Source organism: Procambarus clarkii, chromosome 37 (assembly GCF_040958095.1).
Source record: "Procambarus clarkii isolate CNS0578487 chromosome 37, FALCON_Pclarkii_2.0, whole genome shotgun sequence".
NCBI lineage: Eukaryota > Metazoa > Arthropoda > Malacostraca > Decapoda > Cambaridae > Procambarus > Procambarus clarkii.
The window spans coordinates 10,619,977-10,864,948 of NC_091186.1; the positions used below are offsets into that span (position 1 = coordinate 10,619,977).

The 244,972-nt window shown below is 46.0% G+C and overlaps 2 protein-coding genes and 1 long non-coding RNA gene across 13 annotated transcripts; 2 read left to right on the forward strand and 1 right to left on the reverse strand.

Annotated features, from left to right (window-relative positions):
* The first annotated feature begins 46,421 nt into the window (after positions 1-46,421).
* Crag (DENN domain-containing protein Crag) lies at positions 46,422-183,810 on the forward strand. Of its 11 annotated transcripts, none has more exons than XM_045754543.2 (34): positions 46,422-46,533; positions 49,961-50,133; positions 50,900-51,026; positions 53,964-54,080; positions 59,612-59,741; positions 66,870-67,360; positions 71,665-71,790; positions 79,584-79,728; positions 80,199-80,374; positions 96,910-97,099; positions 101,130-101,271; positions 104,853-104,998; positions 106,110-106,232; positions 109,640-109,845; positions 110,630-110,750; positions 112,437-112,618; positions 112,999-113,102; positions 115,166-115,261; positions 117,010-117,078; positions 125,202-126,062; positions 129,522-129,642; positions 130,444-130,536; positions 144,653-145,735; positions 150,022-150,150; positions 155,023-155,172; positions 162,334-162,455; positions 168,118-168,325; positions 168,897-169,018; positions 169,210-169,328; positions 173,264-173,410; positions 176,110-176,274; positions 177,621-177,715; positions 180,057-180,232; positions 182,856-183,810. In XM_045754543.2, the coding sequence occupies exons 2-34, from the start codon at positions 49,962-49,964 to the stop codon at positions 182,990-182,992; spliced, it is 6,591 nt and encodes a 2,196-aa protein (XP_045610499.2). In that variant the 5' UTR covers positions 46,422-46,533; position 49,961; the 3' UTR covers positions 182,993-183,810. The 11 variants fall into 11 exon arrangements, with proteins under 11 accessions (XP_045610499.2, XP_069193215.1, XP_069193219.1 ...); XM_045754542.2 differs by having other exon boundaries at positions 46,461-46,533; positions 169,192-169,328; XM_069337114.1 differs by lacking the exon at positions 150,022-150,150 and having other exon boundaries at positions 169,192-169,328.
* Positions 183,811-201,776: 17,966 nt separating this feature from the next.
* On the forward strand, positions 201,777-235,845 carry LOC123765792 (uncharacterized). Its single transcript, XM_045754551.2, has 9 exons — positions 201,777-202,373; positions 207,230-207,384; positions 218,548-218,970; positions 219,349-219,474; positions 220,165-220,402; positions 220,743-220,915; positions 221,356-221,505; positions 226,103-226,240; positions 229,471-235,845. Exons 1-9 carry the CDS (start codon positions 202,367-202,369, stop codon positions 229,651-229,653), a joined length of 1,593 nt encoding a protein of 530 aa, XP_045610507.1. The 5' UTR covers positions 201,777-202,366; the 3' UTR covers positions 229,654-235,845.
* Positions 207,277-218,658, reverse strand: LOC123765793 (uncharacterized). Its single transcript, XR_006773762.2, has 3 exons — positions 218,535-218,658; positions 213,757-213,857; positions 207,277-207,414 (listed from the first exon to the last, which is right to left on the reverse strand). It is a non-coding gene; the product is annotated as an uncharacterized lncRNA (long non-coding RNA).
* Positions 235,846-244,972: the final 9,127 nt, after the last annotated feature.

Consider the following 244,972-nt stretch of genomic DNA (forward strand, 5'->3'; position numbering starts at 1 on the left):
ATAGAGGTCAATGTCTAGGTGTATAATTTAGGGCATCCTGTATGTCTTCCTCCTGGGTAATTAGCCACGTCCGGGACCTCTCAGTGCATTAGTGGTGCGTAAGAGACCGGAGTTGAGGGGATAGGTTGTGTGTCCGCTCCTTCCTTCAGTACCCAGGGTGACAACTGGACTCCTTATAGATCCTCCTTTACGTCCAGTTCTCTTCGTTATTGAGTTACCTCACTCGCTGCTCAGTCACGGCGTTGCTTCTCCTCGCCTGATGTCACCAGTCTTCACCATGTTGGTCTTGAACACTTCCAGGAACCGTGTTCATTTACTCACACAGTTCCTTGTCGTGCTCTGTGAAGGTCTCTCACAGTTCCTTGTCGTGCTCTGTGAAGGCCTCTCACAGAGTTTCTTGAATTCCGCGCCACAGAATTACGAGTCCTGCGCGATATCCACCAAGCTACCAGGGCCCCATAAGAACCTACCAGGCTGTGTGTGTGTGTGTGTGTGTGTGTGTGTGTGTGTGTGTGTAATTACCTAAGTGTAGTTACAGGATGAGAGCTACGCTCGTGGTGTCCCGTCTTCCCAGCACTCTTTGTCATATAACGCTTTGAAACTACTGACGGTCTTGGCCTCCACCACCTTCTCACCTAACTTGTTCCAACCGTCTACCACTCTGTTTGTGAAAGTGAATTTTCTTATATTTCTTCGGCATCTGTGTTTAGCTAGTTTATATCTATGACCTCTTGTTCTTAAAGTTCCATGTCTCAGGAAATCTTCCCTATCGATTTTATCAATTCCTGTTACTATTTTGTACGTAGTGATCATATCGCCTCTTTTTCTTCTGTCTTCTAGTTTTGGCATATATAATGCCTCTAACCTCTCCTCGAAGCTCTTGCCCTTCAGTTCTGGGAGCTAATTAGCAGCATGTCTTTGCACCTTTTCCAGTTTGTTGATGTGCTTCTTAAGATATGGGCACCACACAACCACTGCATATTCTAACTTTGGCCTAACAAAAGTCGTGAACAACTTCTTTAGTATATCGCCATCCATGTATTTAAAAGCAATTCTGAAGTTAGAAAGCGTGGCATAGGCTCCTCACACAACGTTCTTTATGTGGTCCTCAGGTGATAGTTTTCTATCTAGAACCACCCCTAGATTTCTTTCTTTATCAGAATTCTTTAAAGATTTCTGTGTCTATAAAGGGGTCTATGTTCTCCTATTCCACATTCCATAACATGGTATTTATTAACATTAAATTCCATTTGCCAAGTGGTGCTCCATATACTTATTTTGTCCAGGTCATCTTGAAGGGCATGACAATCGTCTAAGTTTCTTATCCTTCCTATTATCTTAGCATCATCAGCAAACATGTTCATATAATTCTGTATACCAACTGGTAGATCATTTATGTAGACAATAAACATCACTGGTGCAAGAACTGAACCCTGTGGTACTCCACTTGTGACATTTCTCCAGTCCGATACATTGCCTCTGATCACTGCCCTCATTTTTCTAGTAGAAAATTTTTCATCCATGTTAGAAGCTTACCTGTCACCCCTCCAATATTTTCCAGTTTCCAGATCAACCTCTTATGTGGAACTCTGTCGAAAGCCTTTTTTAGGTCCAGATAGATGCAGTCAACCCAACCATCTCTTTCCTGTAATATCTCTGTTGCTCGATCATAGAAACTGAGTAAATTTGATACACAGGATCTTCCAGATCGAAAACCATACTGTCTGTCTGATATTATATCATTTCTCTCCAGTGTTCTACCCATTTAGTTTTAATTATTTTTTCCAATATTTTGACTATTACACTTGTCAATGATACCGGTCTATAATTAAGGGGGTCTTCCCTGCTTCCACTTTTGTAGATTGGAACTATGTTAGCCTTTTTCCACACATCAGCTACAACTCCTGTAAACAGGGATGCCTGAAAAATCAGTTGAAGAGGAATGCTGAGCTCAGGTGCACATTCTCTCAGAACCCATGGTGAAACTCCATCTGGACCAACTGCTTTGTTCTTACTTAGCTCCTTGAGCATTTGTTTCACTTCGTCTCTAGACACCTCTATGTGCTCTATGTTGTTCTCTGGAATTCTTATTGTGTCTGGTTCTCTGAGGATCTCATTTTGTACAAACACACTTTGGAACTTTTCGTTTAATGTTTCACACATTTCCTTTTCATTTACCGTGTATCTGTCCCCCATTTTCAACACCTGAATATTATCCTTTCCCTGCAGCTTGCTTTTAATGACCTTATAGAAAAGGCCTGGATCTGATTTACATTTGTCTGCTATACTGTTCTCAAAGTTCCTCTCCGCCTCTCTCCTCACTGACGTGTAGTTGTTTCTCGCATCTTTGTATCGCTGGTATGTTTGGGGGTTTGGCCTCTTCCTATAATGATTCCATGCTTGTGTCTTTTGGTCTCTGGCCCTCTCGCAATTTCTGTTGAACCATCCCTGTTTCCTAGTTCTGCATCTCTGTTTTGGTATGAATGTTTGTGTGAATTGTGGTATTAATTGTGATGGTGGTGGTGGTGGGGGTGGTGGTGGTGGGGGTGGTGGTGAATGTGGTGGGAGGTGGTGATGGAGGAGGACAACTCTCTGGGTAGCTTAGTGTGTCATGTCCCCCCCCCCCCCACCTTCCACCCGTGGTGGCGGAGAGAGAGAGAGAGGGAGGGAGGGAGAGAGAGGGAGGCAGGAAGGAGGGAGGGAGGGAGGGAGAGGGAGGCTGGAAGGAGGGAGGGAGGCAGGAAGGAGAGAGAGAGAGAGAGAGAGAGAGAGAGAGGTGGGGAGTGTGTGTGTGTAGTGAGGTAGTGTTGACCCAACTTGAGGACGGATGATCCTAAAGTCACACATTCTCATCTCCCTCCCTCCCCCCTCCCTCCCTCATGCCTCCCTCTCTCCCTCAAAACATGAAGAATGACGTCTTGGGTTGGAATGTCAAGAGGTCAACCTTGAGAGAGGCCAGAAAAGGTCTAGAATATATATATATATATATATATATATTATTAAATATATAAATTATTAAATATTGTCTCTTCAGAGGTTAACCTCTGAAGAGACAACTAACACAACACCTATACCCCCTATTAGACTATTTTACAGGAACTTCTTTTCCACAGCTCATAAAACGGAGGAAAGGGTCCTGAAAGATATTGTTAATAGAAACGTTATCCCTACAGACAAAAATCAGAGGATACAACTGACGATTTACTATAAAACCAGAAAAACGGCCAGCCTACTCATGAGAAACTCTCCAGACACAAAACAGAACGCTTTAAAAGAGACTAACGTCGTCTATGCCTTCAAATGCCCACTTGGGGACTGTAAGCTCCAAAAAACCCACTATATAGGCAAGACAACAACATCTCTTTCTAGGCGTTTAACGATGCATAAGCAACAGGGCTCCATTAAGGAACATATAATCTCTTCCCATAACCAAACCATCGCCAGAGAAATCCTAGTAAACAACACAGAAATCATCGATAGATACAGCGATAGCAGGCGGCTTGACGTTTGCGAGGCACTACACATCAAGAAGTCAACACCAGCAATCAACAGCCAATTATTGCACAACTATATTCTACCCACCTCAAGACTCCGCTCCAATATAGAAGCATCAAGAAATATGGACCAATAGGCTTTCTACAAACACTTCTATTCAATACCCATTGTTTCTGTTCTGTCTTGTGTTGATACTTTTAATACCCTATTAATATCCCCTCTTGTTCTGTCTTGTGTTAATGCCACATCACCCCTCCCACCTCACTCAAATGTAGATATAAAATCAGAGATACGTAAGTTCTAATCAGTTGTGTATTTGTGAAGTCTTTGAAAATGTAATAAGTTTTACGAAACGCGCCCGTGTCGCGTCAGACTAGAAATAAAAATGAATTTTGGAGAAGTGATTTTTGATTTACCTCCAACAGTGAAGCGTAATGTACGAAAGATTGAGAAAATTCGTGTTAGAATTATTAATCTTACTTTTTCGGTCATATTTAATAATATATGACTACAGGAAAGACTGCTACCAAAATATACTAATATATATATATATATATATATATATATATATATATATATATATATAAATACATACACACATATATGTATATATACATATACATACTCACAAATACATCTAATATATCAACATCACTGATGGTGTTATCTCTGAATTCCACGAATTGTTCACATTATATAATGAGGTAAAGTATGGGAGTAGTTCTGGTGAGAGAGTTTACACTGAGTCAAGTGTACATCAGCAGACGTTACTGACTATCAGAGGCACTTGTAGCCGAGCCTGAGGTCAGCAGAGGTCACATCTAGAGCTCTGCTGACCTTATTGGATGACCCATTGACCTGCGGGACTTCCTGCATAATAGAATGATGATAGATGGAGAGCATAATAGAATGATGATAGATGGAGTGTATAATAGAATGATGACAGATGCAGCAACTGGTGTGAATGCCACAGTGCCTCTCAGGTCTAGGAGAGTGTGTTGATGTTCCCGGACTAATGATGCCCTCAGGCTGCTCTAAGTCTGCTGCTCAATATAACCTGAACTACCCTTGGTGATTAACTGTCCGCGGACTAATTAGTAGGTCAGGTGATTGTCATCTCAAATGTGCCTGGTTAGTAGGCCTCCTTAAGGGGGGAGGGGAGGCTCTCTCTCTCTCTCTCTCTCTCTCTCTCTCTGTCTCTCTCTCTCTCTCTCTCTCTCTCTCTCTCTCTCTCTCTCTCTCTCTCTCTCTCTCTCTCTCTCTCTCTCTCTCTCTCTCTCTCTCTCTCTCTCTCTCTCTCTCCCTGCTTTGGCTTCCATAAACAAATAAAATAAATTCTCTCTAAATACTTCTACCGTCCAGATGTGACAGAGAGAGACAGACAAGCAGCAGTATGACAGACAGGTACCCGTGTAGACCGTCAGACAGACAGACCCGTCGTCTCCCACAACCTCGAGAGAGCTGGCAAGGTTTATGACCTGCCATAGCCATAATACACATAGGATAACGCTTGACTGTTTCAAGCGCAGGTCAGACACATATATGAGTTGAGTCTGGGTGGATATATAACGAGAGGCTGCCTCGTATGGAGCGAGGTGGGACGCAGGAGCTGGAACCCGACCTTACAAGTACTCTTACATTAGCACGTACCCACACAGCGAGGGATTACCACACCGGCAGAGAGTTAAATAGACAGACTGACAGATAGACTGGTAGGCTGGCTACCAGAGCAGCTGACAGGTAAACAAATCATCGTGTCATTTAACCCCTGGAGGTCATTTCACGCCCTCCTGACCTCTATTGACCTTTAGGGTAGGAGGGACGGGGCCGGGACAGGAGTGACCTGAAGTGACAAAGTGAGGCCCCTCCTCCACTCCCTAGATTACTGTCTCACCTGGTCCCCGCCTCAAGGAACAGGTGTGGAGACGGGAGGGAGGGTTGGGAGGGTTGGAGGGAGGGAGGGTTGGGAGGGTTGGGACGGAGGGATGGGAAAGGGAAAATACCTCTGGGGATGTATTCTACTTTCTTCAGAAATATATATATATATATATATATATATATATATATATATATATATATATATATATATATATATATATATATATATATATATATGTCGTACCTAGTAGCCAGAACTCACTTCTCAGCCTACTATTCAAGGCCCGATTTGCCTAATAAGCCAAGTTTTCCTGAATTAATATATTTACTATAATTTTTTTCTTATGAAATGATAAAGCTACCCTTTTCACTATGTATGAGGTCAATTTTTTTTTATTGGAGTTAAAATTGACGTAGATATATGACCGAACCTAACCAACCCTACCTAACCTAACCTAACCTATATATATAGGTAAGGTTAGATTAGGTAGCCAAAAAAAGCTAGGTTACGTTAGGTTAGGTAGGTTAGGCAGACGAAAAAACATTAATTCATGAAAACTTGGCTTATTAGGCAAATCGGGCCTTGGATAGTAGGCTGAGAAGTGAGTTCTGGCTACTAGGTACGACATATATATATATATATATATATATATATATATATATATATATATATATATATATATATATATATATATATATATATATATATATATATATATATAATTGTCTAACCTACGCTTGAAACACAACATCGATGACAGGCCCATTATGTTACTCGGAAATCTGATCCATAATTCAATTTCCAGACCAGTATTTACCCAGGTCTGTCTTGATTCTAAACCATAGCCATTTTTAGGCATTTTGGATTAGTACGTAGTAGAATACAGCATGTGTATTGGATGTATAATACAGGGACGGATGTAATGTAGTCAGGCATTAATACACTCACACGCTCCGCTGATGAATGAATGACGCATTTACCTGTTGCCACTTCCAGTTACTCACCACATTATTTGGCTTACATGGAAAATATACACCAAAATACACATAGAAATATGTATTAGTGTAAAACACTTAAATGTTGGTGAACATGATGTAAAATAGTCTCATTGTTCATAACAACATCCCTGGAGGTTTGGGGGGCAGGGGATGGCAACACTGTGTTTACATTTGGCCCCGAGGGAGTTGCCAGGTCGGGATTATCTGTGGTAAATATGAGGGTGATACCTGCGTCCCTCCCTCCCTCCTGTGGTGGAGGCCAACCACCGTCCCTCCCTCCCTCCTGTGGTGGAGGCCAACCACCGTCCCTCCCTCCCTCCTGTGATGGAGGCCAACCACCGTCCCTCCCTCCCTCCTGTGGTGGAGGCCAACCACCGTCCCTCCCTCCCTCCTGTGGTGGAGGCCAACCACCGTCCCTCCCTCCCTCCTGTGATGGAGGCCAACCACAGTCCCTCCCTCCTGTGGTGGAGGCCAACCACCGTCCCTCCCTCCCTCCTGTGGTGGAGGCCAACCACCGTCCCTCCCTCCTGTGGTGGAGGCCAACCACCGTCCCTCCCTCCTGTGGTGGAGGCCAACCACCGTCCCTCCCTCCCTCCTGTGATGGAGGCCAACCACCGTCCCTCCCTCCTGTGGTGGAGGCCAACCACCGTCCCTCCCTCCCTCCTGTGATGGAGGCCAACCACCGTCCCTCCCTCCTGTGATGGAGGCCAACCACCGTCCCTCCCTCCTGTGGTGGAGGCCAACCACCGTCCCTCCCTCCCTCCTGTGGTGGAGGCCAACCACCGTCCCTCCCTCCCTCCTGTGATGGAGGCCAACCACCGTCCCTCCCTCCCTCCTGTGATGGAGGCCAACCACAGTCCCTCCCTCCCTCCTGTGGTGGAGGCCAACCACCGTCCCTCCCTCCCTCCTGTGGTGGAGGCCAACCACCGTCCCTCCCTCCCTCCTGTGGTGGAGGCCAACCACCGTCCCTCCCTCCCTCCTGTGGTGGAGGCCAACCACCGTCCCTCCCTCCCTCCTGTGATGGAGGCCAACCACAGTCCCTCCCTCCTGTGATGGAGGCCAACCACCGTCCCTCCCTCCTGTGGTGGAGGCCAACCACCGTCCCTCCCTCCCTCCTGTGGTGGAGGCCAACCACCGTCCCTCCCTCCCTCCTGTGATGGAGGCCAACCACCGTCCCTCCCTCCCTCCTGTGATGGAGGCCAACCACAGTCCCTCCCTCCTGTGGTGGAGGCCAACCACCCTCCCTCCCTCCCTCCCTCCTGTGGTGGAGGCCAACCACCGTCCCTCCCTCCCTCCTGTGATGGAGGCCAACCACAGTCCCTCCCTCCTGTGATGGAGGCCAACCACCGTCCCTCCCTCCTGTGGTGGAGGCCAACCACCGTCCCTCCCTCCCTCCTGTGATGGAGGCCAACCACCGTCCCTCCCTCCTGTGGTGGAGGCCAACCACCGTCCCTCCCTCCCTCCTGTGATGGAGGCCAACCACCGTCCCTCCCTCCTGTGGTGGAGGCCAACCACCGTCCCTCCCTCCCTCCTGTGGTGGAGGCCAACCACCGTCCCTCCCTCCCTCCTGTGATGGAGGCCAACCACCGTCCCTCCCTCCTGTGGTGGAGGCCAACCACCGTCCCTCCCTCCCTCCTGTGGTGGAGGCCAACCACCGTCCCTCCCTCCATCCTGTGATGGAGGCCAACCACCGTCCCTCCCTCCTGTGGTGGAGGCCAACCACCGTCCCTCCCTCCCTCCTGTGGTGGAGGCCAACCACCGTCCCTCCCTCCCTCCTGTGATGGAGGCCAACCACCGTCCCTCCCTCCCTCCTGTGATGGAGGCCAACCACAGTCCCTCCCTCCTGTGATGGAGGCCAACCACCGTCCCTCCCTCCTGTGGTGGAGGCCAACCACCGTCCCTCCCTCCCTCCTGTGGTGGAGGCCAACCACCGTCCCTCCCTCCCTCCTGTGATGGAGGCCAACCACCGTCCCTCCCTCCTGTGGTGGAGGCCAACCACCGTCCCTCCCTCCCTCCTGTGGTGGAGGCCAACCACCGTCCCTCCCTCCCTCCTGTGATGGAGGCCAACCACCGTCCCTCCCTCCCTCCTGTGATGGAGGCCAACCACAGTCCCTCCCTCCTGTGATGGAGGCCAACCACCGTCCCTCCCTCCTGTGGTGGAGGCCAACCACCGTCCCTCCCTCCCTCCTGTGGTGGAGGCCAACCACCGTCCCTCCCTCCCTCCTGTGATGGAGGCCAACCACCGTCCCTCCCTCCCTCCTGTGATGGAGGCCAACCACAGTCCCTCCCTCCTGTGGTGGAGGCCAACCACCCTCCCTCCCTCCCTCCTGTGGTGGAGGCCAACCACCGTCCCTCCCTCCCTCCTGTGATGGAGGCCAACCACAGTCCCTCCCTCCTGTGATGGAGGCCAACCACCGTCCCTCCCTCCTGTGGTGGAGGCCAACCACCGTCCCTCCCTCCCTCCTGTGATGGAGGCCAACCACCGTCCCTCCCTCCTGTGGTGGAGGCCAACCACCGTCCCTCCCTCCCTCCTGTGATGGAGGCCAACCACCGTCCCTCCCTCCTGTGGTGGAGGCCAACCACCGTCCCTCCCTCCCTCCTGTGGTGGAGGCCAACCACCGTCCCTCCCTCCCTCCTGTGATGGAGGCCAACCACCGTCCCTCCCTCCTGTGGTGGAGGCCAACCACCGTCCCTCCCTCCCTCCTGTGGTGGAGGCCAACCACCGTCCCTCCCTCCCTCCTGTGATGGAGGCCAACCACCGTCCCTCCCTCCTGTGGTGGAGGCCAACCACCGTCCCTCCCTCCCTCCTGTGGTGGAGGCCAACCACCGTCCCTCCCTCCTGTGATGGAGGCCAACCACCGTCCCTCCCTCCTGTGGTGGAGGCCAACCACCGTCCCTCCCTCCCTCCTGTGGTGGAGGCCAACCACCGTCCCTCCCTCCCTCCTGTGATGGAGGCCAACCACCGTCCCTCCCTCCCTCCTGTGATGGAGGCCAACCACAGTCCCTCCCTCCTGTGGTGGAGGCCAACCACCCTCCCTCCCTCCCTCCTGTGGTGGAGGCCAACCACCGTCCCTCCCTCCCTCCCGTGATGGAGGCCAACCACCGTCCCTCCCTCCTGAGGTGGAGGCCAACCACCGTCCCTCCTCCTGTGATGGAGGCCAACCACCGTCCCTCCCTCCTGTGGTGGAGGCCAACCTGCGTCCCTCCTGTGGTGGAGGCACACCACCGTCCCTCCCTCCTGTGGTGGAGGCCAACCTGCGTCCCTCCTGTGGTGGAGGCCAACCACCCTCCCTCCCTCCTGTGGTGGAGGCCAACCTGCGTCCCTCCCTCCTGTGGTGGAGGCCAACCACCCTCCCTCCCTCCTGTGGTGGAGGCCAACCACCGTCCCTCCCTCCTGTGGTGGAGGCCAACCTGCGTCCCTCCTGTAGTGGAGGCCAACCACCGTCCCTCCCTCCTGTGGTGGAGGCCAACCACCGTCCCTCCTCCTGTGATGGAGGCCAACCACCGTCCCTCCCTCCTGTGGTGGAGGCCAACCACCGTCCCTCCCTCCCTCCTGTGGTGGAGGCCAACCACCGTCCCTCCCTCCTGTGGTGGAGGCCAACCACCGTCCCTCCCTCCCTCCTGTGGTGGAGGCCAACCACCGTCCCTCCCTCCCTCCTGTGGTGGAGGCCAACCACCGTCCCTCCCTCCCTCCTGTGGTGGAGGTCAACCACCGTCCATCCCTCCCTCCTGTGGTGGAGGCCAACCACCGTCCCTCCCTCCTGTGGTGGAGGCCAACCACCGTCCCTCCTTCCCTCCTGTGGTGGAGGCCAACCACCGTCCCTCCCTCCTGTGGTGGAGGCCAACCACCGTCCCTCCCTCCTGTGGTGGAGGCCAACCATCGTCCCTCCCTCCCTCCTGTAGTGGAGGCCAACCTGCGTCCCTTCCTCCTGTGGTGGAGGCCAACCACCGTCCCTTCCTCCTGTGGTGGAGGTCAACCACCGTCCCTTCCTCCTGTGGTGGAGGCCAACCTGCGTCCCTTCCTCCCTCCTGTGGTGGAGGTCAACCACCGTCCCTCCCTCCTGTGGTGGAGGCCAACCACCGTCCCTCCCTCCTGTGGTGGAGGCCAACCACCGTCCCTCCCTCCTGTGGTGGAGGCCAACCACCGTCCCTCCCTCCTGTGGTGGAGGCCAACCTGCGTCCCTTCCTCCTGTGGTGGAGGCCAACCTGCGTCCCTCCCTCCTGTGGTGGAGGCCAACCACCGTCCCTTCCTCTTGTGGTGGAGGCCAACCACCGTCCCTCCCTCCTGTGGTGGAGGCCAACCACCCTCCCTTCCTCCTGTGGTGGAGGCCAACCACCCTCCCTTCCTCCTGTGGTGGAGGCCAACCACCGTCCCTCCCTCCTGTGGTGGAGGCCAACCACCCTCCCTTCCTCCTGTGGTGGAGGCTAACCACCGTCCCTTCCTCCTGTGGTGGAGGCCAACCACCGTCCCTCCCTCCTGTGGTGGAGGCCAACCACCGTCCCTCCCTCCTGTGGTGGAGGCCAACCACCGTCCCTCCCTCCCTCCTGTGGTGGAGGCCAACCTGCGTCCCTCCCTCCTGTGGTGGAGGCCAACCTGCGTCCCTTCCTCCTGTGGTGGAGGCCAACCACCGTCCCTCCCTCCTGTGGTGGAGGCCAACCTGCGTCCCTCCCTCCTGTGGTGGAGGCCAACCTGCGTCCCTCCCTCCTGTGGTGGAGGCCAACCACCGTCCCTTCCTCCTGTGGTGGAAGCCAACCACCCTCCCTTCCTCCTGTGGTGGAGGCCAACCACCCTCCCTTCCTCCTGTGGTGGAGGCCAACCACCGTCCCTTCCTCCTGTGGTGGAGGCTAACCTGCGTCCCTCCCTCCTGTGGTGAAGGCCAACCTGCGTCCCTTACTCCTGTGATGGAGGCCAACCACCGTCCCTTCCTCCTGTGGTGGAGGCCAACCACCGTCCCTCCCTCCTGTGGTGGAGGCCAACCACCGTCCCTCCCTCCTGTGTTGGAGGCCGACCACCGTCCCTCCCTCCTGTGGTGGAGGCCAACCACCCTCCCTCCCTCCTGTGGTGGAGGCCAACCACCGTCCCTTCCTCCTGTGGTGGAGGCCAACCACCGTCCCTCCCTCCTGTGGTGGAGGCCAACCACCCTCCCTCCCTCCTGTGGTGGAGGCCAACCACCGTCCCTCCCTCCTGTGGTGGAGGCCAACCACCCTCCCTCCCTCCTGTGGTGGAGGCCAACCACCGTCCCTCCCTCCTGTGGTGGAGGCCAACCACCCTCCCTCCCTCCTGTGGTGGAGGCCAACCACCGTCCCTCCCTCCTGTGGTGGAGGCCAACCACCCTCCCTCCCTCCTGTGGTGGAGGCCAACCACCGTCCCTTCCTCCTGTGGTGGAGTCCAACCACCGTCCCTCCCTCCTGTGGTGGAGGCCAACCACCGTCCCTCCCTCCTGTGGTGGAGGCCAACCTGCGTCCCTCCCTCCTGTGATGGAGACCAACCTGCGTCCCTCCCTCCTGTGGTGGAGGCCAACCTGGGTCCCTTCCTCCCGTGGTGGAGGCCAACCACCGTCCCTCCCTCCTGTGGTGGAGGCCAACCACCGTCCCTCCCTCCCTCCTGTGGTGGAGGCCAACCACCGTCCCTCCCTCCTGTGGTGGAGGCCAACCTGCGTCCCTTCCTCCTGTGGTGGAGGCCAACCACCGTCCCTTCCTCCTGTGGTGGAGGCCAACCACCGTCCCTCCCTCCTGTGGTGGAGGCCAACCTGCGTCCCTCCCTCCCTCCTGTGGTGGAGGCCAACCTGCGTCCCTCCCTCCCTCCTGTGGTGGAGGCCAACCACCGTCCCTCCCTCCTGTGGTGGAGGCCAACCACCCTCCCTCCCTCCTGTGGTGGAGGCCAACCACCGTCCCTCCCTCCTGTGGTGGAGGCCAACCACCGTCCCTTCCTCCTGTTGTGGAGGCCAACCACCGTCCCTCCCTCCTGTGGTGGAGGCCAACCACCGTCCCTCCTGTGGTGGAGGCCAACCTGCGTCCCTCCCTCCCTCCTGTGGTGGAGGCCAACCATTCTCCCTCCCTCCTGTGGTGGAGGCCAACCACCCTCCTTCCCTCCTGTGGTGGAGGCCAACCACCCTCCCTCCCTCCTGTGGTGGAGGCCAACCACCCTCCCTCCCTCCTGTGGTGGAGGCCAACCACCCTCCCTCCCTCCTGTGGTGGAGGCCAACCACCATCCCTCCCTCCTGTGGTGGAGGCCAACCACCCTCCCTCCCTCCTGTGGTGGAGGCCAACCACCGTCCCTCCCTCCTGTGGTGGAGGCCAACCACCCTCCCTCCCTCCTGTGGTGGAGGCCAACCACCGTCCCTCCCTCCTGTGGTGGAGGCCAACCACCGTCCCTCCCTCCTGTGGTGGAGGCCAACCACCCTCCCTCCCTCCTGTGGTGGAGGCCAACCACCGTCCCTCCCTCCTGTGGTGGAGGCCAACCACCCTCCCTCCCTCCTGTGGTGGAGGCCAACCACCGTCCCTTCCTCCTGTGGTGGAGGCCAACCACCCTCCCTTCCCCCTGTGGTGGAGGCCAACCACCCTCTCTTCCTCCTGTGGTGGAGGCCAACCACCTTCCCTTCCTCCTGTGGTGGAGGCCAACCTGCGTCCCTCCCTCCTGTGGTGGAGGCCAACCTGCGTCCCTTCCTCCTGTGGTGGAGGCCAACCACCGTCCCTTCCTCCTGTGGTGGAGGCCAACCACCGTCCCTCCCTTCTGTGGTGGAGGCCAACCACCGTCCCTCCCTCCTGTGGTGGAGGCCAACCACCCTCCCTCCCTCCTGTGGTGGAGGCCAACCACCGTCCCTCCCTCCTGTGGTGGAGGCCAACCACCCTCCCTCCCTATTGTGGTGGAGACCAACCACCGTCCCTCCCTCCTGTGGTGGAGGCCAACCACCCTCCCTCCCTCCTGTGGTGGAGGCCAACCACCGTCCCTTCCTCCTGTGGTAAAGGCCAACCACTGTCCCTCCCTTCTGTGGTGGAGGCCAACCACCGTCCCTCCCTCCTGTGGTGGAGGCCAACCACCGTCCCTCCCTCCTGTGGTGGAGGCCAACCACCGTCCCTCCCTCCCTCCCTCCCTCCCTCCCTCCCTCCTGTGGTGGAGGCCAACCACCGTCCCTCCCTCCTGTGGTGGAGGCCAACCTGCGTCCCTTCCTCCTGTGGTGGAGGCCAACCACCGTCCCTTCCTCCTGTGGTGGAGGCCAACCACCGTCCCTCCCTTCTGTGGTGGAGGCCAACCACCGTCCCTCCACCCTGTGGTGGAGGCCAACCACCCTCCCTCCCTCCTGTGGTGGAGGCCAACCTGCGTCCCTTCCTCCTGTGGTGGAGGCCAACCACCGTCCCTCCCTCCTGTGGTGGAGGCCAACCACCGTCCCTCCCTCCTGTGGTGGAGGCCAACCACCGTCCCTCCCTCCCTCCCTCCCTCCTGTGGTGGAGGCCAACCACCGTCCCTCCCTCCTGTGGTGGAGGCCAACCTGCGTCCCTTCCTCCTGTGGTGGAGGCCAACCACCGTCCCTTCCTCCTGTGGTGGAGGCCAACCACCGTTCCTCCCTCCTGTGGTGGAGGCCAACCACAGTCCCTCCCTCCTGTGGTGGAGGCCAACCACCGTCCCTCCCTCCTGTGGTGGAGGCCAACCACCGTCCCTTCCTCCTGTGGTGGAGGCCAACCTGCGTCCCTCCCTCCCTCCTGTGGTGGAGGCCAATCTGCGTCCCTCCCTCCCTCCTGTGGTGGAGGCCAACCACCGTCTCTCCCTCCTGTGGTGGAGGCCAACCACCGTCCCTCCCTCCTGTGGTGGAGGCCAACCACCGTCCCTCCCTCCTGTGGTGGAGGCCAACCACCGTCCCTCCCTCCTGTGGTGGAGGCCAACCTGCGTCCCTCCCTCCCTCCTGTGGTGGAGGCCAACCACCCTCCCTCCCTCCTGTGGTGGAGGCCAACCACCCTCCCTCCGTCCCTCCTGTGGTGGAGGCCAACCACCCTCCCTCCCTCTTGTGGTGGAGGCCAACCACCCTCCCTCCCTCCTGTGGTGGAGGCCAACCACCGTCCCTCCCTCCTGTGGTGGAGGCCAACCTTCGTCCCTCCCTCTTGTGGTGGAGGCCAACCTGCGTCCCTCCCTCCTGTGGTGGAGGCCAACCTGCGTCCCTCCCTCCTGTAGTGGAGGCCAACCACCCTCCCTCCCTCCTGTGGTGGAGGCCAACCTGCGTCCCTCGTCCTGTGATGGAGACCAACCTGCGTCCCTCCCTCCCTCCTGTGGTGGAGGCCAACCACCCTCCCTCCCTCCTGTGGTGGAGGCCAACCACCGTCCCTCCCTCCCTTTTGTGGTGGAGGCCAACCACCGTCCCTCCCTCCTTTTTGTGGTGGAGGCCAGCCACCCTCCCTCCCTCCTGTGGTGGAGGCCAACCACCCTCCCTCCCTCCTGTGGTGGAGGCCAACCACCCTCCCTCCCTCCTGTGGTGGAGGCCAACCACCCTCCCTCCCTCCTGTGGTGGAGGCCAACCACCCTCCCTCCCTCCTGTGGTGGAGGCCAACCACCCTCCCTTCCTCCTGTGGTGGAGGCCAACCACCCTCCCTCCCTCCTGTGGTGGAGGCCAACCACCCTCCCTTCCTCCTGTGGTGGAGGCCAACCACCCTCCCTTCCTCCTGTGGTGGAGGCCAACCACCCTCCCTCCCTCCTGTGGTGGAGGCCAACCACCCTCCCTTCCTCCTGTGGTGGAGGCCAACCTGCGTCGCCACAACAGACGGAACTACGCCACAACAGACGGAACTACGCCACAACAGACGGAACTACGCCACAACAGACGGAACTACGCCACAACAGACGGAACTACGCCACAACAGACGGAACTACACCACAACAGACGGAACTACACCACAACAGACGGAACTACACCACAACAGACGGAACTACACCACAACAGACGGAACTACGCCACAACAGACGGAACTACACCACAACAGACGGAACTACACCACAACAGACGGAACTACGCCACAACAGACGGAACTACACCACAACAGACGGAACTACACCACAACAGACGGAACTACGCCACAACAGACGGAACTACGCCACAACAGACGGAACTACACCACAACAGACGGAACTACGCCACAACAGACGGAACTACGCCACAACAGACGGAACTACGCCACAACAGACGGAACTACGCCACAACAGACGGAACTACGCCACAACAGACGGAACTACGCCACAACAGACGGAACTACGCCACAACAGACGGAACTACGCCACAACAGACGGAACTACACCACAACAGACGGAACTACGCCACAACAGACGGAACTACACCACAACAGACGGAACTACGCCACAACAGACGGAACTACACCACAACAGACGGAACTACACCACAACAGACGGAACTACGCCACAACAGACGGAACTACACCACAACAGACGGAACTACGCCACAACAGATGGAACTACGCCACAACAGACGGAACTGACGGGAGGAAGAGACAGGGAGATGAACGAGCCAGAGAGATAAACCAACATCTTGACCTTCCTAGTGACCCCCAGAGAACAATGGCGGGGTGTGAGGTCAGGTCAGGTCAGGTCAACACCTGTATGACCTCCAGGTGTTAACTACCCTAACTCTCGCCTCGTTAACTCTTACACCTGTGGGACTACTGAATGGTCTTGTTAACTCTTACACCTGTGGGACTACTGAATGGTCTCGTTAACTCTTACACCTGTGGGACTACTGAATGGTCTCGTTAACCGCTTACACCTGTGGGGCTACTGAATGGTCTCGTTAACTCTTACTCCTGTGGGACTACTGAATGGTCTCGTTAACTCTTACACCTGTGGGACTACTGAATGGTCTCGTTAACCGCTTACACCTGTGGGGCTACTGAATGGTCTCGTTAACTCTTACACCTGTGGGACTACTGAATGGTCTCGTTAACCGCTTACACCTGTGGGACTACTGAATGGTCTCGTTAGCCGCTTACACCTGTGGGACTACTGAATGGTTTCGTTAGCCGCTTACACCTGTGGGACTACTGAATGGTCTCGTTAGCCGCTTACACCTGTGGGACTACTGAATGGTTTCGTTAACCTTTACACTTGTGGGACTACAGGTGTAAGTTTCAAGTGTAGATATGATAGAGCCCAATAGGCTCAGGAACCTGTACACCTGTTGATTGACAGTTGAGAGGGGGGACCAAAGAGCCAAAACTCAACCTCCGCAAGCACAAATAGGTGAGTACAAATAGGTGAGTCCACACACACACACATATACAAACATACATACACTTGGACTGTCGGAAAGCCTTTGACACAGTACCCCATAAAAGGTTGATGCATAAGCTGGAGAGACAGGCAGGAGTAACTGGTAGGGCGCTCCAGTGGATAAGGGAGTACCTCAGCAAGAGGAAGCAGAGAGTTACGGTGAGGGGTGAGACCTCCGATTGGCGTGAAGTCACCAGTGGAGTCCCACGGGGCTCTGTACTCGGACCTATCCTGTTTCTTATACGTAAATGATCTCCCAGCGGATATAGACTCATTCCTCTCAATGTTTTCTGACGATGCCAAAATTATGAGAAGGATTAAGATAGAGGAGGACAGCTTGAGGCTTCAAGAAGTCCTGGCCAAGCTGCAGGAATGGTCGAACAAGTGGTTGTTAGTGTTTAACCGAAGCAAATGTAATGAAGATAGGTGTAGGGAGCAGGAGACCAGATACAAGATATCATTTGGGAGATGAAATACTTCAAGAGTCTGAGAGCGAGAAAGACCTGGGGGTTGATATCACGCCAGACCTGTTCCCTGAAGCTCATATCAAGAGGATAACAGCAGCAGCATATGCCAGGTTGGCTAACATAAGAACGACCTATAGAAACTTGTGTAAGGAATCCTTCAGAACTTTGTATACCACATATGTCAGACCAATCCTGAAGTATGCGGCTCCAGCATGGAGTCCATATCTAGTCAAGCATAAGACTAAACTGGAAAAGGTTCAAAGGTTTGCCACCAGACTAGTACCCGAGCTGAGAGGTATGAGCTACGAGGAGAGGCTACGAGAATATTAAACCTCACGTCGCTGGAAAACAGAAGAGTTAGGGGGAACATGATCACCACATAGAAGATTCTCAAAGGAATTGATCGGGTAGATAAAGACAGACTATTTAACACAAGGGGCACACGCACTAGGAGACACAGGTGGAAACTGAGTGCCCAAATAAGCCATAGAGACGTTAGAAAGAACTTTTTTAGTGTCAGAGTGGTTGACAGATGGAATGCATTAGGAAGTGATGTGGTGGAGGCTGACTCCATACACAGTTTATAATGTAGATATGATAGAGCCCAGTAGGCTCAGGAACCTGTACACCAGTTGATTGACGGTTGAGAGGTGGGACCAAAGAGCCAAAGCTCAACCCCCGCAAGCACAACTAGGTGAGTACAACTAGGTGAATACACACACACACACGTCATCCCTCACTAATCACCTGTAAAGATCTCTCCACACCTGGATTGACCTCAGAGAGAGAGGGGGGGGGGGAAGGTAATTAAGAAAACATATTATAAATCGTAAAATACATGTAGGAATTGTCATCCTCACGCTATATAAGTGTTCATGACAGACAGACAGACAGACAGACAGACAGACAGACAGACAGACAGACAGACAGACAGACAGACAGACAGACAGACAGACAGACAAGACAGACAAGACGACAGCCGTCCAAATCCCGCTAGGAGAATTGAGGAGCTGAGTGTCATCAATCCGGCACTAGATGGCGTGCGAGAGGCGGCAGGTGCGTTACAAGTCGGGTTAAGGGAGTGGCCAATCCTACCAATAATAATATTAATTACACACCCAATAACAATGTTATCAGGTAGTTGACGCCTTACTACACAGACGCGAGGATACGACTACAGTACAGCAGGTAGCCCGCAAATGTCCATGCAGGAGTAACTTAGCTAAAATAGTGTTGGTCTCTGTACGGGCAGAGGGGGAGACAGGCGTATTAAATATAATAATTAACACGCTTTCTCATCCCTTAATTCATGGTAAGCCTAACCCGCTAGTTCCCCCCCTGGAACACCACTCGCTGAAAAGGTTAACAACCAGGTTAACAACCCTATGGAACAGGTGTACAGTTAAGCAACCCGTTCTCGCACTTATAGTCATTATTGGCTTATTAGTAAGTGCATATGTGACATACTAATTTATTGTGAATATTTTAGTTTACCTTGAAAAGCTGAATAGAAAACACCGACCTAACCTAACCTTCTTAGTACTGTATGTTAAGATAAGCATCTTATTGCTTCTTAATTACAATTAGTACTTAACCTATACATATATTGATATTACAGTTTTTAAGGAGTGGAGGGGCGCCTAGTCAATCTTTCCCCCCCCCCCCCGGCGAGGATTCGAACCTGGGCCATCCTGCTGGCGTCATTATAGAGCGTAACTGTGCTTGCTACAGGTGCTATACATGCTCGAGGTTATACATGCGGGTATACTGTGTTATACACGCATACACAACAGCATCTGTTGTATACACCATATATACTAAATTAGGCCTAATGTGGCGAACGTTATAGGCCTTTGAGTGCGTATTTAGGCCTAACTTTGGCTCATGGTCAGTTGATTGGAGCAACACTGCTCAGTATACTGAGCACCACACCTGATATACCCCACACCACCAAGTATACTCAGCACCACACCAGATATACCGCCCTACACCACCAAGTATACTCAACACCACACCAGATATACCCCCCACACCAAGCATACTCAGCACCACACCTGATATACCCCCACACCACCAAGCATACTCAGCACCACACCTGATATACCCCCACACCACCAAGTATACTCAGCACCACACCAGATATACCGCCCTACACCACCAAGTATACTCAGCACCACACCTGATATACCCCCACACCACCAAGCATACTCAGCACCACACCTGATATACCCCCACACCACCAAGCATACTCAGCACCACACCAGATATACCCCCCACACCAAGCATACTCAGCACCACACCTGATATACCCCCACACCACCAAGCATACTCAGCACCACACCTGATATACCCCCACACCACCAAGTATACTCAGCACCACACCAGATATACCGCCCTACACCACCAAGTATACTCAGCACCACACCTGATATACCCCCACACCACCAAGCATACTCAGCACCACACCTGATATACCCCCACACCACCAAGCATACTCAGCACCACACCTGATATACCCCACACACCAAGCATACTCAACACCACACCTGATATACCCCCACACCACCAAGTATACTCAGCACCACACCAGATATACCCCACACACCAAGCATACTCAACACCACACCTGATATACCCCCACACCACCAAGCATACTCAGCACCACACCAGATATACCCCACACACCAAGCATACTCAACACCACACCTGATATACCCCCACACCACCAAGTATACTCAGCACCACACCAGATATACCCCACACACCAAGCATACTCAACACCACACCTGATATACCCCCACACCACCAAGTATACTCAGCACCACACCAGATATACCCCACACACCAAGCATACTCAGCACCACACCTGATATACCCCCACACCACCAAGCATACTCAGCACCACACCTGATATACCCCACACCACCAAGTATACTCAGCACCACACCAGATATACCCCCCACACCAAGCATACTCAGCACCACACCTGATATACCCCCACACCACCAAGCATACTCAGCACCACACCTGATATACCCCCCACACCACCAAGCATACTCAGCACCACACCTGATATACCCCCACACCACCAAGTATACTCAGCACCACACCAGATATACCCCACACACCAAGCATACTCAGCACCACACCTGATATACCCCCACACCACCAAGTATACTCAGCACCACACTAGGTATACCCCCACACCAAGTATACTCACCACCACACACCTGATATACCCCCACACCACCAAGTATACTCACCACCACACACATATACCCCCACACACCACCAAGTATACTCACCACCACACACCTGATATACCCCTACACCACCAAGTATACTCACCACCACACCAGATATACCCCCACACCACCAAGCATACTCACCACACCTGATATACCCCCCACACCACCAAGCATACTCAGCACCACACCAGATATACGCAGCATACCGTAGCATACCGGAAGAATCACCCACTAACGACCCATTGTCCTCGTCCCATTCAATCTCTTCCCTAACTACCCCCCCCCCCCATCGCAGCATCCCTCCCCCCCTCACCGTGAGATCAATCTCCATCCCTCCCCCCCTCACACACAACATACTCTCAGAGTATGCGGAGACACATCACTGGGATATACACTAGATCTTCAGGTGTGTATATTCCCCCTGGGAGCAGGCCTCTTGGAGTGTATATGTGTATGACGGGTGTATGGCAACACCGGCCTTACCTGTGTCACCTGTTCCTCATTTCCGGTGTTGGGGGGGTAGGGAGGGAGGACCAGGAGCTGGGGTATGAGGACCAGGAGCTAGGATATGAGGACCAGGGGCTGGGGTATGAGGACCAGGGGCTGGGGTATGAGGACCAGGAGCTGGGGTATGAGGACCAGGAGCTGAGGTATGAGGACTAGGAGCTGGGGTATGAGGACCAGGAGCTGGGGTATGAGGACCAGGAGCTGGGGTATGAGGACCAGGAGCTGGGGTATGAGGACCAGGAGCTGGGGTATGAGGACCAGGAGCTGGGGTATGGGGACCAGGAGCTGGGGTATGAGGACAAGGAGCTGGGGTATGAGGACCAGGAGCTGGGGTATGAGGACCAGGAGCTGGGGTATGAGGACCAGGAGCTGGGGTATGGGGACCAGGAGCTGGGGTATGGGGACCAGGAGCTGGGGTATGAGGACCAGGAGCTGGGGTATGAGGACCAGGAGCTGGGGTATGAGGACCAGGAGCTGGGGTATGGGGACCAGGAGCTGGGATATGAGGACCAGGAGCTGGGGTATGAGGACCAGGAGCTGGGGTATGAGGACCAGGAGCTGGGGTATGAGGACCAGGAGCTGGGGTATGAGGACCAGGAGCTGGGGTATGAGGACCAGGAGCTGGGGTATGAGGACCAGGAGCTGGGGTATGAGGACCAGGAGCTGGGGTATGGGGACCAGGAGCTGGGATATGAGGACCAGGGGCTGGGGTATGAGGACCAGGAGCTGGGTTATGAGGACAAGGAGCTGGGGTATGGGGGACCAGGAGCTGGGGTATGAGGACCAGGAGCTGGGGTATGAGGACCAGGAGCTGGGGTATGAGGACCAGGAACTGGGGTATGAGGACCAGGAGCTGGGGTATGAGGACCAGGAGCTGGGGTATGGGGACCAGGAGCTGGGGTATGAGGACCAGGAGCTGGGGTATGAGGACCAGGAGCTGGGGTATGAGGACCAGGAGCTGGGGTATGAGGACCAGGAGCTGGGGTATGAGGACAAGGAGCTGGGGTATGAAAACCAGGAGCTGGGGTATGAGGACCAGGAGCTTGGGTATGAGGACCAGGAGCTGGGGTATGAGAACCAGGAGCTGGGGTATGAGGACCAGGAGCTGGGATATGAGAACCAGGAGCTGGGGTATAAGGACAAGGAGCTGGGGTATGAGGACAAGGAGCTGGGGTATGAGGACCAGGAGCTGGGATATGAGAACCAGGAGCTGGGGTATGAGGACAAGGAGCTGGGGTATGAGGACCAGGAGCTGGGGTATGAGGACCAGGAGCTGGGGTATGAGGACCAGGAGCTGGGGTATGAGAACCAGGAGCTGGGGTATGAGGACCAGGAGCTGGGGTATGAGGACCAGGAGCTGGGGTATGAGGACAAGGAGCTGGGGTATGAGGACCAGGAGCTGGGATATGAGAACCAGGAGCTGGGGTATGAGGACCAGGAGCTGGGGTATGAGGACTAGGAGCTGGGGTATGAGGACCAGGAGCTGGGGTATGAGGACCAGGAGCTGGGGTATGAGGACCAGGAGCTGGGGTATGAGGACCAGGAGCTGGGGTATGGGGGACCAGGAGCTGGGGTATGGGGACCAGGAGCTGGGGTATGGGGACCAGGAGCTGGGGTATGAGAACCAGGAGCTGGGGTATGAGGACCAGGAGCTGGGGTATGAGGACCAGGAGCTGGGGTATGGGGACCAGGAGCTGGGGTATGAGGACCAGGAGCTGGGGTATGAGGACCAGGAGCTGGGGTATGAGGACCAGGAGCTGGGGTATGGGGACCAGGAGCTGGGGTATGAGGACCAGGAGCTGGGGTATGGGGACCAGGAGCTGGTGTATGAGGACCAGGAGCTGGGGTATGGGGACCAGGAGCTGGGGTATGAGGACCAGGAGCTGGGGTATGAGGACCAGGAGCTGGGATATGAGGACCAGGAGCTGGGGTATGAGGACCAGGAGCTGGGGTATGGGGACCAGGAGCTGGGATATGAGGACCAGGAGCTGGGATATGAGGACCAGGAACTGGGGTATGAGGACCAGGAGCTGGGATATGAGGACCAGGAGCTGGGGTATGAGGACCAGGAGCTGGGATATGAGGACCAGGAGCTGGGATATGAGGACCAGGAGCTGGGGTATGAGGACCAGGAGCTGGGGTATGAGGACCAGGAGCTGGGATATGAGGACCAGGAGCTGGGATATGAGGACCAGGAACTGGGGTATGAGGACCAGGAGCTGGGATATGAGGACCAGGAGCTGGGGTATGAGGACAAAGGGGGGGGGGTGGAGACTTTTTCGTAATTGGAGTTCCTAATTAGTTTTGTTGCTTTGCTTGTTCCATCGTTGTTTTACTTGTTGCGAACTCAACAAAGAAAATAATGTTTTGTAGTGATAAAGTACGGAAGAGTCTCCGTGGCGCAGTGGCAGACGTCCTGGATTCGCAGCTGTCAGACTCCAGCTCCTGGGAGTCAGCCCCCTGTGTGGGGCTGCAGAGGATGGTATGTGTTATACCTAGTGGATAGCGCATGGGGGGTCGTAGTTCTAAGGGCCCGGGTTCGATCCCCGGCGGAGGCGGAAACAAAATGGGCAGAGTTTCTTTCACCCTGATGGTTCTGTTCACCTAGCAGTAAATAGGGTCTTATTAGTTAGACAGCTGCTACAAGCTGCTTCCTGTGTGTGTGTACTCACCTATTTGTACTCACCTATTTGTGCTTGCGGGGGTTGAGCTTTGGCTCTTTGGTCCCGCCTCTCAACTGTCAATCAACTGGTGTACAGATTCCTGAGCCTACTGGGCTCTATCATATCTATATTTAAAACTGTGTATGGAGTCAGCCTCCACCACATCACTGCCTAATGCATTCCATCCGTTAACTACTCTGACACTGAAAAAGTTCCTTCTAACGTCTCTGTGGCTCATGTGAGTACTCAGTTTCCACCTGTGTCCCCTTGTTCGCGTCCCACCAGTGTTGAATAGTTTATCCTTGTTTACCCGGTCGATTCCTCTGAGGATTTTGTAGGTTGTGATCATGTCTCCCCTTACTCTTCTGTCTTCCAGTGTCGTAAGGTGCATTTCCCGCAGCCTTTCCTCGTAACTCATGCCTCTTAGTTCTGGGACTAGTCTAGTGGCATACCTTTGGACTTTTTCCAGCTTCGTCTTGTGCTTGACAAGGTACGGGCTCCATGCTGGGGCCGCATACTCCAGGATTGGTCTTACATATGTGGTGTACAAGATTCTGAATGATTCCTTACACAGGTTCCTGAACGCTGTTCTGATGTTAGCCAGCCTCGCATATGCCGCAGACGTTATTCTTTTTATGTGGGCTTCAGGAGACAGGTTTGGTGTGATATCAACTCCTAGATCTTTCTCTCTGTTCGTTTCATTAAGTACTTCATCTCCTATTCTGTATCCTGTGTTTGGCCTCCTATTTCCACCACCTAGTTTCATTACTTTGCATTTACTCGGGTTGAACTTCAACAGCCATTTGTTGGACCATTCACTCAGTCTGTCTAGGTCATCTTGTAGCCTCCTACTATCGTCCTCAGTTTCAATCCTCCTCATAATTTTTGCATCATCGGCAAACATTGAGAGAAACGATTCTATACCCTCTGGAAGATCATTTACATATATCAGAAACAGTATAGGTCCAAGGACTGACCCCTGCGGTACTCCACTCGTAACGTCTCGCCAATCTGAGACCTCACCCCTCACACTGACTCGTTGTCTCCTGTTACTTAGGTACTCCTGTATCCAACGGAGTACCTTCCCTTTCACTCCAGCCTGCATCTCCAGTTTTTTCACTAGCCTCTTGTGTGGCACTGTGTCAAAGACTTTCTGACAATCCAAAAATATGCAGTCTGCCCACCCTTCTCTTTCTTGCCTTATTTTTTTCTTGCCTTGTGTGTGTGTGTGTGTGTGTGTGTGTGTGTGTGTGTGTGTGTGTGTGTGTGTGTGTGTGTGTGTGTGTGTGTGTGTGTGTGTGTGTGTGTGTGTGAAAAAAACAATCAGTTGATTGATAGTGTAGAGGCGGGATCAAACAGCCAGAGCTCAACCCCCGCAAGCACAACTAGGTGAACACACACACACATGACACTCCAGCGTACTACACATTTTTGTAAAAATTGATGCTTGGATGGTATTTCCTCTCTACACCGGAAACAATGGTGATTTTCCTAGTTAATGACTCTCACCCTTATACTTCCTACCCTTCCTCTCTCTCTCTCTCTCTCTCTCTCTCTCTCTCTCTCTCTCTCTCTCTCTCTCTCTCTCTCTCTCTCTCTCTCTCTCTCTCTCTCTCTCTCTGTCTCTCTCTCTCTCTCTGTCTCTCTCTCTCTCTGTCTCTCTCTCTCTCTCTCTCTCTCTCTCTCTCTCTCTCTCTCTCTCTCTCTCTCTCTCTCTCTCTCTCTCTCTCTCTCTCTCTCTCTCTCTCCCCACTCATCTCTGTATGTGTAATACACACACACGCAAGAGGACACAGGTGGAAACTGAGTACCCAAATGAGCCACAGGGACGTTAGAAAGAACTTTTCCAGTGTCAGAGTGTCAAATTCCTGCCAAACATGCTGGAATTTGACGACAAGATCTCAGCTCTACAAGAGGGCAAGGAGGCATGACTGTACTGCGTGTTCCACGACTGTCATGAGGTACTTGACACAGTCCCACACAGGAGAGGGCAAGCATGGGAGAGCACTTGGGCGGCTAGAGGAGTCTCTCTCGGGTGGGAAGCAGAGGGTCAGGGTGAGAGGAGAGCCACCAGTGTGGAAAGAAGTGATGATTGTTGTGCCACAATGGTCACTGTTAACACCTGTCATACTTGTAGTTGATGGTAGTTAACAGGACCTAAGACAGGATGACCGTAAACAACCGACTAACTAGTGGTCAGAGAGGATCTAATAAATGGCTGCTGGAATTCAATATAACAAGTGCAAGGTTGTGAAGATAGAGGGAACGAGGGGGACCTCATCCTCACTATGAGGAGAGACAGCTTCCCTCTCACGGAAACATTTGGGCCCGACATAACCCCAAGGGTAGTGACAGAGGCGCACATTAACACAATAACCTGTGTCTTCTCAATACCGCATATAACATACGTTAGACCCATCCTCAAGTATGCAGCCCTGGCATGGAATATCCTCTTGAAGTAACACTAAACAAATTGAGGAAAAGCACAGGTCCCGGAAGGAGCTACAGTACAAGGCCCGCAGCACTGGACCTCACTGCTATAAGGAAGAGGACAACTAGGGGGGGACATGACAGCAACATACAAGATACCAAGAAAAATTGAACAAGAGGAAGAATCAGTTTTAGAAATTAGAAATAGTGAAGCAAACGTTAATGAGGCAAATGAGCCACAGAGACGTCAGGAAGAATGAATCAGGGATAGATGATGAATGGATAGATGATGAATGGATCGGGTTAGATGAGTATGTTGTAGTGGCAGTCATTAGACCCAGATGTAGAGACAAATATTATAAGTCACATAGTTTTACAGTCCATAACTGACTATGCAGCACCAGTCTGGAAACCCAAACTTGCCCCAGCATGTAAGGAAACTTAAATAACTATAGTTCCAGCATTGAGGGTTTTGGCATATGAGGAAAGGCTGTAGGAACTCCATCTCTCGACATTAGAAGAACACAGAGCAAGAAGAGACATGAGTACCACATAGAAAATACATCCGGGGAGTAACGGTATGCATGGATAGACTATTTAAAATAATATGGATTAGGTCAGACTATATGAAATAGGAAGAAATTCGAAAGACTATATGAAGTGGGAGAGACCAGGAGATAGTGGGAACGAATTCTTGAATATGCACCTCCACCTGAACTCTTTATCTTCTCAATAACAAAAGGAAACTGGCCAAAGCCTAAAGGTATAGGACCAGACTAGTCCCAGAACGGAGAGGTGTGAGTTACGAGGAAATACTAAAGACATTAAACCTTCTGTCACTGGAAGGAAGGAGAGTTAAGGGAGACATGACAACTACGTACAAATTTATCATGGGAATAGACTCTGTGAGTGGTTACTTCACGCACAAGAGGACGCAGGTGGAAAGTAAGAACCCAATTAAACCACAAAGACACTTAAAAAAACAGTATTCATTCGTGCCAACACAACAACAACAAAACTACACTGTATAAGGAAACTATTTCATTGAATTTTCAAAATCAAGCCCCCCCCCCCCCCCCCGCCCCCCACCCCCAACCCCAGAGCAAGCACAAACAAGTGAGCATAATTAGGTGAGTGCACGCACACACATACACACTCAGACATACATATGTATACACACACGACCAATCCAGACAAAGAGCAACAACAAAGCCAAAAGAACGAACAAATCCATTAGCGCGTTCGCACAGAGGATGCATAAATCCGGAAGTGTGATGACGTAGGTATAGGTGCTTCCTGTTGCTCCCGCGCTTTTTTTGGCGGGAAAAATTGTGTGCGCGCTCCGGATGTTGTTAGTCAGATTTTTGGCGGCAATTACCCTCACGCTTGTGATTTCAGCCGCTCACGTTAATAGCTTGTATGAATCAATGTATTCTTTATGTGCGTTGTATGAAACTTGAATGATATACTGTATGATTTATTGATCCATATATTATATATGGAGCCATTTTATGATGTCTGGAACTCAATATTATTTTTGGAGCCCTAGTCAATATATGTAGCCTTAGTCAATATATGTAGCCTTAGTCAATATATGTAGCCTTAGTCAATGTATGGAGCCTTAGTCAATATATGTAGCCTTAGTCAATGTATGGAGCCTTAGTCAATGTATGGAGCCTTAGTCAATGTATGGAGCCTTAGTCAATGTATGGGGCCCTAGACAATGTATGGGGCCCTAGACAATGTATGGAGCCCTAGACAATGTATGGGGCCCTAGACAATGTATGGAGCCTTAGTCAATGTATGGGGCCCTAGACAATGTATGGAGCCCTAGACAATGTATGGAGCCTTAGTCAATGTATGAAGCCCTAGACAATGTATGGGGCCCTAGACAATGTATGGGGCCCTAGACAATGTATGGAGCCCTAGACAATGTATGGGGCCCTAGTCAATGTATGGGGCCCTAGACAATGTATGGAGCCTTAGTCAATGTATGGAGCTTTAGTCAATGCATGAAGCCCTAGACAATGTATGGGGCCCTAGACAATGTATGGAGCCCTAGACAATATATGGGGCCCTAGACAATGTATGGGGCCCTAGACAATGAATGGAGCCCTAGACAATGTATGGAGCCCTAGACAATGTATGGAGCCCTAGACAATGTATGGGGCCCTAGACAATGTATGGGGCCCTAGTCAATGTATGGGGCCCTAGACAATGTATGGAGCCCTAGACAATGTATGGAGCCCTAGACAATGTATGGGGCCCTAGACAATGTATGGGGCCCTAGACAATGTATGGGGCCCTAGACAATGTATGGGGCCCTAGACAATGTATGGGGCCCTAGACAATGTATGGGGCCCTAGACAATGTATGGGGCCCTAAACAATGTATGGGGCCCTAGACAATGTATGGGGCCCTAGACAATGTATGGAGCCCTAGACAATGTATGGGGCCCTAGACAATGTATGGAGCCTTAGTCAATGTATGGGGCCCTAGACAATGTATGGAGCCCTAGACAATGTATGGAGCCTTAGTCAATGTATGAAGCCCTAGACAATGTATGGGGCCCTAGACAATGTATGGGGCCCTAGACAATGTATGGAGCCCTAGACAATGTATGGGGCCCTAGTCAATGTATGGGGCCCTAGACAATGTATGGAGCCTTAGTCAATGTATGGAGCTTTAGTCAATGCATGAAGCCCTAGACAATGTATGGGGCCCTAGACAATGTATGGAGCCCTAGACAATATATGGGGCCCTAGACAATGTATGGGGCCCTAGACAATGAATGGAGCCCTAGACAATGTATGGAGCCCTAGACAATGTATGGAGCCCTAGACAATGTATGGGGCCCTAGACAATGTATGGGGCCCTAGTCAATGTATGGGGCCCTAGACAATGTATGGAGCCCTAGACAATGTATGGAGCCCTAGACAATGTATGGGGCCCTAGACAATGTATGGGGCCCTAGACAATGTATGGGGCCCTAGACAATGTATGGGGCCCTAGACAATGTATGGGGCCCTAGACAATGTATGGGGCCCTAGACAATGTATGGGGCCCTAGACAATGTATGGGGCCCTAAACAATGTATGGGGCCCTAGACAATGTATGGAGCCCTAGACAATGTATGGAGCCCTAGACAATGTATGGAGCCCTAGACAATGTATGGAGCCCTAGACAATGTATGGGGCCCTAGACAATGTATGGAGCCCTAGACAATGTATGGAGCCCTAGACAATGTATGGAGCACTAGACAATGTATGGGGCCCTAGACAATGTATGGGGCCCTAGACAATGTATGGAGCCCTAGACAATGTATGGAGCCCTAGACAATGTATGGGGCCCTAGACAATGTATGGAGCCCTAGACAATGTATGGGGCCCTAGACAATGTATGGGGCCCTAGTCAATGTATGGGGCCCTAGACAATGTATGGAGCCCTAGACAATGTATGGAGCCCTAGACAATGTATGGGGCCCTAGACAATGTATGGAGCCCTAGACAATGTATGGGGCCCTAGACAATGTATGGGGCCCTAGTCAATGTATGGGGCCCTAGACAATGTATGGAGCCTTATGTGGGAACCGACCTGTGAGATTTATATTTATTTAATTTATATGAATTTATATTTACGTTAATTTATATACTTCGATAGCAATTTGTATAATGATAAGTGGACTGTATTTCTGCAATAATCTCATGATCTCACAAATCGATCCTTTACACATTAGGGGGGTTTATATTAATTATATATATGCAGCCAATCAAACTACAGTATTAACTACACATTGAAGAGGTTCCTTATCTTATAGTACAGCAGGTTAGTCCACCAGGTATAACTAGGGTGTAGACACCACATTTTCCCTCTTTGAGGTAGCTTCCATCACCCTGGTAACTGATGTACAAAGCATGCTTCCTCGTCTTGACCTGTCAAAAGGGCGCTAGCTGTAAAGCTAGAATCCTATATATGACAGGTTATATCAGAGAAAACACTATACATGGAACAATGAAGACCTGGCTTAATTACCTTTAGTATGAGGCGATTTCGTGATCTAACCGGCTCACCCTACCCAATGACATTAATGGCCACTAATGATAGATAAACGGGTTTCGGAAAGACACTTAACTTGAATTTGTTGACAGCGTGTGATAATGGTACACCTTTGGTTTCCATAACACTACGTCCAAGTAAAATTAACAGGAGCCGAATTTGCTCCCGAGAGCCTCTGGTCTAGTCTCAACAATGGCTGCCCCTCCTTCCTCCCTCCTGACGCCTGGCTTACATTGTCCAGATGTCAATAAGTGATAGAAGGGTCACATTTACTCTACTTTAATACTGATAATTAAGTTAATTTATATGAGATGTTTTTATGATGGTAAAGTCCAAAGACTAATGTATTTAAGAATAATTCCCACCATAATAGGTGGTGAATATAATAGTATGTGGTGATGATATCCCGTTTTCTTTAGACGGTAATTCCACTACAAGTTACGTTTTCTATGGGTAACTTGTTGGTAATACAGCAGCAATTATTATCTGTCTGTATGATATATTAAATGGTGTCGGATTTTCCGACATAATTCCCCAGGGGCTGCTCACGGGTCGAAGTCCTCTTTAGAACAGACAAACATCGATACTCCTCCTTCGAATTATTAGATTAATTTGATGTTAGTAGTTAGTAATCACACATTTGTGCGTCTGTTCGTACAGGACGGATGTCCCGTACTAGAGTTGCAGGGGTTAGAAGTCTAATGCGATTTCATTTCCCTGTCAACTCTTGAAAGGCTAATATTCAAGCCTAATTGCATATTATTTAACCCAGAAGACTGAATGTGATCAAGTACTACAGTCAAGTATGATTCAGGGACTGCAGTGAGATCAGTGACATTAGATATAACTTGAAGTTTCTTCAGGTAACTGGTCACTGATATATAAACACTGAGGCCCATGGAATACATCTTGATTAAATAATAAATGTATCAAATCAGTCATCAGATTTATTGGGGTTTAATTTAGTTAATTGATTCAGAAGATTGAATAGCTCATCATTAAAGTAAAGTATGGTTCTGAGACCGCAGTGGGTTCAGTGACATTGGTCACAGTGACTTGTAGCTGTTTTAGGCTACTGTTCACTGATTTGCCACTGAGGCCTCATGAACTCATCTTCAGCTTCAAATGATGATACTAACATCAACCTCTGTTGGTATAGTCAGCTGTAATCTCCTTAGTATAATGCTACTGGAGAAATATAATCAGCTGACAAATTTAGATTCTACTGGTATTGTTTATCTGTAGGCATGGGTCTCCTCAGGCTTGATACTGGGCCTGAGAGTAATTTACCTCCTGCAGAGTTTAACATGGTTATGCCCTGATATTTAGTAGGGCTACCAATGAATCGATGGCAATAGTCTGTCCCTACAAGGAGACCGAAGTCGGTGAGGTGATCAGACTTAATATTATCTGCCAATTTTATTCCTCTATTTCTCAGGAATTTGGCTGTTGCTCTCAGACCTTGAACTTGTAGGTCTACTGGTATTTTGTCCACCACAATGGCTTGTACTCGACAGACGTACCTGCCTAAACGTACTGATGGTTGTACCACCTGGTAGACTTGAGGTCCTGCATCTGTTACAAACCCTGAGATATTGAATGACATCTGGGCTACAGGCCTTAATTGTAATTCATCTGCCAGCTTTTTAGTGATATATGTTCTCTGGGATCCTTGGTCAAACAACCCACGGGTATGGACCTTGGCCCTCTTATTCAGGATGGTAATTTGGGCAGTAGGCAAAGTCGTATTACCTTTAGACTTTGCCGATTGGACACTCTTTGTTTGTTGCACCTTGCAGTACTGTACTGTGGTGGGAATGCTATCTTCCACCTTGGGTCTTGAATACGTTAATTTCGTATATTTGCACAGTGCTGCATGGTGCCTACCTCTTCTACACCTGTTGCAGGTGTTGAATTGGGTATCACAATAGTCTATGTTGTGTGACTTGAGACACCTTGAACATCTCCCTAATTCCTGGAGTCGCTCCATACGAGTGTCTCTGGTTGGATAATTAGCACAACGGTATGTTGAATGTTTCTTTTTGCAGAACATACATGTCCCCCAGCCTACTGCACGTTTGGAAGTTACCGGTTTGGGTGAACTAGTAACAGTAGGCTTGGAGGATGCTGCTGCATTGTCAGATTTTCTGCAACTTGATGTTTGAGTAATTGGTTGATGTTTATTTGGGGTAGTTGTTTTACCCTTTAATTGACTATTATTTTCTATTTCTGAAGTCTTGCAAGGGGCTTTAACTTCCTCATTTGCTCGTCGTTTGTTTATGATGGAATGTAAACCTTCAGTGATGTCCTGTACTGTCAGGATGGTGTTATGTTGATGTGCATATAATTCATCTAGTATGTCGCTGGACAATTTTCGTTGAAGGACTACTTTGGTCATCCATTCACTAGTAGTTATATCAACCTTAAGACTGAATGTTCTTAGTAGTGACTCAAACTCCATGCTGAAGGATTGTAATGAGTCAGCAGTCTGATCAGGTTGAGGTAAATCCAGCAATTGTAGTACTAGATGTATGACAGTTTTCTCATTGCCAGCATTATCCATACTGGCTAGTTGGTGAAGCCTTGTGGGGCTTGTACTTGGGCTGCTCATAATACTGAACAAACTCTAATGATAGCCTAGGGTAAATTCTGCACTCACTAGGCAATAATCCTACCTCTACTAGAGGTTAGCACTTAAAATTAATACACATTATATATATACAATCATACACACTAATGATTTGAGTGATAAACCAGTGTCATGGAAGTACCTTTAGGTTAGCTCTTCTATATCACCCTAGGATGGTATAGACACTAATTAATCACGCAAAGGTGTAATGATCATAAGTAAATTATTATATATACACAACTCAACTCGAGTTGATAAAAATTACACCCAAAATAGGGTCTGGACCATTCATTAATGGTGTTAGGTTGTTCAATATAGTACAACTGACTATGGTAATAATGGGACTAGGATGAGCAATAATAGTTCAACTAGTCAATGGTAATATCCTACCCTGTTGTGGGTTGGCAATTAGTAAATATTATACTGTGATCACTAGTGCAATATATATTAAATAATTCTCTATTTTGGAGAAATAATATACACAATTATTGATAATAGCCTCTTAATTAGCCTCTATAAACTTCTAATATTATCAAGAAGTATTAAATATTATTAGTGACCTCGCGAAATAAAGTCCACAAAATTCGTAGATAATCTCTGGCGAAATTTAACACCACGAAATCCGTGAACAATCTCGCGACACAGTCACTAATTTAGCTGGCTTCAATATTAGCGCTGTCATTTCACAGAATAACACGCCACCAAATATCTGTGGGTGTGCATGAAACCGCTGACTAAGGCTGATCTGAACTGAGCGGGGCTCGTGAACTCCACGAGTCAACGCCGCCGTCTTTGACTGGCTGGCCTTTGTTTAAATCACACTGCACTAGTATATTTAATGAATCCACTGGTTAACTGGTTCATCCGGTACTAAGATGACCAAATGTGGGTTCAAAGGACCAAATAATCCGGTTCTGAAGGTCCAAATAATGTGGGAACCGACCTGTGAGATTTATATTTATTTAATTTATATGAATTTATATTTACGTTAATTTATATACTTCGATAGCAATTTGTATAATGATAAGTGGACTGTATTTCTGCAATAATCTCATAATCTCACAAATCGATCCTCTACACATTAGGGGGGTTTATATTAATTATATATATGCAGCCAATCAAACTACAGTATTAACTACACATTGAAGAGGTTCCTTATCTTATAGTACAGCAGGTTAGTCCACCAGGTATAACTAGGGTATAGACACCACATTTTCCCTCTTTGAGGTAGCTTCCATCACCCTGGTAACTGATGTACAAAGCATGCTTCCTCGTCTTGACCTGTCAAAAGGGCGCTAGCTGTAAAGCCAGAATCCTATATATGACAGGTTATATCAGAGAAAACACTATACATGGAACAATGAAGACCTGGCTTAATTACCTTTAGTATGAGGCGATTTCGTGATCTAACCGGCTCACCCTACCCAATGACATTAATGGCCACTAATGATAGATAAACGGGTTTCGGAAAGACACTTAACTTGAATTTGTTGACAGCGTGTGATAATGGTACACCTTTGGTTTCCATAACACTACGTCCAAGTAAAATTAACAGGAGCCGAATTTGCTCCCGAGAGCCTCTGGTCTAGTCTCAACAATGGCTGCCCCTCCTTCCTCCCTCCTGATGCCTGGCTTACATTGTCCAGATGTCAATAAGTGATAGAAGGGTCACATTTACTCTACTTTAATACTGATAATTAAGTTAATTTATATGAGATGTTTTATGATGGTAAAATCCAAAGACTAATGTATTTAAGAATAATTCCCACCATAATAGGTGGTGAATATAATAGTATGTGGTGATGATATCCCGTTTTCTTTAGACGGTAATTCCACTACAAGTTACGTTTTCTATGGGTAACTTGGTAATACAGCAGCAATTATTATCTGTCTGTATGATATATTAAATGGTGTCGGATTTTCCGACACCTTAGACAATGTATGGAGCCCTAGACAATGTATGGAGCCCTAGACAATGTATGGGTCCCTAGACAATGTATGGAGCCCTAGACAATGTATGGGTCCCTATACAATGTATGGAGCCCTAGACAATGTATGGAGCCCTAGACAATGTATGGAGCCCTAGACAATGTATGGAGCCCTAGACAATGTATGGAGCCCTAGACAATGTATGGGGCCCTAGACAATGTATGGGGCCCTAGTCAATGTATGGGGCCCTAGACAATGTATGGAGCCCTAGACAATGTATGGGTCCCTAGACAATGTATGGAGCCCTAGACAATGTATGGGTCCCTATACAATGTATGGAGCCCTAGACAATGTATGGAGCCCTAGACAATGTATGGAGCCCTAGACAATGTATGGGGCCCTAGACAATGTATGGGGCCTTAGACAATGTATGGGGCCCTAGACAATGTATGGGGCCCTAGACAATGTATGGGGCCCTATACAATGTATGGGGCCCTATACAATGTATGGGGTGGAGCCCTAGGCAATGTATGGAGCCCTAGACAATGTATGGACCCCTAGACAATGTAGGTAGCCCATACATGAAGGCTGTCATGAGGGACGTCTTCGTCTCTCGCACCTGCCCCGTCAAGAAGAACGGGAACTGAGGCGGGAAATATTCAGCCTACGAACAGCACTGTGTAGTCTGACGTGAGCGTTATGAAATCGAGGACAGTGAAGAAGGTGTTCCACTGTATCCTCCTGGGTGGGACACCACTGGCAGTATGGGGAACCTACCAGCCGTAGACCATGGAGGTGTGCGGCCAGGCAGGTGTGCCCAATCCGGAGACGAGTGATGGTCATGTCGAGGCGTCGAGACTGATGATGAGTCCATGGACGCGGGGAGGAGCACTTCCGGGGAGACCAACTTGTTTAACTGCTGATATCTGCCAGGTATACAATGCTGTTCCATCCATCATATAATTGTTATCGTTCTTGTTTCTTTTCTTCCCCATTTTCAATTCAATTTATGTTTTGATATTAATTAGTTTTTAAGTTTTAGTCTAAGTGATTTCTCCACACCTTGCCCGAAACACTGTACGTATTATTTATTTATTTATTTATTTATTTATTTATATACAAGAAGGTACATTGGGTTTGTGAGAATACATAGCATAGTATTTTCAATCTTGTAAAGCCACTAGTACGCGCAGCGTTTCGGGCAGGTCCTTAATCTAACAGATAATATTAAGTAGGTAAATTCTAGCAAAATTAATAAAATGATAACAGATACATTGCAAGAAAAAATGAGATGAGAGAGATTAGTAAGTATATTAAAGCACATTGGTATATTAAAGCTCTGATTGATTACATTGACAGCTTGATTGGTAATTTAAACAAGATTAATATGCACTTAAATAGGATTAAATATGATTTAGGATATAAATCCAACATTATGTTTGTAACTCATCTTTTATGTATGTACTTTTACCTAAATAAACATTTGAATTTATTTACTATTTTATTTATCTATTCTCAAAAGACTGAAGAAAAGGCAAAATAATATAGTTACTCTCAAATACTTTCTGTTATTATTGATAAAAATAACGTTTTCTGTTATTATTTAGGCATAAACTGCTTTATCAGCCATTCACTTCACAACCCTTTTGTGTGTGTATATATATATATATATATATATATATATATATATATATATATATATATATATATATATATATATATATATATATATATATATATATATATCCAGGTTTACGGTGTGTCACTGTGGTAGCCCTCACAATTATACTGGGCTAGATATTCCTAGAGCAGTGGTGTTCATCCTCGGCTCACAATTAAACAAGAATAACATATTCTATCTCCGCGCGGGACAGAAGCATATTTCAAAATTCAAATGTTTATTCAGGTAAAGGACATACATACAAGGTGTGATAGAAACATTGATGGATTTATAGATAGAGCTAGTACATACAATGCCTAAAGCCACTATGACGCAAAGCGTTTCGGGCAGGAAAAACTCTAAGACTAAAACTTAATACTAATTGAGATTAAAGTATAAATTGTGTTGAAAAAATAAAAAAAGGGGGGAACATGGCAGAAAAATAGGATTCCCACAGTCTCTCACAGTCAGGACAGCCTCACTACCCTTGACTCTGAAACAGGCAAATATATACTTTCCATAAGGGTCTCTAGATTTAATTACTTTTAAGCAAGTCAGTTCTTGGTGGTAGTAAGGAGAAGTACCACCATTCATTTTCGATTCAATTTTGATTCACCTGATGCGTTTTGCCCGAAGCGTTATGCCCGAAGCGTTATGCCCGAAACGTTATGCGTTTTGGGCAAAGTGGCTTTACAAGAATGCAAATCATCATCATTACTATGTACTCTCTTAACCCCCAATATACCTTCTTGTATATAAATAAATAAATAATAATAAAATAAATAAATAAATGCGTCTCATCACCTAGCATTAAATAGGTACCTGGGAGCTAGGCTACTGTTGTGGATTGCTCTCCGGAGAATAAACCCAATCATTCCATGGGTTTATAACCCTGTGGGTGATAAAGCAGCTCCTCATTTTAGAAAGTATACCGACCGTTTTTGAGACTTTTCTGGCTATATGTTGTATGTTGGTGCTGAGGTTCAGTCTCTTATCTATGTATCGGCCAAGGAACTTTCCCTCACTTTTATTGGTAATGTTAACTGTATATCTGAAGGTGAATATGATTTGATGATTTACTACCAAATAAAAATGTAGTAAGTCTTTTTTATGTTTAGTGTGAGTTTGTTGGTTGACTTCCATGAGTGGACTTTCTTGTTAATTCATAATTGACAATATTATTTAGTGTGTGTGGGTTGGGGTCAGAATAGATGAAAATATAATAAAGTATATAAAATATAAAGCCAGAAAATACTAATGATACTTTCTAAAATTAGATATTATGTTCCCCACTCTGCTCTCCTCTCATTATACTACGCATCAATCTATCCCTATCTTACATACGGTGTCTGTGCATGGGGTTCAACCACTGCAAATGACCTCAAGCCCATCATCACTCAGCACAAATCTGCTATCAAAACTATAACAAACTCTATCTTTAGAGACCACACAGCCCCACTGTTTAAGTCCCACATGGTAAGTATACACTTACTCCACACCGGGGTGTGTCAACAGGTCTACTCAGCAGAGCACTCAGGAGTACAGTAATCTGAACTGTAGTGGATTGTTGTTGTTATGGTTTCAGCTACTCGGAACAAGTTCCAAGTAGCACGGGCTATGGTGAGCCCGTAGTGTGTGTGTGTGAGGTGCTAGATGAGTGTGTGAGGTGCTAGATGAGTGTGTGAGGCACTAAATGAGTGTGTGAGGCACTAAATGAGAGTGTGAGGTGCTAGATGAGTGTGTGAGGCGCTAGATGAGTATGTGAGGTGCTAGATGAGTGTGTACTCACCTAATTGTGCTTGCGGGGGTTGAGCTCTGGCTCTTTGGTCCCGCCTCCTTACCTTGAGGTGCTTCCGGGGCTTAGCGTCCCCGCGGCCCGGTCGTCGACCAGGCCTCTCAACCGTCAATCAACAGGTGTACAGGTTCCTGAGCCTATTGGGCTCTATCATATCTACACTTGAAGCTGTGTATGGAGTCAGCCTCCACCACATCACTTCCTAATGCATTCCATTGTCAACCACTCTGAGACTAAAAAAGTTCTTTCTAATATCTATGTGGCTCATTTGGGCACTCAGTTTCCATCTGTGTCCCCTTGTGCGTGAGCCCCTTGTGATAAGTAGCCTGTCTTTTTCTACCCTATCTATTCCCTTGAGAATCTTGAATGTGGTGATCATGTCCCCTCTAACTCTTCTGTCTTCCAGCAAAGTGAGGTTCAATTCTCGTAGCCTCTCCTCGTAGCTCATACCTCTCAGCTCGGGTACTAGTCTGGTGGCAAACCTTTGAACCTTTTCCAGTTTGGTCTTATTCTTGACTAGATATGGACTCCATGCTGGGGCTGCATACTCCAGGACTGGCCTGACATATGTGGTATACAAAGTTCTGAATGATTCTTTACACAAGTTTCTGAATGCCGTTCTTATGTTGGCCAGCCTGGCATATGCCGCTGATGTTATCCTCTTGATATGGGCAGCAGGGGACAGGTCTGGCGTGATGTAAACCCTAAGTCTTTTACTCTCTCTGCCTCTTGAAGAATTTCATCTCCCAGATGATACCTAGTATCTGGCCTCCTGCTCCCTACGCCTATCTTCATTACATTACATTTGCTTGGATTAAACTCTAACAACCACTTGTTCGACCATTCCTTTAGCTTGTCTAGGTCATCTTGAAGCCTCAAGCAGTCCTTCTTTGTCTTAATCCTTCTCATAATTTTGGCATCGTCAGCAAAATTGAGAAAAATGAATATATACCCTCCCGGAGATCATTTACATATATCAGAAACAAGATAGGACCGAGTACAGAGCCCTGTGGGACTCCACTGGTGACTTCACGCCAATCTGAGGTCTCACCCCTCACCGTAACTCTCTGCTTCCTCTTGCTGAGGTACTCCCTTATCCACTGGAGCACCTCACCAGCTACACCTGCCTGTCTCTCCAGCTTATGTACCAGCCTCTTATGCGGTACTGTGTCAAAGGCTTTCCGACAATCCAAGAAAATGCAGTCCGCCCAGCCTTCTCTTTCTTGCTTAATCTTTGTCACCTGGTCGTAGAATTCTATTAAGCCTGTCAGGCAAGATTTACCCTCCCTGAATCCATGTTGGCGATTTGTCACGAAGTCCCTTCTCTCCAGATGTGTTACTAGGTTTTTTCTCACGATCGTCTCCATCACCTTGCATGGTATACAAGTCAAGGACACTGGCCTGTAGTTCAGTGCCTCTTGCCTGTCGCCTTTTTTTTGTATATTGGGACCACATTTGCCGTCTTCCATATTTCTGGTAGGTCTCCCGTCTCCAGTGACCTACTATACACTATGGAGAGTGGCAAGCAAAGTGCCTATGCACACTCTTTCAGTACCCGTGGTGAGATCCCGTCTGGACCAACACCCTTTCTGACATCCAGATCCAGCAGGTGAGGCGCTAGATGAGTGTGTGAGGCGCTAGATGAGTGTGTGAGGCGCTAGATGAGTGTGTGAGGTGCTAGATGAGTGTGTGAGGCGCTAGATGAGTGTGTGAGGCGCTAAATGAGTGTGTGAGGTGCTAGATGAGTGTGTGTTTACAAGTTGTGTTTTTACGGGGGTTGAGCTTTGCTCTTTCGGCCCGCCTCTCAACTGTTTACTAACTATTTTTTTTTTTTTTTCTCCACACCACACACACACACACACCCCAGGAAGCAGCCCGTGACAGCTGAATAACTCCCAGGTACCTATTTACTGCTAGGTAACAGGGGCATTCAGGGTGAAAGAAACTTTGCCCATTTGTTTCTGCCTCGTGCGGAAATCGAACCCGCGCCACAGAATTACGAATCCTGCGCGCTATCCACCAGGCTACGAGGCCCTCCTCGTGTGTGAGGCACTAAATGAGTGTGTGAGGCGCTAAATGAGTGTGTGAGGCGCTAGATGAGTGTGTGAGGCGCTAGATGAGTGTGTGAGGCGCTAGATGAGTGTGTGAGGCGCTAGATGAGTGTGTGAGGCACTAAATGAGTGTGTGAGGCGCTAGATGAGTGTGTGAGGCACTAGATGAGTGTGTGAGGCACTAAATGAGTGTGTGAGGCACTAAATGAGTGTGTGAGGCGCTAGATGAGTGTGTGAGGCACTAAATGAGTGTGTGAGGCGCTAGATGAGTGTGTGAGGTGCTAGATGAGTGTGTGAGGTGCTAGATGAGTGTGTGAGGCGCTAGATGAGTGTGTGAGGCGCTAGATGAGTGTGTGAGGCGCTAGATGAGTGTGTGAGGCGCTAGATGAGTGTGTGAGGTGCTAGATGAGTGTGTGAGGTGCTAGATGAGTGTGTGAGGTGCTAGATGAGTGTGTGAGGCGCTAGATGAGTGTGTGAGGCGCTAGATGAGTGTGTGAGGCGCTAGATGAGTGTGTGAGGTGCTAGATGAGTGTGTGAGGTGCTAGATGAGTGTGTGAGGTGCTAGATGAGTGTGTGAGGCGCTAGATGAGTGTGTGAGGCGCTAGATGAGTGTGTGAGGTGCTAGATGAGTGTGTGAGGCGCTAGATGAGTGTGTGAGGTGCTAGATGAGTGTGTGAGGTGCTAGATGAGTGTGTGAGGCGCTAGATGAGTGTGTGAGGTGCTAGATGAGTGTGTGAGGCGCTAGATGAGTGTGTGAGGCGCTAGATGAGTGTGTGAGGTGCTAGATGAGTGTGTGAGGTGCTAGATGAGTGTGTGAGGCGCTAGATGAGTGTGTGAGGCGCTAGATGAGTGTGTGAGGTGCTAGATGAGTGTGTGAGGCACTAAATGAGTGTGTGAGGTGCTAGATGAGTGTGTGAGGTGCTAGATGAGTGTGTGAGGTGCTAGATGAGTGTGTGAGGCACTAAATGAGTGTGTGAGGTGCTAGATGAGTGTGTGAGGCGCTAAATGAGTGTGTGAGGCACTAAATGAGTGTGTGAGGTGCTAGATGAGTGTGTGAGGCGCTAGATGAGTGTGTGAGGTGCTAGATGAGTGTGTGAGGCACTAAATGAGTGTGTGAGGTGCTAGATGAGTGTGTGAGGCGCTAAATGAGTGTGTGAGGCGCTAGATGAGTGTGTGAGGTGCTAGATGAGTGTGTGAGGCGCTAGATGAGTGTGTGAGGTGCCAGATGAGTGTGTGAGGCACTAAATGAGTGTGTGAGGTGCTAGATGAGTGTGTGAGGTGCTAGATGAGTGTGTGAGGTGCTAGATGAGTGTGTGAGGCGCTAGATGAGTGTGTGAGGCACTAAATGAGTGTGTGAGGTGCTAGATGAGTGTGTGAGGTGCTAGATGAGTGTGTGAGGTGCTAGATGAGTGTGTGAGGTGCTAGATGAGTGTGTGAGGCACTAGATGAGTGTGTGAGGTGCTAGATGAGTGTGTGAGGCGCTAGATGAGTGTGTGAGGCGCTAGATGAGTGTGTGAGGTGCTAGATGAGTGTGTGAGGTGCTAGATGAGTGTGTGAGGTGCTAGATGAGTGTGTGAGGTGCTAGATGAGTGTGTGAGGCGCTAGATGAGTGTGTGAGGTGCTAGATGAGTGTGTGAGGCACTAGATGAGTGTGTGAGGCGCTAGATGAGTGTGTGAGGTGCTAGATGAGTGTGTGAGGTGCTAGATGAGTGTGTGAGGTGCTAGATGAGTGTGTGAGGCACTAGATGAGTGTGTGAGGTGCTAGATGAGTGTGTGAGGCACTAGATGAGTGTGTGAGGCGCTAGATGAGTGTGTGAGGCGCTAGATGAGTGTGTGAGGTGCTAGATGAGTGTGTGAGGTGCTAGATGAGTGTGTGAGGTGCTAGATGAGTGTGTGAGGTGCTAGATGAGTGTGTGAGGCACTAGATGAGTGTGTGAGGTGCTAGATGAGTGTGTGAGGTGCTAGATGAGTGTGTGAGGTGCTAGATGAGTGTGTGAGGCACTAGATGAGTGTGTGAGGTGCTAGATGAGTGTGTGAGGCACTAGATGAGTGTGTGAGGTGCTAGATGAGTGTGTGAGGCGCTAGATGAGTGTGTGAGGCGCTAGATGAGTGTGTGAGGTGCTAGATGAGTGTGTGAGGTGCTAGATGAGTGTGTGAGGTGCTAGATGAGTGTGTGAGGTGCTAGATGAGTGTGTGAGGCGCTAGATGAGTGTGTGAGGTGCTAGATGAGTGTGTGAGGCACTAGATGAGTGTGTGAGGCGCTAGATGAGTGTGTGAGGCACTAAATACTCAGCAATTCACAACTGTCGTCAACTTCAGAGAGGTGGTGGCACTGCTCTTTACTACCACCAAGAACTAACATGCTTAAAAGAAATTAGAACTAGAGACTGCTATGGGGAGTATATCTTCGCCAGCTTCAGAGTCAAGGGTGCCGAGTCTGTCCTGTCTGTGGGTGCAGTTTATAGAATTCCTAACACTGATGTGTCCGAATTCAACTCAAACCTTAGAAATCTAATACTTGATAACAGACTGAACAAAAACCACCTAATTATCGCAGGGGACTTTAATATTGACCTCTGCGAGCCAGATCACCCTACTGCTGTTAGCTTCCTCAACTGTATGAATTCCTGCTTCCTCATACCCTTAATCACTAGACCTACTACTATTATTATTATTATTAATTACTAGAATCACTGATAGCACTGCCACGACTCTAGATCACATCTGGACAAACATAACCTCTCCGCTTACTTCAGGTATAATCACCGATAGCACTACAGACCATTACCCCACATTTCTCTTAACTAACATTAGCAAACCACCTCTAGAGTCAAGGGAGTTAAGTTTTAGGCTGCACAATGAAACTGCTATAGACAATTTTATAACTGCTGCTGATAATGTCAACTGGGAGTCCGAGTTAGGTAACATAGAGGACATCAATCTAGCAGTGCAATCTTTTCTTCAAAAAACTCTTAGCCTTTATAATACCCACTGTCCTACGCTTACAAAACAAGTCACAACCAAAAGGCTTAACAATCCCTGGCTTACAAAGGGAATACTTAAATCTATTAATAAAAAACATGACCTTGAGAAGAAGTATAGGTTAGGAATTGTCTCCAAAGAATTCTCTAAGAATTACTCATTATTGCTGTCTAAGATAATTAGACGAGCCAAAACTAAATACTACGAAGATAAATTTACCCAAATAAAGAGCAACATTAAACAAACTTAGAGAACAATTTCTCAAATATTGGGATCAAAGAAGTCTTTAAATAACAAACCGACTCTCCTGTCTAATAACGATGGTCAGCTTTCAGCCTCTGATTCTGCTATTGAGTTCAATAGGTTCTTCTCTTCCATTGGTTCATCCCTTGCAAATGATATTCCATCTTCCAGTACAGACATTAAGGACTATCTTACAGGTAACTATCCACAGTCTCTGTACCTAAAGCCTATTAACTCCACTGACGTCAATGAGATAATCCTTTCCCTTAAAACCAAGTCTGGTGCCCTTGAGGAGATACCAACTTTAATTTACAAAAAAGCCTCCAGATCTTTAGCCCCTGCTATTGCTTTGCTCTTCAACAAGTCACTTGAACTCCAAACCTTCCCAGATATTCTAAAAAAAGCGAGAGTAACGCCTGTCCACAAATGTGGTGATCTCACAGATGTTAACAACTACAGACCTATATCTATCCTACCAAACTTGTCAAAAATTTTTGAAAAACTAATCTATAAGCAGCTTTACTCATATCTAGCCAAACTCAATATACTTAGCCCTTGCTAATATGGCTTCAGACCCAAAAAAAGCACTAACGATGCACTTATTAGTATGCTTAACTCGATTCATACAGCTCTTGATAAAAATGAGTTCCCTGTTGGGTTATTTGTGGACCTGCGTAAAGCTTTTGATACTGTCAACCACCAAAACCTTCTTCTTAAATTACATCATTATGGAGTCAGAGGACACTCCCTACAATACCTCAAATCCTACCTTACTGACAGGCTCCAATATGTTTCTGTGAATAACACAATTTCTCCCACCCTACCCATCAACATTGGTGTTCCCCAGGGCAGCATACTTGGTCCTCTCCTCTTTCTCATCTACATTAATGACCTTCCAAATGCCTCCCAACACCTCAAACCAATTCTATTTGCTGACGACACAACCTTCATTTACTCCAGTCCTGATCCCCTTGCTCTAAATGCCACAGTAAATACTGAGCTAAATAAAGTCCATCTGTAGCTAACTGCCAACAAACTCACCCTTAACATTGACAAAACTTTCTATATTCTGTTTGGCAATAAATCCTCTAATCAAATAAATCTCAAAATAAACAATACCCAAATTTGTAACAAATTAGATGGCAAATTCCTTGGCATTCTCATTGACCACAAGCTGAATTTCCAGGGACACATTCTAAACATATCAAAAAAAGTTTCAAAAACTGTGGGCATTCTTTCTAAGATCAGATATTATGTACCACGCCCTGCCCTGGTGACTCTCTATTACTCCCTTATCTATCCATATCTCAACTATGGTATTTGTGCTTGGGGCTCTACTACCCAAAATCACTTACGTCCTCTAATTACTCAACACAAAGCTGCTATTAGGACAATATCCAATTCTGGCCCCAGACATCACTCGGTACCCCTACTCAAATCTCTGAATATGTTAGACATTAAGGCACTGCACATTCTCTCATGTGTATTATACATATATAAAACGCTAAACTATAATGCCAATCCTGATCTCAACAGCTTCATAGAAGGTTGTAACAGAACCCATGAGCACCACACCAGAAATAAATACAGTTTTGATATTCCTAGAGTACGACTTAATCAAACCAGAAATGCTCTACTAATCAAGGGGCCCAGAATGTGGAATGACCTTCCCAACCATGTTAAAGACTGTACCTCTCTCAACCAGTTTAAGTTAAAAACGAAGCTATACCTAATAAATTCCCTGTAACCTACCTTACCCTTCTATTGTCAACCAATGTCTGTTTTTCTTTAAAGAGCGCTGTTTGTCGACATATTTGTATTTGTGCTGCTTTTTCATCTATGTTTTCATTTCTTGTTTTCATTCTACTCATTATGCTCAATTAGTATTAAGCTTGTCATTTAAGTTTATCATGCCCGAAACGCTTTGCGTAATAGTGGCTTTAGGCATTGTATGTACTACCTCTACCTATAAGTCAACCAATCTTTGTAAAAATTTATTGTATGTATGTACCTTACCTAAATAAACATTTTATTTTATTTTATTTTATTTTTATTTTATTTTAAATGAGTGTGTGAGGCACTAAATGAGTGTGTGAGGTGCTAGATGAGTGTGTGAGGCGCTAGATGAGTGTGTGAGGTGCTAGATGAGTGTGTGAGGCGCTAGATGAGTGTGTGAGGTGCTAGATGAGTGTGTGAGGTGCTAGATGAGTGTGTGAGGTGCTAGATGAGTGTGTGAGGTGCTAGATGAGTGTGTGAGGTGCTAGATGAGTGTGTGAGGCGCTAGATGAGTGTGTGAGGCGCTAGATGAGTGTGTGAGGTGCTAGATGAGTGTGTGAGGTGCTAGATGAGTGTGTGAGGTGCTAGATGAGTGTGTGAGGTGCTAGATGAGTGTGTGAGGTGCTAGATGAGTGTGTGAGGTGCTAGATGAGTGTGTGAGGCGCTAGATGAGTGTGTGAGGTGCTAGATGAGTGTGTGAGGTGCTAGATGAGTGTGTGAGGCGCTAGATGAGTGTGTGAGGTGCTAGATGAGTGTGTGAGGTGCTAGATGAGTGTGTGAGGTGCTAGATGAGTGTGTGAGGTGCTAGATGAGTGTGTGAGGTGCTAGATGAGTGTGTGAGGCGCTAGATGAGTGTGTGAGGTGCTAGATGAGTGTGTGAGGTGCTAGATGAGTGTGTGAGGTGCTAGATGAGTGTGTGAGGCGCTAGATGAGTGTGTGAGGTGCTAGATGAGTGTGTGAGGCGCTAGATGAGTGTGTGAGGTGCTAGATGAGTGTGTGAGGTGCTAGATGAGTGTGTGAGGTGCTAGATGAGTGTGTGAGGTGCTAGATGAGTGTGTGAGGCGCTAGATGAGTGTGTGAGGTGCTAGATGAGTGTGTGAGGTGCTAGATATTTTCAAACAATACTGTTTGTTGACCAAGCTGTAAAATTGCTGATTTCTGCCATGTTCCCCAACTTTTTTTTCCTTTTTTACTCAATTTATTCTTTAATAAAAAATCTCAATTAGTATTAAGCTTTAGTCTAAGTGTTTTTCCCCACACCTTGCGTATTAATGGCTTTAGGTGTTGTATGTGTATGTACTTTTACCCGAATAAACATTTTTTTTTAGAGGAGTGTGTGAGGGGACGGTGTTGTGCGAGGCAGCGAGGGGCGCCCCGGACAGTAAGCGACCGTCCTGTGTGTGTGTCTCCCACCTCCTGCCGCTCTCCCAATTATGCCCTGATTTTTAGGGCTTTAAGGTCTGTTTTCTTCCACTTGCCAGGACTCGGGGCCGTTCGTAGGGCCCCCGTGGGATAGTTAGGTCCGCTGATGGCGCGCCTAGAGCGTGGGGAGGCGGGTTGATCGGGTACAAGTGTGTTGTTTTTTTCATATTGACTTTTTCGACAGGTGGGTTATGGGCGAGTTGTGTGTTATTTGGCGGGTGTGGAATGTGTGGGTGGAGGTGGGAGGCAGGCCTGGGCGAGGAGGTGTCAGGAGGGGCGGCTAGTCTTGGGGTGGGGGGGGAACCTTAGAGGTAGGGATTAGGTGACAGTGTTGACAAGACCCCATAGTCCCAGCTGGCTGGCCTTGGACCCAGCTTACTACCCCAATACACTTGACCTGTGACCCTTGGGATGACTGGGCCTCTCATGAAGGGCAAAAGTTGCAGACCTTCTGCAAGCGAAGATTATTTGTCCGGACTGGGACTTTGAGCGTCCCAGTCTGTACGCGTCATGTTTGTGCATTCTGGGCAGGGCAACAGTCGTATTCCTTGGGACGTGCTCACTACCGTCAAGCCATCTTGGAGATGCGTAGACTAATATGATCAAATTTTTAGATTCCAGCGCAGAGTTACAGACTACCTCTTCTTCCCACTAGAAATTGTTTTGCAATCTTAATATTCAATGGTGTTTTATCTATTGATGTAAGAATATCTTGGTAGAATGTGTGTTGTCGTAGTCAGCTTTGTGATGTCACGTGTGCAGCATAGTCATTATGAGTCCTTCACTAATTTTGGTCCATTCTAATTTATAGAGCCTATCTAGGCCTACATTGACATGTGGTACAATTTGTAATTGTAATTTCTGTTTCTCACTCTCACGTTCTCGATTTCTCATTCATTACACAAACAGCACTTTGACGTAAAAAAATCTCCCAACATCACAGCAGGATGTACCAATGATCATTGTGGTGGGCGAAATTTATGTAAGGTCCCATTTTTTTATTAGTGGGTCCTCGATTAGGTTAGGTTTCGACAATTTAGTACATTATCTTAGTGACGTGAACGCTTGAGAGAACGGGCTGATATCTTGTTATTAGACAAAACAGCTGAACATGGGATGGTTGATATTAACAAACAAACAATGACAATAACAAACTCTGCTTTCAGACAATGCTCAGCCCTCCCCCCCCCTGTTTAAATACCTAAACATGCTATACATAAACTCACTCCACACATTCTTATGTGCCATTTACATTTACAAAACCCTGTTCTTAAATGCAAATCCGGTTCTGAAACTCTTCCTTGACAGATGTAATAAAACCATAATCACCACACTAGAAATATATATCTCTTTGATATCCCCAGAGTCAAACTTAATCTGTGTAAACACTCTATGCAAATAAAGGGACCTGGTCTATGGAACTTACTCCCTAATGAATTGAAAAGCTGTCCAACTTTTGCCTTATTCAAAAATAAAACCAAAAAGTACCCAATTTCATCTTCGTAGTTTCCTACCTAGTGCTTTAAACTCGCACTGTATCTTGTGCTATCCACTCCCCCAATGTGTGTGCCTAAGCCATACAATTTCACCATTGTAATCATTGCTGTCATCTATATCATGATTGTTATATTGAATGCATATTTTACTGCATTATACCTTGAAATAATCCTCAAATTATGCTACAATGTACCTGATGATAACCCTCAAATTTTATTTTAATATTCCTACTGATCTTTGTCAAATTTTCTTACACTGTACCTGTTAACATTTTTTAAATTTTGCTAAAAATTACCTATTAAACATTATCTGTTAGATTAAGGACCTGCCTGAAACGCTACGCGTGTTAGTGGCTTTATAATAATAATAATAATAATAATAATAATTTATTTAGGAACAGTACATACATAGTTGCAGCGTTACAGTACAAACATCCTGTTAGATTTATAGAGGTAGTACATACAATACCTAAAGCCACTAGTACGCATAGCGTTTCGGGCAAGGAGTGTTTACAAGAAGTGTAAAAAGAGTTACAAGAGTGTAAAAACATTAATGCTATACACTCTCATAAACCTAATGTACCTTCTTGTATATAAATAATTAAATAAATAAATATATAAAATATTTATTTATCAGCATATTTAGGCATAATTATTGTTGGTCTGCCATATTGATTTGTGCTATAGACCCAGAGCTAGCTGGTGTTGTACAGACTTAAGGTCTACAGTACAGCTTCTCACATTTTACCAAGCATACAATTTGAAGTGACTATAGCAAACCAGAAGCTTTGACCCTAGGCAGCCCACCTAAGCTATTGAGGTTGATGCTCGTATGTCTTTCAGAAAGCATTGGTGGTCTATTGCGGTGCTTTTAATTTGACTAAAACACTGGACTTTTTATTTTGTTAACGTCAAAAATTGAAATGCACCATGTGTGAGATCGGGTTGCACGTGTTCCCATACCCTCTTATTGTGGATTAAGTTCTGTTGATGAAATATTGACAACACTGCACCAAATGCAGAGCAGGGACCTCATTCTCCACAACTTGTGTAGTATAGGGTATGCTCTGCATTGTACCTGGATGGGGTTCTGGGAGTTCTTCTACTCCCCAAGCCCAGCCCGGGGCCAGGCTTGACGTGTGAGATCTTGGTCCAGCAGGCTGTTGCTTGGAGCAGCCTGCAGGCCCACATATCCACCACAGCCCGGTTGATCTGGCACTTCATGAAAACTACAGTATCTAGTTTTCTCTTGATGTTGGCAGTTGTTCCGGCAATATTTCTTACATTTGCTGGGAGGGTGTTGAACAACGGCGGACCTCTGATGTTTATACAGTGTTCTCTGATTGTGCCTATGGCACCCCTGCTCTTCACTGGTTCTATTCTGCAATTTCTTCCATATTGTTCACTCCAGTACGTTGTTATTTTACTGTGTAGATTTGGCACTTGGCCCTCCAGTATCTTCCATGTGGATATTATTTATTATCTCTCGTTCTCATAATCCAACCTATAATTTTTCTGGCTTATGCAATATTTGCTTGGTTATGCTCCCTAAATGTTAAGCTATCAGACATTGTTATTCCCAGATCCTTTATATGCTGCTTTCCTACTATGGGCAGACTTGATTGTGTTTTGTACCCTGTATTTTGTTTAAGGTCCTCATTTTTATCGTACCCGAGTACTGTACTTGGATTATAAGTACAGTATTGTAAGAATAATTGGATTATATTTTCCAAAACAAACAAGATCAATTTTAAGGATAATCCATAAAGGTTCGGTATAGTACAGTAATTTGTTTTTGAAGGGGGTAGCTTATCTAGGATAAATTTAAGAAAACGACTGGCTCCTTATAGAGTACAGTACTTCATGATGTACAGTTGTGGCCTTTGTAAAAGTACAGTTGCAGTTGTATTGACTAGTCATTCTTGTACATAATCTGAAGTTGTTTAACACGCCACTGTCATTTTCAGAATGGAAGAGCGGCGTGTGGCAGATTATTTTGTGGTGGCAGGACTACCAGAAAAGCTACTGCCACTTGCCGACTTCTCATGTGATGGTGCCACGCTCAAGTCAACACACAACCTGCCGCCCATCACTGACATTGCCGTAATCAACCGCTCTCTAGGAGAAATAGTGCCAGATGGTAAACTTGAACATTTTGTCCGGCCTCAATGGCTGGTGGGGGGGGGGGGAGTTAATACTTGTTTGGTGACCTTTAACCTATTTGAAAGTGATAATTGTTAGTTGATAATGAGTATTTATTTAGTTGGCTTACTGTCTCTACCACAGGCTGACATACAAGTAGTTTTGGTCACTAGGACACTTGTACCAGCTGTCAGACAAGCCGGCATATACCTGTATCTGCTGTTAGACAAAGAAGAGTACACTTGCACTAGCTGTCAGATGAGGAGGAGTATCCTTGCACCAGCTGTCAGATGGGGAGGATTACCCTTGCACCAGCTGTCAGATGGGGAGGATTACCCTTGCACCAGCTATCAGATGGGGAGGATTACCCTTGCACCAGCTATCAGATGGGGAGGATTACCCTTGCACCAGCTATCAGATGGGGAGGATTACCCTTGCACCAGCTATCAGATGGGGAGGATTACCCTTGCACCAGCTATCAGATGGGGAGGATTACCCTTGCACCAGCTGTCAAACAAGCAAAGAATGCAATTGTGTACAGTCTGACCTGACAAATAAGAGTGCAATTACAGCCATTTTTGTATATAATATTTACCAATGGCATTTCTTAGCAGAATAAAAAAAAAAAATTGAGGCTAGTATAATCTTTAAACCAAAAGCATCTTGTTTTCAGCTGCCTTGTGTATTGTTGTTGTTGTTGACTTTTAGAATGCAATATGTCGAGCTTAGTCGGGATTTAATAAACTTTTGATCATTTGTTACAGGATTCACTTGTATAGAGATAACACCAACTGGTCTCGTGGCTAACCTGAATTATGGAGCGCTTCGTGCTCCGGAAATGTTCCTCTGTTATAGACGAGGGCGCGACAAGCAGCCACTGGTGGACATTGGGTGAGAGGCCAAAGGGATTTTATGTAGATTGAAAGTTGAAGTATTGATATTATTACACAATATTGGTAAACTTTGTTTACCTCTTAAGATTAAAGAATGTCATGAGTGACGGAAGGGCAGATCTGTTATATGGTGCAGTCATACATGGCATGAATCCATGTCAATTATGACAGTCATTAACCCTCAAACCGCTAAGGGCTTTTTGGCCTGCAACACTGCGAGGCGCAACAAAAAATAAAATTCCCCAACATTATTTTGTCTTATAAAAGTGTTCATTTGTGTTCCCTGATCATGGGAAAAAGGATAAAAAAAATCATAGATACATATTTTGGCCGCAATAGGGTGGGGAAGTCTGGCAAAAAGAGGCGTTGACAGAGCAAGCGTCTGAGGCGTTCTGCTCTGCCCCAGCTGTCAGGTAGGAGTTGCCACAAAGATATTATTACCTAATTATTTCAATGTTTCTGAATTATTTTTTTCTTAGTTTTTGCAGTAATATTATTCAATAGTGTGTAATGTGATATATAATAAAATGTGTGAACCATCGCTATACTGTACTCAAAATTATGATGTGCATATTAGTGATTCAATTTTTGTGTTCATAAAACAATAAACAAATAGTTTTGTTGTTATTACACTATATACACAGGTTATATGCAAGTATCTGCATATTTTGGTCACCATAATGAACCACTAAGTTGGTATTGTGAGTCAAAAGGCAACGAGGAGTGGCCGCCACACCAGCCAGCCAACCACTGGCCGCCACTCCCTTCCTCACTTCACCTCACTCGCCCACATTCTCCTCCCACCATACTGTTGCTGCTTTTATTCACTATATACAGACATTATATATAAGTATCTACATGTTTTGTTCACTTTAACTGTGCATCTAAGCTGTTATGGTGAGTTCAGGCAATAACAGAAGTCACCACACAGTCAGCTAATGCTCCCTCTCCTCCCTCCCTCACTCATTCAAGGCCAAACACACTAACATTCCTCCTCCAACCATACTATTTGTGGTGTTATTATGCTATATACACACATTATATACATAGGTATCAACATGTTTTATTCACCATAACTGTACAACTAAGCTGATATGGTGCCCAAACTGCATAGTGGCCATCATACACTGCATGACAAGTCATGCAAACGATGCCACCTCCCTCACCAAAATGGTCCTTCCAACATACTCCTTTTGCTGTTATTACACTATATATACACACATTATATACAAATACAGTGACACCTTGGCTTACGAATGCCTCTATTTACGAACTTTTCAGGTTACGAGCCCAATTTTTTCAGAAAATTTGAATTGGGTTACGAACTTTGCCTCGGGAAACGAGTTTGTTGATACACGTATGGCCGACCTAGCGTGTGGTGGCACTGCGATCGCTTACCAGTGCCTCCCGCCTAGTGACAATCGCCCCTGACTTCTTTGTAAAGAATTACAGTTTTTTCAGATTTTTGGGTACTTGAACATAAGTTATTATATATCTCGCCATGGGTCCCAAGAAAGCCAGTGGTCATCTTCAAGCAAAGAAAATATATGTGAGAGTGACCATAGAGGAAAAGCAAGAGATCATTCAAACGAGATCATTTTTTTTGTTGAAACGACTCGCCCAGAGCAAGCTGTAGTAGGCCGATGCATTAACCTTTTTAATGACAATGTGATGCCTCACTACAGACAAGTGTTACAACGCAAGGAAAAACAATCTTCTATGGATCGTTTTTTAGTGAGAAAATCAAGCAGTGAGCCACAAGCTGGTCCTAGTGGTATGCAGGCAAAATGTGCCAGAATGTGTATCCCAGAGAAGTCATCACTGCCTGATGTTATAATGGAAGGGGACTCCCCTTTCCAAACACTAACACCTCACCTCTCCTTCCCCCCCTCCTCACCGTCTTCAATACGCCAACAAGAGTCATCAGTAAAGGCAAGTAATAACTTGTATATACTTTAGTACTGAAGATTTGGGTGAATTGGTATAAAATTTACTTTGAAGTTAATTTTTTGGGGGAGTCGGGAACGGATTAATTCAATTTCCATTATTTCTTATGGGGGAAATTATCCTCAATCTCTGAGAACGGATTAAATTCATAAGCTGAGGTACAACTGTATCTACATTTATGTTCACCCTGAAGAACCACTAAGCTGGTATAGTGAGTCCAGACAGTAAAAGATGGCCACACAGAGTCAGCAGACAACACTACTTCCCTCCCCCACCAAGTTTACTCCTCCCACCACAGTGCAAATTATCACAATGATCCTGCTATTATCAGAATTCTGGCCATTTTTTATCAGTCAGGGGTCTTCTGTAATACTATCATCGCTAAATAATAGCATGGACATGTATATTTTGACATTTTTAGGCGATGCTGTGTTCACAAGCTGAACAGCAGTGCTGTTAGCTCATGCTGCATGCGCCAGCCTTGATTGCTCACTCGGTACTGAGGCTCTCATACCCAGATATGTTAGCGACGATTTTTTTTCGAGATGGCGTCTGTTTACTATCGGCCATAGCTGGACTATAGCTGCCCCTATCCCTCGCAGGGCACTTAAAATCGTGTGCTTGACCCTCAATCGTATATTTACGATGTGCGCCATTTCGTGACAGTTACTCTCATTGTATATGCCCGTATATGCCGTATATGTTTTCCTGCTCGAAACGCTTTGCGTAATAGTGGTTTTAGGCATTGTATGTACTAGCTCTATCTATAAATCCATCAATGTTTGTATCACACCTTGTATGTATGTACTTTACCTGAATAAACATTTGAATTTGAATATGTATGTATTGTGCGGTTTAAGGGTTAAGGAATAATACAAAATCATGAAGCTCTCTGTGGAGTTTTTTGTAGCAGTTGTAAGTAAAGTTATGATTAAATTGAAAATATAATATATTTTATTCCTGAAGTACCATTGATTTTGTATTCCAGAGTACTGTACGAGGGTCGGGAGCGTGTAATGGCAGACTCGCAGGTTGTGGAATTTACGCATGGGGGACGCAGTGCAAATATCAACCCTTCCGGCCAAACCACGTACATGACATATAGGTAAACTTGTCACACTTTTTTCTCTCTCTAGGAATATGCATTGGATTGTATTTTATGTCCAAATCTACTGCTCACATTTGTGTGTTAGTTGATCTCCATCCTGGTCTTTATTAACCACGTATTACTACCGCATTTATCGGCAAAATATCAGAGTAGTAACCCAACTGACATACAGTATATGAAAAGAAAAGTGACAAGGTCTCGGTCCATCCTGGACTCGTCTTGGTCTGCCTTTGACCTTATAAAAGTCCAGGATGGACTGAAACCTCATCACTTTCCCTTTTACATGTATTGGGCTACTAATTTTCAGTCACGTTATTATGACATTCTCTGCAATAACAAAAGTGTGAGAGGCTGCATTAAACTACCATAATAAATGGTATGCCTTTGGATGTCTTGGTTGGGGGGGGGGGCTTGAAAGAAGACAAATTGCATATGTGCAATAACACCATATAAATTAAAACTTTGGTAATGATTGCAGGAAATATATAAGAATTATAAATAAAAAGTATGTATAGAGAACATTAGTTTGAACTTTGGGGTCATGTCTTCACTGCTTGTCTCTGTTCACCCAGCAGTAATTGAGGATCTGAATTAGCCAAGTAATTACCTCAGTGTAGTTACAGGATGAGAGCTACACTCGTAATATCTCGTCTTCCAGTACTTTCATATAAAACTGCTATACTTTGAAACTACTCATGGTTTTGGCCTCCACAATTTTCTCACTCACTTGACTTGTTCCAACCATCTACCACACTGTTTGCATAATAGAATTTTCAAATATTTTCTGGGGGGAGCCCCTTCGGCTCCTTGGAGCTATCCAGGCTGATATGCTAATGTCAGACTTTGGCATCAGTCATGTGTATGGAGTTCTGTGGGCCTACCGGGGACCACGAGCCAGAACCTGGCCTGCTCAGAGAGGCATGGGGAGCAATGGCCTATAGAAATCCCCGTGTGGTTGGAAGCATTCTATGTCTGCCATCGACCTGGTCAGGCACCCAGAATGGTAAGCGTCCCAAAACAAACCCCTATTCTGGTTAAAATTGCTACAAAAAGCCGAATAAGTGGATAGAACTCCCAAAAAGAAACGAGCAAACGAGCATGATGTCACACGTCGCCTCGCCGCTGTCTGCACAGCTCCCCCCTCCCCGGGAGGAGGAAGGGTAGCCCCAGACCCCCCACGCCTGCTATCCACCCTTCAGTTCTGAGGTTGATGCTATAGGCAACGGTCATGTGCTCTGGCTCCAGTGGTTGTTTCAGTGCTGTACCTTGTGTGTGGTGACTGTCTTCTAGGTGGTGCGTGAGCCGGGAGTGATTCTTCAGTACTTGGCCTACATGTGCCTAGGGTTTCCTTCCCTAGGTGCCCTGTAAGTACTGCTCTTAGGGCTTGAGGCCACCTTCGACAAGTTCCTTGGGTTCTGCCTTTGCTAGGTCGTTTACTGCTTGGTTTTCGGCCACCCTTTGTGTGCTAGGGTGTTCTGTCTCCCTTGTTCGCCTTAAGGTAGGGGCAGTTTGCACTGGTAGGGGCGCAGGGTACTGCACAGCTTGTTTTCACCAATCATAGCGGCCGGCTCTGTTCCACCTGGGTGCGCTGTCCTCTTGTGAAGTTTTTTCTTTTTGTTTGCGTGCCTGGTGGGGGATGGGGGGGTCTGCCTTGGTTATTACCCCCTGTGTACTGAGTACTCCTCCATCTTCCAGTGGTTCCCTCTGCTAGGACCCCGTGAGTGTACACGTCCCAGGGGTTCAGCTCTTAGAAGGTTATTTAGTATACTTGGGCGCCGGTTAGCAGTACCCCTGCCTGGGTTAACTGGGCGTTAGTTACGTTAAACGCTCGGAACCCTGGGAGTCCCCTTGGGGATGAGTGGGTCTGATGGATATGTCCCCGGATTCCCCCCCCCCCTCGCTTTGTGCGAGTTTGAGGGTTGCTCGGTCCCCTTGACTCAGGGTGACCCTCGCGGTTTTTGCCTCCGTCTGCTGCCCGTGGGGTCGGTGGCATCTTTGACCCGGAGTCCTGCAAGTTTTGTTGCTTGTTTGTGACTCGGTTACCCAGTCTTATGCTGACTATGAGGGTGCAGGCAGCACGGGTATTGCACGTTGGGTTCAGGTGGTTGCAACGCGCTAGGTTGTTTGCTCCCTAGTTGTCCTCTTCTCGTTGTGCTTGTGGGGGTTGAGCTTTAGCTCTTTGATCCCGCCTCTCCACTGTCTATCAAATGAAATCGCCATGGCCTCTGTGTGTTGTTGGTCATGTCCCTTTGATTCCCTTTGCTGCCTGTCTTCCTCGTTCCTCATCTTCCTTCTACACTCTTGTCCCTAGCTGCTGGTGCTGGGGTTGTTTTTCTGGTCTTTTCTTGCCTTTTTCCATTATTTCATTCTCCTACATATTGTTGTGTGTTTTAGTATGTGCTTCTTGGTTCTCCTACTGCTAGGTTGGACTTTGTCCAAGTTCAGTTCCCTGCTTTTGCACCGCCCGTGTTTGGTTCTTTCTCGGCTTGCTGGATTTGGGTTCCTGGTTTCCTGGCTTACCCTGCCAGTTGGCATTTTCAAGATCTCGCAGTGTCACTTCTCAAGAATTTCGCACCGGAACCACAGTGTCTCCGATCTCCTGGCGAGCTTGGGAAATTGGAACACATTGGGAAGTTTTCTGTATGGCAGACGTTCCATCTGGTTCCTTGCCGGCTTGGGTTTCCAGCTCTGCTTCCTTGGTGATCGCACCCGAGGTTTTCCCGCGGCTCCACCTCTTCCTATGCTCAATCGGTCTATGGCGGGGCTGGTTCGTTTCTGCCTCGAGTCTCTCGCTGTCTGTTGGTGATCAGGTGGCTTCGTTGATGGTGTCCCACCTGCGTGCTTCATCTTGGTGGCAGTGTGGGGTTTTGTGGCGGTTCTTCGTTTTTCTTTCTGTCCCTTCGTAGGTTTGCTGTATATTGTTGGCATGGTTTTGTCCCCCTTTTGTGGAGGTTCAGGGCCGTCATCTTGCCACATTCTGTTGCCTTGTCTCGTGAGGCGCTGGCAGAGCTGCTCCGGGTTGCTTCGGTTTTGGAAGTTATCTCTGCACCACTTCGCGAGCCGTCTCTGGCGTGGTTCATCTCTGGCCTGCTCTTGCGCCAAACTGGTTCTTGGATTGCTTGCTCTCTTCTCTTCTCCTTGGTTTGTTGTGGCCCCTTTGGTTCTGGATTGTTTTCCAGGGCTCTTTTCTTATTGCCGTTGGCCTCTGGGTGACGGGCTGGGGTGCTTCCTGCCCTCCTCCGGCACCTGGGTTTTGGCTCTTTTGGTTCTCCTGATAGGTTTGTTCACTTGCAGCTGTCTCCTTTTCTGGTGAAGACTGGCATGGCTGCTTTCCGGAGGGGTCCTTTGGTTGTTGATGCTTGGTTGGTCTGGCCGGGGGTGCATCGTGTGTTGTGATCGGTTGCGGCACTTTGGCGTGCTTGGCGTGCCACGGCTGTCATGACCGGGGTCAGGCTTTGGGTGTTTCTGGGTTCCCTTCTTCCCTGTTCCAGGGTGCGGTTCTCTCGAGTCATCCGCGGGGTGGTTCGGTCCTGCCAGCCTGTTGTCTGTCCCCGTGCCCTAGTTGTTAGTAGGTTTGCTCTGTGTTCCTTCATTGCTGTTCCTGGGCCTTGTTGGGCCTGTGTGGCCTGGGGTTGGCAGTTGGGGTTTGTTTCCGCTTCGCGTTTGGGAGTGTGCGACTTCTGCCTCCCAGGTTAGGTCCCTCTTGTTTTCCTCTCTGTGGACTCTGTTGGACTCTGTGGGTAGTTAGCTCCGGGAGGAGTCGAAAGTGCTCTCCTCAGAAAACCAGTATTGAATGTCCATCTGTCCTTAATGAAACACCATTTTCTGGGCGAGAACTGGAGGCTCCCGGCATCCCTCCCTTCCTCTGGTCAGCAGTTTTTCGCGTGTTTTGATGTCCAGCCTCAGAACTGAAGTGTGGATGGCCAGCGTGGGGGTCTGGGACTCATCCTTCCCCTCCCGGGGAGGGGGAGCTGTGCAGACAGAGGCACAGCAACGTGTGATGTAATGATCGTTTGCTCGTTTTTTTTTCTGGGAGTTCTATCCACTTGTTTGGCTTTTTGTAGCAATTTTCACCAGAATAAGGGTTTGTTTTGGGACGCTTACCTTTTTGGGTGCCCTGACCCGGTTGATGGCAGACATAGAATGCTTCCAACCACACGGGAGTTGTCATTGCTCCCCATGCCTCTCTGAGGGGGGCCAGGTTCTGGCTCGTGATCCCCAGTAGGCCCACGGAACTCCATACACATGACTGATGCCAAAGTCTGACATTAGCATATCAGCCTGGATACCTCCGGGGAGCCTCTGGGTCTCGCCCAGAAAATGACGTTTCATTACATTCATTGCTGGTTTTTTCTGCATCTTATTTTTTACTCCAGCTTGAAATGTACTCCAGCTTTTGACTTGGCTGGTATACTTGATGGTTTAATGATAGGTTTAATGAATTTGAGAGTTTATTGGAAAGGTAGTGAAGTTTGTGTTGGTTTTGTTGAATGGCTCAATGGAATGCTCAATGAAACCTCAAGTACTTGATGAATCTATGAATAAATATTTAGGCTGTACGAGGAAATTGAACACATCCATTCCACTCTTGGCTCCACCATCCCATCCACTAATGGCATGAACATGTTAAAGAGAAAAGCTACAATATGATGTCACTAGATGATTACCATTACATCTCCAGTTAGAATATACATGAATTTTTAAATTAAGTAATAAATATTGAGGCCTGAACACCAGTTGATTGACAATTGAGAGGAGGGACCAAAGAGCCAAAGCTCGACCCCTGCAAGCACAGCTATGTGAGTACACACACAGTGAGTACACAGTAGGGGCCTGGTAGCCTGGTGGATAGCGCGCAGGACTCGTAATTCTGTGGCGTGGTTCAATTCCCGCACCCGGCAGAAACAAATGGGCAAAGTTTCTTTCACCCTGAATGCCCCTGTCACCTAGCAGTAAATAGGTACCTGGGAGTTAGTCAGCTGTCATGAGCTGCTTCCTGGGGGTGGGGGGTGGAAAAAAAAAATAGTTAGTAAACAGTCGATTGACAGTTGAGAGGCGGGCCAAAAGAGCAAAGCTCTTTTGCAAACACAAAGCAAAGCCCCGCAAACACAACTAGGTGAATACACCCCTGACCTCCACCAGGCACGTGCACATGGTCTGGTCAGTGGTGCCTGGGAGGAATACAGGATACAGGAATGCAGGTTCAATTCAATTGTATGGCCTCGACATTTATTCCTTAATGGAATAATTCGTGTACATTCTAACTGGAGACGTAACTGTAAATCATCTAGTGGTATCATATTGTAACATTTCTCTATAACATGTTTGTCATTACTCTTTATTTTGTGACTAAAAGTAGATTATGTTCTTAGCATTTTATTGAGGTCAGTCATTATAAATTCAGCAGTAGATGAATTTTATCATCATCCTTTATGTCATCAAGACAGCCTTTCAACTATTTTATTAAAGATTGTATATACTAGTGAGTACTGCATTTAAAATTGCATTTTAATATCTTGTGGTTGCAGGCGGGCGAGTGACAACGCTGCGTGCAATGAATTGGTGGTGTCCGATGTGTGTGTTATAATGACTAATCGAGGAGACCAAGCTCCTCACTCCTACTGCACCATCGACCGCAATCTCAATAAGGGAACAATGGTCAGTGACGCTCTATAGGCCTAGCTTATCCTCTCATTTAGCAAGCCATTGTTTTTTTCAACTGTACAAGAGAATTGTCCCTGCATTATCTTTTTATTAGATTCTAAACATGTTTATACCTTTGCCTGTCTTCAGGTGTGGGATGTGGTGTTGGTGCTCACATAAATGGCAATGTTTTAGTTTGATCACGAATATGTAGTTATATTTATTTAGTTGACTATATCTGGAAAGTAAATATCTAGGCACTAATATAAATGTAAGTAATTTAGTCTTATTAAGAGATGTCAGTGTGAGCATGTAACAAAGTGAAGCAAAATCAATTTAGCAAGGTCTGATTATAAATTACTCCAATAAAGATTGAAGTTACATATATGTGAATAGGGAAATATATATTTAGATCTCCAAGTGCATGTAAACATAATTTGTTTTACACTGTGCAAGATTGTTTGTCAATGTTGCTTTGATGTTTGCATAGCCAGCTCCTGCATGGTTCACGCAGGACTCCTAGCACCAGCCAGCCTCGACTGGCTTTTATCCTCGTTGTGATGGGGATGTTTGCATAGCCAGCTCCTACATGGTTCACGCAGGACTCCTAGCACCGGCCAGCCTCGACTGGCTTTTGTCCTCGTTGTGATGGGGATGTTTGCATAGCCAGCTCCTACATGGTTCACGCAGGACTCCTAGCACCGGCCAGCCTCGACTGGCTTTTATCCTCGTTGTGATGGGGATGTTTGCATAGCCAGCTCCTGCATGGTTGACGCAGGACTCCTAGCACCGGCCAGCCTCGACTGGCTTTTATCCTCGTTGTGATGGGGATGTTTGCATAGCCAGCTCCTGCATGGTTCACGCAGGACTCCTAGCACCAGCCAGCCTCGACTGGCTTTTATCCTCATTGTGATGGGGATGTTTGCAAGTGGTCCTTCACATACCTAGTAAAAAACAGTCCGACTCGAAAACATTCGAGAGTACAAGCTCGCTATTATACAGTACTGTACAGTGCAATGGAATGAATGACAACTTGCAAACTCCTCCTACGAGCAAATACTAGAACTAGCCTACCAAGACTGCCAAATCTCACTCTGCAAACTGCACTTTGTAAATGAAAGGCTAGTGTTCTTTTGTGTCCAATTAAGTAGTTTTGTTTTGTTTTGGTTATTGTTGAGACTTGTTGGTGTTAGGTGGTAGGTCTTTATGGCTTTGTTTTGATTTTTCTGGTCAGCTGTCTGCAATGTTGGACTTTCTGTAAGGTTACTGGGTGATCCCTGGTTCCTTCATCTCCAGTTGTACAGTCTGCTTGTCTTGGTTTTGCCATTAGGCTCCACTTTCCTTAGGTCTTTGTACCATTTTGTTCTTGTGTATTTCTTCTTTATGCCTTACCCCTGTTTTTTGCTGGCTGACCATTGGTGGATTGGATGTTTTCCCTGGCCTTCAGTTAGCAGGGCTGATTTTCTGGGATATGGTTCAATTGTACTTCCTGCAGCGAGTTGGTGTCTGAACTTTTGTAACCCTGCGAAACATTGCCTTGTGGGGTTTGGCCTTTGTCACCGGAACCAACCAGTGGCTTTCTGCCTTTGCTTTCTCATTTTGGAGTGCATTTGCTTGTTTGGTTTCCTTGTGGTGTGTGGGTGGGTCTATATTGGTTGTCATTGGGGTTCACTTTCTCCGTACAACCTCTTCTTAGTGGCCAGTGCCTTCTAGTTGCATGGCCTTGTTTCCTTGACTTTCTCTGCCTTTTGTTTTTCATGAAGGGTGCGTAGTTGGGTCTGGTATGTTTCTTTGCTGTTTTCTGTAGTCAGCCTTCATGTGTTGGTTTGGTGCATGTTGTTTTAGAGCACTCTTGCCCTTTCCCTGGGTCTTTCCTGTTTTGGTGTGCTTGGTGCCTATGGGTTGGTGCACTACAGGTACGTTCTGTTTTTTTTATACATATATATATATCAGCCCGTCCTCCAAAAATGGGGTGGTAAATGTAAGGAGGCAAATAAGTGCAATTATGTACTATTCGTAGCAGTTAGGAATTGTACTTATTTTCACTCAGTATTAAATCGTACTGTCAAATATATTGTGAATATTTGAGTTTACCCGAAAAACTGAATAGAAAACCACAACCTCACCTAACCGTCTTAGTTTTTGAAGATAATAATTTTATTACTTCTTAATTACAATTAGTACTTAACCTATAGCTATATTGATATTACAGTTTTATTAAACTAATAAAACAAAACTAAAATATATCAATAAATTGTAAAGTAACTCAGGATATTTTAAAATTTTGTATAAAATCTATATTATTTAATAAATCTGAAAACGAAATTCCTGATATTTAAAACTTGTGTATTGCTAATTTAAGTTGAAACCGTCATCCTAAAATTCTGAGTGTCTTAACAGAAAACGAGAAAAATTAAATCGGGGGAGGGAGTTGGGTCAATGTAACAGCCCCATAAGTGCAATTATGCACTGCTTATGACAGTAAGAAAGTGTACTTATTACACTTAGTATTAAATCGTACTGTCAATTCGGAGGATGGGTTGCAACATATATATATATATATATATATATATATACATATAAATATAAATATATATATATATATATATATATACATATAAATATAAATATATATATGTCGTACCTAGTAGCCAGAACTCACTTGTCAGCCTACTATGCAAGGCCCGATTTGCCTAATAAGCCAAGTTTTCATGAATTAATGTTTTTTCGACTACCTAACCTACCTAACCTAACCTAACCTAACTTTTTCGGCTACCTAACCTAACCTAACCTATAAAGATTGGTTAGATTAGGTTAGGTAGGGTTGGTTAGGTTCGGTCATATATCTTCGTTAATTTTAACTCCAATAAAATAAAATTGACCTCATACATAATGAAATGGGTAGTTTTATCATTTCATAAGAAAAAAATTAGAGAAAATATATTAATTCAGGAAAACTTGGCTTATTAGGCAAATTGGGCTTTGCATAGTAGGCTGAGAAGTGCGTTCTGGCTACTAGGTACGACATATATATATATATATATATATATATATATATATATATATATATATATATATTATATATATATATATATATAATATAATAAATAAAATCATACATACATACACCCTCTTTTTTTTTTTTCTGTGGAGAGACCCCTTCGGTGCCCCGGAGCTATACCGAGCTGATGTGTATATATTAGATTGTGGCAATAGTCAATCAAAGGAGTTCTAAGTCTACCAGGGACCTGAGCCAGAACCTGACCCCCTCAAGTGAGGCACAAAGAGCAATGGCCTAAAGACACCCCCGTGTAATTGGAAGCAGTCTTTGTCTGCCATCTACCAGGCCAGGTACCCAGAAAGGTAGGAATTTCATAACTACTGCTGGTCAAAATTTGCAAACCAAAAGCCGAAATAGCAAACAGAACTCCCCTGTCAAAAACAAGGAAACGGATATGATGTCACCACAATTGCTGTGCATCCGTCTCCGCAATCTCCCACCCCACCCCGGAGGGTGGGGGGGGGGGTGTCCCAGACCTCCACGCCGGCAACTCTCTTCAGTTCACAGGCTGTTGTGATGACAAACGGTCGATTGCTCTGGCTCCACTCTTTGCGCAGTGCTGCTTTGCGTTGTTGCTGCTCTGTTTTGGTGGTGTCAGGTGGTGCCAGGAGTAACACAAGAGTACTGGGGCTGCATGCACCTAGGGTTACCTTCCCTAGGTGCCCCTGTAAGTACTGCCTTTGCGGCCTCAGGGTTATCTTCCATGAGCCGTTCAGGAGCAGCTACATCTGTGTGGTTCTGTCACTGCTCAGTGATTGCCTGCCCTTGGGGTTCAGCTGGGGTGGTTCTTATTCCTGTTTGCCCTTGGGTAAGAGGTAGTTTTGTCGCTAACTGGGGGGCGAGGTACTGTGCAGTTGTCTGATTATAGCAACCGGTTCTGTTCACCTGGAGACGTTGTGCTTTTGCAGGGTTTTATTTTTGTTTTTGTCTTGATTTGCCTGGTGGGGATCTGCCTGGTGTGGTGATAGGATCACTTGTAGGATTTAGGTGGTCCTCCACTAGGTCCCCGTGCTTGCACATGTTGCAGGGGTTCAGCTTTTAGTTGTTTGCTTGGTAGCTCTGGGATAACCGGTTAGCAGTACCTCACCTGGGCTTCCCTTAGCAGTCAGCCTAAGGGCCCTGGGAACCCCCATTGGGGCTCAGTGGTCCAATGGAGGAGATTTCGGAGTCCCACCTCGCCTTGTGCAAGTTTGAAGGTTGCTCTGTCCCCTTGTCTCAGGGTGACAATCACCATCTGCCACCTCCTTGCTGCCTGTTGGGTCAGTGACACTATGACCTGGAGTCCTGCGAGTGGTGGTCTTTGCTTGTACTCTATTCACCCAGTCCACCGAGACTGATAATTGGGTGCAGGCAGCTTTAGCGTTGCATGCAATGTTTAGGTTGCAGCAACGAGAGAGGTTGGTTGCCTTTCCAGATGCTCCGCAGTTGCCTCGCTTGCTTATACTGGTAACAAGACTCGGGCGGCTTCAGGGATTGCCCCTTCCGGATTGGCGGCGGGGGCATTCAAGCCTGTTCCTCCTGTCAGAGCTTTTAGGCCACGCCAGCGGGCCCCCTTCATCCATGCGTTTCCAGTGGACTTGGTTTTTTCTGCAGAGGCAGAGGGTTTGGAGGACGGCTCGGCCTAGGGTCCTGACATGGAGGATTCCGGGGCTGGGGAGGAGTTGACTTTGGGGGGCCTGGATCCCACTTGTCCCTGCTTGGGTGTTTGGTACCCTTGGCACGGGGCTTATTGTTACAGGGGGAGGGGGTTTTCTTATCCCCTCCCTGTATGATTTTGTTATGAGTTCAACTCCTCCCCCGGGTTCGGTTCCGAGTTCCCTTGGGTTCTTTGGTTACCTCCTTCCGGAGGTGTTTGGCTTCCAGCATCCCACTAAGGAAGGTGTGGGAGGCCCTTGCGGCTTACCTCCTGCGAGACCCAGATTACGCCTCGATAATGAAGCCTTTTCTTTTTTTTTAGTTTGGCTCCTCTTTTTCCTTATTGGGTGCGTTACGAGGTGCCGGAGTCTTCCTGGCTGGCAGACTGCCTTTTCTTTGTTGGGGGTTTGGCATTCGTTCTGTTGGACCGCGCACTTGAATGGCGGGAGTTGACTGGGGTCATTCAGGTTTACCTGGGGAGGGGGTGAGTTGGAGCACCTCAATGCGTGCTTGTTTGCCCCCGCCCTTCCTTATGATGTCGACCAGGTGCGGCTTCAAGTGCAGGTTCCCTCCCTTTCGGCATACCTGGTGACCGAGGATTTGCGCACCTGTGGGCACTTGGCTTTGGTCTTGCGCTTGTTTTCTCTGCTGGAGCTGTCTTCAGGCTGGCTCGGGGTGGATGTGGAGGAGTTGGGTTCTAGGCCAGTGTCCAGTGTGCTTGCTTCGGCAGCTTGGGTGCTGGCTGCCTTGTTGAAGTTGTATGCTCCGTTTCTGAGGGAGGCGGTGTCTGTTCTTCGCTTCTCGCCTCGAGTGCTGACAGGCAGTGTTCGTCCATACTTTGGAATCGTCTTGGGCCCTGGCTCTTAAATTTTCATCCCCTTTTTGTCTGTTGCTGTTTGCAAAGTCTGCGGTGGTGCATTTTCTGCAGGCATCTTCGTCTAGTTGATGGCCTATGTTGGACTTGTAGGTTCTCCGAGGAGCAATGGAGGTCCTGCCCGGAAGGAAATTTTGGCCAAAAGTTTTGAAATTCCTACCTTTCTGGGTGCCTGACCTGGTAGATGGCATACAAAGACTGCTTCCAATTACACGGGGGTGTTTTTAGGCCATTGCTTCTCGTGCCTTTCTTTAGGGGGCCAGGTTCTGGCTCTGGTACCCGGTAGGCTTTAGAACTCCTTCGATTGACTGTTGCCACGGTCTAATATATACACATCAGCCCGGTATAGCTCCAGGGAGCCTCCGGGTCTCGCCCAGAAAACGGCATTTCATTACTTTCAATGCTGGTTTTTTCTCTCCAATCTCAATGTTGCTGAGTAAGGTTCATTGTTTTGTATACATTCCCAGTTTCTTCACCAAGCAAGGGGTTTTCCTCACTAGCAGGCCATGTTACTTAACCATTCGTCTCTCTTGACCCATTTGGTGCAGTGCTGGCTTGTTCATTTTACTGCCGGTATGGAGGTCTCCGGGCAAGTTGCTCTATTTCATTTTTTTTATTTTGAGGCTTTGCTATATTGTAAGGAGTTAGCAATGGGAGCATCCGAGTGGTATTTGTTCAGATGTAGAAAACAAAGGTGAGTGAAGCGCTCCTTTCTTGAGACTGAATCCCACATGTTTCCATTCTTGCCATTGTTGTCCCTTCTTCTTTAAGTATACTTGGGTGCAATGGGCCGGGCCTCATCAGGCACTCAACTGTCCACTTTTGATGCCTGTACTACTTTGCTTGATCATTGCAGCTTGGCCTGTGTTTATTAAACAGTTTACATTGTTTGAAACTTTGTAACCTAAGATTATCATTGTTACTGATAACTTTGTAGCCCTCTCGAGTTCATAAATTATTTAACAATATAAAGTAAGCCACCATGATTGAGAAAAGATGTACAGGTGTCATGGGTGGACACGTAAATGCTTGGTATAATCCTGGCTTTGAACGTAAAGTGAGAGTAGCTTGTTATAGTGATGGTGGTGACATTGGGTGGCACTGTGGCTTGTAGTACTGTAGTTTGGCAGAGATAATTGGCAGTCTTGGTAGTGTTTATCCATTGATGAGTTTAAGAGTTGTTCTACTTGTGCAGCCTGTCATGTGGCCAGCCATCACTGTACATGTGTAATTTTTGCTTGCACAAGGAAGTGTGTCATGATTCACTACTTGTATTATAGTAAGCTGGTACCCTCAGTGGTGGCTAGAGTTGGGTCCATTATTGATGCCTTTCTCTAAAATGTGATGGGGATCATCTGTAAATATTACGTCACATTGGGAATAAATGTCAAGAGAGCCTGAAGAATAATATTTTCTGGGTGTACCATTTATGAACTTGCTTTTGAAACTAGCACTTCACTAGGCTCAATTTTCTGTTTAATGATACTTGGTGATCCCTTGAAAATTGTTTGCTCTTTGATGGATATTACTATATTTTTACATTTTCAATAGCTACTGAAACCTTTGTTTGCAGGTTGGGTCAGACATCTATGTTTGCTACAAAAAATCTATGAATCGGTCGAATTACATAGCGTACATGGCTGGTGTGCTCGACTACTTCCCATTTCTCCAACGTCCCGATTTCCCCATCCCAACGGATTTGGCACTCTTTTGCCTTCCCATGGGAGCCACGCTGGAGTCGTGGCCTGCGCGTGCCATCAAGCCCCAGCCTGTCTTCTCCACCTTTGTGCTGACGGTCACCGCAGGAGAGGGAAACGCCGAAGCTGTGGAAAAAGTGTATGGGGCAGCAGTGACTTTTTATGAAAAATACCCTCATGGGCATTTGTCTCAGGAACAGAGAGAAACCCTTAAATTAAATGAACATTTTGGGAGACACAATGTTGTCCACACCAATAAGTGCATCTGCATACTTTCCCGCTGGCCTTTTTTTGATACGTTTGACAAATTATTAAGATATCTTCATAATATGGCTAACTCAGGACCACACACAGTACCCATAGAGAGGTAAGTTTCATCATTTTGATTCTCCAGTTCTATGCATGATCAGATCGTAAAAACTTTGTTACTATCACGCAGCTGTATTAGTGTTTATCTCATAAATTCATTCATGATAGACTAACACAAGATAAAATTAGGACAGAGTGAACATTTTGATACCTTTTTTTTTTTTTTTACACAGGCCTTCTCTTACCCTAACTCAACATGCAGGTCTTTTATAGGCCTTGTCACGTAACTTATTTTTTCTGAGGGAAGCCCCGTCAGCTCCCTGGAGTTATCCAGGCTGAATGGATATGTATAACTTTCTGGCATTGGTCAATGTGCACAGAGTTCTTGCCTACCGGGGACCATGAGCCAGAACCTGGCCCCCCCCCCCCTCAAGAGAGGCACGAGGAGCAATGGCCTATAGAAACCCCTGTGTGGTTGGGAGCATTCTATGTCTGCCATCGACCAGATCTGGCACTGAGAAAGGTAGGTGCCCCAAAACAAACCCCTATTCTGGTAAAACTATTGCTACTGAAAGCCGAACGAGTGGACAGATCTACCCAAACAAAAATTAGCTAACGAGCATGACATCATCACGTCGCCGCGCCACTGTCTGCGCACCCCCCCTTCCTTCCCGAAAGGGGGAGCCACAGACCCCTTCACCGGTGATCTACCCTTCAGTTCTCAGGCTGATGTGCTACTGGCGTGGTCTTGTGCCTCTGGCTCCAGCAATTTGTCTCAGTTTCTGTGCCTTGTGGCATGGACTGTCTCTACTGGTGGTGTGGGAGCCAGGATTAATATTCTTCGGTACTCGGGCTGCATGCGCCTAGGGCCACCTTGCCTAGGTGCCCTGAAAGTACTACCCTTGGGGTCGCCTTCCACAAGTCACCTCGGGATCTACCCCAGCTGTGTCTTTTACTGCTTGGTACCTGGCCACCCTTGGAGTCAACTGGGGTCTTTGTTGCCCATGTTTGCCTCTGGATAGGGGGGTAGTTTTCATCACTGGTAGGGGCGTGGGGTACTGCACAGCTAGTTTTCACTTCATACAGTGGCCGGCTCTGTTCCACCTGGGTAGGTTGTCCTCTTGCAGGGTTTTGTTTTTGTTTTTCTGCCTGGTCTGCCTTTAGGTTGCTGCAACATGCTAGGTAAGTTGCTTCCCCGGATGCCCCAAGACTGCCCCGTTTTGGATTTATGGACCCGGACTTGGGGTGGGAGTCACTTCAGCTCTGGTTTCGTCGTCCTCCCCCTTGTCCTTCCCATTCTGTTGTCCATCCGGTTTCTTACCCCTTGCTTCCGGCTCCGAAGCATCTGAGGGTTTCGGAGTAAGGGCAGGGTTTAGTTGGTGTTGAGACTCGGGCAGCCTAGGAGGAGTCCCCTTCCGGAGTGGTGGTGGAGGCATTTGAGCCTGGTCCTCCTGCTGGAGCTTCTGGGCCTGACCAGTGGGTCCCCCCTTCGTTCCTGCTTTTTCGGCTGCTCCTGCCTTTTCTTTAGAGGCAGGGGGTGTTGAGGACGGCTTGGCCCCGGATCCTCGGGGTGAGGTTCCTAGGGCGGGAAAGGAGTTGACTTGGGGGCCTTGGGCCCCGTTGAACCCCGCTTAGGTTTTTGTACCCTCGAAGTGGGGCTTGGTGTTACAGGGTGTGGGGTTCTCTTTTGCTCCCTTCTTGTGCGAGTTAGATTTGACGTCTACCCCTCCCCGGGTTCAGTTGCGTGACCCCGACGGTTCTTGGGTTCCGTCTTTCCGGAGGTTTCTTCCCGATTCCAGTCCCAGTGCGTGCGTGACATCTTTGCTACTTACCTCCTGCATGACCACAATTTTTCTTTTGTGATGGATCCGCATTCCTTTGTGTATGGATCTCCGTGTCCATACTTGGTTCGTTTCGAAGTTCTGGAGTCATCATGGGTAGCAGACTGCCCTTTCTTCTCTTTGGAGGCGTGGCATACATTCTGCCGGTCCTGCACGCATGAGTGACGGGAGGCTCAGACGGCGTTGTAGGTTTTCCGGGGGACGCATTTGAGCATCTTGGTGAGTGCTTGTTCGCCCCTGCCCTTCCGCAGGATGTTGGTGTGATGTATCTTCATGTACAGGGTTCCTTCCGTCGACTGCGTTGGTCGCGAAGGACTTGCATACATGGGGCCTGCTGGCTACTGCCCTGCAGTTCTTCTCCCTCCTTGAGCTGTCTTCGGACTGGCTTACCGTGGATGTGGAGGAGCTTGGGGATGTCTCTTGTGTCTGGCGCGTTGCCATCAGGGGCGCATGCGTCGTCTGCAATGTTGAAGCTGTTCGCGCCGTTCCTGCAGGATGTAGCAGTTTCGCTGTTTTTTGCTTCTCGGCTCGCGTGTCGGCAGGCGGTGCTCGTTTCTTCCTTGGAATCCGCTTGGGCCCTGGCCCTTAGATTGTCTTCTCCCTTTTGTCCGTTGCTGTTTGCAGAATCTGCGGTGATGCAGTATCTGCAGGCGACTTTGGCTAGTTGCTATCCTATGTCTGAATTGTTGGTCCTCCAGGGAGCTCATGGGGGGGCCGTCCCGGTGGCCAAAACCCCTGCAGGGAATTCTATTGCGAACACAGTGATACCAAAACAAACGACGAAGCACGAGAATTAAGGTGAGAAAACTGAAACGAGTATAAACATTTTGATGTCGCCGCACGCTCACTTTGGCAACATGTCTTATGTTGACATTCAGGCACGGGGTTTTTGGAGGTCGAACAGGGTCCTTGCAGCTCACTACCTTGTCAGTGTCCCTGGACCTCGTAGGGTCTGCGTTGCATTGGGTCGGCGGTTACAGCCAATTGTCTCGGCTTCGCTTTGAGGAGTGAGGTCTGACAACCTCCCGGGTAGGTCCCTGTTTTTTTCTTGTTTTTGGGTAGTTAGCTCTGGGGAGCCAACTGGGTCACCCCCCCAGAAAACCAGTGTTGAATATAATGAAACATTCATTTCTGGGTGAGTTCTGGAGGCTCCCCGGCATCCCTCCCTCCTCTCCCTCCTTCCCGGTCGGCGGTGTTTTCACGTATTTTGATTTCCAGCCTAAGTACTGAAGGGTAGATCGCCGGCATGAGGGTCTAGGGCTTGCTATTCTCCCTGTTGGGGAGGGTGGGGTGGGTTGCGCAGACAGCAGTACGGTGATCTCATGACGTTTTGCCAATTTTCGTTTGGGGAGTTCTGTCCACTCGTTCGGCTTTTGGTAGCAATAGTTTCATCAGAATAGGGGTTTGTTTTGGGGCGCCTACCTTTCTGGGTGCCTGTCCCGGTTGCTGGGAGACATAGAATGCTTCTAACCACATAGGGGGTTTCTATAGGCCATTGCTCCTCATGCCTCTCTTGAGGGGGTCAGGTTCTGGCTCCTGATCCCCTATAGGCAAGAACTCCGTGCACATTAACTGATGCCAGAAAGTTATACATATCCATTCATCCTGGTTACCTCCGGGGAGCCTCCGGGTCTCACCCAGAAAATGGCAGTTCATTACATTCAATGCTGGTTTTGCAAGTTTTTTTTATACAAATAAATAGAATACCTAATATTTTGTTAAAGTATTTATTTAGAGATGTCAACTACAAAAAAAATTCGCTTGTACTAGTTCTTCAACTTACCAGTAGGCCACCTCTTGCATACCTTTGGGTTGTACTGTACATGCTAGTTTAGGAACAAGTGAGCTATAAATTATTTTATGGCTCATTGTGGTAAATGTTATTGTTGCTAGTGGTACATATTGTCTCTGAGCTATCTCTAAGTAAGTTTATTTCTTACAGTAATTTATCTTGAGGGATTCCTACAAGATTATCATCATTCAGCCTTGGCTCGTTTCCTGGCACTAACCTATAGAAGTTACTTCAAATATTTTAGTCATTTTATGCATTAAAAATTGCTGGATGTCTTGAAACATGCCCAATTTCCAACAGATAGGATGCATGTGTTTTGGCCCACCACCAACCAGATACAGCATATATTTTATCATAGTGCACAAAGTCTCAAGTTTTTCCCCCTTGCAAAACCACTTTAAAATCACTTTCAGTAAATGTTTGATGAAATGTACTAAAATTGTTTACCACATAATATTCTTGAAAATTATGTGCGTCCTGTACTCCAGATAATATGGTAATGGAAATTTTATTATTTCATAGTTTGATCTCTTGGTGAAACAACTGACAAAAAGAAATGTGGAAACTCAAAACTAATATTTATTGAATGTGTGTTTTAGTGGAGACAATGTAACAGCCATGATAACTTTCCTCAAATTTTATCCTGTTGGCTGACCATTTTGGCAAATGCTGATTGTACACATCCGCATCGTAAAAACATTTGTAACTTTGTCAATTATTTTTTTCCAGATACGTCTATCACTTCTTGGAGTGCGTACCATTTCCCAGTGCTCGAAGACCCAGAATCCTTATTCAACTGGATGCCAAAGAGCGCATATCTCTAGCACAGCCTGAAGACTCTCCGATATGTTTAAGGTAACATACGAGGCATACAGGCATGCTGTCGGGATGTTACAGTGGATTGTTGGCATTAGAAGTGTGTGAGTTAAGAGTTAAGCCAATATGACAATAAGCATTGGGGGTTTATTCCTAAAAGCATCAGCATTAAGACATCTAGTATCACAAGGGAGAAATATACCATAAGGTTTGCCTGAATTTCTAAGCTTTTTTCCTGTACACACACAGCCTGGGCGTAATCCAATCAAGCTTTAGCATAGAGCTTTAGTGTATGTTCCTTGTTAAGTACATAATGCCTGACCTCTTGTGAAGGGTTTAGGAATGACAGGAGTGTGAAGAGTGCCACAACAATATGGTGATGTTCAAGTACTAACTGTTCAGGTTTTGTTAAATACAGGCGACCCTCGGTATAGGAAGGCAGTTATGTTCTTAGAAAGTGGTGTGATAACTTAAAATGCAAAATCTAAATGAATTCCTAATGACAAATACAGGGTCACAGCTCACATGCCCTCTCCAACTCATTCTGGGCAGGACTAGAAGCAAAATTTAGAATGAAGAAACTTACATATACATACAGTACCCACTGGGGAAAGCTTTACAATTGGCACAAATATAACAATGAATCGACATTAACATTAATAAATCATACTTTGATTAAATTTGACTCTAGTATGTTTTGTCACTGGGAAACCTTAAGTAAAAATAAAAACACAAACTTGAAGGCAGATTTAATAAACAAGCAAAATTCAAATGAGAGGAAGAATTAAGTGTTGTAAGAGAGGCAATGATCAATACACCTCTGAAACAATATTGAAGCCATATGAAGGGATCAAACCTGCATTCCTCAACTCTTCAGGCAGACACACTAGGGACGTGGGTTTGACTTCATCAGATGGTTATGTTATTTTCTCAAAGAAGTTAGAATGTTGTGATTTCATTGTGCATTAGTAATCTAGCAAATTGATTAATTGCTAATTATTTTCTCTCTACAAGACAGTTATAATAACTTACCTGAATTGATACGTATTTTGTCCATGAAATGTCGGTTTGTTTCAAAGAGACTTGATTTTAATAAACAAAAATATTCTAAGCTTGAAACAAATGGTGTGTACAGTATGTAGCATGCATGCTGGAAATTGTAGCTTAGATGGCACCATTGGTATGGTACTGTAAATAAGCTGCATGATACTCGGGTTAAGCACCATTGGGTCTGGTCAGTACCTGGATGGGGAAGTACATGAATATAGCCTCACTTTTCACTAAGTGAATCTTCATACTGTATATCACAAGTGTGACGGTAACGCGTTGGTGTTCGGCTGTTTAAGGCTAGGGGTATGGCCTCGTCACATAGTTATAAAAAAAATAGAAAAAACTGGAACTTCGTCTGTGGTAAGGTAAGGAGAAGACACACAAAACACAAGTAAACTTTAACAATGAAATTTTAATTACGTTAAATAAATCAAACATGAAAATAATGCACAAACAAATTCTTATAATAAAATCAATGAATCAAAATAATAAGAATACTTAAATGACAAAATGAAAAGTTACGTTAAGGCAAAATAACAAGAAGTGCAACACAAAGGTAAGTGGGAGGTGCTGGAATATTGGCTTAAAGCCACCACCTCTCTCAGTACACGCTAACGTCTAGCTGGGAGGAGTGCTGGCTACGAAAGCACGGAACATTCTGAGGACTGATGTTGGGGTGACCCCAGACATCAGGTAGTATTGGGGGCGAGTGCAGGTGCAGCCAGACCGGCGACCAATCAGCGGAGCCGTAGCGATCAACGGGTAGTTTGGTGGTTGGAGTTCGAACAGGTGGCTGGTTGCATACGTTTCTGCTCACCCTGGCAAGCCTTGCTGGTGCTGGTGTTGTTGTCGGACATTTCTTCCATAGTCTTTTATATAGTTGTGAAGACGTAATTTTGGAGGGAAGAGCAGGCTCAATCTCTTGAAGGAGATTATCGTCACAACTCTCCCCCGAAGCCTGCGGTTCTGGAAGAAGTACGTCGTTATGTGGTGGAGTAATGGATGGAGTTGCTTCTACTTCATAAACTCTGGAGAGATCATGGGCTAAGATGTTGTCAGACTCTTGGTATAGCGTGTCTCCAGGTTGAATTTCTGCAGTTAGCAAGCCCATAGTAGAAGACGTTGAGATGAGAAGTGGGCGTGCTGCAGGAGGTGTAGGGTGGTGTGGTCCGTATTGATGGTGGACCGAGCACTTTTCAGGTGTGGAGTGAAGTGCTGAAGCTTCAGGATGAGGAAGAGTAGTTCCTTGCCAATTGTTCCGTAGATCCTTGTAGCAGTAGTCGCTGACAAGTGTATTCTTCTCGCCTCGTTGCTGCATCACGACACCACCCACGTCGGTACCATTGGCGTCGACATGGAGGATGAAGGGCTTATCTGACGAGGTGAGAGTGGAATTAGAAGAGGGCATAGGAGCACGAGTATTATCCTGAAAGCATTTGGGAAGATCATTAAGGATTTTGGAATTAGAAGGCGCCGACTCCTTGTCAGTGCTTTCGGGAGAAGAAGCCGGGATGGTCTCACTGTGGATGTAGGGTTCTGTGAAGGTAGAACAATTAATCAAGACAGTGGGAGGAGTACCATTATAGTGCTTCAGGAGGTTGACGTGGCACAGCTGGGTCTTCCGCCGCCTATCTGGAGTCTCTATCACATAATTATTATTATTCCTGCACTCTTTGACGCAGTAGGGTCCTGAAAATCTGTTTTGTAAAGGTGAACCTGGGATAGGGAAATAAGCAAGGACGAAGTCTCCCGGCTTGAATTTTCTTACTTTGCTGGTCTGGTCGTAATGAGTCTTCATTCTCACCTGGGCTTTCAATAGATTATCATGAGCAAAGCGGTGGACTCTCTCTAGAATGTGTTGAAGGTTTTGAAGAAACTGGGGCACATTCTGATGCTCACTGAAGGTGGCATCTCTGAGAGAGTCTTTGAAAGCCTTAAGGGGAGTACGGCACTTACGGCCGTAGAGCATCTCATAAGGAGATACTCCTAGGGACTCATTGGGGAGACTTCTGAAAATACACATTATTAGGTCAATCTGCTTATCCCAATCCTTTGAGGTTTCACTACAAAACTTTTTCAAGAGTGCTTTGATGGTCTGATGACTACGTTCAAGAGAACCCTGTGAAGCAGGATGATAGGGGCTGGACAATACCTGTTTGATGTTGAACTCCTCCAGTGTCCTTTTGAAGAGATCACTGGTGAAGTTGGTGCCACAGTCACTTTGAATCTCCCTGGGAAATCCGTATTGAGTGAAGATCTTCAATAGATGTTTGATAACCGTAGCAGCCGTGATGTTCTTCACTGGAACTGCTATGGGAAATCTGGTGGTAGGACACAGGATGGTTAGGATGTAGGCGTTACCTGAACTGGTCCGAGGTAAAGGACCGACACAGTCTATTATGAGTCTGTGGAAAGGTTCCGCAGGCACCTGTATGGGAATCAGTGGTGCTCTGGGAATGGAGACGTTCGGTTTGCCTGCCATCTGACATGTATGACACTGTTTTACGTACCGTTTGACGTTGTTTACCATACCTGGCCAGTAGTAGTCTTGACGAATCCCATGGTAAGTCTTGTTGAAGCCGTAGTGGGAGAATGCTCCATGGGCCAGGTGTAGAATAGTGGGCCGCAGGCTGGTGGGAATCACAAGTTGTTCGGTGTTGGCCCAATCGTCCTCCTCCTTCAGTTTACTGGGTCTATATCTGCGGTAGAGCAAGTCGTTCTCTAGGAAGAACCCAGGAATACTGTCGGGTTGAGTCTCAGCCTGGAAAAACAATGGTGTTAAAGTAAGATCTTCCCTCTGCAACTTACGGAACTCCAACTTGGTCAGATGCGGGGGTAGTTTCTGAGGGTCTTGAGGGACAGCGGTAACAGTAGAGTCAGCTGGCTGTGGACGTGCGGCTTGTGCACGGGTGGTCACGAGAACCGGAGGAGAAACTTCATCACTCTCTTGAACCTCTGCTGGAACATACTCGAGAATAGGATTTATGGGCACAGAGTTACACACCTGGGGTTTGTCCATGACGATCAGGTTGGTCGGTTGCAGGTCTTCTGCCAAGTCGTTGCCTAGGAGAAGTTGCACTCCAGGCATGGGAAAAGGCTTTTCCCTGACGGCGACTTGGACTTCCCCGTTCACGTAGGGACAATTCAGGTGGACTCTGGCGAGAGGGTATGGAGTGGTAGCAGTGAGGTCAGTGATGAAGACTGTTTCCCCGGTGTAGACTATGTTGGGCACAGCCGACTTCAAGATGATCGATTGTAGAGCCGCTGTGTCCCTCAAGATCTTCAATTTGAAACGTCCCTCCGGATTTGAACCGTTGGCAGAGACAGTTCCAGTATACAGGTGGTTACTGAAAAGAGAAAGATCATTAACATCAACACCAACATTCATCACAGGCTTACCGGACTTAGGAGGAGTTGGTTTGGGTCGTTGTTGGTCAGTGGTTCCCTTGTATTGAGACTTACCACACTTGTCTATGGTATGTCCATAGAGTCTACAATATTTGCAGTACAGTTGTGAACCAGCTTGATCGGGGCTCACCTTCTCGTAACTGTACCACGACTTCTTACTGGAGGATGGTTCAGGTGTCAGCCGGTGGATGAGGCTGTAAGTGTCAGCCGACTTAGCACACTTCAGGTAGTCGGTTTCTTCTTTATCTGCTAAGTAGAGGCGGACAGGAGGCGGCACACGTCTCAAGAATTCTTCAACAAGCATCAGGTTGACGAGTTCTGTAAAAGTAGAGACATGTGCTGCTTCCAGCCATTTCATGAAATACCTCCGTTTCGTGTTGGCAAACTCGAGGAAGGTAGTGGTACTTGCCTTCAGGTGGTCACGGAATTTCCTTCTATAACTTTCTGTGGAAAGTAGGTAGGCGTCTAACACTGCTTGTTTCAGAGTGTAGTAGTCATTCTCAGACGCCAAAGTACTGAGTGTGACTGCAGCTCTACCTGTAAGATGGACTCTGAGAAGTGTGGCCCATTGGTCGACAGGCCAACTGAGTTGATTAGCAAGGGTTTCAAAGGTGGTAAAGAACACATCAACTTCTGCTTCTACAAAGGATGGCATTAACTTACTTGCATGTGATATATTAAAACTGACGGGAAGATTGGCAGTAGCTTGCTGGCGTTGAGTGAAGTGTGAAGTTTCCAAGGCGATTTCACGTTGACGACACTCTAGAGCCAGAGTTGCTTGTTGCTTGTCATGTTCGCGTTGCATCTCCAACTCGCGTCGTTTGGTTTCAAGCTGTACTCGTTCCCGCTCCTGGAGTGTTTCAAGCTGTACTCGTTCCCGCTCCTGGAGTAGTGCAACCTCACGTTCCTGGAGGGCGAGTCCACGTTCGTGTTCTTCTCTTCGTATGGCAGCTGCTTCTCTTTGCTGCTCACGTTCAATCTTGGCCAGCTCTAGTTTGAGTTTCAGCGTTGCCAAATCAGTTTTATCTGCAATATAGTAAGTTTCATGAGTTTCAGAGTCTATCTTACCTTGCTCTAAATAGTAATCCAGCAACAGGTTGTGTAGGTCATTTTTGTTGGCTTGGTAGGGAACTTCTAGTTGATACTCATGTGCAAGAGTTTGTAGTTCAGTCCTCTTGGCACGACTTAAAGTCCCTATTTCACCTGCTGGATTTGCACGGAAAGTTTGGAGACGAAACATGGTGAAATTAGCAAATAAAGGTACACGAATGTTCAATAATGAAATGTCAGAAACAGGACAACGTGGCAACTGGTACCTATCCTGTGTGATCTTTAACAATTAACGTTAAGTGAAAGATTAAATGATTAAATTAAATCAAGGGCGCAGGAAATCTTGTACCCGGTACTCATGTAAGAGAATAAGGGCAAGAAAATCCTACTAACAAATGAAACAAAGTTTCGAAAACAAATGAAACAGTTAAATGCTTCAAAAGTAAAATTGGTAGTCCAAGGATGTAGGCATACCTTGCCAAGTCTCTATAGGACATAAAGCAAGTTTTTCCCACTGAATTTAATATGATACTTACAGAATTAGCGAACTTTTGTGCTCTGAAAAAATAAGCTAATTCCCTACCGTTGTATGTATCATCATCTCTGACTGACGTGTAGGGGTGCGAGGTGTCAACTGGTGACGAGAACTGCTGCTGAGGTCCCAATTCAGCAACTAAAGTTCGAGCTAGAGGAACTATGGCCCTCTTTGTCCTCCTACAGTCAGATTGCAGAAGATTGGGTACTCTTGACCCGGGGCAGACCACAGTACCAGGGTACCAATATGATGATCTGTCAGAATGAGAAATATTCAAGGGACATAGATGGTAAATACGAGTAATAACATGGAGGGAGAGATGACCAATTAAGAGTATGACTGAGGCCTACAGTCACCACGTAATCCAAAGTTGTCTCACCTTCACTATATGTTACTCTCGTAATGCACAATACACCGCACCTTATAAAAAATGAAATTGAATGAAAAATAGTAAAGCTACGTTAACAGAGTTAAATACGCTTACCATAAATTACCACTTGGCACCAGTACCTGAGTGAAGCTCCTAGGACAGGCCCCCATATAACTTGTGACGGTAACGCGTTGGTGTTCGGCTGTTTAAGGCTAGGGGTATGGCCTCGTCACATAGTTATAAAAAAAATAGAAAAAACTGGAACTTCGTCTGTGGTAAGGTAAGGAGAAGACACACAAAACACAAGTAAACTTTAACAATGAAATTTTAATTACGTTAAATAAATCAAACATGAAAATAATGCACAAACAAATTCTTATAATAAAATCAATGAATCAAAATAATAAGAATACTTAAATGACAAAATGAAAAGTTACGTTAAGGCAAAATAACAAGAAGTGCAACACAAAGGTAAGTGGGAGGTGCTGGAATATTGGCTTAAAGCCACCACCTCTCTCAGTACACGCTAACGTCTAGCTGGGAGGAGTGCTGGCTACGAAAGCACGGAACATTCTGAGGACTGATGTTGGGGTGACCCCAGACATCAGGTAGTATTGGGGGCGAGTGCAGGTGCAGCCAGACCGGCGACCAATCAGCGGAGCCGTAGCGATCAACGGGTAGTTTGGTGGTTGGAGTTCGAACAGGTGGCTGGTTGCATACGTTTCTGCTCACCCTGGCAAGCCTTGCTGGTGCTGGTGTTGTTGTCGGACATTTCTTCCATAGTCTTTTATATAGTTGTGAAGACGTAATTTTGGAGGGAAGAGCAGGCTCAATCTCTTGAAGGAGATTATCGTCACACAAGCTTCCTGCCCCCAACTTGGTATATGCAAAAATGCTATTATTTACAAGTTATCTAACTGCACACAATTATATATTAATGGTTATTATTACTTTAGAAATGATTAGTTGATGCACTTGTTCTCATTTTTTAAGACTGTAAAAAGGTAGGAAAGGCATTAAATGATTGCAAAAATGTTCACACGCCTGGCAATATTGATGTTCTGGTGAGTTGCAGAAGTTGTACAAGTTATGAGCAGTAAGTAAGGTTTCTTGAGAACATTTAGTTTTATAATGATGGAAGATTGTGTCAAAGTACTGTAATGGATGCGCCTTCTTCTTAGACAATTAGAGCAGTTGCATATTTTTAGAAAACTAGTCTTTGTGTAGAAGTTCTCTTGTCAGACAATTAGACTATCCATGTGAAAAAGTTTGAATTTTTTTAGAGAATTAGATCCTATAGGTTCCTTTAATTTTTATTTCACTTTTACCTGTAATTAATGTCTGTTTGGTAAATAATGAATGTGAAACATGCATGTATCACTTCCACCGAGGAAATTATTGAGCAAGTGAATGTTGCAGCGGCGCCAAGTTCCGGCAGTTGGTGATGAACCTTCGTCCAGAGGGCTGCCTCACAGTTCTGCTCTTCGCACTCACGGAACAGAAGATCCTCTTGCACTCTCTCAGACCCGATGTTCTCACGGCAGTTTCCGAGGCTATCAGTATGGTGTGTATGTCGGTTGTCCTGCGTGCTTTGTGTCCATGCTATTTATATAATCTGTTGCTCAGATAGTAACATGCCTTTCATTGACTTGGATCATCAGAGATTTAAAGTCTCAGTTGGGCACCAGTTAGGTACTTTTGATAACCTTTCTTTATTGTGAGCATCTATAACCTGGGTGGTAGAGCAATTGTCTCATAGTTTTGATTCCAGAGTTTGAATCTGATGATCCAATTTAATGAAATGTTATTTCCCACACTATTGTGAATTGTGTCCTATAGTAAGATGCACTCATTTTTAGCTTATTATAAATGATTTGCATTGATGTTAAATGCATTGTTTGAATGATCATACTGTAGCATATTACTGAGTTTATACAAGAGCTCAGAAGTTATGTTAACAATTATAAGTTTGATTACAAATATTTAAATAGCATAGCAAGTTATATGATGCCACCAATTTTTCTTTATTTCCAGATTATTTTCCCCTTCCACTGGCAGTGCCCATACATCCCACTGTGTCCGCTGGGGCTCTCCGACTTCCTCAATGCACCCATCCCTTTCCTGCTTGGCTTGGACTCCAGATTCTTTGATCTTTACGACCCTCCGTCTGATGTGATTTGCATAGATCTTGACACGGGAGCCATGTCTGTGTGAGTCATTCAGTGTGGTTCATGTCTTGCTCTGATAACAACCTTCCAGGAGAAAAAGGAGTATTTCATAACAATGGTCCCATTGTGGCAGGGTCAGTAATTTGTCATATTGCAAATAGTGTTTATATATTTTTAATAGCTCCTTTATCTTAATGTAGTTTGGTATTTTGATTAGTCGTTATTCATTGTGGAGTTTATTTTCTGTGGGGAGCCCCGTCGGCTCCCTGAAGCTATCAGACTGACATGTGCCATATTCGTTTGGTGCCATTAGCCCCTAGAGTTCTAGTGCCTATCGAAGACCACGAGCCAGAACCTGGTTTCCTCAGAGAGGCGCAGGGAACAATGGCATATGAGCACTCGACTTTTTGAGAGTATGTCATGTCTGCCATCAACTGGAGGTATCACCCAGAAAGGTGGGTAAACCATTACAAACCCCTACTGGTAAAACATTCCAACGTAAGATGGAACAAAGGCTAAGAACTCCCCTTCCCCCCCCCCCCCTGCCCAAATAAAACAACAAACAAATGTCTACTCAACCAGCGTGCCCGCTCATTGGTGACCCCCCCCCTCCACAGGGAGGGGGAAGGGGGGACCCTGAATGTGGCCCTAGCACTAACACCGGCAGTTTGTCAACTGATGCTGTATACAACAGACATTACCTCTGGCATCATTCTCTTGCCGGATTTTACCCTGTGTGGTTGTGCTGGCTGTGTGATTTTGTGAGGTGGCCAGGTGTTCTAAGAAGTACTTGGGCTGCATGCATCTAGGGTTCCCTTCCCTAGGCGCCTGGTAAGTACTGCCCTTGGGTGTTCAGGGTTTTCGTCCCTGGGACATTCGGCATTACACTCCCGTTAAGGTTAGTGTCGCTTGTCATTAACCTCAGCCTTGGGGTTCATCGGGGGTCATGGGGGGGCTCTTCATCTGGCCCTAGGTAAGGAGTGTTTTTGTTGTTGGTGGAGGGCGCATGGTGTTTTACGCAGCTAGCACAATCGCTGCAGCCGTGTCTCTCTCTGGCCTCCGGTTGTTTGTGGCATTTTCTCGAGGGTTAGTTTTCCTATTTTTACCTGGAGGTGGTGTGCCTAGCTTCCATTTAGGTTCACCTAGGTTGTTTGGTGGTCCTCCTCTGGGCCCCTCGAGGTTGCACACATGGCTTTCTTGGGTCAGTTTGACTAGTATTAGACAGGGTGGCATTACTGAAGCTGTTTACGTCCATTCTCCGAGAGGCTGTCTCTCTGTTTGCCTGTCGCCGGTGTTTCCTCTGGGGCCTTCTTTGTTTGGTTGGTGCAGTGGTCACTCTACACAAAGGTCGGTTTCTCCTGGGGTCGCATCGGCCTTTTTGTGGTTTGCCCTGCTGACGGGGCAATGTTGGGGGGGGGGGCCACTGGCCCTGTTTGCCCAAGCTTGGTCCCACGATACGCTGGCGCTTTGAGTCGTGTCTTCCAGCCTTTGGTGGCTTTGGGCAGCTCCTCCTCCTCCACCTGCTCTTGGGGGTTGAGGGCTGGTGGGGCAGGCTTCCTCCCTGTCACACTGTCGGGTCATTTTGGAGTGGGTGTGCTTGGGCGTGGTCAAAACAACCAGGTCTCTCAGGTGGGGTTCCCGCATGTTTCCAGTGCCGAAACAGAACTGTGCGGATCTGAGGTTCATTCTGGACTTGTCCTGTCTGAACCCCTGGATTCCTTGCCCCTCCTTTTGGATGACCACTCTGTCTCAGGTCTGGCTTCTTTTAGAGCCGGGTACCTGGATGGTGTCCCTGGAACTCAAGGATGCGTATTGGCACATTCCTATTCATTCGGGGTTCAAGGACTGATTAGGTTTCGTGGTGGGGTGTCAGGCTTACCATTTTCATTGCCTTTTGGCTTGAATCTAGCACCTCGCATATTCACATGTCCTACCCGGGTCGTGGTGAACCGTTTGCGTCTGCTAGGGGTTCGAATTCTGGCCGGCCTCAACGACTGGCTGGTGTGGGTTCCCAGTCGGTCCGCTTGTCTGCTCGCCAAGGTTGTGGTTCTTTCCCAGCTCACCGAGTTTGGGTTCCAGGTGAACTGGAGGAAGTCCCATCTGGTTCCATCCCAGGTTTGAAACTGGCTGGGTCTTGTTTGAGACTCTAACCGCTTCCATGTCTCTCCCCTCCAGAAGTGTTGCTGAGGTTGCGTTTCTGCCTTCAGCTATTTCTGGGCGGTCCGGGGTCACTCGGCAGTTGCTTGAGCAGTTGTGGGGGAGTTTGAACTTTGCCGTGCAGGTCTACCCGTTGGGTTGGGTTTGACTTCGGCATCTGTTCTGGTTCTTTCGGGAATGCCCCGTCTGCTGCTTTCGTGATCGCTGGGTTCGAACTCTGGGGGCCTTGCATCGGTTGCTGCATCACCGGCTTCCTCTTCAGGGTTTTGGGGGTTCAGTGCCTTGATGCCTACCCAGCCCTCACTCAATGTGTTCACAGATGCCCCGTCTCTTGGCTGGGGCTTTGTGACCAGTGTTCACCAGGCTGGCCAGGAGCGGTGGGGTCTGTCCTTCCGTCGGGCTCACAGCACGGTGCGGGAGTTCGCAGCGGTTTGGCTGTCGATTTGGAGTTCAGGATTTGGTTCAGGTCACTCGGGGTTCAATTATCCGACTCCATTCAGACTGTTCTTAGGTGGTTCATTGCCTGAACTGCAGGGATTCTCTTCAGTCCTTGCCTCTTTGGGGTTGGTCGCTTCGAGTGGCTCATCTGTTGGCTTCTCTGGGTTTGGCTTTCTGTGCTGTTCATATCCACGGAGTGTCTAACGTCCTGGCAGATGGTCTGTCTCAGTTCATTACCCTGTCTACGGAATGGATGGTCAACGCCAACTCTTTCCATTGGCTCTGCCGGATGTACAGACATACGGACTCCCTAATGTGGACCTCTTCACGTCAGCATGGTCTCGGTGTCTCCTGATCTACGTGGCGCCCATCCCTGACTGCGAGACTGTCGTTGTGGATGCCTTTGGGTATGATTGGTCGAGGTGCGGTTACCTGTACCTCTTTTTCCCTGGTCCAGCTATTGCTTTGGGTTCTGGCTTGGAGTCATACAAAGGGAGAGTAGTCTTCGTGGACCCTTGGTGGCCGGCCCAGCCTTGGTTTGAGGCGCTGCTTGCTCGGAGTGCTAACCCGGGAGGTTTTTTGCAGCTCTGCCTTTTCCAGCAGGTCGGACCAGTTTGATACATGGCTGGTTCAGGCTTCTCCTCCACTCTTCGTGTCTGGTCTTTTTGATGCAAGTCTATCACCATTTGTACGGTGATCAGGTGGCTTTGTTGATGGTGTCCCACGTGAGAGCTTCGCCTTGGTGACAATATGAAGTTTCCTGGCGTTCTGTCCCCCATTTTCTCTCTTCGTAGGTTATCTTCTATTTCTGATCGGATTGTCTGGTCCTTTCTGCCTTGGCTTTTCAGGACCGTCATTTGATGCCTAATACTGTCGCCTCATATCGTGCGGCGCTGGCGGAGCCGTTCCAGCTTGCGTTTGGGGTGGATGTCACTTCTGTCCCATTCCGTAAGCTTTCTCGTGCTTTGTTTCACCTCTGGGCTGCTCATGCACCACCTGAGCCATCCTGGTCCTTGGACAGGGTGTTCTATCTTTCCTCTCCTCAGTTTGTGGTGGACCCTTCAGTTCAAGATTGTTTTTCCAAGACTGTTTCTGTTGGCATTGGCCTCTGGGGGTTGGGTCAGAGATTTTCATGCTCTCCTCCGGCGCAGGGGTTTCTGCTCTTTCGTTCCTGGTGGTTGATTTGCTCAGTTGCAGCCTTCTTCTTTTCTGACAAAGAACGAGACAGCTGCTTTCCGGAGGGTCCCTTGGTTGGTCAGACCGGGGTGCATCATGTGTTGTGTTCGGTTGCGGCTCTTTGCCGTTATCTGAGCGCTTCAGCTTCGATAGCTGGGGATGCACTTTGGGTTGATCCGGTGTCCCTCATTCTGTTCCAGGGGTTGGGTCTCCCAGGTCATTCACAGGGTTATTAAATCTAGCTGGCCTGCAATCTATCCTTGTGACCATGTTGTTAGGAAGTTTGCTGCATTGGCTGCCGTGTTTGGCAACATGTCCTGGGATGATATTCGGGCACAGGGATTTTGGAGGTCGAACAGGGTCCTGGCCACCCGTTATTTGGTTAACCTTCCTGCTCCTGGGCATTCCTGTGTTGCTTTGGGTCGCAGGTTGCAGCCAGCCGGAGGCTCCCTCGCAACCTTCCCTCCCTTTGATCGGTGGTTTTTCGCATTGTTTGATGCTTAGTTCCTAACTAGAGTGCTAGGTAACTTGCGTGGGGAGGTCCAGGGCTTGCCCGTCCTCCTCTTGGGGAGGGGGCAACTGCACGGATGAGCAGCGCGGCGATGGAGTGTGACATTTGCTTGTTTACTTGTTTCCTTGGGATTGGAGGAAGTTCTGCCCCTCTTTTTGGTTTTTAGTTGTAATTTTCTTACCATGTGGGGTTTGTTTTGTTATTCCTTTCTTTCTGGGTGCCTAACCTCGGTTGATGGCAGATCAGGAAAACCCCCAACCACAAGGGGCAGTTTTCCAGGGCCATTGCTCCCTGCAGGGGCCAGGTTCTGGCTTGTGGTCCTCGGTAGGATGAACTCCATAAACTAATGTTCCAGTCTAATGTATCACTTATTAGCCCGATAGCTCTAGGGAGCCAATGGGGCTCACCCAGAAAATGGTATTTTATTACATTCAATGCTGGTTTTTTCACCTCCGACCTGCTCATGCACCACCTGAGCCGTCCTGGTTTTTGGATCGGGTGCTCTCTTTGCTCTCACCTCGGTTTGTTGTGGCCCTTTCAGTTCAGGATTGGTTCTAGAAGAATTTGTTTTTGTTGGCTTTGGCCTCTGGAGGTTGGTTTGGGAAGCTTCATGCTCTCCTCCATTGCAGAGGTTATTGCTCCTTTGGCTCTGGGGGGGGGGGCATTTTGTTTGTTTGCAGCAGTCTCCTTTTCTGGCAAAGAACTGAGACGGTGGGCTTCCAGAGGGGTCCGTGGGTTACTGATGCTTGGTTGGTCTAACAGGCGGTGCATCATGTTTTGTGTCCTGTTGCCGCTCTCCGCCGTTACCTCTGTGCCTCGGGTTCTGTGTCTAGGGACGCACTTTGGATTGATGCAATTTACCTCATTCTCTGTAATGCGGGCTCGAGTCTCTCAGGTGGTCCACAGGGCTATCAAGTCTAACCAGCCTGCAGTCTACCCTCATGCCCATGATGTGCAGAAGTTTGCAGCTCTTGCTGCTGTCTTTGGTAACATGTCTTGGGTTGACATTCAGGCACGGGGGGTTTTGGAGGTCGAAAACTTCCTTGTTGCCTGTTATCTTGTTAACACTTTCGCGCTTTAGATTAGAGATAACTCATCGCCGTTTTTTCTTACGATTCCGCATAACAGCCTACTTTTCTCGTCCATCGAAAAAATATTTCTATAAATTCCATTTTTTTACCGAAATGGATGGGGATACTTTTGTTTTGAAGAGAATTTATTTGCGAATTTTTTGGTACCAGAATGAATATTATATCACATAAACTTCTATGAGTAAAAAAAAAAATACACAAAGTATGTTTGGTGGTGTGGCGAGCGTGTGGCAGTGGGTTCCCTTTAGCCGTTGATATATCCAACACGTGGGAAATATTTGTATGTGTTATGTATATGTCTGTGTAGGGAATTTTACTGCGAACACTGTCATACAAATTATAAAATGTTTCAACAAGTATAAACATGACAAACATCAAACAAACGAAAACAATGCGTTCGTTTCTGCCGCGAACGCATACTGAGCGACGTGGTTCTATATTTGGCGCTTCTCTTACACACATGCTTTGTACAAATGTTATACAGTTCATCTTATAGAAAATTTTATTGCGAACACATTGGTATAAAAAAGAAATACGTACATAGAAAAGTAGGGTCAGGAAACGTATAAACTTTCCAAGCATGATTTCCCCCGTGTTTTCGCCAGTGCGCTCGCGGCTAACTACTCTCCACTTCACACACTCTTGCGGGTGGGCAATTACCTATATTAAACATTCATATGCATATGTCCGTGTAGAGAATTTTATTGCGATTCCAATGATACCAAAATTAGCGATGTAGGACAACTGTAGGCTTCGCAACCATTAAGAGAGTGGAAACATTTTGTTGCTGTTTGGCGCTCTCGGCGAGTGAAATGCATAGTTTTTTATTTGGTGTTGATACTCCTTATGCTTGGGTGGCATTTTATAGGTATGCTCTTATAGACAATTTCATTGCGAACACAGTGATACCAAATTTAAATACGTGCGCCTTCAATTATTGTCAGGACAGTCAAAAGAGTGTACACTTTTTCGGTCTTACCGCGTAGGCGCGTGAAGTGCCGAAAGCATCTGGGGTATTTTTTTTTTTGAGCGCCGAGAGCGCGAAAGTGTTAACATTCCGGGTCCTCTGCAGCCTTGTATGGCTTTGGGGCGTCTGTTACGGCGAGCTGTCCCATCTTCGTCTTGAGGCATGGGGTAGTGCTGCCACCTCCCGGGTAAGTTCCTTTTCTGGGGGGAGCCCCGTCGGCTCCCCGGAGCTATCCCAGGCTGATATGCTAATGTCAGACTTTGGCATCAGTCATGTGTATGGAGTTCTTAGGCCTACCGGGGACCACGGCCAGAACCGGGCCCCCCTCAGAGAGGCAAGGGGAGCAATGGCCTATAGAAGCCCCCGTGTTAGTGGAAGCATTCTATGTCTGCCATCGACCGGAACAGGCACCCAGAAAGGTAAGCGCCCCAAAACAAACCCCTATTCTGGTTAAAATTGCTACCTAAAACCGAACTAGTGGATAGAACTCCCCAACCGAAAACAAGCAAACTAGTGTGACGTCACACACTGCCGCGCCGCTGTCTGCGCAGCTCCCCCCTCCCCGGGAGGGGGAAGGGGGAGCCCCAGACCCCCCGGGCCGGCTACCCACACCTCAGTTCTTGAGGCTGATGCTATAGGCGATGGTTGTGTGCTCTGGCTCCGGTGTCGCTACTGCACTGTGCTTTGCGTGTGGTGTTAGTTTTGTGGGTGCGAGAGCCAGGAGTTATCTTCAGTACTCGGGCTGCATGCGCCTAGGGCTGCCTTCCCTAGGTGCCCTGTAAGTACTGCCCTTGGGGCTTGGGGCCACCTTCCACAGGCTCCTCGGGGTCTGCCTCTGCTGGTCCGTTTTACCTTTCGGTTTTTCGGCCGCCTGTTGGGCTCTTGGGTGTTCTGTTCTCCCTTGTTACCGGCAGGTAAGAGGCAGTTTGCACTGGTAGGGGCGCAGGGTGCTGCTCAGCTTGTATTTCCCGACATCGCGGCCGGCTCTGTTCCTTGGGGTTCGCTGTCCTCTTGCGGGGTTTTGTTTTTCTTTTTGTTTTTGCCTGGTGGGGGGTTCTGTCATTTTATTCAGTTTGTTTTTGCCCTTCCACTGTTCTCATCGGTGGCGCCCCCTGCTAGGTCCCCGTGAGTGTACACGTCCCTGGGGTTCAGCTTTAGAAGTTTGCTTGGTAGTTTTGGGCGCCGGTTTGCAGCACCCTGCCTGGGACTACCTGAGCGCGAGTCCTCTTAAAGTAAACGCTCAGGACCCTGGGAATCCCCTAGGGGGCGCGTGGGTCCGATGGATGTGACCCCGGAGTCCCCACTCGCTGTGTGCGAGTTTGAGGGTTGCTCAGTCCCCTTGTCTCAGGGTGACCCTCATTGTTTTTGCCTCTGCCACGCTGCCTGTTGGGTCGGTGATACTTTCTACCCTGAGTCCTGTGAGTGTTGCTGCTTGCTTGTGACTCAATTTACCCAATCCTCTGATTCTATTCGGGTACAGGCGGCACGTGCGTTGCAGTCTAGGTTTCGTCTGTTGCAACGCGCTCGGTTGGTTGCTTCCCCGGATGCCCCGGGGCTGCCCCGCTTTGCTTTTCGAGACCCGGACTTGGGGGTGGGGGTCGCTTCGATCCTGGTTCAGTCCGCAACTCCTCGTCCTTCCCCTTCTGTTCGTTCTGGTCCCCCGCCCCTGCTTCCGGCCCCGAAGCGTCTGAGGGTTTCGGGGTCGGAGCAGGGGTTACTTGATCTCGAGACTCGGGCAGCTTCGGGGGTTGCCCCTTCCGGGGGGGCGGCAGAGGCATTCGAGTCTTGTCTCCCGGCCGAAGCTTCAGGGTCTGACCAGTGGGCCCCTCTTCCTCCAGCTTTTCCGGCTGCTCCGTCCTTGTCTTGTGGGGTCGGGGCTTGGGGAGAGGACTCGGCCTCGGGTCCTGTGGTGACGGACCTCGAGGCTGGGGAGGGGCTGACTTGGGGGCTTTGGGCCCCGCTGGACCCCGCCTGGGTTTTTCTTCCCACTGAGCGGGGCTTATTGTTACAAGGAGTGGGGTTTTCTTTCCCCCCCTCTGCGTACAAGTTGGATTTGGTGTAGGCCCCTCCCCGGGTACGGTTCCGTGTTCCCCCGGGTACGTCGGTTCCGTCCTTCCGGAGGTTTTCGGCTTATCGCATCCAACCTGGTGTGGTGCGAGCGGCCTTTGCAGCTTACCTCCTGCGTGACCCGGATTATGCCTCGGAAATGGATCCGTCCACGTTCAGGTTTGGGACTTCGTTCCCTTTCTGGCTCCGTTACGAGGTTCCGGAGTCGTCCTGGCTAGCAGACTGCCCCTTGTTTGGTCTGGATTCCTGGCATTCCTTCTGTCGTTCCCGCGCGCTGGAGTGGCGGGAAGCTTCCACGGTGCTTCAGGTTTTCCTGGGGGTGAACTTGAGTACCTGAATGAGTGCTTGTTTGCCCCTGCCCTTCCCCGCGATGTGGGCGTTATTCAGCTCCATGTGCAGGTTCCCTCCCTTTCGGCGGCGCTCGTGGCGGAGGACTTGCGCGCTCGGGGCCTTTTGTGTTCGGCCTTGCGGTTCTTTTCCCTCCTGGAGCTGTCTTCGGATTGGCTCGTGGAGGATGTGGGGACGCTTGGGTCCGTCCCGGGGTCCGGCACCTTGTCCTCGGCTGCGCGTTCGTCGGCTGCCTTGTTGAAGCTGTTCACGCCGATTTTGCGGGATGCGGTTTCCCTGTTCTATGCTTCCCGTCTCGCGTGTCAGCAGGCGGTGCTGGGTTCCTCCATGGGATCTGCTTGGGCTCTGGCTCTTAGGCGTTCTTCACCTTTTTGTCCTCTCCTGTTTGGGGAGTCGGCCGTGGACAGTTTATTCAGGCTGCGTCGGCGGCTTGTCGTCCGATGTCGGACTTGTTGGTTTTCCGGGGGTCCCGGGGTGGGTCTTCCCGGAAAGGTCGTGCCAGGGCTCGGGGTTCCTCTCGTCGTGGTAGGCCTCTGGTGTCAGGTTTGGGGTTGGCTCCTCCTGCGGACCCTCCCTCGTCTGGTCGGCGCGGTGTTCGCGCTGTGCGGGGTTCTGGGTCTCGTAGGGGTCGCCGGCCCTTTCGCGGTTTGCCCCTTTGACGGGGCGATGGGGGGGCGGCTTGCGCTGTTCGCCCGCGCCTGGTCCCACGATTCGTGGGCCTTTCGGGTCGTGTCTCGCGGCCTGCGGTGGCGTTGGGTGGCCCCTCCCCTCTTTGGGGGGTCGGGGCTGGCAGGGCAGGCTTCTTCCCCTGCGCTCTGTCGAGTCGTCTTGGAGTGGGTACGCTTGGGCGTCGTCGAAACGACGTCGTCCCTCAGATGGGTTTCCCGTCTGTTTCCGGTTCCGAAACGGGACTGCGCGGACCTGCGGTTCATTCTGGACTTGTCCCGTCTGAACCCCTGGGTTCATTGCCCCTCCTTTCGGATGACTACGCTGTCTCAGGTTCGGCTCCTCTTGGAGCCGGGAGCTTGGATGGTGTCCCTGGACCTCCGGGACGCTTATTGGCATGTCCCGATTCATCCGCGGTTCAGGGACTGGCTCGGTTTTGTAGTGGGGCGTCTGAGTTACCGCTTTCGTTGTCTCCCGTTCGGGTTGAACCTGGCACCTCGCGTGTTCACACGCCTTACACGGGTTGTGGTGGCTCGTTTGCGTCTCCTAGGTGTTCGAATGTTGGCCTACCTCGACGACTGGCTGGTTTGGGCTCCCAGCCAGTCAGCTTGCTTGCTAGCCAGGGATTTGGTTCTTTCCCAGCTCGCCGGGTTCGGGTTCTTGGTGAACTGGAGGAAGTCCCATCTGGTTCCCTCTCAGGTTCGGACATGGCTGGGTCTCGTGTGGGACTCTCGAACCGCCTCCTTGTCTCTCCCTCCGGAGTCTCTCCTGCGGCTGCGGTCCCGCCTTCGTCTGTTTCTGGAGGGCCCTCGGGTCACCCGGCGGTTGCTCGAGGGGCTGTGCGGGAGCCTGAACTTCGCGATGGTGGTCTACCCGCCGGGTCGGGTTTGGCTTCGACGGCTGTTCTGGTTCCTTCGGGGTTCCCCCTTCCGCCTCTCTCGCGATCGCAGAGTTCGACCCCCGGGGGACTTGCGTCGGTTGCTGCGTCACCGGTTTCCTCTTCGGGTTTTTCGGGGTTCAGTGCCTTGGCGCCTACCCGAGCCCTCGCTCGATGTGTACACGGATGCGTCGTCTCGGCTGGAGTTTTGTGACCAGTGCTCACCAGGCCGGCCCAGGGCGTTGGGATCCGTCCTTCCGTTGAGCTCACAGTACGGTGCGGGAGTTCGCGGCAGTGTGGTTTGCTCTGGGGAGGATTCGGGTGGCCCGCGGATCGACGATTCGGCTCCATTCGGACTGCTCTCCGGTGGTTCATTGCCTGAACCGCGGGGGTTCGATGCGGTCCTTGTCTCTTTGGGGTTGGTCGCTTCGGGTGACTCGTCTGCTGAGTTCTCGGGGTTTGGCTCTCCTGGCGGTTCACGTACGGGGCGTGTCCAACGTCTTGGCCGACGCCCTGTCTCGCTTCGTTCCTCTCTCCACGGAGTGGACGGTCGACGACGAGTCCTTCCTTTGGCTTTGCCAGACGTTCGGGCGCCCCGAGGTGGACCTCTTCGCGTCGGCGTGGTCGCGGCGTCTTCCCGTTTATGCGGCGCCCTTCCCCGATTGCGAGGCCGTCGGGGTCGATGCCTTTCGGCTCGACTGGACGAGGTGGGGGTTCCTGTATCTCTTTCCCCCGGTTCGGCTGTTGCTCCAGGTCCTGACTCGCTTAGAGACTTACCGGGGGAGAGTTGTCCTTCTGGCCCCTTGGTGGCCGGCCCAGCCTTGGTTTCAGGCGCTGGTTGCTCGGTGTCCGAACCCGAGGGTTTTTCCCGCGGCTCCGCCTCTTTCAGCAGATCGGGCCGGTATGTCACGTAGCTGGTTCGATCTTCTCCTCGAGTCTTCGCGTATGGTTTTTTTGACTCGAGTCTATCATCATCTCTATGGTGATCAGGTGGCCTCCTTGTTGGTGTCCCACCTGAGGGCTTCTTCTCGGTGGCAGTATGCAGTTTTCCTGGCGGTCCTTCCGTTTCTTTTTGCGTCTTTGTCGTGTTAGCTCCTTGTCTGTTCGGGTGGTCTTGTCCTTCCTCTCGTGGTTGTTTCAGGACCGTCATCTTATGCCTAACACTGTCGCTTCGTATCGTGCGGCGCTGGCGGAGCCGCTTCAGCTTGCTTTCGGTATCGATGTTACGTCTGCGCCGTTTCGCAAGCTGTCTCGTGCATTGTTTCACCTCCGGCCTGCTCATGCGTCGCCTGAGCCGTCCTGGTCTTTGGACAGAGTGCTCGCTTTCCTTTCATCTCCTCGTTTCGTTGTGGCCCCTTCGGTCCAGGATTGTTTTTCCAAGGCACTTTTCTTGTTGGCTTTGGCCTCTGGGGGTCGGGTAGGGGAGCTTCATGCTCTCCTCCGGCGCAGGGGTTTCTGCTCTTTTGGTCGTGGTGATAGTTTTGTTCGTTTGCAGCCGTCTCCTTCTTTTCTGGCGAAGAATGAGACTGCTGCGTTCCGGAGGGGTCCATGGGTGGTTGATGCTTGGTTGGTCTGGCCGGGGGTGCATCATGTTTTGTGATCGGCGGTTGCAGCCAGTTGTCTCGGCTTCGAGTTGAGGGGTGAGCGACGACCGCCTCCCGGGTAAGTCCCTCTTTTTCTGTCTGTGGGTAGTTAGCTCCGGGGAGCCGACGGGGCTCCCCCCAGAAAACCAGCGTTGAATGTAATGAAACGCCATTTTCTGGGTGAGTCCCGGAGGCTCCCCGGCATCCCTCCCTCCCTCCGGTCGGCGGTTTTTCGCGTTTTTGACATCCAGCCTCAAGAACTGAGGTGTGGGTAGCCGGCGCGGGGGGTCTGGGGCTCCCCCTTCCCCCTCCCAGGGAGGGGGGAGCTGCGCAGACAGCGGCGCGGCAGTGTGTGACGTCACACTAGTTTGCTTGTTTTCGGTTGGGGAGTTCTATCCACTAGTTCGGTTTTAGGTAGCAATTTTAACCAGAATAGGGGTTTGTTTTGGGGCGCTTACCTTTCTGGGTGCCTGTTCCGGTCGATGGCAGACATAGAATGCTTCCACTAACACGGGGGCTTCTATAGGCCATTGCTCCCCTTGCCTCTCTGAGGGGGCCCGGTTCTGGCTGTGGTCCCCGGTAGGCCTAAGAACTCCATACACATGACTGATGCCAAAGTCTGACATTAGCATATCAGCCTGGGATAGCTCCGGGAAGCCTCCGGGACTCACCCAGAAAATGGCGTTTCATTACATTCAACGCTGGTTTTTTACTTACCTGTGGGTATATAGCTTCAGGGAGCCATCGTGGCTTCCCTCAGAAAACCAGCGTTAAATGTAATGAAACTCCATTTTCTGGGTTGATCCCCGGAAGCTTCCAGACACCCTCTCTCCCTCCAGTCAGCGGTTTGTTATCGGTCTCTGAACTGCCAGAGTCAGCACTGGAGCTGCCTCAACAGAGCGCCCTCTTGGGGGAGAGGGGAGGGGGTTACTAACGAGCGGGCACGCTGGTTGAGTGGATATAAGCTTGCTTGTTGTTTTCTCCTGGGGAGGAGTTCATGGCCTGTTTGGTCTTGGGTTGCAATGTTTTACCAGTAGGGGATTTGTATTGGTTCACTTACCTTTGTGGGTGATACCCCCCAGTCAATGGCAGACATGACATACTCTCACAAAGTGGAGTGCTCATATGCCATTGCTCCCTGCACCTCTGAGGAAACTAGGTTCTGGCTCGTGGCTTCCGGTAGGCATAAGGACTCCAGTAACTGATGCTCTAGACTAATATGGTGGATATCAGTCCAATAGCTTCAAGGAGCCTCTGGGGGGTCAACCCAGAAAATGGTGTTTCATTACACTCAATGCTAGTTTTTTTTTTTTTTTTTTTTTTTTACCTTATCCTGTAATACTTCTACAGTTTTCCTTGCTCGAGCACTACCCCCCCCCCCCCCCCCCCCACCCTATAGCAGCAGGGATTGGGGGTAATAATTATATCATTTGAGCTGTTGAGTATCTTTAACCAGAAATTGATTGCCTAATAGTATGTTTTTATTGTGATCTTTCATATTTCCTTAGTTGTTATATTTTTAAATTTAAATTTCTATTGGCTGCATTGCTCGGAATGATAGAGGGGGGTATGTTAATGTACCAGATATCATTGTACCATTTGGCTCTGTGGCACAAGTCACATGTTGTAAAGCAAGCTTCAGTGGGGGAAGTGTAAGATTTTATAAAACTTTGAGCCAAATGTAGTCGAGTAAAGGCTCTTCTTCCCTAAAGGCAGCCACCTTGGCATGTTGTGGATGATTTGAAGTCTGTTTCTCAGAAAGCCATGCCAGTGGAGCTTGCTCCAGATAAGGCTTCCTATGCTAGACTGATTTCTGAAGAGGTTACTGACTAAGTCATTTTTAATGGTAATATCTACTACTGTAATGGCGGTAACCCAGAGGCACATTGGAACACCTCTTCCTGGAGACATTTATATATCAACATGTCAAGCAGGCCACAAGAATGAGGGAAGGGGATGTTCCGTCAACACTGGGTCTAATATTCACCAGGAAAGAGGAAGAGATATTTGACATCCAGTACCTTCCTCTCTTGGGAAAAGTGATCATGTCCTGTTGGAAATTAAATATGCTTTGCGAATGTAATCTAGAAGAGAATGGGTTTGTAACAGCCGATAAACTAGATTTCAAGAGAGGACACTTTAGGGAACTTTGAAATTTTTTTAATGAGTTTAATTGGACAGACATTTGCTAGGCAAGGAAGTAAATGAGATTGTACAGTATGCCAAATTTTGCAAAATATACAATGAAGGAAAACAAACCTTAACCCTTTGATGGTGCAGTGGTCTATATCCTTGGCTCACATCCCACGAATCTGGATTCGGAGAGAGAGAGCCAGTGAGACCCAGCCAGGGCTTTAAATAACTTGGGTTGGGGCACATTGGAATGGTCTTGTGACAATGATCTACAAGCTGTGTGGATATGCTGTTCAACTCACTAATTGACCAAACTATAAGCCAGAGACAACTCTCTGCCATTTCAGATAGCAATTATATGAAGTATAAATTTTAACATGATATACTAACTATACAGTAGTGACAAAAGAGATGTAATTTACAGAAGCGTAAAATATAGCATACAAATGACGTGCTTAATGAGGAATTACGTACTCATTAGTATTTTACTGTGATGACAGTGCTTTGTTATTGCAAAGAAGAGATTTTCCACATAAATAAAACAGAAGAGTTGATATAAGTACAAATACTGTGAAAACAATATGGCATTAGAAGAACTTTTCTTGGATGTATGTAGTGCTGTACTATTAGGTGACCTCTATGTAGCTCAGGGGCTAGTGCAATCAGTTCACAGCCGATTAGACCCAAATTGTATTCTCAGGTATGGTAAGATGTTTAGGCATGCTTTCTTTAACCTGATGCCTTTGTTAACTTAGCAGTAAATTGGTATCTGGGAGTTAGTCGACTGTTTGTGCAGTCCTGGGAAGGGTCATGCATTGGCCTCAGGGAAAGGCCATTGATGAAGGGAAACCGGAAACCAGGAAAAGATCACAAACTTTGGCGACTAATCTAAAGTACAATATTAAACTACTGAATCCCATTGTGAGGTGATGGCCACTGAGAAATAGAGCAGTTGACTCCCTTAAACCCCAAGTACCCTGCAGTTAACATGTGTGTCAGATGTGAAGGTGTTGGTGCATTTTGTATTCTCCACCTCTGCACCTGCAGGTGAATTATTCACTCCTGATCATACCTGGATATTAAGACCAAGATGGGAAGGTTTTGTACTGATGCTCCCAAAGTCAGTCAGTTGATGTTTAGTACACTAATATGGCAGACCTGATTATTTTTAAATAACAAAGAGCTTTCTTAATAATAATAACAATAATTTTTTTTATAAAATGCACAAAGGAAGATGTTAGTGGTTATTTAGTAGGTACAATAATTGTATATCACATGAAACTACAAATTCTGCACAGTGTTTTGGGCATTAAACGTGGAGAAGCTAAGAAAACTGAAGGTAATGTTGGGAAACAATTGAACCTGCATAATATGCCGTGCGAGGTGCTGCACGGTACACTGTGCCGTGTACATTGCACGACACTGAGGATCAAAGTGAACCTGATGGGGTGAAACACCTCATTGGTAATTTATTATAAACCTCCAGCATAAAATGTGGACTAATACATTATTAATCATTCAACAGAACTGTTGATGCCTTTGCTGTAACTTGGAGATGGGGGTTTAACCCTTGAAATATACACATTATCATAAGAAGATCAACCCATGGTGCACATGTCATCCAAAGATGGAGTTTGAAGCATTTGAAACTCCTACTGGAACACTGCTCCCAATCAGTATTTGAGGCCTCCAGTAAACATTTACATTCTAGACAAGTTAACATTTTTGGAACATTTCCCCCTATACTCAGGGCAGGGTTTCTGACAATATAGGAAAATTTTTCTTCTATTCCCCCTCCCCTTTTCTTTCCCCTCCCCTTTTCTTTCCCCTCCCCTTTTCTTTCCCCTCCCCTTTTCTTTCCCCTCCCCTTTTCTTTCCCCTCCCCTTTTCTTTCCCCTCCCCTTTTCTTTCCCCTCCCCCTCCCCCTCCGTAGAGATAATGCTTGATTTATCCTATGCGCATTTCAAGGGTTAAGTATCTTACGCGAGTATTTGTGCTGAATAATTGCTCTGATTTATCTCTGGGCTCCTGACCAAATCCTAATTAATTTTGAATCTGTACTAATCCTGTCATTTAAGCAGTATGATTTAATTATGTTCTGGTGCTGCTACATTTGTCCATGAACCTGCATACTCTAGGAGGACGCAGGGTTCCGAGCCTCCCAAAAGTAAGTAAGTCTACTACCGTTGATAAAAATGGCTGGTAGTGTGTACCAACATCTGCACGGTCAACTCCTTCTCAGGAGAGGGGTATACAATGTCCAAAATGGCTATACACATGGTTTCAAACCTTTTAGATAATATATGCACATTAATCCTTGAACTATGCAGCTATTTAAGAGTAGAAAATTGAGGTGTACCTGACTAAAAATAGTTAAGCAAATGGTAAAAAAAAGTACAATGGGATTGGAACACAGGAGGCACTCGCAGATAGCAATTGGAGCAATGTGAGGATTAAATAATGAATGGATACTGGTAATTATAAAATATGCTTTGTATTTGTTTTTCAGTACAGTATTTTGAAGGTCCATTAGATTAAATAATCATTTTATGCCTCGGGACAGGCCTGATGACAAGAAACACCTGGTAACGAAGATCCTTCCCAATCGTGCAGCTCGTATCCTCCGTGCATCTCTAGAGAGCCTCTGTGAGAGGATCATTAAGTTCGAGAGGTCTCTACAGCAACATCTCAAGTCACAAAAAATTGAACCTGATGGCAGCATTGATTCTGATTTCAAAATGAAGAGAAAAGAGGTATTCTATGATTTTTATTTTATTAATTTATTTTTTCTCAGCATATTGTCGTGATTTAATGGGTCCTGAAGCACAGTGGTCTACATCCTTCACTCATAACTAAGGGATTTGGGTTGAATACTCAGACAGGATAAACATTTGGGCTCCTTTCCTTTCTCTTAATGCCTTTGTTCATCTTGGAGTTGGGCAACTGTTGTGGGTTGCATCCTGGGGAAGGTCACTTGATGGTATAGGGGGAACCCTCGTTAAGCCTAAGTACAGGCTTCTTGTCCCAACATCAGGAATTATACACTGATACTAGTTCTGAAGATGAATGCATGTTTTCTCTCACAAATTTGAAACAAGTACTCACCTAATTGTGCTTGCGGGGGTTGAGCTCTGGCTCTTTGTTCCCGCCTCTCAACTGTCAATCGACTAATGTACAGGTTCCTGAGCCTACTGGGCTCTATCATATCTACACTTGAAGCTGTGTATGGAGTCAGCCTCCACCACATCACTTCCTAATGCATTCCATTTGTCTACTACTCTGACACTGAAAAAATTCTTTCTAACGTCTCTATGGCTCATTTGGGCATTCAATTTCCAGTGTGTGTGTGTCATTACCCAAGTGTAGTTACAGGATGAGAGCTACGCTCGTGGTGTCCCGTCTTCCCAGCACTCTTTGTCATATAACGCTTTGAAACTACTGACGGTCTTGGCCTCCACCACCTTCTCACCTAACTTGTTCCAACCGTCTACCACGCTGTTTGCGAAAGTAAATTTTTTTATATTTCTTCGGCATCTGTGTTTAGTTTAAATCTATGACCTCTTGTTCTTGAAGTGCCAGGTCTCAGGAAATCTTCCATATCAATTTTATCAATTCCTGTTACTATTTTGTACGTAATGATCATATCACCTTTTTCTTCTGTCTTCTTGTTTTGGCATATTTAATGCCTCTAACCTCTCCTTGTAGCTCTTGCCCTTCAGTTCTGGAGCCACTTAGTAGCATATCTTTGCATCTTTTCAAATTTGTTGATGTGCTTCTTTAGATATGGGCACCACACAACCGCTGCATATTCCAGCTTTGGCCTAACAAAAGTCGTGAACAATTTCTTTAATATTTTACCATCCGTGTATTTAAAAGCAGTTCTGAAGTTAGAAAGTGTAGCATAGGCCCCTCGCACAATGTTCTTAATGTGATCCTCAGGTGATAGTTTTCTATCTTGAACTACCCCTAGGGTAGTTCAAGATAGTAGTAGTTCTTTAGTTCTAGTAGTTCTTAGGTAGTAGTTCTTTAGGGAGCCGGTCGGCCGAGCGGACAGCACGCTGGATTTGTGATCCTGTGGTCCTGGGTTCGATCCCAGGCGCCGGCGAGAAACAATGGGCAGAGTTTTTCACCCTATGCCCCTGTTACCTAGCAGTAAAATAGGTACCTGGGTGTTAGTCAGCTGTCACAGGCTGCTTCCTGGGGGTGGAGGCCTGGTCGAGGACCTGGCCGCGGGGACACTAAAAAGCCCCGAAATCATCTCGAGATAACCCCTAGATCTCTTTCTTTATCAGACTTCTTTAAAAGTTTCTCACATAATTTTAGGTTGTGTGGGGTCTATGTTCTGCTATTCCACATTCCATAACCCAGCATTTATTTACATTAAATTTCATTTGCCAAGTGGTGCTCCATATACTTATTCTGTCAAAATCTTCTTGAAGGGCATGACAATCATCTGAGTTACTTATCATTCTTATTATCTTAGCATCATCAGCAAACATGTTTATATAATTCTGTATTCCATCTGGTAGATCGTTTATGTAGACACTGAACATTATTGGTGCAAGACCTGAACCCTGTGGTACTCCGCTTATGACATTTCTCCAGTCCGATACACTTCCTCTTATTACTGCCCTCATTTTTTGATCAGAAAATTTTTCATCCATGTTAGAAGCTTACCTGTCACCCCTCCAATGTGTTCCAGTTTCCTGAACAACCTCTTATGTGGAACTCTGTCAAAAGCCTTTTTTAGGTCCAGATAGATGCAGTCAACCCAACCATCCCTTTCCTTTAATCTCTGTGGCTCGATCATAGAAACTGAGTAAATTTGTTACATAGGATCTTCCAGATCGAAAACCATACTGTCTGTCTGATATTATATCGTTTGTCTCCAGGTGTTCTACCCATTTAGTTTTAATTATTTTTTCCAATATTTTGACTATTACACTTGTCAACAATACAGGTCTATAATTGAGGGGGTCTTCCCTGCTGCCACTTTTGCAGATTGGAACTATGTTAGCCTGTTTCCACACATCTGCTATGACTCCTGTTCACAGGGATGCCTGAAAAATCAGGTGAAGTGGAATGCTGGGCTCGGATGCACATTCTCTCAGAACCCATGGTTAAACTCCATCTGCGCCAACTGCTTTGTTCTTACTTAGCTCCTTGAGCATATTTTCTACTTTGTCTCTAGACACCTCTATGTGCTTTGTTATTCCCTGGAATTGTTATTTTGTCTGGTTCTCTGAAGATTTCATTTTGTACAAACACACTTTGGAACTTTTCGTTTAATGTTTCACACATTTTCTTTTCATTTTCCGTGAATCTGTTCCCCATTTTCAACCTCTGGATATTGTCTTTTACCTGCATAGTACTTGCCTATCTGTGCCTGTGGAGGTTGAGCTTTGGCTCTTTGGTTCCATCTCTCAACAGTCAGTTGACTGGTGTTTATATTTGTGTTGATTAATGGTTACTCTCCCAGTTTTGTACTTTGCTACTGCACATTCTTTGTTGTCTATGATATTCTTATATTATATTACATTATTAACACTGGTGGTTCAGCTTCTCCACGCATTTCCATCTATAAACATTCCAGGCTCCACGGCCGCTCACGAGCCACTCGGCAATGAGAAAAATGTTTACTATTCCTCTATGCTTTCTAAGTTATATCTTGGCTTATAACTTTAAATTTGGTGTCAAAATGTAGTCACATTAATTCCCTAGAGAACAGAGGCAAAAACAAGTGTACTATATTTACAATGGTGACCAAACCAAATGTCAGGAGATGAAGAAACGACGATATTTTGTTCCCTCCTGGTCCATTATTAAGTCGTGTGTGTATTTACTATGGATTCTGTATGACAGTGATGAATATGTGTTTATGAACAGCAATTTGGACAACACATTTTAGCGTCATTATAACATTTACTGTCACAGTATGAACGATGCATTTAAGTGTCCTTGGAATGCAAAAGTATTAATTAACACTCTTTTGCATTCCAATGACAAAGTATATATCATCCAATGCAAACAATTGCTTTATTTTTATCTATGAAGATAGGCTATTTAACACCTTGTCTAGATCTTTGCTTTATTAAGACATGTGAATTTGCTGTATAGATATTTAAGTTATTGTATTCTTATTGCCTGGCCTGGGGTTAGGACTACCAGGTGACTTGCCTGGTCTAAGAGACTGTGTAGGTAGAGAGGCTGCCCGTCTCTTTCCAAGATGCTTGACTTACACAAGCAGACGATTACCAGCATCCAGGGTTTCTCTTCCTTCTTAAGGGCTTCCAATTTTGCCTTTTCTCTATTTTTAATTCAAGTACAGTGTGGGTTGGGGTAGTTTTCAGCCATGCTAGTGTGACTTTTTCTCTGCATTTGCAGTGGGTTTAAATTTTTTGTTTCCACTAAGGTTTTTAACATAAAACAAATTCACTGTATACAATGAAATCACAGTATGTACTGTAGTGTGATGTATCTGAGAAAATAATTTGCAGCATTGTGATGTAATTGAACTCTCATCTCTGGTCATCCCAGATGCATGCATTACCCACTAGACTGCAGTGCCGTGGTTGTGCTGCTTTCAAGTACATCGTGGTCTATTGGGTAATGCATGTACCTGAGACCTGACACAAGTTATTCTGGGTGACCCGAGACACAAGTTCTGACAGTGTTTTTTTTTTTTTTTTTTTTCGTTGCCGTGCTTTGTACTGTAGTCATAATGTTCTGTAACTTATGAGAATCTATTTTTGTTTTGACTCATAAACCTCAATATTGTTTCAGCAACAACTTGACGTGGAGATCCAGGAAGCATTCCTGCGCTTCACTGCGACAATACTTAAAGGCTACAGTGCCTACTTGCTGCCAATTGTCTCCGCTAAAGCTGGCGCTGCTTGCGATACGTCGTCATTATTTGATCTTGATGGTAAGAAGAAAACTGTGGTATTGTTTCAAGATAAAATAGTTTGTGTAACAATCATGTGTTGAATAAGATTGCTTATTACATACCTGCGGTACTGTCGGTTTGTATTCTTGCCTCACCTTCACAAGTTCTTTTCCATTTATAAGCAGCTAGACTGTGTATTAGTTTGATTTGATAAGAGCGGTTACTGGGAAGATGTCATTTTCAATAAAGTTGCTCTCATCCAGTAAAGTGGAACCTCGATTCAGTGAATCTTCGGTTGGAACGCGCACTTTCCAGGCTGGATATGCTCGCCCGATTTGATGAACTGAGAGTTTGCTGAAGCAGAGGATGTGTGGATTTGCTTAAGATGTTGGGACAGAGTTCACAGACTGTTGGAAAAGTTGCCCATCATATCATAGGGTAAAATATTAAATACAAATTTGGTCCACCAGGCTGTTGCTTGGAGCGGCCCGCAGGCCCACATACCCACCACAACCCGGTTGGTCCGGAACTTCTTTTAGAAAACAGTCTAGTTTTCTCTTGAAGATATCCACAGTCCCTAAGGTGAACAAGGAAGAAAAAACACCCTAGCACACAAAGGGTGGCCGAAAACCAAGCAATAAACAGCCTAACAGAGGCAGAGCCCAAGGAACTTGTGGATGGTAACCTCAAGCCCCAAGGGCAGTACTTGCAGAGCACCTAGGGAAGGAAACCCTAGGCGCATGCAGCCCGAGTACTTGAGAATCACTCCCGGCTCACGCACCACCTAGCAGACAGTCACCACACACTAGGTACAGTGCTGAAACAACCACCGGAGCCGGACCACACGACTGTTGCTTCTAACATCAGCCTTAGAACTGATGGGTGGATAGCCGGCGTGGGGGTCTGCGGCTTCCCCTTCCCCCCTCCCTGGGAGGGGGAAGGGGAAGCCACACATCGCCGTGTTGCGTAGACAGCGGTGCGGTGATGTGTGACGTCATCATCGTTTGCTCGTTTCTTTCAGGGGTAGTTCTATCCACTTGTTCGGCTTTTGGTAGCAATATTTTCACCAGAATAGGGGTTTGTTTTGGGATGCTTTCCTTTCTGGGTGCCAGACCCGGTCGATGGCAGACATAGAATGCTTTCAACCACACAGGGGTTTCTATAGGCCATTGCTCCCCATGCCTCTCTGAGGGGGTCAGGTTCTGGCTCGTGGTCCCCGGTAGGCCCACAGAACTCCATACACATAACTGATGCCAAAGTCTGACATTAGCATATCAGCCTAGTAAGCTCTGGGGAGCCTCCGGGTCACACCCAGAAAATGGTGTTTCATTACATTCACCGCTGTTTTTTTCTATATGCAACTGAAGAAAGTTTTGTTCAGTAAAATATGAGCCCTCTTTCCTTTGAAAATGTCTCTATCTTTGTATATCTGTCTCATGCTATGCCTTATCCTTGTATATCTTTCAGTATCCTCTGGCAACTTCCCATCCTTGAGGGAGTAGCCACAGTTTTTTATTGGATTACCTTGGGGTTACCTTGAGGTGATTCCGGGGCTCGGTGACCCCGTGGCACGGTCGTCGACCAGGCCTCCTCATTGCTGGACTGGTCAACCAGGCTGTTGGACGCGGCTGCTCGCAGCCTGACGTATGAGTCACAGCCTGCTTGATCAGGTTTCCTTTGGAGATGTTTGTCAAGTTCTCTCTTGAACACTGAGGGGTCGGCCAGTTATGCCCCTTATGTGTAGTGGAAGCGTGTTGATAGTCTCGGGCCTCTGATGTTGATAGTTCTCTCTCGGAGTACCTGTTGCACCTCTGCTCTTCAACGGGGGTATTCTGCACATCCTGCCATGTCTTCTGGTCTCATGTGGTGTTATTTCTGTGTACAGGTTTGGGACTAGCCCCTCTAATATTTTCCATGTGTAAATTATTATGTATCTCTCCCGCCTGCGCTCAAGAGAATACAGGTTTAGGCTCTTTAGTCGGTCCCAGTAGTTTAGATGTTTTACTGAGTGAATTCTAGCAGTAAAGGATCTCTGCATGCTCTCTAGGTCAGCAATTTTCTCCAGCTTTGGAGCCAAAGAGCTAATTGCAGATAGCTATTCAAGCCATCTAAGGCTTAAGTTTTGAAGTACTAACAGTAATTGTTGCTTTGTGGAATTTTTAATTGATAAACATCTTCCAAGTTTTTCATACATACCTACCCCTGTATCGTGAGAGTCTAACTCACTCAGTCTAGCTTAAAAATGATATGTTTGTGAGTTTCAATTAGGGGCTGGCTAAGGAATGCTACACTTGCTGAATGATACATTTATATCACTCTTGTTGGCTTTGGTTTTCTTGATAAGAATGTGTTATGATTTTCACAGGCTTTTCAAAGCATTTGCCATTCAGTTGCTTGCTAAGCATGCATCATCATGTGACCTGGATTATGTTCAGTTGATCAGGGCAACATTCTGGTATTGGTGCCCATTGCATCCCAAGTGTTGGACTCTCACTAAATGCTCATTTCTCTGTCTGGTCACTTATGTTGCCCATCACCAGATGGTGCATTTAACGGATCTCTAACCGTGTCCATGGAGGACAGAAGGATATGTATATATGCTGGTTAGCATTGTAAATGTGTGGCCATGACTGTGGTAGAAAAAACAAACATATGGTGGCACCATGCAACTCCAGGGTTCCCAGACTACCATGCTTTCTCCATACATTATATTATAGGAAAGCCTTTTAATGTGTGAATTTGCTCTTACATCTTATCATGTTTATTTGATAAGGCCCTAAGATGGACCGGTGCAATTTTTTCAGTTTTTTCGCCATTGTTGTTCTTGCAATCAAAGATCATGTACTCGGTGATATTTGTGTGTTTACATGGATGATGGGTGCTCTTTCTGTACCTTCCACCAACCTTTCCGAGCTATATTTTAAATTGGCCTGCTCCCTCCTTTCTTATCCCTCCTGTTTGCAGCATGTTTCATGTGTTTTGGAAAGAATATAATAGTAGAAATCTGGGGAGGTTATGTTGGCGATTATGCTGTCATCTGTGGAGACTAGGGTTACTACTCTCTTGGGTAGCCACAAGTGGACACCTTGTTTAACAATGATATGTCATCAAAGGGGAAAAATGTTACACTGGTTTTAGTTTTTATGAAATACTCTGGGGCGGTCATTATAGGCAGTATTGAGTTTGTCTTCGTTGCCCTTCTAGCACAGTGGTTTCCAACCTTATTGGATTTGCTTTAGTATTTTCTAATGCTCAAAAGTCCTCCGACCCCCCTGCTACACATTGAAAATAACATCTTAATTGTATCTGTGTGGGCAGTGTTCTCTGGGTGGCTAAAACTAGACCACCCCAGTGGCCAGTCCCAGCCAGTTAGGAACCACTGATCTAGCACATTTAATGACCCCATAGGAACGATCTAAGATGTTTACCTTAACACAACTGTCTAGAAGGCCTCCTGCTTAATTTGTGATCCATCATGCAGAGGACACAGGATCTTGCCTCAAAGGAGCAGATGAATGCTTGCACTCGGACACATGCTTTACATACCCACTTGGAGCCGTATTTTTGTGTAAATATTGTCTTAACACCTTATTAAGTGACTTAAAACTTTTCTTTTGCAGCTTTTGTTAAATCCAGAGACAAGAAGTACCACAAGTTTTACCAACTGTTAGTGAATACACAAATGTTCAGCAAGTTCATAGAGGAACGTTCGTTTGTGTCGGATAAGGATGCCTCCTTGGCTTTCTTTGACGACTGTGCCGAGAAGGTTAGTGATATGGATGAACAGAATTCGGTAATGTTTTTTTAATTAATTTAAGTTCCACCCATAAATTATGTTGGTAATACTTTGTCATAATTTCCTGTAAGTCATCCAGTATGACCCAAAAGCCTTAAAACTGGTTAAATTAGATCATCTGAAGTTTAGATGGCTCTGAAGAATAACTGCTTGCTTGGGTCATACATTTGTCCTCCAGGCATTTCCAATTGATCTAGAAGTTTTTATCCTAATATTGACTTCAAAATTGCTTACCAGAGACATTAGTTTAATGTTTTCACTTGATGATAATATTAGATATAGATATTTTAGCTAAATGAATAACGTTTGTTTATTGCCATCACTCCCTCTGTGGTGTGACCTTCTAAAGTGCTTAGATATAAGAAAGGCTTTGGTATATCTTTTTCAGGGACAGGCAGCCTGATTGGTTCATTGAAGTTGGTTTAGCTAAGGGCTCAAAGGTCACAGGGTGTTCTCACTGGTTTTAAAAATTTTGCTTCATGAGAGAGTTGATTTGCCACTTTTCAGGGTCCAATATAGGAATACCCTAATTTCTCAAGCTTTTCATAAATTTGTACTGCCACAGACTTTTTTGTGTGCTTAAGCTGGTGGCTGTGTTGTTCATGTTAAAACTATTGACTCTACAAATAGGTATCATATTTCATTCTAACATGGCAACTACAGCTTGAAATATTTCTAAAGAGAACGTCTCGACTAGGAATAAAGTTAGTATCGTTAGACACAGAAGAGTTTGGACCATGAAAGTCTCCAAATACTTTAACTGTGGAATATTTGTTGGGGCACTGAAAGGTTGTAGGCACAGACTTAGTGTTATTTCAGCAGGTCTGCACAGTAGATCATTAGGCTCGGCCATCATGTTTATACACAGTAATAACATTGTATCTATTAAAACAAAAAATTATGGATGGGTTTAGGTGACATTTACATGAAACAAATTTTTTTTGGTTTGCGTTTACCACTTACATCTTGGTAAACCTCAAATAAGTGTTAGTTTTTGCAATTTTCAGTACTGTATACTTGAGATACAGTAATGACTTACTTGTGGTAGCAAAATGTTAACTAGTAACCTCTGCCTTCTCAGGTAATTGACGACGATACCAGCATTCGCTTGCTCGAGGTGGAGATGGCCCACAGTGAACACACACTCTTCCTTCCTCCACCAGAGCCTCTCTACCTTCCTGAGGGGGTTACCTACAGTTACTGTGTAAGTTGCTTCCCGTTCCAGCATTTACCTTCCCTTCCCTTCTCCTTCCTAGATGGCAGTCGGGTGATCATAATGGGGTTGTGGGAGCTGGCAGCCATCACTCCTTGCTTGGCATCATCCTGTTCAGGTTCCACCTCTGCCGAGGCTGAATTAGTTGTCTGGGTTTACCTTCAGCCTTTGTCTCTGCACAGTGTTGATTGCTTTAGTGTTCTTATAGGCATTATTATCAATTGTTTGTATGTCTTTGACTGTGGCTTCCTGCTTTAGCTTGTTTACAGGCTCCCTTTCTCTGAATAGTTATACTGAGCAAAATATGATGTAACCTCAGAGTTATCTTATGTGTGGCCATTAGTATAGGTTTTGGCTTTGTTTCATCCCTTTATTATCTTTAGCAGAGCCTTTTGAAACTCTTGCTTTGGATTAGTGTTGGTATCTATTTAATCGTAGAGTCTATACACTGAATAGCTCTCGTGCTCTTCAGTTGCAGTGCTATGTAGTCAGAGGATGTAATTGTGTAGTGTTGTGTGTGTGTGCTTTTTTTTTTTTTTTTGTCTGAGGCTTCTCTAGCCATCTCCTGCCATTGGATGTGAAGGGATGACTCTGCTCGTGTTGAATACTTGCCTCTCATATGCAGGCTGTTACTTTGGGCATTGCCCTGGGGTTGTTTGATGTGGTTGCTGTGCTAGAAGTATTTTTCCTGGGTCATGCCTCAGCCAGATGGAGCTATTGTGTGTCCCCAGCTGGTACTGAGCCTACTTCATGTGTGTCATGCCAAAGCATTCATTGGATGATGAATTGGGGAGTTTACTGCACATTCAGTACCTGTGACAAAAATAATAAATCGGACCTTGCTGGTCCCCTTTAATCTGCATGGATAATGGTACATCGGGTTCTGTGCAGTGATCCCATAGGATGTGGCTAAGTTTCTGACCATGAACATATTTTGGGGCTTTGCTGCAGTGTGTGTGACAATGCTCAGCTTCTGCACCAGCTCAGCCACTTATATATTCACTTTCAATTAGTGCTCCATGTTACCACACTTGATTGTTCACCATTTCTCCAGGAAGACGATCATCTGTTGACCTAAGTGTTTGTGTCCTGGTACCTGCCAAAAATCACCTTCCTTTGTACCCAGTGAGATTGTACACTTCAGTCTTCCTGATAAGTCATTGCTGATTGTGGGATTTTGACTTTTTCATGACTGCAATTTTTTCCTGGCTGCAATTGCGTGCAACATCACCAATGTGTACATGGCAGACGCTTCACAAAGCTGTCAGAATCCTGCAAATACGAGAGAAAGCGAACAAGGCCTGGGAGCACGGTCGAATAAGAGTCCTTTATGGTCTCCTCTCAGACTTGCTTCAACTGGTCCTGATCCACATTGGTCATGGGAATCTCCTCAATGCAATTGAAGCAATTTAAGGGACTTGTAGGGTCCTCATCACATTTATAGTTTGGTAATTAATAGGCAACTCAATGTTGAAGACACCTGGGGCTGAAGGCTTAAGTATGAGTAAAGGCAGTACAGTATTTAGAAGTGGTTCAATGGAAACGCCGTATAATGCTTAACAGTAGTTTTACACTTGACCACTAATACAATGGGTGCTTGATTTACTCTAGATTGGTATCAGCAAAGCTATTATCGCATCAGGGAGACTCTTGACGTCTAACCAATCGATTCCAATCCACCCGTAGGCAAAACCTAACCTGACATGATTGACAAGGAATCACTAACACGGCATACCCAACAGTGCCGGAGTGCAAAAAGGGCACTAGAGTTCCAAACAGGATATTTGGGCAATAATCGTGCACAATAAATCAACATTGGCACTGTCAATGGGACAAGCAATAATGATGCACAAACTCACATCACAAAATAACTAAATGTGTGGTGTATGTGAAGCTCACATTTACTGATGGGTGCAGTGACATGATGCCACACAGATAAACACGTATACACCCTTGGGGTGTGTCTGGGTCTCCACCTACACCTGTATCAGGTGTTGAGGTACTTTAAAAAGAAAACAAGATCTTGTACTTACAGGTAGGCTAGCCCCTCACCATTCACTTACTCATTCATGCAAGCATCCGTGTAGGTGGCCTGACAACTGGTCTCGTTCATACACGACTTGAGGGCACCATAAGATGAAAGGCTTTCCCGACACCACTGTACTTGATATTGCAGGGTACTTGCAGGAGGTGTGCTGTTTCTACACAGACCGCAGGTGGTATCTTATGTAGACACACTTGCAGGTAAAAGACACACCCCCCAAAATTGCACTAGGCATATGATGTAAGAGTGGGCAGGCAGTGATGTCATATAGTACAGTGAGGGCAGAGCGGGCAGCAGCTAGCGGCTACACGCGCTCGAGACTTTGAGTGGTGGCGGTGGCTAAGCTATTACACCATGCAGGTGCTTGTGGTAAAGTCACACGAAGTACTTAGGCGGCGGCACTTTCCTTAGTTCACTCTAGGTCACCGAGTCGCTCACAGATCTCGATCTCACTGTCACCAAATGTTACCCAGTACCAATATATTTCGTTCTGGCGATTCACAGACACTGGTCAGTCGAAGGCTTCAAAAACAATATAGTAACAGTCACGATGCTAGGCGAGCGCTGGTATATTGAATGAGACGCAGAGGGTAACTTGACGGTAAGGAACGAATGGTGTGTTCTTGTCTATTGGCCAATAGATAGAAAGACATATCAATCACGAACGAAGTTCCTCACAAGAATGGCGGTGCAAGGAGGGATACTAGGGCCACCTTGGGCACAACCGCCAGGCCTACAAACTAACCAATGGCATCGCAACACAGGTGCAGGATCCAATGATATTGGCCCTTACATGATGGGTAGAAGAGTGATGTCATGACTGTCACAGTTGAGGTTGACTCAAAGGTCACTGCTTATCTCTCCTGCCTCGCTGGAATCCCCTCTTCCACCACCTGGCACTTGCAACCTGTGTATTCCCCGACTCAAGTTGCTATGGCAGAAATGCTTAATTCCACTAATCTAATTTCCCCCTAGGCATATGGCGGCCTCCGCATGATCCATGTATTCCTATGCATATGGGTATTCCAAGGACACCAGACATAAGTCTTCCATCCAGGGGTAAAAGAGAGAGGCCTTGTGCACTGCTTGGTGCACTGTGCACTGCAATAAGCCATTAAAGTTGGCTGTGGAAAATTCTTGAGAGGCCATTCTCTCACACTTGATAGTATAGACTGGGTGTCTCGATTCAGAATTATTACAATTAATTTTCCATCATCTTTCACTGTGCAGTCAATATTTGTCTATTAATTGTCTCTTGCAATACTGAGTATAATAAATTTGCTCATCACACATGTTTTTAATAGCTCATTTTTTCAATGCTTTTAATTTTAATTTATATTTTTGCTTCTTTCAGGGTTTCCCCAAGCTTAAACCTGAGCTTTTTCCTATGCACGAACCCAAGCCCGTGTTGCCACCTCAGGTGAAGGCCCCTCAGACTGCACCAGCCTCCCCTCTGGCCCGACGCACAAAGCAGGAAGTAAAGACGGATCAGAGACTGGCGTCGAGGTATTCTCAGACACCCATACTCTGGGCCAAGTGTTTGCTTTCTACGTGTTATAGGTAAATTATTGTTAAAGTCCACTATGCTTGTTGGGGATGAGGGAACCGCGAGATGGTTCCCAGGATTGGTGTCCCTGTGGCCCAGTCTTGGAGATGGGGTTATAATCAAATTTGTGCCCTAGATGGGGAATTGCTGTATTTTTCAGTGTATAAAATGCACCTATTTTACAAGGATGTTTTGCTTGATTTTTAGTATGTTTCATCATATGTTTATTGAAAGTAGTGTAGACCTGGGTAAATACTGGTTCAGTTACAGGGATGAACGCTGAGATACATGGCAGTTCTTGCTCTGTGTAGCTCCCCCTTTGATACAGGCAGTACCGGTAGGCAGAACTCCATTGACTGAAGCCCTGGTTTAATATATTGCATATTAGCCTGATAGCTCCAGGGAGCCTCCGGGGCTCACCCATAAAATGGTGTTTCATTACATTCAACGCTGGTTTTTTAACTCGGCTGTCTGAAAACCTGCAATTATCTGGGGACTGTTGATTGTCCAGACACTGGTAATTTACCCCATATAAGAGTTTTTGGTTGTGAAGAACGACAAGCAGTAATTACAGGTATACAATTATGCATCATGGCACAAAAAACACTACCTCAAAAATGCCCAGTTAACCTCATTTGAAAGGAGAGGAATCTTAGTAAAGTACTTTAACCTAATTCTATAATAATAATAGTCTATTATTGGGTGAAAGTGCTTAGATTCCTTCATTTCAAATGAGGTCATTTGTGCATTTTTGAGATACTCGATTATATGTCTTAAACTATTGTCTCATCTTTCTAGCCTGTGGTTTACGCAGCTGCCAGCATTTGCCCTCACACAGCATCACAAGGCTCGCTTCCTACAGTTGGCATTCAAGATCCTCACTAACATGCAGAAGCTGCATCTATCACAGGCTGATGAAGTAAGCAGCAAATGTTTATTCTGTAGGACGGTCATCGTGTACTGTATTGTAAGGCATTGGTGAGGAACTCCAGCTCACGAATGTAACATGCTGAAAACAATAGATGGATGCAAGAGCCGTTTTCAAAATTTATGGGCATCGTTCTTTATTTTTTGTTGTTGAGGATGTGTAATGTGGCATTTTATGTATTTAAATTTGAATGTGATTATTTCAGATATCAGTCAACTGCTCTTCTTATTTATGGTTAAACTGCACTCTGATTTAGCATTTATAAATAGAATTCCTACAGAATTGTTAATTGTTATAAATTGAATTATGCATGATTTTCTTCTCCAAGATTTCCAAATACAGTACAATACTCTGAAATCAGCAGCATATAGCTAGAGGCTTAGGGTCCGTGTAGGAATATCCCTGCAAATAAAAAATCAAATTCTGTTTCTGGCAGTAATACTGTAGGAGGAATATTTACTTGATTTACCTGAAGGCCACTAACACTAATGGCCTCGATAAGGACAAAAGCTCCTCATCGAGGCCCAAAAAGCTTGCCAAAGGTCTTCCCCTTTATCTTGATAATTTTTTAAGCTGGGTTTTAAATGTTCAGCAGAGTTTTGGCATTTATGGCTTTGGCGGGTAGGTGGTTCCATGGGTTTATAACCCTGTGGGCAAAAAAGCATCTCCTGTTTTCAGTCCTACAAATGTATATGTCTGTTGCCATTTTTCATGCTCTGTGCCCAGAGCCTGAGCACTTTATGAAGAGCATTAATCCTGCTTACACAAAAGATGTTTTCATTCCTCACTTGCATGTTGCAGTTCATCTTAATTATGCATCCGAAAATATATACTGTACTAAAGATGATAACACGGTACACCAGACTTCATTAATTGGTATTTAAACAAATTCCTGAGCTTCTTTGAGAAATAAAAAGCATTTATTATTATTCAGATCGCTGGCTCAAACTAACACTTGTTCTCTTCATAACCATCTGATCGCTCTACAAAGAATGTGGTTCACATAACATGATCAGTTTTGTCGTGAAAATTAGTAGAGATTCCAGATTTGACTGGTCGGCGTTATTCCTAGTTCTCTCTCTTTTTTTTAATCTGTATTTTGTTAATTTTAGTGTGCCTTGAATCCTAAAGGATTTATAAATTACCAGCAGGTGTCATGTCTTGTTTGCTCATAGATGTTTTTCCAAATTTGCTCCTTCAGTTACCTATGTATAAATGTTGAGTTTAATTAATTCTGTTAGAGTAGAAAGCTCTGCAGACTACTTATTTTGTTTAGCTATAATTACTGAACAGAAATACGTGTTTTAAAACGTGTTTATAGTGACAATTTAAGTTTTCAAATTATTTAATTGCTTGTTATAATTTACATATTATCTTATCCTTGGGTTTTCTAGAGATAAAGCTTTGCAAGTTTTATTAAAAATACTTAAGAATTGTCTGATTTCTTTAAAATTAAGCTCAAAATGTATTTTAAAAATCTAGGCTAGCTTTTTGTCATTAAAAAACACATGTTTGTTTAAGTCTGAAGCAACTCGTGCAAATATCCACAGCACTCTGGAAAATCACTTTACCAGGGCATATGGTTCAATGCTTCAGAAATTGTTGTACTGATTGAGAAATCAAATTCCTCATTTTCTGTTGCTTTGTATTGTACAATTCTTCTGCTATTCTTGTCAGGTGAGCTACCGAGTAATGATGCAGCTGTGTGGCCTCTACTCCCAGCCCATCCTGGCTGTCAAAGTATTGTGCGAGATGCGACAACACGGCATCACGCCTAACGCCATTACTTATGGGTACTACAATCGGGCTGTTATGGAAAATAAGTGGACCCATTCAAACCTCTTTTGGAACAAGCTCAGGTAAAGATTGAACCAAAATAACATTACCTTACCACAATACATTACCACATGGGATTGCAACCTTCCATCTAAATAGGATACAGTAGTTAGTTTTAGTGAGGTACATTGAAATCATAAGCAAAGATGATACCTAATAAACATTATAATCAGCTCAACAAGTTCTGTATGTGACTCTGAAGTACCAATAAATTACAGGAATGGGTTCTTAAAGAAGAATTTAGATAATTATATAACAATGTTGGTATTTGTAAGCAATATTTCAACTAGCTCATTTTACAAGTGAAGTGGCTGGAGTGGAGAAGGGACTTGGGTGAATAATGTTGCTGCTTGACTGAAAATATTCAAATCATCACAACCTGATCATGCTGTTTCTCTTTCAGGAATGTTGTAATTGGTGTGTCTGCATTTAAACGTTCGGGCCTGGAGCGAGCACAGAGAAGAAAATCGTCTCTCTCCCTGGATGTGGTGGACAAGTGTCTAATGGGTAAGAATTGCTCCAGTGTGACAGCATCAGGGAGCATGCTCTTGATGTTACTGGCTTCCCACTCTGTGTTCCAGTAGTTCCTTTGCATGCTGAAGTTAATATTACCCTACATTTTGTGCATAACACTGTAAAAGCTAATTTATGTTCAGCTTGTAAGGCAGCCATTGCCTTGTATGGGGAATTGTAAAAGAAACATCAGTCAATTGAACAAATCCACAAGGGCAGTGATGAGGGTTTGAACCTATGTCCGAGATGATCCCTGACGCACCTTAGTCCATTGCGCCATGACATGGTAAAAGAGCAGCAGGATCTGTGTGGGGGCAGTAGCACTCATGGTTGCAATTCTTTTACTATGTCGTGGCGCAATCGACTAAGGCGCATCTGGGATCATCTCCGACGTAGGTTCGAACCCTCATCACGGCCCTTGTGGATTTGTGCATTTGATGTGTCATGCTATTGTGATTTCTGTGTGTATCAGTCAGTTGTTTTATCATCATCCCTAACTTCATTTCCTTCTTTGATGGGGGAAGTACTTCTCAGGGCAGGATGAAAAGTTGTATAGGGAAATAGGGTGAAATGTGTTATTGGCACTAGTTTCCAACCATTCGTGAAGTTCTCCTCTAGTTCTTTACTTGTAACCTTGGTTTCATCTGCAAACATTGACATGTATATACTCATTTCTTCTGATAGGCCTTTAACATAATTTAGAAAAAGCAACAGTCATAGGATAGTCCTTATCCCCAAACTTTCTACTCTCCAATCTAACATTTCCCCTCTAACTATGACTCTTTGTTCCCAGTCTGTCAGGTACTCGCTTACTCAGTTTGCAGATCTCCTTTGCCGGGTAAATACGACAGGCTCATCATACTGTGCTGCTTGGAACATTTTGTTCTGAGTAGTTGAATCTTAAAACCACAACAACTACTACTTACTCGGTTGTCTTTCCCAATATCCCAACTTGTCACTCCATCTTGTGTATTAGTCGTTCGAGAGGAACTGTATCAACAGCTTTCTAGTGGTAGTGGTCCATCTGGTGTTTCTGGCAGTCAGTTGTCACCATTTGGTGGACACCAACCTGGTTCTAGTGTGTAAATCTGGAACCTCTTGTCAAATTCCTTAATCAATATGTAATTTCCCTCGAGCTGTTGCTTGTGCCGGCATTCTGATCACATGGTCTTGTATGGTTGTTTTCCTCCATGTGTGGTTTTGCTTCAGATTAAGATAGATAATTGCTTTTGTTGCAATGTATTGTGTCCAAGTGCAAACCCTCTGTGAAAACTCTCCTCAGCTGGGTTTGAATCCACATCACATCTGTAGGTGTTTTTTCCATATTCGGATCAGTTGATTTGAAAAAGCTCTAGTTCTTGTGCCCTCTCTTGAGTTTGGAGTAAATCCTAGATGTCTATGTAAAGTCACCCAAGTGCAGATATCCCGCCATATTAAAAGCTAGATGTTTAGATAGTAAAGACAATATGTAATATCTTAGTATATGGGAGCTTGGGAGTCCAATCGAGCCTGGCCTCAGACCGGGCTCGGGGAGTAGAATTCCCAGAACCCTCTCCAGGTATGGGACATGGTTGGCAGTGGGTTCCAATCCCACCTGCAGTCACCAAGAGCTGCATGTCTCTCTCAAAACAATCAAGAAATAAGATCTTCAACCCTGTTTTTCTGCTATACGGTACTTTCCCTCTTCTCCACAGAAGGGCCTCCTAAACCACTGGAAAATGGGATAATGATTATAAAACAGCTCCAAGTATTGGTAAGGGTGAGGTCTTGAGCTTCAAACTCGGCAGCGTGATGGTATCTCGCCATCACTACCCGACAATGTTTTCTTGTAACTTTGTGGTCATGCTGCTGTGTCATGCAGTTTCCCTTCAGATTATATTAGCCTGTTTATGCTGCAATTATAATGATAGTTCTGGTTTTTCCACTAGTCTTCTGTATTAAAATTTGGGGAAATTGTTAAATTTTAAATGGATTCAAATTTAATATCTTCATGCACTGGTTGCACATACACCCTAACTCTTGTAAGTAACTTAATAAATGAATCCCCTGTGGGCCAGATGCTGACAGTGCCTCACGAGTGTCGCTGGAGAGTGGCACATCCTTGGACTCGCACCCACCTGCACCTCACACCAAGACTGACACTTTAAGCTCAGGTGAGACCATTATATTGGCAGCTAATATACACACATAATTTCATGTTGTGTTGGATTCCACTACTTTATTTAAGATTCTTGGTTAAAAGTGCCGGTATTAATTCATCCAGCGTGTCGGCATGTACTCTACCTCTGTAACTATTGGTTTACATGTAATTGTGTGCTCACGTCTTCTGTTTGCACTTCTCTCTAGAATGCCTTGTCATATATAGATATCTGGAAGGATTTCCTTGGTAGCTTTTGAGCTAAGTTGTGGTACAGCCAAGTCTTGAGGAAACACACTAAGCTTCTGAGACTTGCCTTTATCTACCAAGATCCAGAATATACAGTAATAATAGTAATTCCCATTGTCACGGACAGGATGCCTGTATAATGGGAACATAGTAGTTAGCTGTGTGTTTGTGTTGTGATAGTGCCCGGCCATTGTATGTATTGTGGATTTCACTTTTACCAGTGGTGCTCTTGGGTCAGTTAATGATTGATGCTTGGTTTGTATTGCCAGGATGCATCATATGTTCTGTCCTGTGACTGCTGTGTGGGGCATTATTTGCACGCTGTTCGTGCTCTTTGGGTCGATGCCTTGTTTATCAACCATGTGCGTCTCGTCTATAGTGCCACAGCCTGGACCTCCCAAGTTATCCACGTGGTGGTTTGATTCGGTCAGGTGGCTGCAGATCCTTATTCTTGTGATATTGGGAAGCTTGTGGCTCTAGTGGATTTCTTTGTTAAATATGTCCACAGCTAATATCTTGGCTCTGGGGTTTTAGGGTTCCATTAGGGTGTTTGTCTTAGTGATATTTATTGGATGCTTCTCAGCCCCATCAACCTAATGTTCTCCTAGCCTGGGCTCTCTCCTTCTGCCATCTTCTTAAGTAAGTAAGTGCTGACATTTTTATGTTTACTAATTTCCACTTAATTCAGAAATGCCAAAAATACCAACTACTTTTGCTGAGGCACTGTTGAGTCAGCTTGGGGAGCTACTGTGGGTTGGCCCATCCCAAAAACCAAAGATTGATTCTTCAGAAGCTTTGTGTCCCTGCCCTGTTTACCTTCTCTGTAGGGTAGAAGAGTGGCTCAGGCAGCCTATGAGTGACAGGACAAGCTGGCTGAAGCATTGAGTAACCTTGGTTACCACCTAGTGGCAGCCAGACTCATCATTGTTAGGATGTTTACCCCTCTGTAGCAGTCATTTGTGTCGTTACCGTTTCATACTTTACTTAAAGCAGTTGCTATTTTTGGTGCACTTATGCTTTCTGATGAGCTTTTTCTCCATTTTGGGTTAATTAGTAATCCCTCAAGGCTCCCTTTCCTTAGAGAGCAAACTCAATTCTGTTCGTGGCTTTCGATCGACAAGGATTGGGTCTTGGAGATGGTATCTCCCTCGAAGGCTTGACCAGACCCAGGCTTGGCTCAGGGAGGTACTGAAAGCCTCACTATAAAAAGGTGCTTCATTACAATCTTAGTCAGATACAAATTTTCCATTGTCAGAAAACCCTAATTAGACAATAACAAATAGTGACTTCCCCAATAAAATCATACTTCATATGCCCATATGCAGAGAGGGCATCTGTGCACAGTATCTTAAGCCTTTGAGCCTTTTATGACAGTGTTCACTTCTTTAGCTATCACAAGGTGTTGTGTGAATAATTTCTTGCTGACTTGCTCCTTTTAGTCTCTTGGCAATACACAAACCAGATTCACATACTACCTTGAATGCCATGTAAATATTTGGTTTGATTTTGTTACAGATCCAGGGTACTGCTCTGTTAGTGAAACGAGTGAGTGTGTCAGTTCTCCTGGTGCTCCCCCGACAGCTGGTGAGTTGGAGTTCTTGGCCCCCCTCTACAGTGTCCGTAGAGTACACTCACACATTAAGAGACAATTGAGTGACTAAAACATAGTAGATCCATAATGGGTTGTAGTTATTAGACCAGATATTTGTGAGGATGGTAATAGCTGATCCTAAAGTAGACTCGGGATGGTCTATAATGCAGAATTTTCATCAAGAACTGGCACGTGGAATAAATGGTTGACTAGCCTCTCAATATTATCAGTACATAAGAAATGTCCTTTCAAGGCTTGAGTGTTAAAAATTATTATTATGCAGTTGATTTATTTTACACATTTAATGAGTTGGCTTAAAACTCTCATTAAGAAATTCTAACAATTTATAACAAAAATCATTAAACATTTAGGTACAGTATAAATATGTCATGGCCACACACACACACACACACACACACACACACACACACACACACACACACACACACACACACACACACACACACACACACACACACACACACACACGCACGCATGCATACGTACGTCAGGGTGAAAACAGAGGCAGAAAGAAAATATGAAAATGACATAGCAAGCAAGGCAAAGACTCGACCTAAATTGCTGCACAGTCACATCAGGAGAAAAACAACAGTGAAGGAACAGGTAATGAAGCTGAGTATAGGAGCAGACAAATTCACTACAAATGACAAGGAAGTGTGCAAAGAACTCGATAAGAAATTCCAGGAGGTCTTCACAGTAGAGCAAAAGGAAGTCCCAGATATAGGAGAGGGAATATCTAACCAATCGCCACTAGTTGAGTTTGTGATTACCAGTGGGGAGGTGAGGAAGCATCTGCTTGAGTTGGAAGTGACAAAAGCTATAGGCTCGGATGGAGTCTCGCCTTGGATACTGAAGGAAGGAGGAGAAGCTCTGTGACAGCCACTCACCATTGTGCATAAAAAATCACTGATAACAGGTGAACTGCCAAAAATTTGGAAGATGGCTAATGTAGTCCCGATATTCAAGGAAGGTGACAGAAAAGAGGCACTGAACTACAGGCCAGTGTCACTAACTTGTATACCTTGTAAGCTGATGGAGAAAATTGTGCGAAAAAAACTAGTGGAACATCTGGAGGGAAAGAACTTTGTATCACAACATCAGCATGAGTTCAGGTATGTCAGATTATGCCTCACAGGACTGATTGATTTCTACGACTACGCAACAAAAATCAAGCAAGAAAGAGAGGGCTGGGCAGACTGCATATTTTCTGATTGACAAGCTTTTGACACAGTACCACATAAGACTAGTACACAAACTGGAGATGCAGGCAGGAGTGAAAGGGAAGGTACTCCATTGGATAAGGAAGAACCTAAGCAAAAGAAGACAGTCACTGTGGGGGTGAGGTCTCAGAGTGGCGAGGTGTCACCAGTAGAGTCCCTCAGGGATCAGTTCTTGGACCTATACTGTTCCTCGTATACATAAATGATCTCCCAGAAGGAATGGACTCGTTCCTCTTAATGTTTGCTGATGATGCAAAAATTATGAGGAATATTAAGACAGGAAGATAATATGAGGTGGTCAAACAAATGGCTACTAAAGTTTTAACCAAGTAAGTGTAAGGTAATGAAATTAAGGGAGAAAATATGAGGGCCAGACAATGAATTCCGAATTGGAGATGAAGTCCTTCACGAAATGGACAGAGAAAGATCTAGGAGTTGATATCATGCCAAACCTGTCTCCTGAAGCCACATCAAAAGAATAACATTGGCGGCATATGCGAGGCTGGCTAACATCAGAATCGCCTTTAGAAACCTGTGTAAGGAATCTGAACCTTGTATACTACGTATGTAAGGCCAATCCTGGAGAATGCTGCCTCAGCATGGAGTCCGTACCTTGTCAAGCAGAAGACAAAGCTGGAAAAAGTCCAAAGGTATGCAACTAGACTAGTCCCAGAACTAAGAGGCATGAGTTACGAGGAAAGGCTGTGGGAAATACACCTTACGACACTGGAAGACACAAGAGTAAGGGGAGACATGATCACAACCTACAAAATCCTCAGAGGAATTGGCAGGGTAAACAAGGATAAACTATTCAACACTGGTGGGACACGAACAAGGGGGGACAGGTGGAAACTGAGTACCCACATGAGCCACAGAGACGCTAGAAGGAACTTTTTCAGTGTCAGAGTAGTTAACGGATGGAATGCATTAGGCAGTGATGTGGTGGAGGCTGACTTCATACACAGTTTCAAATGTAGATATGATAGAGCCCAGTAGGCTCAGGAATCTGTACACCAGTTGATTGACAGTTGAGAGGCGGGACCAAAGAGCCAAAGCTCAACCCACGCAAGCACAAATAGGCGAGTTCATACATATATATACACATACATAAATGTATATACACATACATACATATACATACATACACATACATATACATACATACATATATATGGTATGTGTGTGTGTGTGTATAATATGAAATTGAAATTTGATATAATTTTAATGATTGGTAACTTACATTTATACTTCTGATAGTGCAGTAAAAAATTTATCAAAATTATTACTTTGAAGCTGTGAAAGTCTTCATTTGTGCCAGCTGCCAATTCTGATTGGAACTAAGAATCAGTACCAAGGTGATCTTTAGTTTCCATCAAGGTTTTTAATAATGACATTCTCTTACAGAAGCATGTAAACAGTTAAACCTCTTAATTAGAACTCATACGAGGAGTCGGGGCCAGCTCTAGCTACTGGCAACTCTGGTTATTACCCCATGGCACTGGTTGTTACACGGTGCCCCTCTTACTTGTCTTCCATTTTCCAAATGCAAAATGAAAAGTGTGAAAATAAATGAAACTAATAATGAGTAAAAAAAACTTGCATTGAATTTAATGAAACTTCAATTTGTGGGTGATCCCTGGTGGCTCCCTGAAGATACTATACTGACATAGTGCCAGCCTACTAGGTGCCATCAGTCAGTTTTTTTAGGCCTACTGGGGACCATAAGCCAGGACCTGGCCATCTCTAAAGAGGGGCAGAGAGCAGTGGCATGTGTGATAAAATGTCTATGAATCAATCATGTCTGCCACCCTCTGGGTAAAGCACCTAGAAAATTGGCGAGACAAAACAGACCACTGCTGATAAGAAACAAAACTGCAGCCTCAATACCACCAAAAGAATTTCCCCAACAGTGTAAACAAAACACAGAAAATTCATGAAACTGGCACTAGCTTTTGCCTTGCCTCCCCCTTGTTTCAGGGGGGGGGGGGGGAGGAGGGAGACAGCCAGGGGTCAGCCAGCTGCTCCATTCTTTGTTCTATGATAATGGAAACACCCCCAACTTTCTGGAGAAAGGGATGGTGTAGGGGAGCCACCAGGGCTCTCCAGGAAATTGGCACTTCATTACATCCAACTCTGGTATGCTGTGGGATCCCCTTGTGACTCGCTGAAGCTATCAACCCATGGAGAAGGAACCCAAAAATGGGCACTAAACCAGAAAGGAGGGGTATATTGGACAAAAGCAGACAAACCAAGAGACACAGCATGAACCACAGAAAATTGCCAGGGAAAGAGCAAGAAACGGTGCCGGATAACCACGGGGTGACCCCAAAACACCTATGCCTGAACAGCCTAGCTCACAAACTGGGACAGCAGAAGAGCTGCCAAACTTCAATCATGTGTGTGTGTGAAAGATACCGCAGGCCGACCAGTAACCGACTCAGCAGACCCTGCATGAAGGCCCAAGGCCCCACCAGAGGCCCAGGAACCAGGCATGATAAGAAGAAGCTGGTCCCAAGCACCTCGCAAATCATCGCACTCCCTGCAGCCAACGAGCAGCTGAGAAAATTTTCCACAGAGTCATCCGATAAGCAGTTAATGTACAAGGGACTGAGACACGAAGGTATTTGAATGAGAAGGCATAGTCTATTGGTATGTTATTAACCTTTAGTTTTTGTGGTCTACTTTTGCGATTATCAATTTCTGTTAAATACAATAATTTTTACAGCGTTGATTACAAGACCAAGGCTCTCACAAGCTGTATGTATACAATTAAAGATTGTTTGCACTTCGCTGTGGGTTTTGGTATGCACAAAGATGTCATCGACATAGCTAATAGTGATTTTTTAGGACTAGTTGGGATTAATTATAGTAAGTCATTATAATTAATTAGAACATTAAACAATAAGTAGGTTTTAGTACTCCTCCTCGTGGGGTGCCTAGTTGCATCAATTTAGTTTCACTTTTGTAACCTCGGAACAGAAGATAACCTCGTATCCATTGTAACAATTGACCACCATATCAACAATGCAAAGACAGACTTAAGGTTCTTAGCTGTAGTTGGATACAGCCATGAATATAGTGCAAATATTAGAATAGCCAAAAAGAAGTACTGAGCATATATAGTATATGGTCTCTGATGAACTGTCATGCACCAGCTTTATTCCTGCAAATGTGTGTGTGTGTGTGTGTGTGTATAATATATATATATATATATATATATATATATATATATATATATATATATATATATATATATATACATATATATATATATATATATATATATATATATATATATATATATATATATATATATATATAAATAATATGTATGTATGTATGTGTGTTTATATGTAGTGCCTAAGACTGACACCTGCACAACACCGAAAAGCAAAAGGAAGAGGAATCCCAGAAGGGCAACCTATAAAAGGGAAAGTGACCAGGAAAACTGACCATGAAGGAGGAACCACTGGGGAACCACGAAAGATTTGGGGTCCAAAAATCGGTTCCACCAAGCCTTGGCAACTGCTGCCAGAGGACTCCAGGGGCAGAACTAACAGAAAATTGGGCTGACAGTATGAGATATGAGATTCCTTATGAATACTATTTATTCACATCACTTTTGCCATTCATTCATTTATCATTTCTTATTTCTGGGAGTGTGACTTGAATAAAAATGGGTACCCAGAATCTTCAGTGGGATGAGAAGTCTCGTGTGCCTTGGTGCTCGAATCTGAAGGGGGGGCAACCTCCGGAGCTGCCAAGCCATATCCCAAATATAGATCCCGCCCCCAAAACCGAACTCATACATGGCAGGGGAAAAAAGAGAAGGGGTGAAGTCTGCCCAAAGGGGAACACAAAGGAGAAGGAAAAAAAAAGAATAGGAAAATGAGATGTAGACAAAACCACACTACCAAATCCAAGAGACAAATGCCAATGGGCAGGCCCAGGGCCTCCAACTGGGTACACAGCCTGACCACTACACTCCAGGAACTAAAGATGCAAGTAGATGCTGCCTGAAGCCTCTCTAAAAGGGGCATAAAAGAGCAGCATGAAGGGAGCAACCCTTCAAAGGGAAGGGATGAGAGAATAGTAGACCAAACAAGATATGTAAGACTGGAAGGTCTACCTTAATGCACTGGCAGGGTCACGTGAATCGGTGTCTCACCACCCAAAATCACTCATGACCTGGGAAAGACACAATCGAAGACAACTGGCTTACCAGAAGGGCAAGGGTCACCCGCGAAGAGACCCCCGAAGGGAGTGAACCCCGAACATTCCAGGGAATACAGTACAACCCTGGCATTGCAAGGGCAACACTAAAGGAGCACCCAGCGAAGAGAACCCTGAGCACATGCAGCGCCAAGCACTCTTAACCACTCCTGGCTCACAGTGCACCAAAGTGCAAAGGAACAGCCGTGAAGGCAAAACCCTATTTAGCTGGAAAGCAGGACACCGGAGCCAGAGTGAGAGAAGTGGCACCACACATCTAACATCAGCAAAGGACTGAGGGTGGAGCAGCTGGCTGACCCCCTGGCTGCCTCTGGCTCTCCCCACATATGAAGGGAGGGGAGGGGGATGTGGGGCATATGAGCTAGTGGTCAGTTCATGAATTTTCAATGATTTGTGTTGTTGGAGTTGTTGTTTTGGCAGTTTTGAGGTTGCAGTTTCATTTCTGATCATCAGTGGTCTGTTTTGTCTCGCTGATTTTTGGGTTGCTTTTCCTGGTGGGTGGCAGACATGATTATGATTTGCAGAGATTTTATCAAACATTGATTGCTCTCTGCACCCAATAAGGGACCTGCACCTACCTAAAAGTATCCCCGGTACAGTAGGAGACTTTTAAGCCTACTGGGGACCTATAGTTCTCCATTAGGCCTAAAAGAATTCCGAAGCTGATGGCATGTAGTAGTTTGGCATTATATTTGCATAGTAGATTCAGAGAGCCACAAGGGGCTTACCCCCAGAAAAAGTGATATTTTTTTGTAAAATTCTTTAGACATGCAATATGTCACAGTTTACATACAGATGTAATTCAACATGTTATAAATCTAGGGCATTAAAGCTTGGCTTGCCCAGGGTTCCAGTAATCCTAGGGTTGGCCTTACGAACAGTCAGCCTGTCTCTTGATGCTAATTTTGAAAATTTTATAAATTTGGAGGTGAAACTATGATTTCACCAATTGTGTTCAGGCAAAAATACATTGTTGTAATTGAGTCAGAAACATGGGAGATGTTATGACATAGATTTTTGCTTTATGGAGACAGATTGAACAGGACCAGGATTCATCAAGCAAATACCTATCCATTTTAAGAGACCTATATGTCTTTCCTCCATCATGGCAGCTTAGTTTGTATTTACTAAACAGTTTGAGCTCTGAAGCACTACGAAGTTGTCTGTAGTAGTAGTAGTAGGCATCCATCAGTCTTGGGAGACTATGGAGTTGTCCTCTGGTTGTCGGTCTGGAGTTGCCTCTCCAGGGCGCAGTCAGGGTAGGTTGAAACAGAGAAGCTGTTACCCCAAGCAGCAGTTACCCCAGTTAAGCTGTTACCCCTCTCCACGGCTCCGAAAGTCTCCAATGGAAAGGCAAACACCAATATGATTGGTTCCAGTGTCGTCACAGGAACTGTAAGCTCTGGAGACTTGACCTCGAAGTTGGTGAAAGAAGACACAGGGACTCCAAACCTGGAGACTGCCATGGTCGGGGCCGGAAAAGAACCACCCCACGAAGGGCATGAACGACCCCAGCTTCCTGAAGCAGAGCCTGGGCCACACGAGCCCCAGGAGGTGGATGTCCCAGTCCTGCACCTACGGGTTCCAGACAGATTGTCATGGCTCTCTTTCACCCGAGGTCGGCTTCCTTCAAGTCCAAGCAGAAGGAAGAGTGAACATTATTAAATACAACAATTATTATTAGAATAATTACTATAATAATAATATCATTAATTAATAATTATCACTTCCTTCTGCTTGGTCCTGAAGTCTGTAGTGTAACAATAATAACCTGAGATCAAGAATTACCTCACAGCGTTTCCAAGCTTGTAAACTGTGTAATAAATGCAGGCCACGCCGCCATGACTGAGGAAAGATACAGAGGTCATCATTTATAAAACATTTAAGTGCCCATTTAAATGCTTGATGAATCCTGGTCCAGATCAGTATCCAATACTGAAGGAAATATATTTACAAATGTAGTCATATTCCTTGTTGAAATCAGGGAAACCCAGACCAAATCTTGTCTAAGCATGAGAATTATTGTTCTTTTCATTGATGTTTGGACAGAGTGATGGGTCTGCCTGGTCTGTCAACACCCAAGTGCACCAATTAACATCTCCGAAGAGAGCTCACTTTACACAAAATTAAAATAGAAGTGCACTAACTTTGATAACATTGTGATGTTTGAATTAAGATGGCAAATAGAATTAAATCATGTTTATCTAGCCAGTAAAGGGTTTGTGTGTGTTCAGAATCTTGTGGTATGTTTGTATGTGTTTTCCTTTCCAGTTTTATGTAATGTATTTTCAATCGGTGGAAAGTATTCTCTGAAATGTTCATTCATATGTTTGCTTCAGTTTAGTGAAATATAATTAGGGTTAGTTTTAAAGAGAATATGCTCTTGAGCAAGTATTGGCATGAGCTGTATTGGGGCTAATATGGCTAGATAAATGTGACGTATATATTCAGTACTGTCTCGTCATACTCTAACTCACAGCTTTACTTACCTCTGTTTACATGGCTGGTCCTGCTCTCCTGGCTATCATGACTGCTGTGATGCTCACTTGACTGCTCCGTCACGCACTTGCCCTCTGCGCCATTCAATTGATTGCTGCCGTGGCTCTTTCAAACCAACCAATCACTATCTCTTGTGTGGACAGTGCCAGTTACTAAAGACCCCACTCCTGGGAGTACTGGCACAACCAGTGCCTCATCCTTTCCCTTCCCAGCATCTTCCTTCCATGATACTAACATTCTTGCTCACTCACCGTCCTCTTCTTCATCAAACACTAAAATAAAACTGTCAGGTTCATCAGTTTCCATTGCATCAGCCTCTTCAGCTTTGAAATCTACTTCCATTCTTGATACTGTTACGCCTGTTTTAACTTCTCCGCCTTCAGGTTCCGACCCTGCTGTAACTGCCCCTACTCTTTCACGCATTGGCAATACAGCAGCAGCCGCATCGGTCCTTCCTATTGGCACTACCATGTCGTCCATTAATACTACCAACGTTGCCGTTTCTGTCAACACGGTTATCACATACTCTACAACCACCACTACCATCACCACTACCACATGTACCAGTACCTCATCAGTTATTCCCTCCACCACCAGTTCTACAAACATAGCAGTAACTCCCTCCGCCACTTCTCTTACTTCACCCTTATGCTCATCTTCATCATTGTCTTCTATTGCCACCATAGCTCCTTTGAGCAGTGTCATTACTGCAGATTCATTATCATCATCACCGTCATCGTCTGCACCTTTACCTCCACTTCCTCTTATCGTTTCTGCGCCTTCATCGGTAAGTTTAGTTCCATCTTCATCATCATTGCTCACTACAATGGCCCCGTCCTCTGCATTGGCTTCCACTTCCTCTGTCTCCTCTTGCGCCACAAGTCAAGTACTAGACTTCTCTGAATCAGATGCACTGCGAGCAAGACTGGGCAGCATAGTGAGGTCGTCGGCAGCTAGTCTTGCCAGCGGTGCCAACCTTCTTGTGATTGAGTACAATGTGGCGTGTAAGTTTTTAGTGAAATAATATGCATGTTTTCAACAGCATTTGTTATGTAAAGCACGATGTTACTGAGCTCGTTTGTATGTAGAACTTTTGTTGCCAAGTTCAGAGGCTACTTGGATCTCTGCTGATGTCTCCTGTTTTACATGCTTATGCTTTGGTTTCTCTGTATCTTGCTTGCATTCTTGCAGTTTGTAGCTTGTATACCTTTGTGCTACTATGTCTGCAGATTGTATACCTTCGTACTACTGTGTCTAGATTGTATTCCTTCGTACTACTGTCTGTGGATTGTATACCTTTGTACTACTGTGTCTGTAGATTGTATACCTTTGTACTACTGTGTCTGCAGATTGTATGCCTTTGTACTACTGTGTCAGTAGATTGTATGCCTTTTTCCCTTAAGCATCAAATTGAGCTATTAAAATCCTTCATTTCCCTGTGCATTCTTTTAGCATATTTCTGCACATGCCATAACCAAAACCTTTCTTATATGCACTAGCACTTACACGCTCATAATCTCACTGTAGACAAAAATTAAGTTGTTTTTAGATTTAATTACTTGGAATAAAATTACCATGTTGCACAGGCTATAGTAAGCCCATCAAATTATTTTAGATTTATGGAAGTAATTAAAGCACATTGCTAGAGTTATAGAACAAGTAAAATTTTTAAATAACCCAAACTACCCACACACAAAGAAATAAATGAGTGATACATTTCAATCCATTCTGGACTTTTATCAAGTCCAGGACAGACCAGGACAGGACAGGTCGCTTCATTTTTTTCATGTGTGGGGGTCACCTGCTTGATACCTGCTTGATGGGGTTCTGGGAGTTCTTCTACTCCCCAAGCTCCCCGGGTTGGGTTATTTCTTTGTACATTATTGTGATTCATAGTCTCTAAAATTTAGAAGTTATCACCTACATCAGGATTACAGTTTTGCAGATGAACACATTAGAAGTTGGAATTGAGAACTTGTACCTAAATTTGTGTAGGTAATAGATCCATTAATCGTAAATACAGTACTGTATATGTATAAATCTAAAGCATTTGTTAAAATGTGATACGGCCTTATAATGAGGGTTGTGGGCGAGTGCAGCATCTGGCTATTGATACATGGTGTACATCTTGGGCCTCTTGTAATAGTGTTGGTAAAATGATAACTTTCTCATCATGTATGTGTGTAAGAGTGCATTTCAGTTTGCATGCATTCGGTGTTGAGCATGTGCATGATAAACGTGCATGTGTATGCATGCACACATGCATGCAAGCACATACACAGGTAGATAGAGGTGCACTTGAACACTCATGGACACACAGAGGAGGAGAGGGAGACACCAGAAGCTGGTTCAATATACAGTAAATTTTTTAAAAGCAGATACAATGAGCAGAAAAGTTCAGTAATGTATTCAATGGCTGACAGCAGGCACGATGGAACTCTGGAGCTAGCTCTTGGCAACCACACTTAGGTGAGGACATGCACAGGCCCGCACTAAAAAGACATGCCTACTAAACAGTTGACTTTGCACTGCCTAGTTTATGCACGAGCACATGCACACATTCTTTGTGTTGCTGACCAAACTTGTCCCATAATAATATAAATGATAAATGTGTGTTATTCTTAAGATAATGTGTATGTGCCTTTAATAATGTTTTGTTTTGTGATTATCACCCACATACTGTTTAGTCTTCATAAATCCTTCCAGAAATTCATGCACTAATCATGAAAGACATTGTTCTGTTTTCTCTAAATTTTTTCTGCTATCCCACCATCCGGGTAAAAATGTTTTAATATGTTGCTTGATGCATCATCAGCATATGTTAAATAGTACTATTCCAATAGTCCTGGATTACAATTTTGTTAAGTCGATTATAAAATCATGTGATTGCCATTCAGTTATAGTTAGGTATTTGCTGTATTGTCCCCTTGCAGTCCCCGTGGCATAGTGGTAACACGCTCGCCTGGCATTTCGCGAGCGCTTTGGCCTGGGTTCGTATCCTGACCGGGAAGGATTGACTGGGCGTCAGTCCTTAACTGTACGCCTCTGTTCGCCCAGTAGTGAATGGGTTAGTACTGAGTGAGCAACCATGGGTGGCGCACGGGCCTCTGGCTCCCAAACACCTGTCCGACGCGGTGTTGAAAGATCACTCTCTCTTGGTGAAATTCAGACCTTATTGCTTGAAGAACATAAGGGTCATGATATTGATGAAGCTGGGTGCAATAAGGACCTAACACAAAGGTTGGATGCAAGTGATACAGTACCCATGAGGATGATACAGCAAGTGTATCCAGTTGTAGCTCTGAGCGCCACCCTTGCCCACCTATGCTATCTCCAATTTACATAGAGGATACATAGATGAATCGTTTTCTGGGTTCAGTGATGATGCATCTGATGCAAGTAGCATAGATGAACAGTGCTAGCGGCTTCCATGGTGGTGTTTTCCATAGATATTTTCAAGAATAGCTGAATCTCTTCCAGAATGACTGACACTCTGAGAATGACTGAATCTCTTTTCAGTCAGGGTACTCAGAGCTCTTTTTCAGTACAAAGCAATATTTTTAAGATTTCCTTACAAATTGATCTTTTCCTATAATTTCTTCAAGACTTCCTTATGCTTTACAAACTTAGCTACATACCACCTACAAGTACTAAAGCCAAGGGTGTACATGAGTGTGTTATTTGCAAGCACACAGAACGAAGAAACAGGAAGCTAAAATTTGTCTGTAACTGGTGCAACGAGAGCGAAGTCGCGCTGTGCACCATGGACTACTTCATTGATTATTACTCACTTCTGAAGCACTGAGTGTGTAATACAGTGTGTTACTGTGTAAATAGTGTGTGAAACTGTACATATTGTAATTTTAGTGAATTTTTAACAAGTAATATTGCGACAATAAACATTTATTGTGGACACATTATTGAAACATGTCCAGAAATTGTCTCCTCCATGCTCGTCCAGAAATTGGCATTTCATTATATGCAATGCTGGTGGGTTTTCAAAGTCTTTTAGGTACATATATTTTCCTCTTGCTTCATAAAATATTGTAAATAGATTAATTCAGTAGTTGGGTCCTTCGTAGAAAACCTTCAAGCATTTTCTTGGTAATTGGGTAGTTAATTACATTTGGTTAATACCATGTATTAGACACCCAAGCCACACGTTTGAAAATAAGCGAAGTGACGATGTTTCGGTCTGTCCTGAACCATTATAAATTCCAGGAAGGATTAGAATGTCATCACTTGCAATATTTTCAGATGTGTACATTTGCGTGTCAAATTTTCAGCCACATTACTGTATTGTGACTTACCATCTGCATGTATTGTTGTTGTTGGCATGTGGCAAGTGAGGAGAAGGTATCTGGTGTATCATAGAGCATTATTTGCAGTTGTAGTGTGCTGCTGAATTTATCTTATTCATGGCACCTCTTGAGAGACTTGAATAACTAATATTTTTGTTGCAGTCAACAGTAGTGCCGGCCTGCTCATGTCAAGTGCCCTGGACAACAGTGTGTTTGAAAACCCCTCAAGGATCCGGCAGAGACCAACAGATCTAGCGGATGCACTTTCTCCTACATTAGATCAGTAAGTTGACCATGATCCCATCCCAGTCTTCCCTTCCTGGGCCGGCAGCTGATTGGTCTTGTAGGTGCTTTGTTTATGCCATTATATACAGTATTACTGTAATCTGGTGGTACCCTGGTCGACCCCCAAAATGTGTGTGTATTTGTGTTGGGGGACCCATTCCCCACCCCAGAATGCAAATCTGTGCTCACAACATGTTGTTTATATGTCATGAACAAAAGATTAAACTCTGTGGACTCGGCCCCAAACCTGTGGAGGAAAAGGGGGAGTAAGTTTGAGAACCTACATGACTCGCCTAAGATTGTTCCCTTAAACCTACCAGTCACCCTGCAAAGTTGGGCGAGGCTAGCCTCAAGCATCCGGCCTCCAATCTTGGACAGGCAGACATTTTCTTTTATAGATGTACCTGGTGTAGCCTGGGATAGTCTCCCCCACCCCCACCCTTTTACCCCTCTTCTTTGCCCATCGCCATATATATTCTCTCCCCCTCCCCTCTTTACCCCTCTTCCCCCTTTCCCCCCTTTCCCACCCCTTCCTCTCCCCATATTCCCTCGCATCTCCCCCATGTTTCTTTTCATCTTCCCCCTCACCCCCATCTCCCTGTTCCCTCCCCTCTTTTCCTCCCTTCTCTCCTCCTACTTCCCTGCCTGGTCACCATCTTCTATGTACAGTCTCATCATCCCCATTTTACTCACTGTAAAAAGAGAGGGAGAGGTGTCCACGATCTGGGACGTTGAACCCGTTCACTCCTAGCTACATCATCGCAGTTTAAGACGACTTGAACTGAACTTGTCTCGACAGGTACGACAAAATGAGCGAGGCAACTGCCGTGAGAACGTCGCCCGAGGTGCCTATATCGGTGGCGCAGGACAAGGTGGTGCCGGAGTATCTCAGGTTAGTTGCCAGTCCTCACTTGCAGTCTCCCAGCCTTCCATCCCTTGGCACTGTGGTTCAAGAAAATCTGTGTGTCGCAGTCTTTCCTGAACATTTGGCGGTGTTTAACCTCATTTTTGTGTTTTGACTTGAAGGAAATGCTAAGAAATTATCAAAATTCATTAGTATCTAGTTTTATTACTTTTAGCTCTTTTGTTCAATTTGATCAAATCTTTTGATCTATCAGTTCATTGAATATAATATCGTAATTACAGATAAATTATTGTTATATTATTTACTGTACTGTTTTTCATATCATAGATTTCATATTTTAATATAAATTGCTAAATACCGTGGTACTTCAAAATTGGGCTTGGGGAAAATTTATTATTATTGCATTGATGACACAGAATTTTCTTTGAACATAACAAGATAGCATTGTATTCCCCTGCGATCACTTTCCTTTGATCCCTCGTATGGGGACCTGAAGACCATTGATGCTACATACATGTGTGAGTAGTGCACCCTGGGTGGCTGGCAGTTTATGTGCACACTGTGTACACCGCGTTGTGTACGCCTCTCTATCTGTAAGCTTGCGCTAGACTCGAAAAAGAGCAGACACACTATCATTGCTAAATAATTTACTTTCTTTATTTTGCTCCCTTTTTCTCCCTGTATTATCACTCTGCCTTATTTTGTTCCTTGCTTGTGATGCATGAGACACCTATTATGGCATGCAAGAGTTATCCTTTTTGTTTTTGTATTAACAATTCAGTTGGCTTTAGTTGACGTGAAAATTTTTAAACCAGAAAAATGTGCACCTGGTGATAAGGGCAAAGTAAATGGTGACTATTTTCTGTGCGCTTTAGTTACGAAACCCTGCAGTCGGCCGATACAGCCCCTGACCGTCGGCTGATTCAGTCCCCTCTACCCTCGACTGATACGGTCCCCTCTACCCTCGGCTGATACGGTCCCCTCTACCCTCGGCTGATACGGTCCCCTCTACTCTCGGCTGATACTGTCCCCTCTACTCTCGGCTGATACTGTCCCCTCTACCCTCGGCTGATACGGTCCCCTCTATGCTCGGTTGATACGGTCCCCTCTACCCTCGGTTGATATGGTCCCCTCTACCCTCGGTTGATACGGTCCCCTCTACCCTAGACTGATACGGTCCCCTCTACCCTCGACTGACACGGTCCCCTCTACATTCGACTGATGCGGTCCCCTCTACTCTCGGCTGATACGGTCCCCTCTACCCTCGGTTCATACGGTCCCTCTACTCTCGGCTGATACGGTCCCCTCTACCCTCGGTTCATACGGTCCCCTCTACTCTCGGCTGATACGGTCCCCTCTACCCTCGGTTGATACGGTTCCCTCTACTCTCGGCTGATACTGTCCCCTCTACCCTCGGCTGATACGGTCCCCTCTACTCTCGGCTGATACGGTCCCCTCTACCCTCGGTTGATATGGTCCCCTCTACCCTCGGTTGATACGGTCCCCTCTACTCTCGGCTGATACGGTCCCCTCTACCCTCGGCTGATACGGTCCCCTCTACTCTCGGCTGATACTGTCCCCTCTACTCTCGGCTGATACGGTCCCCTCTACCCTCGGCTGATATGGTCCCCTCTACCCTCGGCTGATATGGTCCCCTCTACCCTCGGCTGATACGGTCCCCTCTACCCTCGGCTGATACGGTCCCCTCTACCCTCGGCTGATACGGTCCCCTCTACCCTCGGCTGATACGGTCCCCTCTACCCTCAGCTGATACGGTCCCCTCTACCCTCGGCTGATATGGTCCCCCTCTACCCTCGGCTGATACAGTCCCCTCTACCCTCGGCTGATACGGTCCCCTCTACCCTCGGCTGATACGGTCCCCCTCTACCCTCGGCTGATACGGTCCCCTCTACCCTCGGCTGATACGGTCCCCTCTACCCTCGGCTGATACGGTCCCCCTCTACCCTCGGCTGATACGGTCCCCCTCTACCCTCGGCTGATACGGTCCCCTCTACCCTCGGCTGATACGGTCCCCCTCTACTCTCGACTGATACGGGCCCCTCTACCCTCGGCTGATACGGGCCCATCTACTCTCGGCTGATACGGGCCCCTCTACCCTCGGCTGATACGGGCCCATCTACTCTCGACTGATACGGGCCCCTCTACCCTCGGCTGATACGGGCCCATCTACTCTCGACTGATACGGGCCCCTCTACCCTCGGCTGATACGGGCCCATCTACTCTCGACTGATACGGGCCCCTCTACCCTCGGCTGATATGGTCCCCCTCTACCCTCGGCTGATACAGTCCCCTCTACCCTCGGCTGATACGGTCCCCTCTACCCTTGGCTGATACGGGCCCATCAACTCTCGACTGATACGGGCCCCTCTCCCCTTGGCAGATGCAGTCCCCTCTACCTTTGATTGATATGGTCTCCTCTACCCTCGGCTGATACGGTCCCCCTCTACCCTCGGCTGATACGGTCCCCTCTACCCTCGGCTGATACGGGCCCCTCTACCCTCGGCTGATACGGGCCCATCTACTCTCGGCTGATACGGGCCCCTCTACCCTCGGCTGATACGGTCCCATCTACTCTCGACTGATACGGGCCCCTCTACCCTTGGCTGATACGGGCCCATCTACTCTCGACTGATACGGGCCCCTCTACCCTCGGCTGATATGGTCCCCCTCTACCCTCGGCTGATACAGTCCCCTCTACCCTCGGCTGATACGGTCCCCTCTACCCTTGGCTGATACGGGCCCATCTACTCTCGACTGATACGGGCCCCTCTCCCCTTGGCAGATGCAGTCCCCTCTACCTTTGATTGATATGGTCTCCTCTACCCTCGGCTGATACAGTCCCCTCTACCCTCGGCTGATACGGTCCCCTCTACCCTTGGCTGATACGGGCCCATCTACTCTCGACTGATACGGGCCCCTCTCCCCTTGGCAGATGCAGTCCCCTCTACCTTTGATTGATATGGTCTCCTCTACCCTCGGCTGATATGGTCTCCTCTACCCTCGGCTGATACGGTCCCCCTCTACCCTCGGCTGATACGGTCCCCTCTACCCTCGGCTGATACGGGCCCCTCTACCCTCGGCTGATACGGGCCCATCTACTCTCGACTGATACGGGCCCCTCTACCCTTGGCTGATACGGGCCCATCTACTCTCGACTGATACGGGCCCCTCTACCCTCGGCTGATACGGGCCCATCTACTCTCGACTGATACGGGCCCCTCTACCCTTGGCTGATACGGGCCCATCTACTCTCGACTGATACGGGCCCCTCTCCCCTTGGCAGATGCAGTCCCCTCTACCTTTGATTGATATGGTCTCCTCTACCCTCGGCTGATGCAGTCCCATCTACCTTCGACTGATACGGTCTTCTTAACCCTCGGCTGATACATGACAGAATTGACTTTGGTCACAAAACTCTTAACTTGAGAACTGCTGCTCTTCTATTTGCTGTCATCGAATTTAGTTGTATACCACGTTCAGTTCTTCCCATTGCAGAGCCAAGATAATTTTCTTATTACAATCCAATGTCTGGTGAGTGTTTAGGAGATTCGTACATTGGCAACCTGTAGCAGTCGCCACAAGCAATGGTCAAGACTTTGCTTAATTACTTGTTAACAGTGCAGCCCATGTTCCGATGTTAATGCTAAGTATACTGCTTTGTAAAATATGGGAATGGTAACACTTTGGAAGTACTTTAAATGTACACCATGAGAACCCTATCTTAATTGCACTTGTATTGAGCATTAGATGGAAAGTAATGTGGGCAATGGCTCTGAAACGCCATGCGGGTTTCCTAGATTCATCAAGGATTTAAATGCTCAAGTAAGGGATCTTGATCATTTCAGCTTGGTGTGTATTTGTTGATCAGTTTACAGATCTGCAGAGCTATGAGGCCTTCTTCAACCCAGGGTTGGTGTTATTTTGGATGACCTCATTGCACTTATGTACAGTATTTGTAATCTGATTGACAAATACAGACTAGTACATCATGAGTAAGGCAAGAGGTACAGATTTCTAAAGTGGACAAGTTATTGTTCAATAATTCCTGACCTAGAGTAATAATTATGTTTCTGAGGGGAGCCCCTACGGCTCCCTGGACCTTATCGGACTAATGTACCTACCAGGGACCATGAGCCAGAACCTGGCCCCTTCAGAGAGGTTTCAGGGACCAATAGCCCTGGAAACCCCTCTTGTGGTTGGGAGTTTTCATTATCTGCCATCGAACGGGGTTAGGCACCCAGAAAGGTAGGCATAACAAAACAAATCCCACATGTTAAGAAACTAACAACAAAAACCGAACAGAGGGGTAGAACTCCCTTCAATCCCAAGGAAACATGCAAACGAACACACTACTGCCGCGTCGCTCGTCCACGCAGCCCTCCCCTTCCCCAAGAGGGGAAGGGGAGAAACCCTGGACCTCACTGCAATGGCTGCATAGCACTCCAGTTCGTAAGCTAATGTCAACCGGGACTGACGCTTCTCTGGAGCGCCCTGTGAGTACTGCCCCTGCGTGTCAGGGTTCTCTTCCCTGGGGGGTTTGGGAACCATTCCTGTAGAGGTTCTTGCTGCTCAGCATTTGCCTCGCCCTTGGGGCCAGCTGGGGCTTGGGGCCGTTGTTTGGCCCTGGGTAGGGACTGGTATTTTGCTGGTTAGGGCATCAAGGTGTTGTGTGACCTGCCACCTATGCAGTGACTGGTTCCTGTTTCCTCTGGGGACAGTGTACTTTTGTGGGAGTTTTCTTTTCTTTTTATTTTTATTTGCCTGGTGGGGGTCTGCCTAGTGTGGCTATAGTTCCACTGGTATTGTTTGGTGGCCCTCTGCTGGGCCCCTGTGATTGTACATGTCGCAGGGGTTTTCAGTGTTAGCATTCCTCCCTTGTTAGCTTTGGGTGTTAACCATTTAGCGACACCTTGCCCGGATTTCCCGTAGTCATAACCCTACGGGCCCTGGAAAACCCTGTCAGGGCTCGGTGGACCACTGGGTGTGTCTTCCGGGTTCCAACCCGTCTTGTGTGGGTTCGTTGGTTGCTGTGCCCTTGGCTCAGGGTGACAGTCGCCCCTTTTACCTCCGTCATGCTGCCTGTTGAGTCACTGACATCTTGACCTGGAGTCTTGTGAGATGTGTTCTCACAAGACTGTTCTTGTGAGAACGCTTGTTCTCCAGTACTGTTCTGATGTCCTTACTATTTGGAGTACAGGCGGCATCTGGGTTGCAATCTTGGTTTAGGTTGCTGTAACGCTCTAGGTTGGTTCCCCACCCAGATGCCCCGGGGCCGCCCCATTTTGGTTAGGTGTTCTTCGCCCCTTTCCCCTCCCCGTTCCCGGCTCCTGACCATCTGCGGATTTCAGGATAGGGTTTAGTTGGTGCCGAGACTCGGGCAGTTTTGGGGGCTGCCGTTCGGGTTGGGGATGAAAGTTTTCAAGCCTGTTCCTTCTACTGAGACTTCTGAGGTCTTACCACGGGCCTTTTCTTTGCTACCTCTCCTCTGGACTCTTTCTTTTCTTTAAGGGCAGAGGGCATGGAGGACAGCTTTGCCCCCAGGGCCTTCTTTTGCGGGTTCCTGGGGCTGTGGGGGATGCCTGCTAGCAGTTCTGGGACGGTTTGCCCCTGCTTGGGTTTTCTGCTTCTGGGCGGGGTTTTTTGTCCCTCTCGTCTACTAACTTCCCACATTTGCTGGCATATTTTCGGATCTCTTGCATTGGGCGCGGTTCCTTTGTTTTGGTGGCCATTTTCTTTCTGCGGGTTGCTTCCCCGCCTGGCCACTGGGGCGGCGCTGCGGCTTGTTTACCTGTGGCTGGGTGTGCGAGCTTGCGTTTTCGGTGAGTTTTTCACCTTCGAGAGTTTTATCCTCCCGTTGCCGTTTCTTTGCTTTTTCAGGTTTATCCAGTCCAAAGATGATCTTCTGCGAATGCGCTAGGAGAAGTGCTGCAACAAGCTAGGTTGATTGCTCATCCGGATGTCTCGAGGCTGCCCCGTTTTGCCTATAGGGACCCAGACTTGGGGGTGCAGGTTGGTGAGGACTTGCGCTCTCGTGGCCTCTTGGCTTCAGCTTTGCGTTTCTTTTCCCTCCTGGAGCTGTCTTTGGACTGGCTTGAGGAGGATGTGGGGATGCTGGGGGCCGTTCCTGGTGCATTGGGCTCGGCGGCTCGCTCATCGGCTCGCCCGTCGAACCCTTGCCTTGTTGAACCTTTTTGTGCCGATCCTGCGGGATGTGCTTTCACAGTTTTAGGCTTCCCGGCTCATGTGTCGGCAGGCAGTGCTTGTCTCCTCTCTGGAATCTGCCTGGGCCTTGGCTCTTAGGATGTCTTCTCCTTTTGCCCCCTGCTATTTGCTGACTCTGCAGTGGTGCAGTTTTTGCAGGCTGCCTCGGCTAGTTGTCGTCCTATATCCGACTTGTTCGTTCTTCAGCCCTCGCTTGATGTGTTCATAGACGTGTTGTCTCTCGACTGGGGCTTTGTGACCAGTGCTCTCCAAGCAGGCCAGGGGTGGTGGGGTCCGTCCTTCTGTCGGGCCCATAGCACGGTGCGGGAGTTCGCTGTGGTGTGGTTTGCTCTGTGGAGGATTAGAGTCGCCCGCAGATCGACGATCCAGCTCCATTCGGACTGCTTCCCGGTGGTTCATTGCCTGAACCGAGGGAATTCGATGCGGTCCTTGGCTCTATGGTGCTGGTCGCTTCGAGTGACTCGTCTGCTGAGTTCTCGGTGTTTGGATGTTCTGGCGGTTCACGTTCGGGGTGTGTCCAACGTCTTGGCGGACGGCCTGCCTCGTTTCGTTCCCCTGTCCACGGAATGGACGGTCGATACCAACTCCTTCCGTTGGCTTTGCTAGACGTTCGGGCTCCTGGAGGTGAACCTCTTCGCATTGGCGTGGTTGCGGCGCCTTTCCCTGACTACAAGGCCGTCGGAGTCGATGCCTTTCGGCAGGACTGGTCAAGGTGGGGAAAGACTGTACCTCTTTCCCCCAGTTCATCTGTTGCTCCAGGTCTTGATTCGCTTGGATATGTACCAAGGGAGAATAGTCCTCTTGGCCCCCATGATGGCCGGCCCAGCCGTGCTTTTAGGCGCTGCTTGCTCGGTGTCCGAACCCGGAAGTTTTCCCGCGGCTCAATCTCTTCCAGCAGATCGGACCGGTGTGTCACATGGCTGGTTCGATCTTCTCTTCAAGTCTTCGCGTATAGTATTTCTGACTAGAGTTTATCATCATCTTTATTGTGATAAGGTGGCTTCCTTGTTAGTGTCCCACCTGCGAGCTTCATCTCAGCGGCAGTATGAAGTTTCCTGGCGGTCCTTCCGGTTCTTTTTTATCTTTGTCGTTGTGCTTTGCTTTTGGTTAGGTGGTGTTGTCCTTTCTCTCTTGGTTGTTCCAGGACCATCATCTTATGCCGAATACTGTCGCCTCGTGTCGTGCGGGACTGGTGGAGCCGCTTCAGCTTGCTTTCGGTATTGATGTTACTTCTGATGTTTCACAAGCTGTTTCATGCGTTGTTTCACCTCCGGCCTGCTCATGCGCTTCCTGAGCCGTCCTGGTCATTGGACAGAGTGCTCTCCTTTCTCTCTTCTCCTCAGTTGGCCTCTGGAGGTCAGGTCGGGTCTGGAGCTTCATGTTCTCCTCTGGCACAGGGGTTTCTGTTCTTTCAGTCGTGGTGATAGGTTTCTTCGTCTACACCCATCTCCATCTTTTCTGGCAAAGAATGAGATGGCTGGTTTTGGGAGGGGTCCTTGGATTGTTGATGCTTGGTTGGTCAGGATGGGGGTGCATCATCCTTTTTGTCTGGTTGCGGCCCTCTGCCGTTTTTTGCGTGTCACAGCTTCTGTGTCCGGGGACGCGCTTTGGGTTGATCCGGTTTCCCTCCTTCCCTGTTCGTGGGTGCGGGTCTTACCACGCTGCAAAAGTTTGACTTTTTGGTGAATTGACTGAAGTTATAGCCCAATTCCTTACCAAGATTGACTTTGTTGGCACTTACCTGGGTTAGCTCAGAAGTCACCTTTTCCTGCTGAAGGTTGTGTTGTGTCGGACATTGTGTTGTCCGACTGCTCATGAGGACTTGAGGACTTGCAAATAATACTCGTGCACGTGTGACTATCAAAGCTCCCGCTTGGTGGGTAAGTGTTAGTAATTATGTATGCACCAAGGTTGTAGTTCCTGTATACCTTACTGTATTTATATTGACATTGTTTAAGACGTGTCATCTGTACACGGGTCCAGCGTCAGTGTTGGCATGGGTTCAGGATAAAGCAGTTATAGTATTATAAATAGCAGCATGAAACTCATTATGTAGTATCAAAGATGTTTTTGTGAAGGTGTGTAATGAAAGGCAGGCTGTTGAAACTGCATGTCCAAGTGTTAGGCTATGTACGTAACTGTGTATACAAATTATACATGGTTGAAATGTGTGGAATGTTGGTGCAAGCTATTTCTGGGGGGGAGCCCCATCGGCTTCCTGGAGCTTATCCAGGCTGATATGCTTATGTCAGACTTTGGCATGAGTCATGTGTATGGAGTTCTGTGAGCCTACTGGGGACCATGAGTCAGAACCTGGCCCCCTCAGAAAGGCATGGGGAGCAATGGCCTATAGAAACCCCCCGTGTTGTTGGAAGCATTCTATGTCTGCCATCAACCAGATCAGGCACCCAGAAAGGTAAGCGTCCCAAAACAAACCCCTATTCTGGTGAAAATTGCTACCAAAAGGCAAACAAATGGATAGAACTCCCCAAAAAGAAACGAGCAAACGAGCATGACGTCGCACATCGCCACGCAGCTGTCTGCGCAACTCCCCCCCTCCCAGGGAGGGGGAAGGGGGAGCCCCAGACCCTTGCCCAGCTATCCACCCTTCAGTTTTAAGGCTGATGCTAGAGGCAGAGGTGATGTGATCTGGTTCCAGTGATTTTTCAGCACTGCTTTGAGTGTGGTGGCTGTCTTCCAGGGGTGCGAGAGCCAGGAGTTATTCTACATTACTCGGACTGCATGCGCTTAGGGTTCCCTTCCCTAGGTGCCCTGTAAGTTCTGCCCTTGGGGCTTTGGATTACCTTCCACAAATTCCTTGGGTCCTGCCTCTGCTGGGCTGTTTCACTGCTCGTTTTTTCGGCCGCCCTTTGGGTGCTCAGGTATTTAGTCTCTCTTGTTTCCCTAAGGGTAAGAGGCAATTTGCACTGGTATGGGGTGAAGGGTGCTGCACAGCTTGTTTTCACTATTCATAGCGGCCGGCTCTGTTCCTTTGGGTATGTTGTCCTCTTGCGGGGTTTTGTTTTTCTTTTTGTTTGTGCCTTGGGGGGGGGGGTCGGGGGTCTGCCTTGCTTGCCCCTTGGTATCTGACCTAATGTTTTTTTCTGGTGGTGTCCCCTGCTAGGGTCCCCCGTGAGAGTTCACATCCCGGGGGTTCAGTTTTTAGAAGGTTGTTTGATAGACTTGGGCGCTGGTTAGCAGTACCCTTTCTGGGCTTCCCTGAGCGTGAGTTCCATTTCAGGACCCTGGGAATCCCCATGGGGGCGCGTGGGTTTGATGAATGTGACCCGAGTCCCTCCTCACCTTGTGCGAGGAGGGACATCTGTCATCTTCCGGTGAGGCTTACCTCTGGTCCTTTTAGGAGTCGTTGGTCCACTTCTGTGCTTTTTGGTTTTCGAGACTTTCTCTTTCTTTTGTCATTATATCTTCTCTCTGTGGTCTATCTAGGCAATACTATTATTTTGCAATACTCCTTGTTGGCACCCTCAATGCTGGGCGAGATTGTGTGGTTATGACCTCAATGTGTCCTGCGCATGCACCGTGGGAGTTTTTTTTTTTTTTTTTTTGTGGACGGTGTACACAAGCACTGGTGTTCCACGTCCTTGTTCTCTCGGGTGCTTCACCTCTCTCACTCCTCTCGTCTCTCCAGTCCGTGCCCTGTAGATGCTGGGGGTGTTCTGGATGGCCACTCAGGGGAGGATGCTGGGTTTTCCCTGCATATGGGTGTGGGGCGCCTCCTTTGCCTCTACCCTACTCTTCTCCTGGAGGTGCAGCTCTGGCCTTCTTCCTCTGGCAGTGCTTCCGGACTCCTCTCGGCTACTTTGTGTCATGACACGTTTGTGCCTACGTTCTGCAGGCGAGTTTATGCGGTCTGGCGTCTTTCGGCTAGGTGCTGGTTCGTGGCTACGCATTTACTAACATTAGAACTAAGGTGACTGTAGAGGGCCTATTGGCCCATACGAGGCAGTTTCTATTTATAACCAACCGGTCCCACTCATATGCATGTTCTTCACATGCTTGGATCAATCAAGGGGCCCCACCTTCGCCATGTTACAAGGTAAATTGGTGGAGGTAAATGTTATGGGGTAAATGTTACACTGGGTCAGAGTGCTCTTGAGAGGACATTTTGCTGTGGCTTGATACTGGGGATCCGTGTTGGAGTTTGGTTGTGGCGTTTTGTTTGGCCCTGGCGTGCTTCTTCCTGGGGCCTTCCTTGTTCGTCTGCATTGTTTGTTATACGGTGGGTCATGGCCTCGTTTTTCATGGTCTTATCTGGGTCACTCATTCCTTGCCCATCTTGCAGTGCCTGGCTTAGCCCTGCCATATACATTAGATTCTCTGTGCTCACCTAGTTGTCCTTACCTAGCTGTGCTGGCGGGGGTTGAGCTCTGGCTCTTTGGTCCCACCTCTCGGCTGTCATTCGCCTGACAGACATGGCCTCTGTGTTGTTGGTCCTGTCCCTTTCATTCCTATTGCTGCCTGTCTTCCTCATTCCTTGTCTTCTTTCTACGCTCGTGTCCCTCGCTGCTGGTGCTGGGGCTGTTTTTCTAGCCCGTATGGCTTGTTCTCCTGTATCCGCTTCAGGTCAATTGACCTGTGGGATAATATGTGAGGGGTAGTTGGATTGTTTTGCATGTGGGTTCCTCATCAGGGCTTGACATCTGCAAGAAGCCCTGTACAAGTTAGTTTACGCTTGTTTGTGTTGTGCTACCTAAGTGTCAAGGGAAGTAATAGTTCTGGTGTTACCTCGCCCCTCTCGTTACACCTTGTTGTGTGGTTTAGTATATGCTTCTTGACACCTACTGCTGCCTTGCAGTTGCCTTGCGGTGTATCCGGGGCTTGGCGTCCCCGCTGCCCGGTCGTCGACCAGGCCTCCTCGTTGATGGATTGGTCGCCCATTCTGTTTGACGTGGCTGCGCCAGCCTGATGTATTACTTACAGCCTGGTTGTTCAGATATCCGTTGGAGGTGTTGATCCAGTTCTTTCTTGGTCACTCTGAAGGGTCAGCCTGTTTTGCCCCTTGTGTGTCGTGGTGGCGTGTTGAACAGTCTTGGGCCTCGGATGTTGCTGGGATTCTCTCTGAGTAGGGAACTAGATTGGACTTTCTAATTGTTCAGTTCCCTGTTTTTTGCGCTGCCTCTATATTTGGTTAATTCCCGGCTTGCCAGGTTTGGGTGTTTGGTTTCCTGGCTTACCCTGCTAGTTGGCATTTTCCGAATCTTACGTTGTCACTTTTCACGAGTTTCACATCGGGACCACAGTGTCTCTGATCTCCTTGCGAGCTCGCTGGCATTGAGAAGTTTCTGAATGGCAGACGTTCCTTCTCATTCCTTGCCGGCTTGGGTTCCGGCTCTGCTTGCTCGGTGGTCGCACCCGAGGTTTTCCCGCGGCTCCGCCTTTTCCTCTGCTCGATCGGTCCATGGCGGGGCTGGTACAGTTTTGCCTTGAGTATCTCACCGTCTGTTGGTGGTCAGGTGGCTTCATTCATGGTGTCCCACCTGCGGGCTTCATCTTGGCGGCGGTGTGGGGTTTTCTTTGGCAGTCCTTCCTTTTTCTTTCTGTCCCTTTGTCGGTTTGCTATGTTTTCTTGGCATGGTCTGGTCTTTCTCTTGTGTGGAGGTTTGGGACCGTCGTCTTGCCACATACTGTTGCCTTGTCTCGTGCAGCGTTGGCAGAGCCGCTCCGGGTTTCTTCAGTTTTGGAAGTTGCCTCTGCACCGCTTCGCGAGCCGGCCTACTTCACCTCCGCCCTACTCTTGCGCCGCTTGAGCCGTCCTGGTTCTTGGATTACGTGCTGTTTTCTCTTCTCCTCAGTTTGTGGTGGCCTCTTCGGTTCCGAGTTGTTTTCCAAGACTCTCTTTTTTTTTGTTGGAGTTGGCCTCTGGGGGTGAGGTTGGAGTGCTTCCTGCCCTCCTCCGGTGCCTGGGTTTTGGCTCTTTTGGTTCTCCCTGATAGGTTTGTTCGCTTGTGGCTGTCTCCTTCTTCTCTGGCGAAGATTGGCACGGCGGCTTTCTGGAGGGGTCCTTGGGTTGTTTGATGCTTGGTTGGTCTGGCCGGGATGCGTCGTGTCTTGTGTTCGGTTGCGGCACTGTGCCGTGCATTGCGTACCGTGGCTGCCGTGACCAGGGTTGCGCTTTGGGTTGTTCAGAGTTCCCCTCTTCCCTGTTCTGGGGTGTGGTTCTCTTGGGTCGTCCGTGGGGCGGTTCCGTCCTGCCAGCCTGCTGTCTGTCCCCGTGCCCATGTCGTTCATTGGTTGACTCTGCATTCCTTCGTTGATGTTCCTGGGCCTTGTCGGGCCTATGTGGCCTTGGGTTGGGGGTTGAAGTTTTTGTCTCCGCTTCGCGTTAGGGGTGTGTGTCTTCCGCCTCCCGAATTAGGTCCCTCTTGTTTTCATCTTTGGGTAGGTAGCTCTGGGGAGCCGACGGGGCTCCCCCCAGAAAACCAGCGTTGAATGTAATGAAACGCCATTTTCTGGGTGAGACCCGGAAGCTCCCCAACATTCCTCCCTCCCTCCAGTCGGCATTTTTTTTTTTTTTTTGCCTTTTGACATCCAAACCTCAGAACTGAAGGGTTGATAGCCAGCGCGAGGGTCTGGGGCTCCCCTTTCCCCTCCCGGGGAGGGGGGAGCTGCGCAGACAGCGGTGACGTGTGACGTCATGCGACATCATGCTCGTTTGCTTGTTTGTTTTGGGGGAGTTCTAGCCACGTCTTCGGCCTTTGGCAGCAATTTTCACCAGAATAGGGGTTTGTTTTGGGACGCTTACCTTTCTGGGGTCCTGATCCAGTCAATGGCAGACATAGAATGCTTCCAACCACATGGGAGTTTCTATAGCCCATTGCTCCCCATGCCTCTATGAGGGGGGCCAGGTTCTGGCTTATGGTCCTTGGTAGGCCCACAGAACTCCATATACATGACTGATGCCAAAGTCTGACATTAGCATATCAACCTGGATAAGCTCCGGGAGCCTCCATGGTCTCACCCAGAAAATGGCGTTTCATTACATTCAACGCTGATTTTTTTATTTTGCATTTTAATGAACTCATTAGAGCTGGAATTCAAATATGAAATATTCCATATAGCTTGTCCCAGCAATGTTGTTAACAGGCTGTTCATCCCATGCAAGACTGGAGTCTATAGGTGTTGGTGACAAGTGGTTGTGAAATAATGAATACTAGTCTGGAATGTACAATAGACAGTGCCTACCTTTGCAATATTAACGTGAATGTGGACGTTTTGCACACAACCTTTGTTTTAAGAGGACCAGAAGTGTCATGTAAGCTAACAGGTGGATTGTTATATTTAGTAGCTTAGCTTGAAGATAAGTGCAACACACAAGTTGTGACTCGCTACCTTATTCCATATAAGCCATTTCCTGAAATTGTAAAAAAAAAAAATGGGAATGATTAAAACATTTTTTTTACATACTGTGTATTATATATTAAATGTCAGCCACCCAGCGTGTGCTTTTTTCAAGCACACTTTTGTAAAACAACAAAACAATGAAGTGCAGTAGTCATTTTGTAAGGCACATGTTGTCTGTCTTGATTCATTACCCACACGAGGTGGCTCATGGTAACAGCCTTTTGAGTACCGTATAGTACCATTGTTCTTACCCTTAATGCACATCAGACATTTAATGTAGAATGGTCTTCAGGAACATGCTGCTAAAGTGAAGCTTGTATGAAATACCCATTGATTATGGCATACCTATATTGCTTGCTGATCATTTGATATTAACAGTTCCAATTTCTAAAGCATCAAATTAATCAGACTGTTGTCTTCATAATTTCAAAGCTTCATAAAAGCTTAGATGGCAAGTATGTTATTGGAGTGAAATGTTGTGACTGTTGGTTTTGCCAACCCACCAACCAGGTGTTGAAACCGCTGCCTTCCCCTTCAGATCCGACAGCTACGGCAGTGATGCTAAGATAATTACCAATCTTCTGCGTCTGGCTAAGGTTGAGATTGAGCCACTAACTCAAGTTGGCCAATTTCGAGCCAGCAGCAACACTCCACAGAGCGAAATTAATAAGTGTTCCACTGAAGCGTTAGACCAAGATTCTTCATTTCACAATGATGGAGGCGATGTAGATCCTCTGTCTCACAGTAATGATAGTCTGAGTGATATTTCTGAGGAAGAAGCTGGGCCAAGAGCTGGCTTAGTGCAGGGATTTTTTTCCCGAAATGCCCCAGAGAGGTTATCTAGTCTGTTCAAGCGAAGTGTGGACAGTGCTGATGAAAAGATTCGTGGATTCTGGAGAAGAAGTGGTAGTGTGAGCCGGTCCAGCAGTAAAGACTCGGTTAACTTGGAACAGGGTGTCACAGAGTATATTGATGGCATCAGGGAAGACTCTGTTAGCAAGAGTTATGAGAGTAAAAGTAGTGCAGATAGAAGCAGTGAGGAAAAGACTCTGGAACCCCCGAAGGCGAGTGATGTGGACGGCACACAAGTTAAGAGTAATGTGTTGCTTCTTCCTCAACGATCTCCTAATATTAATATCGACAGATCTTCCAATTATTCTCCCATACCATCTAGTCCTAAGCGTACTCCTATCACCGAAAATGATCCACTTGGAGCATTTAGCACATTTCAGGGAAGTGAGAACAATGACTCGGCATCTGGAGAAGGCCCACCCTCTAGTACCCATGATTCACCTTTGAGGCACAGTGCCACAAGTGATGAATCGGAGATGTCCTCTCTCAACTCTGGTCACGGTAGCCATCACCGTCGAGTGTCTCGTAGAGTTTCACGCAGTGCCACATTCACTGGCCGTAGCGGCCAGGACACAACGAAGCAACGTGTTGTACAACGATCATCAAATTCACTCTGGGCACTGTCTTCCACACCTAGTCCAACCAACACCTCCAAAACTTCTCACCCAACCCGTGCACATTCCTCTGAGCGTGCAGATCCCGATGACCCTGCCCACTCGGCTCTGGTGGCTTCAACGCCCACTTGGCCATCCCTTAAACTCTCCTTCAGGTAACATATGTCTTAACCGAAATCATTTTTAACTCCTAGTAACTTATTCTTCCTGGAATGGTGTATGAACTAATGGATCTTCAGCACTCCATAACTAGACTGACCCGACTCACTCGGCAACAACATTAGCGAAAAATGATTTAAGAATTCGGTGCTTATTGCCGCAGTGTGCGCGCTTTTAGTAAATGTAATCAATCACTGTAAAGTCTTTGTAAACAAGGATTACACGTTTTAATTTGGCAAAGATGGCAATTGTCATGATTGGAACTAAAATTCATTATTATTATTATTCTTTATATATTTTTGTTAGAAAATCAGGAAGCTCATGATATTTTTACTTTCCATTAAGTTGTTGTAGGTCAGACACAATACAAGTAACAGATAGAAGCGAGAAATTGATAGCATCCATTGACATGGCACAGGATTTCTTAAATCATTTTCCGTAGTTCATTGCAGCTCCATGCTTGCGTGTCTTGTACTTTACTCCAACTCTTGCCCATCTTATACGGTATAGTGTATTTTTGGCTTAAACAGTTAAGGCTCTTCCTAACGAATAATAAAATGCAGTGATTATAATTGTGCATTTTTTTTGCAATAGTCAATGCTCTTTCTAAACATACTTGACATGTGTAATAATTTTTGCAAGTTGAACAGCACATTTGTCTTGGTAGAAGAATACGAGATGTCAAATTAACAAGAGCTAATTTTAAACCTCATCGATCACTACAGTCTATACAATTTTGACAATAGTCATTTTATTTATCATTATTATTTTTGTCCTTTTTCAGTTACTGTGTTTGCTGTATAAGTATTTATTTAATTGTTTATTAATTTGAAGCACATAAGCCACTAGATGTCATATTTTAGATAATACTCACTGATGCATGCTTAATTATCTTGTTGTGGTTGGATACACCCTAGAGTAGACTTATGGCTATCTTCACACAATGTACGAGCTGCTCAGGAGACGTGCTTAGCAAGGAATAAGCTTGTGGAGGCAACATATGCGCCAGCTTAAGTCCAAATTTCTCTCTTTTTTTTTCTTTCATTTTGTTTGTAAACTATTCGTTTTGACCAAAAATTACCTACCTAATTGTTAAAATAAATCGGTTGTGCAATAGAAGGCAAAGAGAAGTTTGTGGGAAGGTCCCCCCTATGGTAGCTGAGGGAGCCCCTGAGGAGGCCCACCAGCAGCAGGAGGAGTTTCATTATATTCAGCGCTGGAGTTTTAGCGTGTGTGGAGGTGTGGAGGTGTATGTTGTCTGTCACTGGAGGTGTATGGAGAAGCACGTACACGTGTTGTTAGAGATGATGCAAGAGTGAATGAGAGGAATATTAGGTGTATTGAAATGTACAGTATTTTGATTTACATTTGTGTACGAGTACAACAAATGTGTATTAATAGTTAATTAATTGTGGATGTCAAATGATCATACCCTAATGAACATTTGTAATAATGTGAGAGTTGATAGGTTTTTCTGGAGGAGCCCTAGAGTGGCTCCCTTAACCTGAAGCTGCCTTGCTGAGACTGTCCCATGCTAAAGGGTCACATCAGTCATGAACTTTGTGTTTGACTTATCAGGGACCTGGCCTTATCATCTTCATTCTTTCGAGATCAAACAGCTTAATTCCCTGTCTGACCTTCTGCATGATCTGCTAATACAGCCTGGAGCTTGGTGTCCACAAACCTCAGGGAATGTATATTGGTATGTCCCTTTACATCCCAGATTTGGGAACTGGCTAGATTTCATTGTTGGGCATCAGGCTTACTGCTTCAGGGTTCTTCCCTGTGGCTTTAACCTGTCCCCCCACCCACCCTCGTGTGTGTACTAGATTGGAGTGGATTGTAGTGGTCCAGCTCCATCCTTTGGGTGTTTGTGGGTTGGCCTACCTCAATGATTGGTTGATTTGGGCCTCTTGGTCAGTCCATGTGTCAGCTTCTCATCATTGGGTATTGGATTGGCCCCAAGTGACTCACTGGTTAGGAGTAGATTATCCTGTACTTTGCCTGCTGGCCAAGGTTTGACTCTTGGCATTGTTCCAGTTTTTCCAATTCCACTTGTTTTGCCGCTCCTGGGACCAGTGAGTTTGGGCCCCGTGCACCCTACATTTGTTTTTGCTTCGCCAGCTTCCGCATTGTGTATTTCAAGCTTTAGTTCCATGGTGCCATCCTTCATCATTGCTCGATGTGTTCACAGATGCCACGGCTCTGGTTTGAGGTTTTGTGACCAATACCTACCAGGACACCCAGGGTCAGTGGTTGGGGCTGTTCCTTCGGGTATACAGTACAGTGCACGAGCTTGCAGCTGTGTGGCATGTGCTGTAGATGATTTGGCTTCCTCCATGCTCTAGCTCCACTTTGACTGCTTTCCAGGGTTCATTGCCTGAACCAAGGAGGGAGGGGGTGAAGAGTAGCTATAGTCCATTACCCTGTAGAGCTAAACACTTTGGGTAACTCAGCTTTTGGATTTTGGGGGTTTGATTCTCCTTGCAGTTCACATGTGGGGATTGTTCAATGTTCTTGCACACGGGGTAACTCGCTTTCGTCTTAATTCCACGGACTGAACCATCGACCACTCATTCACAGTTTTGTGTTTTGTGTTGCTTTTGGGTGTATCTCCCACCTTGGGGTCTCTTCTTTGTCCTAGTGCCTGTTTCATCCTCCCTGGTAAATCTCATTCTGGTCTCATTTTCTGGTTAGCTTCAGAAAGCCATCAGGGGAAGGGTCTCCCAGAATTCTAGTATTGAAGGTAATAAAACTTCTCTTTCTGCTAGAGCTCTGGTGGTTCCTCTATTTCCTCCCTCCCTCCTCGGTTTGTTGGCGAGTTGTTTATCAGCTCCAGAACAGAGATGGGAATCTGGCTGAGGGCAGGGACCAGGCCACCTGGTGGTGGCAAGCAGTACTAATGAGTTTTGTGCTAGTTTGAGTGAATCCCTTTACTCTGTGAATCATTTACAGAGATGTTTGGCAATTTTGAGGTTTTGTTTTCTGTGAACCCTTCAAGTTCTGTGTAAAGCCTTGCTGACTTCCTGGATGCTCTCCTGGTGGGGTGGCAAATTGTCACGCTCTCCCTGCATGTTTGTGAAGGGGCCAGGTTCTGGCTCTGGTCCCCAGTAGGCCGGAAAGTGTGTCTGTGACTGATGTGACCCTTTAGCATGGAATAATCTCAGTAAGAAAGCTTAAGGTTCAAGAAGCCACCGGGGCTCTACCAGAAAGAGGCATTTCATTACATTCAACGCTGGATTTTTGCTTAGGAAGAGTGTAATGTTTGGATAAATTCACGTAGGACATAGCAGCAATCTGCTACACATGCTAAGATAAATTTTCTTAGTACACACTAGTGAGTATAGTTACTGTGACATGACAGTGACACTAGTAGGTATAGTTAAGACATAAGTGATGCTAGCACATTACACTGAGCTTAATGAAACACACATGAAACTGGGTGGCCAAGTGGACAGCGCTCTAGACTCGTGGACCTAGGAACCTGGGTTCGATCCCCGCACCCAGCAGAGACAGATGGGCAGAGTTTCCTTTAACCCTGATGACCCTGTTACCTAGCAATAAATAGGTACCTGGGAGTTGGACAGCTGCTATGGGATGCTTCCTGGGTGTGTGTGTGTGTGGAGGGGGGGAAAAAAATAGTAGTTAGTATCAGTTGAGTGACAGTTGAGAGGTGGGCCGAAAGAGCAGAGCTTAACCCCCGCAAGCACAAATAGGTGAATACAGTACATGCAAAGCCAATTTGTTTTTGCAAGTAAGTATGGGCAGTTACCACAGAAAACAATAAAAATGTAACAACAGACAAATATATATATGGCATTCTATGGTTAAATACTGTTCCATCCACAACATTAAGAAGAAATGTGATGAAAGCATGTTGACAGAGATAATGGGACCCCAGGTATAAATGACTAGGATGCAGAGCATGAAGAGCTAGATCTCACTCCCCATTAATCACTGATCAGTAATAAATTTTAATATATTTTAATAAACAGTATGTAATTTTTAACAGAAAGATAAGAAACATGAATCTTCAAGATGTTCATTAACTATAAGTGTAATTAAAAGTAAAGTGGTCTCCTAATTTATTTATTTTTTCTTAATACAAATAGCAGTCAGTTGGATAAAGTTGCTTGACATTAGAGGGTGAAGATAGCCTGGATATAAATGAGTAGTTGTCAGTGAGAATCACGTGGTTGTAGAGCCTGTAATGGTGAGGATAACCCAATGTGATGTGTAGTCATTGTTGTGTTAGTCATATGTATAGCATGTGGTGTTACAGTAACAGTAGCAGTCGTCTCGGCCTGGCTTCCAACATGGCCTCCGTGGGTCTACGGCAAGCCACTAAGCAAATAGAGCAGCTACGAACTCAGTACATTCACCCGGCCATGGCCGATCTGGGCCAATACAGGTAAGTTTACAACCAATACCATAAATGGAAGCACAGCCAGTCCTATATACTGTATTGGTGGGTGGACAATACATTTTCACATTCAGTACTGAAATAGCAGTTTCATGACCAACTCTCAAGCTTTCAATACAATGCTTACATGGAGATTATTTTTGAACCTCTACTGAATTAAGCTTGTTATGTATATTCACAATCCATTTTAGTTTGTTACTATGAATCTCCAGATACTTAGAATAAAGTTTTTGTGCAATGTCAAAGTAACAGGTAAGTCCAATATATATTAGTAACAGGCATGGATGGAGAAGGTAAGATAGGTGATACAGTGTGTGTGTATTGACAGGAACAATATAATTACTGAAATGATGAAGGAATATAAGGGAAATTATGTTGCCCGAGTGGATATTTTAACAAGATGGTTATGGAGGGGTAGGAGTTGGCCTGCATGTTGGGCAGGGGGTTCATTCTTGGGTTTGGAGAACAGATTATTATTATGGTGACATTTTGATGTATGGGTGTAGTGGCTATACTGTAAGGATTCAATGTTGTCAATCTATGGTATTAGATTGCATTGTTTAGGAAACCTCCCTGTTCATTAAAAGCAAAGGATATTTAAAGATCAGGATAATTTATGGGAAAGAACTAGCATAGACAGCAAAAGTTAAGCAAATTTGACTTAAAGGAGGGGAGGTCCCTACATCTTGGTGGGAAAGGGGAAGAGATGAGCATGTGAGAGACATACAGGTACTAGAATGTAGAATATTAGCCATTATGTTGTGGAATAATAGTGTTGGCTCTTGTCAATGTTGTTAATGGAAAGGATGGCATTACTGATGCATTCTCTGTTGCCATTGATGCATTCTGTCATTATTGGTGTGTTCTCTCAATTTTTCAGTGATATAGATTTGGAGGAGTGTTTGCCAGGATCTGGTAGACAACATCTCTGCAGGTTCCCCCTTGCTTTCTCTCATACACTCTAGATTACCATATTTTGCACGTGCTCAATAAGCCTTTAATTTTGTTTTGCTTTTCTAGTTTCTCAAAAGTGATTTGCCTAATAAGCTGAATTTGAAATAGGACTGGTATTTTGTGTCTTGAATACACATGTTGAACCGTATTTCTCGGTGCATTTGCTATTGCCATGGCACTAGATGCAATAATTACTTCCAGGCATGATTGCAAAATGTTGCGGGGAAAATGTTAGCACAGGTAAGTGTGTGTAATTGTCCGAGAGGTTAGAGCTAGTCGTATTCTAATGGAATGCAAGCGTAAAATACTAGAGCCGTCACTCAAATACGAATTCGTCAGGTAACTCGCAAGAAAATAATTTTTTCAAAATCGGATTTTTCTTCCACAGTAAGTTAGGAAATTCATTGTAGTGCTTACATGGAAAACTATCAAAGACGTATAAATATTAGTTATTATTTATAGTTGGCCTCGGCATTGACTTTTGGTTAGCAAGGTGTAATAAAGGTCTTGGTATTAAGAATGCAAGTGACTTGTTAGTTGGTAGTAGCTATTATTAGATCATGCCTCTAACATTGCACAATCATTTTCTCTCCATTCATGCCATTATCCATTTATCAGCTAAAACAGTATTCGTTGTTTCCACGGTGAATCATGCAGGTACCATTGTACAGTATAATACTAATACTAATAATAATACTGTAATAATAATAATGATAAAATCAGTAGGAGCCTTGAGAATTTGAACCTGCACACACTAGGTGTTCCCAAGCACAATGCCTTAAACCTCTGAAACACTATATGACTCAAAAGTAATGCAACCTGGGATTCAATTGAATCCTCAGCAGTTGGAACATCAGGATCTGCAGGTTGGTACAAGAATTCAACCAACTACAAACCACTTGTTTGATGAAAGGGAGCAGTAGAACAACAGAAGTACACTTATATCGCATCAGGCTTGGATACCCATGTGCATGGGAAATGGGCTTACAGGTTCTGGAAGATGAGAGGAAATGTCGGCACTGTGGGGAAATGCCAGACAGACCACTGGAACATTACCTAATACAGTGCATAGTTACAAACCCATTAAGATTTTACTTTAAATTGAACAGAGCAGTTGTTGTTGTTAAACACATGGGACAAAATCTTACTGAAGCGACCATACGAGTCATAACTACTCGCACTCCGCCCAAGTAAAACAGAAACAAGCAACACTTAGTGGGCCAGCCAGAGGCTTAGGGCCCGTGCAGGAATATCCCTGAAAAAAACAAAAAATAAAAACAAAAAACTGAATCCTCTTGGAGTCTTGAGGCTTCCACTATGCATAAATAGTAAACTTTATGCATTTCAAATGTATAAAGAAATTGCATTATCATAATGTATCATTGAGAAAATAAATGATTTTCTCTTCTGATGGAAAGGGGGGGACTTGGGGTGGACGGTAGAGCAACAGTCTCACTTCATGCAGGTTGGCGTTCAGTCTCTGACCGTCCAATGGTTGGGCACCATTCCTCTACCCCATCCCATTTCAAATCTTTATCCTGATCCCTTCCAAGTGCTATATAGTCATAATGGCTTGGCCCTGATAATTCTCTCCTTCCCTCTTCTGGTAATTTCCTTCCCTTCATTGATACATCCTGTTAATGTGATTTCTTTGTGCATTAATAATAATACATAATAATAATTATTGAAAAATACAGAAGAATGATACAGTGGTTTCCTAATTGTCAAAGTATGCATTATTAATAAGGCTGTAACTGGGGGGGTCGAGGGAAACAGCGCTCTCTCGTCCATTATCCTGCCACCAGTTATGCTAATGAGGACAGGGTACACAGCTCTCTTTTGTCCATTATCCCGTCCCTAGTTAACTAATCTATAGTTACCCCAGGGCTACCACTGCAACCTCTCTAGTTCAACACCTTGTAACCTAGGTATTTGATTACCTAGGTATCCATGACTACAAGGTGCCATAACTTGATCAGCTACCAGCAAACTCTAGAGAACTCTAGAACATTTCACTGCCTATGAATGCATAAAAGAAACAAAGGGAAACAAATGAATAATGAAGTAATGAGTGAGGGTTTGGGGTAAGAGAGGAGGGAGGACTAGGAGGGAGGAGTGTGGTCAGGTGAAAAGGGAGAGTGAGAGAGAGGCAGACGAAGAGAAGGGAGTAGGGAATGAGTAGGAGGTAGTGGTAGAGGAAGAAGGGTAGATAAGTAGAAGTAGATACCTAGGTAATCAGATACCTAGGTTACAAGGTGTTGAACTAGGGAGGTTGCAGTGGTAGCTCTGGGGTAACTATAGATTAGTTAACTAGGGGCGGGATAATGGACAAAAGAGAGCTGTGTACCCTGTCCCCGTTAGCATACTGGTGGCGGGATAATGGACGAGAGAGAGCTGTTTCCCTCGACCCCCTGTTACAAGGCCACTAATATCCAAAGTGTTTCAAGCATAGCTTAAAAATAAGTGTGCAGTTATGTTAGGTGTGTTACTTGTTTAGGAATGTTGTCATTGGGTGGACATTGTCTTCTGGGCTAGCACAACTGAACGTGGTGAGTAATGCTTGGGTGTCAACATCTGCACCAGGTGTATTTATGTTGATCATAATATCATAGCGCATCTCATCGCCCTTGTGTCAAAACTTGTCTGGGGGCTGGAGACGTTTTGTTATTCTCTGCCTCTCGTTATTATGTTGCTGATAAGAGAAGGCAGTTTTTTTGTTTAACCGATTTTAGATTTTGAATGTCATTTAGATTTTTTTTTTAACAGTATTGTATCACAGTAATGAATGAAATTTAATAAAAGATAATAAAGTCCTTACATTTTACGGTTACGAGTGTGATGATCGCTAGAGGCGTTTGAATTAGAGTAATGGGATAAAGGGTTTAGTTTCATGATGAGGTATTTAGTTAAAACTTTCTAGATGTACTGTACAATAATTGGACAGCTTCATAAAATGGAATCTTCCTTGGTGCATAAGAATCCGAAAGCTTCATAAAATTTTGTTGGGCTCTAGATTCCATCACTGGACCTCACGCTCAGATTCTATCATTATTAAAACCATAATAATAATAATTAATGATAATAGTAAAACTAAACTGTTTGCTACAATAAAAATTTGGACATTGTGAAGTTGTTAGTACTATAATATCAGAAAATGTGCACTTGATTCAATCAGCAAATCCCTTCAAGTTGATGTTCCTTAGGTGTTGGGTCTCAGGTCCAATGCTATAAAATAGCAAGAATATAATAATAATAATAATAATAATAATAATGAGAAAATCCACTGGGTCTGTGAGGTGACACTAACCAGCAACCAAGGCTGACAACGCCTTGGTTGAAGGGCAGACTACTTTACTTTACCTTTCAACCCAGTGCTTGGGGGCCTTGTGTAAAACTTGGACTGGCTTTAGGAGGGGCCTCCAGACTTTGTGTGATTTCAGTAGAAATCGTGTTGTAAGACTTTAACAAGTCAGCGATGGTACAGTGGTAGAGTGCGGCTGGCACCGCCTTGGTCGCAGGTTCGCGTCGCCTCGCAGCCCCGGTGGATTTTCTCATTGATGTATATCATGTTAGTGTGATTTTCTGTGTGAAATAATAATAATAATAATAATAATAATAATACTGTACAGTATTATACTTTAGTGCAAGAAATACTGTCCAATATATAGGTTTTAGATTTTTCTTTCAGTCGGTCAGCTATGTCACATGGTGCAACTTTGCTGTATGGTGCTTCAGTGACGAGTACTGCTCCAGACTTACATGAAATTTACCTGAAGCAAGAATATAATATTAATGGTAGAAGTTTGTTTCAGCCTAGTAGCTTTCTATAGTAAATTGTAAAGCCCTTCTACATCAATTAGTAATTGATCAGAGCTTGGTGCCCTAACATTGCTTGAAATATTTCAGCCCTAGTAACTTCAATTACCGGAAGAATGAACTGATATCTGGCGGCCTCAGTAGTGTGAAGTCGGCAGTAACGTCACTCTCCAAGAAATATAATGAAATTCGTGAGGCTATGACCGCCACCAACACCCCCGTGAGAGGGGGCATGTACAGGTAAGGCTCTATCACCTTTGTGTGTCTGCTGTCTACAAATAATTTGAATGAAAACAAAAATTAATCAAAATTACTCATGAAACAAAAGATTTATTTTCCCTATTTTGACAGCTACAGTAACTTGTATTTATGAAAGCTAACTTTTAATCTATATGTATTATGTATATTGCGAAGAAAAAAAATGTATTCTGTGTATTGCGGGGGAAAAGTATTAACGTCAAGAAGACCTCTACTGCGGTATAGACTTTTCAGCACTTAACCCTTATAATTTGAAACACTGTAAAAAAGAAAGGTACAGTATATCACTTTTCAAAAAAAAAAAATATTTAATAGTCAGAGTTTTAATATATATTAAAAAATGAGAGTTTGCTGGAGTAAGAGATTAGGTAAAGGGTGTTAGGTTAGCTTAGCTTATCAAGAACATAGCATTAGCATCAAAGATTTAAGGCCTTCAGTTTATTTCTAGCAAATATCGGCAATATTGCTCTTGCCAAAATCGGTAATATAAAAAAAGTAGTTTTTCTTTTGTTTCCACACCGTTTCCAAATGGTGTTTGGAAAAGCAGGTTATGAGGGCAATGTTGGTTTGAACACTGGACGATGCAGTAGCACCAGGGCAGAGGTGCTTTTGGAATTGTTAAAAATGAAGGTGTTTCTTGCATATACAGGACAACAACATTTGTATAATTGCTGTGTGTTCTATCATAATGTGTTAGTGTAAAAACATTTTGTTTTTAAGTGTAATCTGAATTCTGTATTACTGTATATATTCTAGAAGAAACACCTGTTAATGTTCTTAAAAGTATGCAAATTTGTTTCAGCTGCAGCACCAGTATGCCAACATCCAGCTTCTTTGATAACTATTTTCGGTAAATGGCTGCGTGGGCTTAATGATATAGTATGCTAATAGATGCCAGTGTGGGCTTAATGATGTATAGTATGCTAATAGATGCCAGTGTGGGCTTAACAATGATCGGTGTTGTAGACAGATGTAGTTGGAGCTTGTAGTAAAGTGTTCGTGTTGTGTACCACCACTTGATAACGTATATCATTTGCAAGGTTCAAAATCTACAGTCGGTCACTTCTGGCTGCCTGAGTTGCATCTCAAAGTTGATTAATCTCCTTCTAGACGATTGAACTTGGTATCTGTTAACAGCTACAGTAGTTGTTAAGTATTGTATGTTTAATATATAGCATTGGCTTTATGGATTTACTCTATTAACATAACTGGTGCTGAGAGTCATGATAATGGGGCTGAAAATAAATAACCAAATATTGTTACTTTCTTTTCATGTGTGGAGGGGGGGGAGGTTTATTTAATTTAAATGATGTGCCTATATTTTGTGATGTTGAAGTCCTAATCCTTAATTTTGTCACTATTTCATAGAAATAAAAGTATTAGTTAATTACGTTGAAGTGATTGTAATTGCCAGATTCTGGTGAGCTTTCATTTTCAGATATATTGGTGGGTTTGTTAACTATTCTCTAGCACCTGTTTGGAACATTTGTGGTGGGTAGGATTGTGTGGTGCAATGACCTCCCTAAGAGCAGTTGAACATGAAAATAGAGGAAACTGCAGAAGGCCTATTGGCCCATACGAGGATACGAGGTTGTCGTTTTTGTTTATGGACAGTATACACAGGTGATGGTGTTCCGCATCCTTTTTCTCTCAGGTGCTTCGCCTGTCTCGCTGCTCTTATCTCTCCAGTCCGAGCCCCGTAGATACTGGGGGGGTGTTCTAGATTACCGATATGAGGTGGACGCATAGTTTTTCTAAGCATGCGGGTGTGGGGCACTGCATTCGCCTCTACCCTACTCTTCTCCTGCACGTGCGGCTCTGGCCTTTTTCCACTAACGGTGCTCCCGGAATATTCTCGGTTCAGATGTGTCGTGACACGTTAGTGCCTACACTCTGCAGATGAGTTTATGCGGTCGGGCTTCTCTTTCGGCCAGGTGCTGGTTCATGGTTTTTGGATGAGTGTTGGGGACTAGTAGTGGCATTTTGTTTGTCCCATTGCGTGCTTCTTCCTGTGGCCTTCCTTGTTCGTCTGTGTTATTTTTTACACGGTGGGGCTCGGCCCCGTCTTTCGAGGGCCCCGTCTCTCGAGGTCTAATCTTGGACACTCATTCCTTGACCGTCGTGCAGTGCCTGGCTGAGCCCTTTCATGTACATTGGATTCTGTGTGTGTAGTAGGTCATGTCCCTTTCGTTCCCGATTGCTGCCTGTCTTCTTCGTTCCTCATCTTCCTTCTACACTTTTGTACTCACCTAGTTGTGTTTGCGGGGGTTGAGCTCTGGCTCTTTGGTCTCGCCTCTCAACTGTCAATGAACCGGTGTACAGATTCCTGAGCCTACTGGGCTCTGTTGGCGGCCTCTTGTCCGTAGCTGCTGGTTCTTGGACTGTCTTTCTGGTCTTTTTCTTGCATTTTTCCATTTTTTCTCCTCTCCTACACATTGTTGTGTGCTTTAGTATGTTCTTCTTGGCTCTACTAACGCTAGGTTGGACTTTGTCTATGTTCAGTTCCCTACTTTTGTACCACCCCTGTGTTCAGTTATGGTCCTGTGTTTTCATCTTCTCCTTATTTGGCACTTCCAGCTTCTGGGTTGCCCTGTATGCTGGTGGATGTAACTTCTGTTCTTCCTCTCCTGCCCCTTCAGTTTCTTTTCGTTGGGCCGCCAGGTGCTAGGTTTCAGGCCCTGGCTCCGGCCTTTTTCTTCCTTTTTGGGTGGTGCATGTTTGTTTTCGTGCTGTTCACATCCTGGTTTGTTCTCCTCATACCTTACTTGGTATTGCGTGCTTTCTTCTGCCTTGCTGGGGCTGCGTTCACCGCTCTTGTGGGATGTGGTGTCCCTGCTTTTCGCTTTGCATTTCGGCTCACGATGCTCGCTTCATCTTTGGCCTCGGCCTGGATCCTGGCTCTTTGTTTTTTCGTCGCAATTTTGTCCTTGCTGTTTGCGGTGTCTGCGTTTCGGCGTTTTTCTGCTTGCAGCTTCTAATTGTCATCCGTTGCCGGACTTGTTGGTCCTTCCGGGGTCCTGGGGGTTTCTTCCCGGATGGGGCTTTTCTGTTCGCCCTAGTTGGTTCTCTCCTGGCTTGTCAGGTTTGTGTTCCTGGTTTACCCTGCCAGTTTGCATTTTCCTGATATCGCAGTGTCACTTCTTAAGAGTCTCACATCGGAACCACAGTGTCTCGATCTCCTGGCGAGCTCGCTAGCATTGGGAAGTTTTCTGTACGGCAGATATTCCATCTGGTTCCTTGCTGCCTTGGGTTTCTGGCTCAGCTTGCTCGGAGTTCGCACCCGAGGTTTTCCCGCGGCTCCGCCTCTTCCTATGCTCGATCGGTCCATGGCGGGGCTGGTTCAGTTCTGCCTCAAGTCTCTCGCCATTTGTTGGTGTTCAGGTGGCTTCGTTAATGGTGTCCCACCTGCGTGCTTCGTCTCGGTGGCGGTGTGGGGTTTTTTAGCGGTCCTCCCTTTTTTCTTTTTGTCCCTTCGTAGGTTTGCTGTGTTTTGTTGGCATGGTCTTGTCCTTCTCTTGTGGAGGTTCAGGGCCATCATCTTACCACATACTGTCGCCTTGTCTCATGCGGCGTTGGCGGAGCTGCTCCGGGTTGCTTCGGTTTTGGTGTTCACTCTGCACCAATTCCCGAGCTGCCTCTGGCGTGGTTCACCCCCAGCCTGATCTTGTGCCACTTGAGCCATCCTGCTTCTTGGATTGGGTGCTCTCTTTTCTTCTCCTCAGTTTGTTTTGGCCCCTTTGATTCTGGATTGTTTTCAGAGGCTCTTTTTTTCTTGTTGGTGTTGGTCTCTGAGGGTCGGGTCGGGGTGCTTCATTCTCCTCCAACGCCAGGGTTTTTGGCTCTTTTGGTCCTTGTGATAGGTTTGTTCGCTTGCAACCGTCTCCTTCTTTTTTAGCGAAGACTAACGGCTGCTTTCCGGAGGGGTCCTTGGGTTGTTGATGTTGGTTGGTCTGGCTGGGGGTGCATCATGTGTTGTGTTCGGTTGCGCCACTTCGCCGTTCTTTGTGTACCACGGCTGCTGTGACCAGGGTCACGCTGTGGGTTGTTTCGGTTTCCCTTCTTCCCTGTTCCAGGGTGCGGTTCTTTCGGGTCGTCTGCGGGGGTGGCTCGGTCCAACCAGGCTGCTGTCTATCCCCGTGCCCATGACGTTTGTAGGTTGGTTATGCATTCCTTCGTTGATGTTCCTGGGCCTTGTCTGGCCTGTGTGGCCTTGAGTTGGCAGTTGTAGTCTTTTGTCTCCGCTTCGTTTTGGGGAGTGAGGGCCTTCCACCTCCCGGGTTAGAGCCCTCTTGTTTTCATCTTTAGATAGGTAGCTCTGGGGAGCCGATGGGGCTTGCCCCAGAAAACCAGCATTGAATGTAATGAAACACCATTTTCTGGGTGAGACCCGGAAGCTCCCTGGCAACCCTCCCTCCCTCCCAGTCGGGGGATTTTTTGCGTGTTTTGATATCCAGCCTCAGAACTGGGGTTTTGGGTTGCCGGTGTGAGGTGGTCTGGGGCTCCATCCCCCAGCTCTCTCCTCTTTGGAGGGAGGGTGACCACCTTTGATGGACTTGAGGATTATTACAGGGCTATGAAAACAACCAGTCTGTTGTCATGTTTGACACTTCTACAATTTGGCTGGGCCCTGATGTTCTTACTAGAGTGAATGAACTCCTGGCATATCCTCTTACTACTCTACTTTCAGTGGTGATAGAGTGCCTCCACTTTAAGGGTTATGGGGATGTAATAATATATACAGGCATGTGCAAAAACTGCCGCGAATGAATTTAATATACAGTATACTATATATGTACTCCACAACAACTTACGTCCTTTATGTACACTGAAAGAATTGCTTTACAAAGTATCACTTTTCCCACTTTGTAGTTGGTATTTACATAACTATTTCCAGTTCATGTAGTTACAAATGTTCACTGCCTTTTCTGGCAAAATCTGAAGTTATATACCCATCACTGTAATCCATGTCACACTCCCTCAGCACATAGAACGAGAGGATCGGACAGACAGTGTCTTTGATTAATAGGATGGAGACACCATTTTCTCCTGACGAATGACAACACGACATTTGTGAATGTTTGCCCACCAAACTGTTTTGTGACTTGTTTGCAGTTATTCGGCCTTCTGTAAAATATATACATATGAATATATAAACCTCGAAATCACTTCACGGTGGCAGCAAATTCCTAACGGCCACTAGGCCCTTATAAGCCAGAGTGAGTCTGGGGATGCAAGATCAACCCATGCTAAGAGGAAGTATCCACTACATAGATGAAGTGCCACAAAACAAGCAACTGCTTGGAGAAGTGTTTGTAGCCCTGATGATTGTGAATATCATTCAAGAAGAAACTGGAAATCTCAAGTCCTGTGCTGTCATCTGGTGGCAGTCAGGTGCATCAATCAGAATATTTACCCCTATTTGTTTGCCTTGTTTACCGAGAGATACTTAATTTGCTTTAAGCTGTAGCTGCTTGCTTTTACTTATGTATGCCCAAATATCTCCCATAATCTCTACCTCTTAGTACAAATTATGCTACTCCATCAAGAAATATGTCGACCATATCTGTTACTTCCAATTGTCAGTATTCATATTTGGCTCACTTGCCAAGCCACGTGAACTTCACATGGTACTAGAGATTAAACCTGAAGTTGTCTTTTACAAGGTGTTGTTGTGTTGCTTCAATTTGTCATGTCATTGTAGTGTGGCTTCAAGTTGTCGTGTGGCTTCAAGTTGTCGTGTGGCTTCAGGTTGTCGTGTTGCTTCAGGTTGTCGTGTGGCTTCAAGTTGTCGTGTGGCTTCAGGTTGTCGTGTGGCTTCAAGTTGTCGTGTGGCTTCAGGTTGTCGTGTGGCTTCAGGTTGTCGTGTGGCTTCAGGTTGTCGTGTGGCTTCAGGTTGTCGTGTGGCTTCAGGTTGTCGTGTGGCTTCAGGTTGTCGTGTGGCTTCAGGTTGTCGTGTGGCTTCAGGTTGTCGTGTTGCTTCAGGTTGTCGTGTGGCTTCAAGTTGTCGTGTGGCTTCAAGTTGTCGTGTGGCTTCAAGTTGTCGTGTTGCTTCAGGTTGTCGTGTTGCTTCAGGTTGTCGTGTTGCTTCAGGTTGTCGTGTTGCTTCAGGTTGTCGTGTGGCTTCAGGTTGTCGTGTTGCTTCAGGTTGTCGTGTTGCTTCAGGTTGTCGTGTGGCTTCAAGTTGTCGTGTTGCTTCAGGTTGTCGTGTGGCTTCAAGTTGTCGTGTGGCTTCAGGTTGTCGTGTTGCTTCAGGTTGTCGTGTTGCTTCAGGTTGTCGTGTGGCTTCAGGTTGTCGTGTTGCTTCAGGTTGTCGTGTTGCTTCAGGTTGTCGTGTGGCTTCAGGTTGTCGTGTGGCTTCAAGTTGTCGTGTGGCTTCAGCTTGTCGTGTGGCTTCAGGTTGTCGTGTGGCTTCAGGTTGTCGTGTTGCTTCAGGTTGTCGTGTTGCTTCAGGTTGTCGTGTTGCTTCAGGTTGTCGTGTTGCTTCAGGTTGTCGTGTTGCTTCAGGTTGTCGTGTTGCTTCAGGTTGTCGTGTTGCTTCAGGTTGTCGTGTGGCTTCAAGTTGTCGTGTGGCTTCAGGTTGTCGTGTGGCTTCAAGTTGTCGTGTTGCTTCAGGTTGTCGTGTTGCTTCAGGTTGTCGTGTGGCTTCAGGTTGTCGTGTGGCTTCAAGTTGTCGTGTTGCTTCAGGTTGTCGTGTTGCTTCAGGTTGTCGTGTGGCTTCAAGTTGTCGTTTGGCTTCAAGTTGTCTTTACCTGAGGAACTATTTTGTGTTTGTGGTGGTGGAGTTGACACCATTACTTTATCCGTTAAACCAAATGAGCAAAATATATATATAGAGATGCCAGGAGGTTAATACCATCCTGTTTTCCTCCCTTAAAGGTACAGTGCATCATAGTTCCTGAAGTTGGCAAGTAGAACAAATGTTTTTATTCCATTTAGAGCAAATGGTGGGCTCAGAATATTTTGTGCAATTTCCTTGTACATGCAGTGAATACATGCAGTACACATACATATTCTGTTATTTACTTACCATCACAACAACAACAATTTATTTTCTAATAATGTATATAACAAATCTGAATTTGGTGTTGATAATTGTATTTCAAAGGTGTAATTTCAGTGACATTGTTGTACCTTTATCAACAGTGGGCGTACAGGGGATGGCGATGGCGATGAAGACAGCCTCGACGGCTTTTGGAGTAGAAGAGAGTCGACAGACGTGCAAGGTATAGAGCCGTTGGACGCCCCCGGAGCCATCTTTCTTGGAGGTAAAGTGCCACCTGCTACTTTTGGGAATGGTTTGTATGGTTGTGTTGTACGTGCTGTCTTGGCACCACAGTGTGGTCAAGAAGACCAGCCACATGTCTTGGCACCACAGTGTGGTCAAGAAGACCAGCCACATGTCTAGGCACCACAGTGTGGTCGAGAAGACCAGCCACATGTCTTGGCACCACAGTGTGGTCAAGAAGACCAGCCACATGTCTAGGCACCACAGTGTGGTCAAGAAGACCAGCCACATGTCTAGGCACCACAGTGTGGTCAAGAAGACCAGCCACATGTCTAGGCACTACAGTGTGGTCGAGAAGACCAGCCACATGTGTAGGCACCACAGTGTGGTCGAAGACCAGCCACATGTCTAGGCACTACAGTGTGGTCGAGAAGACCAGCCACATGTCTAGGCACCACAGTGTGGTCAAGAAGACCAGCCACATGTCTAGGCACCACAGTGTGGTCAAGAAGACCAGCCACATGTCTAGGCACCACAGTGTAGTCAAGAAGACCATCCACATGTCTAGGCACTACAGTGTGGTCGAGAAGACCAGCCACATGTGTAGGCACCACAGTGTGGTCGAGAAGACCAGCCACATGTCTAGGCACTACAGTGTGGTCGAGAAGACCAGCCACATGTCTAGGCACTACAGTGTGGTCGAGAAGACCAGCCACATGTCTAGGCACCACAGTGTGGTCGAGAAGACCAGCCACATGTCTAGGCACTACAGTGTGGTCGAGAAGACCAGCCACATGTCTAGGCACCACAGTGTGGTCAAGAAGACCAGCCACATGTCTAGGCACCACAGTGTGGTCGAGGAGACCAGCCACATGTCTAGGCACCACAGTGTGGTCGAGAAGACCAGCCACATGTCTAGGCACCACAGTGTGGTCGAGGAGACCAGCCACATGTCTAGGCACCACAGTGTGGTCAAGAAGACCAGCCACATGTCTAGGCACCACAGTGTGGTCGAGGAGACCAGCCACATGTCTAGGCACCACAGTGTTGTCGAGGAGACCAGCCACATGTGTAGGCACCACAGTGTGGTCAAGAAGACCAGCCACATGTCTAGGCACCACAGTGTGGTCAAGAAGACCAGCCACATGTCTAGGCACCACAGTGTGGTCAAGAAGACCAGCCACAGTGTGGTCGAGAAGACCAGCCACATGTCTTGGCACCACAGTGTGGTCGAGAAGACCAGCCACATGTCTAGGCACCACAGTGTGGTCGAGGAGACCAGCCACATGTCTAGGCACCACAGTGTGGTCAAGAAGACCAGCCACATGTCTAGGCACCACAGTGTGGTCAAGAAGACCAGCCACATGTCTAGGCACCACAGTGTGGTCGAGGAGACCAGCCACATGTCTAGGCACCACAGTGTTGTCGAGGAGACCAGCCACATGTCTAGGCACCACAGTGTGGTCGAGGAGACCAGCCACATGTCTTGTGATTCTTTCTTTGGCCTTTTAAAGTTTTTAGTCTGTGGCTTTCTCAGATATATCCTGAAGACTGAGCAGCATGCCAACGTAGATTTGCCTCTGTTGTGGTTGAAATCTGTTGCATAATGTTGAAGTTTGTTCATTTCACTTGGATCATCGAAGATTCAAACTTGGGCTCAAAAGTGCGAGACTGTTGTCCTTCCAACAGTCACATAGGTTTGAGGCCTGAGTTTGACTCTGATGATGCAAGTGAGTGAAAAATTAATAATTAACCATGCTGTTGTGGATTGTATCTTGCATGTTAAAGATCAGTACATTAACATCCTTAAATGTAAGGCATTAATTAATTACCTGGTTACCTGGTTGATGGGGTTCTGGGAGTTCTTCTACTCCCCAAGCCCGTCCCGAGGCCAGGCTTGACTTGTGAGAGTTTGGTCCACTAGGCTGTTGCTTGGAGCGGCCCGCAGGCCCACTTACCCACCACAGCCTGGTTGGTTCGGCACTCCTTGGAGGAATAAATCTAGTTTCCTCTTGAAGATGTCCACGGTTGTTCCGGCAATATTTCTTATGCTCGCTGGGAGGGTGTTGAACAACCGTGGACCTCTGATGTTTATACAGTGTTCTCTGATTGTGCCTATGGCACCTCTGCTCTTCACTGGTTCTATTCTGCATTTTCTTCTATATCATTCACTCCAGTATGTTGTTATTTTACTGTGCAGATTTGGTACTTGGCCCTCCAGTATCTTCCAGGTGTATATTATTTTATATCTCTCTCGTATCCTTTCTAGTGAGTACATTTGGAGAGCTTTGAGACGATCCCAATAATTTAGGTGCTTTATCGCGTCTATGCGTGCCGTATATGTTCTCTGTATTCCCTCTATTTCAGCAATCTCTCCTGCTCTGAAGGGGGAAGTGAGTACTGAGCAGTACTCAAGATGGGACAACACAAGTGACTTGAAGAGTACAGCCATTGTGATGGGATCCCTGGATTTGAAAGTTCTCGTAATCCATCCTAACATTTTTCTGGCTGACGCAATATTTGCTTGGTTATGCTCCCTAAACGTTAGGTCTTCAGACATCATTATTCCCAAATCCTTTACATGTTGTTTTCCTACTATGGGTACATTTGATTGTGTTTTATGCCCTGTATTATGTTTAAGGTCCTCATTTTTACTGTACCTGAGTACCTGGAATTTATCACTGTTAAACATCATGTTATTTTCTGATGCCCAGTCGAAAACATTATTAATATCAGCTTGAAGTTTTTCAATGTCTTTAGCAGCGGTAATTTTCATACTGATTTTTGTGTCATCTGCAAAGGATGATACGAAGCTGTGACTTGTATTTTTGTCTGTATCTGATATGAGAATAAGGAAAAGCAGCGGTGCAAGGACTGTACCCTGAGGTACAGAGCTTTTAACTGCACTTGGACTAGATTTTATATGGTTGACCGTTACTCGCTGAGTCCTGTTTGACAGAAAACTGAGTATCCAGCGTTCTACTTTACCAGTTATTCCCATTGACTTCATTTTGTGTGCTATCATGCCATGGTCACATTTATCGAAAGCCTTTGCGAAGTCCGTCTATATCACATCAGCATTCTGTTTTTCCTCTAATTCCTCAGTGGCTTTGTCGTAGTGCTCAAGTAGCTGTGAGAGGCACAATCTTCCCGCTCGAAATCCATGTTGGCCTGGGTTGTGAAGGTCATTGGTTTCCATGAATCTAGTGACCTGACTCCTAATCACTCTCTCAAATACTTTTATTATGTGGGACATTAGTGCAACCGGTCTATAATTCTTTGCCAATGATTTACTCCCTCCCTTGTGTAGAGGGGTTATGTCTGCTACTTTAAGTGCATCTGGTATCTCCCCCCGTGTCCAAGCTCTTCCTCCACACTATACTGAGTGCCTGTGCTATTGGCACTTTGCATTTCTTTATAAATATTGAATTCCATGAGTCTGGACCCGGGGCTAAGTGCATGAGCATATTTGGCAATTTCTCTTTCAAAATCTGCTACGCTCGTGTTAATATCAGTTATATGTACAGGTGCTTGGATATCACGCATAAAAAAGTTGTCTGGATCTTCCACTTTCATGCTGTGCATCAGAGTGCTAAATATGTCCTCATACTGCTTTTTTAGGATTTCGCTAATTTCTTTGTCATCCTCTATGTACGAACTTTCACTAGTACGAATAGGTCCAATACTGGCAGTGGTTTTTGCTTTTGATATAGCATATTTCTTTAATTGCTTTCTGTTCTAGTTGCCTTGCTTCAGTCTCTGTTCGATTTCTTCAATCTCCCTGTTTAAATTATGCCTTCTTTGTATGGAAAGTCGTGTCTGCTTAAGCATTTTTATTAATTTCTTCCTTCTTTTGTAATGTCCTCTACGTTCTCTTTCTACATTGGACCTCTCTCTGGCTTTCCTCAAAGAAACATAACATGTTTCAGACAGACTTCATATGCTTCAGAAGTCAGTTTTTCTATTCCTTGTGTAGGATTTTTATTCCTTAGAACATTTTCCCATTGAATGTTTGTAAGTTCCCTGTTTATTTTCTCCCAGTCTATCCTTTTATTATTAAAATTGAATTTATTGAATAGCCCTTCTCGCTTGTTGTTTCTCTTGGGCCTACTACCGTTATTAATGTTAGTTTGCACTTCAATGAGGTTGTGGTCCGAGTACGTAGTGTCTGAGACAGTAATGTGTCTGATTAGCTACTCATTGTTCGTGAATATCAGGTTCAGCGTGTTTTCGTTCCTAGTTGGTTCTGTAATCTGCTGACTGAGCAAGAATTTGTCACAGAATCTCAGTAGTTCTCTGACCTGTGGTTGGTTATTTCCAGGTTGATTTCCTGCTATAATGTTATTGTTTACTGTTTTCCATTTTAAATTGGGTAGATTGAAGTCTCCAAAAAAGATAATATCTGGTACTGGATTTGCTAGGTTATCAAGGATATTCTCTATTTTGTGGGTCTGTTCAGCGAATTCCTCAACTGCTGCATCGGGCAGTTTGTATATTAAAGTAATATGTAGATTAATATTTTCTACCTTGATTTCAAGTACCTCTACCACTTCATTGGACGATTTCAGGAGCTCTGTGCATGCCAGCTCCTTTTTAATTTTCAGACCTATTCCTCCACTTGACCTAATTACTCTGTCACATCTATATAGATTATAATTTGGGATCCAGATTTCACTATCCATGTGGTCTTTTGTGTGGGTTTCTGTAAATGCACCAAATATTGAGTTTGATTCTATTAGGAGGCAATTTATGAACTTAACTTTATTTTTTGAATTTGGTTTTAGACCTTGTGCGTTTGCAGATATGAATGATTTCCCATATTGCGTGTCACTTCTTGTGGGCTTTGGTAGTTCTCCCCCCCCCCCCCCCACCCTTCTCTACCCAGGTCCAGGGTGTGTTGTTTCGGTAGTGTTTCATCCAGTTTTGGTAATAGTATGGGTGTTGTGTGGTGTAGTACCTGTGTACTTGTTGATAATAGTTGTTGCTTTGGGTCAGCGGTTGCAGCCAGTTGTCTCAACTTTGGGTTGAGGAGTGAGCGGCAACCGCCTCCCGGGTAAGTCCCTCTAATTTTCCTCTGTGGGTAGTTATCTCCGGGAAGCCAAAGGGGCTGCCCCCAGAAAACCAGCGTTGAATGTAATGAAACGCCATTTTCTGGGTGAGACCCGGAGACTCCCCGGCATCCCTCCCTCCCCCTGGTCGGCCGTTTTTCTCATCTTTTGATATCCAGCCTCAGAATTAAAGGGTGGATGGCCGGCACGGGGGTCTGGGGCTCCTTCCCCCTCCTGGGGAGGGGGAAGCTGCGCAGACTGTGGCGCGGCGAAGTGTGACGTCATGATCGTTTGCTCATTTCGTTTTGGGGACTTCTATCCACTTGTTCGACTCTTTGTAGCAATTTTCACCAGAATAGGGGTTTGTTTTGGGACACTTACCTTTCTGGGTGCTTGACCCGGTCAATGGCAGACATAGAATGCTCCCAAAGACACGGGGGTTTCTATAGGCCATTGCTTCTCGTGCCTCTTTTGAGGGAGGCCAGGTTCTGGCTTGTGGTCCCCGGTAGGCCCCCCAGAACTCCATACACATGACTGATGCCAAAGTCTGACATTAGCATATCAGCCTGGATAGCTCCGGGAAGCCTCCCGGTCTCACCCAGAAAATGGCGTTTCATTGCATTCAACGATGATTTTTTAATAATTTATTTTCAGGGTCAGGTTTTGCAGCAGCAGGCAACGAGGGAGAAGCTGTCTCGATGCAGCAGGACCTCTTCCCTCCACTCGGCTGGGACCCTGCAGGGCCATTCTGCCTAGGTCTCTGGCTCACGTCATGTACGCGGTGCCACAACTGTGCTGCGCTTCTCTATGATGAAGAAATCATGGCCGGATGGAGACCCGATGACTCTAATCTCAATACCAAGTGAGTTGTTGTTATTTTGTACTGTACATGGATACGGTATTTTCTAAACAAAATGTCAAGGGTGACTATCACTAATATACTACATTTCATTGTAGAGTTGAGAGTATTGGTGGTAAAGTCACTTGTGTTCTGTGTGCTTAATGCTCACTCCCTGCCATTGTATCATCATGTAATGTTACAATGGCAGTAACATCAGAGGATCGACGACGTCGATCCTCTGAATCGTCGAAGGGTAATCTTCAAAAGGAATGTTATGGGTCTTTAGCACAGAGGTCTGCATTTTCATTTCACAATCTAGGGGTCCTTGTTTGGTCCCTGGGCAAGACAGAAACGGTTGGGAGTATTTCCTTTCACGTGATGCTTTGTTATCTAGTATTAAATAGGCATCTGGGAGTTAGGCAACTGTTGTGGGTTGCATCCTGGGGAAAGGTAATAGTTGCCTTGTGAGGACCTCAATAATCCTAAGTATAGATTTCCTATGCCTAACAACTGGGATTATCTGGTCATTGCCATAGTATTTTGCCTAGTTGCTCTAGAAGATTTTTTTTATTTTATTTTTTTTGTCTCGCAGATGCACATTTTGTGAGAAGATGACTGTGCCGCTCCTTACAATCACAATATACGATCTTCGGCAACAACCGAGACCATCTAAAGACACAGAAGATCCATTGGAGTCTGGGAAACCAAGACCAGGTAACTTTATACCCTTTCTAGCAACCTGAATATAATTATTATGTATCGATTTCCAAATACTTCATAAAAAAATTATCCCTATTGGCCAGTACTATACTGTATATCATAAAAATAAAAAATCACCTGTGTTGGCCAGTATTTGAAAATAGTTGTTCAGTATAACTTTAGTTTAGGTGTGGGGATCTTTCCAGCTCCCACTGGAGGCACAGGTGATGCTCCGGACCGAAGTGTTTTGGCCAGGGAGGTCGTGAAGGATGACGGGAAGCTGGACTCTCAGTTAAAGGATCAAATTGGATCTCAGCTGCAAAAGGTAAGAGTAATGCACTAACTCTGTATATGTAATCTTACCTTGTTTACTTGTAAGGCACTGGCTTAACCCTTTTATTCCAGGGTTAAGCCAGTGCCTTATCTGGTATGACATCATATAATGCTTGACCAGTGGTGCATATGGTGCTTGACAGGTGCTTGATCAGCATATCATATGATTGACTGGAGGTGCACATCTCATGTTCAACTGGCTGTGTGCATCACATCATATGATGGAAGTTCATACTATGAGGGAGTGAGTGCACCCGTCTGCGAGTTGGTTGCATGAATTTTGCATTCCGACATTCTGTTTTTGGTACACATTCCTCAAATACCATACACAAACCTCTATGATAATCTCAATTACTGTATCTTGAACATTATTACTAGGCTATCACACTTGGTTGCTTCCTGGGATAATTATCCTTTGTGTCTTAAGATACATTCTAGGCACAAGTGTCACATGAATATTTTCAAATGCCCCTGCAGGGTCCTTGAAGGCAGTCATGAGTTGAGCACAGTCCAGTCCAGAATGACTGCTAACTGTTTATTCATGAAGACTCAAAGCCCTTCCAGTCTTCAATTGGTGGCTTTTTGGAGGATTCAGTTTGGATTTTCCTTCATCTCTCAAGCATTTATTTGGACATGTCTCATCATGGTTGGGGTTTGTCATCAGTCTGCATATTGTGGATCAGAGGTGGTGGCCTACTGCTCTGGCTTTTGAATGTACCGGCATACTCAAGTTGTCCTAATGGATTTAGTGCCGAGGTGCTTGGCTCTTTCCAAGGACTCTGTAATCAGATTGAAATGTGGCAGTCATCCATTGCATTAAACAGAGGAGCTTGGCTCACTCCATTGCCTGTTGGTCAACCCTTTCTCTTGATTTTCCACAGTGTAAAACACTTGACCATTTTTCCCAGCGAGAAACGTACAAACTCTAACAACTCGCCATGATAACCTACCAATGCTGATGTATAGCAAGTGTCAATATTGCTGTGCTTTATTTTTTAGCAATGCGTTTCATTTTTAACTGGTTAATTTATAAAAAATATGCAACATAGTAAGTGAGGGATCAGTTTGCTTTGGTAGTGGTATCTCACTATAGCCTGTCATCTGGCTTGTAATTTAGTTCTCTCAGTAGTCCACAGTCATAGGGTGTTGATGGTGTTAGCTGGCAGTCTCTCCCAGTTTTGTCCATCTTATTAAAATTGGAAGGTGGACACGGCATCCTTCTGTGGGTATCGGTTACATCTGGCATTTCCCAAGTGGATCTCTTCACCTCTGCATGGGTCTACAAGCTGCCTGTTTGTGGGCGTTCTTTGCACAGTTGCAATACATTTGCCGTGGACATGTATTTTCTTAATAGAAACCAGAGTGGGAGATCATTCATCTCTCCTCCACTCAAGATGGTGCTCCCATCTCTCCTAAGACTGCAAACCTTAGAAGTCTATCATCTTACTGACTGTCCTTTAGCTGTTCCTACACTGGTATTGGCCGGATATTTCAACCCTGCTTCATTTCCTGCTCTTCACAAAATGGGTTAGCTGTTGGCTCCATTCGTGCTGTTCCAGACTGTCAATCTTCACATGGAGTTTTTAGGGCAATTCTGTTACCAAAGTTTTGGGAGGAAATGGTAGGAATGTTACTGTAGGCTCTTCTGACAAAGGATGCAGTATGCTTTTTGTGCTTCAAGGGTGCCTGATAGCTGGGTGGACAGCGCTTTGCATTCGTAGTCCTGAGGTTCTAGGTTCGATCCCCGGTGGAGGCGGAGACAAATGGGCAAAATGATTTTCACCCTGATGCCCTTGTTACCTAGCAGTAAATAGGTACCTGGGAGTTAGACAGCTGCTACAGGCTGTTTCCTGAGGGAAGGGGGGTGTAACAAAAAGGAGGCCTGGTCGAGGACCGGAACGCTAAGCCCCGAAATCATCTCGAGATAACCTCAAGATATGCATCTGATCATTTAGTTGTTGTCACCCCTTAAATCAACTGAAGTAATCTTCAGACATCTTGTCATTTTGAGATACTTTGGAGATGTTTTGGCTCTTCTCAAGGTGATTGCCTTCTCTCTCTCTTCTCGTGTCCCTTTTCACTTGGCTTTGCAAGGAAAGAAGACTAATGTCTTAAGTAGATTATTTTGTATAGGTCAGTGCTCCTGGATCCACAATGTCATGTTTCTTTCCTATTTGCTTTTACAGTTATTATTACAATCATCATTACATTACAATCTTCATTACAGTCTTCATTACATCCAGGCTTCATTACAGTCTGCCTGGTCTTGTGATGAATCCTTGATTTCTTTTCTTCAACAAGGTTACGCATCCTTTCCTTATTTTCTAATAGTGCTCTTAAGACAGTTTTTGTTTTTTCTTGCTTTTACCGCTGGTCATCAGTTGAGCGAGCCTCGTACCATGAAAGGGAGGGAGGACTCCTTGGAAAAGCATACTCCATCCTCCAAGATTTCACTGTGTGTCCTGTGGCTGCATGTTAATGCTATTTACCATGCACCCACTAGTTGCCATGGTGCACTCAAGTGTTAGATATATGTTTACAGAGCTCAGAATTGTGTGTGCTCTCTCCCTGACATCATTGGACAACGGAGCGCTTGGGGATCGATGGCGGAAACAAATGGGCAGAGTTGCTGAGTTGTTTCCTTGCCATCAGTGTGTGTGTATGGTGCTGCACAATGCACAATGGCTGACAATGGCTCATCATGGATCCCCACTAGGCCAGTGACTGACCTTCCCCGGGATACAACGTGAAACAGTTGCCTAACTTCTGAGGACCTAATTACTACTTAGTGAACAAAGGAATTGGATGAAAGGAAATGGGCAAACCAATTCTGTCCCTGCCAGAGATTGAACCCTGGATCCATAATTTTGATTCGAGAACATAGACAACTGTACTACAGGACCCTGTATATGTATCCTGTATGACACAAGGGATTAGGGAACAAGTGATTGTGAGAGCTCAGAAAGTGCTTTACATGTTTGATCAAAACCTTATCTTGCATTGTAGCACATCCCATGTATTCTGCATTACGTTGTGTGTGGTAATCCACTTATGGCACAAATATGGCAGGAGCATTAAATAATTATATTGAGGGAGGCATTTTATTTATACAGTAGTGTGAAAAATGTGGACTTCTATTGGTCTGGAACATAATTCTAGTTTCCCCATAAAAATGACAAGTTTGCTTTGCACGAGGTTTTCCCATAACATTACTGGTGTGCTTACTGATTGTACTTTAAATTGATGATTAATTTAGCTATTTAATCTGATGAGTTAGTAATATCTGATAATTGAGTGACAGGTATTCATAATCGGCTTATGTCTCGTGTAATTCTCCTTTGTTTTACTTGCTGCTTATCATTTGTTTCTCACACTTGCCAAAGGAAATATCTGTAGGGAATATCTGAGAAATCAGGCTCAGAGTGAAATGAAACTCTCCTTGTTTAGCAGGATACTCCGATTCTTTGTCGAGATTCCTCTTCTTGTCGGCCAGAATGTCACGAGTCTTGAGGCAAGGGACTGGATGTTGGTGATATTGCTGCCATCTGTTGGCAGTCTGAGTAATGACCAAGTGGGTCAGCTGGCCATTTCCAGTAGAATTGGTTTGCAATTCTTGTGGTGGAAAAAAGGTTTAGAAGGCATAGTTTGTGAGTGAATTTTATATGATCATTCAGGGCTTGACTGGGTCTCCCTCACACCAATATGATCCAGCGGGAATGTTAGAAAAGATTCAGCTTGCTCTCGAGCAGAATGTCACTGTCCAATAATTGTTAGGCAGTGATACGGTCTTGGGGAGCATTTGAGCATCCTACTCAGAAAACAGCTTTTTATTTTTACTCAAAACTTGATTTTTATGCATAATGACAACAGTTCTAATTAATTGTTTTTTAAGGCAAGTTTGGTAACGCGTTAACTATTTTTCACCAGGGTGTGCGTTGCGAGCCAATAACTGTTCCGTACCTGAGTCCTCTAGTGCTACGCAAGGAGTTGGAAACTGTGCTTGGCCACGAGGGTGACACTTGCCTTACTGATGCCGCCTTCACTGACCACCATCCCATCCTCTACTGGAACCTGGTATGTGTTTTGCCCATCTTTTGTGTGTAGGTTTGCCTGCAAGAAAGTATCAGAGCCATACAATGGGATGGAATCAATACCAACTGTAATTTGATTGGCTATAATATTGCCTAGTCTTAACATATTGCAAATTTGTGTGCTATAAACATAAGATTTAGTTACAGATAAACTGGACTGTGTAATACTACTCATGCTTCAGTGCACATAATTGTGACACAGTGTTGTTGTGTGACTTAACAATAATATACGTATCTGAGCTATAGTCCTCTCGGTTGCTCCCCAAGCCAAAGTCTAGGTCTGCCCAGGGCACTGTTCACATGCCAGGGTCTTGTTGAACTTTTCCATGCTGTGTCCATTAACTTTTCAAATTTTGTCACCTCATGATAGCTTGCTATAAGGTAAATGGAACTAGTCCACCCAATACAATCATTGGAATTGGAAGGAACACCAAATGTTGCTCTGCCAACTACTGATTTGTAACTATCCTGTACACTGACGACTACCAGGTAGCAGCACGTGCTACCACAATAGTGTCAGACAAGCCAGTTTCCCTCAATTTTTACCTGGTAGCTCATCAGCAACCAGCTCTGCGGAGGCAATTTAGTTAACACTTTCGTCTGGCGGCGATGCAGTCTGCGTCAATATATAAAATAATACATGTCTGCTGGTGTCCCATGTTGCGTCAAAATTTAAAATATTTGTTAAAATTATATTTTTGGCAGGGAGCCCCTTTCCCTCAGAACCTGGCCTCTGAGGGGCTAGGGTCTAGCTTGTGGTCCCCGGTAAGCAAGAACTCCATGCACTTTGATGCCAGAAAGCTAATAGTTACATATCAGCCTGGATATCTCCTGGGAGCCTCCAAGTCTTGCCCAGAAAATGGCGTTTCATTACATTCAACGCTGGTTTTTTATCCGATCATTATGGGATTAGTTTTAAAATGTACACCTTTAGATTGTGAACAATTTGATACCAAAATGAACGACGAAGCTCGTAAATTGAGGTTAGAACACTGAAAAGAGTACATATGTTAGTGTGGGCGAGTGCTCCCCAGGAAATGCCAGGGCCACCTTGGGATGGTGGGCCTGGCATTTCCTGGGAGCATTTCCTGGCATGTGAAAGTGTTAAGATGACGTTCACTGGGATTTGTCTTGGCACGGGTTGCATGCTGTAGTGTTCACGTTATGGAATGGTGTCCAACCGTTTGCATTTCTTGGACAAAAGTAAAAATCTCAGTTTCATTTCATCTTTTGCAGATACAGTATTAACAAAATCAGTGTAAATATTACTTTGGTAGAAGACACTGAAAAACTATAAACATACTCTATAAGTAAAGTCTTCCACTGGACAACTGAAAATAACATGATTTCAACAGTAATAAATTATAGACAAGAAGATGGAACAAATTAAGAACTTGAATGGGATATGATACAAGATGCAATCTGATTCTTTTGTAGTAGGAAACTGGCATACAAAGGATCGAGCAATGACATCAGATAGCTTAAAATTTATTGAGCTCACCAAAGCAAATGCAGCATCATAAGGAAGAGGGTAAGAATGAGAGAGAGATTGTGTAAAATAAATGTTTGAGAAATGCTAGAAGAGACTGATCAGCTTACATTCCTGGAATATGCGATTGATAAATGAGATCTTTATAAGAATAGAGTAGAGCGAGTCATTCCAGAGGGTGGCATAAGAGTGCTAATACTATGCTATGTGCTATGTGTTCGTGTGTAAGAAAACTGTCCGATATTAACATGAAAAATCAAGAATTAGAGCAGTTGAAATGGACAGTCTGAGAAGTATTTATTAGGAGAATAAATATATGGAATAATGATATCATGGAGAAATGTGGAAAACAACAGTTAAAAAAAGTGCATAATGGGGAACATTCCAAGATGATTAAGGCATGTTGAATAAACAGATAATAGTAGACTGGCATAGTGCATGTTCGGGTAAACTTGAGAGTTGGGGAATGAAGAGAGGAAGGCCGGTAAGATGAAGAAACCCGTCCTCTCGCCTAATGTTGCATTTCTTACAGAATCAAAGTCAATTAAAATTAAAAAATAGTAGAAATTAAAACTGTAATATTGATGCCATTGACCTTGATATTTTAGGTGGGTTGCTTGGGTTTGTGCATTTTGGGTTGCTCAAAACGGTCACACGTTTTATGTGGCAAATCAAGCGAATGGACTGGATGGCGGGAGGACATGGCAAGTGAATTGAAGAAGTAAGTTTGTGTGAAAAGACATTTGGAGATGTTGAGGGACACAACTAAGTGGCAAGAGCTTGTAAGGAAGAAGTCACTTTATTTGTATGTGCCCCGTGTTTGATAGTTGAGAAGGCTGAGCCGTGCACCTAGTGTTGTGAAGCAGTACAGTGCTGCTCCTTGATGACTCCTCAAGTGTGATGGGCCTTCTTTATCCACGTGCAATTGTATCTTACTTACTTTTAATCCTTGATACTTCCATGCACAATGAAAGTGTGAAATGTGATAGTGATAATGATAATTATTTTACATGCTCTTTATCATCATTAAATTGTTGTTTAAAAAATATACAGAGGAAAATGTTAGTGGCTAATTAGTAGGTACAGATACAGTATGAAAGCTATGCTATTGTGGTCCGGAGTACCGGACTAATGATTAAGCACATTATTGGTCAAAATCTTTAACATGAATTTTATCACAACACTTGTGCCAGCTTTGGTACTTCTGTCGGCTGAGGGTTCCCAGTCACTTGCCGGGCCTGTGTCTGACCGCCGCCACCGTCGCCCGTGACCGAGTACCACATCCATCCTGGGACGGAGCAGACTGGCAGAATGTCTACATCAGATGCTTGTGGGATAACACCAAGTATCACGAAGAGGTTCGTCTTCTTTTTGTACTAGTTTTTTTTTCTCAGTTTTACGTGGGAAAACAACATTGCCATGTAAATTTAGTTTAGGATTATATGAGGAAATATAACTCATTGCATCATTAAATTTGCTTATTTTGTACAATAACCATTATTATTAGAAATAATGATGGTTTTGTCAAATGTTAACACTTTGAGGTTCCACAGACTGATTATCTCGTCACTCATTTTTCTACTGAATGTGTTCCAACGACGCAATACTGAGTCACTCATTAAAATATTTTTTAAAAATTTAAATTTTATCAGATCAATCTGGTAGTGGTTTTAAAATAAGCGCCCTTAGATTGCACACAATTTGATACCAAAATCAAAGATATAACATGAAACTTGATGTCCAAACACTTGAAATATTATAAATAGGCCTATGGTCCGAATATTAAAATAATTGTTAAAATTCTATTTATTGTCCTATTATCTTGGGACTAGTTTTAAAATGCGCGCCGTTTTATTGCGAACAATTTGATACCAAAATGAAAGATGTAAGACAAATATTTATGTCAGAACACTGGGAAGATATAAATAAATTTGTGATGATGAGCGTCCAGAATTAAAATATTTGTTAAAAATCCAATTATTGCTCTATTATTCTGGGACTAGTTTTAAAATACTCGCCTTTTTATTGCGAACAATTTGATACCAAAACGAGCGACGTAGCACGAAATTTGATGTTATCAAATTGAACGAGTTGAACATTAGGTTGCAATGTACAAAATTGTGCTCGTTCACGGGTAACTTTAGGCTTTTCTGCGGGGAGGCACTCCAGCCTTTTGTACATTTTATTCACACACATCTGTAGGGAATTTAATTGCGAACACAATAATACCAAAACGAGCGACGTAGCACGAGAATTAAGGTAAAAAAATGGAACGAGAATGCACATGTTACTGATTTTGTGCGTTTTTGCCGACTTTACGCTTTGCTGTTGGGAGTCACGCTAGGCTTTTGGACATTATATTTATACACACCTGTAGAGAATTTAATTGCGAACACAATGATACCAAAACGAGCGACGTAGCGCGAGAATTAAGGTGAGAAAACTGGAACGAGTATACACATTTGGGTGTCACCGCGCGCTTACCCGCACGGAGGGGCCACGATCCCCCTGTCAACCGCGAGTTTCCACGGAGCGCGAAAGTGTTAAGTGTCCTTTTCATAGGTAATCATCACATGAGAAGATGAAATACACAACTTCCATTCACCTGTCATTCTTCATTTTACAACCATCCACCAGTCGTTCTTCATTCCGCTATTGTTCTATAAATTTGATATGGCATATCGGGTTCATTTCTTTGGTGTAGCTGGGCCAGCCCATGTATGTGCAGTGGCAGCAGGACAAGAGACCATCGCAGTTGGTGTCGGCGCTGGTGAAGGAGCGCAGCAAGGTGCCCAGGGAGTAAGTATCCACTCTTTGCTTCGTTGAGCTGTTTGGAGCCAAATAATATGGTAGACTGAGAGCATAAGTGAATAGGTCTGTGGCCAAGTTGGAGTACCGGCGAGATATTTAAGAACTATGAATTATAAAATACTGTATGGCAATAGAAATTAATCACCATATGTTGTACCATATTATATTTTGAGAGAGAGAGATACCAGTATAGTATATAATGCTTCATACGTAATGATAAAGTTTTTCCTTACGTACATAATTGGGATTTTTTTAAAACTTTTACTCAAACCTAAGTTAGGCTAGTATCGGGGAAATTTTCAATATAATCTACCTAACCTATTCTAGCTTAACCTGTCCGATCCTGCCATATCCTAAAGTTAGAAATTCATGTTCTCAATATATCAATATTGTAAGGAGAAAATTAATTTTGAAAAATATTTGAAAATAATCATAACCACTCTAAACGGCATTGCTTACTACGCTGTGTAGTGCAGTTCTGGTTATTGGGTAAAACATTCCTGCAAACACACAACAAAATGGTCCATATTGCTACCTTGTTACATGTTACAAAAGTTGTTACATCTTGTTAGAAAGTTTTTGACATGTTAGAAAGTTGCTACAAGTTGCTAGATAGTTGTTACCACTTGTCAGACAGTGTTACACTTTGTTTGAACGTTGCAGCGACGTTGTAGTTTTGTCGTGTGTACAGCAGGATAGATATAGATGAAATAGATGGATTGAACAATGGTTGTACTATTCAAATCACTTGTACTGCCCTGTCTTGAGTACTGCTCAGTACTCACTTCCCCTTCAGAGAAGGAGAGATTGCTGAAATAGAGGGAATACAGAGAACATATATGGCACCCATAGACGAGATAAAGCACCTAAATTATTGGGATCGTCTCAAAGCTCTCCGAATGTAGAGCTTTGAGACGCTCGCTAGAAAGGAGACGAGAGAGATATCAAATAATATACACGTGGAAGAAACTGGAGCGCCAAGTACTAAATCTGCACAGTAAAATAACAACATACTGGAGTGAATGACATGGAAGAAAATGCAGAATAGAACCACTAAAGATCAGAGGTGCCACAGGCACAATCAGAGAACACTGTATAAACATCATAGGTCTACAGTTGTTCAACATCCTCCCAGCAAGCATAAGAAATATTGCCGGAACAACCGTGGACATCTTCAAAAAAATACTAGATCATTTTCTCTATGGAGTGCCGGACCAACCGGGCTGTGGTGGGTATGTGGCCATGCGGGCCGCTCCAAGCAACAGCCTGGTGGACCAAATTGTCATAAGTCAAGACTGGCCTCGGGCCGGGCTTGGGGAGAAGAACAACTCCCAGAACCCCATCAAGCAGGTAATGTTTTGCACCATTCCTCAAGGAACAGTAATACAGATGATAGAAGGCATCTAGAATATATGCAAATAGAATATGTGTACCAGATTGATAAGTATATTGTCCAATTTTCCCATTTATCTAATCTTGCTTTACTTTGTGTTTAGTCTTCTTAATTCTGTCCTTAATGTTGTTTCCACCTTATTTCTTTGTTTGGAATTGTTTAGTAATTTCTTTGTCAATTATTTCATACCAAGGTAATAATTGATTTGGCTGTTTGAAGCATCACAAACAGTCCTTGCAGACATAGATGAATAGGCTTACAGTCCTTGCAGACATAGATGAATAGGCTTACAGTCCTTGCAGACATAGATGAATAGGCTTACAGGCCTCACAGACATAGATGAATAGGCTTACAGGCCTCACAGACATAGATGAATAGGCTTACAGGCCTTGCAGACATAGATGAATAGGCTTACAGGCCTCAGACATAGATGAATAGGCTTACAGGCCTTGCAGACATAGATGAATAGGCTTACAGGCCTCGCAGACATAGATGAATAGGCTTACAGGCCTTGCAGACATAGATGAATAGGCTTACAGGCCTCACAGACATAGATGAATAGGCTTACAGGCCTTGCAGACATAGATGAATAGGCTTACAGGCCTTGCAGACATAGATGAATAGGCTTACAGGCCTTGCAGACATAGATGAATAGACTTACAGGCCTTGCAGACATAGATGAATAGGCTTACAGGCCTTGCAGACATAGATGAATAGGCTTACAGGCCTCACAGACATAGATGAAAAGGCTTACAGGCCTCACAGACATTGATGAATAGGCTTACAGGCCTCACAGACATTGATGAATAGGCTTAGTCCATGCAGACATGGACGAATAAACTTGTAGACAGATACAACAGCTGACCAAGATGTCCCATGAAAATTGTGAAGCAGCTTTTTATCTTTAAACTAATTCAACATTTTTCATTAATGCAGTGTTATACAGAGCGTGATAACGGCGGTGCACATTGACGACCTGACCATGGCCATGAAGCTGGTGCTGCAGGAGCTGCGCAAGCGGCCCGCTCTACACAAGAAAAACCACTTTCCCATATACAGAGATCTGCTCTTTCTGGCCTCTTCCTGTATCCCGCCCGCCCAACTTAATCTCAGTGAGTTTTCATTTTGTTATTTTAGAAAGACATTAAGAGTGTAGTGTGTGCTCATACTGCTGGGGAACCAGGAGTGTGGTACGTGTAGGATGTGCTCATACTGCTGGGGAACCAAGAGTGTGATACATGTAGGATGTGCTCATACTGCTGGGGGACCAGGAGTGTGGTACGTGTAGGATGTGCTCATACTGCTGGGGGACCAGGAGTGTGGTACGTGTAGGATGTGCTCATACTGCTGGTCGGCCGCTGGATGGAATGGACTTGGTCTGAGGATGGGTTGGACCTTGCTCAAGCTGCCTGGTGCCTCGGACACTAGTTATTTTGTGTTCACGAAGACCACCGTCTCTGAGCAACACAAGTTATCAGTTTATCTCGGCCATTTGGCCTTTGCAGTAGTCACGTCTCAAGTTTCACAAGAATGTAATACCATTTTGATGTTGCATGTGTCTCAATAGTTTAGACTCTTCAGCACTTGCTGTCATTGCCTTGTATTTTTCTATAAGCATTGTATTCTCAGAACATCTAGTTCATCCTTTGGATTGACACTCTCTTAAGTCTATCTCAGGCCACATAGTTCTTGCAGACTGTCACCGAGTGAGACTTAAGTGCAGAAGAGCTAATTATTGTCCTTTAAATTGTCTTGTCGTGTTGATCAGATACCTGGTAGTGCTCGAGTGCTTGAGCGTTAAATCACTGAGCAAAGGGCTTGCATTTATTTCTTCTGCAAGATTTTAGATCATTGTTGTTTTCCAGTCTTATACATTTCAGGATTTGTTACTTCATATCTCTGCTGGTTGAGTTATGATGAATCCCCATCTTGATTAAGAGCAATATTTTGTTAGTTTTAACTTTAGCACTAAAGGTTGTTCCTCTAATATTTTTTAATCCACACACGCACTAACTTCTTTCTCCCAATTCACAGTTTTAAAGAGTGCATTATTATTATTGGGTAGTGGGGTTTCAAATCACAGATTGTTTACTTGTTCATGCATTTCATTGTTGGCGGGTGCCGGTCTCGGCCCTTGTTGCTATAGAAGCGAGTCTTCTTTGTTTTATGAGGTTGAGTTTTAGGATTGATTGTAGACCCAGGAAATGACTCGTCACCTATATTCCCACTTTGTAGAGACACGTCAGATGGCACAAGTTGTAATGGTGAATCCACTGGTGTTGACCTAGGCCAGTGCACCAGGGCTGGCGAGAGCCGGGTACTGTACACTCCGTATCGTCTACTTCAATGTCCGTATCACTAGTATCAGACAGCTGTGTTAGGTCTTTTTCTGGATTTGAGTCTTCAACATCACTGGCACAGTCGTCTTCAAACAATGTCATGTATTTCAACATCAGTATGTGTTTTGTCAACATGCGGCCAACCAGGGACCGGAAGCTCGATGTGGATACATCCAACATGGTTCCTACCGTGAAGCGGGCTGCCCACAGCCATGCGGCATGATCGGGATTTTTTTCCAAGATAGCGGAATCTCACTGGAGGCCTCAGGCCTTCATCTCGTACCCAAGTGACCACGAGCCAGTTTTGAATCCTCCAATATACCTATGAGCACCTAAAGGCACTGTGCACACCCCTGATCAAGCTCCTTAAAGAGTTACAGTATGTGTAGTTCAGAGGTTAATCGCAAAATATTCCCAATTAACATTACTGATAGTTTAAAAGAGTCCATTTTTCTTTACAAAACATATATACATAGGCATTCTACGGGTAATCCATAATCAACTCATGACTGCAGGCACTACTTTCATGGGCGGAAGATCTCAGAAAGCTACAGTCTGCCGGCAGCCAGCTGCCTCCGAGGAACAAATATCTACACCCCTTTTTATATAATTTTCTAGCTAAATTGCAACATAAACTCTACCCAAAATATTGCATACTGAATATTGTATAGTGGTTCATAACAGCTAGGTCAATACCTCCTTTGTTCTTTCATCCGTAGTGCAGGAGTATGGCACTTGCCTAAGATTTTTGTGCATTGTGGGTTCTAGGTACAGTACTTGTTTTTGTTGCTCCATATAATTTCCAGTCTGCTGTTTTGTGTTCCGTCCTCCAGTGGTTTTCTCTGTGGCGGCAGAGTTGAGTAGGTTAGGGAAGCCACTGAGGGTAGGGCATAGAAATAGTATGTTGAGTGTAGAGAAACATCTCGGTGCCTTGGTGGCTTCCTGGTAATACCCTTATTTTTCTTTTCTCTGGGCATTTGGCTGTACTGGGATGAGATTAGTGGGGGATGGGTGTAGACCAATCTGCATAAATTTAGGCATTTTGTGACTTTATACAAAGTGGTAGACATTAATTTGAGTACCTCTGATCTTCAAATGCTTCCCACTTCTCTAGGGATCAAGGGGTAATTGAGAAGTCAACTGTTTCTAAATACTGTACCCCTGTCATAATATAAAGCCATAAGCTATGGAAGTCACTGACACTCAAGCCAAGAAAAGGGTATCTAATTATGCTCGACACGACTTTTTCTTAGCTCTGCTTTTCATTGCATGTTTTTGCTAATTCATTGTTAAGACTGCCTTGTTCAGTTCTCATTAGTGGCCTGAATAACTTACTTTTACTGCATATGTAGGTGTATCTTGAACCCAATTTTTAATTTGTATGGGTCACTTCCAGCATCATTTGACCGTGAGTACCGTCGTGCATACGAGCGCAATGAACAGTCCTATGGCAAGCTGCTGTCACGTTCAGATACGCCTCCCCCCATTGCTGCCGTCTTCTGCCGCCGTTACTTCAGTCAGCTCAGCCTGTGATACCCGACTCCCTGCTCGATGCCGGGGACCTGCAACTTGCACTCAGGACCTGCCTAGGGTACTCTAGGTTCCTGATGTAAAACACGGCCCTAATGACAGCTGGGGGCTGTTCCTCTGGTAGTTTGAGATGTACCCTTGGCATGTTTAACTTGAAAACCCTACATACAAATGCCTACATTAAACTTTTTAAGGTTTTGGATGAAATTTGCTGTAAAAATGAATGCTTTAACAAAAAGATTGTGCTATAATTTCAAATATTATCATGGGTCTGGTTTGCACAATGACATCAAAAGAACGTGATGTACGTATGAGAAAATACTGAGGTCGTGAAATGAGATCCAACCTGCACTCGTGGGCTCCCCAGACACACCCACTACCCACCTAACTACTGTGACCTTGGTATGGTTGTTGATAGTGCATGTGTCTCGAGAGTCCAGGGATACCAGATTGATCCTATTGCATGCCCTTGGTATTTTCTCGTGGGTCTGGGTTGCTACGATAGTTGGTAAAGCTCGTGCCAGCTTTGGTTTCTCAATGGGCTGTTCATTCCCACTTGCTGTGAGAATATAAGCAAGGCCTTTAAGTGTTCTTATGTTTTAGTCCAAGGAAAGGCTTCAGTATATGGTAGAACCCACAGCTATCTGCCTAAATGTTTACCTACTGGGTATTATGTATAGGGACATAATGACAGAAATATATACCATTTTGCAAAATGTTTTGTAAATTTAGCTACCCAAACTTTTTTTTTAATTGGGGGTAGTGGAGAATGGGACAAATAATAAAAGTGTGTAAATAAAAGAATCACTGGATATTTTGGACTTTGTGGATTTTATTTTTCAGCTTTTGGAGTAGGCTCATTTCTTCTCGTTTCCACGCATGTGAAAAAGTGGCCCGAGGCCGTGTTTGTGCGTTGCTTACAGGTGATCGTATACAAAGCCCCAACACAGCCCATTTTATGACTGGAGATGGTCTATTATAATCAACAGGTGAGCAACATGCCCTCATCCCCTCCACCCTTACTTTTAATGTTAGATCTGGGAACGTGTGCCTGATGCAGCGATGAAGCGAGAGGTGGCAGTGCTCTCACGCTACACATCCTGTGCATAGTAGAAAGAAGAGTTTGCAAGAAAGAAAGAAATTTTATATTCTGTGTATGTTTATACAGTATTCTGTTTTTATTTGATGTGGTGTAACTTGGAAATTGACAAATATTTTTTTGTTCTTTGTCCTGCAGCTGGCTACTCTTGCTTAAGGACTTTTTATATATTTATATTTTGTTCTTGTGGTAGTGCTATGTGATACTAGCTATTAAAAAGCTGAATTATATTAGCAATTATACCTTTCTGAAAGTTTCTGGTCATACAGTATAGTGTATCTTGGTTACCAAGTTGCAGGTGTTGCATTAAGACTGTAGTCTTGACCGGCATCTTCATGTTCTTCTACAGGTAATAGTAAGATGTACTCTACAACAAAATCAACAATGATTTTATCACTAGTTAAAATACTAACCTGTAACCCTCGTGAAACAAGCTAATTCAGAGCGGCAATTTGTGGGGGATCATTTTCTCTATTGACATAGCAGATATTTTTTATGAAATTCCTGTAAACAATTTGCAATAACTCTTGCATTGCTTCCTCCCTATTTTTGCACGACAAAGGAAGTTGGACAAACAATGGCAGCTTATGATCACAAATGAAAGCATTCAATCAGTAGTTTTGTTGAGTGACAGGAACCATGCCTGATGGAAATACTACAGCTGTCTCTCACTCGAGGTAACAGTCCTTAGGTCAGAAAGATTAGTCAAGTTTGGGGCCTTTATATAAGTGTTACTGGATTAAAATACGTTTGTGCGTACCACGGAGAGTAGTGTCCTCCACCTAATGTGATTGACAAAGATGATTAGATGCATATAGATAATGAGTCAGGAGAAGTGCCATTTGTTACCAAATTAGTTTTTAGGGTAATAGAATTTTAACAACAAGGTAATTTTTACCAACTGGATGGATGGGGAGGCTCAGTCGAGGACCGGGCCGTGGGGACGCTAAGCCCCGAAATTATGGCAAGGTAACCACAAGGCATAAGCACTGGTAACCACAAGGCATAAGCACTGGTAACTACAAGGCATAAGCACTGGTAACCACAAGGCATTGTCTACCTAGGTAACCAAGGTAGACAATGAGTAGAACCCAACTTTTGTCAGCAGTATTAAGGGGTCTAATGTCATAGTGTATCCAGTACTAAATATTCAAAGCTAAATTCACTTGATGAACTAAAAGTCTCCTAAAAGGTGGTGCATGGAAGTAGGATGCATCTTAGGGGTTTGTCATTCTGGAGAACCTAATTTTGCAATGAATGCTGACCGTCAACTTTTTGGGGCTAAACGAATGTAAACTAAAGCTCCCCATCCTAATTTATTGCAGACTAGACCCAATACACTATTACATACATTTTGAGGTAAAGCTCCCTTTCCCCATGTTTGTTACAGGCTAGACCCGAGACATTATATAGTGTGCAATATAATATATCGGGTCATTATATAGTATGACTTATTGTCATACCGAGACATTAAGCACATCCCAGTGTGTGTGTGTGTGTGTGTGTGTGTGTGTGTGTCACCAGTCATTGCCTAGTGAAGACCATGCTTGTCATAGATTAATATGATGTGGTGTTTTACTGGTGTAAAACTGTGTGCCTGTGATCACGTGTACACTTCTCTTTCTCTACATAATCTTGTATTTATTATCATCTGTTGTTTTGCTTATGAATTTTATGTTTTTGTTGATTTCATGAACATATCCATATTATAATATTAATTAAGTCAAAGATTTACTTCCTTACTCAATTTAAAAACATAAATGGTTGAATGAGGTACAGTATTAGTCCTTAATAAAATTTTAATTCAGGCTTGTCCCAAATTCAAATTTGTTGAATGATGACTTACTACGTCAGGTTTTGATAGTGATGTGTGCGTGCAATTTTATGGTTTGCAAATGCATGTAAACCAAAAGAGAAGCTTTAAATTATATACAGAATTGGATGACATTTTAGAGTGAATGTTGCGGAGGGAGTAGCATGTGGTGTCAGTATCAGGGTTTTGTGTAATGGCTAGTGTGTGTGTGTGGTATTCTCGCGCACAGTGTCCTGGACGAATACTGCATTCTCTTCCACAGTGTCCTAAACCAGTACTATGTTTTCTCCACTGTAATTACCCAAGTGTAGTTACAGGATGAGAGCTACGCTCGTGGTGTCCTGTCTTCCCAGTACTCTTTGTTGTATAACGCCTTGAAACTACTGACGGCACCACCTTCTCACTTAGCTTGTTCCAAGTGTCTACCACTCTGTTGGCATAAGTGAATTTTTGTATTTCTTTGGCAGCTTTGTTTAGTTAGCTTAAATCTGTGACCTCTTGTTCTTGAAGTTCCCTGATCTCAAGAATTCTTCCTTATAAATTTTGACGATTCCCGTTACTATTTTGTACATAGTGATCATACTGCCCCTCTTTCTTCTATCTTTGGCATATTTAATTCCACTAACCTTCGTAGCTCTTGTACATCAATTCCGAAAGCTATTTAGTTGCATGTCTTTGCACCTTTTCCAGTTTGTTGATGTGCTTAAGATATGGGCACCACACAACCGCTGCATATTCCAACTTTGGCCTCACAGAGGTCATGAACAATTTCTTTAGTATTTCACCATCCATGTACAGTATTTAAAAGAAATGTTGAAATTAAAAAGTTTAGTATAGGCTACTCATACAATGTTCTTTATGTGGCCCTCAGGTGACCATTTTCTATCTAGAACCATCACTATATTTATCAAAATTCTTGAAAGCTTTTTTATATAATTTTTAGGTTGTGTGTGGACTATTTTCTCCTATTCCACATTCCATAACATGGCATTTCTTCACATTAAATTCCATTTGCCAAGTGGTGCTCCATATACTTATTTTGTCCAGGTCTTCTTGAAAGGCATGACAATCATCTAAGTTTCTTATCCTTCCTATTATCTTAGCATCATCAGCAAATACGCTCATAAAATTTTGTATTCCTTCTGGTATGTCGTGTGTGTCCTGGACGAGTATTGTATTGTCTTCCACTGTGTCCTGGACGAGTATGATATTCTCTTGCACAGTGTTCTGGACGAGAACGATATATTGCAATGTGTCCTGAGTGAGTACGGTATTCTTTAGCACCGTGTCCCGGACATGTATGATATACTCTTTGAAGGTGTTCTGGATGAGTATTGTAATATCTTGCCTTGAGTCCTGGGTGAGCATTGTAAAAATATTGCAAATTTATTATCCATGCAGTAAAGGAAAATCATATGGCAAAATTTGTGCATCTCTAATAATCAGTTCTCTCATTTGTCATCTGCATGCCTAGGAATATACAATGTGTGTGTGTGTGTGTGTGTGTGTGTGTGTGTGTGTGTGTGTGTGTGAGAGAGAATGCATGCAGCTTGAAGTGGTGAGAAGTGCATGCAGGAAAGATGTAGATGGCCACGTTACACAAGGTAGATAACTCTCAGTTGTTTTGTGTTATCATCATCGTGTTACCACCCTTCTGCTCTTTGATTTCCTTGCTGGTTTTAAAGAATTTTTGTGATAACCATGGATAAACACACTGTAAAATGATCACTGAACATAGTTTGATGGTTGACTTTAAATATTAAGTGGAATTTAATTTATCATAAAATATGGCATCCTACTTTTTTTTTTTTTTAAGACAGCCATTAAGTGGAAAGTAAGACGAGGAAATTTTTGTTTACAACAAAATTATGTCTTCAAATATCACTACTTGTCCTCCACTAAACAGAGGCTGTGCTAGTCCAAGTCAAAAGATGGAGCATCCTGGCATGCACATTTGGGCATGGTGGCCAAAGGCACAAGAATGCCATCCCTGTGGCAAAGGACCACAGTACTGTTGGAAGTGGGTCAGTGTTAAGAGTTTGACCCTAGGTTTAGCTCTTGGGAAGAGGTAAACAGGGTTTGACCCCAGGTTTAGCTCTTGGGAAGAGGTAAACAGGGTTTGACCCCAGGTTTAGCTCCTGGGAAAGGTAAACAGGGTTTGACCCCAGGTTTAGCTCTTGGGAAGAGGTAAACAGGGTTTGACCCCAGGTTTAGCTCTTGGGAAGAGGTAAACAGGGTTTGACCCCAGGTTTAGCTCTTGGGAAGAGGTAAACAGGGTTTGACCCCAGGTTTAGCTCCTGGGAAGAGGTAAACAGGGTTTGACCCCAGGTTTAGCTCTTGGGAAGAGGTAAACAGGGTTTGACCCCAGGTTTAGCTCCTGGGAAGAGGTAAACAGGGTTTGACCCCAGGTTTAGCTCTTGGGAAGAGGTAAACAGGGTTTGACCCCAGGTTTAGCTCTTGGGAAGAGGTAAACAGGGTTTGACCCCAGGTTTAGCTCCTGGGAAGAGGTAAACAGGGTTTGACCCCAGGTTTAGCTCTTGGGAAGAGGTAAACAGGGTTTGACCCCAGGTTTAGCTCTTGGGAAGAGGTAAACAGGGTTTGACCCCAGGTTTAGCTCTTGGGAAGAGGTAAACAGGGTTTGACCCCAGGTTTAGCTCTTGGGAAGAGGTAAACAGGGTTTGACCCCAGGTTTAGCTCCTGGGAAAGGTAAACAGGGTTTGACCCCAGGTTTAGCTCTTGGGAAGAGGTAAACAGGGTTTGACCCCAGGTTTAGCTCTTGGGAAGAGGTAAACAGGGTTTGACCCCAGGTTTAGCTCTTGGGAAGAGGTAAACAGGGTTTGACCCCAGGTTTAGCTCTTGGGAAGAGGTAAACAGGGTTTGACCCCAGGTTTAGCTCTTGGGAAGAGGTAAACAGGGTTTGATCCCAGGTTTAGCTCTTGGGAAGAGGTAAACAGGGTTTGACCCCAGGTTTAGCTCTTGGGAAGAGGTAAACAGGGTTTGACCCCAGGTTTAGCTCTTGGGAAGAGGTAAACAGGGTTTGACCCCAGGTTTAGCTCCTGGGAAGAGGTAAACAGGGTTTGACCCCAGGTTTAGCTCCTGGGAAGAGGTAAACAGGGTTTGACCCCAGGTTTAGCTCCTGGGAAGAGGTAAACAGGGTTTGACCCCAGGTTTAGCTCCTGGGAAGAGGTAAACAGGGTTTGACCCCAGGTTTAGCTCTTGGGAAGAGGTAAACAGGGTTTGACCCCAGGTTTAGCTCCTGGGAAGAGGTAAACAGGGTTTGACCCCAGGTTTAGCTCTTGGGAAGAGGTAAACAGGGTTTGACCCCAGGTTTAGCTCCTGGGAAGAGGTAAACAGGGTTTGACCCCAGGTTTAGCTCTTGGGAAGAGGTAAACAGGGTTTGACCCCAGGTTTAGCTCCTGGGAAGAGGTAAACAGGGTTTGACCCCAGGTTTAGCTCCTGGGAAGAGGTAAACAGGGTTTGACCCCAGGTTTAGCTCCTGGGAAGAGGTAAACAGGGTTTGACCCCAGGTTTAGCTCCTGGGAAGAGGTAAACAGGGTTTGACCCCAGGTTTAGCTCCTGGGGAAATGTTTGTTTAAAGTTATTTGATGTTGTGTGAATATATTTTGTCTATTGTATGTTTTCCAGCTGTAAGAAAATTTAATGTATTGTATTATGCAAGTTAAATTACATAATTATGTTTATGCATAATTGAGAACACATAGCATAAGTTACAAACTACAGAATGAAACACATGAATATCTACTGTACTACAGATAAGCCAAGTGCTCGGTGATGACAACTAGAATGTTGCGTGGCAAAGAGAGAACTTTGAGGTGGTTCTGAGGATCATTGTCCTGGCTCGGTATTGATTCCTTTTTCTTTACGTATGATGATATTTTGTCTAGACCGAGTAATGACAAAGCAGGACCTTAGTCACTCCTTGTTCCTATTGTGTTTGCATCTATCTCCAGATTAAAAATACTGTTATGGGTGGTTGTTGCACACTGGTCTGCAAGCACCATGTCCATTGCAGCTCTTATACATCTAGCTGATCTCTCCATCTCTTCAGGCTCGGTCAGTCACGCATTTCAACGGAGTGACTAGTGAAGCTCTGTTAAAGGCCTCACTGTGTTACATTTAGTCATAGGGTGCTTTGCCAGCCCACATTGTGATATTTTCTGGGCTTATAAATGCTCCTTTATACACTTGTAAACTAAACTGACACTGTTGAACTATTGTTTCCAAGTTGTGTTATTTTATAAGAGGTTTTTGAGGAATTTGTTGAAATTGGCTCTTTAGTGTACAGAATGTTTTCTACTATAATTTCAAGAAGTTAAAGTTTATGTGCAATATCATAAATTTAGTTTGAATGCATGCAAAGCTGTTGATGAAATTTGTGACATTTATTGATTGCATGGGTGATATGTAGCTTTCAATTTTGTATATTGGCTCTTATTAATTATTTAAGAACTAGGTTCTCCACTATATTTTGCTCCTCGTATTAGGCAAGTTGGTTGATAAAAATCAGAGATGGGGGAATGGTGATGAAGTACAGTACAGGTATGTGTTTTTACATTGACACCAGGTTTATACCTTCCATTATTGCACAGTGAAATCACAAGAATGTGATACATGTGAGCAAATATTGAGGTGGTATGATGGGAAGCAGCCCACATCCCTGGACTGCCCAGGTCCAGTCGGTAGTGCGCCTGGCCGAGAAGCTCGGGGGATGCGGGTTCAGTCCCATAGCAACTTCAATGTTTATTCTCTCTCCAGTTTTCTTAATCATGGCATTCTTTAGAATTTGACATGGTTTGTGCAAATTAAGTTGACTAATGATCTGAAATGTAAGAGCATGCCAAAATTACTCCCCGGCATGATAGCTTCAGAGGAAGGAAACTGAAGCCAATTTCAGATACAATAAACAAAGTAGGTGCTGAGTAACTTGTTGAAAGTCAGAGTGGAGACCATAATGGCTGATAGTCCTACAGGGGAAAGTGATGGTCATGCTCAATTGTTTATTATTGAATTTGCTTCTCACTATACTGTTAAATTGAGACATTTTATATGGGAAATCTATTTGCTGTACATATTAATAAAAAGGCATTGAGAAAGGTATTATATGTTTGTGTTATTATCCTAACTGTTGTATGCTGAACACAGTTACAGAAGGGAAAGTGATGACATTTCAGACAATCCTGGATCCTTGATAAAGGTTCACGATGGACTGAAACGTCAAAAAAAAAAAAAAAATTCTCGTGTGTGTGGGTTGTTACTAATTTTCAGCCATGTTATTGTGCTGTCCCTGCCAAGATAATTTAATTCTTGCATGGGTTACTATTTTCACTAAATGGATCTATTTTGGTGCTCTAAAATGACTTATCAATTGTACTATGCATAGATCACCCCTCCGTGGTGTCTCCTTGCCGTGGTGAGGGGCTCACGAACACCTCCCTGGGACCAGTGAGGGTTGCCTTTGCCTCCTCTCTTACCCCCCTCTTTGGATGGTGTACGTGCTGATGGGCACTATTTAGGTGCCTTGTGAGCCATTGGACCACCCGCTGGAGGGGTCGCCCTGAGTGGATGGTTGGGTGTCCAGGCTGGGACGATAGAGGCAATGGGGTCTTAGCACCAGTGTGGGAGAATGGTCGATGTAGTAAAATTTCCCTGTTGAAAAGGGGGAGCACCACTGGGGAATATGTACCCTTCCTGCACTGGACCGTGCTCGGCTACCCTGGCTGCCCTGGTAGGTGGTATCCCTTGGTTCAAGGTCCCACACATTTCGTTTGATTGATGCATGGATGACGACTCTACTTCTCTTACCCAGGTGTCCAGGTGGGCAACCAGGCCCCTGAGTCAGACTGTACTGGAAGACCGGGCTCTGTAGCCCCCGCTACAGGGCCCGGTTTGGGCCCAGACCTGACTATTACTCCCTGCTCCCCTCCCTCCTCTGTTTTAGGGTCGAGCTCTAAGTCTGCTGTGATGACCGCCTCATCCCCTTGCACGGCTCCATCTCTTATTGTGACTACTGTGCCTTATGACCCATCTCTCTCTCACCATTCTCACCGGAGGTTCTCACCACCGTCCCCGCCACGGCCACTCTCGTATGCTCCCTTCCCATACTAATTCGTACCATGCCTTGTTTGGTCCTGCTACGTGGACTAAGTACTTTGACCTCCATCCTTTAGATTCTACTCCTGACGATTTTTTCATTCATAGGTACCTTGTTAATTCGGTAGGTGCCTCTGTTGCTTTTCAACCCCACCCGTCTCGGTACAGTATTGTTGCTGCTGCTCCTCAGGATGCAGCCTCCCGCTTGGCCGCATTATCCTGCATTGGCGAGACCCCTGTTCGGGTTTCCCAAGAACGCTCGGTTAAATGCCAGTGTTGGCACTGTTCTCCTCCCGCATCATGTTGCAACCGATGTTAGTAATCTAAAAAGATTGCCACGAGGATATCAAGCATATCCTCGAAGCCCAAGGAAATTGTCCTTTAGGTGGACACGTTTACTCGTTTACTTGTGGTCGTCGCCGTCTGCCCCTTCGAGTTGTGAAGTCCTACCTTTGATGGTAGGACCCTTCCGCCCTCTGTCATTCTTGCTGGTGCCAGATGCTCCGTTCAGAAGTATATTCCATGTCCTCAGCTCTGTAATAAGTGCTGGAGGTTTAGGCATGGTGCCCTCAAATGCTCCAGTCCTCTCTCTCTCTGTCCCATGTGAGGGGACGAGGGTCACTCTAAGTTGGAGTGCACTTCTCCCCAGGCCCGCTGCCTCAATTGCGGTGAGGCCCACCCTACCTTATCCCGCACGTGTATACATTACAAACTTGAGGCAGCTGTCCTCAACTTTAAGCACCGGGAGCATTTGTCTTTTCCTGGGGCAAAGCGCCAAGTTTGTCGTCTCCCACCTTATGCTCGTGTGTTGCACTCTTCCTCTCCTGGTCTTTCCCACCTTCCTCAGACTCAAAACCGTTTCCAGGCCTTAGACCCGGACACGCCCACCACCTCCTCCCCTGTTCCTTTACGTTCTGTCCCGAAGGCTCCCCTCCCTCGTTCTAGGTCTGGGGTTTCCCCTTCTTTCTACCCAGTCTATTCTGTCTCCTGTGTCTTCTTTCTCCTCTCCCTCTGATCCTCCTTCCCGTCATTCTCCTCCGTCTCTTGGCTCTCCACCCCGCCTGACTGTGCGGGCCGATGTCCATCACTCTCCTGGTGGTCACGTTGTTCGCTCTCGTTCTTCTTCCCCTATTGAGATGCTCGAGTCTGTTGCCCAGTACATTGCTGCTGGGACACTTGTCTCTTTGAGTCGGAAGCAAAAGCCTGGCTCATCTCCTTCCTCCTCCCCGGGGGGTAAGAAGACTTCTTTTTCTTCTTCACCCCCTATCTCTGACTATTGTTCCATCCCCTCCCGTTTCGGTGGTAGAGCCCCCTGTTCCTGCTGTGGAGGTTTCTTTGGCCCCCGCTTCCCTCTCGGTTGCTGCCCTTGCTGAGGTGCACTTCCCTCTTTCTGCCCCTCCTCCTCCTGTCCTTGCCCGCCCCTCTCGGTTGTCTCCTCCTCCCCCTCCGGACCCTGCTCATCCACCTCTGGTCTGTCCTCCCACTTCCTTCCCTCCGTCTTTACTCAGTTTACCCATGCCCCCTAACCCTGACTTTGCTGACCCTGATCCTGAGCTTCTTTAATGTGCTGTGTTCCTTTCCCACCATTGTTTCTTCATTGTTCTCTGTTGCTATCCTCTCTCTTTTTGTCGATGTCTCTTCTTCAGTGGAACATTCGTGGTTATTACGCCAATTTCCTTGACCTCCCACTTCTAATTTCACAGTTTTTGCCCCTTGTGTCTGTCTCCAGGAGCTGATGTTCCATTTATCTCCCCCCCCCTCCCCCAAATGTCCCGCTTTCTCTTCCCAATCTTAAACACCTACTGGACTCCTTGCCAGAGCTTGTGCTCCTGCCGAGTGATTTCAATTGTCGACATGCCCTTTGGGGTGATGTTTCTGACAAACACCCGGGGTCGCCTTCTTGAACCTTTCATCCTCTCTTCTTCCTTGTCTCTTCTGAATTCTGGTGAGCCCACGCATTTGAACTCTCGGACTCGCACCCTTTCCTGTCTTGATCTTTCTCTTTGCTTGTCATCTCTCTACTTAGATTTTGAGTGGCAGATTCTTGATGACCTCCATGGCAGTGACCATTTCCCCATCCTTGTTACCTTTTTCTCTTTTCGCCCTCCCCTCTCCTTCCCTAGATGGCAGTTTGCTAAAGCGGACTGAAACCAATTTACTCTCAGTGCTGCTCTCTCTGACCCCTCCCTTCTGCCTCTCCCTCGCTCTCTCCTCCTTTTTCATGACACTGTCTTCGACGCTGCCCTCTGCTCTTCCTCTCGGGGTCTACGGAAGTGCGTGCCATGGTGGAATGCAGATTGTGCTCGGGCTGTCCGCTGTAAGAGTGCAGCCTGAAAAAGAGGCACCGCCATCGGCAGACGGCCGATTCTTTTTTCTTTCGGAAGGCGAGTGCGGTGGCCCGTAGGGCCATCCGTACGGCTAAACGTGAATGTTGGGCATCATATGTCTCCAACATTACGTCCGAAACTCCTCTGCCACAGATATGGTATCCGCAAGATAGCGGGCAAGTTCGTTCCCGATGTCTCACCGGTCCTTCACTCCGTGGTACTCTTGTGGCGGACCCGTTGCAGGTTGCTACCGAACTGGGTTCCCACTTTTCTTCTGTTAGCTCTGGTCTTCATCTTCCCCAATCTTTCCTTCTTCGTAAACCTGTCCTTGAGTCTCGTCCTTTCGATTTCTGCACTCATCTTCGACTTCCCTATAACGATCCCTTCTCTCTCTGAACTTCGTTCTGCCCTGGTCCTCTGCGGTTCTACGGCGGCGGGCTCCGATGGCATTCATTATGAGATGCTTCGCCATCTCCCTCCGTGCACGTTTCAGTATTTACTGAGTCTGTATAATCGGATCTGGGAGTCGTCGTCAGTCCCTGAGGACTGGCTCGATGCCGTTGTCCTCACTGTTCGCAAACCAGGGTCTCTGGGAACTTCCCCTAAGGACTTTCGCCCTATTGTCCTCACAAGTTGTGTCTGCAAACTCTGAACGTATGGTTAACGTTCGTCTGATGTGGTTCCTGGAACACCATCACCTCCTCTCCCCTTCTCAATTTGGTTTCCGCAAGTGCCGCAGCACGACAGATGTCCTGGTGAACTTGGAGGTCTATATTCGTACTGCTTTTGCTGCGAAGACCTCCGTTGTTGCCGTCCTTTTTGACCTGGAAAAGGCTTACGACACCACTTGGCGTTATCATATTCTATCCCAACTTCAATCTTTTGGTCTTCGTGTTTATCTCCCTCTCTTTCTCCGCAGCTTCCTCTCTCGTCGTTCCTTTCGGGTGAGGCTTGGTACCGCTCTCTCTACCTCTTATCAGCAATACGAAGGTGTGCCCCAAGGTAGTGTTCTGAGCACTACTCTTTTTCTGGTTGCCCTCAATGGTCTTCTTTCCTTTCTTCCTTCTTGCGTCTTCTCCGCTTTCTATGTCGATGATCTTACCTTTTGCTGTCAGGGTGATGATTCGCCTCTCCTTCAGCGCCAGCTTCAACTTGCGATTGATGCCGTGTCGTCTTGGGCCACCGATCATGGCTTCAAGTTCTCTTCTACTAAGACTTGTGCCATGACATTTACTCGGTAACGGGTCGTTATCCGTCCCTCTTTGTCACTTTATGGTCATCCCCTTGAGTACAAAGATTCCGCGAAGCTTTTGGGGTTATTCCTTGACACTCGTTTGTCTTGGTCTCCCCATATCTCTTACCTCCGTGTTGAGTGCTCTAAGGCCCTTACCCTCCTTCGGGTCTTGTCCCATACTTCTTGGGGGGCAGATAGGCGCACTCTCCTTGCTTTACATTCCTCTCTCGTCCTGTCTAAGCTCGATTATGGTTGCCCTGCTTACTCGTCTGCTTCTCCTACTCTTCGCCGTCTTGATGCTTTGCACCATACTGGGTTGCGCCTCAGTTCTGGTGCCTTTCGTTCGACTCCCGTCCTTAGCTTATATGTTGACACTGGCTTCCTGTCTCTCCAGGACCGCCGTGATCGCTACTGTCTTCGTTATCTTGCGCGGTCCTTGCAACATCCTTCCTCTCGCCTCTGTCGTGCTTTAACTTTTACCCCTCCTGCGGTTCCTGTTCCTCTTCACCACCTCCCTCTTTCTGTCCGGTTATCTCGCCTACAGGATTCTCTCTCCGTTCGTATTTCTGATGTTTCTCCTCGTGTTGTTCCTTCTTTGCCCCCGTGGAGGGTCCCTCTTCCGCGGTTTTGTACTTCCTTGACCCGTATCACTAAAGCTTTTACCCCTCCTACGGTTCTAAAACGCCTTTTCCTCGAGCACTTTTCTTCTCACTCCCGCTCCGTTTGTCTTCACCGATGGGTCTAAGTCAGCGGACGGTGTTGGCTACTCTGTTGTTTTTCCTGATCGCACTTATATGTGTCGCTTGCCTCCGGAGACTAGCATCTTTACAGCGGAACTTTATGCTATTCTCTATGCTCTTCGTCTCCTGCTTTCTCGGTGTCAGTCTTCCTTTGTGGTTGTTGTTGACTCTCGTAGTGCCCTCATGGCTCTCGGGTCCTTTAATCCGGTTTATCCAGTAGTTGTCGAGATCCAGCATTGGCTGTTTCTCGTTCACAGTAAATTTAAGTCGGTTGAGTTTTGTTGGGTTCCCAGCCATATTGGTGTGTCTTTAAATGAGCGTGCGGATGCTGCCGCTAAGGAAGCTGTCCGCTCTTGTCCCATCTCTCGTAAAGGCATTCCGTATTCCGACTTTTACCCGGTTATCCATTCCTCAGTCCTTACCCGTTGGCAGGCTTCTTGGTTGTCTGTTACTGGTAACAAGCTGCGTACTCTTAAATGTTGTGTTTCCTCGTGGCCGTCCTCCTTCCACCGTAACCGGAGGTGGGAAACAGCTCTGGCGAGGTTGCATATTGGCCATACTCGCTTAACCCATGGTCACTTGATGGAGCGTCGCCCTGCTCCTTATTGTCCTAGTTGCATTGTCCCTCTTACGGTCGTGCATGTCCTTGAATGTCCTGATTTCCAGGACGAGCGTGTCTTGCTTTCCGACTGCCCCTCGCGGTCACCTGTCCCTCGATAGAATTCTTGGTGACTCGGATACTTTTGATATCGTTCGCCTTATGCGTTTTTGTTCTCGTATTGGCATCCTTGGTGATATTTAGCGCCCTCTGATTATTTTGCGTATTTGATGGTGCTACATAGCCTTCCCGGTTTGGTGCCTTCTTTTGATAATTACTTACTTACTTGAGCACTTTTATTCGCACTCTCGCTCCGTTTCCATCTTTACCGATGGGTCTAAGTCTACGAACGGTGTTGACTACTCTGTTGTTTATCTTGACCACCCACACACACACACACACACAATATTTTTGGATTGCCAGAAAGCCTTTGATACAGTACCACACAAGAGGCTAGTGAAAAAGCTGGAAATGCAGGCTGGAGTGAAAGGGAAGGTACTCCACTGGATAAAGGAGTACCTAAGCAACAGGAGACAACGAGTCACTGTGAGGGGTGAAGTCTGTGAGGAGTGGCGAGACGTTACAAGTGGAGTCCCGCAGGGGTCAGTCCTTGGACCAATACTGTTTCTGGTATATGTAAATGATCTCCCAGAGGGTATAAATTCGTTTCTCTCAATGTTTGCCGATGATGCAAAAATTATGAGGAGGATTGAAACAAATGAGGATAGTAGGAGGCTACAAGATGACCTAGACAGATTGAGTGAATGGTCCAACAAATGGCTGTTGAAGTTCAACCCGAGTAAATGCAAAGTAATGAAACTAGGCAGTGGAAACAGGAGGCCAGACACAGGATACAGAATAGGAGATGAAGTACTTAAAGAAACAGAGAAAGATCTTGGAGTTGATATCACACCAAACCTGTCTCCTGAAGCCCACATAAAAAGAATAACGTCTGCGGTATATGCGAGGCTGGCTAACATCAGAACAGCGTTCAGGAACCTGTGTAAGGAATCATTCAGAATCTTGTACACCACATATGTAAGACCAATCCTGGAGTATGCGGCCCCAGCATGGAGACCATACCTTGTCAAGCACAAGACGAAGTTGGAAAAAGTCCAAAGGTATGCTACTAGACTAGTCCCAGAACTAAGAGGCATGAGTTATGAGGAAAGGCTGCGGGAAATGCACCTTATGACACTGGAAGACAGAAGAGTAAGGGGGGACATGATCACAACCTACAAAATCCTCAGGGGAATCAACCGGGTAAACAAGGAAAGACTATTCAACACTGGCGGGACGCGAACAAGGGGACACAGGTGGAAACTTAGTACCCACATGAGCCACAGAGACGTAAGAAGAAACTTTTTCAGTGTCATAGTTAACGGATGGAATGCATTAGGCAGTGATGTGGTGGAGGCTGACTCCATACACAGTTTCAAGTGTAGATATGATAGAGCCCAGTAGGCTCAGGAACCTGTACACCTGTTGATTGATCTGTTGAGAGGCGGGACCAAAGAGCCAAAGCTCAACCCCCGCAAGCATAAATAGGCGAGTACACACACACCAGGAAGCAGCCCGTGACAGCTGACTAACTCCAAGGTACCTATTTACTGCTAGGTAACAGGGGCATTCAGGGAGAAATTAGAAACTTTGCCCATTTGTTTCTGCCTAGTTCGGGAATCGAACCCGTGCCACAGAATTACGAGTCCTGTGCGCTATCCACCAGTCCCCCTGGTACATGTGCATGAGGTGGTAAGGGGGGGCGGGCAGGTGGTCATGAGGGGTAAGGGGGGGGGGGGGCAGGTGGTCATGAGGGGGGTGCAGGCAGGTGTGCATGAAGCAGATAACATGGTCAATGGTCCACACACTCACAGTACAAGCACCAGTGTGGCCAGTAATCACACGGGTGACCACACAGGTGTCGTCGCCTGTGGCCACAAGCACCTGTACAGCCCCCCCCCCCCCAAAGCCAGCCGAGAGTGTACGGGCTATTCATGCCCGTGCCACCTCTTCAGTGAATTAACCTTCATCAATCAAGCCTAGAGTGAACAGTTAGCCTATTACCCAGGCTCATCAAGGCCGCCCTAGCTGCTAGCTGCTTCAATTCACCATTCTAATAGGGCAACGAAGTATGGGAACCAAATAATGGATTCTACCTCTAAATAATTACAAAAACAAACGGTTTAGTACTAATAAGTCGCATTTTTAACGGATTAATCCATTCAAAATTCAAAAAATTCAAAATTCAAATCCAATTCATCAAACAATGGAAGGAATTGAGAGGTTGAAAGAGGCATCCTCTCCACCCTTCAAACCTCCGTCAATTACTCTCACAGCTCTACCTTAATTGGTCCTCTCACTTTTAATACGTCGCATTCGTTATACGGATCAACCCTTATGAAAACGCATTTTCCCATGACTCGGCCTCGACAGGTTATATAGGTGGGTTGCTGGGGTAAGTTCGCACGAACTTACATCGTAGTTGTAAACTTGTGTCACTTTACACAGCGGCAAACCTCAGACAAAATAAATTTGGATTTGAAATGTGGTGGTGGTGTCCGTTGTGGCGAGATAACGGTAGACCGGAAAGTTGTTGATATCTGGCGGAGGGGGGGGGGAGGTTATACTGTCACATACAATAGACAAAATAAAGTGTTGTTGGTTATACTTGGTTGCGTAATTATAGGGAAGGTCATGAGGGGCGGGTAATTATAGGGAAGGTCATGACGGCGGGTAATTATAGGGAAGGTCACGAGGGCGGGTAATTATAGGTCATAAAGGGCGGGTAATTATAGGGAAGGTCATGAGGGCGGGTAATTATAGGGAAGGTCATGAGGGCGGGTAATTATAGGGAAGGTCATGACGGCGGGTAATTATAGGGAAGGTCATGAGGGCGGGTAATTATAGGTAATGAAGGGCGGGTAATTATAGGGAAGGTCACGAGGGCGGGTAATTATAGGGAAGGTCATGACGGCGGGTAATTATAGGTAATGAAGGGCGGGTAATTATAGGGAAGGTCACGAGGGCGGGTAATTATAGGGAAGGTCACGAGGGCGGGTAATTATAGGTCATGAAGGGCGGGTAATTATAGGGAAGGTCACGAGGGCGGGTAATTATAGGGAAGGTCATGAGGGCGGGTAATTATAGGGAAGGTCACGAGGGCGGGTAATTATAGGTCATGAAGGGCGGGTAATTATAGGGAAGGTCACGAGGGCGGGTAATTATAGGGAAGGTCATGAGGGCGGGTAATTATAGGGAAGGTCATGACGGCGGGTAATTATAGGTCATGAAGGGCGGGTAATTATAGGTCATGAAGGGCGGGTAATTATAGGTCATGAAGGGCGGGTAATTATAGGTCATGAAGGGCGGGTAATTATAGGGAAGGTCATGAGGGGCGGGTAATTATAGGGAAGGTCGTGAGGGGCGGGTAATTATAGAGGTCATGAGGGCGGGTAATTATAGGGAAGGTCGTGAGGGCGGGTAATTATAGGGAAGGTCGTGAGGGGCGGGTAATTATAGGGAAGGTCGTGAGGGGCGGGTAATTATAGGGAAGGTCATGAGGGGCGGGTAATTATAGGGAAGGTCGTGAGGGCGGGTAATTATAGGGAAGGTCGTGAGGGGCGGGTAATTATAGGGAAGGTCGTGAGGGGCGGGTAATTATAGGGAAGGTCATGAGGGGCGGGTAATTATAGGGAAGGTTATGAGGGGCGGGTAATTATAGGGAAGGTCGTGAGGGCGGGTAATTATAGGGAAGGTCATGAGGGCGGGTAATTATAGGGAAGGTTATGAGGGGCGGGTAATTATAGGGAAGGTCGTGAGGGGCGGGTAATTATAGGGAAGGTCATGAGGGGCGGGTAATTATAGGGAAGGTTATGAGGGCGGGTAATTATAGGGAAGGTCGTGAGGGCGGGTAATTATAGGGAAGGTCATGAGGGCGGGTAATTATTGGGAAGGTTATGAGGGCGGGTAATTATAGAGGTCATGAGGGCGGGTAATTATAGGGAAGGTCGTGAGGGCGGGTAATTATTGGGAAGATTATGAAGGCGGGTAATTATAGGGACTCAGCCTCAGGACTACGAATCCCAAGCGCTGTCCACTCAGCTGTCAGGCCCCCTTATATATGCGTGTATGTATGAATGTATGTATGTATGTATAAGCGTCTCCGAGACGTATTAGCTATTGCCCACTGGTCACCGCTGTGTCAACACAATTACTCACACACCCTCCGTCACAATGTGATGGAGTGCGAAAATATACGTGAATTTAGACAACAACTCCATAACAAATGTCCAAGAAATGTGTAAATATATAATTAAAAATAAAATTTTAGCCAAATATCGCCAGTTTGCTAACTGTAGGTAGTAACTAAGTGATTGTAACCTATCCACCGCTGCCCACTGGATGGGGGGCGGTGTGCAGGACAAACATATCAATTGTGACACTAGCTCTCCACATATGTCAGTTGCTTAATTTAGAAACTGTACTTGTGGTCGATCTCGAACCCATTGTTGATGTGACGACTTATACTGAATGTTGTAACTAGCTCATCAAGATTGTAACTTGCTTAGCTAAATGAATTGTGGGGTTCAGTCCCTGAACCCATTATGTGCCTCTGTAATCCGCCCCACTACCGGTCACAAGCTCATGGTCCCGGGTTCGATTCCCGGGGTGTTCACCTAGCACTAACTATGCCCCCCCCCCCTGGGGTTAAACTAATGTGGGTTATATCACGGGGGAATCCCAGTATAAATACGCTGGCCATTGTGAATATAACCGGCCACCGGGAGCAAGATAGCGCACAGTTCCCACGAAATTTTACATCCGGTCACTATGGCAATAACTGCCACAGCTGGCCACCTGCACCTCTCACTCACTCACTCACCACCACACGCGAACGCACGCACACGCGTAAAAACACACCCGCGCGCGGACACCAAATGCACGGACACGCACGGATAAACTTCCCTGTAACACGAATATACGCTATACGGGAGTGTGTATAGCGACGTGTATACACTCTACGGGAGCGTGTATACTCACACGTGTATACACTACGGGAGCGTGTATACCCACACGTGTATACACTCTACGGGAGCGTGTATACGCCCACGTGCATACACTCTACGGGAGCGTGTATACTCACACGTGTATACTCTACAGGCGCGTGTATACCCTCTACGGGAACGTGTATACTCTACAGGCGCGTGTATACCCTCTACGGGAACGTGTATACTCTACAGGCGCGTGTATACTCACACGTGTATACACTCTACGGGAGCGTGTATACCCACACGTGTGTATACCCATGTTGACAACACCGCCTTGACGAGGCTATAGGAGCGTGTTGTGGGAAGATATACCAGTGTATATGTGGCGTGTGTGTATATGGGGCGAGTTATAGCGGCCCGGTTGATGCTGTGGGCACCACCATCCAGTGACGGGACGTGATCACGTCATGATGGGTGAGTATTACCTGGAGCATACCTGTAGGGGATCTCCAGAGTCCTGCTACTCCCCCGAGCCCGGCCTGAGGCCATGTGACTAGCGCATGACAGGTGTGTGTACTATGACTGACTCACCTAGTGCACGTGACAGGTGTGTACTACGACTGACTCACCCTAGTGCACGTGACAGGTGTGTACTATGACTCACCTAGTGCACGTGACAGGTGTGTACTATGACTCACCCTAGTGCACGTGACAGGTGTGTACTATGACTCACCCTAGTGCACGTGACAGGTGTGTACTATGACTCACCCTAGTGCACGTGACAGGTGTGTACTATGACTCACCCTAGTGCACGTGACAGGTGTGTACTATGACTCACCCTAGTGCACGTGACAGGTGTGTACTATGTTTAGGGTGTCGACACCTTACATGTGTGTGTTTAGGGTGTCGACACCTTACATGTCTTACGACACCTTCATTTACTCCAGTACTGACCCTCTTGCTCTAAATGCCACAGTAAATACTGAGCTAAATAAAGTCCATCTTTGGCTAACTGCCAACAAACTCACCCTTAACATTGACAAAACTTTCTATATTCTGTTTGGCAATAAATCCTCTAGTCATATAAATCTCAAAATAAACAATACCCAAATTTGTAACAAATTAGATGGCAAATTCCTTGGCATTCTCATTGACCACAAGCTGAATTTCCAGGGACACATTCTAAACATATCAAAAAAAGTTTCAAAAACTGTGGGCATTCTTTCTAAGATCAGATATTATGTACCACGCCATGCCCTGGTGACTCTCTATTACTCCCTTATCTATCCATATCTCAACTATGGTATTTGTGCTTGGGGCTCTACTACCCAAAATCACTTACGTCCTCTAATTACCCAACACAAAGCTGCTATTAGAACAATATCCAACTCTGGCCCCAGACATCACTCGGTACCCCTACTCAAATCTCTGAATATGTTAGATATTAAGTCTCTGCACATTCTCTCATGTGTATTATACATATATAAAACGCTAAACTATAATGCCAATCCTGATCTTAAAAGCTTCATAGAAGGTTGTAACAGAACCCATGAGCACCACACCAGAAATAAATACAGTTTTGATATTCCTAGAGTACGTCTTAATCAAACTAGAAATGCTCTGCAAATCAAGGGGCCCAGAATGTGGAATGACCTTCCCAACCATGTTAAAGACTGTACCTCTCTCAACCAGTTTAAGATAAAAACTAAACACTACCTAATAAATTCCCTGTAACCTACCTCACTCCTCTATTGTCAACCCATGTCTGTTATTTTCTTTTTTTTTTTCTTTTTTTTAATCAACACTGTTTGTCAACCTATTGTATTTGTGCTGCTTTTTCAGTCATGTTCCCCCTTTTTTTATCTTTATTTGTATTTGTTCTCAACACTTTTTATTCTTTATGCTCAATTAGTATTAAGTTCTAGATATTAATGTTTTTCTTGCCCGAAACGCATTGCGTAATAGTGGCTTTAGGCATTGTATGTACTAGCTCTATCTATATATCAATCCATTAATGTAACATCACTTGTATGTATATACCTTACCTGAATAAACATCTGAATCTGAATCTGAATCTGAATGTGTGTGTTTAGGGTGTCGACACCTTACATGTGTGTGTTTAGGGTGTAGACACCTTACATGTGTGTGTTTAGGGTGTTGACACTTTACATGTGTGTGTTTAGGGTGTCGACACCTTACATGTGTGTGTTTAGGGTGTCGACACCTTACATGTGTGTGTTTAGGGTGTCGACACCTTACATGTGTGTGTTTAGGGTGTCGACACCTTACATGTGTGTGTTTAGGGTGTAGACACCTTACATGTGTGTGTTTAGGGTGTCGACACCTTACATGTGTGTGTTTAGGGTGTCGACACTTTACATGTGTGTGTTTAGGGTGTCGACACCTTACATGTGTGTGTTTAGGGTGTAGACACCTTACATGTGTGTGTTTAGGGTGTAGACACCTTACATGTGTGTGTTTAGGGTGTAGACACCTTACATGTGTGTGTTTAGGGTGTAGACACCTTACATGTGTGTGTTTAGGGTGTATATATACTTTAGATGTGTATGGTCACAGTACATTTAAGGTGTTATTTAAGTATTGTGTGTAACACAGCCCCGCTCCTGTGCCAGGTAAGCTACGGGCTCACCATAGCCCGTGCTACTTGGAACTTGTTCTGAGTAGCTTAATCTGTAACAACGACAACCAGAAACGTACAGACACATCTGTTTAGCCTGACGAGCACCGGATGCACCCACCCTGACCATGCCTGTGATCCCACACCATTAGGGTACCTTAACGGACTAAGTAATTATCAAAAGAAGGCACCAAACCGGAAAGGCTATATAGCACCATCAAATGTGCGGGATAATCAGAGGGCGCTAAATATCACCAAGGATGCCAATACGAGAACAGAAACGCATAAGGCGAACGATATCAAAAGTATCAGAGTCACCGAGAATACTATCGAGGGACCAGTGACCGCGAGGGACGGTCGGAAACAAGACACACGCTTGTCCCGGCAGTCAGGACATTCAACAAGGATATGTACGACCGTAAGAGGGACAATGCAATTTGGACAATAAGGAGCTGGGTGGCGCTCCATTAAGTGACCATGAGTTAAGCGAGTATGGCCAATACGTAACCTAGCCAGGGCCGTTTCCCACTGCCGGTTACAGTGGCAGGAGGAATTCCACTGGGACACTTTAAGACTCTTAAGAGTACGCAGTTTGTTACCAATAACAAAAGACCAACAACTCTGCCATCGGGCAAGAATGGAGGCATGAATAACTGGGTAAAAGTCGGAATAAAGAACACCTTTATGGGAGATGGGACAAGCGCGGAATAGCTTCCTTAGCGGCAGCATTCGCACGCTCATTTAAAGAGACACCAACATGGCTGGGAACCCAGCAAAACGCAACCGACTTAAATTTACTGGAGATAAGAAACAGCCAATGTTGAATCTCGATGACCACAGGGTGGACTGGATTAAAGGACCCTAAAGCCATGAGGGCACTACGAGAGTCAACTACCACCACGAAGGAGGATTGCCCCCGGGAAAGCAGGAGACAAAGAGCATAGAGAATAACATAGAGTTCTGCTGTGAAGATGCTAGCCTCCGGAGGAAGGCGACACATATAAGTGTGGTCAGGAAAAACAACAGAGTAGCCCACGCCGTCAGCAGACTTTGACCCGTCGGTGAAGATGGGAACGGAGTAGGAGTGAGAAGAAGAGTGCTCAAGGAAGAGGCGTTTCAGAACTGTAGGAGGAGTAAAAGCTTTAGTGATGCGGGTCAGAGAAGTACAAAATTTGGGAAGGGGGACCCTCCACTTGGGCAAGGGTGGAACAATACGAGGAAAAACATTGGTAATATGAACTGAAAGAGAATCCTGTAAGCGAGACAAATGGACAGAAAGAGGAAGGAGGTGAAGAGGAACAGGAACTACAGGAGGTGTAAAAGTCAGGATGAAGGTCAAAGTACTTAGTCCACATAGCAGGACCAAACAAAGCATGGTATGAATTAGTACGGGAAAGGAGCATACGAGAGCGACCGTGGCGGGGACGGTGGTGAGAACCTCTAGAGAGATGGGTCATAAGGCACAGTAGTCACAATAAGAGATGGAGCCACGCAAGAGGATGAGACGGTCATCACAGCAGGCTTGGGGCTCGACCCAACCACAGAGGAGGGAGGGGAGCAGGGAGGAAGTGTCCGGTCTGGGCCTAAACCTAGCCCTGTAGCAGGGGCTACAGAGCCCGGTCTTCCAGGACGGTCCAACTCAGGGGCCTGGTCGCCCACCCCATGAGCCTGGGTAAGAGAATTCATGTCGTCATCCATGCAGCAAACAATTTCAAAAGTTTGGGACCTGGAACCAAAGGACACCTACCAGGGCAGCCAGGGAGGCCGAGCACGGGCCAGGGCAGGAAGGGTGTGTCGTCCCCAGCGGTGCTCCCCCTTTTCAACAGGGGAGTCCTACTACATCGACCAATCTCCCACACTGGTGCTAAGACCCCATTTCCCCTATTGCCCTAACCTGGACACCCAACCATCCACTCAGGGCGGCCTCTCACAGGCGACCTCTCCAGCGGGTGGTCCGATGGCTCACAAGGCACCTACGTGGTGCCCATCAACACGTACACCACCCAAAGAGGGGGCACAGGCAACCCTCACCGGTCGCAGGGAGGTGTACATGAGCCCCTCACCACGGCAAGGAGGCACCACGGAAGGGCCCCAGACACCAATCCGCCCTCCAAGGGGTGCCCCCTGTCATGGATGACCCCTCCAACATGTGGTCTCATGACCGCAATAGGTAACCTATGTTTGTTTCATTTCACACGTTGAGCACCCGGAGAAGGTGCAGAGGGCCGAGGCAACCCCTGCTGGCCCCCAGACAGTCATACATGACCAGATGAGGTCAGGAGAGAGGGAGCTGGGCCAGGGCAACTCCCCATCAGCCCCAGGGAGTCATGTGTGAGCCCTCAGTCATTACCACAAGGCGAAACTCTTGAGGTGCAAGCTTGGACAAAAATACAAGTTCATACTTGTGTATGGTTAGTTACAACAGGTTGATACTAGTGTATGCTTAGTTAGAACAGGTTGATACTTGTAAACACTAGGACAGATGGACGGGTTCCTAGTAGTGAACACTTAAGACTTGTCAAACTGCTAGTGGCAGAAAGATAAATAATCTTCCAGAAGTGCTGCAGCGACATCCTGTATATCTCATAATACTGTATCTCTGATGTTCCTGCAGAAGGTATACCATTCTAATACAGTATATTTTTCTCTGGATACTGCACTGTTCTAACATATATTTCCTTGCATGCTGCAGAGGGTGGACACATTGGCATGTGGATGGGGGCTGTGATAGCCGTGGTGGTGATCGTGGCGATGCTGGTGGTGTCCGCCTTAGCAGTGAAACGACTGAGGACCAGACATGCCCAGAAACATCCTTACCAGGGGTACCGGGTGGTCGGCACCGAACCTGTGAGTTGCAATGTCTGCTTCTTGGCCCAGCTTGTAGAAAGGAAGGGGAAGAAGGGAGGGTTAGTGCTATGCTTTGATAAGCATTAAGTGAGTTAGTGCTGTGCTTGTAGAGTGGGGGGTGGGGTTAGTGCTGTGCTTGTAGAGTGGGGGGTGGGGTTAGTGCTGTGCTTGTAGAGTGGGGGGTGGGGTTAGTGCTGTGCTTGTAGAGTGGGGGGTGGGGTTAGTGCTGTGCTTGTAGAGGAAGGGGGGTGGGGTTAGTGCTGTGCTTGTAGAGTGGGGGGTTGGTGTTGTGCTTGTAGAGTGGGGGGTGGGGTTAGTGCTGTGCTTGTAGAGTGGGGGGTTGGTGTTGTGCTTGTAGAGTGGGGGGTGGGGTTAGTGCTGTGCTTGTAGAGTGGGGGGTGGGGTTAGTGCTGTGCTTGTAGAGTGGGGGGTTGGTGTTGTGCTTGTAGAGTGGGGGGTGGGGTTGGTGTTGTGCTTGTAGAGTGGGGGGTTGGTGTTGTGCTTGTAGAGTGGGGGGTTGGTACTGTGCTTGTAGAGTGGGGGGTGGGGTTAGTGCTGTGCTTGTAGAGTGGGGGGTGGGGTTAGTGCTGTGCTTGTAGAGTGGGGGGTTAGTGCTGTGCTTGTAGAGTGGGGGGTGGGGTTAGTGCTGTGCTTGTAGAGTGGGGGGTTAGTGCTGTGCTTGTAGAGTGGGGGGTGGGGTTAGTGTTGTGCTTGTAGAGTGGGGGGTGGGGTTAGTGCTGTGCTTGTAGAGTGGGGGGTTGGTGTTGTGCTTGTAGAGTGGGGGGTGGGGTTAGTGCTGTGCTTGTAGAGTGGGGGGTGGGGTTAGTGCTGTGCTTGTAGAGTGGGGGGTTAGTGCTGTGCTTGTAGAGTGGGGGGTGGGGTTAGTGCTGTGCTTGTAGAGTGGGGGGTTAGTGCTGTGCTTGTAGAGTGAGGGGGTGGGGTTAGTGTTGTGCTTGTAGAGTGGGGGGTGGGGTTAGTGCTGTGCTTGTAGAGTGGGGGGTTGGTGTTGTGCTTGTAGAGTGGGGGGTTGGTGTTGTGCTTGTAGAGTGGGGGGTGGGGTTAGTGCTGTGCTTGTAGAGTGGGGGGTGGGGTTAGTGCTGTGCTTGTAGAGTGGGGGGTGGGGTTAGTGCTGTGCTTGTAGAGTGGGGGGTGGGGTTAGTGCTGTGCTTGTAGAGTGGGGGGTTGGTGCTGTGCTTGTAGAGTGGGGGGTGGGGTTGGTGCTGTGCTTGTAGAGTGGGGGGTGGGGTTGGTGTTGTGCTTGTAGAGTGGGAGGTGGGGTTAGTGCTGTGCTTGTAGATTGGGGGGTGGGGTTAGTGCTGTGCTTGTAGAGTGGGGGGTGGGGTTAGTGCTGTGCTTGTAGAGTGGGGGGTTAGTGCTGTGCTTGTAGAGTGGGGGGTGGGGTTAGTGCTGTGCTTGTAGAGTGGGGGGTTAGTGCTGTGCTTGTAGAGTGGGGGGTGGGGTTAGTGCTGTGCTTGTAGAGTGGGGGGTTGGTGCTGTGCTTGTAGAGTGGGGGGTGGGGTTGGTGCTGTGCTTGTAGAGTGGGGGGTGGGGTTGGTGTTGTGCTTGTAGAGTGGGGGGTGGGGTTAGTGCTGTGCTTGTAGAGTGGGGGGTGGGGTTAGTGCTGTGCTTGTAGAGTGGGGGGTTGGTGTTGTGCTTGTAGAGTGGGGGGTGGGGTTGGTGCTGTGCTTGTAGAGGAAGGGGGGTGGGGTTAGTGCTGTGCTTGTAGAGTGGGGGGTTGGTGCTGTGCTTGTAGAGTGGGGGGTGGGGTTAGTGTTGTGCTTGTAGAGTGGGGGGTGGGGTTAGTGCTGTGCTTGTAGAGTGGGGGGTGGGGTTAGTGCTGTGCTTGTAGAGTGGGGGGTGGGGTTAGTGCTGTGCTTGTAGAGTGGGGGGTTGGTGCTGTGCTTGTAGAGTGGGGGGTTGGTGCTGTGCTTGTAGAGTGGGGGGTTAGTGCTGTGCTTGTAGAGTGGGGGGTTGGTGCTGTGCTTGTAGAGTGGGGGGTGGGGTTGGTGTTGTGCTTGTAGAGTGGGGGGTGGGGTTAGTGTTGTGCTTGTAGAGTGGGGGGTGGGGTTAGTGCTGTGCTTGTAGAGTGGGGGGTGGGGTTAGTGCTGTGCTTGTAGAGTGGGGGGTTGGTGCTGTGCTTGTAGAGTGGGGGGTGAAGTTAGTGCTGTGCTTGTAGAGTGGGGGGTGGGGTTGGTGTTGTGCTTGTAGAGTGGGGGGTGGGGTTAGTGCTGTGCTTGTAGAGTGGGGGGTGGGGTTAGTGCTGTGCTTGTAGAGTGGGGGGTTGGTGCTGTGCTTGTAGAGTGGGGGGTTGGTGCTGTGCTTGTAGAGTGGGGGGTTGGTGCTGTGCTTGTAGAGTGGGGGGTGGGGTTAGTGCTGTGCTTGTAGAGGAAGGGGGGTGGGGTTAGTGCTGTGCTTGTAGAGTGGGGGGTTGGTGCTGTGCTTGTAGAGTGGGGGGTGGGGTTAGTGTTGTGCTTGTAGAGTGGGGGGTGGGGTTAGTGCTGTGCTTGTAGAGTGGGGGGTTAGTGCTGTGCTTGTAGAGTGGGGGGTGGGGTTAGTGCTGTGCTTGTAGAGTGGGGGGTGGGGTTAGTGCTGTGCTTGTAGAGTGGGGGGTGGGGTTGGTGTTGTGCTTGTAGAGTGGGGGGTTGGTGCTGTGCTTGTAGAGTGGGGGGGGTGGGGTTAGTGCTGTGCTTGTAGAGTGGGGGGTGGGGTTAGTGCTGTGCTTGTAGAGTGGGGGGTTGGTGTTGTGCTTGTAGAGTGGGGGGTGGGGTTAGTGCTGTGCTTGTAGAGTGGGGGGTGGGGTTAGTGCTGTGCTTGTAGAGTGGGGGGTGGGGTTAGTGCTGTGCTTGTAGAGTGGGGGGTGGGGTTATTGCTGTGCTTGTAGAGTGGGGGGTGGGGTTAGTGCTGTGCTTGTAGAGTGGGGGGTGGGGGTTAGTGCTGTGCTTGTAGAGTGGAGGGTGGGGTTAGTGCTGTGCTTGTAGAGTGGGGGGTGGGGTTAGTGCTGTGCTTGTAGAGTGGAGGGTGGGGTTAGTGCTGTGCTTGTAGAGTGGGGGGTTGGTGTTGTGCTTGTAGAGTGGGGGGTGGGGTTAGTGCTGTGCTTGTAGAGTGGGGGGTAAGGTTAGTGCTGTGCTTGTAGAGTGGGGGGTGGGGTTAGTGCTGTGCTTGTAGAGTGGGGGGTGGGGTTGGTGCTGTGCTTGTAGAGTGGGGGGTGGGGTTAGTGCTGTGCTTGTAGAGTGGGGGGTTGGTGCTGTGCTTGTAGAGTGGGGGGTTGGTGCTGTGCTTGTAGAGTGGGGGGTTAGTGCTGTGCTTGTAGAGTGGGGGGTTGGGTTGGTGCTGTGCTTGTAGAGTGGGGGGTTGGTGCTGTGCTTGTAGAGTGGGGGGTTAGTGCTGTGCTTGTAGAGTGGGGGGTGGGGTTGGTGCTGTGCTTGTAGAGTGGGGGGTTGGTGCTGTGCTTGTAGAGTGGGGGGTTAGTGCTGTGCTTGTAGAGTGGGGGGTGGGGTTGGTGCTGTGCTTGTAGAGTGGGGGGTTGGTGTTGTGCTTGTAGAGTGGGGGGTGGGGTTAGTGCTGTGCTTGTAGAGTGGGGGGTGGGGTTAGTGCTGTGCTTGTAGAGTGGGGGGTGGGGTTGGTGCTGTGCTTGTAGAGTGGGGGGTGGGGTTAGTGCTGTGCTTGTAGAGTGGGGGGTGGGGTTAGTGCTGTGCTTGTAGAGTGGGGGGTTGGTGCTGTGCTTGTAGAGTGGGGGGTTAGTGCTGTGCTTGTAGAGTGGGGGGTGGGGTTAGTGCTGTGCTTGTAGAGTGGGGGGTTGGTGCTGTGCTTGTAGAGTGGGGGGTGGGGTTAGTGCTGTGCTTGTAGAGTGGGGGGTGGGGTTAGTGCTGTGCTTGTAGAGTGGGGGGTTAGTGCTGTGCTTGTAGAGTGGGGGGTTGGTGTTGTGCTTGTAGAGTGGGGGGTGGGGTTAGTGCTGTGCTTGTAGAGTGGGGGGTGGGGTTAGTGCTGTGCTTGTAGAGTGGGGGGTGGGGTTAGTGCTGTGCTTGTAGAGTGGGGGGTGGGGTTAGTGCTGTGCTTGTAGAGTGGGGGGTGGGGTTAGTGCTGTGCTTGTAGAGTGGGGGGTGGGGTTAGTGCTGTGCTTGTAGAGTGGGGGGTGGGGTTGGTGTTGTGCTTGTAGAGTGGGGGGTGGGGTTAGTGCTGTGCATGTAGAGTGGGGGGTGGGGTTAGTGCTGTGCTTGTAGAGTGGGGGGTTGGTGCTGTGCTTGTAGAGTGGGGGGTGGGGTTAGTGCTGTGCTTGTAGAGTGGGGGTGGGGTTAGTGCTGTGCTTGTAGAGTGGGGGGTGGGGTTAGTGCTGTGCTTGTAAAGTGGGGGGTTAGTGCTGTGCTTGTAGAGTGGGGGGTTGGTGCTGTGCTTGTAGAGTGGGGGGTTAGTGCTGTGCTTGTAGAGTGGGGGGTTGGTGCTGTGCTTGTAGAGTGGGGGGTTAGTGCTGTGCTTGTAGAGTGGGGGGTGGGGTTGGTGCTGTGCTTGTAGAGTGGGGGGTTGGTGTTGTGCTTGTAGAGTGGGGGGTGGGGTTAGTGCTGTGCTTGTAGAGTGGGGGGTGGGGTTAGTGCTGTGCTTGTAGAGTGGGGGGTTGGTGCTGTGCTTGTAGAGTGGGGGGTGGGGTTAGTGCTGTGCTTGTAGAGTGGGGGGTGGGGTTAGTGCTGTGCTTGTAGAGTGGGGGGTTGGTGTTGTGCTTGTAGAGTGGGGGGTGGGGTTAGTGCTGTGCTTGTAGAGTGGGGGGTGGGGTTAGTGCTGTGCTTGTAGAGTGGGGGGTGGGGTTAGTGCTGTGCTTGTAGAGTGGGGGGTGGGGTTGGTGCTGTGCTTGTAGAGTGGGGGGTGGGGTTAGTGCTGTGCTTGTAGAGTGGGGGGTTGGTGCTGTGCTTGTAGAGTGGGGGGTTAGTGCTGTGCTTGTAGAGTGGGGGGTGGGGTTGGTGCTGTGCTTGTAGAGTGGGGGGTTGGTGCTGTGCTTGTAGAGTGGGGGGTTAGTGCTGTGCTTGTAGAGTGGGGGGTGGGGTTGGTGCTGTGCTTGTAGAGTGGGGGGTTGGTGCTGTGCTTGTAGAGTGGGGGGTGGGGTTAGTGCTGTGCTTGTAGAGTGGGGGGTGGGGTTAGTGCTGTGCTTGTAGAGTGGGGGGTTGGTGCTTTGCTTGTAGAGTGGGGGGTTAGTGCTGTGCTTGTAGAGTGGGGGGTGGGGTTGGTGCTGTGCTTGTAGAGTGGGGGGTTGGTGTTGTGCTTGTAGAGTGGGGGGTGGGGTTAGTGCTGTGCTTGTAGAGTGGGGGGTGGGGTTAGTGCTGTGCTTGTAGAGTGGGGGGTGGGGTTAGTGCTGTGCTTGTAGAGTGGGGGGTGGGGTTAGTGCTGTGCTTGTAGAGTGGAGGGTTGGTGTTGTGCTTGTAGAGTGGGGGGTTGATGCTGTGCTTGTAGAGTGGGGGGTGGGGTTGATGCTGTGCTTGTAGAGTGGGGGGTGGGGTTGGTGCTGTGCTTGTAGAGTGGGGGGTGGGGTTAGTGCTGTGCTTGTAGAGTGGGGGGTTAGTGCTGTGCTTGTAGAGTGGGGGGTGGGGTTAGTGCTGTGCTTGTAGAGTGGGGGGTGGGGTTAGTGCTGTGCTTGTAGAGTGGGGGGTTAGTGCTGTGCTTGTAGAGTGGGGGGTGGGGTTGGTGTTGTGCTTGTAGAGTGGGGGGTGGGGTTAGTGCTGTGCTTGTAGAGTGGGGGGTGGGGTTAGTGCTGTGCTTGTAGAGTGGGGGGTTGGTGCTGTGCTTGTAGAGTGGGGGGTGGGGTTGGTGTTGTGCTTGTAGAGTGGGGGGTGGGGTTAGTGCTGTGCTTGTAGAGTGGGGGGTGGGGTTAGTGCTGTGCTTGTAGAGTGGGGGGTTGGTGCTGTGCTTGTAGAGTGGGGGGTGGGGTTGGTGCTGTGCTTGTAGAGTGGGGGGGTTGGTGTTGTGCTTGTAGAGTGGGGGGTTGGTGCTGTGCTTGTAGAGTGGGGGGTTGGTGTTGTGCTTGTAGAGTGGGGGGTTGATGCTGTGCTTGTAGAGTGGGGGGTTGATGTTGTGCTTGTAGAGTGGGGGGTTGATGTTGTGCTTGTAGAGTGGGTGTCGGGCTGATACCTGATAAGCTAAATTTTCCTGAAATACTATATTTTTCATTTTTTTTGTTTATTATGGAATGATAAAACTTCCCACTGCATTATAAATGATTTGAATATTTTTTGAGTTTGAGTCAAAACTAACATAGAAATTTGATCAAACCTAACCTAACTAAGTCAGTAAATCATGTCCCTAATATATTATTATTGTTAGAAAATAACGAATTTTAAAAGCAATATTTGAAAATAACGAAAATCATTCTGCCTGTTAGGCCAAACATACATTGCATATTAGGCCAAGTAGTACCCAATAGGAGACTGTTGCATAAGTTGGAGACACAAGCTGGAGTAAGTGGTAGGGTGCTCCAATGGATAAGGGAGTACCTAAACAACAGGAAGCAGAGAGTTACTGTGAGGGGTGAGACCTCAGACTGGTGTGATGTCACCAGCAGAGTCCCGCAAGGTTCTGTATTCAGATCTATCCTGTTTGTGATATAAACATGAATGATCGCACATCATTCGTATAGGTATAGGTATGATATACCTTCCTTCTGGAAGGTATATCATACCTTCCAGAAGGTATAGACTCATTCTTCTCAATGTGTGCTGGTGATGCTAAAATTATGAGGAGTAAGACAGAGGAGGACAGCAAGAGGCTACACGATGACCTGGACAGACTGAAGGAATGGTTTAACAATAGCTATTAGAGTTAACTCAAGCAAGTGCAAAGTGATGAAGATAAGTGTAGGGAGCAGGACGCCAAACACAAGATACCAGCTGGGAGAGGAAATCCTTCAGGAGTCAAGACAAGAGAAAGATCTGGGGGGTTGATATCACGCCAGACCTGTCCCCTGAAGCCCACATCAAAAGGATAACATTAGCAGTGTATGCAAGATGGGCACATATAAGAACTCCCTTCAGAAACTTGTGTAAGGAATCATTCAGAACCTTGTATACCTCATATGTCAAGACCAATACTGGAATATGCAGCTCCAGCATGGCGTTCACATCTAGTCAAACACAAAACGAAGTTAGAAAAGGTTTAGAGGTATGCCACCAGGCAAGTCCCCAAGTTGAGAGAAATAAGCTATGAGGAAAGATTACTGGAACTGAACCTCACAACACTGGAAGAGTTAGGGGAGACATGATCACTACCCACAAAATTCTCAAGATGAATTGACAGGGGTAGATAAAAATAAACTGTTTAACACATGTGGTATGCGAACAAGGGGACACAGGTGGAAACTGAGTACCCAAATGGTGTTCCAATGGATAAGGGAGCAACAAAAAAACAGAGTGTTAGGCTGAGGAGAGAGACCTCAGAATGGTGAGGTGTCCCAAGTGGAGTCCCACACAGTTCTGTTCTCCAACCTAACCTGTTTCTGATATATGTACAATTTCCCAGAGGATATAGACTCATTCCTGTCAATATTTATTTTAGATACTAAAATTATGAGAAGGATTAAGACAGAGGAGGACAGCAAGAGACTACAAGATTGTAACAAACTAGGCTGGTTGTAAGAATTATCCAGAGTGGTTTATCGACAAAAGAGAATGGGAAGCTGAGCCCGCATGGTGACCTGGGAACCTGACCCCAGGGGAATTCGCGGTGGAAATAACCGATGCCTTGTTCATAGCTGCGTATCATCATCCTATAGTATTCAGTAATTTAGAGAAATTAGCCTTTATTCATTTTGTATTAAAATTGTATTGTATAACAGTACTGGGTACAATATCAAGAGTATTCTAATTATTGAGTTTAAGTCACCATCAGTGACGTCACGAATCAGATCTAACTTGTAAGGCGGAGTGACCGGCGGTCATAGGTCATCAGGGTTGACATGTCTACTATTTCTCAAAGTTCAATTAACCATTTTGGGGATCGGGAACAGCTCTGCCGTTAGATGTTTGTGTAATTTAATTTCAGTAAAATAATTCAACCAGTCTGGATCAATTAAGTACAACAGAGGTTAATTGTTATAACTTAAACCTTGCTAGTAACTTGGTAGAACTTTGACTAGGCGGAAGGATACAATGCTCTAGTCTGGGGTAGACCAGACGAGGAAGAGATCAGTGTGGACTCCAGAGCAACTGGGAGAGGTCAACCATCTTGCCTCTCCCCAAGACCAGCCCAACATCTTTAGCTGGTAAAACATAGAGGTATAGTTGCTATTGTTATGTATAGGAGTAGTCTTCTCATTTGCCATTCAGGTCAAGTAGGGAGTGTTAAAGTGACAGGGAGTGAACATATTTAGATTTTGTTTTAGTTTTCTTTTAATAAATTAAGTAGTTAATATTTTGCATTTTTATTGTTTCCATTTGGTTATGTTTACTTGTCCTGGTCACGTGGTCCACACGAGGCAGAGTTGGATTGGGCGCCGATTCTAACATCGAATCGGAATTCATCATCCCCATCTAATTAATTCCACACTCAAGTTTCCGAGGTTATAAACTACTAGTGGGGATCAAGCCCCAAGGTTGACTAATTCGCATGATCGATCCAGACCTCGATCATTGCTGTGTTACTGGTCTGGTGGTGGCGGCGGAGGCGACTCTAGGGTTTTGCTCAAAGCCTAGGTCACGTCATACTGGGTGTAGAATCCTAAGTCGGTCAATCGTCTTAGGACCACGTGGCGTGGAGTTGGCTTTGGTAAAAGTTTTGGAGTCCCTTGGTAGAGAATAAAAAGTAAGAATACGGGTAGAGGGGTAATAGAAGGAGAGATTAAGTAGAGAGAAACCCTACCCCGTGTTACAAGATGACCTGGATAAACTGAAGGAGGGGTCCAACAAATGGCTACTAGAGTAATGAAAAGTAATGAATATAGATGTAGGGAGGAGGCCAGACAAAAGGTACCAACTGGGAGATGAAATCCTTCATGAACTTGGAAGAGTGAAAGATCGGGGTGGGGGGTGGGGGGTTGATATCATGCTGAACCTGTCCTCTGAAGCCCACATCAAAAGGATATCATCAGTGGCATATGTGAGGCTGGCCAACATAAGCAGCTTGTAAAATCCTAAAAAACCAGTATTGAATGTAATGAAACGTCAGGTTCTTGGTGAGCTATGGAGGCTCCCTGAAGCTATCCAAACTGATATACTGTATTACAATATTAGTTGGGGTCATCAGTCAACGAGTCCATATGCCTACTGGGGACCACGAGCCAGAACCTGGCCCCCTCATAGAGGTGCAAGGTGCAATGGCCTATGAATACTTTACATTTAAAGTTTGTCAAACTTGCCACTGACCAGGTAAGGCACCCAGAAAGGTAGGTGAACCGAAACAGATCACTAGTTGAAAATTGCAATCTATATCCTCAAATGGGCAAATGAACTCCCCCAGAAAGAAAAAAATATGCAACACTTTGTCCAACCAGCCCCTTGTTCATTAGTGCCACCTTCCCCCCCCCCCCTGCGGGGAGAGGAGGAGCCAGCAACCCATCAATTCAGTTACTGACTAGAGGGAGGGAGGGAGGGTGTCAGGGAGCCGCCGAGGCTCACCCAGAAATTAGAGTTTCATTACACTCGATGCTGGTTTTCTGTGGGGAACCCCGTTGGCTCCCTGAAGCTAACTAACTATCCAAAGAGAATGAAAACAGGGACTTACCAGGAAGGACATACAATCGGGACATACCAATAAGCGTCCCAGAAGTCCAGGGACACCATCCAAGTGCCCGGCTCTAACAGGAGCTGAACCAGGGAATATACTTGTGGAAAATACTGGACTGCCAGGTCCCAAATTTACACATTAAAATAACAACATAATGGAGAGAACGATACAGAAGAAAATGAAGAATAGAACCAGTGAAGAGCAAGGGTGCCATAGGCACAATCAGAGAACACTGTATGAACATCAGAGGTCTACAGTTGTTCAACATACTCTAGTGAATATAAGGAATATTGCTAGAACAAACGTGGACACCTTCAAGAAAAAACTAGATACTGCAGTTTTCTTCAAGAAATGCCAAACCAACCAGGCTGTGGTGGATATGTGGGCCTGCGAGCTGCTCCAAGCGGGCCTGTTGGACCAAGCTCTCAAGTCAAGCCTGACCCCGGGCCAGGCATGGGGAGTAGAACAACTGCCTGAACCCCATCCAGGTACAATCCAGGTAAGTATTATTCAGAACCTTGTATAACTCTTATATCAGACTAATCTTGGCTACCTGCTGGATATCTGCTGGATGGGGTTCTGGGAGTTTTTGTACTCCCCAAGCCCAGCCCGGGGTCATGCTGGACTTGGAGTATCCGACTCCAGTGTGAAGTCCATATCTAGACAAAAAGAGATGAAAGTTAGAAAAAGTTTGAAGGTATATAGTACCACCAAACTGATACCTGAGCTATGAAGAAAGTCTACTGGAATTGAACCTCACATCACTGGAAGACAGAAGTTATGGGAGACATGATTAAAACCTACAAAATTCTCAGAGGAATTGACAGGGTAAATAGACAAACTATTAAGCATGGGTGGTACACAGATGGAAACTTAGTACCGAAATGAGCCAAAGAGATGTTAGAAAGAATTTTTTCATTTACAGTAGTTAACAAATAGAATGCATTAGGAAGTGATGTGGTTGAAGCAGACTCCATACACAGTTTTAAATGTAGATTTGAAACAGTTCAATATACTCTGGAACCTGTACACCAGTTGATTAACAGTTGAGAGGGGGGATAACCACCCCCCTCCCCTCTTGCAAGCACAACAAGGTGTGTACTCACCTAGTCATACTTAAACACACACAAATACTGGCTTCCTGTTCCCCAATGAAACAAATTATTAAATATTATTACTATTATTACTGTATTGTAACATAGTTCAAACAAATAGCCTAACCCACATGTGAATTGACCGACGATGTTTCGGCCTGTCCTGAACCCTTATCATCACGTTTATTTCATATACACCTGTTGGGTTATTTGGTATTATATAGCTTACAGCCTAGATTAATTGTTATTAAAGGTCAAAACAGAGTAAGCTCTTCAGTACTGTATATATCAATTAATAACAAGTACAGTAGATGGGATATTTGACATAAAAACTCTTCAGCCCTTGCCTCATCAACTAACCTATGTCTTCCAGCTGTACGAGAGGACGCAGCAGGTGGCCGTGCCAACGCAGGTGGGCATAGGGGCACGGGGGGGTACACCAACAGAAGTCCAAGAGTCACAGGCCGAGAAGGATGATGAGGTAGGGATGTGTGGCCGCACAGCCTCAACGGGCTCAATAGGACACTCCTGTTTGAGCTTGTTAACACACGCCCATGCGGACTCGTTAGGGCGCACCCGTGTGGGTTCATTAGGAAGTGCCCATGTGGACACATTGGGGCGCTCCCGTGTAGGGTCACTAGGAAGCGCCCATATGGACCCATTAAGACGTGCCCGCGTGAGTTCATTAGGACGTGCCCGGTTGGCATCATTAGCGCAGGCAAGCTCACCGGATGGCAAGCTGGCTGTCTGGAACCCAGTCTCAAGGGCCAAGTCTGCTGAGTGTCTAACAGAGAAGGTGAGGAATGATATGTCTGGCTTTATACAAGCTGTATAGACTACATAGCATGGCCTTATATAAATAACCACTTTTTGTGTATACTTTCCTTCAAATTTATAGTACACTGTACTTAACTGACTATGTCAAATTCCATTTACTCTACAACTTAACCATTGAATTTCAATATTCACAAACAGAGTGCAGTATGTCCAATTTGTTATTTAAAATAAAGTATACACACACCTCTGTCTTCAAATTTGCAAAATAGTCATGAGTCTACATGCAAATGTAATTAAATCTATAATTGATATGATTTCTTTTATGTTGCACAGTCACTTCTGTAGGGTTTTTCCCATTTATTTACATGCATGTGTACTTTTCCACATACATAAGCAGGAGACCATAGAGCTGCCTACTGGCATGAGGCAGCAGCCAAGCCCCTTATCCTCCACCAACTCCCTGGACACCCTGACAGGAGACCAGGATACAATCACAGATTCCCGCCGCTACTTCACCCTCAAGGTAAGTCATTGTAAGTGAGGAGCAGTACAATCAGGTTTGTTCTCAACTTACAATCAAACATTCTGAGTTCAAATCCCAGGTTGGACAGAACAGGTTGAGTGTATTTCTTTTACCTAATGCACCTATTCACATGCCAGTTATTAATAGCTCAACTCACACGCATGAATTTGAATGACAGTGACGACATTCAGTCTGCCCTAGATCCTTTGTTTAATTTTGGCTAAATGTGTCCTTTTGTTAGTACACTAGCTGACCAAATATTTTTAACCTGAACTAGTAACCTTTGTTCTCATGGGCACCTTCCACGCTATGAAGCTTAGTCATATTAAGTACTTGCAGATGCAAAATGCATTCTAAAGGTCAAGTTTCATTATTTCCATGGTATACTCCATTACTTTTTAATAAGTAATATTCCATTACTTTCCAGGTATACCCAACTATTGTTAGTATAGATTAATATCAAGTGATTATTTGTCAGTTAATTAATTCTCAACCTAACTCATAATCTAAGGCAATTATTATTTATGAAGATCCAATTAACAATTTGTCTTCGAGGTACGTGCACGTGGTCAATCATTTTAAGGTTAATTTGCTCTCACCATCACTTCATCTCTCCTTTCTCCTCCCATCACTTCCCCTTCACCATTACCTATTACTCTTATCATCATTCCGTGTGTTTCCTCGTTACAGCGTGGACCATTCGTAGAGTTCACAGTGCAGTGGGCGAGCAGCACAAGTTGTCTGAGTGTGTACGTGGTACGTCTGACTAGCCTGCCACCCAAGTATCACAAATCCAGCTGCACCCTCACCCTCTCCCTCACCAGTCCTCATAAGGAGGGAGGGGGTAACAAGATCATCACCAAGACCTCACCCCGGCTCAGAAATGCTAATCTTAACCCCGAGTGCAACTACCTCTTCTCCTACCAAGGTTCGTAATATGTGAAGAGAAAAAGTCACATCATGGCTGAAAATTATTAAGTCAACCCATGCATAAGGATGGAAACTAACAATGTTACAGTCCAGACTGAATCTTTATCAAGACTTGATATGGGTCCAGGATGAACTGAAATGTCATCACTTGCCTTTCATTTCTCATGTAGGTTGGGTTATTGGTACGTATTATATGTATACTTTTCTCCACTCTATTAAGTAATTACATTAGTAGTCTAAATGCTCAGTCTGCCACAGCTTATAGACAAAAGGGATTAATAATGATTTACCATGCAAGTTGAAAAAAAAATAATGATCTCTCTTTGGTGTTCCGACAGATATATCCCTGGAGCAGCTTCGTGAGAGCATGCTGGTGCTGGGTCTACTGGTGCGTCGCAGCAAGCACCTGCTCAACAAGCAGGTGGGGGAGTTGCATTATGCCCTAGGAGAGGCCCACCTTCACCCAGACACTCCCCGTACAGTCACTGAACCCATCACACTCAAGAAGAAGGTCATATAATTATGCATTTGTATTTTTATCTTCAGCAGGCACTATAACTAAATGCAGCAGCTCTTTTTCTATATTGTGCATACGTACATAAATCCATACACTTATTAATACATGCACACGTGTGTGGATATTCATTTAAATAAGACCACAGACAGCAAAGGAATAGATTTTGTAATTGTAATGGATCCTTGACAAATAGCACAATGTTCCAAGAGCAACTTGATAAACCTTTGGTGGCTGACACACAATTCATTTTACTCAAGCACATGACTGATAGATAAAGTTACTTTTTACATATATATCTATTACTTATTCAATATGAACAATTTACAATTCACCAAATCTAATAATTAAGTTTCTTGAATAAGACTAGATTAATATGGTTGACAAGAATAAACAAATTTTGTACAAGTTTTGTTCATTGATTCTTTGATTTGCAGGAGTCAAGTCCATGGTCAAGTGTGAGTGGAGGAGGTGGAGAGGGGGTGTGGGGCCAGGTGCAGGTGATGGCCCAGTACCAAGTGACGGGAACCTTACAGGGACGGATCAAGGTGGTCATTATCCGAGCTCAAAGTGTTCTCATTGGCAAGGTGAGCTGCAGTGGCTGTACACAAAGGAACTTTACTGGAGTATGGTCAAATCACATGCAAGACAGTTCGACAAAGCTAATTTTTCTAGTCAATACCGTATATATAGTTAGATTAGGAAGTAAAAGCCTAGGTTAGGTTATATTTGGCCTGATTGGGTTAGCTTAGGTTGGTTTGGGTTAGGATAGGTTTGGTTGAGTGAGGTTAAGTAGGGGCTAAAATCTGTTGGCGAATTGTCTTGTGAACGATACGATTTGTATTCAATTTGCCTCGGTGCCAAGTGTGTGTGTGTGTGTGGTGACTGCCAGTTTGTAGCCATAGAAGTAGAGGCTGTGATTTTCATGTCCTAACATCTACATTTATCACAAATGCTTTTCCATTGTCCGGCAGTTTTGACGCACATGGCCTCCTGTTGAGTTCAATTCAACCATTTGCAACTGAACAATTTTCTTCACTTCTTTTTCTGTATGAAATGTTTGTTTATTATATGGTCTCCCATATTCACCATATGGTTTCTCACAGCAAGGGACAGGAATCTTTTAGACCTAGTGAGGTCACCTATAGATTCTGATGGCCACCTCCTTCCACAGGATGCAACCCACAACAGTTGCCTAACTCCCAGGTGTCTACTTAATGCTAGGTAAACTGAGGTATTATATGTAAGGTCCCCCTCGGCTGGGGGTGATAAACCAATTGCCCGCATTTCAAATGTAATACACGTAACTATTTAGTTACGTGATTACTGGGTTATGATTAACCCAGTAATCACTTTTGTTGTCATGCATACACAGTTATTGGTCGTCTAAGCAATGTTCTTTATGAATTCAGCCTCCAACGATGGAGGTAGAACTACTCCCCCCATGCACCAGTGTGCATGATGGCAGTACATGAAACCCCTGAGTGGGCCTCAGTGGAAGCCTCAGGACCCCTAGAGGATTCAGTTAAATCCCAGGTTGCACTGCTTTTGACCATGTCGTGGTGCAATGGTCTAGGGCATGGGCTTGAGAGTACCCAGGTTGCAGGTTTGAATCCTCCTCGTGGCTCCTGAATTTTTCATTGATACATCATGGTAAACGTGATTTCATTGCTCTTATTTATTATTATTAACAAACAATTTCAAAGAACCCAATTAGAATGTTGAAATATTATGCATTTATATTTTGTATAAAGCCACTAATCACATGAAGCACATGGGATGTAAATTAAACTAGCTGCCGCTGGTGTCAACAATCATACCAAGAGCCAGAAGAAAAGGCAGAGGCACAACCGTCACAATAAACAAAACATGAAGAGCAGACTGGCAAAAGTTGTGAATTATATTAGCGAGTGATGAGGAGCTTTCAGAATGTGGAAATAACAGTGGACCACATTTCTAGTTATGGCTGTACTTTGTGGTGTACAGGACATGATTTGATAAGGGTCCAGAATCGACCAAAACATGGTCACTCTCCTTTCTTTTCAAGTGTGGGTTGGGTTAATAATTTTCAGCCGTGTTATTGTGACATAATCTCTGCAAAGAACATGGGGCCCAGGTGCAGGTGATGGCCCAGTACAAAGTGACGGGAACCTGTACGGTTCCCGTCACTTTCCAATAATTCTTAACAAGGTTCCCGTCACTTTCCAATAATTCTTAACAAGGTTCCCGTCACTTTCCCATAATTCTTAACATGGTTTCTTGCAGCAACATTAAAGAAAATTATTATCTGCATGAGACAGCAGCAGACAGAATATGTGATAATGCAAGAAAAGAAAATAGGTATGGAAATTTCTTTACCCCAAATACATATCAGTGATGTGTTCAGCAGCATGCAGGGATAAAATACAGTGTGTAAATTATGCTTCAGCTTACCAAGTCGCTATTTCTTTATTTGTATCTGCCATACAAACCCATTCTCTTATTCCTCATACTGTAATACAAACAGTGCTATGTCTGCATCTGCTCAGTCATGTGGCTGTGAACCATGCTACAAAAATGTCTACATGGCCATGTGTCATATGGCCGACCCATGCTGCCCCAGTCAACAGTATTCTTGTGTTGATTATAGATCCGGACAACAGTATTCTTGTACCAATTATACACAAAACAGTATTCTTGTACCAATTATAGACCCAGACAACAGTACTCTTGTGTTAATTATAGACCCAGTCAGCAGTATTCTTGTGTCAATAATAAACCTAGTCAGCATTATTCTTGTGTCAATTATAGGCCCAGCCAGCAGTATTCTTGTGTCAATAATAAACCCAGTCAGCATTATTCTTGTGTCAATTATAGGCCCAGTCAGCAGTATTCTTGTGTCAAATTATAGGCCCAGTCAGCAGTATTCTTGTGTCAATTATAGGCCCAGTCAGCATTATTCTTGTGTCAATTATAGGCCCAGTCAGCAGTATTCTTGTGTCAATTATAGGCCCAGTCAGCAGTATTCTTGTGTCAATTATAACCCAGTCAGCAGTATTCTTGTGTCAATTATAGGCCCAGTCAGCAGTATTCTTGTGTCAATTATAGGCCCAGTCAGCAGTATTCTTGTGTCAATAATAAACCCAGTCAGCAGTATTCTTGTGTCAATTATAGGCCCAGTCAGCAGTATTCTTGTGTCAATTATAGGCCCAGTCAGCAGTATTCTTGTGTCAATTATAGGTCCAGTCAGCAGTATTCTTGTGTCAATAATAAACCCAGTCAGCAGTATTCTTGTGTCAATAATAAACCCAGTCAGCAGTATTCTTGTGTCAATTATAGGCCCAGTCAGCAGTATTCTTGTGTCAATAATAAACCCAGTCAGCAGTATTCTTGTGTCAATAATAAACCCAGTCAGCAGTATTCTTGTGTCAGTTATAGACCCAGTCAGCAGCATTCCTGTGCATTCTGTGCCTGCCCAATCTCTACACAAACCACCACCAAGCAGTAGTAAAGATGTATTAATAGGGTGTCCTGACTGAGACCAGCTCACATTATATCTTATGTATCATAGGAAAGAAAACAAACAAAATAAACCATTGTTGAATATAATAAAACACCTCTCTTGGGTAGAGCCGCAGTGACTCCCTGAAGCTATCTTGCAGAGATGACTTCCCACTACTGACAGAACCTGGCTCTCGCACACAGGTGCAGGGAGCGGGGGACGTAATATTGCCACCCCCACTGGGAAGGCATCCAGAAAGTTAGTGAAGCTTTACACACAACTGCAAAATTCGTAGAAAACAAAGCAGCGAAACTGCCAAACATCTCCACAAGCTATTAAGGTCAGAAAAGCAAATCACTGCTGTAACTAGCATAAACCCATTAGCACTGATAGCTGCCACCCGGTTGCCCAAAGCCCCAGCTCACAGCTGGCTCAAAGGCCAGTCTAGAGCTGAAGCACCCCAAGTCGGCACCTGGTAGGGACGGAGGGAGTCAGGGAGCCACTAGGACTCTGCCAGAAGGTGGCATTTCAACACATTAAATGTTGATTTTCTGGAGCCCATTGTTGGCTCCCTGAAGCTAACCACAGAGAAACCGGAAAACAGAGGACTTACCAAGGAGGAAGATTAATGGCAGGTATTAGTCCAATTAGATCATGAGCAGGAAACCCAGCCTAGCACCACACAAGATCAAGTGGGACCAGGGACATTACCCAAATAATTTCAGGGCCGCCAAGACCCTGTGCATTCAACCTCTAAAACCCCTAATCCAAATATCCACCCAAGACTTCTTTGAGAAGAATGCAGCCAAAGCAGCGTACTGTACTTACAAACATCATAGGCCCGAGGATAGAATGAAGGCTGGCTAGCATTTATGATACTGGTGACAACCTGAGAAACACAAGCCATAGAATAGAAAACCAAGGAAACAGGGTCAACCAAAAAGGCAGAACTGGTGGCATGCAGATAATAACAATGTGCTATCATTGGACACAACAAATGATGCACCCCCGGCTGAACCAACCAAGCATCAATCACCAAAGGACCCCTCCAGAAATCAGCCAACTCATTCTTCACCAGAAAACAGTGAAGAAAGTGGTAAGCAAACAAACCGCCCACCAAGGGCAAAAGAATAAAATCTCCACCTCCGGAGAAGAGCTTAAGGCTCCCTATCTCAACAGCCAGAGGCAGCAGCCAACAAAATTGGAACTTTCAAAAAGCATCCCTGACCGAAGGGGGATTCTTGTATTGAGGAGAAGACAGAAACATCAACACCCCGTGAAGAGATCAAGATGTCTCCGGAGGAGCATAAGCTTGCTAGAGATGAAAGAATGCTTGAGACAATTTGCAGAACAGCACCGAACAAACATCAATTTCCAATGCTTGCAACAGTGGCTCTGCCAGACCCTAACGATAAGTTAATATTGGGCATGAGGTACTAATCTGAGAACAACCACGTCGACAAGGACAGGACCACCTGGACCGAAACCAAAGAAAAACAACAAAGGGACAGATAGTAGCGAAATGAACTCCAGGCAACTTCATAAAGCTGCCATGACGAGAGAGGTGGGACACCAATAATCCACGGAGGGATGCGAGAGGGAGAGGGGTTTAATCATTACACTAGTTTTTCCAACACTGTGGGTAGTGGTGCAGATTAGGTAAAGTGATTTGTACCATTACATGATCCATTTCAACACTACAGGGAGGTGGTGGCGAATACAAGATGCAGATGGTGGTGAAGAAAGGAGAGGAGACCCTAGCAGTGCATGACACCAAGCCGACATCAGGACCTTCTCCTGTGTGGAACACACCCTTCATCTTTGACGTGGCCCAGGACAAGGTCAGTATACCTATAGCAAAGGTCACCATATATTTGGCTATGCCTCAAAAGATGTATGCTACATAGTACAGTGAAAGCTATAGAGGCTATATATCGAGAGGCTTTACAAAAGTATGCCTTTCAATATACTTATACAGCACAAGCTCCTAATTAAAAATGCTTTCTGAAATTTCAGGTGAGGACAGAAAATGATGCAAATAAATGTAAAGTAAATGTAATACCAAAATTTGATATAAATTAATAAAGAAATGGGGATTTTAAAAAAACAGTACTTGACCTGGACTGAGACAGCTTGCAGAGTATTAATGTGTGAAAGATTGCATGGTGTCCCAGTACCATATCTGCCCTCTATGGACCCCAATAAATGATTAAACAGTATGACAAGGTTGGTTCCCAATCAGAGAGTCATGACCCCAATCTTAACATGCTGTATAGACCCAAAGAGTGGGATTGAACCCGGGACCACAGGATCACAAGTCCAGCGTGCTGTCCGCTCGGCTGACCGGCGACCGGGTTCCATGCTGGAGCTGCACACTCAAGTAATGGTCTCACATAGGCAGTGTATGTGAACTTGAGAGCCTCCTCGTTTAGATTTGTAGATGATGATCATATGTGTGCTAACTTCCTGTATGCTCCTGATATTATCCTTTTTGCATGGGCTTCTAGTGCTAGTGTCATTATTATGTCAACTGCCATGTCTTTTTCTCTTATTGTTTCTTATTATTTCTTATGGTATATATAAATACAGGTCTCCTATCTCCCATACCTATTTTCATTACTTTATACAGTACTTATTTGGATTTAATTCTAGCAGCCATGTATCTGCCCACTCCTGAAGTTTGTCAAGATCTTCTTGTAGAACCCTACAGTCCTCTTCAGTTCTTACTCTCCTTTTTAACTTTGCATGGTCATCAAACATTAATATATACAAGCCACTTCCTTTGAGAGGTCATTTACATAAATTAAAAAGAGCAGTGGTACTAGGATAGAACTCTGTGGAACACCATTTTCCACTCCTCTTCCACCTGACATTATCATCTCTGATTATGAACCTTTGTTTCCTCTATCAAGTGCTCCCATACCCAGTCCAGTGCCTTTCCTGTTATACCTGCTTGTCTCTCCATCTTGTACATTAGTCTTTTGTGACAAACTGTACCAAAATGTTTTGGGCAGCATAGGAAGATGCAGGGTACCCATCCTTCCTTCTCTTAGTCTTATAAATTGTCATCCACACTTCCGTGGAAATAAACGTTCCATTCACCTGGGCTCTAGGAAACTTGAACTGTGGACGCCACGTGTGAGGCCGAAGCTCTATTGACCGAGCTATTGAGTAGTCTTAATAAGGAAAGTTTCCAGATGCAGCATCCTGCTGCCAAACTGGATTTTTTTACTTTCCCTGACTGCTACTGAAGCTCAGAGGAATCAGTGACTCACACCCGTGTTATATGAGACTACTCAATAGCTCGGTCGATAGAGCTTCGGCCTCACACGTGTGGGGTTCATAGTTTGAGTCTCCTAGAGCCCAGGTGAATGGAATTCTCTTAGTCTTATTTTGGTGGCCCTATCACAAAAAACCATGTTGTGCTGCTGTTATAAAATTTACTGCCAAAATGTTCTGCAATTCTTTCTCTGATGACTTTTTCTAGAATTTTGCATGATATACATGTTAATGACTGGCTTATAGCTTAGTGCTTCATGGCTATCCCTTTCTTGAATACTGGAACTGTGTTTAAAGATCACTTGAAACTTCTTATTCAGTTCTTCACCAACACAATTCTCCAAGAGTATTTTTCCCTGTCCCTACAGTCTAATCACATGATCTTATACAATTGTTTTCCTCCATATATGGCTGTGCAGTAGCTTAGGTTTTCTCTTTGCTTTTACAGCATTGTCATTCTCAAGCTGCTGTTCTGCTGCCCTCCTGATTCTTGTGTACTCATCCTTAGCCCACTTTAGTACCTCCCTATTTGCCTCTGCATCCACATCCCTATACTTTTTTCCATGCTTTTTTTGTCTTTTCCTCCCCTTTACACTGTTAAACTACAGGCTCCCCATTCTTCTTTCATCCACTTCCCTCCAGAGCGGTATGAACTGTTCCATTACTTCTTTGCATATCTATGTTATGAGTTCCATCATCTCATTTACTGACTTTTCTTCCATTTCAGGTGCCCATTGAACCTCCTTCAGATAGTTCCTGACCCTCCTGTAGTCCCTTTCTTTTGTATTTTCTCTCTTGCTCCTTGTCCTGTTTCAAACTCTTTTTTTTTAGTTCTATTGTGTAATGAAACTTGATAATACAGTGGTCACTGGCTTTTAGTGGTACCTCATATTTTAAGTTGTCTATACTATACTTTATCTTCATTGTGGGTAAACACCAAATCTAGGGTAGGTGGTAGATCACCTCCTCTTTCTCTTGTTAGTTCCTTCACATGCTGTCACAGAAACTGTTTGGTGTGTAGTGTCCATAGTTCTTTCACTCCATGTTTCATCTACAGTGTGAGGACTCCTTGTTGACCAGCCTATTTCCCTGTGGTTAAACCCCCCCCCCAAGCATTAGGATCTTTCCCTCTGGCTCTCATTGCTACTGTGGCTGCCTTTTAATTTATCTTCAGCCATATATCATTGCATTTATCATTCTTCCCTTGGCTTTCCTGCAGTTAATGGAGGGTTATAAATAACACGTACTACTATCTTCATAGGCCTCACTATTAACATACTTAGTATGAAATCTTGCTGGTTGATTTCCTCCAGAATCAATATCATAAAACTAGAGTGTTGTTGTATCAGTAGAGTTACTCCATCCCACCAACACCCCTCTATCCTCTCTTATGACCTGGTATCCTCTTGGGAATATTGCATCCTCTCTTATGAGGTTACCTGCTGAGAACAACTGTTAAAGTGTGTCAGTGCTTGTTTATCTGTAATACTGTATACATGAATAATTTAATGAATGGTCAGGTGATCATTTGGTTATATTTATAACATTCCTTCACTATATTTACCCCATTATTTCCATATGGTGATACCTCCCCACCTAATGAAAATGGGACACAGGGTCTTGTAATGATAACGTATTTACCATATGCATGAGAAAATACTGAGGCTGTACAATTAGATCAAACACGCATCCTTCAATATTTTCCCAGATTTATCACATTCTTGTGATTGTGTTGTGTACAATATGCACGTTTTTCTTTATCGCCTATTCCTCATCTTGCTCCTACCTTCAGCTGAGTGAACATTGGATTGAGATGAAGCTGGTTCGTCTGGGCATCATGAAGAAGACCATCATCTTAGGACATACTTTCTTGGGCTTAGAAACCACTCCTACCGGGTCCCAACACTGGCAGGACATTATAGACTCGATGGACCAAGAAATCACAGCCTGGCATCCTATCATCCTTCACAACTGAAGTCATCCTATGTTGAGGAACAACTGTTGAAAATAATCTTGATCAACGAGTCTTCCGGAAAGTCAATGTGCATTACTAAGGCCATTTAAAATGAAATGCAATAATGCTGACTTTGTGGGTGGGCATCCTATACCAGGGACCATTATAGAGTTCCAAGAGCATCCTACGTTATATGATAAGTCAATTGTTTAAAATTAATGAAATAGACAACATAAATAGCCTCACAATAATACATCAAGTTTTTCATATATTTATTTTTGTATTTGTTTATATATACAAGAATTCATTTATTCTTGTACAGCCACTAGCACATATGGCATTTTGGGCTGTCACACATAGCAGCTGTCCAACTCCCAGGTACCTATTTACTGCTAGATGAAGTTATCAATGGTGGTTCCTGGTCATTTTAACTACTGATCAATATATAAAATTTACCTCCAGAACTTTTCAATTAAGCTAATGTATAATGCCAAATAGTCTAAGTTATAAAAGATAAGCTATAAAAGCTGGTTTAGATTGTAATCTTCCCGGTGTGTCCATTACAAGCTTGAGGCAGCCGTCCTCAACTTGAAGCACCGGGAGCGTTTATCTTTTCCTGAGGCGAGGCGCCAGGTTCGCCGGCTCCCGCCTTATGCTAATATCTCTTATGCTCGCGTGTTGCGCTCTTCCTCTCCTCGTCCTTCCCGCCTTCCTCAGACTCACAACCGTTTCCAGGCCTTGGACCCTGATGCGCCCACTGCCCCCTCCTCTGTCCCTTTGGGTTCTCTCCCGAAGGATCCTCCTCCTGGTCCTCTGTCTGGGGTTCCCCTTCCTTCTACCCGGTCTGTCGTGTCTTCTGTGTCTCCTTCCTCGTCCCCCTCCGATCCTCCTTCCCATCCTCTTCCTCCATCTATCGGCTCTCCCCGCCGCCTGTCGGTGCGGGCGGATGTCCATCGCTCTCCTAACGGCCGTCGTGTGTGCTCTCGTTCGGCTTCTCCTGTTGAGACACTGGAATCCGTTGCCCGGTACGTAGTTGCTGGGACACCGGTCTCTTAAAGTCAGAAGCGTAAGCCTGGCTCCTCTCCTTCCTCTTCCCCGGCGGGTAAGAAGGCTTCGCTTTCTTCCTCAGCTCCTCCTTCTGGCTCTGTTGCTCCTTCCCCTCCCGTTTCAGTGCTTGCGCCCCCTGTTCCTGCTATGGAGGTTTCTTTGGCCCCTGCTTCCCTTTCGGTTGCTGCTCTTGCTGGGGTGCGCTCCTCTCTTTCTACTCCCCCTCTTCCTGCTGCTGTCCTTGACTGCTCCTCTCCGTTGTCTCCTCCTCCTCCTCCTCCTCCTCCTCCGGACCCTGCCCGCCCACCTCTGATCTGTTCTCCCGTTTCCTTCCCTCCGTCTTTGCTCAGTTTACCCATGCCCCCTAACCCTGACTTTGCTGACCCTGATCCCGACCCTGATATTCTTTAACGTGCTCTGTTGCTCTTTCGCCTTTGTTTCTTCCTTGTTCTCTGTTTTTGTCCTTTCTCTTCTCGTCGTTGTCCATTCTTCAATGGAACGTTCGAGGTTATTACGCCAATTTCCTCGAACTCCAACTTCTGGTTTCGCGGTTTTCGGCCCTTTGTGTCTGTCTCCAGGAGCCGATGCTTGGTGCTCGTCCTGGTCGTTTTCGTGGCTATTCCTTTCTCTCCCCCCCCCAGCCATTGCTGGGGCTTCTAATTCTTCTGCTCTCTTGATTCGGGCTGATGTTCCCTTTGTTCCTTTACTTTTTCCTTCGCCTCTCCATTGTTCTGCTGCTTGTATCTTTGTGGGGAAATGGTACACAGTTTGTTCCATTTATCTCCCCCCGAGTGTCCCGCTCTCTCTTCCTGATTTGAAACACCTCCTAGACTCCTTGCCGGAGCCTGTGCTCCTGCTGGGTGACTTCAATTGTCGTCATTCTCTTTGGGGTGACGTTCTGACGAATACCCGGGGTCGCCTCCTTGAGCCGTTTCTCCTCTCTTCTTCCCTGTCTCTTCTGAATTCTGGTGAGCCCACTCATTTGGACTCTCGAACTCGCACCCTTTCTTGTCTTGATCTTTCTCTCTGCTCTTCTTCTCTTTACTTAGATTTCACATGGCAGGTTCTTGATGACCTCCATGGAAGTGATCATTTCCCCATCCTTGTTTCCTTTTTCTCTTTTCGCCCTTCCCTCTCTTTCCCTAGGTGGCAGTTTGCTAAGGCGGACTGGACCCTATTTTCCCTCAGTGCTACTCTCTCTGACCTCTCCCTTCTGCCCCTCTCTCGCGCTCTCCTCCTTTTTCATGACACTGTCTTCGACGCTGCCCTCCGCTCTATTCCTCGCTCTTCCTCTCGGGGTCCACGGAAGTGCGTTCCCTGGTGGAATGCGGACTGTGCTCGGGCTGTCCGCTGTAAGCGTGCAGCCTGGAAGAAGCACCGCCGTAGGCAGACGACCGATTCTTTTCTTTTCTTTCGGAAAGCGAGTGCGGTGGCCCGTAGGGCCATCCGTACGGCTAAACGTGAATGTTGGGCATCTTATGTCTCGACAATTACGTCCGAAACCCCTCTGGCCCAGATCTGGAAGCGTATCCGCAAGATAGCGGGTAAGTTCGTTCCCGATGTTTCACCGGTCCTTCACCTCCATGATACTCTTGTGGCGGACCCGTTGCAGGTCGCTTCCGAACTGGGTTCCCACTTTTCTTCTGTTAGCTCTGGTCTTCATCTTCCCCAATCTTTCCTTCTTCGTAAACCTGTCCTTGAGTCTCGTCCTTTAGATTTCTGCACTCATCTTCAGCTTCCCTATAATGATCCCTTCTCTCTCTCTGAACTTCGTTCTGCCCTGGCCCTCTGCGGTTCTACGGCGGCGGGCTCCGATGGTATTCATTATGAGATGCTTCGCCATCTCCCTTCGAGCACGTCTCAGTATTTACTGAGTCTGTATAATCGGATCTGGGAGTCGTCGTCAGTCCCTGAGGACTGGCTCGATGCCGTTGTCCTCCCTGTTCGCAAACCGGGGTCTCTGGGTACTTCCCCTAAGGACTTTCGCCCTATTGCTCTCACAAGTTGTGTCTGCAAACTCTTTGAACGTATGGTTAACGTTCGTCTGATGTGGTTCCTGGAACACCATCACCTCCTCTCCCCTTCTCAATTTGGTTTCCGCAAGTGCCGCAGCACGACAGATGTCCTGGTGAACTTGGAGGTCTATATACGTACTGCTTTTGCTGCGAAGACCTCCGTTGTTGCCGTCCTTTTTGACCTAGAAAAGGCTTACGACACCAATTGGCGTTATCATATCCTATCTCAACTTCATTCTTTTGGCCTTCGTGGTCATCTCCCTCTCTTTCTCTGCAGCTTCCTCTCTCGTCGTTCCTTTCGGGTGCGCCTTGGTACCGCTCTCTCGTCGTTCCTTTCGGGTGCGCCTTGGTACCGCTCTCTCTCCCTCTTTTCAGCAATACGAAGGTGTGCCCCAGGGTAGTGTTCTGAGCACTACTCTTTTTCTGGTTGCCCTCAATGGTCTTCTTTCCTCTCTTCCTTCTGGTGTCTTCTCCGCTCTCTATGTCGATGATCTTACCCTTTGTTGTCAGGGTGATGATTCGCCTCTCCTTCAACGCCGGCTTCAAGTTGCGATTGATGCCGTGTCGTCTTGGGCCACAGGTCATGGCTTCAAGTTCTCTACTTCTAAGACTTGTGCCATGACTTTTACGCGGAAACGGGTTGTTCTTCGTCCCTCTTTGTCACTTTATGGTCATCCCCTTGAATACAAAGATTCCGCGAAGCTTTTGGGGTTATTCCTTGACACTCGTTTGTCTTGGTCTCCCCATATCTCTTACCTCCGTGTTGAGTGCTCTAAGTCCCTTACCCTCCTTCGGGTCTTGTCCCATACTTCTTGGGGGGCAGATAGGCGCACTCTACTTGCTTTACATTCCTCTCTCGTCCTGTCTAAGCTCGATTATGGTTGCCCTGCTTACTCGTCTGCTTCTCCTTCTACTCTTCGCCGTCTTGATGCTTTGCACCATACTGGGTTGCGCCTCAGTTCTGGTGCCTTTCGTTTGACTCCCGTCCTTAGCTTGTATGTTGACACTGGCTTCCTGTCTCTCCAGGACCGCCGTGATCGCTACTGTCTTCGCTATCTTGCGCGGTCCTTGCAACATCCTTCCTCTCGTCTCTGTCGTGCTTTAACTTTTACCCCTCCTGCGGTTCCTGTTCCTCTTCACCACCTCCCTCTTTCTGTCCGGTTATCTCGCCTACAGGATTCTCTTTCCGTTCGTATTTCTGATGTTTCTCCTCGTGTTGTTCCTTCTTTGCCCCCGTGGAGGGTCCCTCTTCCGCGGTTTTGTACATCCTTGACTCGTATCACTAAAGCTTTTACCCCTCCTACAGTTCTAAAACGCCTTTTCCTCGAGCACTTTTCTTCTGACTCCCGCTCCGTTTCTGTCTTCACCGATGGGTCTAAGTCAGCGGACGGTGTTGGCTACTCTGTTGTTTTTCCTGATCGCACTTATATGTGTCGCTTGCCTCCGGAGACTAGCATCTTTACAGCGGAACTTTATGCTATTCTCTATGCTCTTCGTCTCCTGCTTTCTCGTTGTCAGTCTTCCTTTGTGGTTGTTGTTGACTCTCGTAGTGCCCTCATGGCTCTCGGGTGCTTTAATCCAGTTCATCCGGTAGTTGTCGAGATCCAGCATTGGCTGTTTCTCGTTCACAGTAAATTTAAGTCGGTTGAGTTTTGTTGGGTTCCCAGCCATATTGGCGTGTCTTTCAATGAGCGTGCGGATGCTGCCGCTAAGGAAGCTGTCCGCTCTTGTCCCATCTCTCGTAAAGGCATTCCGTATTCCGACTTTTACCCGGTTATCCATTCCTCAGTCCTTACCCGTTGGCAGGCTTGTTGGTTGTCTGTTACTGGTAACAAGCTACGTACTCTTAAATGTTGTGTTTCCTCGTGGCCGTCCTCCTTCCACCGTAACCGGCGGTGGGAAACAGCTCTAGCGAGGTTGCGTATTGGCCATACTCGCTTAACCCATGGTCACTTGATGGAGCGCCGCCCTGCTCCTTATTGTCCTAGTTGCATTGTCCCTCTTACGGTCGTGCATGTCCTTCTTGAATGTCCTGACTTCCAGGACGAGCGTGTCTTGCTTTCCGACCGCCCCTCGCGGTCACCTGTCCCTCGATAGAATTCTTGGTGACTCGGATACTTTTAATATCGTTCGCCTTATGCGTTTTTGTTCTCGTATTGGCATCCTTGGTGATATTTAGCGCCCTCTGATTATTTTGCGTATTTGATGGTGCTACATAGCCTTCCCGGTTTGGTGCCTTCTTTTGATAATTACTTACTTCCCGGTGAGGCACACCAGTTGTCCCAAGCTTGGTCCGTGCTTGTTGGCAACAATATTGTTTGTATTTTAACGAGTTACTTTATGCTTTTATGTTCATTCACTTGAACTGTCCGGTATAATGACAGCCTACATAACCTTACTCAGTAATTCATGGTCTTAATGTAAGATAATTAGGTTAATTGGAATAAACCAATTTAGAAAAAATATTTGAAAATAACAAAAATCACTCTGCCTTGCATACTAGGCAAAGTGATGCAGTTCTGGATATTAAGTACAGCATACATACATATACATATGTATAATATTTATATGTAGACCAGACCACACACTAGAAGGTGAAGGGACGACGACGTTTCGGTCCGTCCTGGACCATTCTCAAGTCAATCGACTTGAGAATGGTCCAGGACGAACCGAAACGTCGTCGTCCCTTCACCGTCTAGTATGTGGTCTGGTCAACATGCTGTACTTTAGCCACGCTATTATGACTCATCGCCTGCATATTTATATGTATACTGTATTTATATTTTCTGAGAGGAGGTTTTCTCTAATACAAGTGGAATTAAACATAACATTGTTGCAATTGTAATTTTATTATGGGAGATTTTCCATTCTGTGTAAATACCTTCTACCATCTAGAGCAGTGGTCGCCAACATTTCGAAGCTCACAGACACTAAATTCATAATTTTAAATCCCGCGGACCACTAATATGAATCCTGCGGTCCACCAATTAAGAAATTATGGTTAATAAAGCAAACTATTTGATGCCATTAAATATAACAGTTAAAGAAAATACACAGTTACATACAATACACAAATAAAATTGTCTTACAGGACACTGGCTGGCGATCTGCTGATCTAGAGAGTGAAGAAACAATAAATGACTTAATCTTTCCATTTTATTTCTTCACCATTTCGCCAACAATGTGACATCTACAGGAATATACGCTTGACACTAAACACACAGGTACAGGGGTAAGAGGTACAAGAACCACCACCTCAACCAGTTCTGCCAAAAAAGCATTTACAGCGAGGGCCTCGCAGTCGGGGAACGCCGTCACGTCCAGGTGGGAGATGCCGAGACCAGGACCATGCAAAGAGGGCCACGTCCGGCAAAGCCAAAGAAAGGAGCCAGCATCGACCGGTCACTCCGTGGAAAAAGGAAGGAAGCAAGATGGGCCATGTGCCAGGATGTTGGACACCTCCCAAAAGTGAACAGTGCAGAGCTACACCCTGAGAACTCAGCAGCAGAACTATCTGAAGCTCCAGCCCAAAAGTGCCATGGATAGAAGAGACCCTCCCCTGGTTGAGACAATGGACCACTGGGTAGCAGTGCAAATGGAGCCGGATCACCAAGCCCCGAGGAAATCGAATATGTAGCAGAGCCTGCCACACCGGCAACCAGGAGGCCTGGTCGACGACCAGGCCGCGGGGACGCTAAGCCCCGGAAGCACCTCAAGGTAACCTCAAGGTAACCACCTCAAACTACAGCACCATGCTGCGAGCCCAACTTAAGGACAGCCCCAATGCCCAAGCCTGACTGGTGAGCACTGGTCACAAAGCCCCAACCAAGAGATCATGAACACATCGAGTGGGGTAAGAGGAAGGTGCCATGTCACCATACCCCAAAAAAAAAACCAAGAGGAAACCAGTAACACAGCAACTGGCACAAGAACACCAGGAAATGAACCCAGCGATTGCGAGAGAAGCTAAAGAGGCTCCCCCAAAGATACCAGAACAGCCTCTGAGGCCAAATCCTGCCCAGCAGATAAACCAACAGAGCAAAGTTCAGGCTCCCGTACAGCAACTCGAGCAACCGCTGGGTGAACCGGGTCCCCTTCAAAAACAGCAGAAGGCAGAACTGCAACCGGAGCAGATCTGCAGGAGGAAGAGGTGGACACAGTCCAAGAATCTCACACTAGGCCCAGCCAAATCCGAACCTGGGACAGAACCAACTGAGACTTCAGCCAAGTTACTCGGAACCCGAACCCAGCAAGCTGGGACCCCCCCACCTTCCCTTGCTAGCCGTAACCATAACCCTGGCTAGCAAACAAGCAGACCGGCAAGGAGCCCGCATCAACCAGTTGACGAGGCAGGCTGCCAGCCAGGAAGACACCGTAACCTTGGAATGCACCCGATCAGTGGAAGAGGAACTGAACTCATACAAAACCTCTGCGGGGTAAGTCGAGAGGAAGAAAACCTTCAAAAAGACGAATCCGAGGACTCCAAAGGCACCCTGAAACGAACCTTGGGGGAGCCCTACCTATTTCATTTGCCATCGGATAAAACACACAATGTGTATTTTTTATTTTGGATAAAAATTAGCCCCACAATTAAAATGGCTATATTACGGACGGGATACCAAGCGCCATAGACAAGGGAGCCAGACGAGCATACAGGGCAAGGTCTCTAGGCACAAAAGTGGTACCAATAAGAACATAATGAAAACTAAGCTAATGACCAGTCTGTGAACACAAGACTGCCCCAAAAACACAAGACCGGGAGACATGACCACTAACCACAATTCGGACAGGGTAGAGAAAAAATGGAAAAAGCAACACGATTGGTACACCCATAATGGGAAAAAAGTGACACCCCTAGTGTTAACACCTGCATCAGAGGAGCTCCAGCATATTTCAACAATCCTAAGTATTGTAGTAGTGGTTGATGATAGTGAGTGGTGTCCCAGGGAACATAAAGGTATAGTGCTTTTGAAAAAATAGGTGAGATAACAGGAATGTGCCAAAGTGAAAAAATTGGATGAGAAAAAGTTGCCCTAGTGTTCCTGTGCAGACAAGAACATTCAAGATGGCTGCCGGCAAGAGGAAAAACAAAACAGAGCTTGATTTTGGGGGATTCAATGAAGAAAGCATTGATATAAGCAGTCTACACAATAAGTTGGCAAAATTAGATACTATAGTGAACTCTCATGTAGAAATAATCAGTAAATTGAAAGAAAGTAATGACCATTTGTGTAGCAAAATTTTATGTCTTGAGGGTTTAGTGAAAGACTTGTGCAAGGACAAGAATCAATTGGAAACACATTGCAAAGCTATGGAAGAGGAAAATAGACTCTTAAAAATAGGCTTGGAAAAAGTTAAAGCAAATTTAAATATAAATGACTACAATAGGTTAGGTAAGGAAATTAAAACAGGAGAAACAGCTTTTGTCAGCACAGATGGAGGAAGTTACACAGGGAATAGAACAGTGCAAGAAAGATATGCAACTCACCTATGCACAAGTGACCAAGGAGAAGGAAAAAATAGAAGAAGCAGTAAAGGAAGCCAAACACTGCAGCAACCAGGATAAATCAAACATTAGGCTGGAAGTGAGAAAGGAATTGGCATCAAACCCGAAGTTGGTGCAAAACACAGTTAATCGGAGTAAGTCCCTGATAATTTTTGGTTGCAAAGAAAAGGAGATAACATCTAGGCCAGAAAGAGCTGTAGAAGAAGCAAAAGTAGTAGATAAAATTGTTGGCCTAGTAGAAGGTCTTACTACCATAGAGAATGTGTGTGACTACAGGAGAATAGGCAGGTACGTAAAAGGGAAAGATCAACCTTTGAGGATCACTCTAAATGGTGCCAAACAGATGGAAGAAGTACTAAGGAATGCTAGAAAATTACAAAGTGATGAGGATGGGAAAGTGTGGTCGTTAAGATGAGATCTTTCAAGAGAAAACAGAAAGATGCTAAAATTAAACCTCATAGAGGCAAAACATCTAAATGAGAGCAGAAATGAAGAAATAAATTCTTTTTTCTACAAAGTGATAGAGGTAGGCAGGCCAGTAAAATGGTACAAAAAGGCAAACCAACAAAATTGCTAGAGAGAGGGGTAGTGAAGAATAAGGAGAGGGGGAATATGTTCCTGAAAAAAGTATACACCAACATAGATGGAGTGAGATCAAAGATACTGGAGTTAAGTGATGTAATACAGCGTAGCTCTCATCCTGTAACTACACTTAGGTAATTACAGGTGGAAGCTGAGTACCCAAAAGAACCACAGAGAAATTAGAAAGAACCTGGCCAGTGGCATAGTAAGGAAATGGAATGCAGAGATAGTGATGCAGTGGAGGCTGACACATTACACAAGATCAAACTTTGAGATGAAAGAGCTCGAGAAGCTCAGGAACGTGTACACCAGTAGAATGATGGGTGAGAGGCAGGTCCAAAGAGCCGAAGCGCAACCCCGCAAGCACAACTAGATGAGTACTAATTTACCAAAACTACTGACGACATATCGGCTGTGATGAGGGAACCTCACACCAATTCATGTACCTCCCCACCTATTTCATAGCAGACATAACCCACGTCTGTGACATGTCAAATATAAGTGAACGACTGAGTGACCAGTAAGATCAATGGTTCATTAATGAAATAAGAAATGCCCAAAAAGTTGGGAAAGGAATAATAAAACTTTCAACTGCATGGCAGCCATTTGCAAGGAGTGGACAACAACAAACCACAGCGGTGGGACGATGCGCTACGACCGGGAGTACCGCCCTGGCAGCCAGTCGTGGCAACACATTCACAACCTGTATAGCAATACAAAACCCATATTGATGGCTTACAAAAACTCTTGCCTAAAATATAAACAACGAAACCGCTGATCTGAGAGGAGGCAAGAGCAGGGGTACCAAAACCACAAGAAAATAACATGTAATAAATGGCCAATGAAATACATGAAAATAGTTTTTTCTCAGTACAAAACATCCAAGTAAAAGATAGACGAGTCCGAAGCGAGGGTGCGTAATTCACGCCAGCAAATACAGTAAGGAGGAGGAGACAAATGCAGAAAGGGAAGGAGGGGACAAAAACCTCCTCCCCTGCAGCAACAACCCTTGCCCAGAGGGCACAAGGGCCCAAGTAACGGTCAAGAGCTCCAAGTGGACTTCCCCCGAGCCCCAAAAACCTCTAACAAAGACCCCGGGGCAAAGCCCTCGTCCACCTCCACCACCCCTGAAGAAATGGCGGGGGTCCAGGGAAAAAGGCTTCATAGAAGGGAGTAAGCTTGGTCGACACAGAATCTCCAGCGGGAAAATCGGGTTCAACCACCTCCGTGCCTGAATCTGAAGAGGGGTAGCATCTGAGGCCACCAAAGCCTCATCCCAAACTAAACCCTGCCCCAAATCCGAAACCCTCAGACACTTGGAAGCTGGAAGCAGGGGGGGGGGGGAAGAGGTGCAGGGCAAATCAAACCCACCTGAGAAGGAAGAGGGAGCATGAACGAAACCAAGCTCAAAGTGACCAACAACCCCAAATCAGAGTCCCTAAAACCAAAGCAGGGCAGCTCTGGGGCCTCCAACTAGGAACGCAACCAAGCCAGTTGTAGAAGAGAATCAAGCATACAACGCAGCCGCTGCCTGATCCCTGAGATCATCAGATAAGGGATATAAAACTATTTGAAATACTGTACAAGCAGGAAACAAATCTCGCAAGACTCCGGATTGTAGGTGTCCCCAACCCAACAGGCAGAATGATGGAGGCAGTGTGGATAATTGTCTCCCCGAGGCCAGGGCGATGAACAACCTTCAACTTCGCACAAGGCGAGAGTAGGCTTGGAAGAAGTATCCATAGTATGACATAGCCTACAGGGGTTTTTGATGGCCCATAGGGTGAATTAGCCCTACGGGGAAGTCCAGGCGGGGATGCAAAGCCCCGGAAGCACCTCAAGGTAACCTCAAGGTAGGTATCCCTTTCAACACAGCTCATCGTCGGAGAAAGACTTCTTTCCATGCCTTCCAAAGTAATAAAACATTTTCAACGTTTCCTGCCCGAAACGCTTTGCATAATACTGTAGTGGCTTTAGGCATTGTATGTACTAGCTCTATCTATAAATCTATCAATTTTTGTATAACCTTTTGTATATGTACTTTACCTGAATAAACATTTATTCTTTCATTTACATTTTTCTTGTAGTACCTGATCAACAGAACTTACTTGTTGACCAAACCAAACACCAGAAAGTCAAGAGACGGCGACGTTTCGGTCCGTCCTGGACCCTTATCAAGTCGATTGCGATAATGGTCCAGAACTGACCGAAACGTCATCGTTTCTTCATTTTTTAGTGTGTGGTTTGGTCAACATTTTTCAGCCACGTTATTGTGACTGCTCATCTGCAGAATTTATTTAAGTTACATTAGGTAGAATGAAATGGCCGTTTGTGTCCCAATGACGTATGAAAGCTTTCTTGACTTAAGCAGAGAATGTTTTGATGTTTTGGTCTACCCTGGACCTGGATCTTATGACTTGGCAAAGGTCCAGGATGGACCAAAACATTATTACTTTCCTTTTCAAATGTGTTGGTTGGATTACTAATTTATAATGGCACTTTTCAACAATATACAAACTTTGGTCATAGTAGTGATTTGTCCCATTTTTTATTGCAAATAATAATCACAGGCTATAACTGCCTCGCATTCATTGCATTTACACACACACACACACACACACACACACACAAAACAAATTGCAAAGCCATGGAAGAAGAAAATAAACTCTTAAAAATAGCTTTGGAAGAAGTTAAAGTAAATTTAAACATAAATGACTACAATAGGTTAGGCAAGGAAATTCAACAGGAGAAACAGCTTTTGTCAGCACAGATGGAGGAAGTTACACAGGGAATAGAACAGTGCAAGAAAGATATGCAACTCACTTATGCACAAGTGGCCAAGGAGAAGGAAAAAATAGAAGAAGCAGTAAAGGAAGTCAAACACTGCAGCAACCAAGATAAAACAAACATTAGGCTAGAAGTGAGGAAAGAATTGGCATCTAACCCGAAGCTGGTGCAAAACACAGTTGACCGGAGTAAGTCCCTGATCATTTTTGGCTGCAAAGAAAAAGCGATAACATCTAGGTCAGAAAGAGCTGTAGAAGCTATAGTAGTAGATAAAATTGTTGGCCTCGTGGAAGGTCTTACAAACAGAGAGAATGTGTGCGGCTACAGGAGAATAGGCAGGTACGTAAAAGGGAAAGATCGACCTTTGAGGATCACCCTAAACGGTGCCAAACAGATGGAAGAAGTACTAAGGAATGCTAGAAAATTGCAAAGGGATGAGGATGGGAAAGGGTGGTCGTTAAGACGAGATCTTTCAAAAGAAGATAGAGAGAAGCTGAAACTGAACCTCGCCGAGGCAAAACATTTAAATGAGAACAGGAATGAAGAAGAAATAAATTCTTTTTTCTACAAAGTGATAGGGGTAGGCAAACCAGTAAAGTGGTACATAAAGGCAAACCAACAAAATCAATAGAGAGGGGGGAAGTGAAGAATAAGGAGAGGGGGAACAAGTTCCTGAAGATTGCATACACCAACATAGATGGAGTGAGATCGAAGATACTGGAGTTAAGTGATGTAATACAGCTGCAGACACCAGACATTGTTGCACTCACAGAGACAAAACTTGAAGATGTAATTTTAAATGAGGTCATATTCCCAAGGGGCTACTCAATTTGGAGACGGGACAGAAAAATTAGGAAAGGCGGTGGCGTTGCTGTGCTGGTAAAAGAACACCTAAAGGTGAAGGAAATAATGACTGCCAATCCACAAGAAGTTGACATAATAGCACTAGAGATCTGCTATGAGGATGATAAACTAATGATGATAAATGCATATAGTCCACCGCCAAGCAGCACATGGTCAAAGGAGGAGCTAGATAGTAAACGTGAAGGTCTTATAACAATAATGAGAGAGATTATAGCGAGAGCGGATAACGATAGATCACGACTGTTGATAGTCGGTGACTTCAACTTGAAATCCATAGACTGGGAAGCATATGAAGCTAAAACAGAAGATTTTTGGACCTGTAAATTTGTAGACCTCATCCTGGAAACATTCTTGTATCAACATGTTAAACAAGCTACGAGGATGAGGGAAGGGGACGTTCCCTCCATGCTAGATTTGATATTTACCAGGAAGGAGGAAGAGATATTTGACATTCAGTACCTTCCTCCCTTGGGTAAAAGTGACCATGTCTTTTTGGGAATAAAGTATGCAATGCGTTATAAGCTGGAAGAAAATAAGGAGGTTGAAGCAGTTGAAAATCCAGACTTCAGGAGAGGACATTATGGTGACCTTAGAAATTATTTTAGTGAGTATAATTGGACAGACTTGATGCTAGGCAAGGAAGTGAATGAGATGTATGGCAAGTTTTGTGAAATATATGATAAAGGCACAAAAAAATTTATACCAAAACAGAGATGCAGAACTAGGAAACAGGATTGGTTCAATAGAAATTGCGAGAGGGCTAGAGACCGAAAGACACAAAAATGGAATCAATATAGGAAGAGGCCGAACCCCCAAACATACCAGCGATACAAAGATGCAAGAAACAACTACACGGCAGTGAGGAGAGAGGCAGAAAGAAATTTTGAAAAAGGGATTGCGGACAAATGTAAAACAGAACCAGGTCTATTCTATAAATTCATAAACAACAAATTGCAGGTAAAGGATAATATTCAGAGGTTGAAAATGGGAAATAGATTCACGGAAGATGAAAAGGAAATGTGTGAAACACTAAACGAAAAGTTCCAAAGTGTGTTTGTACAAAATGAAATCTTTAGGGAACCAGATACAATAAGAATTCCAGAGAACAACATAGAACACATAAAGGTGTCTAGAGACGAAGTGGAAAAAATGCTCAAGGAGCTCGGTAAGAACAAAGCAGCTGGCCCAGATGGCGTTTCACCATGGGTTCTGAGAGAATGTGCATCTGAGCTCAGCATTCCACTTCACCTGATCTTTCAGGCATCCCTGTGTACAGGAATCGTAGCAGACGGGTGGAAACAGGCTAACATAGTTCCAATCTACAAAAGTGGCAGCAGGGAAGACCCCCTCAATTATAGACCTGTATCATTGACAAGTGTAATAGTGAAAGTATTGGAAAAACTAATCAAAACTAAATGGGTAGAACACCTAGAGAGAAATGATATAATATCAGACAGACAGTATGGTTTTCGATCTGGAAGATCCTGTGTATCGAATTTACTCAGTTTCTATGATCGAGCCACAGAGATATTACAGGAAAGAGATGGTTGGGTTGACTGCATCTATCTGGACCTAAAAAAGGCTTTCGACAGAGTTCCACATAAGAGGTTGTTCTGGAAACTGGAAAATATTGGAGGGGTGACAGGTAAGCTTCTATCATGGATGAAAAATTTTCTGACTGATAGAAAAATGAGGGCAGTAATCAGAGGCAATGTATCAGAATGGAGAAATGTCACAAGTGGAGTACCACAGGGTTCAGTTCTTGCACCAGTGATGTTTATTGTGTACATAAATGATCTACCAGTTGGTATACAGAATTATATGAACATGTTTGCTGATGATGCTAAGATAATAGGAAGGATAAGAAATTTAGATGACTGTCATGCCCTTCAAGAAGACCTGGACAAAATAAGTATATGGAGCACCACTTGGCAAATGGAATTTAATGTTAATAAATGTCATGTTATGGAATGTGGAATAGGAGAACATAGACCCCACACAACCTATATATTATGTGAGAAATCTTTAAAGAATTCTGATAAAGAAAGAGATCTAGGAGTGGTTCTAGATAGAAAACTATCACCTGAGGACCACATAAAGAATATTGTGCAAGGAGCCTATGCTATGCTTTCTAACTTCAGAATTGCATTTAAATACATGGATGGCGATATACTAAAGAAATTGTTCATGACTTTTGTTAGGCCAAAGCTAGAATATGCAGCTGTTGTGTGGTGCCCATATCTTAAGAAGCACATCAAAAAACTGGAAAAGGTGCAAAGACATGCTACTAAGTGGCTCCCAGAACTGAAGGGCAAGAGCTACGAGGAGAGGTTAGAAGCATTAAATATGCCAAAACTAGAAGACAGAAGAAAAAGAGGTGATATGATCACTACATACAAAATAGTAACAGGAATTGATAAAATCGACAGGGAAGACTTCCTGAGACCTGGAATTTCAAGAACAAGAGGTCATAGATTTAAACTAGCTAAACACAGATGCCGAAGAAATATAAGAAAATTCACCTTCGCAAATAGAGTGG

Excerpts from the sequence above, each read along its gene's own strand:
- Crag (XM_045754542.2), top strand. The coding sequence starts at position 49,962 with ATGGAAGAGCGGCGTGTGGCAGATTATTTTGTGGTGGCAGGACTACCA. Across the intron at positions 59,742-66,869 it reads ATCTCAATAAGGGAACAATG|GTTGGGTCAGACATCTATGT; the intron begins GTCAGTGACGCT and ends CTTTGTTTGCAG. Across the intron at positions 129,643-130,443 it reads CTTTCTCCTACATTAGATCA|GTACGACAAAATGAGCGAGG; the intron begins GTAAGTTGACCA and ends TTGTCTCGACAG.
- LOC123765792 (XM_045754551.2), top strand. Across the intron at positions 219,475-220,164 it reads GCCGCTACTTCACCCTCAAG|CGTGGACCATTCGTAGAGTT; the intron begins GTAAGTCATTGT and ends TCCTCGTTACAG. Across the intron at positions 220,916-221,355 it reads CCATCACACTCAAGAAGAAG|GAGTCAAGTCCATGGTCAAG; the intron begins GTCATATAATTA and ends TTTGATTTGCAG.